At 38.2% G+C, this 288358-nt stretch overlaps 3 protein-coding genes across 15 annotated transcripts; all 3 read right to left on the bottom strand.

Annotated features, from left to right (window-relative positions):
* Window positions 1–10718: 10718 nt before the first annotated feature.
* Window positions 10719–26912, bottom strand: BIRC3 (baculoviral IAP repeat containing 3). 2 transcript variants are annotated; one of them, XM_008522751.2, is made up of 9 exons: window positions 26678–26912; window positions 20166–23334; window positions 19960–20059; window positions 18210–18288; window positions 17352–17400; window positions 15512–15754; window positions 11851–12105; window positions 11538–11579; window positions 10719–11423 (listed from the first exon to the last, which is right to left on the bottom strand). In XM_008522751.2, exons 2-9 carry the CDS (start codon window positions 21016–21018, stop codon window positions 11230–11232), a joined length of 1815 nt encoding a protein of 604 aa, XP_008520973.1. In that variant the 5' UTR covers window positions 21019–23334; window positions 26678–26912; the 3' UTR covers window positions 10719–11229. The 2 variants fall into 2 exon arrangements, with proteins under 2 accessions (XP_008520973.1, XP_070480915.1); XM_070624814.1 differs by having other exon boundaries at window positions 26643–26891.
* A 70384-nt stretch (window positions 26913–97296) lies between these two features.
* Window positions 97297–207523, bottom strand: YAP1 (Yes1 associated transcriptional regulator). 12 transcript variants are annotated; one of them, XM_070624800.1, is made up of 9 exons: window positions 207062–207523; window positions 203851–204101; window positions 157000–157115; window positions 134994–135113; window positions 119178–119371; window positions 116726–116773; window positions 106276–106406; window positions 102539–102651; window positions 97297–101008 (listed from the first exon to the last, which is right to left on the bottom strand). In XM_070624800.1, exons 1-9 carry the CDS (start codon window positions 207380–207382, stop codon window positions 100770–100772), a joined length of 1533 nt encoding a protein of 510 aa, XP_070480901.1. In that variant the 5' UTR covers window positions 207383–207523; the 3' UTR covers window positions 97297–100769. The 12 variants fall into 12 exon arrangements, with proteins under 12 accessions (XP_070480901.1, XP_070480904.1, XP_070480902.1 ...); XM_070624803.1 differs by having other exon boundaries at window positions 119190–119371; XM_070624801.1 differs by having other exon boundaries at window positions 135000–135113.
* A 14233-nt stretch (window positions 207524–221756) lies between these two features.
* On the bottom strand, window positions 221757–248429 carry CFAP300 (cilia and flagella associated protein 300). Its single transcript, XM_008522745.2, has 7 exons — window positions 248114–248429; window positions 247845–247926; window positions 239224–239299; window positions 233702–233868; window positions 229606–229778; window positions 224403–224469; window positions 221757–223546 (listed from the first exon to the last, which is right to left on the bottom strand). The coding sequence occupies exons 1-7, from the start codon at window positions 248221–248223 to the stop codon at window positions 223418–223420; spliced, it is 804 nt and encodes a 267-aa protein (XP_008520967.1). The 5' UTR covers window positions 248224–248429; the 3' UTR covers window positions 221757–223417.
* Window positions 248430–288358: the final 39929 nt, after the last annotated feature.

Below are 288358 nucleotides of genomic sequence, written 5' to 3'. Positions count from 1 at the left end.
AGAACCAAGCCAGCAGTCCTATCCAACTGTTCTCAGCCAGTACCACACATCCCCATCCCTGTCCTCAGGTCTCAAACAGTTGCCTCACCCCAAAATAGACCATATTAGCAGGTCCCACCTACCCAAAGACATTACCAGCAGACACTCAGAAACCCAAACTGAGCTGACTGGTAAAGAACTGTCTCTGCCAAAGCAAACCTGTAAAGTCTGGAAGAAGAGCCCCATTACTCAAATGCACAGATACCAATGTAAGGAATCAAGGGTCAGGTAAATGTGACACTACCAAAGGAAGCTAATAAAGTTCCAATAAATGACCCTAAATAAAAGGAGATCTATGAACTGTCAGACAAAGAATTCAGAATAATCCTCTTAAGGAAGTTTAGTGAACTATAAGAAAACCCAGGAAACTAAACAAAACTAGGAAAACAATGCATGAATAAAATGAGAAGTTTGACAAGGAAATAGCAACCATCAAAAACAAACAGAAATCCTCGAGTTGAAAAATACAATAACTGAACCAAAGAATTCAATAGAGAGTTTCAAAAGTAGACTCAACTATGCAGAAGAAAGAATCAGTGACCTGGAGGATAGGACATTGGGAATTACTCATTCCAAGGAGCAACAAGAAAAAAGAATGAAAAAGAGTAAAGAAAGCCAATGGGAATGTTGGGACACAATGAAAAGAAACAATATTCGCATTATGGGAATTCTAGAAAGAGAAGAAAAAGGGGAAGGGACAGAAAGTATATTTAAAGCAATAATGACACAAAACTTCCAGAACCTGGGGAAAGAAATGGACATCCGGATCCATGAGGCCCAAAAGACCTCAAATAGGTTGAGCCCAAATAGGGCTACACTGAGACACATTATAATTGAACTGTCGAAAGTCAAAGCCAAATAAGATTTTAAGAGCATCAGGAGACAAGAGACGTTATATACAAGGGAACCCCCCTAAGACTATTGGAGGATTTCTCAACAGAAACTTTTCAGGCCAGAAGAGAGTGGGATGATATTCAAAATATTGACAGAAAATAACTGTCAACTAAGAATTCTACACCCAGTGAAGCTGTCCTTCAGAAACAAAGGAAGGATAAAAACTTTCCTGAACAAAAAAAACGTAAGGGAATTCATTACCACAAGACCTGTCTTACAAGAAATGCTAAAGGGAGATCTTTAATTGGAAGTGAAAGAATGCTAATTAACATCATAAAAACACAAAAAGATAGCATGGTAAATATAGAGACATGATTAGATTCTGCAATGTGGTAATAGTGGTGTGTAACTCACTTATAGCTTTAGTTTAAAAGTTAAAAAAGAAAGGAACAAACAAAAATAACCTTAAATACAATAGTCTGTTATTAGTTACACAATAGAAAAAATATGTAAATTGTAACAGCAGTAAAGTGAAAAGGAGAAGATGATGTGTAAAGTATATGAATACTATTGAAATTAACTTGTTATCAGTTTAAAATAGGGTGTTATATTTTTAAGATATTTTATGTAAGTCTCATGGTAACCACAGGGAAAATCTTGTAGTAATTACACAAAAGAACACAATAAAGAAGTCAAAGCATATTGATACCAAAAGACATCAAAACACAGAAAAAGACAGCAGGATAAGAAACAATGAACAATAGATTTCCCAACAAATAGAAAACAATTAACAAACTGGCAATAGTAAGTTCTTACCTATCAATAATTACTTTAAATGTAAACAGATTAAATTCTCCAATCAAAAGACATAGAATGGCTGAATGGATTTAAAAAAAGATCCAGCAATATGCTGCCTACAAGAAACACACGTAGACTGAGAGTGAAGGAATGGAAAAATCCATTTCAAACAAATGGTAACAAAAACAAAACAAAACCAAAAAAGCAAAGATGGCTATACTTATAGCAGACAAAATAGACTTAAACTAAAAAATGGTAAAAAGAGACAAAGTCATTATATAATGATAAAGGGGTCAGTACATTGTTATAACAATTGTAAATATTTATGCAGCCAACATCAGAATACCTACATATATAAAGTAAAAACTGACAGAGCTTAAAGGAGAAATAAACAGTAATACAATAATATTTGGGGACACTAATACCCCATTCTCAACAATGGATAGATCATTTAGACAGAGAATCACTAAGGAAACAGCAGATTTGAACAACACTATAGACCAAATGGATCTAGCAGATACATACAGGTCATTCTATCAAGCAACAGCAGAAAACACATTCTTCTCAAGTGCATATGGACTATTTTCTAGGATAGACCATAAGTTAAGCCACAAAACAAGTCTTAGAAAATTCAAGAAGATTGAAATTATACCAAGTATCTTCTCTGACCACAATGACATGAAACTAGAAATCAATAACAAGAGAAAACTGGAAAATTCACAAACACATGGAAATTAAACAATACTCTCCTGAACAATCAATGGATCAAAGAAGAAATTAAAGGGGAAATTAAAAAATATTCTTGAGACAAACAAAAATGGAAATACAAAATATCAGAACTTATAGGATGCAGCAAAAACAGTACTAAGAGGGACGTTCACAGCAATAAGTGCCTACAATAAGAAGCAAGAATGAGGGGCTGGGCCTGTGGCCAAGTGGTTAAGTTCACACACTCTGCTTTGGCAGCCCAGGGTTCACAAGTTTGGATCCTGGGTGTGGACCTATACACCATTCATCAAGCCATGTTGTGGCAGCATCCTACATAGAAGAACTAGAACAACTTACAACTAGGATATACAACTATGTACTGGGGCTTTGGGGAGAGAAAAAAAAAAAGAGGGAGATTGGCAACAGATAGTTAGCTTAGGGCTAACAAAAAAAAAGAAAGAAAGAAAAAAGAAGCAAGAATGACCCTCAATAAACAACCTAACTCTACATCTTAATAACTAGAAAGAACAAACTGAGCCCAAAGTTAGCAGAAGAAAAAAATAATAAAGATTACAGCAGAAATAAATGAAATAGAGAACAGAAAAACAATAGAAAAGATTAAACAGACTAAGAGTTGGTTCTTTGAAAAGATAAACAAAGTTGAAGAACCTTTAGTTAGACTAACCATGGAAAAAGGATAAAAGACCCAAAACAGTAAAATTGTCAATGAAAAAAAGACATTAGAACAAATACCACAGAAATTCAAAAGATCGTAAGAGGCTACTATGAACACCTATACGCCAAAAAACAGGACAACCTAGAGGAAATGGAAAAATTCTTAGAAACGTACAACTTACCAAGACTGAATTGGGAAGAAATAGAAAATTTAAATAGACCAATTACTAGTAAAGAGATTGAATTAGGAACCAAAGATCTCCCAACGGAGGAAGTCGGGATAGTTTCACTGGTGAATTTTACCAAACATTTAAAGAATTAACACCAATCCTTCTCAAACTCTTCCAAAAAATCAAAGAGGAGGGAACACTCCCAAACTCGTTTTTTAAGGTTAGCATTATCCCAATACCAAGACCAGAAAAGGTTGCTACTAGAAAGGAAAACTACCCTGATGAATATAGATGCAAAAATTCTAAATAAAATACTAGCAAATCGAATTCAGGAGCACATTAAAAGGATCATTCAGGAGCCAGCCTGGTGGCATAGTGGTTAAGTTCACGTGCTCTGCTTTGGCAGCCTGGGGTTCACCAGTTCGGATTGTGGGCCAAGACCTACACACCACCCATCAAGCCATGCTGTGGTGGCATCTCACATAGAAGAACTAGAAGGACTTACAACTATGATACACAACTATGTACTGGGGCTTTAGGGAGAAAGAAAAGAAGGAAAAAAAAGAGGAAGATTGGCAACAGATGTTAGCTCAGGGCCAATCTTCCACACCAAAGAAAAAAAGGATCATTCATCATGATCAAGTGAGATTTATCCCTAGGATGCAAGGATGCTTCAACATACACAAATCAATCAATGTGATACATCAGATTAATAGAATGAAAGAAAAGAATCACGTGACCATCTCAATAGATGCAGAAAAAGCAAAATTCAACATCTATTCATGATAAAAACTCTTAACGAATTAGGCCTAGAGGGAAGATATCTAAACATAGTAAAGTTCATGTGTGACAAACCCATAGCTAACATCGTACTCAATGGTTAGAGGTTGAAAATATTTCCTATAAGATCAGGAACAAGACAAGGGTGCCCACTCTCACCACGTGCCTATTAAACACAGTACTGGAAGTCCTAGCTAGAGCAATCAGGCAAGAAAAAGAAATAAAAGATAGAATTGGAAAAGAATAAGTAAAATTGTCTCTATTTGAAGATGACAGGATTTTATACATGGAAAATCCTAAAGACTCCATCAAAAAACTGTTAGATCTAATCAATGAATTCAGTAAAGTTGCAGGATATGAAATTAACATACAAAAATAAGTAGCATTTCTATACGCAAACAACAAAATTTCTGATAAGGAATAAAGAAATTGATCTCATTTATAATAGCATCAAAAACAATAAAGTAGGAATAAATTAAATTAAAGAGGTGAAAAATCTCTACTGAAACTATAAGACACTGATGAAAGAAATTGAAGAAGACACATATATATTCAAAGATATCCCGAGTTCATTAATTAGAATTAATATTGTTAAAATGTCAATACTACCGAAAGCCTTCTATAGATTCAATGAAATCCCCATCAAGATTCCAATGGGATTTTTTATAGAAGTAGAAAAAGCACTCCTAAAATTTATACGGAACCACAAAAGACCCCAAATAGCCAAAGAAATCCTGAGAAAGAACAAAGCAGGAAGTATCACCCTTTCTGATTGCAAGCTCTACTATAAAGCTATAGTCATCAAAACAGTATGGTACTGGTGTAAAAACAGACAAATAGAACAATGAAACAGAATCGAGAGCCCAGAAGTAAACCCAAGCATATATAGGCAACTAATATTTAACAAGGGAACCAAGAACTTTCCGTGGAGAAAAGACAGCCTCTTCAATAAATGGTGCTGGGATAATTAGATATTCACATGTAAAAGAATAAAATTAGATCTCTATCTTAAACCACTCACAAAAATGAACTCGAAATGGGCTAAAGACTTAAATGTAAGACCTGAAACCATAAAACTCCTAGAAGAAAACACAGGAACAAAGTTCCTTGACATGGATCCTGGTAATGATTTTTTGGATATGACACCTAAAGCGTAAGCAACAAAACAAAAAATAACAAGTGGGACTGCATCAAACTGAAAAGCTTCAGCACAGCAAAAAGGAACCATCCACAAGTTGAAAAGACAATGTATGGAATGGGAAAAAATATTTGCAAACCATATAGGTGATAAAGAGTTAATATCCAAAACATGTAAAGAACTCATACAACTTAATAGCAAAAAAGCAAATCCCAATTGAAAAATGGGCAAAGGACCTGAGCAGATATTTCTCCAAAGAAGATATACAAATGACCAACAGGTACATGAAATGATGCACAGCATCACTATTCATCAGGAAAACACAAATTAAAACCAAAATGAGATATCACCTCATGCTTGTTAGAATGGCCATCATCAAAAAGACAAGCGTTAACAAATGTTTGGTGTGGATGTGGAGAAAAGGAAATCCTATACACTGTTGGTCGATTGTAAATTGGTACAGGCATTATGGAAAACAGTATGGAAGATCCTCAAAAAATTAAAAATAGCACCACCATGTGGTCCAGCAATTCTGCTTCTGGGAATATATCCAAAGGTAATAAAAATACTAACTCAAAAAGATATCTGCACACCCATGTTCATAGCAGTATTATTTACAATAGCCAAGACATGGAAACAATCTAATGGATAAAGAAGTTGTGGTATGTGTATATATATATATATATATATATATATACACACACACACCACAAACAATTGGAATACTATTCAGCCAAAAAAAATGAGGAAATCCTACCATTTGCAACAGGCATGGACCTTAAAGGCATTATGCTAAATGAAATAAGTCAGACAGAGAAAGACAAATACTGTATGATCTCACTTATATGTGGACTCTTAAAAAAAAAAGGAAAACCGAATTTGTAGAAAAAGAGATCAGATTTGTGGTTACCAGAGATGGGAGTGGAGGTGGGGAGTGGATTGAAAGAAGGTGGTCAAAAGGTACAAATTTCCATTTATAGGATAAATAAGTACTAGGGACATAAAGTACGACATGATGACTATGGTTAACACTGCTGTGTGATATGTAGGAAAGTTGTTAAGAGAGTAAATCCTAAGGGTTCTCATCACAAAGAGAAAAATTTTTTTCCTTTATTTTTCTGCTTTCTTTTCTTTTTATTTTATCTATATGAGAAGATAGATGTTAGCTGAACCTATTGTAGTAATCATTTCACAATATATGTAAATCAAATCATCATGCTTTACACCTTAAACTTATGCAGTGATGTATGTCAATTATTTCTCAATAAAACTGGAAAAAAAATAGGAGTTGTTTAGTAAGGTTTGTTAGGCAGATTTAAGTCCGTGCCCTCTCCCTTGATAAGAGTTGCTAAGAATCCTTCTCTTCCTGATACTGAAGAGGGAGACATCTCTACAAATGGAAATTTATAAATGTAAAATTTCTTTTAGGAAAGGAAAAATTGTGTCCTGTTTTTAGAGCTTTTCATGCTAGTGCTTAATGGCCTCTAGCTCAGAATAAACCACATGCCAAGAGGCTCATTTTGAGGCGGTTCCCCTCAGTACACAGATGAAATGTATACTTTCCTGAATTTTTGAAGTATTTCATCAAAAAATTCAACAAACAGAGCCCAACACGTTAACAACTTGGAAAGTTTGGCCACATTCCAACTCCTTCCCCAACTTTTAGTTACTTACAAGCATTCCAAGCATTACCTTTCCATCTGTTGAAAAAACATCACTTTATCTGTCTTAAGACTTTGGATTTTTTTTTCCATAAAACCTTTTCATTAGGATTTTGGAACTAGGAAGAATCTGAAAACTCACTTGGTTTAATAAATTTATTTTATTATTTGTGTGTGTGTGTGAGGAAGATTGGCCCTGAGCTAACATCTGTGCCAGTCTTCCTCTGTTTTATGTGGGATGCTGCCACAGCATGGCCTGATGAGCGGTACTAAGTCTGCACCTGGGATCCAAACCTGAGAAGCCCGGGCCACTGAAGCGGAGCATGTGAATTTAACCATTACACCACCAGGTTGGACTTGACCAAAATAACTGTGGGAAAGATTTCTAGGGTTATATTCTGGGCAATCTGAATGTTCGTGACAGCTTTGAAATTTTGTCATCTATATCAAAAGTCAAATTTTTTAAATTTCAGAAACGTTATTTACAAGTTTAGTGAACTTTCATCGTTTAATGTAAATTAGAAGCTCAGCAGCTCTAATCTCAAAAATCAATGAGTTAAAAGTTAGGATGATAAAGGTTTATATAAATAGGCTAAAGATGGCCCCTATGTATTGGCCTCAAATTGTTTACTTCTTCACAGAAGACTGGGACCATTAGGTCAAAAGCTTGCCTGCGCCAAACTCAAATTTTTCCACATCTAATTGCTTTAAATATATCCCAAATAACCATAGTTTAAGCCATTTAGAGCCCCCCTGCTTTGCAAACCCAGCATTCACTAGCTCAAGACAAACCCTTAGGCTATAAAAGACCCTAAGCTGCTGCTGCCCTTCAGAGCTCCCTGGCTCAGAGACTCCCCGTCTAGCTGTTGCGCAATATCACCTAGACATATGCGCCTCCTCTCGAGTTCCCCTCTTGCCTGCGAGTTCCCTTGCCCTCTTCCTCTTCTTGTGGAGCCCTACACCTCTGTCTCGGGGGAGGTTGCCTGCTGTGAGGGACTTCCTCCTCACATGCAACCTGACAAGCACCACCAAAATAAAGCTCCTTGTGTGCTACTGCCACCTTGTGGTCTTTTCCCCCAAATCCTCAAATTCATAACAAGGAAGGGTCTTGTGATTGGAGAAAAATAACCACAAGAACATGCTGGCAAACACAAGACATAGGGGACTTTGTTCTTTCTCCGTGTATTTCCTGTCACGGGAGGGAAGATAAAAGACTTCTAGGATCCACAAAAGCTATGTGAGTCCAGGGATGGCTTTTCCTGTGGTTTTTCACAAAGCAATCATGAGTGACTCTGAGCAGTTGAATCTGTAGTAGAATTATTCAAAAGTCTTAGAAAAGTGCAGTAAATAAATAAACAACACTTTAGGTGACTTAGAAATTTGAGTTCTCCTCACATCTTAGGTAAACTAGATTATATTAAGTATTGAAAACACATACTTATAAAAAGATGACAACAAATCATTCTAGTCTTTGAAGTTTATGCAATACGTCACAATGCAGAAAACTTGTGTGTTAAAGTACAATAGGTTTTCCTTTAATCTCTGCTGCTTCTCCTTGAGTTACATGGCCTTGAACAAATTAAGAAAAGTGGAATTCATACCATGTGCATAAATCCTAAAGACAGGGAGAATAAAAACCAGTCCCCGCCCAGAAGCTCACAAACTAGCAGAGGAGACCAATAAATAAGCCCTATACAAACTGATAAGTGCTATCATACAGTCAAGCACAGGGACAATAAAGGAGCCTGAAGGAAACTTTTAATTGTTGTGTTGTATCCACCCCCATTGAAGTAAGACCAATAAAGCTGACAGATGAGGCCTTTTTGAGAGGTTCCTTATAGAGGTGATTCAAATATCCTGGTGGCAGGAAGATTGCTAAAGAATTTGTAAGGGGTCTTCTGGTTTATGGCTGTGCTAGGTGCTAGACGTATGTTGGTGAATAAAATACATGGTTCTTGTTTTCATGGAAATTTTAATGACAGAATATGACATTAAACAAATAAATATATAAATACAAATTGTGATAAATGTTATGAAGAGGCCATTAGAAAGACAGTCTAAGGAATATAATTTAGATGGGGAAGTTAGGGAAAGTCTCTCTGAGGAAGTAACATGTAGGCTAAGTAAAACCTGAAGAATGAATAGGGATTTGCCATTGAGAGACTGAATGAAAGAACATTCCAGTCAAAGACCCTGAAGCGAAAGAGCGTGTCATGTTTAGAAAGTGAAGAGTGCCAAGGTAGCTGGAATATAGTGAGCAAGAGGGAAGTGGCAGAAAATGGGGTTGAAAACTATGCAGGGCCATGTCAGAATCTAATGAGAAGAAACACTGTGCAATTTGAAAAAGATACCTATTATTTGCACAGTAAGAACTCTGGAAATTAGATCTTGTCTAATTCTTCTTGACTAGAAGGGTGAAGGTAGGCACAGTTTTAAAAAGAATGAGTAATACTGACCCACTGATACTCTCTGTTTCAAGGGTATTAATGTTGCTTCTAAAATAGTGAATCCTTTAAACATCATATCTGATAGTTTTGCCTGGAATTTACTTAGTAAACATCTACGCTATCTACTATGATGTGGAAGACATCAAAAGGAGATAAAGATAGTTGAATGACATTGCCTGTGACCACAAAGGAACTTAATGGCTAATAGTACCAAGAATATAAGGAAATGAGTAAAAAGAGTTGATGAAAGTTATGAGTATGACCTAAGTATGAAATTAAGCCCACTACAAAGTTCTGAATTATAACACTTATTATATATTGTATATTGAGGTTTAAATTATCTACCCAATTCTGGGAACTAAAGGTCGGGTTGGATGTAGGGTGAGGATGGAGAGAATCAAATCAACCCAAAAACGATACCTGACATATAATCAACAAGTGGAGCTACCATTATTATCTACAGTGATTTATTTTTTCTAAAAGAAAATTTCAATTTAACTAACAGGGAAATAACAAAATATTTGAATAAATAAGTTGGTTATGTTAGCTATGTATTACCAAAATGAGAAATGAACAAGAGTTTCACAGTAAAGATGGAGTGTAGCATGCAATAAGAACCAGATAAAAAATAGATGTTGCAAAAAGGGTATATACTGTCTAAACATTTACCCATGCTGAGTTACAAATCGCCTAAGCAGTACTGCTATTAATTCAGCCTAGCTGCCCAGGACGACGTTGTGGTTAGCATGTGGCTAGCCAACTGAACCTTTTAACAGAGTGGCAAAATCAGTTGCATCCCAAAGAAATAGTCTCCCAGCATCAGAATGAAGAGATGGATTCTCTCCCTCCTTGTTTGATTTCTAATCCTTCTCTGTAGAACCCTAACAGATATCTAGAACTGGTTTAGATGGTTGGCCTTTGTTTGTCTCCCCAAAATATTCCCCCTCTTAGTGTTACTTCTAGTTTTAAAGCCCTAATAACTCCATAGGAAACAAAGGATAGAGAATTATGAATTGGACGTGTTGAGTACCAAAAACTAATGCAAAGGGGGAAATTTTGCTGCACAGACAGTACAGAACAAATTTATTTACCAGGACAAGCTGTCGGTTCCAAAAGCTGCTAACCAGTATACTTTCTAAGTCCCAGAATTAATACCAAAGTGGTGCCAATAAACCTAGGGGCTTTTCCCAATGGGTAGGGCTGGCGTGAGACTTCCTGAATGAATCAATAGACAAATGAATAAACAAACTTACTGAGGGGATTGTTTGATTTCACCTCAGACATCCCATAAAATCCTATAGATTAAAGCCAGGTGTGGCTGACCCCATGCTCTACAAGTGTAAATGAAGAAGTGACTTATAGAAAGGGATCTAAATGCTAGTTCAAGAGGTCTTAAGGAGGTATGGAAGGAGCCCAGGAGTGGCTAAACTATCCGAGATCAAAGAAATAAAGATATTAAGAGCAAGGGTAATTTTGATTGCTTTATTAAAATATTCCTCACAGAATTCTTTACAAAAAAAACACGTTCCTAAAAAGTCATTCAACAAACATCAAGACCTTCTACATATAGGACACCAATGGAAAAAGGCAGAAAATCCATGTTCCCAGTTCTAAATATGACTCTGAAATACTTAAAATTCTGAAAGGTTAATTCAAAAATCTCAAATCTTACTTCACTTAAAATTTCAATAGTGCTGAAATTCTGATTTAGTATTGTGCTTGTAGTGCTGTCCCTATTTTTTGTTCACAAGAACAATAGCCTGTCACTCTGTTGCTATCTAAAATATATATGTTCACATGTTTTCAATATACATTTATATAAATATATGTATATGTATATATTTATATTTATACAAAACAAAATTTTCTGAGTTGTAAATAAATAAAAAATCTTAAGGAAACCAAGTCGGTATAAAAGTTAAAGTTATAATACATTTAATCCATTAATTCTAAAGTTTAGACAAAGTTCTGGGTCTTCTTCATGAAAGAAATGTACGAACAGTACCCTTGATTGTCCCTCTACAAATAGGACATTTTCTTAGAGAAGGGGCACAATCTTTGCATACTACTAGATGACCACAAGGAATAAACACTATGGACACCTCTTTGTCCATACACACTTTACATGTCCTTTCTTCTTGTAGTCTCCTCAGTTGTTCTTCCATTGGTAAATCTAAGAAGAGAAAAGAATTTTTAATAAAAGGTAATTCGCTGCTTCTCCTCCAATGAAACGTTAAGGAAATAAAACCATGTTTTCTACTGGTTTAAATTATTAATACTATTTTACCTGAAACATCTTCTGTGGGAATATACTTTATGTCCTGTTGCACTAAGGGAGAAAAAGAAAAAGCATTATTATGACATGCAAGGTTAATACTTAGTCACAGAATATATATTTTTTAACTAACAGTTTAGACTCTGGCCAAATACTACAAATAATTGTCATAATATCAAGGCAACAAAAATCTTTAACTTTTTTGGTGAAATTAATGGTTTATAAATTAGATTGATAATTTATAATTTTCAATAATCACATTATTAATAAGAGCATATTTTCAATTAACCTAAAAAGTTCCCCAAAGTAATTTTCCAGCACTCACCAAATAAATGCTTGTATAACGTTGGCTCAATTTCTTGTAGAGAGTTTTTGAATATGGTGGCAGCAAAATTTCCTTTTACTAAAATAGTATCAATCAGTTCTCTTGATTGTAAAGATGTTTGTGTCTTCTGTTTAATAACATCATATTCCTGTTCATTAATCACTCTGGCAGTTAGTAGACTATCCAGGATTGGAAGCACACACGTCAAATGTCGAAAAAGTGCCATTCTATTCTTCCGGATTAATGAGAGATCGCCTTTATAGAAAAGCAAACAAACACAAACATGATCAAACTCCGCTCACAAACTTCCTTCCACACCTACACATATAACTGAATGAAAAACAACCATTATTCATCATCAGTTAGGCACTGAAGGTGATTGCTAGCGTAACTGATCCCCTGTGCCTAAAATAATGCTGCTTATAGTAAGGACTAACATTTACTGAACACTGTGCATTAACTTATTTCATCTTCACAATAGCTCGTTGGAGTGGGTACTACCTGATTTAACAGATAAGATAATGGGCACCATCTGGCAAGTAAATTGCTAAAGGACACAAAGCTAAGAAAAGTCAAACCTAGGTAGTTTGGTGTCATAATCTGTGCTCTCAACCATTCTATAACACTGCCAAACCTTTAACCAAATAAACTTTAGAACCTGATAAAAAATGAAATTTCCGTTCAATCTAGTCAAATTGGGGAAGAATTAAAATGATAGAACATTTTTTTCTCAAATTATCATTTATCCATAAAATTTCTTTAAAATTCTGTTTTAAGATGAAGTTTTAATCACTTCTCCAAATTAGACATGATATTGCCATTACCTAAATATTTTATAGTAAGGGGGGAAAGGTACTATCAGCATTTGGAAAAATAAATCCTACTTGTCAATGGCACCTTCCTGTCCTATGGGATCATTGTATTGTCCTTCAAGATTTGGATTGTGTATATATTGGTAAAATATTTTATATTTGGAAACTCTGAAACTTTATCATCCCTTTGGACTATGACTTATGAATCTAAGTTTATTAATTAATTATCATATAGTTTTACCATGATCCATAAAGCTATATCTATAAAATAACTAAAGACAGAGTTTGGGCTGTCTAAAGAAGAATTATTTGGGAGGAGGTGATTGTTGGATTTTAGAAACACTGACTTTGTCAAATAATAGGACACATAAATAGAATCACTTAGTAAGGAATAAAAAATAGTGTTTAGTCAAAAAGTCAAGGATAGAGTTATATAATTTGAAGAAAATTGAAGCTCTGAGAATAAATGAGAAAAGGGCCAGGACCTAGAACAATGTCTGGCACAAAGTCAATGCTCCATAAACATCTGTTGAGCAAATGAACAACCAAGCCTTAGTAATTCAAAGAGCACTAGGAACAAAGAAGTAATAGCCAGGGGGGTAGAAGAATTAGAACTTATATTCTGTTAAATAATCTATGTCAGAGAAGCAGTGATATATTAGAAAATTAAAATATAACATACTTGATATTAAAGTATATTAGTTTTTCAATCTAAGATTTATTCTTCTAGTTACATTTTACTTAACCTAAGGCAATAAGTTCTCTGAAATTCTTAAGATTTCTAAAATTGGATTGCTACTAGCTGAGGGAAAAAGTCTCATTTCGAAGTCATAGACTGTAGTCTTGCTTATAAGAGGTGAAGACTTGAATACACCTTTGAAGTATATTATCCTTTATCTCTGAAAAAAAATAACCTAAATTGCCTCTTTATTTACACACCTGTCGAGAAATTACTCACCTACTGTTCTTGGGAAACTATAAAGTAATCAGTAACCTAAATGTAAGTATTTTCTTCTTTTTTTAAAGATTGGCACCTGAGCTAACAACTGTTGCCAATCTTTTTCTTTTTTTTCTTTCTGCTTTTTCTCCTCAAATCCCCCCAGTATATAGTTGTATATATTTTAGTTGTGGGTTCTCCTAGTTGTAGTATGTGGGACACCACCTCAATGTGACCTGATGAGTAGTGCCATGTCCGCACCCAGGATCCAAACTGGTAAAACCCTGGGCTGCCGCAGTAGAGCGTGTGAACTTAACCACTTGGCCACGCGGCCGGCCCCCAAATATAAGTATTTTCATTCACTCATTCAAAAAGTATTTCTTGAGCACAGACTATGTGGAGACTCTGTGCTGGGTAGTGTGGCTACAACAGTGAGCTGAGAAGCTAAGGGATCTTTTCGACAATGCAAATTATTGTATATTGTTGACCTGGAGTCATCTCTTGAGACTGTTGATTTTCTTTGGAAGAAATAAAAATATTTTATAGCTGGATGGCTTTATGCTTCATGGGGTCTATAAACAATTGTGAAGATGGGTGTTCTCTTCTTTGAGTAACTTTTCACTGATGACCAATGGCTAAGGCTGTGAAGACCACAGGAAGAACATGCAGCCTGATCTTCACAGTGAGAGAACTTGACTAGGCTGGGCAAAGATGAACTTGGACTATGTTGCTGCCATATTGGTGATGTGTAGGACTAAATAATTCCCACTTTGGTAAATATAGGATACTATATTACTATGGTCTGATACGTCTGTCTTGGTTGACCAGAAGACAAATCCACCTTTGTGGGCAGGAGTAGGTTTATCCAGAAATGGAATGAACAGTCTTGCTGTCAATCATCCTGGAAGAAATACATCCCATATGGCCTTGGACAAGAATAAGAGGCAAACTCTTTTCTCTTTCTGGGCTTTGTGGATATTTAAGGGCCTAAGGAAAATGTGTTTGGGGCTTTCCTAGTCATTGTGTAAAGTGGCCAGAGCTATACAGAGACGGACCAGAAGTTAGGCAGAGAGACTCATGAGGATGGGCTTAGGGGCACCAAGAGAGGCCACATGTAGTTATAGTTGTCAATTGCCATCTGTGATAGAATGCCCTTCTGTGCCTAAATCTCCAGTAAGAGCTTGTTAAAAGTCGCAGTCTGTTTTCAGCTGTGTTGAAAGGTCTCTCGGATCTGGTCCATGCTTGGGAAAGAGTGGAAAGGAGAGATCAACATTTCTCTTTGTCTAGGCAGAGTGGTGACAGGAGTCAGAGCCACCAGATGAGAAAGGACATGATCAGAGCACGAGAGTTTTGTGAAGGGCAATAGAGGAGCAGACAAGGCTAGCACAGAAGGACACGGGCAACTCGTCCTGAGAGAATGTGAAACAGTATCCCAGGACTCCCCTAAGTAACAGAGGGACACTCCAGAGAGAACTCAGTTCTTGTGTGGGCAGGTAGGGAACTTAACCATATTTGTACGTTAATTTAGAGTCACAGGCTAAGACACATGGTTACACTAATATTGAAATTAATCATTGTCCCTGATCCCACCCCAATTTGCAGAAAAGGGGAATGAGCAACTAGCCTGGAATCAAAAATGTGCCATGAATAATTACATACACAGTCAACTACCGAAAGTAAAAACATAAATTAAGAAAAAGCAGGAAAAAATGCTTTCACTCAATATAAACATTTTCAATTTACTAATAAGCAATTCAAATATATTTTAATGTGAATAAATTCTTCAGAATTCAAATTTAGAATACTGAACATAAAAGTCTGATTGCATTGACTATGAGTATATTTTCAGTAACTTATATACAGTGACATCAAATCCTTATGGCAATAGAGCTATATTAATAAAGGTGTGTACCTGATTCTTTTTCTTCAGTTGCTCTTTCTTTCTCCTCTTCCCTCATCTCATCTTCTGCATTAAGTAACTCTAACACAAGATCACTGATGGTTTTGTAATTCTCTCCAGTGGTTAGGATTTTACTCTGAACTGTCTGTTTTATCAGCCTTCTACTGAAGCCCATTTCCAAAGCAGCTTTAACCACAGGTGTATTCATCATGACTGCGTCTTCTGAATGGTTTTCTCCAGGTCCAAAATGAATAACTATATGGAATAAAGAATTTAGCACATATTGGGATAGTCTGTATATTTTTTAAATTGAAAGTTATTATAATATCAAAAACATAAAGCCTAGAAAATGTATAGGCACTATTTTGAATTAACTTTGTTAAATTTAAAATAATGATATACATGTTCAGTCACTAAAATAAGAATATGGAATATTGCATTCAGGTACAAAATATGTATTGTCTGGCATAACTATGAGTGGGAGAAAGAAATAGAATGCTGGGGATCACCCCCACCAGCACTGAGATTTCTTTCCCCATGTTGAATGAACAAATGAGCTTTCTAAATCAGATATGTTTCACATATTTTTGAAAGAGGCCATTGTCATCACTCCTATTACCACAATGGGCTCCTACAATATTGCCCCTGTCTAGTTCATTCTCAACATTGCAATCAGAGTGACTTTTTAAAAACACAAATCTCATTGTGTCACACTCCTTCTTAAATTCCATCAACAATTCCATTGCTCTTGGGATAACATTCAATTGTGGCTTACAAGATCTCACACAAATTGGACCCTGTTTACCTCTTCAGCCTTATCTCTTGCCAGTTTCTCACTCCCATTCCATACTCTAGTCCAGAAGTCACAAACTAATGGCTCTGGGTCAAATTCTGCCTGCAGTGCGGACCACTCTCACAGCTGTCCTGCTTCATTCATTTACCTCTTTGCAAATCCTACTTCTGGCCATAAAGAATTTTCTTCACTTCTTCAAATGCGCCTCTTCTCTTTTGTCGCTTAAGCCTTTCATGTGCTGCTCTCTCTGCCTGGAATATCCTTTTCTTCCCTCTGTCATTTGGTTAACTACTGCTCTTCCCTTCGATTCTGTGCTAAGATAAATAGTTCCTCTGGAAAGCCTTTTCTGATCTTCCAAGTCTGGGTTAATTGTCCCTCATGCACTCTCACAGCACACTTTACTTTCCCTACCATATCTCTTTCTCCTCTCTGTGTATTTGTCTGTATCCCTTAGACTACTAGCTCATCAGAGCAGGCATCATGTTTATCCTATTTTCTATTCTTTCCTCAGAACAGCAGATGCACAATAAATATTTATTGAATTGAATTGAATAAAGATAGATAATGGAGTAGAAGAGTTTGTTCAAATACTGGCTCTACCACCTTTTAGGTTTAAGATGATGGACAGGTCACTTAACCTCTCTGAGCCTCACGGTCCCTACTGAAGAATGGGAACAATATTGTCTATCCTCTCCGTTTCATAGAAAGAAGACATGAGCATTCTGATGTTGTAGTGCATCTGTTCCCACACTGGTCTGAGAACAAGGGTAAGGCTGGATGTATGTAGTTTGCTAAAAGTATAGATGCTCAAGCCTCACCCTTAGATACTATGATTCAATTCAGTAGGTTTAAAGTGGAGACTAGAAATCTATAATATTTTTTAAAGTTCCTCAGGCAATTATGATATGCACTGAAGTTTGAGAAATACCAACTTATTTGAAAATGCATTATAAATTATAAATCATGATACAAATATACATTACTATTATTACCAACTTTCAGTATGCACAGTACCAAATGGTTCTATTTAAATTCAGTAATTATTATCATTATACATACTTGGTGACTCTGCGTTTTCATCTTCTGGATTGTCTGAAGTAGACAAGAGCTACAGAAAAAAATATGTATATGTAAATTAAAATATAAATCTTATCCTGCCCATTGAAATAAAAATGAAGCAGAAGACCTATTTCATTCAATTTATTGTAAACTGATTTGCCTACTGGCAAAATAAATTTTTACATCGAAAGCAATATTTCATTTACATCCAACAGTAATTGTCTAGGCCATAAACTAATAGAATTGCTTTGTGTGTGTGTGTGTGTGTGTGTGTGTGCGCATGTGCATGCATTAACAAATTAAATCTCTTTTCATTAAGGCAGGAATAGGGCTACATCTTTTCAGTGATCCGTGAGACAATTGTTGTCTGCCTTTCATCCCAAAGATTGTGTGTTTCCTGGGTCATCCTTTGGAATAAGTTGGACCCTATATCAGTTTCGGTGACTATGGCTAGGATATGTTTGACCCTCAAACTATTATATAAGTTCTACTTGCTTTTCAAGGAAGTTTAGAAAGAGTAATACAATTCTCTTTCTCAAATCTTTCCTAAGAAAAATTTATATAGTAAAACTATTAAATGCTACTATCCAGCCAATTTTTTTCCTCAAATAATTTAATTTATTTGCAACTTTATTGGAGAAATACTTAGAGAGAAACATAATTTAAATGCTATTTTTCAGGAGGTTTCTAATTGTAGATCTGTTTTTACCTGTAGAATTGTAATCTCTGAGATCATGTTGGATGTTGTAAAAAAGCAAATGTATTTTTAAAGCAATTCTTGTCTTTTCGCTACTTTCTGTAATTATCAGAAACCAATTTATCTGTTGTTAACTAATGATTTAAAAAAAAAGTCCCTACCTGTTCAAGTAGATGAGGGTAATTGGCTTGAACTCGACTGATGAACTCTTGTCCCTTAATTCGTATCAAGTATTCACACCTACAATGTAAACAAAATTAAGTTTGGGGGGTTATTTTAATCCGGCCATTTGTAGACTGCTAAATGTTTCAAACGAACATAAACATACATATAACCACTTGACTATTCACTTAGCACACGGGAAGTGGTGAGAGACACTGCAGTCAAAGGCAAGACGATGTGAACAAGAGGAGGGCTCTAGCGGGTCATCTGTCAAGGCTGAAGTGCGTGAGGGTCCCCAGGCTCTCAGTCCCCTGGAGATAAGTAAGGCTGTCTCCACTCAAGAGTTCCTGCTGCTCTTCAACTACTCTAAGATCCCTAAAAACACTCTGAACACTAAGAACAGAGCCAAGGAGACAGGTAGAAAGTCCTCTAATAAATGATACTGTTCATACATAAGCTTTGCATGTTTAAAAGCTGAAAGTACACCAAGAGGGACATGAGAGAAAGAATGAGGAAGCTGAACATGTTTTCTAATACATTTTCGTATACTCACAAGTTTGGAAATTCCTAGATAACATGCATCCATTGTCAAATTTAAGTACAAAATGAATTCACAGCACTACCAAAGCAAATTCACCATTCTTTTCATATATCCCCAAAATTACCACAATGGAAAGCTAGCAACACTTTTTTAAAATGCCTGTGTAAGGTGTTCTTTATAATCGCCATAATTTTTGACATCTGAAATATTTGGGGAGCACGAAGTTGCTATAAATGAGGATATAGTACTATTATTTAAAAACCTATATAATTAAAGTAAGTTCAGATACCAAGTTTAGTAATCAACATTAAAAATACTAAAAGTTTTAACCATAAAAAATATAAGTAAAGCCCACTTGATTTCAATAAAAGGAGAGTGTAAACAGGTATGGGATAAACAAAAGTGTAAGCAATGACAAGAAATGCTATGTAGTGATCAAAACAGATGAGATGGGTCTCTATTTATCCTATCTCCTATTTAATATCACAACCTGCCTGGTGCCTCTAATCTCCTTATCCTGCTCTCTTATTCATTTTTATCCATAGCACTTAACTGTCTTCTAACATGCTACATAACTTATTTATTAAATTTTTATTAAATGTCTGTCCTCTCCTGCTATAAACTTAGCATATGAGACCAGGAGTCTTGGTTTTGTTCAGTGGAGTATTTTAAGCACCTAGAATGACGTCTGGCAAAAGGTGATCAACTAATATTACTGAATGTTGAATGAATGGAGATATGTCCAAGTCATAATATTTACTGAAAAAAAACTATATATAATATCTCATTCACATAAAATTGTATACACTTGTCTATATACGTACATATGCATAAAGGGATGTCTGGAGGGATGTTCACTAAAATAGCAACTGTGGTCATCTTTAGGGGGTAAGATTTCTGGACAGTTTAATTTTTTGTCTACTTTTCTACAATGTGTGATTTTGATTTTATAATGAGCATATATTATTTTAAATATATCTCTATTTTTTAATTATACACAAAAAAATCTCAAACCTATTTCTTGTTTGTCTTGAACTTCCATCAAAACATTTTAAGTAATTATTTTCCTAAGTAATCCACCCTAAATGTATTCACAAATGTATTTTTTAAACAGACAGAATAAAGTAAAGACTGTCTCTAAGATAAACACATATAACCCATCTCATGATAATCACACACATTTGCAAAGAGAGTTTCAAAACAATTACCTTGGAAACCACTTGGCATGTTCCACCCATGGGTCATCTCCAGATTCCCAACACCTCAATCCACCATCACAGCAAAAGCATTTGACATCATCACTGTGACCTAAAATTAATTTTGGACCAAAACTCATGAATACATATAATTTGCCCACGAAAATGTATAAAACGTTGAATTTTTAAAATTATTATTATCAGATTAAGTTTCTTACCCATATAATAAAAACCCGCACTTGCCAGCTGCTCAGGAGGAACCTGAACACTAGAGGGCCAGTTACAGAATGTTCTAAAGCGGGCTGCATGTGTCTGCATGCTCAGGTTAGAAACGGTGTATCTTGAAGTGTCTTCAAACTGGTTTTCTACAAACGGGCAGTTGGGGAAATGTCTCAGGTGTTCGGACATAGCATCATCCTTCGGTTCCCAATTGCTCAATTTTCCACCACAGGCAAAGCAGGCCACTCTGTCCCCGGGTCCTATGTAGTAAAAGCCAGCTTTTGCCAGATCTGTTGGCGACAGAAAGGTCAGCGGCCACATCTGGAAAGTGAGTAATCTGGCTTTTTCGGTATTCATTGCACAATGGTAGGGACTTGTCCTCAAGGCAGAAAAATCGTGATTTGGTCCAGAGTTTACAGGGTTTGATGGAAAGCTTGAATAGGAGCCACTGAAGTAGCCACTGTTTTCCAAACTTGGAAGTAATGAATGTGTGGAATTTGTTACTGAAGAAGAAAAAGCAAGTTGAGAGGTGGCTCCCGAAATGTTAACTGAATTTAGATTTTGAACAAAGCTACAGCTAGGATACAACTTTTTATGCTTTTCAGTAGGATTGTCTCCTTGTTTCCAGTTATCCAGCATCAGGCCACAACAGAAGCATTTGACTCTGTCATTTATACCGGTGTAATAAAAACCAGCGCGGGCAAGGCTCCTTTCTGAGACAGGGACACCAGGAGGGAAAGTCGAATACGTAGATATTCGGTACAGTTCACAAGAAAAGTCATACTTCAATTCAAACATATTGGCGCTTTTCATCAAATTTGATAAGAATACGCTGTTTTCTACTATGTTCATAATAAAATGGCTGGGGAGCAAAAGGGACTAGCCTTTCTCTGGGGAGGTAGTTTTGTGCATGGCTTTTGATTTTTATTAGTTTTAGTATGAGGTTGAACATCTAGAATGGCAAATTTTTCATTCTTTTCTCTTCTATGAATTTAGAGTTTCATCAAGCAAGATTCTAAATCCTATGCTGATATGTTTTAAGGGACAATTTGCACAACCACAACTTTGTATAGTTATACATACAATGTAAACATGAAGCTATACAGTACCTTGTGATGAAAATTAAAACCCTTCGTGAAAGTGTACAGTGCTTTAGTCATCAAGATGCCAGAGGGTCAGGCATCTCCACAGGTAGGTCAACCTCTCCACTAGAATGCTTCAGCAATGCTCAGCCAGCCTGAAGATAAATTGTCTGACTCACGCAGCTAGCATGCTTTCAGGGTGGAAAGTTACGCCCTGTAAGAGCTCTTCACAAAAAAATATTCAAACTATGTTTATTTTGCTTTTTTTTAATTGTGAAATTTGGTAGCAAGAAAGAAAAATAAAAAGTAAGATCTACCTCAAAAGAGGAAAAGAATGCATTACCATATTTCACTGATTCTAAGATGCATGTTTTAATATCTCTGTTATCAAGAGGTATCTTACAATTAATGGCATGTCATAATAATTAGCAGCATTTTTCTTAGAGGTACATAAAATAATGGTGTCTTATAATTGATGACATCTTAGATTCAACGAAATATAGTATATCCCAAATCTTGCTCAAATTAAGTAATTTTTCTTCCTACAATCATTTTAATAGGCAGAACAACACAATCTAAAATTTTCCTCCAAATAAAGTGCTCAAGTAGTAAAAGAATTGTCTGATACATTTTAAGGCTTGGTTTCAAGATTAATTAAATAATAATTACTTCCCATAGATAGTCAGGAACCTGGTTGCTTAGTCATAGTGATACCATTGGATCTTAGCAAATTAAATGTTCCATTTCAAATGAATTATCAGAGAAGAATGTATTTGCTCAATTGGTCATTTAGGCTCAACTTCATGCTGCTGAGGAGCCAACACTAAATTTTCTATTCCGACAGTGGATTTACTTTTAAAAACAGTCAAAAGTCAGAGTGCTGAGTCTGTAGGCAAAGACGCATAATCAAATTGTACAAATTTGGTTTTGGTCATAAATTATTTCACAGATAGCATACCTTGAATCATAATTTATCATGGCAAAAAATAACAACAAATTTATTTTGTCATAATCTACTTCTCTTGAAGAGCAGAGACTTTCTAAAAATTCAGAATTTCTCAATTATGACTAGCTATTAGTAAATAGGTTCTGCATCAATGATATCAGCAATGACCAATAAGCAAGTCATCCTGGTTTTCCAAGCAGTGATTTGCAAGCATGGTTTCCTGGGTCCCACAGAGGTTGGCACTTTCCACAGCAGACTTTAATTTATTTCCAGGTGGCAGGAGAAACATATTTTAATACCTGTGATAATTTCCCTCAAAGGTGAGTTATTGTGTCTAACTTCAGTACGATTTTCATTGGTCAAAAACTTTACATATTGTTATAAAAACCTCCTTGGTGTTCATTACTCCTTCTGCAAATTTTCTTTCCGAATAAGTTTGTTCACTTACCAAAATATAACCACCCAACCATCATTCTCATTCTTATTATCCTCAGAGATAATAACTCATTTGAACAAACTAAATTTTAGACTTTTTAAAATATCAACTCTTATAAATGGTTAATTTCTTTACCATTCATCATGTTTATCTTTCATACTTTCTCTAAATTTGTTATACCTATCAAAAAGTTTTGTTCTTGACATTTCATTATCATTGTAGAAGTCTTTAAAGATGTCAAAAGTTTTATTTGCATATTTTTCTAATTTAGCAGAAGGTTGAATATTAACTTTTTGTTCTAGATAACTATCACTCATTTTTAAATCTTTACCAAACACAGGTGCTTTTTTTATTCTACACAGCAGCCAATGAGAGAGCACCTGGCCAACTTGAAGAGTGGTTCGACAATATGTCCCAGCTATAATCACTTCTCTTTTACATTGAAGGTCAAATTCAAAATCAAACTCATTATTACTTTATAGTTACACATCATGTAATTAGATCATATTTTCAACATTAACATTCTTTGGATACCAAAAACTCCAGTTAACTACTTTATTTGTTTATTCATGCACAAAACTACCTCCCGGAGATTAGACTAAGTCCCTTTTAAGAGTTTTAGGCCTCCATTTTGAGATGTTTTGATTTATAGAAAAAAAACTGGAAAAAACTTGAAGTAGAACAGCTCACTTCTTTTGTAAAACCTGTTTAAAAAAAAAAAAAGAAAAGACAGTTTTAAAAGTCGAATCATTCATAGATGTAACACAATGATTTATTTTTAAACATTTTCTCCAAAAACTAGTATTTATTGATTGTCTACCATGTACAAGGTGCTGTACTAGGCACCATGGAGGCCAAGAAATCCCAGATAAAAGCCAGAGGGCTCCAACTGCGGCCAGCAGAGGAATTCCCTTTAGCTTGCACAGAATTGGACTCTAACATTTTACTATTTTTTTAACTTTTTATTTTGAAAATAATTTATACATAGAGAAAACTTACAAAAATAACAGTTCCCAAATACCCTGTACTCAACTTCCCCAAAGTTAACATCTTACATAAACAGAGTACAATTACAGAAACCAGAAAATTAACATTGATACATGGCTGTGAATTAATCTACATGTCTTATTTGAATTTCACCAGTTTTCCAAGTAAATTTTGTCTTGGACCACAATATTTTTAAAGTTTTAATGGACTACCAACATTTTTTAAAAATAAGAGATTTCCCATAACATTCTAGATTCCAAGCTTCTCTTGTAAAATCAGAAGATCTGGCAACACTGGGCTTATATTCCTGCAAGGCAATAACCAACTAGCGCAGAGGAATGGCTGGCTGTACCCTTTAGAAAGGCCACATGTCTCCAGTCTGACACCCTGATACGGAGACTGACTGTCAGTTGCTATTTATCACTGAGCTGGCACTATTGTTTTTCTTACAGTAGAATTATGAAGAGAGTGAAATTGTTCTAATACCTGTGTCTATCGAAAGTAACAAAAATGAAAGGTAGATAAAGAGCAACACACATTTTAAGAAATATGAGAGCACTATATTTCTTTATGGAAGGAAGAATATTCCTACATGTTAAATATGTAAACACAGTGTGTTTTTGTTTAAAAGACACCCACAGTTCTGTTCATTTATATCATCTGCCTGTCCTGTACGCATTTGAGATTGCAAACCCCTTACACAGACCTTACCCTGAAGAAGCTCTGGTGTGGAAACAGGCATATCTGTGGAAATTTAGGCTACAGTTATACAAAAACTATACAAAAATATGCCAAGATGCAAACCCTGGAGCAATTCAAACTCTACCTTAACCATTTCCAACACCTAGACTTCTAAATGCTGCTGGGGAAGATTTGCCACTTTGCAGACTGGGACCAGCACAATTTCAGACTCTACCTTGGCTGGCCCTTGGCCATCCCTTAGCAATTCTCCTTAGCCCTAGCCCACTGCCCTATGCAACTCTTCTAAACCTTCAATACCTTCCTCAAGCTGCCCCTCCAGTGCTCTCCATCTCACTTTCAGTAGATTGCTTGCCTTCTATTTCTCAAAGACAAGAGACATCATTGAGCAGTAATCCTTTCCCTTTCTCAAATCCACGCCTGTTTCGCTCACAACCTGCTTGCTGCCTCAGTTAAAGATGCCTGCCCCTTTGTGGGTTCCCATCCTCTCCCACTGCCTCTGAAATCTTGTTTTTAACCTCATCCCCTTCATTTCTTCAACTCTTACACTCAACTGGCTCTTTTCCTTCAACATAACAAGCGTGCTTAAGTCTGTCTCAGCTTTCAAATGAAAACAAATTAAAAAATCCTCTTTGACCTCACTTTCCACTCCAGCAACTACCCTGTATCTCACCTTCTCTTCACAGCCAAGTGAACTGAACAAGTGTCTATGGTTAAGGTTTCCCACTGCAATGGGCTGTAGCCAGCACCACTTAAAACTACTCTCAATATTAACAACACCAAAGTCTTCTCTCCCAAACCAATGGAAATTTTTGCATCTGACGCTGGGGCCCACTTCCTCTTAGAAATGTTCTACCACCCCAGCTTCTAGGATACCACCCTTTCCAAATTCCTCTTCCCTTTCTAGTGGTTCCTTCTCAGATTGGTTCAAATCCCCAATCTCTTCTCTCCTTACTCTTTCATTTCCAGTGGGCAACCTCCCTGATCCCAGGGATGCTGGCTGTCTCCACCCTCTTGGGCACTTAGCATATCCATGTCTCTGACACTGGGGGGTAAGTGTGCCTTTTCTTTCTGCCTCTCCCTGGACTGTGAGCTCCTTCAGAGCAGAACTATGTTTCAGCTCTCTACCAGCCTCCCCACCCCCAACATCCATCCAGCCTGACATAAAATGCAGACACTAAGACTCTTTGTTGAAGAAGTGAATGTTGGCACCCTTGACTGAGCCCCTCCAAGACCACAACACCCTCACATGCATGGTATTAAGGATATCAATTTTATGTTTATGACTACCAAGTCTGCTCACTGATGGCTTAACACCAGGCTTTGGAGTCAGATATCTTGGGTTTCCAATACCATTCAGTCTCCCCATAACAGGGGTGTGGCCTTGGGCAAGTAAATTTCCCTGAGCCTGAGTTTCCTCATTCTCATTGGAGATAATTATGGTAACTGCTTCTTAAGACGGTGAGAATTAAATCTGAAAAACACATGTAAAGTCTTTGCAGGAGTCCTAGGATACAGTAGGTACTAGCAACACCTAATGTTAACAATAAATAATAGCACACAACGTTAATACTATTGTTTGTTACTCCAGCATCAGGTAAATGCCTCTAGCACTTTCCTAGATTAAGATTAAGAGCACTACATGGTTTCCATGCTGATCATCAGGAAAACAAACAAAACTCTGCTCTCTGCCACCACTTGGAAACATTCCTCCATTTGTTCACTAAATAAAGATTTGACTGGGTCTCTACCCTGCCACAGCTCTGCTTCAGGCTCTGTCCTCAAGCTTCTCTGGCGCCCTCAAAGGCCCCTTGATACTTCTTGACACTTGGTTGAATTAAACCAAGTGTCCAAGCTTTCCCATGCCACTTTCCCATTCTCAGTCCCACTGCAGTTTCTTTTAAAAGTAAAATAGAAACTGAACACCAGGCAGGAAGGTGAACCGAAAGAGAGTGTCGGTGAGGGCAGCACAGGGCGGCGGCCACCCTCCCTCTCTCGGGGACATTGCAGCCGGCGCCCAGCGCCTCCCGGCGGGCAGGCGGCACAGCAAAGTCGCGGCGGAGGGTACTGGCTGGAAGAGCGCCCCGCGCCCGGGCTCGCAGTGGACCCGCTCTTTTATCTGTCTCTGATCGGCTTGAGAGCCAATCTGGGGTCGACCTCTGGTCCCCGGAGCAGCGTTTGTTTACGGTGCCACCCGGCTGACCCTCGTCCTCCGCTGCCGGCCCCGCCCGCCCCTCCACGAGCAGCAGCAGACGCGTCCCCTACCCGCGCGCGAGGCGGGGGGCGGTTCACGCGCACAGACACACAAGACGCATAGCACACTCACTGGCTCACAGCCTCATAGCAGCCCTCTTCACCAACCTGCTGGCCCCCTGGCCCATGCGCGCCAGCAAGGACGTGCTGGCGGAGTCTTCTCGGGTGACACCGGTCGTCCCGGCTGTTGGGTGCGGGCTAGAGTGTCACGCTGCCTTTTGAATGTCTCACCTCGACCCACCCACTCGCCACCCCCACCTCCACACACCCGGAGTCCTGCACTCCCCCCAGTGGTTTGCATGTGCGCTGGTGCTTTCCTCTTAGGACTTAGGGGAACTCCAGCGGTAATAACCACATGCACTTCCCCTTAATCAATGGCCTGGCAACCCACTCGGGGATTTCCATGGCCCTAAAAGCTTGACTATTTCTTAACCGAGGCGTATCCGCGTGGCATTTACTGAAAGACCTTTGCTTCATTGTTGGTGGGTCAGAGGAAATCTTGATAACCCGTGTAGAGAAGATGATCACTGGTCAGCCTGACTGGAAAAGTTCCATCTTCTACGTGATTGAAAAAGAGAATACCGAAACTGTGAAATCTCTGATAATTTCTACTTTTTGTTCTAATCGAGAAAGGAAGGCAGGAATGGTAATGTAGGGGTATGTAAAAAATCACATGATTTTCTTTTTCAGTTTATTTTTACTGTTTTAAAGATTGAGACTACCTTATTTGTTTCCTATGTTGAAACTTCGGTGGGGGGGGGGGGGAGGTTGTTTTTATAACTAGGGTAGAGTTGGCTATTAAAAAATTCCCCCTTTTAGCCTTTTATCTCACAGGAGGGATCTCTAAGTTACGATGATAATCTCATGGAAACCTGAAGTCTGAGTCTTCAGCACTGCCATATTTTCCTCAGCACTCCCTGTCTAAGCAATGAATTTGAGCAACTTTAAGGACAGTGCCAGCCAGGGTGGGAGAGCTCCCGTGATTCTCCTGTCTTCCGTAGATCAAAGATAATCGGGAACCAGAGGCAGAACCCATAATATTATTCAGGAATTCATCATCCTCTAGAAACAAGAATGCCCTTTCCATTCAGGAGAGCCAGGCTGAGCTAACGTATCTTCCAGGTAGACTTGGCTGCCCGTGGCAGGTGAGCGTTCCAGCTGGAATCATATCAGAAAGATTGTTTATCTATCATATGGAGATTTTAATCCACTTTTAAACTTGCTGAGTTCAAAACTTTATAAACCATTTTCCACTCATCTTTGAGACGATTGAAACTACTTTGTGGTCCTTATACACTTTTGATCATGCACCCACCAAAGGAATTTTGAAAAACTATATTTCTCTGCACATTTTTAACTTAACACTAAAACGTAACATTGTACTTGCAAAGGAATTACAAAATATAGACATAGATATTTTACAATAAAATAGATGCTGCAATCTTTTAAATCAATTCAGTGGACTACAAATACCATAGCCATTTGATACCCATGGTCATCCATTGAATCATTCATACATCAGTTCACCATTAATCACTGGAAATATTATATCGTTGCCTTTTGTCCTTGAACATTCTACTTCCCACACAGAATTTTTATATATGTTTAAAATGGACATCTTTATGATCACTCTGGCACATATTTCTGAAACAAATATGTGTATAAGTTGAATTTTATTTTTTTTGCCTGTGATAAGGCTCTAAGGGCTAAAGAAAAATTTCTCTTTGATTGCGTAATCACTGATATTACTTTCAGTCCTTATTACACAATTGGCCAAAACAATATAAATGTTGATAATTACTAAAGATAAAAAGTAAAATTCAATTACAAATGCAATCTTAATAGGGGTTGCAGCTTATGTTTGCAGAGTTTGTTCAAGTATGTGTTCAAGAGTATTAACTATTACTAGAATATGGTCGGGTTCAGCATAGATTCTGTTCTTTTTTTTCATTTCTTAAGATTATAACCATTGAAAAACTTTTTTCACATAGGTAAGTAGATAGGCCCAGGAGAAATGTTATTATATCGATTTTTCCAAAATCTTTTGAACTTCTGTTTTATAGCCCAAAAACTCATTTAGTGATCTTTAATCCAAAAATTTAATTAGTTATCAGTAGACAGCTCTATTTTTTTTAAATCAGTGACTTGGAAACCACAGGACTTTTGTTACCCAGATAAGGTTGCCAGAAGTAGCAAATTAAAATACAGGACACCTAGTTAAATTTAAATTTAAGATAAACAACAAGGAATTTTTTAATATAAGTATGTTCCCCTGCAATACATTGTTCATTGAATACATTATTCATTGACTATCTGCATTTCAAATTTAACCGGATGTCCTATATTTTATATGGCAACACTATATCCAGATATTAGAGTCATTCATTTTCTCAACAGCAACCCCAATTATTTCTAATTGTCCAGAAAGATTTTACACGCAGGGGCAATAGACCATTTTAAAGTACGAGATGGGTGAGAGGTGAGCCTGTCTTTTTTAAGAAGAGAGAACCACTGTGAAAAGATTGGTGAGAAGACAGAATAGGCCTGGCAACCGAAACAGCTCTTGTTTTCAAGTAAATCGGTTTTAGGAACAACCACATGTGGAAACTGAGGATCAGGTGGTTAATTCCCTTCAAACTATTTGTGTTCCCACTTGCCCATTGCTAAATCTTTGTAAAGACTCAGTAAGTTCACCCAAGGGAATACTTATCCCGATTTAAAGACCATGGCCTAAGAAATCCTGAACTGACCAGGACTCCCAAGCTCTTCAAACTAGAAATCAGAGCAGGGATCAAAGTGTCAGGGCCTGGAGTGGATCAATAGGTCTCCTTTGCAACATTTTGCACAACTTTAGCTATTGATGTTTTGGGGGGGAATTGTTTTCCTGTAACAATTCTGTTGCACATGAGCAAGAAATGTATATATTTGTTCACTGCTTTATTCTGTACTAGCCCGGTACCTGCAAATAGTAGGTGCTTAAAAAATCATTGTTGACTGACAAAAATGGAGTCAATCTATCCACTTGGGCCTTCTCTGTTCTAAACCTGCACCCAAATTTTTGGTAGTGTAGCATACCTCACATTTTCCCTCCAACCCTTTGAATATCCCAAATAGTTTATATAAAAACTCACCTTTTCCCTTCCAGCATCCAGCTTACCTAAATACATTTTCTCTCCAAATACTCTTTTAGAGACAGAAATAAGCAAGGAAATGTTTGAGGAAAGTGACAAGGTGGACACACATGGCCATTGCTATCTTTAGTTTGCCAGTTTTTCTCTCTGTCAACGTGTAAGCAAGGCGTGAGAAGTGTGTGAGAGGGTTTTTCACCCCATTCCTGGTTTGGAACTTTGAGAACTCTTAACAGTGGTGTGTTCTCAATATCCTATTCTTAAATAATCATCTTTAAAGTATTTTTTCCCTTGAAGGTAATCATGATAAAAAATATTCTTTCTCTGGAAGGTATTTCACACAATAATAATACTGTAACAACTTCAGTTCCAACCTAATGCTATTTCACTGTAAGTTTTTACATTTTTAATTAAGGAAATACATAAAGAGTCTATCTAGGAATCAAGGACTGAAAGTAAAAGTGAAATCTAACAAAAGAAACACGCTGTTCTGATCCCAAAATAAATAGAAGAGTCACTGTAAATGCTCAGAAATTCCTAGTCTGTTGACAACTTCATATCTTGCAAATAAAATATGATTAGATCAACTAGTACTGATGAAAAGTTTACAAAATTATCTTTTAGTACAGACAGACCTGTTCTCAATGTGATGAAATTTGCCCTTATAAATGGTTGCTTACTTTTGATCTCTTTATCCTGACATACTCTAATGACATATAATTTACGTGGTCTAAAGTGCACACATCTTAAGTGTACAGCTAATGAATTTTAACAAATGTATATACTTGGGTGATCATCAACCAGAGCAAGATCAAGAATATTTTCCATCACAGTGGAAAATTCCTTCATGCCTTTCTCCAGTCAATACCTACCTACATACTCCATCCCCCTGCCTCAACCACGATTCTGATTTCTATCACCATAGATTTGGTTTGTCTATTCTTAAACTTCATGTAAATGGAATCATATGATGTGTACTCATAAAGTCTTCTTTCACTCAGTATAGTTTTAGTTTTATCCACATTGTAGTATGTATCAGTAGTTTGTTTTTTTATTGCCAAGTGGTATTCCACTGGATGAATATACCACAGTTTCTTTATCTGTTCTCCTGCTGATGGACATTTGGGTTATTTCCTGGTTTGACCCCTCATGAAAAGTGAAGCCACTAATATTCCAGTTCAAGCTTTTCGTGAATCTATGGATTCATTTCTGTTGCATAAATGCCTGGACATGGAATTGCCACTGGGTAGGTTTATACTTATTTTTATTAGAAACTGCCAAAAACTTTTACAAAGTGTTTGCACCATGTTACACTCCCACCATCAATATATAAGAATTCCAGTTGCTGAACATCCTTCCTATGACTTAGTATTGTCAACTTTTAAAATTTGACCTCTTCTTTTGAATGTGTGGTGGTAGCTCATGATGCTTTTAATTTTTATTTCCCTGGTGATTAATGATATTGAATATATTTTCATATGCTTTTTAATTACTTAGATATCATCTTTTGTGAAGGGCATCTTCAAATCTTCTGTCCATTTTTAAATTGATAATCTATTGACTTTTTATTATTGATTTAAGGGAGTTATTTATATATTCTGGATATGAGTCCTTTGATATGTGCATTGTGATACTTTCTCCAAGCTGATGGCTTGCCTTTTGCCTTTATTAACAGTTTCTTTTAATGAATAGAATATTTTAATTCTACTGACATCTAATTTAACAATTTTTTTCTTTTACCTGTAGTGCATTTTATATCCCACTTAAGAAATCTTTACCTACCCCAAGATCACAAAGATTTTCTTCTTTGTTTTCTTTTAGAAGCTTTGTGATATTAGCTTTTACACTTAGGAGTATGATTCATCTCAAATTAACTTTTGCATGTGGTGTGAGTTGAGAGGCAAGGTTCATTTTTTTCCTCTAAATATTGTTCCAATGCTATTGCCAATACCATACTGTATTTATCGTTGTATCTTTACAGGAAGCATTGATATTAAATAGCTCAGTCCTCTAACTTTGGTCTTCAAAATTTTCTTGGCTATCCTAAGTTTTTAAAATTTTCGTATAACTTTTAGAATTGTCTTGTGAATATCTTTTTTAAAGTGCCGGGGATTTGATTAGCATTATGTTTAGTCTATAAATAAATGTGAAAAGTATTGACATTTTAATGTTATTGAGTCTTCTGGTCCACAAGCATGGTATATTCCTCCATTTATTTGTCTTCTTTATTTTCTTTGTTTTCGGTACAAAGATCTTTCTCACCTTTTGTTAGGTTTATTCCTAAGTATTTCATATTTTTGATGCTATTGTAAATACTATTTTTGTTTTTTAGAATTAGATGGCTATTTGTATATTTCTCTAGGTCTTTTTTTTTTTTGAAGATTGGCACCTGAACGAACAACTGTTGCCAACCTTATTTATTTATTTATTTTTGTTTTTCTCCCCAAATCCCCCCAGTACAGAGTTGTATATTTTAGCTGTGGGTCCTTCTAGTTGTGGCATGTGGGATGCCACCTCAACATGGCCTGATGAGTGGTGCCATGTCTGCACCCAGGATCTGAACGGTGAAATCCTGGGCCACCCAAGCAGAGCACATGAACTTAACCACTTGGTTAGGGCCAGCCTCTGTTTTTTAATTTAGATTTTCAATTGTTAATAGTATTTTTTAAATTGCATGTTTAGTTATTTGCTGTTAGTAGGGAGAAATAAAATTTATTTTAGAATAAGGATGTTTTGTCCTGCTACCTTGCTAAATTCACTTGTTGTAGTCATTTCTTAGATTCTTCTGGATTTTCTTTAGCAATCATGTCATGTCATGTATAGATAAAAACCATTATATTTCCTCCTTTCCTATTTTTATTCCTTTTTTTCCCTTGCTTTATTGTACAACTCAGGACCTCTAGTACAGCGGTGAATAGACTTGATTAGAGTCAACATCCTTGCTTTATTCCTGACTTTAGGGAAAAAGTGATGTTAGCTATAGATTTCTCATAGATGTTCTTTATCAAATTGAGAACGTTTCTTTCTATTCTTAGTATACTAAGAGTTTTTTAAAATCATAAATGAGAGCTGTATCTGTAGAGTTGATCATATAGTTTTTCTCCTTTATTCTGCTAATATGGAAGATTACCTTGATTAATTTATGAGTATTAAACCAACCTTGTATTTCTAAGATAAACTCCACTTGTTCCTGATGTAATATCCTTATTATATATTGCTAGACTTAATTTTCTAGTATTTTGTTTAAGACTTTTGAGTTAAGGGTGGAAAAAGGAATAAGGGGAAAAAATGGAAATAGGATCATTGAGATACAAAGAGAACAGAACATCGCTAGAACAAAATATTTAAATTTGGTAGAGAAGATGAGAACTAATTAAACATCAACAATTTATAATAAACACTGCTACTGTTTAATGAAGAGAAAAACATGATAAAAATATACTTATTACATTTGATCCCATGACAAGTATTTTTGTGGTTATTGTTAGTGCTGTCTAGTCAATTCCAGCTGCTAGGGACCCTGTGTACAGCAGAGCAGAACCCTGCCCAGTCTTTTTGCGCCGTCCTCTCTCATCCCCCCATGCTATATCAGCCAATGCTCTGTTGCCAGTGCTGTTCATAGGGTTTTCACAGCCAGTTTTTTTGGAAATGGGTGGCCAGGTCCTTCTTCCTAGTCTGTCTCGGTCTGGAAGACTCCGCTGTAACCTGTCCACCATGGGTGCCTCTGCTGGTATTTGAATACCAGTGGCATAGCTTTCAGCATCACAGTACCACACAGCTGCCACAGTATGACAACTGACAGATGGTGCTGTGGTCCTCTGACGGGGAAGTGAACCCGGACCACAGCAATGAGAGCGTCGAATCTTAACACTAGACCGCCAGGGCTGGCTGAAGTAAGTATTACTAGCAAAATTTTAGAGCCACGGCAGCTGTGGTAGTGGCCCCATAGTCACATCAGTCAAAGGTAACACTCTGGAGTAGGTCACAAGTGTAAGCAGTTAGCAGCTCTCACAGCATTTGGGGTTTGGTGCATGGGGAGATAAAGTAGGCCAACGCACGACTGAAGGCTAAAGAATACTAGGTGTCCGCCCTAGGACCTGACCAATTCTTATAGGAGCCAAACTACATGATTTCTTTGAGGGTGAAAATATTGGAACTGACAGGTCCCTTTGCTGGCTAGGAAACAGCACTCTCAGACCTAAGGAGGCTTGTTTCAAGCAAAAGAAGTGAGCTAAGAAGACTGGAAGAGGTTGCAGGAGAGAGAGAATATCAAGCTAGCTGTCGTATATAGGAGGACTCTAGCACTGACTTGTTTTCCCCTTCTTCAAGCTCTCCAGCCTTCCACTGCTGACTCCGTGCCTATGTAGGGAAATACCAGGATACTTAGGGCCAAGCAGACTCTCTGTCATCTGAAGGAAGGGTAGGATCATAGCCCCTCTCTCAATGGCACTGGGGCGCAAAATTTAAGAAGGCACTCACTCTTAGGGTTGTGATCCTAGTCCCGGCCCTGGGCAAGTGCAAAATGTGCATTAGATGGGCCTTTCTGAATCGGGAGTGATAGAAACAAGAGAGTTCTTGTTGAATTGGTCTTACAACCTCTGAATTAAATGGCCATAAAATGTTCTCCAACAAAATCTCTAATCTCTCTAGAAAAGCAGAGGCTTGGCAGCTCAGGGGCTTCCTGGTGGACAGTGCTTGACAGCAGCAATAGCCGAGTTTGCAGCCCTGTAGTGGCAGCAGAGCAGCTCTGGAGCCAGAAGATCTGGCTTTGAACCGCACTTTCTGCCTCCTGGCTGGATGACCGCAGCAGACACTGTTGGTGCTCAGGCCAGATCCTCTTTACCTCCCTGTGCACCCAAATCCCAGATGCTTCCGAGCTGCTAACAGCCGACACCTGTGACCTACTCTAGAGACTTACCCTCGGTTGATGTGAGTCTGAGACCACTACCACAGCTGCTACCATTGCCGCCCCTGCCCTTCTCCTTGTGGATCGGGCCGAGGCTAGAGCCCTTGCTCAGCTCATTCCCCTGCTGGATCCTGCTGCTCTCATTTGCTAGAGACTTTCCTGAACATTAGTACACTCTCCATAGATCATGTGTTCTTGAATCTCTGTGCCAGCTTCTGCTTCTAGAAAGCCTAACACAATGGTGCCTAGAGCAAGTTACCCATTATTCACCCCGCTGTACCTCAGCTGTAAAGCGGGAACAATAGTACACACTTCGTAAGTGTTGTAAGGATTAAATGAGTTGATACTTGTGAGGTACTTAGAAAAGTGTCTGACACACAGAAAGAGCTCAATAAGTTTAGCTCTTATTATGAGAGGTTGGTGCCATCTGATAATAAAATATGGCAGTTCTTTATAATAATTTTCTGAGTGGCTAATGAGTACAGTTGTTTTGGAAATGATGCTTCTCGGGCCAAGTCAATGTCTTACTTTTACCATTAGTCACAAGGAATGTGTTAAGTTGGGTCAACGTTTCACAGCAGCCCATCACTACAACTGAGAAAAACAAACTCAAAGTGTAATCCCTACTAAGACGAGGAAACACACAATATTTTTAAGGCCCTCCAGTATCTCTGTCAGTAGAGTAGTTATTGAATAAATTATATGTTTAAACCATGAAACATTATACAGTTATAAAAAAATAGTAATAATACTTGCCTAAGAGAAGCTAATTCAAATTCTCTCTGGAGGAACGCATCCTCAAACTGGGTCACAAAATCCCATTGATAGAGCCCCAATGAATATGAGCTTACACGTAAAGGCCACAAGACATATTAGAATCACCAAATAAAAAGAAGTACATAAATATATGTTTAAGGAAATAAAAGAAGGAATAGAAAACATGGGTAAGAAGCAAGAGGTTATAAAAAATGAACAGGAAAATTTGTAAAAGAACAAAATAGAACTTCTAGAAACTGAAAAATAATCCTTGAAATTAAAACCTTAAGGAAATACTTACACCACTAATGAAGAGATAATTAATGAACTTGATAAACAACTTGTAGAAACTACTAGATGAAGAAATGGAAAAATGAAAATGTTGTTAGACATGGAAGATGGGTCCTATATTTGTCTAATTCAAGATCCAGAAAGAGATAATAAACAGACAGAGAAAAATCCAATATAAAGTGGTGGTGGCTGAGACTTTCCCAGAAATGTTGAAAGACACCAAGCCCAGAGTCAGTAATTTAAGGTGGCAATTGCTTCATTAAGCCACAACCAAACAGGAATCACCAATGAATATTCAAGAACAGATTATCTTGAACACATATTTGAAAAGTCATTTACAACTACCAATAAGAACTTTAATTTTTCTGGAAGTATATTATGAAAATGAGAGTGAATGCCAGATTTGGAGCTCTTCTGCTAATGAAATGAGTTTATGGAGAACATTTTGACACATTTTACTATATTGTTTTCTCACATCAGGTGCTATGGAAAAAAAAATTTTTTTTTTTTTGGTGAGGAAGATTGGCCCTGAGCTAACATCTGTTGCCAATCCTCTTTTATTTTGCATATGGGATGCTGCCACATATTTGATTTTAGTTATTTGAAAAATTTTAAGTATGTTTGGAACAACTTGGCTGTGTAAATCTACTTTTTCAACTATGAATTTTTTGAAATCCAATACAGTTCAAGTATTTCGATGTAAATTTATCATCTGAACTGAGATATGCCATAAGCAAAAAATACACATGGATTTTGAAGAAGTAGTACAAAAAAAGTAAAATATTTTTATATTGATTACATGTTGAAATGATAATAATCTGGATATACTGAATTAAATAAAATATATGACAATTTCCCCCTTTTTGCTTTTTAAAAAATGTGGCTCCTAGAAAACTTTAAGTTACAAATATGGCTCATATTATATTTCCATTGGACAGCATGAGTCTAAGTTTCCTATTATGAACAGTCTAGGAATGTCTAGAACTCACCTTCATACATACACGGGTATGTGCAGCTACTTCAAAGGACCAGAGGCAGAGTGGACAATTTTAGACTTTTCCAGCTCTACTGGATTGTCAGCTCAAAAGTGGGGTACAGTATTGTGTTGGTACAAGTTTAACAGAATTGATTCTTTGGGGTTAAAACTCTGTTCTGTAGCATTATCCAGTTTCCATGGTGTAAACACTCCCACCACAGCCCATTTCAAGTTACCATCAGAACATCACTGGGAGTTGGGAAGAAATACTGATAACCGGCTCTCAACAGCAGGCAGCAGCTGGCCTCAGTAAACCAGTAGTTGTGACTAATTATTATTCTTCATTGTTTCTGCAGTATCGTGCACAAAGTTCAACAAAGAGTAAGTCCATTTCAAGTATTTATTAATTGAATGAATGCTTCTGCGAGCTACAAATCTCCTGCTGTTTCAATTTTTTCCTGATCCTTTAACCTTTCTGAAATGTACATACCTAAAGTTGGGGGTAGATGTATGACTATAGCAAGCGTTCTCTTCCTTGACCATTGCAATGAATGTGTTGTGCCGTCCAGATCCCCCTTAAGCTTTGAGTAACTCATGACCCAAGCTGTTGGGAGTGTTAGCTACTGATGGCACTCAGCTGAGACTCTCCAAAGACATTGTAATGGGCCGAAAGGAACTACCTCTCCCATGCTTTCCCAGGCAGCATCCTGTATCTAATGACTGGTTGATGTGGGAGTACAAGGTCTGGCTCCTTCAATTACAGACATTTTTGAAGTGCCATCCCAGTTTTAGAGTTTCCTGTGAGAACTGCCACGACCTCTGTTGCAACTGCATTGTGATTCAGTTTATCCCCCTGTTCAATCTTGCTGCTTTCACTCCTTTGCAGGTGTTGCCTCGGAAAGCATTACCCAGTAACCCACCTGCACACAATCTCCATCTCAGGATCTGTTTGCCCTAGAATGCAATTTACTATAGTTATGAAAAGGATCAAAGACAACATTGCCCCTTTCTCTTAAGGTCTTTGATACTTTTACTTCATCAACTAGTTCTTTCATGTTGATTACAGTAAAGGCCAGATCTTACCACTTCCTCTGTCTTATAAGAGAGAAAATTTATCAGCGAGGTAAGTCAAGAAGTTATCTTTAAGAATATTCCTAAGAATTTTCATTGTGGATGCATTGAATAGCATGAGTTTACTCTCTGAATAGTTGGAACTCTCTTAATTAATCTGTCTTACTATTTTTGGTTTACTGCTTGAAGTGGTGTGATTTTTACTATGTCATTGTAGTAAATACCTACTTATTGGGATGATTGACCTCAGCCACTCTCAGAATTTTTTCACACATCAGAAAAACAGGAATAATTGCCCAAAGTTGAAGCACTGCTAACCGTATCAGATGAGGACTATTTTCAAAACTCCCTTACTGACAAAACCTGATACCTCAAGTATTCTCAGTTTCTGAGTCAATATACTGTATTTGTAATTTGTAGAAAGCAATGCTTTCCGTTTTAAGAGAAAATGTTTGTGAATCTATCCAAAAAACAAATTTATTGACTTTTCCCTTTCCAGATTCCTGTTCCTTTATACTTGCATTGTCAGGTATAAAAATAGGATAACATAAAATCAGGTAGTTCTCTTCAATTATTGCATATAATTCTATAGACCACTTTGAACAAGTTCCGTGCATGTCAGAATTTTTTTTTCTTTAACTATGCCTTTTGCCACACATTAGGTTAAATTGTACTTTCCTAATCTTATCTGAAGACTAAAATGAAAAGAAATTATATAGAATGAAATAACAAGAATTTGCTTTATTTTCTATTTTCTGATCTTTATTAACGGAAAATGAATATTAGCTCCCACACACTTAAAAATCATTTTTTCAACATATTCATCAAACATTCAGAGGAATAGTCTCATTTATTAAAAGGTTTGTTCCTAGGGGCTGGCCTGGTGGTGTAGTGGGTAAGTTCAACTTTGGCAGCTTGGGGTTTGCAGGTTCAGATCCCGGGCTCGGACCTATACACTGCTCATCAAGCTATGCTGTTTAGTAAATCCACTAACTTATGATAACTCACTGTTAACTTCAAATTCAAAGTGGTATTGCATAAGTTGAAAGCAACTCTATGTTGGTCAAAGGGTACAAACTTTCAGTTACAAGATGAATAAATTCTGAGGATGTAACGTACAGCGTGGGACTATAGTTAACCATACTGTATTGTGTATCTCAAAGTTGCTAAGAGAGTAGATCTTACATGTTCAAAACACATCGCCCACAAAAAAAGGTAATGAAGTAAAGTGATGGATGTGTTAACCAACCTTATTGTGGTAATCATTGCCCAGTCATCACATTGCACACTTTAAACTTATACAGTGTCATATGTCAATTATATCTCAATAAAGCTGGGGGGGAAAAGAAAAGCGACTCTCAACTTGCTATTAGCAACAAAGTGTTCTTCTATTTTTTCAGCCAATTTACCTAACACTGTTGACTACAATTAAAATATTCGGCATATTAATTCATGTTAGAAAAATGCGTAAATCATGATTGACATATTATGAACAATTTCAACATCAACATCGATTCTCATACCTATAGAGCTAGATTACAAATAAGCTTTTCGGTTCCTTGCAGCTTCAAGTTTTGTTTGTTCATATGCAGTATGATTATGTGTGAGAAAACGTAAATCATACTGCCAGGTTTTGTCTTTGATTACTGAAAACTCAGCAAACATTCTTTTGTTTCAAGAAAATCTTGGAGTTAAGAATAAAATAAATCTTCATAAACTCTTTTATAATTCAACCAGTGAGCATTGGTAAACAGCACGAGATTGTTAAATTCAGTGTTTCTACTTCTTTCAACAGTACCATCAACTGGTGCTGATTCGTAGCACTTGTGTGTATATATCGAACAATTTTAATAACTGTATTCATGACACTTTCCATGAGTCTGACTCAGAAAACTGAGCAAAGATATTTTCAATATGTATCATATGGTGAAACAAAGCATAAAGGCTCTTGTTTTAAAATTCCTATAAATACAGATTTTTGACCTAATAGCTGAAGCACCTCCATCATGGTAGAAACTTTTTTTTCATATTTAGCTGAAATTCTTTGACAGTCATAAAAGATTCAAATATATCTATGCTAGAGTTTGACTTTTCAGTCTATGAGTTAACAATTTTTCGTAAATTTGGAAGCCCTTTGAGACAAAACATACCCAAAGTATTAATTGGGCATGACTCATCTAAAGCTGAAGAAAAGTACTTGCAATCTTTCAAATTCTGAATCAACTGATCTTTGAGATTCTTAAAAAGGGCTTGTATTCTGTAGGCAATTGCATGGTGACGTCACTGAAGCTATTTTACTTTTTGTAAAGTATGATTTTCCTTTTTTCCTAATAATTTTATAACAACCTTTCCATAACTGAAATAATAATTTCTTTTATCACGTCGCCATCTAATAATGATTTTTTTTTGCATATGCAGGAATCTAAGCCATTTAATAGCTAGCTAAAGTTACAAGCTCAGAGCCTATTACACACAATTTTTTAAACTTTTGTTGGATATTTATTTCTGATTTCAGGCAACTAATTTAGTCTATTCTTGTCAAGTCTTTTTTGACTGTTGAGAGGAAACATCAAATTCACTATGTATTTGCAGAAAATGTCTCTAATATTATCTACTTCATTATCTTAAAGAAAATACATACATCAAGCAAGCAGCTTTTGGGTTTTGTTCTGCCACGAAAACTGCAGTTGTCACTCATTGTGAAATTTGCTGCGTATCCTCTTCCAGTCTCTTTTCTCTTCACTGCTGTGGTTGTAGGACCGGCTTCTGCAACTCCATCTGATTCTACATCACTAGCATGCCCTAGTTTTAAACTTAAAATTTTTGCCATACTTAATTTTAAAATTAGAACAATAATATAATTGTTATAATTAAAATAATAAGTATTTCCATTTAATTACCAATTACAATTTGCATAGGTATCGCTGTAACTTGTGCTATCTGCATAAACATGGAAATAATTTCATTACAATGTTACATCAGAGCACAGCAAAAATCATCTAAATAATTTTGTTGACATCAAGTAGATGGGTGATGTGTTTATGTGACATACTAGAAAAATAAGCCCAAAGGGCACACTACACCATCACAATAACGTCTTTTTCAATCTGTTCAAAATCATGTTCAAACATGATTCAACAGTTAAAGTGAAATGTAGTCCTATCAAAACACTAGGGTTGTATTTAATACAAAAATATTTTACATTGTTTCAATTTTTAAATTCCAACATACATTACAATTAAACTGAAATTAGAAATTCAGGTCCTCAGCCATGCTAGCCACATTTCAAGTGCTCAGGAGCCCATGTGGCTAGTGGTCACCAAATTTGACACAATAGTCTTTTTGTGTGTGTGTGAGGAAGTTTCCACCTGAGCTAACATCCGTTACCAAACCTCCTCTTTTTTTTTTTTTCTGCTTGAGGAAGATTAGCCCTGAGCTAACATCTGTGCCAGCCTTCCCCTACTTTGCACGTGGCATGCCTCGAAGCACAGCTGATGAGTGGCACCTGGGATCGGGGTGCACAAACCCAGGGCCGTCAGAGTGGAGCCCACCGAGCTTTAACCACTGGGCCATGGGGCCCACCCCTTGACACAACAGTCTTATACCATGTTTGCTTGGTCCTGGCTTGCTTTTGCACCCCAGTTTTGACCTTTTGTTTGCTACACATTCGATTCTTTATCCTTCCTGATGGACGTTAACTTGGACTCATCTCGTCCCTCCTTGCTCTCAACTAAGCCAGACTATCATGCTTTCGCCTCAGTTTTTCGGTCCCATCCTCTGGAAGGAGTTACTTGGTTATTGCTTCTCCTGGTCCAGCCTGACTCCCCTGCAAGGGGGTGGGAACTGATGGGGCAAACTTTAGTAAGAAGAAAACAGAGGTAACGATCAATGAGGAGCCTGTAAAAAGCAAGTAGCAACTATAAATCATTTTCGTTTCTTGTCTGGAACAAATGACTTTCAAAAACAAAAGCTAGGAGAAGATATTACTTAATCATTGACATAATCCCTTTTGAAAGTCACACAAAATAGTGGAAGAACTGGAAATGAGTCAATATTCTAATTTACGCAACAGGGAAGGAAGGAAATTCTGCAGACAATTCAGAGTAAATAAATTTAATAACCATCTGAAGCAAGATTCTATTATGCATTAGTCAAAGGGAAGCATGTAAGCTTTCAGAAAATGAAGTGATCACCAGGAGATAGCTCACAATCATAGGGAACAATCTGAGCCCAACACACCCACTTCCTGTTTTGATAAGCTGAGACTGGTGGTAATGCTGCAGGTGTCTGCAATTCTGTACAGCACTTGGCAACGCCTCTCATGACATCTTTCAGCAAAATGGACAGAAACTGGCTGGATGGTGCATGAGTGGCATTGATTTGACTCTGATGTTCAATCCAACTTGACGTTTGTCAAACAGATTCTTTCTCCCTGCAGATTTTAATGATGTCTCTAAAGAGACGATGCCTCAGGGTCTGATCTCAAGTTTGTCCTTTGCAGTATTTTAGTGAATATAATTAAGAATAGGTTGGGTGCAAGGGGGTGGGAGTACAATGGGCCAAACATTAGTAAGAAGGAAACAGAGGTCAAGATAACTGAGGAGGCTGTAAAAAGCAAGTAGCAACTCTAAATAATTCTTGTTTCTTGTCTTGGACAAATGACTTTCAAAAAGGACTTGGAGCCGGCCCGACGGTTAATGGTTAAGTTCACACACTCTGCTTTGGCTGCCCAGGTTTCATGGGTTCAGATTTCAGGCACAGACCCACACACCACTCATCAAGCCATTCTGTGGCGGCACTCCACATACAAAATAGAGGAAGATTGGCACAGACGTTAGCTCAGGGCCAATCTTTCTCAAGCAAAAAGAGGAGGATTGGCAACAGGTGTCAGCTCAGGGCCAATCTTCCTCACCAAAAAAAACTTGCAGAAGATATCGCTTACCCTGGGCGGACCCTGGGTGGCTTCCCCTTCTCCCAGCGGCCAGTAAGTTCTCTTCAGCAGTTGGCATCGATCTGGCATTGCCACCTTGTGGCCTCTGCCTCTGTTGGTGGCTGCTGGTTGCTGCTGTTGCTGCCCCTCCTAAGTGGACACAGTCCCAGCAGCTCCTCTGCCCCACTGCCACCTTATTGCACCCGGTGGTAGGAAAGAATCTGCTCCCACCAGTATGAACAAACATCAATTTCCACTATAATGTGCAGAATAATGATCTTCAAATAGAAAAACTGTTTTCTTCCTGAGGAAGAGAGAGTTTCTACTCTGGTGAACAGAAATGAAAGTTTCAGAAAACTGCAACTTTATATCTGCTTTGCCAGTCTCTCCACATCTCCCCAGATCTCAATATTAGAGGGACTTAGGGCTCTTCTCATCGCCATTTATACTCATAATCTCAAGACATTTATGTCTAAAGACATTTATACTCATCATCTAAAGACATCATCATAAAGACATTATATGAGCTGACAGCTCACTAATTTATATCTCTGGTCCATACTTCTACCCTAAGGTTTATTTATTTTCCTTCTTAGTATATGCTAGCACACTACCTGGCATAGTATATATTTTTAATTCATTTAGTCTTTGCATGCACCAGAAGATAAGTCTGATGAGAGCAAGGACCCTGTCCCCCATTACAATAGTCCCCCTTTATCTACAGGGAATACGTTCTAAGACCCTCAGTGGATGCCTGAAACCACAGATGGTACTGAACCCTGTGAGTCTATGTTTTTTCTATACATACATACCTATGGTAAAGTTTAATTTGTAAATTAGGCACAGTAAAAAATTAACAACAATAACTTCTCTTTGTCATATCCAAATTGCCAGCATCACTATTCTTGTGCTTTGGGGCCATCATTAAGTAAAATAAGGGTTACTTGAATGCAAGCACTGCAGTATCACGACAGTTGATCTGATACCTGAGATGGCTACTAAGTGGTTGACAGGCAGGTATGATGTACAGCATGGATACGTGGGACAAAGGGATGATTTACATCTGGGGCAGGACGGGGCTGGAGGGCACAAGATTTCATCACACTATTCAGAATGGCATGCAATTTAAAACTTGTGAATTGTTTATTTCTGGAATTTTCCATTTAATATTTTTGGACTGCAGTTGACTTCAGGTAACTGAAACCTCGGAAAGAGAAACCACAGATAAGGGGGCACTGTTGTACATAGAAAAGTTCCTGGGACACAGTAGACACTTAGTAAATACTTGTTAGGCCAATGAATGAATGAAAATCTTAGTTCCATATAAAGAACTTCCTAACCACAGAAGTTTACAGAGATGGAAAGGACTCACCCCAAGGGCACTGAGTTTCCTATGACTGGAGATATCTGCTGTCAGGGATATTGGACAATACATTCAACTACTAACTGGAAGCAGGAGGGAACCAGAAGAGATTCCATATTTGCATGAAATGTGACTACTACAGTATTAAACATATAAAGGTAGTTGGATTTTTCATAAGCACAACTGATTTCTCTCTCCATTTCCCAATTCTGTTCCCATATGTGTACTTTCTCTCTCTCTCTCTCTCTCTCTCTCTCTCTCTCTCTCACAAACACACATACACACACACACACATAACTTTATGTAATCTGGATGATGCTTCCAGAAGCCTCCCTCCCCCTACCAACTTTTCCCTTGAGATCTAGATTGCCTTCAGCCCAAGTTTCATGGCCTGGAGGGGTCCAAGATTTCTCTGAATTTCTGGAGGTGTGTGTGGTTTCAGGCTCCCTTATGCCTCAAGAATCTTGTATCTACACATGCTATCTCTGTTCAACCAGCATCCACATAGATGTGAAATTCAACCTTTGCATCATTTTCAACTAACCAATGTACATAGACTTTACAGAATCACTGAGATCCATCACCTCACCTGCTGCCCCTAATGATTTGGACATTTCTGTGAAGTCCTGTGTAGGCTCTCTTCCTCCAGTCCGCCATCAGGCTTCTTTGCCCTACCTCTCCCTTCTTCTCACCTGCCTTACTCTTCTCTCCTCTCGCTTTTCCTCTCCTCTTCTCCTCTCCTCAGCTTGCCTCTTTTCTCATCTTTCTCCTCACACTGAAGAACGCCAACTTCCTTTCCTCTGTAAAGCACTGACCCAATTTACACTCAGGCTTTAGTATCCTCATTTACCCAAACATTTATCTATCTAAGTGTCCTTGTTCTAAACAAAAGTGATCTCTTATCTAGAAAGAGTTGTAGTGCAAAGTGTCCATATGATTTTTTTAATTGCCTCTTGTTACACCTACAACATATTCTAAGCTCTTACTATATGCCAGAATTTAACAATGTTTAATTTTTACCCTTTAGCCTGAATTGACACTAAGGAACCTAATGCTGGAATTATTCCATATATGGTAAGTGAATTCTTGTTCAGAATAGCTAGAAAATTAGACATCAAAAAGATCTGACCATTTAACTTTCTGGGTAAATAGGAATGGACTTACTATTCTTACAAATGGGAATAAATCCAATTCCTTCCTCCCCGACGTGAACCAACTTTAAAAAAAGTTTATTATCTTTTCTGATAGTTATTTTTTCTGATTATAACCTAATACATACACACATAAAATCAGAAAATACAGACAATTAGGACAATAAGAACCATAGCTAATATTTTTTAAGTACTTATTATATGCTCTATACTCTTCTTCATGCTTTACATACATTATTATGAAGTATCATTACTTCCATTTGCTACCAATGAAACTGAGAGGTACAGAGAGGTTACATTCTTTTTTCAAGATCACGCAAGCAGAAAATAATGATAACATGGGGGATCGGAATTGGCCACCCCAAAATGTGTCTCTTTGGCTTGATCATTTTTAAGGACAAAAGACTCTGAAAGAAACTTTGACTTTCCTCCTAAGTGCCTAAAAGAATTTAAGATAGAGGCCTGTTCCCAGGACAGGCCATTACCATAGATAACTCTGAGTATGATCAACAGGGAGGAACCTTGCTAGGCCCATTTTTATCAAAGTTCTCTCAGGTCACAATGTCTATAGATGGCCCAGCAAACGTTTACCAAACGTTTGCTTTTCCATCTCCATGTGAGTTGCCTTCCTCCCCTCTGAAGTCCCAAGCCACTACTCGCAACATCCTCCTTTATCTTTAGCTGCAGATGGTATTTAATTAAGGTGCTGGCTCCAGCCATTTTGGTGAGTTACTCAGTTTTCCCGAGTTTCTCCCATGTGTACATGTTATTAACGTTGTTTGATTTTCTCCTGTTGTTCTGTCTCATGTCATTTTAATTCTTAGACCAGCCAGAAAGACCTAGAGGGTAGAGGAATGGTTCTTCCTCCCCTTCAATAACAGATAATCACATCATCTAGAGACAATCATTAGCTTGTTACCAAAAGTTCCTTCTCTGAACTCAGTGCCAATCCAAATAACAAGAACAGAGTTTTGGGTGAAAAGGAAAAAAATGGTTTTATTATTTTCTTTGCCAGGCAAAGGGAGTACCAACCAGCTAATTCCTTAGGAACTGCTAGCCCCCCTGTTAAGAAGTGGCTAAAGGGCTTTAAAGATTTGCTGCTTGTAGGGAGGGGGAGCCAGTGACCTTGCTGGTCAGCACTTTCCCACCAGCCTGCATTTGGCCTTGTGAGGCTGCCTGCAGAGAGGGGGATGTGACATAAGGGAATCAGCAGGTGGATGTCCTTGGTCATCTGCCTCTGTGGTGGATGGTGGATTCTGGTGCCAGGAAGCCAAGGAGCTGGGGCCTAGGAAGCTTCAGTTATTCAGAAGAAATATTCAGTTATTCTGAAGAAATATTCAGAATATTTCTTCATATTCTCTAGACATCAGTTTTCCTGTAATAAACTTCAAGGACCCATGATTAGCCAAAACTTTATTGTGAGCCAAGCATGAAGCCACCTGGGCTTTAACAATTTGTAACTTCTATTTGGTTCTAAAGCTCAGGGAGTCAAAGTTTAGAGAAACAGATATTTACATATGAATGCAACTAAAGAAGCATGGAGAGGGGGTGAGTGCTTTTGGTTTTAACCCCATGTACGCTGGGTTTAATGTAGGGGAACTAGTATCAGGGTTGGTATTAACTAAAGGTAACAATTTCAGTGAATATTTTCCATGGTTTTCCTATCATTAAATTCTTTAAGTGAGATATTAAACCATTATTTTGTAGCCTGCATTTTTAACTTAATATTGCATGGTAGCTTTCCATGGCAAAAAAACACAGATTTACACCATCATTTTAATGATTACACAGTGTTCCACTATGTAGAGACAGCATAATATAGCCATTATATAGTATCTTAAACAATGTTGAGATGAACATCTCATCCATTCATTTTCCACTCACTTGTCTGCTATTTTACCTTCGTACAAATTTCAAGAAGTATTGTCATTGAGTCCAAGAGTACATCTCAGCTTACTTTATTTGAGAGACTAAGAGAGAATTTTTTTCATATGCATCCCTTCTTTACATTACTTTTCTAGATTGAACATTAGTAACAAAATTTATGATTGTTTTCCCATTACAGCAAAAACAGACCATTATATGTTGTCTTTTCAAATAAAACTACTATCAGTTGATTTTTCAAAAATAAACATAAGTATATTTCTCTTTGGGCTCACTGGACTTCTTCCCATAGTTTATCACACTTGAAATACTAGACAGTGAACTTTTGGTCACTGATGTTGTTAGTACCTCCTAGTGGTAAGAAAGAGAAATGCAGTGATGGTTCAGGTTTGTCGGGGTTTCTCTAAAGGAAAAAAACACAAACAATTCATAGCTTCATGATATTTTTACTTTTCTTTCCTTTTGTTAATATAGCCGCAAAGACCATGAAATTCCGAAAAAGAAACTGAAATATTTTGAAGTCAATTCAGAGCATAATTTCACCATAAATGTGAAACTATGTATTGTAGTTTAGTTATAAAAGGTCAAGATATTCCAGGGAATTTCAGGTGTTTTTTTTTAAATGGCAACTTTTCACAATGTCTCAGATTTTTAAACTACTTAAACTGTAATTGTCTTTGTGGTTAATTTCTTTTCATATAGTCTCCAGCTCAGCATTATACTGTCTTGTGTTTGGACAGAAATGCTAATGGAATAGTATTGTGCTAAACCACATCCATCCAGCAACAAGAGTAGAAGGTGGGACATTTCACATTTATTAACAAAAGAAAGAAAATATGGCCCTATTAAGTTTGGAAAGTACTGAGGAAGAATCGTCCTCCTGTTTCTTCCAACAGCATTTCCTGCACTTGAATTACAGTGAGACAATTTAAAACACCATTATGAAGATTCTGTTTTCAACACAGTTCAGAACTCTAGACACAATTAATTTGACATGTCCCCTTGCGTGGGAAGTCTTGCTAAGTTTTTCTTAGTTGCTTAGGACATTAAAAATGTTGTAAGAGGGTTTTATTGTTCTGAGAACTGGATCTAAGACTATAGTAAGGCCATAAACACTCGTGGACTAGAGTATGAGATAAATTTTAACTGCCTCTAGCAGTGTCCTCTCTGTTTCCAGGATATTCCTCCCCACCGGAAGCTCAGGTAACCTCTCTCACTGCTCTTGACAGCACACTTTCTGTAAGAAGAATGAGGTGTGGTGAAGGGAGGCAGTGAGAGTTACCGCAGGACACATGAGAAGTTCATCCAAAGTTGGATCAAAACAGACTCTTCCTAGAGGAGAACACGGAAGCTACATTTACTGGAGGAAACTCTATGATCTGCCCCTTCCTTTCTGGAAGGCAGCTTTTGATAGAGAGGACAACTGTTGCTATGCAGAGTCTGCTCTCTTCTGTTACAGGTATTGTGTACCTTTCTCTGCATCCCAGAACTCATATACTGATCTATTCATTCAACAGTATTTACTAAGGCTCCATTCTAGGGACTGGGAATGCAGCCAAAAACAAGACGGGGAACGTCCTCCCTCAGCGAGCTTACATTCTAGTTGGGAAGACAGACAATGCACAAATAAACAAGCAGTGGACATGCTCTGAAAGAAAAGAGAGGAGGGTAGGAGATAGAGAGCACTGATTATTCTAGAGGGATGGTGGGGGCAGCCCCTACGGGGATATCTGATATTTGAGCTGAGACCGGAAATAAGAGAGTGAGCCATGAGGGGAGGTCCAGGGAATGGCGCTTGTGGAGGAACAGCAGGTGAAGAGGCCTGGAGGGGAGGGAGCCTGGGGCTCTGGAGGAACAAGGAGTCTGCCTGCTGTGTGCAGCGAGGGCTGAGAGCCAGGCTGAGCACAGGAGGGGGATGCATGGGGGCAAGAAAGGTCATGAAAAGATGTGTAAATCTTACTTTTATTTCATTCATAATTCACCTTGTAAAATGAGATATTCTACATGGCAAAGCAAATATTATAAGACAGTCTCTGAAAAAAAACTTTGATGACCAAAAATGTGGGACAATCAATAACAAAATAAATGACAAATGCCACACTGTAACTAAACTGCAATTAAATTCACTCTATAAGTGCGTCTGGGATTTAGCTGCCCCAAACCAAGGCATCTTCTGGATAATGTCATTAATTCACTCAACAACTACATTTGAGCATGGACAAAATGCTAAGCTCTTTGCTCACCGGTGGGAATATAGTGTTTGGAGTTTATAGTACAGGGAGAAAGAAAGACCATAAATAAGTCAACAATGAAATAAATCTGGATTTACCCACTGTGGTGAGTGTAATGGAGAGAGACCACAGGGTGACGTGAGAGAAAATGGCAGGAGAGGTGGGGAGGGCGTACCCTGGAAGGTTGTCAGGCTGCTCTCCGAGGAAGATGCATCTGAGCTGAGAGCTGAGGGAGGACTAAGTCATGTGAAGGGGGAAGACGAGCTTCTAGAAAGAGACAATGTGTGCTGAGCCCTAGGGTGTGAAAGGCCTTGGCATCTCTGAGGAAGTGTGGCTGGAGTGTGGTGAATGAGGGGAGAGAGGCAGGAGAAGTGGTCGGAGCAGGTTTTCTCAGACAGCACTATTGACATTTTGGGCTGGAGGATTCTGTGCTGTGGGGGCTGTCCTGTGCATTGTGAGATGTTTAGCAGGATCCCTGGCCTCTACTCCCTAGCTATCAGTTACACTCTCTCCTCTCCACTTATGACAAATCAAAAACGTCACCAGACAGGGGCCAGCCCGGTGGTGCAGCAGTTAGGTTCGCACATTCTGCTTCGGCGGCCCAGGGTTCACCAGTTCGGATCCTGGGTGTGGACCTACACACTGCTTGTCAGGCCATGCTGAGGCAGGTGTCCTACATATAAAACACAGAAAGATGGGCACCGATGTTAGCTCAGGGCCAATCTTCCTCAGCAAAAAGAAGAGGATTGGCGGCAGATGTTAGCTCAGGGCTAATTTTCCTTAAACAAACAAAAAAAGTCACCAGATATTGCCAAATGGCCCCTGGGGGGCAACATTACCCCCAGTTGAGAAGGACTGGGCTGGAGGCTCAGTCAGGGCCTTGGAGGCCATGGAAAGGTGTCTGCACTTTATTCGGAGTCCAGTGGGAAGCCATGGAAACGACCGTGGTCACTACCATTTTGACTAGAATCTGCCAGTTCCAGCTTATTCTCAGCTTGTGCAACACCGCATCCCAATCTCCCCCTCGGTCCGCTCCAGGAACTACCTTCTGTCGGTTCCAACAGCCACCACCGGCATAGCTCTGAGCAGGCAGCTTGGGAAAAGCATGGACTGAAACACACTTTGCTCATCTGTAAAGTGAGGATATTACCCGTCTCATGCGGCTGCTGAGAATAAATGAAATAAGTGCCTTGCACGGTGTCTGGGCTTAGTGGCACTCTGTAAGTCTTAGAAGGAAGTATAACAAAATACTTCTTGTGACAGCAGACATGAGGTGTGCTCCTCAGATCTCCCTTCAGGAAAAATCTTGCTGTTCCGTTGCCAAAAGTGCAGTAAGCTGACAGCCTCCAGCTGTTACTGCCTTCAGGCTCTGCCACATTTGAGCGAAGGTCATGCTCTTCCTTGGAGGGGCACAGGGCCTGGATATTTCTGCCAGATGCAGGACTCCCCTAACTTGCAATCTTGCTCCAGTGCCCCCTGTTGGGTGGGTGGAGACTCAGCTCTGCACTGCGGTCTGAGACCGCCTGCTTCACAGTGCTTCCCCAGTCCCTCTCAGTTTTCATAGACGTTACTTCTCAATAAGCCTCTTGCACCCCTAACTGCCTCAGCATCTGCCTTCCAGAGGACCCAACAGACGCACCGTTCAATCTATTTGCTTTGATCTCTGCCTGGAACTTTCTCCTCCTTTTGTGCCTCCAAATTCCCATTCGCCCTTCTGGCGCCAACACCAATATTACTTTCTTTGCAGAGTTTTCAGGAAACTCTTGTAATTAGCCGCTTCTTCCTGTTGGTTAAACCTCTATTACTGGGCCAGCCCATGGTGCAGCGGTTAAGTTCACACGTTCTGCTTCGGCGGCCCACTGGTGTGCACCTACGCACCACTTGTCAGGCCGTGCTGTGGCAGGCGTTCCACATATAAAGTAGAGGAAGATGGGCATGGATGTTAGCTCAGGGCCAATCTTCCCTAGCAAAAAGAGGAGGATTGGCAGCAGATGTTAGCTCAGGGCTAATCGTCCTCAAAAAAAAAAAACACCTCTATTACAAAGAGGAAGGGAACTAGTATTTATCAGGTACCTACTGTAGACCAGGGACTGTAGTAAATGATTTATATATATATATACATATATGTATTTTTTTTCTTTCTTTCACCCTGAATTTTCACACTAGCCTGGGAGGTGGGCATGAGCATTCCTATTTTGTAGATAAAGGCTCAGTGCTGCAATGATCTGTATTCCAGAATAATTTTTCATTTCTCTCTAACCAAACACCATGCTACTTATTTTCACTAAATTACAATGCATTTCATGTATTTTATTGTACTTTATCTGATTGCACTCCTAGTTTTTATTTTTTTAATTTTTTGCTGAGGAAGATTGGCCCTGGACTAACATCCATGCCAATCTTCTCCTGTTTTTTAGTATGTGGGCCGACAGCACAGCATGGCCACTGACAGAGCTGTGTAGGTCCACACTGGGGAACTGAACTGGGCCACTGAAGCAAAGTGCACTGAACTTAACCACTAGGTCACCGGGGCTGGCCATGCACTTCTAATTTTTAAGAATAGAACGCTATTTGTTTTTATAGACAAATATAGAGCCTGTTTCTATTAATATACATGTAATAAATGCTTAATGAATGATGGCTAGATTGGACTTACTCTACTTCTATGTGAAAAGGTGCATTTTGAGAGGTTGTTAAAACGCATGGAAATGTGACCAACACAGGACTGAATATAGCAGAGCGGCTCTGGTGCTATTAAATGCCAGGATTAGATAAAATAGAAACCTCGGTGTGCCACGGAAGACACAATGGGATTTGCACTAGTACTTTTCAGATTAAAAAAACTGCCACTTACAATAAGAAAAAAGCCAGGTCAGCTGGGCCTGAGGCCAAATGCAGAAAGAGATCAGGCGTGAGGATCAAAGGGGCAGAGCTGGCTGATTTGCAGAAAACTTCTCCAGGAGTGACTGCAGAGACGGACTTTGTGGGTGAGCAGGAGCAGACCGGGAAACAGGGTAATTGCCAGGGGGCGGGTAGAAGTCTCCCCTATCGGAGATTCTTGTGGGTTTTTGTGTTTCGTTCGTCTGTTTGTTTTTAACGAACAAGTGGTTCAGTGTATTATCTTTATTTTTGGCTCCCAAGTTTGAGACATCTGAACTAAATCAATTGCTGATTTTGGCTGGCCCCCATTTCGTTGGAGTGAAAAATGTGGGAGTCGGAATAGAACAGATAATATCTAAGGTTACTTATAAAGAGAATATCTCATGATTGTCTAACCGCTAGAATTTTAGAAGGTTGTTGGGGCTGCAGGAGCAGCCGCGAGGGGGCTGGATCTGGGGGGTTGGGGCATGCGTGGTTGATGGGATCCTGCGGCAGAGCCACCGCGCTTTCTCCCTTGTTTTGATGCTGTGAAGATTCGCAGCACAGATCCGAGTAAACATTGCCATCTAGTGGCAACTCCCTTGAACTTACCATCCCTCTATCCAACCCTCCAGCGTTTATACTGCGTTTATACTGTGTCTACTCTGTGCCAGGTACTAACAGCAAAGGGGGACCAAGAGAGACTCGAAGTCTCAGCCGTAGGGAGACTCACATTCTAACGAGGCACAGTCACGCCCCAAGCCCCACGTTGGTAGTGTAGCCCTCAACAGTTGGTTTACTTCAGACGTCTTGATATCGACCCTGGTATCAGTTTCCCCACATTAAACCCAGCATATATGGGGTTAAAACTAAAACACTCATTCCCTGCTTGCTCCCTGGCTTCCTGGCTCCAGAATCCACTATCCTCCATGGAGACAGACACCGTCAAGGACAAGCACCTGGACTATCACCTCCCGCAAAGAGATATGGGCTGGTGGGAAAGCTGCTGACCAGCAAGGTCATGGGCTTCCTCCTCTCTGCAAGCGTCTCAAGGCCGAAGACAGGCTGGTGGGAAAGCTCTGACCAGAAAGGCCATATGCTCCCCCTCCCCTACCTAAAGCCCCAAGTAAAAACCCTTCCTTTTAGCTTTTCGGGGAGTTTGGGATTTCAGCGTTTGCTGCCCTCTCTCCTTGCTCAGCGCTGTGCAAAAATAAAATTCCTACTTTCTTCCACCACACCCGGTATCAGAGATTGGCTTGCTGTGCAACAGGTGAGCGAACTCACTTCAGGTTCGGTAACAGTCTCAAACTTGGAAGCCCAAAATAAGATAATACACTGAGCTACTTGTTTGCTTTTTTTTTTTTGAAGTGAAAATTTTCTTTTCACAGAGAAAAGATGGACACATTACATGTTCGGTAAAGTGGCTCCTGAATGAACCAGCCTGAAATTTCCTTTCGTATGGTATTTTTTAACTACTTTATACTACCTCAAGTATTTTCATTTTCCTCACTTTTTACAGTTTCTAGGACCATATACTAATTTTTTAAGCTGCTTGAATGATTTGCTTATGTTATTGAACATCATGAGAAAAAATATAATAAGGTACATATTAAACATTTTATTATTAATAAACATGAAATTTTAAGTCTTTTAGTCTTATAATAAAAACTTTGATGTTTGCTGACAGCTTTCCAGCCTGGCCACTTCCCCCTCCTTCTGCCCCACATCTGGGAAAGCTGATAAGAAATCCCTGGTGCCTCCTCCTTTGGCACCAAGGGAAGTTCCAACCATTGCAGTTCTGGCCCACAAGAGCTCCCAGCCCCTAATCACAATGAAAGCAGGGTCAGTCTCCTCTCCCTGCCCTCTCAAGCCATTCTCAGACCTGCTGGGAAGCCGCCCTGTTCTCCCCAGAAAGCCTCATTATGTGAGTAATAAACCTTTCGTACCCTCTTGGTGTTGGTATGGCATCATCAGTCTACACACCCAAACCAAGTTTAGGGGGAAGGAAAAGGTCTATCTCACCTCTAGATGGGGACCACAACAATTCTACTTTTTGAAACAATTGTGTAAGCATGTTATGCACGATTATAATGAAATACTAATCTGAGCATAACCTATAGATTATATCGTATAATATATATAAAAGCATTCATTAAAGGTCAAGCAGTAAGGCACAAACTTTAAAAAAGCTGGAAGATGCCTTTCACAAAATGACTTGCACCTTTATCCTCAGCAGCTAAAGTACATTTTAAAAATATAAAAATTTGATGGGAAAGGAAATACTGTCAGATAGACCAGGTAGCCCTGACCGTTACATGTAAACCTGAGAAATGTCCATCACACTACATGCAGTCTCAGGACACCAGGAGGCCAAAGAGAAGTGCCACTGTCCATCTCTCCCTATGCCAGGATTGTCTCAGATCCTTTCACATTCTCCTCTACCCCCAGTCTCAGAGATGCTTGAAGGAAATACGCTGCCACGGCAAAAACTACCTTTATTTCTATTTTACTGAAAATACCACCAACAAATATCATCACATTAAACAATTTGAATATAATTCAAAATGCAGCAAATACGTTAAATACATAAATACATATGTTAAGAAAGTAAATACCTTGTGTAGCCTTTTCTTCTTTAATTTCTTGGTTCCAAAATAGATAAAATGTCCACACTATCACTTTGGTGTAGATTTTTACTATAAAATTTGGTCACTTTAGCTTCCATTCTGTTTTATCTTTCTTATGTTCTGGCCAAATAATAGACAGTAAAAGGAACGTGAAGATCTGAGCAGAAATCCCAGCGTCTGTGCCAGTTTCATTTGCATCTGCCCTGGCTCTTTTAGCTCCACCTTCCCAGAGTTCAGATGAACAGGAGGCTTGATACTTAAAGGTCTAATGACACTCTTAAGAGAGCTTGGTCCCCCCGGCACATTTTAATGTGCTCAAGTTTACCCATAAAATGAAGATTGCTTTAAAATCAGCTTTGTGTTATTCATCAATGATTTCAAGATCAGAAAAATTAAATAGATATGTTTATTTAGAAGGAAAACATACGAAAGTAGATATCATCTGTAATTTGTATACTGTCCTTTGTATGTTGGGTTTAGTCTCTGAGACTTCAATATTTTATCAGTTAAGGTTCTGTGGGTTGCAGAAAATGACCCGCACCAGATTCAACAAACTCCAAAGCACAAACAAACTGGAAGGCTCTGGGTTTGCCCTGGGAGCAAGCAGGAAGCAGGACCAGAAGCTGCAGCAGCAAGGCTCAGCTCCAGTCACCCTCTCTTGACAGCAGTAGTTCAAAATTCCAGATTCTTTACAAAGAGTCTCTGATAGACTGGGATCAGGCTCATCCTAGACCAAACAGCTGTGGCCTTGGGGCAGTCCTGGGGCACTGGCCCAGCTGGGGCACCTCCTAGAAAGAGCAGAATGATTTTGAGCAGGTCAAAAGCCACCTACCTGCCACATGCACTTCCAGGAATTTTCCTAACATTTTCCACACGGTACAGGTGAATGCTATTTCTCAGGTCCAACAGCTACTTTTCCCCAAGTTTCATCCTCAGGATTAACTCAGTTACAGAACTAAATGTCTGCGATGTGTGCATGAAACCACATATAAACATGCATAAAAAGTCAGAAAAGGTATTCCCTTTTCATACTATAACTTCCAAAAAAGTGTTTTGTCACGTGTCTGTAATTTCATACTCACTTCTCAGTAAAAAGATCTATTTTCCTGACACGACAGGCTGTGCCCACACTTTATAGCCATAATCTTCAATTATCACAATAACTCCACCTAATGCATTGAATAGTATCCCCCCAAAAAAGTCATGTCCACCTGGAACCTCAGCATGTGACCTTATCGGGAAATAGGGTCTTTGCTTGTAACTAAGGTGAGGACTGAGATGAGATCATACTGGATTAGGTACATACTGGATTTACATGGGGCCCTAAATCCAATGAGAGAGTCCTTATAAGACACAGAAAAGGGCACGTGGAGACACAGAGAAGATGAGGCAGAGATTGGAACAACGGGCCTGCACACCAAGGAAGGCCAAAGACTGCCTGTGGTGGCGTTCAGGATGCACAACTCCAAAATATGGCACCTAGGCATGGTGAATATTTTAAGCTGAGAGTTTGAGAAAACAGTAAAAGCAAAAACGGCCCTCTAACCCCCTTACCCACACCCTGCCCTCCTCCCCTGAAGCAGGTCATAAAACTCTCCCATGAGAGGAGCCTCCCCTATCCTCAGAGGAGAGGACCATCCTTATGTCTCAAAGACAAAGGGACACAAGAATCCAGACAAGCTGGCCTCGCTAAGCTTCCCCTAGTTTACTGCGCATCCCACACACGCCTTGTCCCATAACTCTATCTTTCCACTCTTCATCAAACCTAGCAGAAAAACACACCAGGGTAACCATTTCTTCAGGTCTTCATTTCCTTATGGAGGTTCCTGTGTCACATAAAACTTACACTAAATAAATCTGTATGCTTTCCTCCTGTTCACCTGTCTTTGTCAGTTTAACTTTCAGATCCAGCCAGGGGCACTATAAAGGTCAAGGAAAAATCTACCGCCCCCCCCCCCCCCCGCCCCCCAGCAACCCCCAGAAGCTGAACGAGAGGACGGCTTCTCCCTCAGAGCCTCCAGCAAGGAATCAACCCCGCTGACACCTTGATTCCAGACTTCTGGCCTCCTGAACTGCGAGACAATAAATTTCTGTTGTTTTAAGGCATCTAGCCTGTGGCCTTTTGTTGTAGCAGCCCTCGGAAACTAACACCCTCTACAAGGTGGACATCATTAAGTAATCTGCCCAACGTTACGCAGCTACTATGTCGAAGACTACTAGTTACCTTCCCAATATCCATTCTTTCCCTTTTCATTATCATCAGAGGAAAGTTTTATTGGGATTAGCAACACGCCCATCCTAAATACTACATTTCCCAGCCCAGGGATGATCAAGGAGAGAGAAGCAGAAGTCAGTGGGAAGACTCTTTAGAGGAAACTGAATTATTCCTCCTGCCAGCAATATGGATGTGAGACTGGAGCTCCCACAGCCAGGAAAACCCGGGAAGGGAAACCATGCTCTGAGGAAGGTGGAGCAAACAGGTGAAAGGAGCTTGGGTCCCTGATGGCTGTCGAGTGGCCATATCAGCCGTGGACCTCTTTATCACAAGAGAGGAGTAGAAATAAACCTGTGCCTTGTTTATACCAATGGTGTCTAGGAGAAAGCTAGTCCAAATTGCAACGGCTACTAAATGCCAGCATTAGGATTTGAATCTAAACATACATGATGCTAAGAGCTCACATTCAATCTATTACCTCACTTGCTTTTCTGCCAGAGGATGCAGGAGGTCTGGGAACAAGCCCTGGTTCTGCCACTAATAAGCACAGCGATACATATTGAATACAATGTATGTGAGTCATACGCCATTCTAGGCCCTGGGATACAACGAAACAGACAAAATCCCTAGGAGTTTATATTCTAATGAAGGGTGACATATAATTTTTTAAAAAGATGTCAATGCAGGGTGTGTTAGACAGTGATAAGTGCTATGAGAGGAAATAACACAGTAAAGGTAGCTAAAGAGTGCCAGGAAAAAGGGTTTCAGTTTTCATTAGGGTGTCAGGGAAGGCACCACTGGGAAGGTGACATCTGAGCCAACACCTGGAAGAGGCAAGAGATTAAGATATATAGATGACCAGAAGAAGAGCTTTCCAGGCAGAAGAAGTAGCCTGTAGCCAACCTACAAGACCATGATCGATCTCCGTCTGTCAATCTGTCAAATGAGACGATTGGACAAAATGATTTCCAACATTCCTTCGACATGCAGTGAGTGCTGTGGGAGCGTGTCCAATCCAAGCTTGAAAATACTTCCCACCTGTAAGGAGGTCCCAACTCAAATGTCCTGGGCTAGAATTTCTTTCAGTCCCATGGGAAGCTTATGGGTGTAATGTGAAAGGGAAGGGAATGGAGAGACATTGTTCTTGAGGTCAAATGAGCATTGGAAACTGGCTTAAAACAGTTGACTTATTTACTACACGACTTCTCAGATCCTTTAATATGCCATTGTAGACAATGATTATCTGAGAGTGAGTTGTGGCATGCAGACTCTGCCAAACTTATCTGACCATGGAAGCCTTTTTTATGCAGAGCACCCGGGGAGACGATTCCATAGAAGAGACTTTGGGAACTAACACTCCACACTAGGGGCTGGCAAACTTTTTCTGTGAAGGACCAAATAGTAAATATTTTAGGCTCTGTGGGCCAGACTCTGTTGCAACTATTTGATTCTGCCATTTTGGCTTGAAAGCAGCCACAGACAATATGTAAATGGATGGGAGTGGCTGTGTTCTCATAAAACTTTGTTTATGGATACTGAAATTTGAATTTAATGTGTTTTTTACATGTTATGAAATGATATTCTTCTTTTGATTGTTTTTTAACTGGTTAAAAATGTGAGGGCCAGGGCCGGCCTGGTGGCGCAGCGGTTAAGTTCGCACATTCCGCTTCTCGGCGGCCCGGGGTTCGCCGGTTCGGATCCCGGGTGCGGACATGGCACTGCTTGGCACGCCATGCTGCGGTAGGAGTACCACATATAAAGTAGAGGAAGATGGGCACGATGTTAGCTCAGGGCCAGGCTTCCTCAGCAAAAAGAGGAGGACTGGCAGTAGTTAGCTCAGGCCTAATCTTCCTCCAAAAAAAAAAAAAATGTGAGGGCCAGCCGCAGTGGCATAGTGGTTAAGTTCAGCACGCTCCACTTGGGCAGCCCAGGTTCAGTTCCCCAGCGCACACCTACACGGCTCTGTCAGCGGCCATGCTGTACTGGTGGCCCACATGCTAAAAAAACAGAGGGAGAGTGGCACAGCTGTTAGCTCAGGGCGCATCTTCCTCAGCAAAACAAACAAATGGGAAAAGTGTTCTTAATTCACACAAAAACAGGCCGTGGACTGGATTTCACTTGAAGGGTGTACTTGGCCAAACTTTGCTCTAGAGAGATGTACTATTATCCTATTTTTTCTAAATTGGTACTTTTTTTTTAACATGCATAGAAATGATACACTGCTTGAAGTCACAGTGCTGGTGTCTTAACCCAAAAAAAAAAAGGTAGTTGTAAATTATATTCCCAAAACGTATTGAGGCAGAAGAAAGAACGCATTTTTAGACATAGCTCCTTTATAATTACTTCTTGATAGAAAAATTGAGTTTAATTCTGCATTTGTATTCTAATTCTACTTTGGTAACAGAACCATTGGAAAAAATTTGGCATATATTTTTCTAGTAGTGGTTTTTTTTCCTTTGTATAATTTCTAAAAATCTAATTATCATTTTTTCTCTAGAGGTCACTCAATAAATGCTTGTTGAGTGAATGTATTATCACTTCTGCTAAAAGAGAAACATTCGCATTCAGCCTGGCCTTAGGCAAAACTGTAATGAAAGTTATCCTAAATATGTTCAGTCTGCCTTTTTTCTCTCTATGTGGTATGTCTACTCACTATTATCATTGTTTTTAAGCCAACCTTTTCCCTTTCCTTCTCTTGCCAAGATCTCAGTACCTTCATGCTCCTTTCTCTTCCGCTTTTTCTTAAAGCCTGTGCTCAGGATAGATAAGGGCCTCAGTCTCACTACACTGTAAATGGCTTGAACAGCAGTGGTAACTATTCAGTTGGGTGTGTGGGGACCTGAAATTGGCCACCCCAAGATATGTCTCTTTGGCATCAGGATTATTTGAGGCTGATTGCTTTTGATAAACTGGGACAGGGAAGGAGGCTCTGAGGAATGGAACTTGCCCTTCGTTAGGACACATTTACATTTGTAAGGTAAATCTCTATCTGTAAAAGGTGCCTCTTTCTGTACCAGGAAGAAGAAAGGAGATGACCTTCTCTCTAGAAACTCTTAATCAATACCAAAGGCAAGGACTTAAATCTGCATTTTATTGTGCTTGTCTGGTAACCTCCTGTAACTGACTTCCCTCCCTCTCCCAACTGGCATTTCTTTAAGGATTAAGCATCTTTCCTTAGGCTAGGAACTGATTGCTGCGCTCACCTGTGACTGCCCAGCTCCAGACAATAGACTTGCCTCCTGCTACGCCCACCAAGATAGCAGACCCACCACCTGCTGTGTCCATGAAGCTCTGTGCCGACAGGGCAACCTTCTGACTATTGTAGGAGGGACATTTCAATCATATGTGAAACACCCTGTTTGGGGGTATATAACCACTCTGTGCACCCCACTTCCTCGGTGCCCTTTCTTCCTTACGGAAGAAAGACCCTGGGCCATGGTTCCTCATAAAGCTTTGTTTAATTTTCTCTTGCTATTCTGTCTCATGTGAATTTAATTCTTTCTCCGGCCAGACGAACCCACATTTGGGAAGAGGAAATGTCTTCCTCCCCTACAGGTGTATTTGCATTTTAACAGAAGGAATGAAGCTTTATATCTGGCACACCATCTTTAGGGAGCCAGCAGGTGGGAAAAGCATTTCTGTCAGGAACCTCAGGTAAACTTCTGCTCCTGAGATCACATCCCACAGTAAGTCACCTCCTTCACCCATGAGGAAAGACAACCACCCTGTTGCTGGGTAGAAACAGCTTCATGGCAGGCAGAGGTTCCAGTCAAGGCTAGCCTCTACCCAGATCTGGGGCAGCTTGGAGCAAATAGTATGTCTCCTCCAAGAAGAGTCACAAATAAGGACAGAGATTGTTTTTTAGATTACACTTTGGAAACTCCCATGGGGAGGAAAAATAATTTTCCCTCTACCCATCTGAGTTCTCAGCTGAGACCTCCTGTAACCAAAGACAAATCAAGAGGAAAACACGGAGAAGTTTATCAACTGTGTACCTCACGTATACATGGGAGATACCCAGGGAGTAATGAGTAATGCCTAAAATGGCCTAAACCACAGTTTAGGCACCATCTTCAGCTAAAGACAAGAGAAAGAAAGGTGTGTGGGAAAGGGAACCCAGTGATGAGAAGGTTACCAGGGAAAAGGTGAAGTTTGTTGGACAAATTTAAGTTGGTGCCTCCCCCACTGACAAGATCCTCTGGTGATTTAGTTACCGTCTCCCTTCCTGGTGCCGAGAGGGAGACAGCCTTACAAATGGAGATTTCCCTTATAAATGTAAATGTCCGTTACCAAAGGGTAACTTCTAGTGTTTTCAGAGCTTCTGCTGTATCTGCTCTTTCTCAAAATAATCAGCTCGAAGTAATCCTTCTGCTAAAGGAGCATATTTTGGGGTGACACATTCTGCTACCCTTCACACCAACACCTATCGTAGAAAAAGCAGTGTCTTACTGGAACGGTTACGGGAGAAACTTCAAACCCAAGGACCTCTCCCTGATGAGCTTTTAAGCCCCATCACAGAAAGGGAAATACTTGAAGTGCTTAGCTAGCAATTGACAATTCATGGGGAATATTAACTTTTATATCACCAATATTTACTTTGCCTTACTTTTATAAAGTCCATAATATATACAAATGAGCATTTAACCTACCAAGAAATGGCAGCTCTGTACACTGTCACTGGCTTTGGATCATTGCTCGAGTTGAGCAACATAGTAACTTAGAGCACAGACAGACTCTCACACTCACCCGGAGAATATAAACTTCTTATCCAAGGACAGGGTAACCCGACCGCAAACACGATGGAGTACGTGCATCACACTGCATTTCTCTTTCCCCTTCTGCTCATTTGCGCTCTACCAGGGGATGTGATTCTGAAATTCTCTGCTCTGTATGTTGATGGTTTGCAGGGAACTGAGAGAGAGCAAGAGCTGAAAAAGAAACAAGACCTTCGTGTGCTCACATTACATTATACTTTCCAACCGTTTGAAGTTAGTGTAACCCTTCACTAAGTACTTGGCAAACTTTAAACCATACATCTGTGAAGCTGGGGGTATTTTTTTCCTTCACATTACCTTTCACCTACTTTAAAATAAACCACTCATTGTTCAAGAGGGAAAACGCAAATTTGTTTTTCCAAAGTAATCTATAATGGAGTAAAACATTGCTGGAAGGTTTGCAATTAACTAATTTACGGAGCAATAAATCTCAAAGGGAATGTAAGTTAATGAGGCAATCATTTCCAACCTTCAATATTTAGGCTTGTATTTGCTTTTTTAAATTAACGAAATGTAAACTCTTTTTTAAATTGGCAAAGTGTATGAACCTGATTTTCTAAATGTTTAAACTATACAGAAACATATACAATTAAAGGGAAAAAGTAATAGCCCGCTTTCTTGTGTATCTTGACTTGTTTTAGTATTAAAATAATGGAAGCAGGGGCCGGCCCCGTGGGATAGTGGTTAAGTTCACGGGCTCTGCTTCAGCGGCCCAGGGTTCACAAGTTCAGACCCCCGGCACAGGCCTTCACACTGCTCATCAAGCCATGCTGTGGAGGCGTCCTGTATATAAAGTAGAGGAAGACTGGCACAGATGTTAGCTCAGGGCCCAGCTTCCTCAAGCAAAAAGAGGAAAATGAGTAACAGATGTTAGCTCAGGGCCAATCTTCCTCACAAAAAATTTTTTTTAAAAATTAAAAAAGTAAAATAAAATAATGGAATCAAATGTATAGAAATAAGAAGTTTGTTTGCAAATGTTATTATATTTAACTTTTAGTGTGTGTATATTTTCCCAGATTTCATCACTAAGAGATTAAGAAACTATTTTAAAAATCATTTAAAAAATATAAATAGAAGGCCTACTATGTGCCCCACAAGGTGCTAGATGCCAGAGGTGATACGAAGATGAGTAACCCAGTGTCCTTCACTCTATAATAGACATTTGTATAGAATAAAATGGAAAATTCCTATTTTGGCCACAAAGGCCTTTCATGATCTGTCTTTGCCTGGTTTCCGTTGCTCTGTCTTACATGTCTTGCCCTGTATTTCACCAAATGAAACTGTCCACAATTCTCCAAACATTCTAACCCTTCCCATGCTTTTATGCCTTTCGCATCACTAACCTCTTTACCTGTAATGCCCTTTCCTCTTTAGAACACTTCGTGAAGTTCTAGTCATCCTTCAAGTATCAACTCAAATATAACCTCCTCTTTAGTTACTTCCAGGCCCCCAGTTAAGGAAAAGTAAGTTCTTCCTTTATCCTTGAATCCACAGCACCCTAAATAAACTTATATAAAGTGAACGTTTTGTAATTATCAATTTCTGTTCCTGTCAAGAGTGAGCTTCTGGAGAGCAAGGGGTGGGAATTTGTCATCTTTATCTTCCCACTGATTATGCATCATACCAAACGCATGGTGGGCAATAATAAAGTACAATGGAAGCACTGAGGAATGAGGGACTTTCTGGTTGCTGGAGGAAGACTTTCCAGAGGAGTAGACACTTGGTTTTGACCAGGAATTTCTCAGGAATTCCAAGGAAAGAAAATAGCATGTGTAGAAGCACGTGACCTGGTGTGCTAGCACATGAGGCTTTTAAAGTAGGTTGAGACAAGACTGAAAGAGCCTATGTGACATGCTCGAGTTTGGCAGCAGTATAGTGGACACATTGAAAGGTGATGTGGCTAGATATGGGCAGAACTGTTATGACACTACTCTCACACTCTGGGTAAGAGCAGGCCACAGCCCAGATTAAGATCTTAGCAATAGGGATGGAGAGAAACATTAGAGAAATATTTAGGGGATAGAATTGAGATTTGGTTTGCTATAGGGTTCTGGGGTCAAGGGAGGGTTTTAAGCACTGAGTCGTATGATGAGTTTACCCTTAAGAACCATGATTGGCCGCTGCTGTGTGGAGAGTAGATGGGATTTGGGGTGCAGGCAGAGGAGCAAGGCCGTTTAGAATAGAACTACTGCCAGCCCAGCTTCAGCCACATTGTGTGCTCAATACACTTTGGGGGGCCGGCCCGTTGACTCAACTTTCACTTATTACATTGTTTCCATGGGAAAAAGTGATCTGAGTCTTAAACTGATTTTCAAACACATTTTTGGACCATAGCCCGTATGCAGTTTGGGACTGGCCGTTCTGAGACATGTGGTATGGGGAGCCAGGGCTTAAGGAATGAGTGCCAGTCTTAGATAACTTCACAATAAGGATAAACAACCAGGGTTGCGTCTTTGGAGAAATTACCACTTTGCTGCATCAAATAAAATTTGTACTTTTCCATTCCTATTAAGTGATTACTACCAATTTGCTAGTTAGTAGGAACAGAGATAAAATTTCACAATGCTTTCTTTGCCTGCCAGGAAGTCTAGAAGCTATCTATTTCTAGTAAATAACGAAAAGTATATGATGATGGGAAATCACAGCATTTGTACTACGAAAACAAATGATGATATGGAAAATGAAAATCAGGTATAAACAGGTAAAAACAGAGATAACAACTTGAAGGAAATGTCTTCCATTGCCTTCAGGTTAAAAAAAAAAGACTATTTGTCATCACTGTACAAAACAGTCTCAGAAGAAGGAACTATAAATATACACACTGTTCATAGTTAAACCCTTCAGTGTTCTCTGGAAGATAGATCTTGGCTTAACTGTATGGTAATTTATACTTAGGAGGGTTTACAGATTGCAAAAGGAACAGGTTCCTATACGTTTATCCATCCTTCAGGAATGCTGGGAACGGCCATGTGCTCTGGATGGAAATAATGATGATTGGGTTCCAAGAGGTGATTTCTAGAATCCAGAACTTCTCTTGGATCTCTTATCCCTTTATTTTCAAGGCTTGTCTTTTAAGGCAAGCAGGTCTAGACTGGGTGTGGGGATGGTTGGTTTTGCTTGTGAGATACAGAGCTTAGAGCACGGAAATACCAGAAAGACAACATCCAGAAACTGAAGTTGAGAACTAAGCAATCCAAAAGAATGTCAAAGAAAAAGCTAAATTCGAGACCTGGAGAGAAAGCTGCGCACGAGTGGCCAAAGCAGATCCTGGAACCCTGGAGTCAGCCCATTCTTCCTGGGCTTTTAGTCAGGGCCCTGGGCAAGTTCAGACCTGGATGCCTTTGTGGCCCACCACAGTCCAGAGTCCTGGAGGAGGAGCCAGTGAACAAAGTCCAGGAGAGAGAAGTTGCCTTTTGATGGGGCTGGGTGGGGAAAGTGGTTTGCAGCTGGTAACTAATGGCTGGAATGAGGCTTCATCACTCTGAAGAGTTGGTAGCCTTTGGACTTCAGGGCCTTTGGGCATTAATTCAGAGAAGCCATATTTAAAGAGAGACAAACACAAAGAGCAGCACAACTCAGCTCATAGGGCAACATTTCTGAACTTAGAAAATATTTTTTGAGTACTTATCGTGAGCTAGTCACTGGACAAATCTCAGAAACACAAATATGAATACACGTGTGGATGCTACAGTGTGCCACCTAATTCTCTGTTCACGAATGAAGCTGCTGGAAGTGTTGCTGGCAGAAAGCCCTCAGCTGCTGGGCCCCTACAAGGGCTGTCTGAACAAGAAGGCCGCACCTCATCCCCAGAGAAGCCCACACTGCGTGGCTGATCAAAGAGGTGCCCAGCACCCTCCCCACAACTCGGAACAATTCAGAAGAATCATTCCAACTCAGGGCTGCCCATAGGTTTGCCTGAGGCATCCAGTGAAACTGCATTTCTTCTGTAGGAATTGACCGCAAGAACTCTCATCAGTCAACCTACTGCATATTGATCTCCACCTCAAGGTCTGCATCCTGGAGAACGCAACTTACAACAGTTGGTACCAGAAGTACCAACAAACCTGGGATGTGGGTTTGTAGGTGGATCACCCATTACCCACTTGGAAATGAGGACCCCATTCCTGCTGGTTGAAGGAGAACAGATAGCTCCAGAACAGGTAGCAGTGAGATTATTAAAACTGGCACCAATAATACACTGGAATGGTATTTTTGTAGGAGGATGTGCACTAGCACTCAGTGTGATGTGTCAGGTGTTTGAGAAATTTGGGGAGAAATAGTAACTTATGGGCAGCTCCGGATAAGAAGGAGTAATACTTTGGAAAAAGAAAACAAAAGGTCAAGGCTGACTAAAAGCTTAGTCACTTTTCCCAACCAGAAGACCTCCTTGGTAGCATGTAAAGAGGCTCTCATTGCCTGGAGTAGGAAAGCAGAGAAAGCCAAGGACCAAACGCAGGACTTAATCATAAGAAGAACTGGGTTCCACAGAGGCAGGTCTGCTGTGCCAAGATCAGGGCCCTGATTGGGAAAGGATAGAACCCTCATATGGGATGGGGTTCATCTGAGTTGATGACCCCAGAGTCTTGAATCCCAGATTCCTCAAATCTGAGCCTGCAGAAGATGCCCACCCAACCTATTAGGAGCTAGCACTCCGCACTTTCTTGAGGATATTGCAGAGGTACCTCCTCTGAAGATAGCCTGAGCTCTCCCCTCTCTCTCATCCCCCCTCCCCAAGATCTGTACCTCCAAACCTCTGGCTTCAAGGATAATAACTAGGTTAAGTCACAATATAAACCAGATGGGGTCACACTGATGAGGAAGGAAAGGAACTGTTACAAAGAAGCTGCAGGTCCTTGAGATTGGATTAAAGAGACTGGAACATAAGGATGGATAAAGAACAATTTAGAGTTTATCAACTTGGATCAAACTATAGGATTTAGCACCCTGGAAAAGACCCCAGGAGGTGTGGCAGATATGCAACTAAGATGGCTTCCAGATGCATGGAAAAAGTGAAGCCCATACTAAGTGAGGTATACATGCCAGAAAGTGGAAGAAGAGATTAAAAGGCTTAGAGAAATGAGCATGCTGGTGAGGATATACCATGTAAGGCTGAAAAACCCACCACAGCACTATGTTCCATGGAAGAGCCAAAGGATGGGTCCTTTACCAGAGCAATGAGGAATGCACTCATGAGACGGGCTGCAGCATCACTAAGGTCAAAGGTGGTTTTTCTCTCTAGGCCAGGGCTGATGGTGGGAGATGTCATTATAGCATAGGGATCACACACAGATGTGAGAATGGTAGGCCTGAAAAACGATAGAGGACAGGTGGAAGGGTTTGGCTATTAAAAGGCAGTGGATGCAATTATTGTTATGAGTGGCAAGATCGAAGGGGCAGCCAGGGAAGCCTGACTCACAGAAAGTTATGGAGATGGTTAATAGAACATAGCCTCCCCAGGGGCAAAATAGATGGGTAGCCACAAGGGTACTATTCAATCTAACATTCAAAAGGAATCAAGGATGGATAAAGAGGAGGCTAAAGGCAGTTAGCTCAATAAAAAGTCACAATCCTTTGCCAGGTTTCTGAATCTGAGCCAGTTTTCCAACTTGGAACCCACTGACTGAAAGAGAGGGCAGGTCCCCAAGAGGAAGGGCCCTGAAATATCATGGCAAGTACACACGGTAAAGATTCCTCCAGCCCAAGAGACCAGGGACCATGTACTCAAGTAGCTGCACACTGGGGAAAGGGAATAACTAGATATTTCAAGAACCACTGGACACCGGGTCTGATTTGAAATTGATACTTGGAGACCTGAAGCAATATCATGGATCCCCTTGTAGAGTGAGGCATTTGGGGACGAAGTAAGAAATGGAGTTCAACTCACAGTGGGCCCACAGGCTCTGCGGTCCCACCACAGTGTCCATTTCCCCAGTCCCCACATGAATCACTGGAATAGACATATTTGGCAAAGACTCACACTGGGTTCTTGGCCTGTGGAGTAAGAAATACCTTAGTGGGGAAGGCCTAGTGGAAGTCCCTAAAACTGCCCTCCCCTCACTCCCAGCCAAGATATTAAGTCAAAAACAGCATCTCATCTTAGAAAATGGCATAAGTTAGTAACACCCTCCCTCTCAGATGGAGACGAGTGCTGTGGAGAACAAATCAGGGAAGAAGGATGCAATTTAAAATACAGTAGTCAGGAAAGAACTCAATGAGAAGATGACATTTGAGCAAAGATTTAAAGAACGTGAGGGATTGATGTGAAAGAAAGAAATTGACTCCAAGGTTTTTGGTTTGAGCATGTAGAAGGATGGCATTGTCATTCACTGAGATGCAGAGGAGAGAGGATGGGGTTTTGGAGAGCAGCTAGATATACAAGTCTGGAGTTCAAGAGAAAGTTCTGGGCTGGAGATAGGAAGTTAGGATATGTAAGGGAATACTGGTAGGTGGGGCTCAAAGCCATGAGACTGAATGTTATAAACAAGAGATTGAGGGTACAAGAGACAAGAAGGCCAAATACGGAAACTTTGGCATATGAAAAAGAAAGCAAGGAAATTGGGAAAGAAGCCAATGGGGTAGGAGGAAAACTAGAAACCTTGCAGTGCCTGGAAACCAAGTAGAGAAAATCTTTCAAGGACTTGAGTCTGATTAACTATGTCAGATTATGCTTGTGGAGCAACTAAAATGAGGACTGAGAACTGTCCTCTAGATGTAGCAAGATGGAGGTCATTGGTAACCTTAACAAAAGCAGTTCTGAAGTCCAAACCATGGTTGGAATGGATTCAAGAAAGAATGGAAGGAGCAGAACTAGTGACAATGAGCACAGTTCTTTAAGCAGTTTTTCTCTGAAGTAAAATGGGGCTGTAGATAGGGGAGAAGAGGAACACGGGGTTTTTTAGAGCGCCAGAAGTAATGTTTGCTTGTGACGGGAAAGGTCCTGTAAAGAGGGGAAGTTGAAGATGAAGAAGAGAAAGGGGAATATTGATACAGTGACGTCCTTGAGTGGTTAAGAGGAGGGGATCGAGTGTAGAAGTGGCAATGGTGGCCTTATAGAGGAGAGTTCATGCATAAAAGCACAAGGAAAGGCAGAGCCTATGGGCACAAACTCAGGTGTGTGTGCAACTGTAACGGGAGAATGAAAATTCTCTTCTGATGGCTTCTATTCAGTGAACTAGGAAGAAAGGTTATCGCTGAAAGTTTATAAGGGTTTAGGTTTATCCTCTGTGAGATAGGGAGCCACTGACGTAGTTTGAGAAGGAATATAATATGATCAGATATGGGCCTAGTGATTCTCGACATTCAGGAAGTGAAGGTGGTGAGAGGGTGGAACAATCCAGATGGGATAATGAAGTGTCTTGATAGTGGCAGTGGGAAGGAGGGGACGTGGTTGAGAGACTTTTAGGAGATAAAATTAATGGACATTGGGCAGGTTTCCTAAAATAGCTCCCACCTCTCCATCACCTTCCCTGGTTTACCTTCTGCGTGGCACTTATTGCTATCTGACAGTATAATCTATTCTTGTTTGTAGATTGACTGTGTCCCTCACCAGCATGAGACAGAATGTGAGTTGCATTAGGGTAGAGACTTTTTCTTGTTCACTGTTCTGGCCTCCATATCTAGAAACAGTGACTGGTACTAATTGGAGCCTTAATAAATACATGTTGAATGAGGGATTGGACATGAGGGACAAGGTACAGGAAAGGGTCTAGGATAAGTGCAGGGTTTCCGGCTTGGGTCACCGGGAAAATGCTGGCATGGAAACACTGAAAAATTATGAAACTCCATTAAGACTTTGAAATTAGAAGTAACTAAACTTGGAGAAGCTCCAAGACCCTGTGGCTTTGATGTATACAGCCAGCTTCCCTTTTTTCTACTACATGCTCTCCCAGAGAACTTCCAATTCTCTCGCTTGCCTGTAACTATAGTACTACTTAGATGGTAATGCTAAGTAGCATCACCTAATACTTAGATGACAATGGCTAACATAAAGAGAATGGTAGCTATGTCCTAGGCACTATTCTGACTTACGTGCGTTAACTCATTTAATCCTCTAGGAAAACAAAAAAAACGATGAAATAGGTAAAATTTTTTAATTTTATCATCTTGCGAGTGAGAAAATAGAAGCCTGGAGGTTGAATGGCAGAGACATGATTTAAGCCCAGACAATCTCGTTCAGAAACCCATGCTCTTAATTTCTATGCTGCACTTATTACCTTTTTAGATTGCTGCTGAATAACTTCCAAACCTCTATCTCTAAGGCAGATGTATTATCTTTTGTTAACAAATTACCCCAGAACAGTGGCCTAAAATAATATTTCTCATATGATACAGTTACTATGGATCAGGAATCTGGGAATCACTTAGCAAGGTGGCCCCACCTCAGGGTCTCTCATGAATTTGCAGTCAAAACGGTATCAGGGGCTACAGTCATCTGAAGGCTTGACTGGGGCTGGAGGATTGGCTTCCAAGACGGCTCACTCACATGCCTGCCAAGTTAGTTCTGGTTGTTGGCACGTGGCCTCAGTTCCTTGCCATATAGACCTTACCATAAAGCTGCTGTATGTCCTTAGAGCACGGCAGCTGACTTCCCCCAAAGTGAGTGTTCCAACAAGGAGCAAAGCAGAAGCCACAATATCTTTTAACACCTGGGGAAGACATGCACCATCATTTCTGCAATATCTTATTGGTTACATAGGTCAGTCCTATTCAATGTGGGAGGGAACTACATAAGGGCGTGAATACTGGAGGTGAGAATCACTGGGGGCCATCTCAGAGGCTGGCCACCACAGCAGATGTTCCTGGGCTCATGCCTATTTCAATTCCCACAAGTAGAGCATCCATATGTTCAACTCTTCCTTTTTTTTCAAACTTGTTTCTTTTTCTGCATTCCCTGATCTACTTCCAATCACAAAATCTAGGAATCTCTAAACCACCTTACCCTCAAACTTCCCTCTCTTCTTCTTTCCCAAGTCTATTTCAAATCACTTGCTAAGCTTTGTCAAGTCTATAATTTACTTGTGTCTTGGAATATGAGTGATATTCTGAAGTCCATATGTACTATGGACTGAATTGTGTCCCCCCCAAATTCATATGTTGAGGCGCTAACCCCCCAGCATATCTGTACTTGAAGATATGGCCTGTAAGGAAGTAATTCAGGTTAAATGAAGTTCTATAGCTGGGGTCCTCATCCAATAGGATTAGTATTTTTATTTTTCTTTTGAGGAAGATTAGCCCTAAGCTAACTACTGCCAATCCTCCTCTTTTTGCTGAGGAAGAGTGGCCCTGAGCTAACATCCATGCCCATCTTTCTCTGCTTTATATGTGGGATGCCTGCCACAGCATGGCTTGCCAAGTGGTGCCATGTCTGCACTTGGGATCCAAACCGGCGAACCCCGGGCCACCACAGCAGAACATGAACACTTAACTGCTGTGCCACCGGGCCAGCCCCAGGATTAGTATTCTTATAAGAAGAGACATCAGAGAGCTTGCTCTTTCTTCCTCTCCACCATGTGAGGACACAGCAAGAAGATAGCCATCTGCAAGCCAGGAAGAGAGCTCTCACCAGAAACTGACCATGTTGGTACCCTATCTCAGACTTCCAGCCTCCAGAACTGGGAGGAAATAAATTTCCATTGTTTAAGCCACCTAGTCTATGGCATTTTGCTATGGCAGTCCAAGGACTAATGCAACATGAAACCAGAAAAATCTAGTTTGTGCGATGTTTTTATGTCTAGGTATAAGCAACACTTCAAGGCTCATTCTATGAAGCTTTCTCTGAACTTCCTAGTGAGAAGTACTCTCCTTTGAACGCACGTGGTTCTTTGTTAATATTTCTCCTGTGGCATAACCAGTTATAATGGTTTTTTGTGTGTAGGTGTCATCTTCAACTAAGTTACAGTGTCTTTGAGGGGAAGGACTATTTTTCTTTTTCCTTTTACCTTCCTACTGCTGTTAAAAGGAAGAAGCCACTAAAACAAAAAGCTAAACTTACGGCTTGCTGAGCAAGAGAGCGAGAGAGCTGCATAGTCTCTCTCTCTCTAAACAAAGCAGCAAGCTAGAGTTAAACTTTCTTTCTTTCTTTTCTTATTGAGGTATGACTGACAAATAAAAATTGCATATATTAATCTATACAACTTGGGGCAGCCCCAGTGGCCTAGTAGTTAAGTTTCGTGTGCTCCACTTCAGTGGCCTGGGTTAGGTTCCGGGGTGTGGATCCACACCGCTGGTCAGTGGCAATGTGGTGGTGGCAGCCCACAGGCAAAATAGAGGAAGATTTGCCATGGATGCTAGCTCGGGGCGAATCTTCCTCAGCAAAAAAAAACAACTTCGAAAACAACTTGATGTTTTGATATACATATACATTGTGAAATGATTACCATGATCAAGTAATTAACATAACCATCACCTCACATAGTTACCACTTAAAAATTTTTTAGAGTTAATCTTATATAGATTTTTGGTAGGTGTGAACTTCAAGGACTGGCAGACTTTCAAAAGAAGAATGTGTAGGGATTGGTTGACCTTTCACTGTGAAAGTGTGGTTACTGGAGGGAGATATAGCTGACTGCTGGCTTTCAGAAGTGTCAGGCTGTCACCAAGTCTGGTTTTCAGAAATGTGGTTACTGACGTTGTCATTGATTAGCTGGGATAAGCTTCACACCCGTCGTCTGGCAGTTACATGTGCAAGGACCAAAGAACAATTGGGTCTTTCCCTGAAGCCTTTTCTTCTCGGTGTCCACCTTGGTGTCTTACTCAGTTAGCATTTGTTGAGCAAGTGAACTAATAAAGTTACTCTTTTCTCCCACTCATCTTAAGTCTGTAAGAAACAATACGCTTTAAAAGTCCATAAAAACAATATCTTAAAAAGACAAAAACAGAAAGTTGAAAGCCAACTAAATGTCCAGTAATAAGGTATCAAAGCTGTGATTCATTCAGCCACTAGATTGTTGTGTCCCCTCTGAAAATGATGGTTATCGGAGCCATAGCACAACACAGAAGGATGTTTGTGATGTAATCATAAGTGAAAGAAAATGATACACAAATTTATAAGAAAGCAAAAAGCATACAAATAAAAAAATAAGAAAATGTACCAGAATGATAACATCGATTGTGATTTAGGAGGGTGGGGTTATTGGGTGATTTTTTTTTCTTTTTTCTATTCTCTAAGTGTTCTTCAATGTGTCGCTATTACTAATTATAATTGTTTTTAAACATTTTAAAGCTATATTCATTGTATTCCCCTTGCCTGTGGCACTTAAAAACAGAATGGCATGGCTGGAAAAGACTTCACAAGTCCTCTAACTCTGCTAACAAAGCTAGTTTCATCACTACCATGCAAGATACCTCCCCGAGTCACTGACACAGGAAAAGAGAAAGCAGATCTAGACAGAAAAGAAAGACGAAAGAAAAAAATTTTGCCTGGCATAGATTCATAAATTCAGCTTCCCCTGAGTGTGCTAGGGAAGACAAAAAAGAAGCATTTGCTGTTAGTCCTCACCTTATATTCCCCGTCTACTCAAACCTCATATTTTTCCCACTGGCCCTCCCCATGTCCCTTAGTTGCCTCACTGGTGTCCAGACCTGAACTGGTTCCCAAAGTGGTACTGATGCGGGCTGGGCATAAATTAAGGGCCTCCACACACTTCTACTCCCCAGACCTGGAAAGACTGAGTCAGACTTATTACTCGCAGGCCAGTCACACCTGCCGGACCCTATTATCCTCTGAGTTTCCTGTTTTACCCTCCCCAATCCTCCACAGCTCAGACCCCAGGTCCTGACAAGGCCTGGATGCCCACCTCTCCTGGAAGCCCTCCTCCGTCCCTGACCGCATGGTGTCCAATGCTGAAGATGGATGGGGATTGGGGGGACACCCTGACTTTAGCTGGGATTATCTATGGTGCTAATCCGAAAGGAGTATATAAAATTGTTAAATATATATATGTTTGTCATGTCCATGATTGATAGTCATATATATAATATGGAATATGTACAAAATTTATATATACAATTCAAATTATAATTTATAAAATAAATACATATACTATTTTATTTAATATGAGAAAAGCCACTATTTAAAAAATGCCAATTAGTAGGCAAAATTTATTTTAAAAATGAGGACTATGAGAGAGGTATTAGGAAATGGATCCCTTTGGTGGCAGAGTTTAGAACACTGCATAAGAATGTTTCAGTCAACAACAGACCACATATACAACAGCAGTCTCATAAGATCAGTCCCATAGAGCCTAAATGTGTAGTAGGCTATACCATCTAGGTTTGTGTAAGTACACGCCATGATGTTCCCACAACGACAAGATTGACTAACAATACATTTCTGAGAATGTATCCCCATAGTTAAGTGACACACAACTGTATACTGATATTCAACACAGAATGTTAGACATCTTAAATCCTTTTTTTTTTTTTGCTGGGAAAGATTGACCCTGAGCTAACATCTGTTGCCAATCTTCCTCTCTTTTTTTCCCCCCTCCCCAAAGCCTCAGTACATAGTTGTGCATTCTAGTTGTAAGACCATCTAGTTCTTCTATGTGAGCCACCACCACAGCATGGCTACTGACAGATGAATGGTGTGGTTCCACACCTGGGAACTGATCCCAGGCCACTGAAGTGGAGTGTGTCAAACTTTAACCACTGAGCCATCAGGGCTGGCTCCTTAAATCCTTTTTGAAACAAGGTGGAAAATTAATAAATACAGGAGATATTGGTATCCAAAAATGCCCATCTAAAATGGACTCTAATAGGAAACCAAAATTTCAGAGAAAAAAAGTTTGATTGCATTTTATTTTGAAAAACATAAAGTCATAAAAACAAGCATATTTTATCTTAGTTTATATTCCCCCCAAAATCAAGAATTCTCTCTTTTATTGGCATCACTTTCTGATATCCTTCATCATCATGTTTGACTTCTGCAGCATGATCATAGAAAGGATCATTTTTATAGAAATGTGAAGGGGCTTCACTAATTTTTCCCAAAGGTTTCTATTAAATCTTTCGCTATCATTCTCTTTTGAAGCCCTGACCTTATCATCATCATTGTTGATGTTTTCCTCTAGTTTTTAGGTACATACTCTGGCCTGGCTAAATCCTTATTTACCAAAGGCTTTGCCATCTCCAACATTACTTTCATCAACTTTATGTAAACCTGTATATTTGACAAGACTTGTAACTTCACTTAGAAATTAATTTGCAATTATCAAATGACTGTTGACAAGCAAAAATGTAGACCCAGAGGAGTGTTTGATGAGGAGAGTTCATTAGATCATAGCTTCATGCTATGCCTTTAAATGCAAGGACTTGATATTGATGCTCTGATGACCAAAATCGCCCTAGAGGTGGAAGAACACTTCCAGCATTTTGTCAAACTCTCTCATTTTATAACTAAACCTCAGAGAATGGAACAAGTAATCCCAAATCACAGAACAAATTAGGAGCAGCTCAAGGCTAAAATCCAGATCTGCACTGTCCCGTATAATCAACTGAAAAAAAAAGGAGTTGATGTTGACAAGACTCACTCTCTTTCAACTCTCTAACCTGGAGGATGTCTCAGGAGAAGCCAAATAACCCACCCTCAAACCGTCTCAGTCATCCTCCCCATGCCAGGCTGGGGCTAGGCGGAGAGCACCTGAAGCCTGCACTGAGCAATCAGAGTAAATCACCACTCACTGGGTTTAAACAAGGACGACAGCATGGTTATTAGCTAATCCTGCAAACTGCTGTTTCAAAAGCGATGTTCAGGGGCGAATCATTGAAATAAAAACATCACCAACTCACACGTCACCTAACAGGAAACCAAGGGAGAGGAACAACTCCACTAACTTGTTTAGGGCTCCTGATCCCCCAAGCCAGCCTGCAAGCCAGAGCCTGAAGCCTCAGCCCTGCCCAGCTCCACCTTATTTGGCCAGGTCTCCAGAACATCTTCAGGGAGGGGCTGCTCTTATGCAAGCCTGATAACACTTTTCATTGCCTCCTGGCTTCTTGATCCCAGCAGCAAGCATGTGGAGGTGAGTGAGAAAGCAGGTTTACAAAGAGGCAGTTGAGTAATGTAGGTATAAAAGTTTTAATTTTTTTTTTCCAACCGAGTAATAAAATTTGCCTTGGAACCAAGCCTGGTTCATAGAGGGGATATTAAAACCCAACTCAATCCCACTTGTAGAGAAAGAACTAACAAATCCTCCTCGTCATTTCTGAGAACTCAGGATTACATAGTCTGAGCTCAAAATTTCCAAACAGTTTTGTTAGACTGCAAAAGAATTCTTCATTTGCCCCTCAAATGAAGCTGCCAACGATGAGGACCTTAGAAGTTAAATTGTACCTTGCACCTATGTGACCTCAGAGAAATCTTTCTAAAATCTAAATCAAATCATGTAACTCTCTTAAGATACTTCAATGGTTTTCCTTTGCTTCAAGATAGAAATCTGTAGTCAGTAAAATTTTACAATTTGGGAGTTCTTTCATGATCTGGCCCTCCAGCTTCACCTTTCCAGCCCGTCTGAACTACTTTCAGCTTCCCCGTTCTTGCTCTCATCCCACCTCTGATCTCTAACTGTGCCCTCTTCTTCCTCCTCAGACCTCTCTGCCTGGCCATCACCTTCTGACTTTATTTTTTGCTGAGGAATATTGGCCCTGAGCTAACATCTGTGCCCATCTTCCTCCATTTTATATGTGGACGCCTCCCACAGCATGGCTTGATAAGCACAGGCACTAGGCATCGGAACCAATGAACCCCAGGCCGGCAGCCAGCGCAGGAACATCACTACTACGCCACCAGGCCGGACCCCACCTCCACTTTTTGATTCTTTTTTCCTGTCAGACGCTCCCCTGACACCTCGCAAGTTGCTTAGGGGCCTCTATCGGGTGCTCCTAGAGCACCCAGCATAAGCTTCTTAAGGGTTATTTTACATCATGTCCCCTGTACCTAGAAACTAGTAGACCCACGATAGCTGTGCGTCGAATCAGATTGAATTTGGAAACAAACTAACGCTAAGGAGCACGTACTAGCGCTAGGCACGCAGATAATTTAAATACGTCTTTCTTTTAATCCTCAAACAGCTCTAAAATGTAAGGATCTTTAAGTCCATTTTGCGGATGAGGAAACTGAGACTCGAGAGTTCAGTCACTTCAGCAAGGGACACAGCGGGCAGGGGTCCAGAGCCGTCGTCGCCCGCACCAACGCTCTCCTCCAAGGCGGAGGGGCGCCGCCTCCCGACAGCCTGCCGGGCTGCAGCCGCGCCCCGAGCCGCCGGGCAGCGAGCCAGGACCCCGCCCCCGGGGCCAGCAGGTGTCAGGGCGCAGGCCCCACCGACTCCGCCCACCCAGGATGCCCCGCCCACCTACTCGTGCACGGGGTCCGATGCCCCGCCCACCGCGCGCCAGCGGGGTGGCGGGAGCAGCGAGGCCGCGGGCGGGGCGGGCCCGGCGGTGCTTGCCTCCGCGGAATTGCGCTGGGAAGCGGCGACGCTGCCGTTCCAGGTGGCCTAGGGGCGTGGCAAGTGAGAATGTGGGAGAGGTGTTCCCCGAAAAGGAGTCGCCCGGGAATGTGACACCCACCGTTTGCCGTCAGCGTCACACGCAGACATCCACTGGGCCCGCAGCAGCCAGGCGGGCCGCCGAGCTGGAAGCTCCTCAGACTCGCCTCCGGCTCAAGTCTGAGGGTGGTTATAAGCTCCAACCGTCACAAGTTGTTTTTTCTACAATGTTCCAACTCCGCCAGGCTGTAAACAATGACTTTGCCTTAGAAGTCGCCGTTGAATAGGAAGAGCTTGGAAAAGCCTTTTGAATTGAATTGCCAAGTCCGAGCTTTTGAAGCTCCTCAGAAGTTGACTTGAATTGCAGCCCGAACTGCATCTTTTCCGCAAGGGCTGGACACGGTTCAGGAATCTGGGGCTGCTTTGGAGGATGTTTCCCTCTCCCCGATCTGGAAGCTGCTCTCCACGCTCTGTCTCTCTTTGCTTGTTCCCATCAGGTGAAATGGAGCCTCGTCCGGGTCAGGCAGAGCCCACCCTGTGGGGGACAAGCCCACTGTGGAACGAGAGTCAAAGCTGCACACTCTTCCTCTTCTGATCCCAGCTCGAGATCGCCCCAGGACGTTCCCCTGGGCATTTTGGAACCCAAGGCCTTGGTTCTGTATCTGCTCTGCTTTGCCTTCTTGGGCACCTGCTCTTAGGTTTGGTGCCCTCCTCTGTGCTCCAAGACGCAACGTACATTTCTACCTCGGACAGAAAACTCACATAAATTTTGCTGACCTGTGTATTCATCTGTCTCCCCTAGTACCTGTGACCGCCTTGGATCAGAGACATTGTGCTGTTCCTGTGACAGCTTGGTCCCTGGCACTTAGAAGCATGGTTGTGGAATGAGTAGGTTCCTCTAGCAAAAGGAAAGCTTCCCAAGCATGTGAATTGTCTCCTTGGCCTAGGGAGGACCAGGGCGAATAGGTCAGACTGGAAGAAGAATCCAGATCAAGTATGAGGCATTGGAAGCAAGCGGGTAACGCTTTCTTAATTTGATCTTTCACACATTGAAGCCGCTCAGCTAGATGAGAGAAGTAACTGCAAAGTACGGCATTTCACATCTACCATCCTTTCCTCCCCTCCTTCGACCGGCACATGTGTACATACAAATTACTCTGGGAATTCTGGGCCTGTTAAATTGCTCATATTCAATTAACAGATTTTTATTTTTAGAAATCCCCTCCTGCATGTATTTCCAAGCAGAATTAATATTGGGTAGGATAGTTTTAACAGTCATAGAGGCCTGAGGATGATTTTTCATTTTTCAAAGGAAGGAATTTCTGCCTAACCTCATCTCTGACATTCAGTTACAGATGATGTTTAAATTTTAATTTAAATATTCAAATAAGTGTCGCCTTTTCTTGGGAGGTTATATGTTTATTTAACAATGCTGTCTGTCATCTCTCAAAACATTTTTTAACACATTTTAGGCCGTGAAAGAAACAGACTTGTTTCTTCAAAGTGACACCTCAAATGTCCCAGGATTCTCAAGGCAGGGTGAGCAGGCATGCTGAATGCAGCCTCAGGGTCCCCACTCCCCCTCCAAGTTTCTTAAATTCACAATTAGCGTTCTTTCAACTAAGCGGACTAGAATATCTAAGTTTTCTGAAACAAAAAGGAACATGATTTATTGACCTTATTTAACCAGAGGAAACACATGGTGTCATTTAACACTAACTCCAGATTGCATCAAATTTTGAGAGTGAGCGATGCCTCTGCATGAACTAAGCATCTCAGGAGTCATGCAAAGCTCAGTCTACTCAACTGAGAACAGAGCAGGCCAAAGTTTAAAATTATATTCCCCGGCTTTCTACAAGTTATTAAAATATTTGGCTGACTGGTTGAATAAACTTAACTGAAAGTCACAATATTTTCAGATACAACATTTGGAATTGAACGAGTTGCTGCTCGTCTGCTTCTCCAATGGATAGTGCGGCCCCCCTGACGTTCCCATGGCAAAGGCTATGGACTTTGCAAAATCACGGACTAAATTGGACACAGTCTCCTGGAGCATTGATTTTGCTGAATGGTGATTAGCCTAAAATATTTTATATTAAAAGTCATATTATGAATAGAATGCAACATTTGTACAAACTTTTCAGATAAAACAGGACATTTTAAAGAAATTTTTGTCTGCAGTGTCAGCATCATGTCTCCGATCATCTGAGGATATGTGTTCACTTTACTTTTTCTTGAGATTGGGAGAAATTTGGGATGCTCTAACCCAATGTGTTGGTCTCAGTCAGAGCTCACTAGATGACCTTGAGGAAAGCTAGCTAACTTTGACCTTAGCTGTGTTTTGGTCTTTATCGTTCTAGTTCTCCTCCCCCTCTCTCTCTTTCTCTGTCTCCCACGTGTGCTAACAACAAAAGGAGCTCATCTAAAGCTTATACTAGTGGCCAGCCCAGTGGTGTAGTGGTTAAGTTCACGTGCTCTGCTTTGGTGGCCCAGGGTTCCTAGGTTTGGATCTCGGGCACAGACCTACACACTGCTCATCAAGCCATGCTGCAGTGGCATCCCATGTACAAAGTAGGGGAAGATTGGCACAGATGTTAGCTCAGGGCCAATCTTCCTCACCAAAAATAAATAAATAAATAAATAAATAAATAAAATAAAGCTTATACTACCTTTTAAAGGGTGCTTCCTTCCTTAGGCTGCTTTCGAGGACTGAAAGAAGTGTGCCAAACTGTTATGAATTCTCTTTTCTTTTCTTTTTTTAAATTGTCTATAAATACGTAAGTTTTGTGTGTGAGGCTTATGATTTCTGATCATGCTATTTATCTCACATTGGGTGTCACTTTCCTGAGAGTGCCAGTTCCCACACATCCACACCACTTTCTCCCATTCAGCATCCTGACTCCTGACTTACCTCTGTTCACATAACTTTACTCCCTCTCTGGCACCTGTGGTTATTCCTTCCAGTTTCTTTCTATGAATGCCCAGCTGTTTCTCCTGCTTTCCTATGGAGACAAGAGGCGAAAACATGAGCTGTTTTCTGCTAAAATGTGATATACCATTGCTGCATTTCCCAAGTTGGGTAGAGGTAAACACAGTTGATGATGCCAGTTTGTATAATTTTTAAGCCCTGTGTCTTTTTAAATTATTTTTGATTATTTCAACTCTTCCTCCAGTTTTTGCACAAAGCTTGGTAAAATCTCTAAGAGAAACTTTCTATAATCAAAAAACAGGACCATGCTCTAAAAATACTTGGAATGTGAATAGAGATGATAGTCTGAGTGATGACTGGATTTTAAAGATGTTGTTAAAAACCTAACAACTGCCCCCACTCCTTCCAACATGAGGCAGAGTAAGGCAGGAAGGAGATGACCAGCCCACTGAGAGAGAAAAGAAAGGCACTTACTTCACAGACTTCTCATTGTACTCTAGGGAATCAAAAGGCAGTGTCCAGGAAGGGAGCAGAACAGGGCGAAGAGACCTGTCTTTGGACGAGTTTATGGTCCTCTCATCAACTGAAGACGTTATTTATGAGGAACATGCAGTCAGGCAGTGGAAAATACAGAGAACGCATGACGGTGGACTTGACTCTAAACCTCATCATTACCTACAGTACAAATCTTGTTTCCCATCCAAGTACACAGTAACTTAATGCTGGGTCTCAAGAGGTGTGCAATTAAGTCATACCAGCACTGGGCAGAAGTTTTAAATTAAACAGATGTGATGTATATTAATGGCCTAATGTGACATCAAAGGAGCAGTTTGGGATTATTTTCTTTTTTTCTCCAAATGGGCTTTGATCTGGCGCGCTCTCTCATATTGCCAGGATTACTGTGATGTCTAGAGGCTCAGTGTTAGAAATGGACTGCCACTTAAGGACTCTCTGTGTGGCTGCGGCTGTCACTCACTGAATCCAATTTCCTGCGTAGAGACGGGACCATCGTCAGTTCTACTTAAAACAAAGCAAGCAAAACAAACTCAGGAAGGCTGAGGATGTTGTACCTACAAATATCAAGAATAAAACTTTCTTTAAAGAGGCTATTTCTATTATTTTGTTTTATGATTCTGCTATTTTTCAAACATTTTAACATATAAGGAATTTAAAAATTTTTGGACTTAATCTGTATAAAATCTAATACTTGAAAATGGAATAGGTTCAGTATATCAGTAAAGTACAAAGACAAAATATAATGATTTGATTTAAAAAATCCTTCTATCCCCTCCTGTCCTATTAGTGCAAATAAGGAGAGACGAACAAAAATACACTCTAGGCCAGTAAATAAAATGGAGACCTTGAACACTCTTTTTTAATGATGAAGGGTTTGAAGGAGAAATCTCTTCTTTTTGTGAATGTCAATTGATCTTATAAGCTGAATTGGACATTTGTTATTCCTTTTGGCTTCCCAGTGTCCAAACACCACTTTCTGTATTTGCAGAAACCCTACTGCAACTATAGACACTGAAAATGCTGGATATTTGCTTTCTCAGTTTACTTTGCATCTAGAGTGAAGGGATGTGACCAAGGTCCTCCCCATTAGATGCCCCTTTCCAGGACTTTGAATTGGAAGTGAGTGATACAAAAAATAGAGACCATACTGACTCTTTTCTGGCACAGCTAGCCACAGTGATGCCTCCTGCAACCACTTCCCAGAGGCAGCACGGACAGACATGTTGTGTCCTTGTCCAAGAGTGACATTAGTGGTGCAAGTGGCAGTGTGTGTGCCCAGCCAACTCCCTCCATAGCATGAGTTTGGGCACAGTTCCCAACTCATCTGCGACCTCTAAATCTGATGCTCCGACTCCTGCAGAGTCTATGATCTACTCAATATATATATTTTTAAAGTAATCTGTTTTCTGCTTAAAATAGCTTGAGTTTGTTTCCGTTGCTTATAACAAAAATCTTGATTCATATAGAAACCAATGACAGGAGCAACTATAGGCAACAGCCTCCCAGGAAATAATCAGAATCTGAGATTCATCCTTTGGATTCTTTGTGGTGACAGCAATGAAAATCCATCCAGTATTAAAGGACAGAACTCTGGGAGCCCATGAGGCACAGTGGCAAAACTGTTAACCAGAAGAGCATCTGAAGTGCTCATTAAAGGCAAGACTTTGCAGAAACAAGTGACAACTGACAGAGAACAATATGAAAGCCACAAGGAATTGAAGAACGATAGGCGTGGGTAGCTACTGTCGGACGGCTTGAAGAAAGAGCATGTCCAGCTCAAAGTTCTAAATTTTTGGCCAAGGACCAGCTGAAAACAAAAGACTTTCTATGATGGTCCTTAAAGGAAAACTTGTCTCTGGCAGCTGCTGGGCTAAGGTAGTTAAACCAAACTCCGAGTTGGATCTTACTGATTGCCAAATTATGTTAGCTGAATTCACAGATTCCCCACTTCAAAAAAGTGAAAGTTAGAACTCTCTCTGGGAAAAAATGTTGCCCAAAGAATTAAAATAGATCATGCCTGGAATTTTCAACATATTCTGAGCCTCCCTTGCTAGGGGAAGTTGCCCTGCTTCCCTTCTTATGACTCTATCTTGCCTTACTCAAAGACCCTACAACGCCTTAGCCTGCTTGCAAGAATAAGCCAGTTCTTCACTTGCCCTCTCCCCTCCGTTGTTGGCCAATCATAACTAGAATCAGAGCCCAGCATGCCCTGAGTGGCCAGTTACAAAGTCAAACTGAGGGGAGATTACCTGCTAATTCCTATTAGAAAAAAGAAAAAGGATGGAATACCTAAGTGGTATTCTGATGGTGCTAGAACAAATAGGAAAGATTAAAATTTTGGACTAGACTGAAATTATCAATGTGGGTGAAATTATCAGAGATTCTGAAATCACTGGGCTAGAGCAAACAGCTGGGAGCAATTCTAATTGTATGCTCCATTTTTATATTAAAATTGGCCCAATGCCATGTTGCCATTGATTTTTAGTAACATGAGTTTTAGTATTTCAGCATTTAATGTGACATTTCTTTTGTTTTTTAATTTATAGGTTCATCATTTTTAGGTAATTCCCTCCTATTTCTGCATAAATTTATATTTATATTGTATATAAAATAGTATATCTATCTATATCATATATGTACATTGGTCATAACAAAAAGAAAATTAACAACTGTGTATCTGCTACCTAGTTTAAGAAACAGAACATCACCAGGCTTTTGTAACACCCTTGGTATGCCCCTCCTGATCCACAGAGACTGTAGACAATAAATGTTTGTTTCTTCAGAAAAAAAAAAAAAAAAGGCCCACCGAAGCTCACTGTGGCAAACTATTGCCCAGACGTGCTACAGCAAAGTTTCAAGTAGGCCTGACAATGCAGAAAGCCATCAAAGCAGCAGGAACCAGACTGTGTATCTGCAGTTGAGATATTACTCTGCAGTTAAGAAATTCCTTTTATGGAAATAGGTGAAGCCTTGGATGATACAGGCCTTCCTTCTTTCAGCCTATGACACGAAAGGCAGCCAGTTATGTTTCTAAACTCTATTGACCTGATGAATTCATTACTCTGGGGGCTGTTGAGACCACCAAACTTAGGAGACACCTCTGTGATTAACAATGGAGATCCTGAGGTGTTTGTCTGGTCACACAGATGTGTATCCTTATTCATCTGTGTGTATTTTGAAGCAATTGTAAAACCAAGTAAGAGAAGTTTTAGCCAAGTCTGAGTTGTCATTCTCATCAATGTACAAACATGGACCCGCCTTTGTCTGCCCTAGCTTACCCATGCTAATTGAAGTTGAGATGCTAGAAATTCCTTGGTATAATGTGAAGGAAATAATTCAAAGACTTAGGGAGAAAGGAATGCTGGAGTAAATTTTTTTTTTAAAATAAAGATTGGCACCTGAGCTAACAACTGTTGCCAATCTTCTTTTTTTTTCTGCTTTTTTCTCCCTAAATCCCCCCAGCACATAGTTGTGTATTTTTAGTAGTAGGTCCTTCTAGTTGTGGTACATGCGATGACACCTCAATGTGGCCTGACGAGAGGTGCCATGTCCGCGCCCAGGATCCGAACCAGCGAAACCCTGGGCTGAGGGAAGCAGAGTGCACGAACTTAACCACTTGGCCACAGGGCCAGCCCCTGGAGTAAATTTTTAATGAACTGCTCACTGACCTCCTAGCTATGTCCCTTGAAGGGCGAAAAGACACTCTATTCACCAAGACCTTGAGAAATATTGGAAAGGGGAGCACCAGCATCTTTAAATATTGCTATAGTGGCTATCAGGAAATACTCCAATTGAAATGAGCACCCTGATTTCTATGGGGAGAAAAAATATGATCCGGGAGTGACAGAGGCTAGGTAGAGGCCATTAATTGACAGATGCAAAGTGGGTGTCATGACAAAAATAGACGGCAGGGTCAGGGTCATTTTCAGAATAGTCTAACATACAGGCCCTGGCAGTGGCTGATAATTATACGTTCCCTATGGGCAAATTATAGAGCAGCTCATGCAGGTCCTGTCTGATCTATATAATAATAACAAACAAACAAAAAAACAAAATTTCTAGGTTTGGTAAAGACAAGCTGACATAAATCACTCGTATGGCGATTTATAGATTCACAAGTAATAGGACCTAGATGCCTTAGCAAGACACTTGCATCCCAGAAGGGTAGATAAATCCCACAAAAACCCAGGGGGGCCTGACACCACGTGATGTTTCTAAGGCTCTAGAAGTCTAGAGCAGGTTAAGTGATTTTCTCCCAAATCAAAGTTAAAATGATAGAAAAAGATATCCACATGTCAACATAATATCTTAAGCAAAGTCAAAAGGCTGGTGATAAACTGGGAAACTTTTCTACGACTGTGTCACAGAGGGCTAATCTCCCATAAAGAACTCCTGTGTATTCATGAGAAAAAAATCCAGCAACTCAATAATAAAATGGGAAAATGACCTGCATGCACAATTCAGAGTAAAAGATATACAAATCAGCCTTAAATATATCAAAGATACTCAACCTGACTCATAAAAAGTGACGTACAAATTCAAACTGCAGAGATACCATTTCTTCCCAATCAAATTGACAAAATGCCAAAAGTTAGATGCCACACTGTTGGTAAGGTTGTAGGGAAACTGGCATGCTCAGAAATTACTTCCAGAAGTATAAAAATGGGACAACCTCTATACTCTAAAATTCGTCTGAATTCATCAAATTACAAATGCACATACCCTTTAATTTAGCATTCTCACTTCTAGGACTCTATCCTACAGGTACTTGTATATTTGCACTTGAACATGTACATAATGGTGCCTGTACCAGAGTTTTATTGCAGCATTATTTGAAATGGCAAAAGATTGCAATAATGCATATTCATCAATAGAGAGCTGTTACATAAACTATGGTATATCCACACAGCACAATACTGTGCAGCTGAAAAAAAAATTGTGGACTTTATGTATTCATATAGAAGATATGTAGGATATATTGTTAAGTGAGAAAGTAAGGTACAGAACAGTGTGTATAAAGCGCTACTATTTGTGTAAGAAAGGTTCTGGGGAGGGATGAGAATATTTGTTGCTGTTGCTTTTAGGCCCTCCCAGCTGACAGAGCAAGGAAATATATGTGTGTACACTAACCCCTGTATATACATATAGCTATAAATATTTTAATATGTAACCAATTGTGTCTCCATTAAACTAAACATGAGTTCATCCTGATGTCTCCAATTCTAATCCGTTACCACATGGTTTATTTTAGCCTTTCTCCTCTTGCTTATCTGTAACCCCTTGCTCCGACAGTGAGAATCCTGGCTGTTACCCTCCATCATCCATTTAGTTAATTGTTCAGTTCCAGTATATGTTCATAGTGGCATCAGAATTGTTAAGCCATACCCCTGTGGGAAACACCTTTGTCAATTAGACCGCAGAGTTTATGTACAGTTCCTTCTTCCTTTAGTCTTACAGACTCCATTCATTTCCAAGGCTACTTAGGTTAGCAACTTTTTCCCCATCCCCTTCAGTGAGGTTGTTTCATAGACTTAAAAAATACATTTAGATTCCTTTGTCACATTCTGTATTCCATCCTGGGATGCCCTTACTTCCTAAATGACCTTTTAAATATTTGTATACGTTAAAGATAACTGTGCTGTCAAGGTCTATGGGTTTGACAAATGCATAGTGTCATGGATCCACCATTAGAGTATCATACAGAATTCACTGCCCTAAAATATCCAGAGGTTACATTTTAAAAACAGCTTTGTGAGATATAAATCTCATGTGGTGACTGCACTTACTTAAAGCAGGTGAGTAGCAAAGTCTCAGACTGGAGATGCATCAGTTCACAGGCCTTCAGAGATATGAACCTGCCGAAGGAACATCATCTCCTCAAAGGCATTCAGACTGTAGAGGTTTATAAATCACAAGTCTGAAGCTTTTTCATTTTTGTTTTTTAACTTAACAAAAGTAATACACGTTCATTGTAGAAAATTAACCAAATAGAGATAAATAAAAAGGAATAAAAATCACATGTAATCCTGCCACTCAGAGATAATCTTTGTAATTACTTTAAGATATATAATTCCCTCTTAAAAATATATTTACCTATTTTTTTCAACAAAAATAGTGACATATGTATAATATTGCTTTGCTACTCAGTAATATTTATTAAGTGGCTGCTTTCTGTTAGTCGTGGAGTTAGTCTCTAGGAACATAATTTTGTAACTTACTTTTCATTAAAGAATATACAAGATTATTAATATCTTTCCATGTCAATCAATATGCTTCTTCAGCATCATTCCTGATAGTTACCACGTATTTCATTTATGGATATAACATAATTTAACTAATCTCCAACTTTTGGAAATCTAAGTTATTCCCAGAGTTTTTGCTCTGATTTTGCTAAATCTTTGCACACATCCCCAGTTGTTTCCTTAGGATAACCTCCTACAAGTGGAACCTACTGGCGGTCGTGTTAGGCGACTTTAAATGGAGTCTTCCATCACTTCCCTTTGGAGTCACAGGGCTACTGAGTTCCCCTGCTGTGTTGCAGCCTAGAAGCCTGCTCACTCTGATCCCTGCCCCAGAGAAGGTCTGCACAGCCTCCACCTCTCACCTGCAGGACTGCAGGCCACTCGTGGTAAGCCAGAGAGTTCCATCCATTGTCATTTGTGTTTAGTTTGCCTTCAGAGCATTCAAAACATATCAATAGAAAGAAAGGCTGAAAAGTTTAAAGTTTTAGTCAATTTGAAAAATGTTTCAAGTAAATTTTTAATCCAGTACCCCCTCTTCCATTTTGTTGCATATGTTAAACAATGTAGTATATGACACATTGATGTAGTTAGGCCAAATATGGATTTTAAAATAAATATATTTTATACCCATTTTCTTTATTAGTTCTGATTAATATCTTGGATTATAATGGATATTATACAGACTCGATTTCCATAGCTGGATTATATTCTAAGAGTTCTTCGCCAGTTGGTTGTTTGGAACAAGAATGAATTTACCCATCAAAAGCAATGTTATGAAGAGTCCTCAATGCCTACACTAGCACATAAAATCCATTTGATCTGTAGTGCTGCTGTAATATTAGGAGTTCTGTCGTCAAGACCCCAACTGTCAGCCTAAAGATCATGCTGGATTGTGGAGGGTTATGCCAAGAAGGGGACATTCTTCAAACAAGCCAGCTCTCTTCTCCCTAATGCCCAGTCCTGATCAGTCCCTCTTGGGCTCTGCTGCTGAACCTCAGACTCAGGCAGAGAACAGGCACCTCCTGTTGGGTGTGAAAAATAATGCCTGGCTTTTGTGGGGGGACCCCTTACCCTCAGGAGTGCTAGTTTGACTTTAACTGGCTTAGGCTCTTTAAAAGTAAAGTGTTCCAGCTGGGGCAGGGCCAGTGGGGTAGCTGTGAGATAAAGAAGCATGATGGGAACAGACTCTTCTTGAACGCACCTTGGTCAGTGATAGGCCTAGAGTGACCCTCTCTCTCACATTTCACTTCCTCTGGGAATCTCTTCCTACCCTCAGTAGCTATGGTCTATGACCACCGATGGTCTCCCTTAGCACACAGGGATGACCCAGACTGTGGCACAGTCAGCTGTCACTGCTGGTTTACATGTCCGCCTTCTCTACTCTGGCTCAGTGGTTCTCAATCCTGGCTGCACATCAAAGTTAGCTGGAGAGATAACTTTGAAAAAACTCTGATGCTCAGCCTTCACCCCTGTACAATTAAAGTAAATCTCTGGGGGTGGAGCCCACACATTAGGATGTTTTAAAAGCTACCCAAAGAATCCTAATATTCAGCCAGGATTTAGAACCATTTCCCTAAATAAGGAGCTCTATGAAAGCAGGGCACATGCTTATTCATCACTGTTATTAAATGGTTAACAAAGCTTGTAGAATAGTGCTTAGCTCTTAATAGTTTAGTTATTATTAGTAGTAGTAATAGTAGCAGTAGTAGTTTTTAACTCCCCATTGGCCAGTACAGTTCCTGACCCATAGTAGGCACCTTACCACCCATTTAACTTATGTAAATTAAACTATACATATATGCTGAAGACAAAGAGGAGAGAGAGCAAGAGAGAAAGAATGTTTTAGAAGCCTGGGTGATTCCACGAACCCTTCCACTCAATAATCACAGGCCCCAGAGAAAGCCTGAAACTGGTGATCTGGATCTGGTATTCCTTCCATCGGTCTTAGTCCTAAGTGCCTTCCAAAGTGTGAGCATCTTCCTGTACCGTGTATAGGCAATTTAAGGGATGGGAGGTTTTTTTGAGTAATTTTGACTCTGTGACTTTTACCAGTGTATTTACAGGATAAATTCACTGGGAGTCAAAAGTCTTATGTTCTGTTCCTAGCTCTGCCACTTCTCAGCTGTATGGCTTTGAGCAAGTCTCTTCTACCTTCCGGGTCTCATTCTTCTCTCAAGAGTTCTTCTATTCTCTGATTTTGAAACCTGGATGAACCCTGTCGTATACCATCTTGTCCGCCTCTGTAACCCTGATGGATCAGGCTACCCAGTCATGACGGTGTGGGCCTCACTCCCAGCTACCCTGCTCAGCTGCCCGTTAAGGCTCTCACCCCACGAACGCTCCGGGAACCTTCCCACACCAGGGATGAGGCAGGGGAGGTTGTTAGTATCAGCCCTGAATAGTTCAGCAGCCGTGTGGGTTGAAAACATGGTCTTGGAAACCACTTGCCATTTACACCTTAGCCCAAAGGAAAAACACTCTGCTGGGGCCAAGGGGAAAGGGTAGCACCATAAACAAGTCTCCTCTTTCCTGGATGCCGGTTCTGGGGAATAAAGAGAGCTCTAGGAGTCCAGCTCAGGCTTTAGCATGTTTCTTTAAAAAAGGACCATCTTACATTTCACTCAGTCAGCCTGGACTTTCCCCATTTGTCCCAATCAAGGGAGGTTTTTCAGCCTGGCAGCTCATCAGGAACAGCTGGACAGATGCCAACAACAGTTCCCTAGCACGTTGTAAACAAGGTGTGAAATGCTAATCAAACACACATGGTGTTCTGGTCAATTTACAAATACACAAAGCCAATTGGAGGAATGAGGTGAATTCCTGCTAGGGATGAAATAACAATTGCCAACATTCTCTTGTACTTACATTATTTTAAATGAGAGTCTTTGGGTAGGACCAGGGATTTTTATTTTAACCACATACAGATATACTCTAATGGGATTTGACCTGCATTTAAAAATAGTGAAGTGAGAAATCTTTTAAATGCCTGGTGTGCACTGGGGACTGTTACATGTTAGCTTTGGTTTCTTTTGGTGTTGCTCTTGATTTTAAAGGGGTTAAGGACCTGTCTTGTCATTTGTGGTTTCCTGGGTGTCGTGTTAAACTTTAATGAGATCAGACACACTCTAGAGTTGCCCACTGCATTCACCATCTAAACCAGCTGCCCCTCGTGACAAGACAGGATTCACAGAGCAGAAACCTCTCTTTGGGCCAGGCTAGCAACCTTTATTTTATTTTATTTTTTATTTTTTTTTTTGAGGAAGATTAGCCCTAAGCTAACATCTGCTGCCAATCCTCCTCTTTTTGCTGAGGAAGACTGGCCCTGAGCTAACATCCATGCCCATCTTCCTCTACTTTATATATGGGACCTCTGCCATAGCGTCTCTTTACAAGCATTGCAGAGGTCTGCACCCTGGATCTCAACTGGCGACCCGGGGCCACCGAAGCTTGAGCAAGCGAACACAACTGTTACACCACGGCCGGCCCCAGAGATATTTCTCCCCAAACCTGCTCCTCCTCTATTGTCTCACAGCACTCCCTTCTCCTTCTCTCTCACATTTGGTCAATTATCCAGACTGTTGCTTTTATCTCCCATCTCCACAGCCCCAACCCGGTGCTAGCCACCCTCACCTCGCCCCTGGACTAACTGTAGTTTCCTAATTGGTCCCCAGCACCACACTCACCCACCTTCTGTTCGATGTCACACGGCAGCTACAGCTTCTTCTAAGCACACTAGCACGATCACATCCTTCCCTACTTAAAACTTCAATGGCTTTCCATTGCTCTCAGGATTGAATCGCAAATTCTCAGCATGGCTACCAGGCCTGCACGTCGACCACGTGCTCCTCTCACTGTGCTCCAGCCACACCCGTCTGTGTTGTGCTTTTGTTTGCAGTTTCTTCAGGGCTGATAGAAGCTCTTTTCCACCTCAAGCTTGTGGGAACTTGCTGTTCCGTCTGCCTGGCGTGACAAGCTCCCGGCCCCAGCCCCCAGCCAGCTTTCTTTACTTATCCTCTACGTTAAAATGTCTCCTTCTCAGAGAAGCCTCCCTTTACTCCACTCCTCCCCCAGCCCCCATCAGGTTAAATTTCTTTATAGGCTCTCATGGCTCCCAAGCTCCTTATGAATTAACAATGATCACAGTCATAGTTAGATAACTGTGAAATATTTCAAGTTGGCCTCTCCCTTGAGATAGTAAGCTCCATAGGCAGCCATCTTCGAGATCTTCAGGAAGAACCTATCTTAGTTATTACACACCAATCCCTGTCGGCATAGTTCTGCTGGTCTTTCTGTTGCCATTGGTCTCCAGTGAGCCACACAGAAGCAGGGGTAAATGGAGGGAGTACTTTATGATACTTTTCAAGTGTCACCTCTGCTCACATTGGCTTGTGATTACTGCACCCCAGCTGAAATGTTGGCACATCGCTCAAGTGCTGACATCACTTCTCTACTCATGGACAGTGCAGGAGAGTTTAGACTAGATTTTTGCTTTAGCACATATGGAGGTACTACTGACTCTGGTTGCCATGAGTCAGTCTATGACTTCAGTTTTCTTCAGCCCTTCTGGTTGGCCCATTCCTGTTCAATGACTCCCTGACAAGGGCTCACGGCCTTTGGTCTTTGAGTAACAGCTCTTGGTGGCCTCATGAGATTAGATTTTCCAGTTTTTCTTTGCTCGAGGTAAGTTTCACAAGTTAGGAATCTTTGCAGACATGAGCTTTCCTAACTTCTATCCCTGTATGATAAACAGACTATTTCTATTCTACAATACTTCACTGCCTGAGCAGACAAGTCTGATTATACTACTGGGGACACCAGTTCAGTTGCCTTTGAAATCATCACCTCCCTTTTCTGTCTTCTATTTGCCAGGTAGGAAAAAATTGACCCACGGTATTAAAGCAAATCAAGGGTACCCTGAGTTCACTCTTTAGGAATGTGTATACAGGTATCTATATTTTTTCCTCTCTCCACTTGTGTGTCCCAGTTATTTTTATTATCTTTTGGGTAAGTTCAATCATAATTTCCTTAAAATCTGATTTGATAGTTTGTACTTTAAATAATTTTAGATAGTGTTGTTCTCTTGTTTAAAAGACCTTCAAAGGCCTCCATTGCTCATTGGATATTCAAATTTCTTACTCTGGAATTCAACTCATAGAGCAAATGGTAGTAACAGGTCAGGTTCTGGAGCTAGACTGTCCAAATCCACTATTCAGAGATATGTGACCTCTGTGCCAGTTTCTTATCTGCAAAACTAGGATAGTACCCACCTCACTGGATTGTTGCAGGGATTAAATGATAATACACGGAAAGTACTTGGGAAAGTCTGGTCCTGTCCTGTTGAGAGTGTAGTAAACTCCACGAGGACAGGGATTTGTGTGTTTTGTTCGTTACTGTATTCCCAGAACCTAGACTAGTGCCTGGCACATATTAGACACTCAAATATTTGTTGGTTAATCCATTCTATGTTTACAGCCCAGTCAAACTGAAATACTCCCCCATTCCACATATTCTTAGTTTTCCTGCCTTGTGCTCTCTCCTCTGCTTGTAACACCACTTCTATTGGTTAGTCATAACCACTCAATGCCTAATTTAAATACCACCTGTATGAGGCCTTTCCCAATCATCCCAGAAGGAAGTAATCTTCCTGGAGACTATGCTGTCATGGTACATTGTATCAACTACTCTTCAGCTCTTAACAGGCTTATGTATTTTTTAATTAATTACTTTGGTAAAGAAGACTGGCCCTTAGCTAACATCTGTGGCAATCTTCCTCTATTTTTTGTACATGGGATGCCACCACAGCATGGCTTGATGAACGGTGCACAGGTCCATACCCGGGATATGAACCCGTGAACCTCAGGCTGCCAAAGTGGAGGCGTGTGAACTTAGCCACTATGTCACCAGGGCTGGCCCCTTGCATCTTCTATTTTATAAGCAAATTGAGGAAGTTACCATACCATTTACTACTCAAGACTAGAATATGACCTGACAGCATGTTTGTTGAACCAATGTACACCATTTTTAAAAAAATGGACAGAAGACTTAAAAACCTACTAGAGCATTGTTATTGTTGTGGCAGTCTTTGTAGGATTACCTCTTCATGGAGAACAATGTCCCACCTACAAGGGGGCAAGAGTAGGAAAGCTCAGAACCAAGTAGAGATGGTTTTGAACTCCAATGAAGATGGTTAGCATTGGACAAAAAAGTTTCCCTGTTATGGGCTATGCTCTCAACTTCTAGTCATTTCATGATCATGATGTTGGATTTGGACCTAGGTTTGAGGCACATGGTTAGGAATAGTAATAATTAATACTACCTACATCTTACAGGATTTTGTGTGATCAAATAAGGTAATATGTGGAAGTGCTTTGATGATTATTATAAAATATTAAAACATTCATTGTTATTGAAAACAGCATACTTACATAAAACCGAGAAGGGGCAGGTCACTTGGTGTACACACTGATGAGAGCGAGGCAGACCCTCATGTACCTATGCAAATACCCTGAGTAGACCTACTCAAGTTTGAAGGGTGATTTTGAATTACTCAGTAACAATATAAGTCTCTAAACAAGATAATACTGAGAAAGATCACTGCCATGTTAAAGATATTGCTTTTAAAGAATGTCAACACTTTACCAGTTACTCGTTTGGTCCTCATAACCAGTGTCAGAGATTGTGTGAATTGTAGTATTTTCACTTTACCCCTGATGGAAAAAGTCTCAGTCCTCAAGTCCCACAGTTAGGTTGATGGCCATGGGATATCAACTTGATTGAAATAATTTGCTTTTAAAATTTGCCAAATTTAGCAGGATACAACAAACTGTTGGAAATGTTCAGGCCTTGAGAATTTTGCTTTCATGACCTTAGAAGATGGATAGAGATTTGCTTTATAGCTAATGTTTAGTTCAAATCAGCATTAAATTTCCTAAACAGTATTTCAGATTTGGCTAGGGCTTGCCACTCCATTCCAGATCAAAGATGTGCCCTGAAATGGGGAGTTCTGAGCTGGTTAACACACACATGCCCTGTTAGGCATCAGCTGTTTTTTGATTGGACAGTACATGGGCTCATGCTGTTTTTCTGCAAATCCCATTGCAGAATTCCACAGGAATTCCTTTGGCCTAGAATGCAGAAGAGCTACATTGTTGTTTCTGGTTTGGATTGTAAAAGACAACTAAATCTCAAATCCACATTCCTCTCTGGCCAGTCCCATTGGGATTATTTTACAAGGCTCAAGAGACTTCCTGGTGCCCAGAGAAAACACCTCAGCAAACGCCCTTCTTCAGAAGATACTGCACATGTGGTTTTGCAGTGTGACTTCAGGCTATGCAGTAGTCTGGCTGCTTGTGAATATGATTCTTTGCATCTCTCATAGAATCTAAGGTCTTGATTCATGGTCACCCCCGTGACAGGAGTCTCACCCAGTTGTGATGTTCTATCATTTAGATTCTGCTGACCTACAACCAATGAGTTGCCTCTGTGAACCCTGGCTGCAGATATGCTTACCTCTTAATCAATAGAAAGAGGTGCTTAAACACAAGTTGCTACAAGGATCACTTGAGAAATGATCCTCAGCCATGTTGCCTAGTCCATTCATCACTATGCTGGCTTTGAGTAGCTGGCTTCAGTAGCTCACAGAGGTAGTAGTGAAATGTAGCAGTGCTTTTTCCTCAGATTCTGCCACTTGATCCATAGTTTTGAGAAAATGAATTTTTCTTTCAATTGGCTAGCTAGAGCATCATTTTAACTTTGTGTAAATCCATTATAACATAACTTGATTTGTAACCGAACAAATGGCCTTAAAAGGAACTGAGATATGGTTTCTCATAATACCCCACAATGAAAACTACACCCAAAAGGTGATGTTTAACTCAGACTACTTCATTTTAGATTCTGTGAAGGTCACAGGAACTATAGTCTCATCATAAAATATACTTGGGGCAGGGCTGGCCCCATGGCCGAGTGGTTAAGTTGGCGTGCTCTGCTTTGGGGGCCCAGGATTGCGCCGGTTAGGATCCTGGGCACAGACCCAGCACTGCTTATTAAGCCATGCCGAGGTGGCGTCCCACACAGCACAACCAGAAGGACCTACAACTAGAACATACAAGTATGTACTCGGGGGACTTTGGGGAAAAGAAGAGAAAAGATTGGCAACAGATGTTAGCTCAGGTGCCAGTCTTTAAAAAATAAATAAATAAAGTAAAATATACTTGGGGCAAGACATGAGGAAATATGGGTAAGGGTGTGTCATAACCCTAAGAAGTAAGTTAGCAGTCTTAAATATCATGCTACCTAAGAGTATCCTCCTGGTTTAGATCCTATTTTATTTCTTCTGTTGTTTCTTAGAGAGGTTCCTTTTACTAAGAATCAAGCCCTGCCCTCTCATTTACTTGGAGTAGAAACTAATATCAATTTCACAAAGTTACAGTAACTCAATAGTTTCATTTAAAAAAAGAAAAAAAACCATTCCAAGTACCAGCTTAGCTGTTTAAGAATTTTACAGAAGTACACTCTTTGCTCAGATATCTCCAAATATTGCTTTGAATAGCACAGAGATACCCGTTTTTTGTTTTAAACTTCCAACAGGGATATCAGGTCACCTAATTCAGGAATTTTCTTTTCTGCTAAAATACTGGCAGATTTTAAGATTCAGACTATCTTTTCACTATCATCTTGTTTTGCTAGTGTTTTGATTCTGCAACTGTTTTCATTTGTGGTGGTATTAAATCTGCCAGTTTAAGGTTATATTTACAGATAGGAAATTACCAATCAGAGCTTTTCATATCCAGAAAATATGGCAGAAAATATTCCATGTGTAATTTGGAAAAACTGCAGTACTAAATGCCACAGAATTCTCATCTTTCTAATTCATTAATTAAAATTTTAATCATAAAAGACCGTTAATCAAGTTTCTCATGATTATTAAAATAAAGTGACTAAATGCCAACAGCTCAAAGTGGGATAGGCATGACATGGCAGATACCCTACCAATGACATGGTTGATTCCGGAAGCACTAGCGCACATGGAACCCTGGAGGCCAAAGGATAACAGCACATGAATTTACCCATAAATACCAAATAAAGCCAGATTTTCAATATAATTAAGTCTAAACCTAATATAATTGATGATTGCCAAGACCAGGGACAGTCTGGTTGCCATTACAGAAAGTAGGAAGATATGATGGGGTCCTTGGGGCTACTCTTCTTGTGCAACCTCAGCTGACACTATGGAAATCAGGGGAATTAAACATAACTTAATAACGTCATAAACTTAATGAACATAACTGGTCTACTGACCACTCTTGCAATTATCACCTAGGTTTCCTTTTGTTACTAGCCATTGTTCTTTTTTCTCTCTGGAAAACCATTTTTCTGTTTATCCCAGCTGCACAATTTATTTACTGAGCTATTTTACTTTAGTTTCGGGTCTGTTTCTAAGAAAAACATTATGTAAATTATTCAATATTGAGTTCTAAGTAAGACTACTATACTTCTCAAATACTTAGACTGCCCCTCCTTGTTCACTCTAGAGGCCATTCTTCCCTAATCTAATATATTCTTCTGAATCAGACTAACTAAATCAGGTAGGTAAAGGTTGTACAACTCTGGCTCACAGGATCCAGAATGAAGGTAGTAGCCTCATGTTATGGGACTTCAAGCCATCCAACATAAAGAGCACCACCTCTCAGAGCAACTCCCAAGTAAGAGGTGCAACGCCTATAGACAGAAGGTATGGTTATGAGCTTAGATGTACAAGCACTACATTTTGCACAAGATAAGGGAAACAATAAATTTCAAGCCCCACAAAATTAGTGTTATACTACGGTAAAGAAATCATACATAATAAAATATGAAATGTTTTCAGATTTGCCTCACCAAAACTGATGTGCCAATAATTTATTATATACACAAACACAGAAATAAATCATTTCAAAGACAATCAAATCTACTTCTTACTCAAAGTTCAGGACCTACCACTTAAATTTATGTTTTTATTTATAAAACAAGAACTAATAATTTTCACTAATATAAGTGTTATATTTTGGAAATTTCAATAAATTTCAAAATTTATTTTGAAAGACTGTGTCAAGTTCTTCTCAGTTTCTTCTGTGCTGTTACATGTAATAAAGTCATTTAAGAATGAAGGAGACACACTTCTGCTTACAAACTATCATTGATGGGGAGAGTCTATGTGAAGAGTACAGAACATAAAGTTCAAAGGATTATATCTGTCCTGCAGAAGTTCCAAATGTCAAACTAACCTTAAGTTTAACCTGTCTACCAGTTACTACTGTAATCACCTTTTATTTCCTTTTATTACTACTATTCATTCTATTGGAAGACCATTAAGAAGCCAAAAAAGTTTTAAATATATTGTTAAAAACAACAAAGAAGAGTTTAAAGAAAGAATATATTTGAACCACATAAACAAACAGAAAGGTATTACATAAGAAAAAATAATGTAACAATTTATGTAAGTACCTAACATATGAGCATGCTCTTACAGCTAAAACAAAAAATAAAAAGGTAACATTGGTACTATATATATATATTTGACAAGTGTGCATTAAAGAATTCTCTAATATAAAACATTTAAAATGTGGAGAATACTTTTTCAAGATACAGAAAACAATTGTTAAGATAGGCACACCCACAATTCTTATAAAAACATGCTTATGGAAGGTAAAATTCATCTGAGCACTCTTCTCAGATGTGCAAAAGCTATGAAACTGTTAATCACTGGATACTGCCTCCTACTTTTGCACTGTTTGAGTTTCAACACTGACTGGTATGAATTATGAATTACACAATTAATTACTGTTATTCTTCAGTGTTTCTGTCAAGGTTCCATATAGAATGCATCTATTTAATATGAATACTGAAACAGCAATATTACTTGTATAAAAGTCACTTCCTTATGTTCTTTTTCTTTTTTAAAAAAGGCACTATATTTAAAAAATAATTATTACAACAAATAGTGCTTTGGAAAATCTGAAACTCCAAATCAATGTGCTTCATCAATCATAAGTAGATCTAAGCAGCACTAACTGAAAAGAACACAAATGTAAAAAGCTGATAAATTTAAAGATTATAAAATTGGTTTATTGTAAAAGCAATTCAAGAATACCCAGTTAAAATCTTATCCCAATGCTATCCAATACAACCAAGAAGCAGTTAAACACTTTTACATTAGGAACAGGGACACAAAACAAGAAAGACCACATCAAGGCTGTGATTCCAACTCAGAAAGAGAAAGGACTCTTAGGCCTCCTTCAGGTCAGTACAGAGGGTACAATACAATCCAAGCACTGTGTCTGTCAGTTACCACAGTGCTGCTACAACATTGAGGTATAACTGGGCAAATTAAAGTCAAGGGGAAACAAAGAACTCCATTTTCTTGTTTTGTGGGTGTACTTAAGTGACTGAAATTTTAGGAACAACTGCCTTTAATGACAAGGATGCAAGATGAGTCTTGATTAAGAAAAAGAAGCTTATAAAGTTATCTATCAAGGTCCCACTAAGTCTTCACAACCCACCCCCCTCCCACCTTTCCACCCTCCCGCTAACCTAAAGCTACTCTGTTGATATATAAGATGTGATCTTAATTTGTGGCTTACTGGCAAATTGTAGGCACTCCTTCCAAGTAGCTTTGATCTTCTGCACATAAAAAACCCAACATGCTATATCATCCATATACTCAATTATGCATTCTAGGTAGAATTTCATTACTCTTTAAAACAAAAACAAAAATGATGCATTTGCACAGTGGCCATTTCCCCCTAGACTTATTTCAAGATTTAATCTTTCTGTTGTTTTCTTATTAGAAGCCTTAGAGTTAATTATTACGCATGATCGACCTATGAATCATTATATACAACACAGTGATTGCATTTTTTTGAGCACTGAAAGTACTTAATATAAAACTTCTTCCAACTTTTGCACTCCTCTAAATTGAAGGGTCAAATTACTCAGATTTTGTAATTAGGAAAAAAAAAATCTATCTTCCCAAGCGGAGGCTTTTCATAGCAGTTTTAGCCAGGAAGAGATTTTATGTCTGTTATAAACCCTTGAAAATAAGGGCTTATTCTAGACACACTGAAAAACCCTTAATCATAGAGGTACTAGCTTGGTGCCACTATAATTCACAACCAACTATTACTTCATAGCTTATACTGAAGAGTTGATTCATGCTCATTTTGTTCCTTTAAAAAATACTCTTTGGAAACCATTATTACTCCTGTAGACACATACTCTAGTTATATCTCTTCCTGTAAAAATAAAAGTATAATCATGATTATCTCTATTTCTTTGCTAAATTCAACTACCAATATACATTTATTAATCTGATCACTTTACCAGCTAACTTGTGACCTTACAGTATCCTACATACTGTCGAGGGTCAATTCTTCTTAGCACATAGAAGTAGGAGCAAGTCTTATAAGTAAGAACAATCTTGTAGGCAATATTTCAAAGTAACCTTTAATGTGTTCATTACAAATGAGAACTAAAGTACTAGAATTTATTTACTTCCAAAACTAAGGCGAAGGTAAAACTTCCCAAGCTAAAGGAGGGTGCACCACTATATAAAGCTTACTTCTGTCAGGGATATTATGAACCTACTCAGTTATGTCCCATCAAAACTTAAAATTAGTCCAAGGAAGTAACAAGGGGAAAATAAAGCCATTTCTTGTTTTGCTTCTTTCAAATTCATCAGATAATATTTATCGTGTACCCAGAGGGCATACAGTACTCCTCAAGGCACGATCCATAACAATAGCCCTTTCTAGAACACTAAACTACCTCAGCCATCTGCAGACGGCCCCAACCAGATTTAAACTACCTGTGAAATATAAACTACTAGTCATTTATTCTAAATGCATACATTCGAAGCTACCATTTTAAAATAAATTGGAAAGTAGGGAAACCTAAAAAAAGATACATTCTGCTATCACACTATCATAAACATCATAAGTGTGTGTGTGGGTATATATAGAGCAGATAATCAAGACTTAAATATGATGGTAAAAAATCAGGAAATGTAGATTTTACCAAAGGAACTACAATAACCGTCCCAAGCTACAACTATAAACAGATTCACTACTATGGTCATTTGCCTAGGTTCTGAAAAAAACCCAATCAACCCAAACAAAACAAAAACAAAACAAAACAAACCCACAATAAAACCAAAACCTATACTAGAGTAGGTGGCAATAATTAATATATTTCTATGGAAACTGTCTCATGCCTTATAAGCTCCTAAAATAAAATCAAGGTCACTATGTGACTAATGATAGCACTAGGAGAAAAAAGAACACTGAAAGGAAAACAGTCTTCAGCCTTAGTTTCAGCTATCTCTTCAGATCAGCATTGAGTACTTAATGTCAGATACAACATTTTTGGCTTGTCAGACCAGTAAGTCATGTTTTTCCACTGGCCAAAGGCAGCTGAAGAAACAACTGCCTGAACAAACTAAATGCTGTGACATGAAGCATTTGACTTCCAAGTCTGAGTATTTAGTTAAAATGATTGGTGAACATCTAACTGGGCAAAAGGAATGGCATCCATCATCCAAACAGGCTCACTTCCCCCAGCCCCCGAAACGAACAGTAGTTATAATAGCAAAAGAAACAAAAAAAGTTTTTTTTGATTCTTTAGAGCCAACTATGAAAGAGGTCAGCAATATATTAACAGCAGCAATGGACAAGGAAGAGCAAACTAGTGGATGAAAGAGTCTTGCTGGACGTTTGTTCATCTTTTTCTGTATTAGCCAGAAGATCGCAACTGGCTTATTTGGACATTTCAGGTATATATGTCTTATCTCCTTAGATCCTTCACAGATGTAGAATTCAGTCTACCTGAGGGCTCTATAACCATGTAAGAAAGCTTTCTTTATCTAGCTTGGTGGCAGCCAAAACAGACTCCATGTCATTAAGGATGTCAGAACTCAAAGCTTCCTGCAGACTTGGCATCAACTCCTCTCCTTCTATGTTCATTCCGTCTCCCTCCAGTGTTCCAAGGTCCACATTTGTCCCAGGAATGGCTTCAAGGTAGTCTGGGAAACGGTTCTGCTGTGAGGGTAGGGTGCTTTGGTTGATAGTATCACCTAGTTGGAAGAGAAGGAGAGAATAAGGTCTTTTTAGAAAAGCCGACACCAGAGCTGTATCACATGAGCATACAGAAATGCACAGAGAAAGAAAAGTACTCCTGACCCACCTCCTGAACTGAGGCCCAGAGTTTATTTCAGGCCAAACCACCCGCAGATAACAAAATAACTCCAGGTTTACTTTTGCTCCAACATTTGTTCAGATACTGAACCAACAGCTTGACTGTTTATTACTATGTACTGAACACTGAAGGGGGTCATGAAAAAATTTAAAATCCCTTGAAAAATTATACACAGCAAGGGAGAAAGAACAAGTTCACTACATAACAGCATCACTACTTGACTCTCTTCCAGATATGCACCACCATAAGATAAAATATAAAAATGAATGGTATAGAACTGTCTTTCCCTTAAGTACACTTTGGGGAACACTAAAATAAAAGGACTGGATGAAAACTCTATTCTACTCTTGGAGATTCACATTCATAACAGGAAAACAAGCCTCCCAAAAGTCCCTGAACAAATAAATCTTCCTAGCTTTGCTTGCAGGTCTCCCAAATTTACCTGGCCACAGAACCGTTTTTGCACATGACAACATTAACGTTTGTTAGAGCTTCAATGGAACATGCTTTCAGAAAAAACTAGTATCAACATTTAAGTTTGGAGAAGAGAGAAATGGAGGACAGAGGAATAAGGAAACATGTTGTGAATGAGATGGGTTTGAAGTGACTCCTAAGGATAATTTAAGGTTTAGATAAGCAGGGAGGAGAGGGTGGTGTGGATTCTAGGAAGCATCAAAGCCATGAGCTGGATGATTACAGGCACAAAAGACTTGCCAAACACTCTCACGGGTGTCAGCTGAAGAACTAGCTAGTTTGGAGAACTCCTCCATTTCCCTGCCCATGCATGCCCTCTGACAGCTATCAAGTCCAGGGCAGTCAGTGGTCACCAGGTAAGCCAAAGGAGAAATGGTTCTTTAATTATTCCTGCGAAGTAGGTATTTCTTAGCTCCTGCAAAAACTTTGCATCTATTCTAATGATAAAGTAGGTGAGCCCCACCACCTAGCCTTTCCCACCAGGTTTCCAGAGCTCCATAATGCCTAAGTTGGACCAAAAACCCTCAGAGAAAAGAGGGAAGCAGATACTGCATCACACACAGAAACAGAGATATGAATCATATAGAAATCTCTCTCCAAAAATTAAGAATTAAGACTACAAATCTATAATAAGAGAGACTTCTAATAGGGTCCTCAACTGCTTTGACAATTAATATTTTAAATGCTAAAATAGGTCATCAGTTTTGTTCAAACAGAGCTAAGATATCCATGACATTTAAAAACTGGGAACCAAAGACTTAAATTACAAACTGCTATATAGAAACAAAGGCAGACTGGATATGAATTGAAGTTTACAGGATTTTAATTTGTTTTCTTTTCAATAATCTTTGCTCTCAACAGCTTATTAGTCCTGGTGATAAAATGATCTATCTGACTGAAAGCCAGATTACTAAGAAGAATAAAGAATACCAACCTGTATCCATTTCATCAACACTGTTCAAGAAGTCATCTGGGGTTCGAGGGACACTGTAGCTGCTCATGCTTAGTCCACTGTCTGTACTCTCATCTCGAGAGTGGTAGGTGCCACTACAAGAATGAGAGTTAAAGACCGACAGAAAACATTTTTAAAATGATTTCAAAGTAAAAATAAACACCTGCTGAGTACCAACATGATTCTCAAAGAGGATTAGTGAAAATTCCGGCCCTGCAATGTCTGAAACAAGTACTCTCCTTTGGGGCCCCATCCACAGCCCTTACGCTATGAAGTGAAATAGACAAGTTAATCCTAATTGAAGCTGGCAGCTTTAAGGGGCCAAGATCTCTCCTAAGGTTCTGCGCTTGGTGGCAATAAGGGAAAAAAAGATACACTCAGTTTTCCTAGCTGACAGAAAATTCTCAGTACAGGTAGTCTCTCTGTAATACCATTTGCATCTGGGGATCCACAAAGCTCACTTATTTCAAGGTCTCAACCTTCCAAGCAGTGGCAGAACAGGCATGGGTCAAAACACAAACTCCAGGTGGGCGGTGAGACAGGTCTGCACTAGACTCACGTTAAATCCCCAGCTCTCATGCAGAGAGTTTAAGCCAAGGAAAAATCAACCCAAAATAAAGAACCAGAATTCCTTTTTGGACTAGGCCAAAACAGATGAGTCATTGCTGATAACTCCAGCTCAATCTTGCTTCTGTTGAAGGGGAAAAACCCCAAACACCTCAGCATAAATAGGAGTCCTTAGAGTTCCAGTTGAAGGAAAGATTAATAAAACAACAAAAAAACACTACAAGGCACATATCTTGAGAAAAACAGAAATGTAAGCCAAGACAGATTTTTACTTCAGGCTAAAAGAAAAAGTTTCTCAGATTTACATACAAGTATGCTAAATATCCTCAGAACATTACTTTCATAAGTAGAACACTTTCCCAAGTTAGTAGCATGTAGACGCCAGCTGGCACCGACTGTAAAATTTGGGGTTCTACTAATTCTAGAAAATCTTATGGTAAAGTGTAAAATAAAGGCAGTTTTATTCTTAATGGTCTCTGACCAGGATGTGAACTTCAACCTTCCCCATAGTTTGGACATTTAAACAGCTGTTCAGCTTACACAAAAGTTAAAAAACAAAAAACAACTAAGCTTTAAAAACAAGCTTTAACAGTTGCTCAAGGTTGAAAGCTCAGTCCCCCAAATTTCTGCCCTAAATTACTCAATGCATTTGCTGTCCTCTTCTCCCTCATTCTGTACATTGCAACCACTGGTTTACTCTAACGCTTCTGCGAGATTTTGGCAAGATTCAAAAGCCTAACGCAGATCCAAGAAAAGACAAATCTGCCTCTGAGACCATTTGTATACAATGCAGCCTTGCAGGAGAAAGCCTCAGGATGTGGTTTGTTTTTATTTTGCCTGCCCTGATCTGGGAAAAGGGCCTGGGCCTAGTCATCACTCTATTCCCACTGCTAAGTACAGGGCATATATCAGACACTCAAGACTCTGTTTCAGAAGAGCTGAATTTACACAGTTGTGCAGAGTTCCTTCCAAGCCACAGGGGAAGCACATGGGCATTCCTGAGGACAGTTCACAGGGCCATTTCCCTGATTAGGAACTGCTCCCTGCAGAACCCCACCGCCTGCAGCCCCCACTCGTTCAATAACATTCATTGAGCATCTGCTACTAAGTGATAGGCATTAGACTAGGCTCTAAGGATACAGAGGTTAACGTTAACAACAACAAGAAAAACCTACAACTGATGCTTTTTGAGAGGCTCACGACTTCGGGGAGGGAGATGAACAAATACATGAATGAATCATACACAAGGGCTATGTGAGCAAAGTGCTTTCAGGACAAAGAGGAGGGAGCTTGAAAAATACAGGGGAAAGGTTTCACGGAGGGGACATCAGAGCCAGTTTTGAAGGATCTCAGGGTGAAAGGGGGGTAAAGGGGATGTCACACCACTACTAAGAGTCAACTCTGTGGCAAGTTAGGGAACAGTGTTTAGAGCTTAAGGAATATGTAAGAATCGAATGACAGGCAATGGGGAAACCAAAAGAGTTTTTGAAAAGAGAAACGTTATAGTCAGATGTGTGTTTTAGACACTGAGGGCATTACAGAGAGTGGACACAGAATTCTGCGCTTAGACTGATAACACTGAGGATCTACCACTCTGTGACTGTTACCAGAAAACAGAGTAACAAACTGTAGCCCAGCTCCCATCAAAAGTTTTAAGAAAGATCTTCACAAAGACTATCAAGAAGGGTATTCAGTCCACTCATTTTTCTAAATAGTCTAATTTTATCCCTGGATCAGTAGAGGCCTTCAATGAGATGGGTACTGGAATTATATTGATCTGAAATTTCCCTTGTGGAAAAAAAAAAAAAGTTCTGTGGCTATGACCTTTACTAATTAAACGCAGTTTAAGTTCAGAACTATAATCTTGTATAATACACTCAATTTTTGGACAACTTTAAACTGTAGGTATCAGAAGAGTAAATACAAACTCAAAATACATTTTAGATGGTTTTCCAAACCAAACCCACCAATTAGGCCACCAGCACTAATCTTAACACTGCGCAAACCATGGGAAATTCTATTGTACTAAATATTTTGGTAGGATAAGATATTTCATTTTTCTTAGGATCATGAAGTTTTCAATTCAACTGGTGAGAAGTGAAAGGGCAGCATAATAGCTTTCCCAAACCAAGTATCTTTAAATATTTTTAAAAATGCATTGTTTAAAATTGGTTAAAAAACAAAAATGAAAAGCACAAAGAACAGAAAGTATTTGTTCCATATATATATTTTTTTTGCTGAGGAAAATTCACCCTGAGCTAACATCTATTGCCAATCTTCCTCTTTTTATATGAGAGCCACCACCACAGCATGGCCACTGACAGATGAGTGGAGTAGGACTGTGCCCAGGAACTGAACCTGGGCTGCCGAAGCGGAGGGTGGTGAACCTAACCACTAGGCCACCAGGGCTGGCCCTGTTCCATATTTTTAAAACTGAAATTCCATAAATATTTTACAACCTAGAAGAATGAATTGTAGTCAAATCTTAATTTTAAGTGGCTTTCTAGACAAAGAATATGACCTGTTTCAGCTTGCAGTTTTCAACATAGCGCTATATATAATCACATTTTTGTAATTTGCCTGAAATACAAGATTTGTGGTAACTCACCAAAAAACATCCTTAAGCTATGTTATTTTCAAATACTGCCTTTTAACATTAACACATTTTTTTTTGAAAGCGGCACAACCATAGATTTTATCTCCTTAAACTATAGCCCTTAAGAAATGAGGCCTTACAGGGCTATTGCAGTAAAACCTCTCAGGTTGAACACTCACGTGGAAAATTCCTTGCAATGATCCTTACAATGTAGCCCTAAGTAGATTTAAGATGCAGTTCACTTGCTTTCATAGAAAGGCATTCACAAGTTCCTTCATGATCCTGTAATTTTAACTGTTAGTCAACAGTATAGGCAGAAGCAAACACGTGACTGAATAAGTACCCACTCTACAAGTCTGAACATCTCACTTCCTCTCACAGGAGCCTGCTTTTAATCCTCAAGTTTTATTGTACTTGCCATTTATGGAGAGATTCATTTACAGCTATGGTTTTTGGCCCACACAGATGTTCAAACAGCTTATTACAAGTACCAAGGAGAATAATCTTAAAGCTATGATCCTCTTCAGATATCGGCCAGTAGCCAACTCTAACTAACCTGTTAAGAAAGGGATCTGAGCTATTGGTCGTCATTGTTCTCAATTCCTGAGACATCCCAGGAGAAGATACTGGATTTTGAGTCCCACCATCCTGCTCCAGTGTTGGTAACTGGCTACGGAGAGCTAATTCCTAGAAAACAGACACAAACAGAATCACAGAATTTACTAACAAATTTATTGTTAGGTTTAAAGAAATAAAGCGCACATTAGGGTAACCATGTACACATAAAGTTGAATATTAACATATATTTTAACGTTAATAAGTTTCCCAGAGAGACCAAGTTCTTCTATCCATTTCAAGTGACTGAAAATTAAATTATATAAATTGAAAGTGTATCTAGTCTTACGAACTCCAAAAAACACATATACTTTACTACCTAGTTTCATTTTGTTATTTTCCTTACTCTGGCAGATACCCCCCCCTTTGGGGCAGGATGGCAAGTCTGGTCTTCCAAAAAGGAATTCTTCTTAAAGTTTATTTTTACTCACCAACCTTCATATGATTTTTTGTGTTCAGTACCAGTAATAAAAACAAAGTTGGAAGAACAACATTTGATGATTTACCATAAGATACCAATTCCCTCCACTGCCCCATGCATTGTTTTATACTTTGCTATCAAGTGTTTCATTTTGACTTCAAGTTTTTCTATCTTGAACTACCTTCAGGGGCATCCAACAATTTCTTTCTGGAAACCTGAGCAAAAGCTATGGGCCACTACTACCCTGATGGTTCCAGAAGGTCAGCCTCAACAAGCTTCAAACATTCGAGGCCTCAGCCTTATATTTCCCCAGAGCCTCAAGGCTAGGTCTTCTCACTCTGGCCAATCTAACACATTCATTACTACTCTATCCTTTTTCTCATCTTTTCATCCATTCATTGTTCCCTTCTCTAAGAATTTCCACTGTCTCTCTCAAGGCCTCATAAACATCATCGCTGCTAGAGCATCAGCTTCCTTTCCTTCAACTTTTCTGGTTTGACTTGAACTATGGCTTTTAATCACAAAGGACACTGCCCTGGCTGCAGCCTTTCTGAGCCAAGCTTACTCACTGAGGCACACACCCACCGTCCCCAGTCCCCTCACTCCCACAGTCATCACTGGGTCGAGAGGCAGTGAGAGATATCCTCTGAGCTCTATATCACCATTTCTATACTACAAATTCTTCCTCATTCAAAAATCACTTCTTTTTATTCAAGTTTATGCCTTCTGGATATACCATCCTTTAAACGTGAGTTTCTTAACCTGAGGATCATGACAGAATGGAGAGGGTCTCTGAACTTGGATGGAGGAAAAAAAATACCACTAACTGCAAACTGAAATTTACCATTTTCTTCAATTACAAATATAAGCAACAACAGTAGTATTTACTATACCTTTGACTTTTCAACAATAGGAGACATTTTCATATCATGTTGCAGCTGTGGCAAATATCTTAAAATACCATTTATGCTCATTACGATGTCAATATCATAGTAGTTGTGAGACATGTTTGTTATTTATACATTTTTAGTTGGATGATTCACTCAAAATGACAGCTCCTTGACTTTCTGGATTCCAATGATCTTCATCTCCACCTCCCTCAATCACCCACTTGCACAGCCAAGACCCTGTTATTTAAAACCAAACCAACTTCTAAAATCTTTAGTCATGTTTGGGACAATAATCAGTGTTTCACTTCATTGCAACTATATCCATCACTTTGGAACTGTCAACATCCATGCACAAAACCTATACAGTCATGTGCCTGCACTAATGCCGTCTCAGTCAACGGCACATTGCATATATGACGGTGGTCCCATAAGATTAGCACCATATAGCCTAGGCGTGGAGTAGGCTAGATTTGTGTAAGTACACTCTATGATGTTTGCACAACAATGAAATCACCTGACAATGCATTTCTCAGAATGCATTCCCATGGTTAAATGATGCACAACTATATTGTAATGCATGACTATATATGGTAATCTGTCACTGAAATTCCTAGATCTCTAAATTACAATGATACTGACCACTTCACCATTGTATTTCAATCGTTAAGTCCCTCGGTAATACCCTGGAACTGGCTTAGAAATTTCTCCCCAGAAATCTTGGATGCACTCATTCTGCTTTCTGGGACCATATTTTTTCTTTCCACCCAGTTCCTGCATGACCTCACTCACACTGTACCAGCCTTCCAACCTCAGGGACTCCAGTTCCTTCCCTCTACTACTATTCCAGTCTATTGGCTTCCTTTTGGTTTCCTATTTTTTCCCCCTTCCTTACAAGCTTCAACTCATGGCTGGTCATTTGAAATACACAAGTACTTTTCACATTCCTGATATACACATATCTCAACACAGCAAATTCCAAACCCGAATCAGTATTAAAAATGTGCTTGCTTCATTTTTATACTGAGATTGATAAGAAATGCCAGAGAAAAATCACACAGCTGTCCAGACTGTTCATATAAAGTAATAGTCTTTGGCCTTGGCTGGACCCTTAGTACCACTCACTGATTTCTTGTTTTGGCCTTGGTCAGTTTTCTCTCACACTCTCATGGTCACTACTGCAAATCTGGCACACTCTCCTCAAACCCCTATTCAGTCAAGTCCATTTCTATCTCTCTCCCATTTAAATAAGAAGATTGAGGCCATCAGGCACAATTTATGGTTTTCTGGCTCCTCCTGCCATCCCTTCCCTGTTCCCCCCAAAGCTATCTTCACTCATACTCATCTTTATAACTTTTCTTCCAGTCTCAGAAAATGGTTTTCTTGCCCCTCCTCCTGTTTAAAGCTAACTCACTCTCCCAGTAGCTTCTGGGGATCCATTTTGTTTTCTCTCTATCCTCTATCTTTGATTTCTCCCATTCCCATCTTGCAAAGTGACAAGTGACTTTAAAATGATGAGGGTGTGCTCCCTGCAGGTCCATAGTATGACACATTCTCTCTTGGTCATGTTTTTCCATATGCTCTTCTTGACTAGAACACTTTCTTTCTTATTATTTAAGACTCAGTTACCTTCTCTAGGTAATTCTGCATGATGGGTCCCATCTCCACCTTCAAACTGGATTAGACAGATAGACATAATTCTTTAACACCCTAAACATACATATGTAACAGGATCTTAGCACTTAACACATAATATTGTAATTATTTCTTTATTTCTTCTCTGTCCCTTAAGGGCACATTGAATGAATGAATGGACTGTTTTAGAGCATAAAACAATAACTTCTAATACTTTGAAGAATTTATGTTGCTATTAAAATATGAGGATGTAAACAGCAATAAATTTTAAACTGAATAAAATAGGCTCTGGATGAGGCTGATGCCTAGGGTTCTGTGAGGAAGCTGTAGGTCTTTCAAAATAGAGCAGTGTTTGCAAATATCTTGAAAAGAGCTTCATCTGCTTTCTATCAAAGGTAGCATGCCTCATGTTTCTGTGTACCTAGTTTTGAACTCCTTGTAGCATAAAGCAAGTACATGACATGGCACTAACCAGTAAATCACTCTGAAATAACTGAATAAATTCGTAATAACTTTCATATTGTTTTTACAACTTTTTGTTTACTCTCTTTGATACAGTTCCCACTTTTTCAAGATTGTTTTATGAGGTTAAAGCTAATTGTCATGTGCAGACTCTCCATGTTTCTGCTAACTTTGAATTTTGCTACTTTGCTTGTTCAAAGTGTCAAATTTTTACTTTTTGCTGCCTTTAAAAATTGAACTTCTACCGTGGGCAGACATTGCAGAACTAACTATCCACATTTACAAAGAAAGGTAAATTAGAGATGTGAATAAGAAAGCAAATTGTTCCAAGTTGCCTAAGAAGATGTACAGTCCCCTAAAGGGCTATGGAAACACACTTCTCAGCAAGTCTATATTTGAGCCATAACTAAGAATAACTAACTGAGGGATTCATCTAAATGGAACCTGAAATGATCAAGGAAAACAATGCCACTCTATTTACTGGTGGGGTGGTAGGGTGTTAGTATTATTAATCAAATAGAGAAGAATTTGGCATGAAAACGAAACAATGTGATAAGGCTAATGATACAAATAACATACACAGATTATAGAAATCATACTCAAGGTATGAATATTCAGCTCAGTTTTGAAACTTCCGTTGCAGCAAAAAGAACATGGCTAATTAGACGCCTTAGATAATTTTTTAACAGCTTTACTGAGTCACAATTGATGTATAATAACTTACACATATATTATCTAAAAATGGATATTCTTATATAGCTCAGTATTTGCTAAAGACAAAGTTGCTTTAAGTAATTAAAGTTGACTTGGCAGGCCCCGCCCCCAAGTCATTAATTCTTACGTTAATATTTTTATCTGCTGTGAATATAATTTATTTCACTGTGTTCAATAAGGAAGATGAAAATTTTTGTTGCTATTTTAAAGAAGTTGTCAAAAATGGGGGAGGGAAACTATGTATTTACGTAGGAAAACAAGCCAATCTTTTTTCTCCTTTCATAACCTATGACTCTGGAGTTCAACTGAATATAAAAACAGTAACTTCTCCTTCCCACATAAACACACATACACGCACGCGCACACACACCCACACAGAGATAGTTTTGTTTTTGTGTTTTACTGAGGAAGATTAGCCCTGAGCTAACATCTGTGCCAATCTTCCTTTACTTTCTATATGTGGGTTGCTGACACAGCATGGCTTGATAAGTGGTATAGGCCAGTGCCTGGGATCCGAACCCAAGAACCCGTGCTGCTGGAGTGGAGTGTATTGAACTTCACCACCATGCCATGGGGCCGGCCCCTGAGATACTTTTAAGAAGGCAGATCTTAAAAGTGAAAATTAAAATTTGGGGAAGTGTCCTACTCTATGCTTTACCCTCATCAGATCTGAAGGAGAATGAACATGGAGTCAGAGCTAATGGAAAGAGTTCTTCCCTAAGCTAGCCGGCTTCCAGTGAGGAATATATAAGTCATGGGTTCTCATTGTGAGTAAGCTTTATAATTCCTCGTATTCTTGGTCAAGAATTGTAAGTGTGAAAGTCAACACACTGTGTGAAATTAAGAATTTTAGAAGTAAAATATTGAAAACTTGTTTCAGAGCTGTACAGACCTTTTGGTAGTTAGAGAAAAATAATCATTTTAATATGGATAAGTATGAAATGAAGTTACATAATCTGAATTTTTAAATAAAAAATATATTCCATATAAACTCTCCATTATACTGCACATCAAAATAAGCCTGTATATCCATGTAGAATAAGCCTATTCTATTGCAATAAAGTAATTTTATCAAAACACATTTTGGATGAATATGAACATTATTTTGTAATTGGGTAAATCTAGCATAGCTGTTTTAAAAATAAGCCTTGGGACATAATTGGACTGTCTACAAAAAGAGTCCAATGTTTCAGTTGAAACATTTTGTGTTGAAAGTTACGTCTATCTCTAAGGAGTTTTTTATCCTGAACAAATGCCTAAAGTTAGAATTATGAGCTAAAAATACAAGTTCGTTAAGCTTCTCTTTTCCCAAAGGTAGTTAGAATAGTTTGACAGACTTTCCAAAATGGAGAAGTAAGCAAGTTATAGAAAATTCAGCCAAAATTTAATCATGCTTCTGTATTTCAAAGGTCAAAAAGTTCTTTTGGAGTATTTGACTTTTCCTAAATGAAGCAAGTATTTTTAGCTCATATTCTTCTGTAATAATATAAAAATGTGGTGGCTTTTCCCATTGAGCTTGTAAATCTTAGCTAATCTGGGACACATTTGGAGTCACAGCTATCTGCACTATAAGTGAAACTGATGGTCCCAGCTTGGTCTGGAGGAAACTTTCCAGGATGGTTTATAAAGGAAAACACGAATTTGCCTGCTTTACAGAGTGGACTTTTATGGACTTAGGACCCAGATATAAGCTATTGGCTCTTTTTATATTTGCCCCCTCTCGTTTATAGCCATATCATCTCTCATAGGGTAAAAGACACTTTAAGATAATATGTATCTGGTAGTTAAAAGTTTTCTGGCCCCATATACAATCAATGCTTTGGCACAGCATTTAAAAAAATATGGAGAAAGGGAACTCTGTTGTAGTCAGCAGTCTGGAAACATTTATAGCATTTCTAGGTTATTAAATTCTTAGGGTACCCAAGAGAAATGAAAGGATATATCTCCACAAAGTCAAAATTTAGAAACAAGTGTCTATAAAGAGGCGACTAAGCAATGGTAGTACATCCCTACAATGGAATACTCATTAGCAATAAAAAGGAATGAACTATAGATACTATATGAATGAATCTCAAAATAATCATACCAGATGAAAGTTACGATTCCATTTATAGAATATTCTATAAAATACAATGTCAATTTTACTTTCTGAAAGCAATTTTGTCTTTAGCAAATACTAAGCTATGTAAGAGTATATCCATTTTAAATAATATATGGCACACAAGTGGAGGTCTCTCATCCTGCCCTGTAATCAATTTATTTAAGGAAGGCTGGTTTAGTGAACTAGAAATCCAAATTTAGAAATGGAGAATAACTCTAAAAATATACATTTTATAAACAGTTTGTCTTAGTAATAGCAGTTTATGTCAACAATTCTAAAAATAGGGGGAAAAAAGCCATTTCTTCCAACTGTTCAAGATAGGTCTTGCCATACCTCATTTCTCTACACATCTTTAAATACTCAGAATATTTCATTATGTCTCAAGTTATTAAAACATTTAGCCAATACTTAGAATGCTTTTTGTTTTTTGCTGTTTGTGCCATTAATTAAGAATAGAATATTCATGGGAAAACACCTAAATGAATCTGTGGCTTATCCAATATTAGGGCTCAAAAAGAAGAGAGACAATCGTGGACAAAGTATTAACTGGATTCTGAAACAGCTTTTCTAGTGTCTGTTATCAGGAAAGACAGTTTGGAGGAAAAAAAGCCAAATTCTTTGCTTTTATTAAATTCAGAAAAAAGCAAAAAAAGATTGATGGCAATTGTTTTCACATGGCTCTGAACAGTGGTATTATTTTGGTCTATCTGACTAAAACTATGGACATCAGAACCTTTTCATCATTGTGAGCTAATGATGTAGTACAGTATCCTCAACATTAATACTGTGGATTTTATCACTCACTAAACCAGCAACTGACCTGTTGCATATTTATTACTACCCATAAGGAATGGCAACTACTCAATATTCATTAGTTGCAAAATATTTATAGCTATAATTTCTAAGAAGATTAAAGCAATTATCTGCTCAGAAATAAAGTTAAGATATCTATATACAGCAGTCTTGTTTCTATTTTCTGGGTAGTTTCAAGAATTCTGATGAGGCCACTTGAGGATGAGCTGTGACATAGCCCTTAGAAGAAATGGAGAATCTTAATCAGTAAGAAGGAAGGGGGAAAGCCAGGTATTCACTAAAGGGAAAAGCTCATGAGCAGAACCATGGCAATAAGACAGAAGAGTGCACTTGGCTGAAGGAAGAGTAACTGGCTTGATCAGAATTGGTGAGAGAGAAGGCTACTGACCACAGACCATGAGCCAGGCTGCAGAGTTTAGATTTGATCTCATAGGTATTAGTGAACCATACGTAATAAGAACCACATTCTTAAGCACAAGAGAAGGTAAAAATATTCACACTCAGGTGGTACTATCTTTCCTCCAAGTGTTTCAAAAGATTTTGAAACAGAAGCTGGGATGCATTCTTAACCACTCTCAAAAGGTCTCCAATTTACAAAGGAGCAATTGATGTATTAGAAAGAGATCTAACTAGAAAATTGAGCATTACATGCTCAATCTCATAGAGCAAAGATGATTACAGTTTCAAAAAGTTTTTTCTGAGAAGAGAAGCTGCCTTTGAAACATAAAAATAGTGAATAATCAAAATGAAATAAAAAATTTAAAGCTCTACGAGGACAAGTTTTTCCAAAATTCTGCAAACAAACCCTAACAAATTACAGTGATAATTTCCATCTTTAACTAAGAAGATATACTACCGCCGTTAAAGTTGCTTAATTTTTCAGAATTTTGCATTAATCTCACCCATACTAACATTACTTTCCATGGCCAGAGAATCCCACAATACAGACATGTTTAGTTAATCCTATTTGGAAGTACTTAAAGACAGCTTTTGAAACAAGTAATTTGTAAGCATTTTGAAGCTTGGTACCTTCCCACATCCCACAGTATACGATGTATATAATTATCAAATAGTGACAATGATTTCACGTTGCTTATTAACTCACCTGTACTAATTTCTATTAGAAAAGTAAAAAAAAAAAACAAAAAAAACAAAAAAAACCCAAACTTTGAATAACAGTGCCTGGCACTCAAATATTGAATGGATCTGTCCCTTTTTCTCCGTTATTCCTTTATACATTCTGTTCTTTGAGACTAGAAAGCTCTTTCTGGCTTTATTGATTATCCTGGTAACCATATTTAAAGCCATCTTCACTTAAGATATGACCCTCCGGGGCTAGCCCCGTGGCTGAGTGGTTAAGTTTGCGTGCTCTGCTACAGACGGCCCAGTGTTTCATTGGTTCGAATCCTGGGCACGGACATGGCACTCCTCATCAAACCATGTTGAGGCAGCGTCCCCCATGCCACAACTAGAAGGACCCACAACGAAGAATATACAACTATGTACTGGGGGGCTTTGGGGAGAAAAAGGAAAAAAATAAAATCTTGAAAAAAAAAAAAGATATGACCCTCCTTTGTGAAATCTTTCCTGACATCTACCTTCGGGTCATTTAGAAAATATGTAGGAGGACAAAAACAGAAATGCTTGCTTCATACAAATACCACCAGGTTCCATGTATTTGAGATACTCCAAATTTAACCCTATATTGGAAATTCTTACATTTATTGACATTTTCACAGTTGTGCCAGATAAATACATTGACGACTATAACTTTATATAACAAATCAATATCTTATTCTCTAGCATATACAAAATTGATTTTAAAAAACCTGTCGTTCAGGTCTTTTTCTCTGGCTTAAACAAATCTAAGGAATCAACTCTGCAATTTTAATAGCATATAAATTTAACAGAATTTTTATTACTTATAAGCCTCACCTTTCTAAAGTTTAACTGCTAAAAAAAAGTACCTAAGAACTCCTAACGATAATTTTAATAACAGCAACGATTTACACCTACACTCAAGTATGAAATAAAGACCTAGAAGCATTTATTTATCAGATTTAAGATCTCAGTAGAAAAAGAAGAAACAATTTCAAAAGACTTTTGGCATGAAGGACTTTTTGCTTGAATCCAAACCTTGTTTGAGTTAATTTCTGCTCCTATATTAGTTACCACTTCATTTATCACGAATAAAAGCCTTCCAAAAGCAAGGAAAAAATGTGTTCACTTTATAAAGATGCAATGCTACTGTGCTCTTCCCAGTCAAATGTGGTATTAGTGGGCCTCATTGCAATAATATCTTGCTCTTCTTTAGCAAAGACGACTTTCATGAGTTATTCCCTTATCTGGTCTCTTGACTAATGGAGGCATTTATAAGATTGATAAAGAATAGTTTTTCCTTTCACAAAGTTAACTGGTCTCAATGAGGACTATTATCTGATTTGATCAGCATGGTGCTCCAGTGGACAAGTTAACAATATCCAAAATGAGGGGAGTTTTGCCAACTCTCACTTCTACAGCTGATTCTAACACAATGCACTTACTTAGCCTAGTGCAGAAGAGCTATGTAGAATATGAGGTGCTTCATCGTTGCTTCTGACTACGTGAGAAAAGTACAATGATCCCCTAGCTCCTAATTCTTTCAAATCTTGTGAACCCTGAACAAAGAGAATCTCTTTGGCTTCAAAAATAAGATTCTTCCCACAAGTCAGATAAGTGCCTGTGTTAGAAGGAAAAATGGCCACAATCTTTCCATCTAAAAAAGATGCCTTCACAACCACTGCTCCCTTGGGTTCATCAGGGAGAAATGTTGATAAAAGCCAAGAAAGAAACCCAAAACACCACCCAGGCAGATCCTTCTCTCTTCTGATAATTTTGATATTCTCCTTTGGAATGTCCACTAGAAAGAATTTTTCCTAATAGTATCATTATGACTCAATAAGATTTCCTAAAGTAGCCTACCCAAGTAAATAATCTGCACTACCTTTGTTACTTTTCAAATTATTAATTCCTATAAATCATTATAAATACTATTTTAAGCTAAGCAAATAAAAGGCACACCTCAAGGCTGACAGGATGTACTATTGAGACATAATACATCTCAAATGTGGAATAAAAAAAGACCTCCATGAAATCAAAATGAATACTAGAAGCTCTCTGGGAGGAGCAGGCAGGAAGCAGATAGTGTAGACTTTCTGGGAACAGCAATGTTAACTGAAGTATCTTGGCGGAAAGATGGCTCAAAGTTACACTCTGGGCTAATCTTCAGTGAGGACAGACCCCTGGAGCACAGGTTTCTCTCTTTCCTAATTTAGTTATCTTTTTTTTTTCAATGCTAAAATATCAGACAAGAGCCTACCTGACATTTTGGAGAATTTGCTGTGCTGGGATTGATATTCCGCATTGCCTAAGAGTAAAAAATAAGACGGATAAAAATTACTTGGAGCCACATAGTTTGGCTGTGTAGGCTGACTTACAAATTGTATCCAGACATATCACCATAGCACAGAATTCCCAAGCTAGCCCAAGAAGCAGAAGCAGACTGAGGAAGACAGGAGCCAATGGAGTCACCACATAACAAACTGAAACCTCAGAAGTGTTGAACAGCATTGAGGATAGGACAGCAAGATGTTAGGTGTCAGGACTCAAATAAAATTTCATACTGGCCAGGTAGGTTCTTTGCTTCTGAGAATTAGATGAAGCAAGAAAAGTATAATTTGATGTTTCAGTGATAAGAGAAACTATCAATGGAAGTTCACAGGAAGCCAAAAGACTTAAGATACACTGAATTTATACTGATTACTAAAAAATAAATAAATCCTAAAAAATAGACTATTCATATAAGAATAGGGCAGGTCTGTCACTTCAACATAAGAAAAGACAACAGAGTAGGTAAAGAAGAAACAAAGTAAGAATTACCTTTAAAGGAAGTGAAGCTATTCTGTCCAGGACCCATCACCCAGAGTAAGAGCGAGAATAAGATTTAGAACAATTCTTTGGAAGGAAGAGTTTTATAAGTAGCAGCATTTTGCCCACCAAAAATAAAACCAGGCTGATCTATAGCATACAACAAAATGACGAATGGCCCATTTCTAGACTTTAAAAATTATCTTACAAATAGCAAGACTTTGACATTAGTAATTAAATAACTTTTAATAAGGTTTCTTGGTTTTGATAGTCTTCAATGCGTATGTGAAATTGAGACTTGTATTTACTTAGACCATCTAGCATTCAGCAACAACAAAATGAAAAGCAAGCAATGAAAACAGGCTGTGGAAAACATTCTCTTAAATTGCTTTATTTCTTCTAATAGCTACATAATTATATTCTTGATGGTGCTACCTTGTTCTGATACTACGCAATTTAAATGAAAAATATCTTTCCTTTATAGTAATTTGTTAGAAAGTCAGTTAGAGATACAGTAAACTCTGTTAAGATGTTCCTTCTCTCCACCTTCTTAATGGCAGATGAAGAAATAGTTGTTTCAAAACCACTTCCTGACGTCATATGCTGGCACAAATTCTCTTACTCCTATCAGGGCTCACTTCTGGTACCAACCACATTAGAATCACTCTGATAGATTACTGACAGCACAAACAGTTTAAAGGTGAGTCTGTCTAGAATTCCATGGCTTAGTTTAATTCCTCAGGTACCAGTTCTTCAAATCCCCAATCAGAGTTCAGTGATCCTATCAAGTTCATGTATTTCCATCAACACTCAAGTGACACTTTTAAAATGTAGTCCTCATTAAAAAAAAAAGAAGTACCTTGTTCAAATGCTTACATCCCGGTAACAGAAATGTAGAGTATAATGACTTTTTAATGTCTACCCTTAGTATGCTATGATTTACGTGGGGAAAAAAATAGTACAGATACATGTATTTCATGTTTGTAAACAGACAGAAGGTCTCTGAAAAAAAAATTTTACAAGAAACTGAGTTATTTACACCCAGAGAAGAGAACCAGGGAAATGGAAAAGGAGATTTTATTTTCACTGTACTTTCACCTTTTGTACACTTTCAGAATCACACCATGTTTTTATTATCTATTCAAAAAATTTATGTAAGAATTTAAAAATATACTGCTTTGATAAGATCATATTCCCAAAATCTTAACTTAGACTTTACCATTCTGAAACAAGATAAAGTAAAAATTGATTTTGAGACAAGGGATTATCTATTCTTATGGAACATAAAGACGAATAGGACTTTCTGAAAGAAAATTGATGAAAATGGTCATAAAGGGTTTCAAGCTCGCTGATGTTAGGTCCTACCCTTCCCAACATGAAAACATATCCATAAGCAGGTAATTTTAAAGCACTCTGAGATCTTGTAACCTTAGCATAATTTGTATTACGGTTTAAATACAACATCTTAGATTCAGCAATACTGAAACTTATTTGTCATTTGAGAAATATCATATTGGTGTGTTCCCCCAAATAACTCATTTAAAGTAAAAGATGTTTTTCCCCACGTAACGTCTTAGAGTTTCCCCCTTAGTGAAATCCTCAGCAATACAGTAATCCACAATTCCATGTAGATTTCAGAAAGCACCCTTGCTTCCTTCAGTTTCCACTTGACTGCAATGACCATGGCCAAAACATCTCTTTGTGATATGGGTTTACAAGTTACAGTCCACGTGATCAAAGGTCAGTCAAGAAACTAAGACAAGGACAGAGCTGGATAGAATATTTTTGTGTCACTCTACTTTTAAAGAAACAACATTCCTATGTAACAAATAAATACTAAAATGAAATATGCCCAACTTTAGGTAGGAAAACAAACCCAAAAAAGCGGAAGGCTGGTTTCTAACCTGTGGCCTCACCTGCCGAAGCAGTTCTTGCTGCTTCAGTCGCAGTCTCTCTTTCTCCATTTGTAGTTGCTGCAGCCGCATCTGTTGCTGCTGGTTGGAGCTGCCACTACCCATGACTCCTCCCTGTGGGCTCTGGGGAGCCAGGGGTGGTGGCTGTTTCACTGGAGCACTTTGACTGATTCTCTGATTCATGGCTGAAATGAAATAAAAGATCTGTCCTAAAAAACTAGCAAAGGAAAAGGATGATTTAGTTATTCAAAAGCAATTGGGGATATTCAACATAGCCTTTTCTGTAGTAAGACTGGAAATAACCTAAAAATCCATCAATAGTACAATGATTACATTAATTTATTATCGTTTTGTCATATTCGTCATTACAAGATGACAAGGCAGCCATAAGAGAAAAGAAACAAGAGGTGGCTCGACTATGCAATGCCATGGAACAGTCTAAGACATATTAAGTTAAAAGCAAAGTGCAGAACAGAAAGTGTCAAAAAGAAAAAATGAAGAAGAGTGAAATATATATTGCATGCATATCCAGAGAATATGAATTGAAAGACAGCCAAGAAGTAACTAACATCTTTTGGCTCTGGAGCTTGGAAACTGGTGACTACAGGACTGAGTTGAAGAGACATTTTTTTGTACCTTTTGAAATTTGAGTGATATAACTGCATTGCCTATTACAAAATATAAATACATACTTAAGTAGATTAAAATGATCTGATGCATGCTGATTTACAAGTATATGGATGGCAGAGATTTGTCTCATTCAACACTGCTGTGCCCCCATACAGCTCAGGTAGTCATTTTTTCAGGTGACCCTATAGCATACCTTTTGACAACTAGAAACGGACTAGATTCTTACACTACTGAATTTCTGTCAATAATGCAACATTGATCAAACTGTGGACTGTGGTAACCTCAGTGAGCAAATGGAAGTTTTATGATGCGAAAATGTTAATAAGAATGATATATCACCTTTTCAGACACATATTCAACTTTTTAAGGTGAAATTTCGGGTCACTGTTTCTACTAAAATGTTTAAAACGAGAAAACCTTAGGCCCAAATGGCTTCATAACATTCAAGGAAGAAATAATACCAAGCTTATACACCCTCTTCCAGAGAACAGCAAAGAACGAATACTTCACAACACTTTTATGAAGCCAGCATAGCCTGATACCTTCAAGGACATTAAAAGAAAGGAAAATTACAGACCAATCTCTCTCATGAACTTCACTGTCAAAATCTGAAATAACATACACTGAAAGCTCTTGTGACTTATTGGCCTCCCAGCCACATAGGGAACTCCCTGTGGTGATTTTCCTCGGTTGTCCCACAGAGGCCGCTTGGTAAATGCCAACTCTTCTTGGAGACTACTTGAGCAAACCTCCCCAGCCTCTTCCTAGAGTCCATCATGTACATTAAGAATTGTCTTCCCTCAGGGCACTGCCTCGAGGTACTTTCCCATTTTGTCTACTGACATTTCTCACCCAATTATAATTTTATATTTACAAATTTGTATCTTCTAGACTCTAGGAGCATGGGAGTGGGACAGTATTCTAATTATGTATATATCCTCAGATGCCCTCACAGCATCCGGCACAAAGTTTGTGCTGAAGTAACAGTGAAACATTTCTAAGTGAGTATTCGCTCAGGCAGAAATTTAACTATTTTAGATATGGCAATATAGAAATCTTACCAATTTCCCGTTAGACTGCCCAGCTCTTCCGTGAGCATAACATCGACACAGAACCAAAAATATTAGAAAAAGAGAAAATTACAGACCAACCTCTCTCTGAATGCCTTAGTTCAATTCAACCTGCAAGAGCTACTCTTAATATAAGGTGATGGCATTATCAACTTATTTCTATTTTTTTGTTCCAACTTTTTCCCTCCAGTTTTTCTGTATTGCCTTTTCTAAATTAAGTTGAATTTATTTAGTTTAAATCTTTTCTTGGAGCATTTAAGTCAGTAAATTTACTTTTAAGTACTGCTTTTCCTGTACGTCATAAATTTTGAATTAGTATACTTCATGATTGTTCTATCCCAAATATTTCTAATTTCTATTGTGATTTCCATTTAGCTCATGAGTTATTTAGGAGCACATTTTTAAGCTTCTAAACATATGTCTTAAAATTTTTAAATAATTTCCATAAACACATAGAGAAGTAGAAAAAATAATACAGACTATGAATCCTCACATACTCATCACCCAGCTTCCCAGTAATCAAACCACAGCCAATTTTGTTTTACCTTTATCCTCACTCACTTTTTCCTCAATTATTTTCAAGCAAACACTACAGCATTTCACCCATAAATAATTTCAATATGTATCATTCAGAGTTTTTACTTCGATTCTCTGATCCCATAGCTATTTTCTCTTTTATGCTGAAAAACTTGGTTCTAATAACATTAATTGTATTATCCTTCTATACATAGGCATTGTTTCAAAATAACATTACTGAAGTTATAATCAACAAAATGATTATTAAAAAGTTTGTAAATTCTATGTCATTTTTTGTCCTTAAGATATTTCATTAGATGTACATAGTCAAATCACTGTGGTTAAGTCACCTGAAATAATTTGTGTGTAATTTGGCCAACAACTCAATACACAGATTCATTTGTGACATTCTGATTTTGAATTTTAGAGAATTGTTTTACTTCCCTCCCACCATCACCCCAGCCCCAATAGGTAACAGGTAACTGTTACCAGACCAGTTTTTTGTTTATTCTATTTTAAAAAATTTAAGCAAACAGAGACTTCTTAAAAATAGGTAGCATACTTTACTCCACTGTGACTTTTTTTGTACTTAACAACATATCCTTGAGATCACATCAAAGCAGTATATAGAAATTTTTCTCCATTTTCTTTTTAGGGTGTTTTTGCTAATTAGCATTCTATTCAACCAGTTTCCTATTGGGTTTTCACCAGTACTAAAGAGTGCTGTACAGAATAAGCTCACAAATACATTATTTTGTATTTCTGTTACTGTATCTTTGGGGTAGAGTCCTAGACAGGAGAGACTGCTAAATTAACAGTTAAAGACATACGTAACATTGCTAAATCTCCCGACCTCCCTACATACACAGGGATTGTACTTTGTTGTATCTCTACTAGTAAGGTAGGAAAGTTCTTTTTTTCCCCTCACAGCCTTGTGAAACTTTGGGATTTGTGCCAATCTGAAAGATAAGGAATCATTTCTCAGTGGATGTTATTTGTTTTGCCTTGTTAAAAGAGTTTGATCAATTTCCATATTTTAAAGGGCCATTTGCATTTTTTTTATGTCAACCGTGTTCCTATAGCTGCCTATAGCATTATTGGTCTTTCTCTATTTTAGACAATTTTTATATACTAAGGATAGGAAACTTTTGTCAAATATGTTACAAATAATTTCCTTCAGTTTACCATCTGTCTTTTTAGTTTATCTTTATTTTATTTCTTTTTGAGGAAGATTAGCCCTGAGCTAACTACTGCCAGTCCTCCTCTTTTTGCTGAGGAAGCCTGGCCCTAAGCTAACACCTGTGCCCATCTTCCTCCACTTTATATGTGGGACGCCTACCACAGCATGGCATGCCAAGCAGTGCCATGTCTGCACCAGGAATCCGAAATCAGTGAACCCCAGGCAGTGGAGAAGTGGAAAGTGCGAACTTACCCACTGCGCCACCGGGCCAGCCCCTAGTTTATTTTTTAAGTCAAATTTATCAATCTTTTTTGAAATTTTAGCTATATGTTCCCTACTCACAGTTGACAGAGGAACTCATCAATTTTTTAATGCAATGACTATATGGTTCTACTTCATATATTTATTTGGCAATTCAATCTAATCCATTTGGAATTTATCCTGGTATATGGCATGATCTATTTTATCTTTCTTCATGACTATCCATTAGTCTCAACACTGCTCATGTAGAGTGTATCCTTCCCCAAATCACCTTTATCATAGACTAAATTTCCATATTTTGTTATTTTGTTTCTGGATTTTCTATTCTGTTCATTAAGTACTCTTATACTACGTACCACAGTTTTAATTACAACTTTTATAATATGTTTTAATAGCTGGTAGGCAAACCATATTTTTTTAAAGCTTTTTTTTTTTTTTTTGAGGAAGATCAGCCCTGAGCTAACATCTACTGCCAATCCTCCTCTTTTTGCTGAGGAAGACTGGCCCTGAGCTAACATCTGTGTCCATCTTCCTCTACTTTTATGTGGGACGCCTACCACAGCATGGCTTGTCAAGTGGTGCCATGTCCGCAGCTGGGATCTGAACTGGTGGTTGAACGCGCGCACTTAACCACTGTGCCACCGGGCTGGCCCATAAAGCTAACTTTTTATTATTGGGTTCTAATATAATTGTATTGTGGTCAAAAGAAGGTGGTCTGCATAGATTCTTGAAATTTGTGACCTGACGTGTGGTCAGTCCTTGCTTTTGTAGGTAGCAGAGCCAGGGCCAGCCGGCTGTGTGCCCGGCCTTCTCTGTTAAGCCTGTTTGTGTTCTTAACACTTTGAGCTCTTGATATCCTCAGGAGCTGAACAGCCCCAAAACTCAGCAGGCCTCTAGCCTTGCCCTTGCTCACTGCTTTGTGTGATTTTATTTTCTGACCCACAGAGATTATTTTTTTCAAATTTATGACCCTGGTTATGTCTTTTTGGTTATCTCTTTTTAATATTTTGTCTGGCACAGAAGGCATGTCAAAACATGACTCACTACTGCATATTGTTGTAAGCCTTACTAATCTCTTATACGGAAAAATCATATTTATGAAATGTCTTTACAAAGAATAAATGGCTAAAACTTTCCTAATTATGGTATATAGTTTATAAAGTTTTATTGGAGAATGGGTAGAAAAAAAGTAAAAATTTTTGAGAGCTAAGATTTGTTAGGCACCAATCAACAACCTCGTTTAATACAATTGCTTACATCTACTGTTACTAATGTAAAAGTAACATTCGATGTACAATTGACAGGCATCACAGGATGACAGAAAAAACATGGCCTTTAGAATTATACGAATCACAATTAGAGCTGGGCAAACCAATTTAGTCATTCATCTAATCCTCAATTTCCTCAACTATACCTGGGGACATAACATCCCCGTTTTGGAGTCGTTGTGGGGATTAAGTAATGTATGTAAACATCTACTATCGTCCTGGAAAACCAGTAGATGCTCCATAAATGTTACTCTCCTCCCTTCTCTAAAACAGTCTTTTCTAAACTTTAAGATTACCACTCCTAAAGATAATCATCCTGGCTTGTATTCCTGTATTTCCCTCCCTCTGCTCCCACTTTACCAGGCCACTCATTGTTTCTAAGTATTCTAGATTCACAAAGGTAAGCATATTTATCTTTCCTAAATGATCTAAATGGAAAAAAATGAGTGGTGGAGATTGAGTCTTAGCTCAAGCCTCTTAGGGATCCTTCTTTTTCGGTGAAACATGTTCCTAGCATTCCAGTAGGACACTCAACATATTTCCCCAGAAATGTTTTTACACATTTTCCTATGTCAGGTTCGATAATATGAGTTAAATGTGAATTGGGGGACTGATCAGAGAATCCATCATATACAGTGAACACCTCATAAACTGAGGCCTAGAGCAAACAACTATTAGGAATAAAATGTTTTCAATCTCAAGCAATTAAATAAATTGATTTTAAAAAACCAATAGCTCATTAGTAAGTTGAGGAGTGTTGGAGTTATAAAACATGACTGATTTCAAAAGAGATTATAGCGCTATTCACTGCTAAATATTCCATATATTAAGAAACATGAGGAAAGCTTTTGAGCTTTCTACACTGCATTTTTATTAAGTAATATAGCATTTAATAAGTTATAACATTTAATAAGTTAATATAAGGTAATACATATTCCTTGGAAAAACTAATTAGACAATAATAAAATTTCACAAAAATAAAGAGGTAAATATCCTCCGCCTTCCACTAGTTTCCCAGAATCAGATACTACAAGCAGTAATCATCAATGACAGGCACCATTGCTCACGGCATTCTGAATGAATTGGTTGGTAAGGTCTTTTTCAAATCTAAGCTTATCTGACTATTCAAAACCACAGAAAGGGAAAAAATAGGATATCAAAAGATGGAGGAAGAACAGCTCTGCAGAATTAAACAGAAATTTGCACAAAATATGCAACAGAAATAGTCTCTTTGGCTGATAATGATGAGCACTATCAGTTGTGTTTACTTAAATGCTGTTACCTATGGATACAAGCAGTGCTACAAAGTTTCCATATAAAGACCTCCCTTAAACGACTGATTCAAACAACCTTGTTTATCTACTGAAGCAGGGATTTATTCCTCTCCAGAAGCAGCCTCCTGTTCTTTACCTTCTGAGTATCTCAAGCATTTCAGCAAAGTACAGAGCAGTGCGCCCACATGGGGTGCAGCAGAGACCTCACAAGCAGGCAAGAAACAAAACAGGCTTTGTTTCCTGGGGAAAGGGGGCAGAGTAGCCAGAAAAGAAGAGAACAGCATTACCAACTTCCACTCCTCATGATCAACTACAGTACTGAAATCCTAATGTTCCCAGTTTTAATAAAATTTCTAAAAGGTAAAGAGGAAAAAAGAGCCCCTAAAATATGACAGAACTTTAAAAACTACATGCTATATTTTAAAATTCATAGTCTGTGCTGCTTGGACTATGAAATAGTAACTGTTTCAAGTTTTACTTAACAAATTAGTCCTGACAGCTTCATGGTGGTGAACCATCGAATCAGCAATTACCGAAAAACAAGAGACCACCTTCTCAAAAAGAAAGGAGGTCATCACCATGGGTCTCTCCCCAAATTTCATTCCAAACATCTGAATTTTCAAACTTCAGACAATTTTTAGATTTACATAATCTGTAACCTCAACCTTGGAATGCTACAGAGTATTACAAATCTGGTAATCAACCATAAATTTGGGGATAATAAATTCGATTCTAATAACCTCATTAAGTGTAATTTAAAATTAGAAACAATTTTTGAACTTTTTAAACATTAATTTACATCAAATATCCCACAACATAAGAAAACATTTCTTACATTACTTTGTCTAGTATTTTATCAGGTCTCAGACACTGCATGTTTACATATTAGCACGGCTATATTAATTTCTTCATACATTTAGGGACAAATTTTAGCTTTTTCCCATATCTAGAAGGGTACACAAGACTGTAAAATAGCAGACATTTAAAAAAGAAAATGCAAGCTTTCCTAAAAACACAAAGTAACATGCCATCTGTCAGTCTTGAAACAGTAAAGACAAAACAACACACCCACTGCTAGCTAATTGGTTACTACACAAGCTAGGGGACTGAATCATCTACAAAAAGTTGCTACTAATCGACATAATCTATGTATTTAAATATAAAATGATGGTTTTTCAGCAATAATTACTACTTGATTCACAATGAAAATTTGTCTCTTATAAAAGGAGCAAAAGGCCAGGGTCCCAATGATTGAATATATCTCTTTATTATCAATATACAAAATGTTTCCCAACATTTAATTAAGCTAAATACCTAAATGACAATGCCATGTCTAGGAATGATTTAAAAAAAAATTTTACTGAGATATTTTACACATCATAAGTTCACCCTTTTAACAGTTTTTATTTATTCATAGAATCGTATAACCATTACCATTATCTAATTTCCAGAACATTTTAATCATCCCCAAAAGAAACCCCTGTATCTTTAGCAGTATACTTCCTATCACCCCTCCTCCAGTCCCTGGCACCCAGTAATCTACTTTCTGTCTCTATGAATTTGCCCACTCTGGACATGTCGTATAAATGGAATCAAACTTTATGTGGCCTTCTGTGACTGGATTGTTTTCCAAGATTCATTCATGTTGTAGTACATATCAGCATTTCATTCCTTTTTAATGCCAAATAATACTCCATTGTATACTACATCCTGTTAGTCCATTCATCAACTCATGTACATCTGTGTTATTTTCACTTTTTGGCTATTATGAATAATGCTGCTATGAACATTCATGCACAGGTTTTTGTGTGGATATATAGTTTCAATTTTGGGGCACATATATCTAGGAATGGAATTGCTGGGTCATATGGTAATTCTGTGTTTAAATTTTCTTTAAGTTTATTTTTTTATTTGTTGTTGTTGTTGAGGAAGACTGTCCCTGAGCTAACATCTGTGCCAATCTTCCTCTATTTTGTATGTGGGATGCCACCACAACATGGCTTGATGAACGGTGTGTAGGTTGACACCCAGGATTCGAACCTACAAACCCTGGGTTGACGAACTGGAGCATGGGAACTTAACTGCTACACCACCGGCTGGCCCCTATGTTTAACTTTCTGAGGAACTGACAAACTATTTTTGAAAGTGGCTGCATCATTTTTCAACCCCATCAGCAATATATGAGAGTTCCAATTTCTCCATTCTGGTCTACATTTGTTATTGTCTTTGATTTTAGCCATCCTACTTGGAATAAAGTGGTATCGTGTGGTTTTGCTTCATACTATGTGCTAACAGTTCACCTAGTCTAAGACTACTCTAGGTCTTGTTACTAGAAAACTAATTTCTCCCTCCCACACTTTGCTCTTCTTTCCCAAGCACCATCTCCAGGCTCCAAAACTGGGTTAAAGTATTTAAATTTTTAAACTGATCAAAAATATCAGTAAGAAACATCATTATTTAGGTCAAATCGATTTCTTCTTCCTTCAACCTTCTATCAAAAGACAGGCATGAAAATTCTTTATAATGGTACTTTTCAAACAATACAATTATGGATGGAACTTAAAAAAAAATTCAACAGAACATTCTCTTCTCATCACTTCATTAAGTAGTTTGGGGCAGAACACAAGGGTTGCTAAATGAGGTGAGGAGGAGAAGGGAGAAAGTATTCTAACTAGCTTTCAGCTTTCTCTGTCCCCAGAGTATAATTGTTTTTTCCCTCTATTGTGAAAATAAAGTTTAAAGTCTAGCTTGGAGAGAAAAGTTCAGATAATGAGACTATTAGTCTAAAGGGAGGGGGAATTACATTTTAAAATATACCTGCCACTCTGAATTCATATTAGATTAATGTATAAGCAGTTACATTAATAATAGCTTTATTTCTAATTACATGTAATTTATTACTACTATGAATGCTCTTTCACTAGTGGAATTTATAATTTAGAAGAATATATACCTTAGTTTTTTTTATTGGTAAGCACAAAAACTGGTCTTTTTATATAGTCTTGAGCTTGTCTGGCATTTTCTCATCCTTTAATGTTCCTCTCCACAAAAGCCTTCCCTGAAAACCCATGCTCAAGCAGGTTCCCTCCACTCCACATTATTTCCCTTCATAGCACCTTATTTATTATCCTTCATTGTACTTAACACATTTTGTAGTATTTATTTGTTTAGCAGGCTGTAACACCCCCCCCCCCCAAAAACAAGGCTAGCATAGTGCCTGGTACATAACTGGCACTCAAATAGTTGAGTAAATAAATACTGAAATAGTTTCTATCCCAACTAAGTAGGATGCTATTAGTAATGCAAAGGAGAATCTCCAAGTTGAAGCAAGTCCAGAATGAGTTCTAAAATGACTTCAGCAACAAGAGTAGCAGAGCAAAATGAGTATAAAACAAAACAAAGAATATGAACTACTCTCTTCTTCCAAACATCATTCTGGTTTATTTTATCAGAAACCTACATATTTGAGTTTTCCCTCAGGAAGTCTATAATCTCTTTTTCTGTTTCTTGTGTCCGAATCTCTGGGTTGGCACAAAAAGTGGCATCACCAAATGGCTCTCTTCTCTAGCACATTTTCTAAGATTCTTGCTATTAATGTAGAGTTGACATAAGCAGTTATAACGTGAACATAGTTTTATTTTAAAAACTAATTATGTTTTTCTGTGTGTGTTTGACATTAGGGGCTTTAGCAACACAAATAAACAATTTAAATTATCATTCAGTGACTTCCGTGGATCTTAAGCTTTTAAGTTGTAAAAATTCTATGACTAACTCATGTAAACAAAGACAAAAATATTTCATTATATCATTATTTGCATCACTGAATCATTATCAAGTAGAAACTACATATTAATTTAATTTCATTAACATATGCCTACTCACCTTTAGCAAGTAATGGAGAGATTGCTGACTGATAAACTATTATGGCACCATGCTCCTGAATTTAACACAAATTTTAAAAAACCTAAATAAAACCGCAAACCTCAAGTTGAACTAATTTTGATGTTATCTAATCTTATGCATTAAAATATTCATTTCAGTAAGTGCTTATTTTTTAAGTAAAAAAATATGTATTGAGGGCAACAATTAGTAAAATCTCTAACAGTATGTTTTAAATCAGGCTTCACTAAACACATAGCCTGGAACTATATTTTAAATCAGCTTACATCAGGCTTTCTATCATGGCAACTTCATGGGAGCTCTAAATTACAGAAACAAAGCATACCAGAAATACACCATCTTTAAGGCAGTAAAGCTGAACCCTGCTAATATGAGCATGTTTAAACTCCTGCATGCTTCCAAGAGTTTGAGAGTTGGACAAAATTATTGCACTCAGCACTGCCCATCCCCCATCAGATTTGTTTGCCTGGCCATACTCACCATGTGATAAGGCTTATCTTTAGATTAAAGGTTGAAAGATTTCCCTGTCTCCTCTTCAAAAGCAATTCCCAGCTGTGACCAGAGGACCAAAAGCTAAACTTAAATGGTGCAATAAAATAGTTCAAAAGTATCTCTGAAACCTCAGTGCACTCAAATCCATAAGGCTATTGAGAAAAATCAAGAGTCCAAAGCAGTCACTAAAGAATTCATGATCTAGCATATTGTATTGAATTAACGACTGGAAATACTCTTAAAAGCATTCAGTATAATCCAGTCACATTTTACAGATGAGTCCAATTAAGTCAAGAGAAGTCAGGTATCTTTCTGAATAAGTTGTTACGTTGTGATACCAGAACTTTGGGCCAACTGATTCCCAACTAAGTAGCTAAATTTTTCTACATCACAATTTAATTCATTTGAATTTAATACATTATGTAACTACCATGTAGAAAACAGGATGCTAGCTAACTTCTGCAGATTTGAAAAATGGATTTTTGGAGGGCATATAAATTGCCAGGTCAGAGCGATGCCATAACTATTTTTTTGCACTGGATAATGTACACATAAAATACTGTATTGACCATCACATGCAAAGAGGCACTAGTAAAACAGAAAGCATCCAGAGAAGAGGAGTGAACTGGTAAAGAATCCAGAACTCTTACCACATGAAAAAACTGGAGAAACCACAGAAGAGAACACTTCTGGGATTAGAAGTGTATTCACAAATTTGAAGGGAAGTGTATTTCTGGGTAATAAAGGAACACATACTTTCTGGTCATTAGAACTTTCCTTAAATAGAATGGACTGCCTTGTAATGTGGTCAGCTCCCAGTCAAGAGAAAGGTCAAAGCTGAGGTTAGAAGACAATCTTTTAAGAATATAACAGAGGAGAGGGATGATAATTCATCCAGATGGTTTCATAGTCTGCTCCAATCAGAGATCTTATAATTCTCTTCTGTAACTGGAAACTCATTACCTTGGGTAATTTCCTCAAGATGAGTCACAATATCAGCATATAAGTAGATGCATTTACCACTGTCGTCTTCCCTCTGAAATTTCCATGTATTAGTGTTGGTGAATTAGGTGTTTCTGAAAGATTAACCGCATGTAATCTAAATTTCTTAAGAATTCTAGGTGTCAAAGATCAAGTTCAGATTCTAGTTCTGTCACTCAACTTTATAACCTTAGCTAGGTCACAATTTCCCTAGATTTCAGAGAAGTTCAGATTTGGGGCACTATTCCCTACCTCGCCCAGTGTTTTTTTATTTTTTAATACAGGTTGGTGGTTTGGGGAGTCACAATGACTGGGTGTCACTATGGCACTTAGTGGGCAAGAGCCAGGGATGTTTTACGTCCTGCAGTGCCCAGAACATACACTCTCCCCTTTTGAGGAATGTCAATTAGAAGAATTATAAATTCCTTTTCAGGGTCAAATTTTCTAAAGTTTATCCGTTAAAAATTTTTAGTTAGCAACAGCTCTTGTAACCTGAAACACACGGAAACATCTTTTCCTCCCTATCCTAAGTAGTCAATAATAGTCCACAACCAAATACTGACAATTTAGTATCACCAGGAAAGAGTTAAAAGAGAGAAAGAAAAACAAAACAACTCTTGTTTTTAATGCATGGATTATTAAGAAATTTGCTTCAGTAAAATTCAAATGATTAGATGCTGACATTCTATCTACACAAGACTCCATTAATGGAGTTACAGGTTTAGTTTCCACAGCTTTTAGTGTTTTTTCCCCCATCTCTAATAGACCAGACTTAGGTATTTAGTTGGTCATTACGTGCATTTTCATCTAAGAGCTATTAGAAATATTTGATCTTAAAGGGAAAAAGTTAATGAACGTCTGAAACAGTTAAAATTTTTAGTTGATCTCTATTGATATAAAACATTCAACTTCGATAAGAAAGATGTGCTGAAGAACTTTTGGCTTTGGGACTTAATAAATTATATATATTTTACTTATTCTTTTTATTATTTTAGGAAATTATACCACACACAGAGCGTATAGCAAGTTTTGGGAAATTTTGAAATGGAATCAAAATCAACATCTGGGTTTTAATTACCTTTGCCATTTCCATGGACAGGATTTCTACACACAGAACTGTTGTTAGGAATTAAAGGATATTCTGTTTTTGCCACACTAGATTGTTCATTACTTCCTTTAAGACTCAAGATACATATGTTAGCCCAAATCTCTGGTTCCAATATTTTATTTGCACTAAGTATGTTTTTATCCCAGCAGTGCCATCAGCACTTATTTCAGAAACACAGATTGCTAACACTATTTAATGTCCTTTTATATAAATAATAGGGAAAATAACATTACATAAATGACCAATTCATTGACTATTAGTGCTTTGGAGTAGATGTCTCATTATGAAGTACAAAAATTATAATTTTTGTGTGTTTTCATTAGAGATTTTACTGGAAAATGTTCATATGACTATATTACATAAAACAATAATTCTACACTGTACAAGAAAATGTTTTAAACTTGAGACTCTGCATGTTTACAAGTATAAAATCTCTAGGAAAAAAGAGTGTTTATATGAAATAATTTAATGGCCTGCGTAATACTCAAGCATCAATTTTAATACAGGGTAAAAACATTCCTAACATGATTCCTTAAAAACAAACAAAAGCCCTCCTTTTTTCAAAGCCAATAATTATCAGTGAGTCCTTACTGCCACTGGATGTCATTTCATGAATTGTTACAAATTAATAATAAATTTTCTAAAAAACTATAAATGTCAAATATACCTAGTTTTTAAATGTTAAAGAATAAGAAAAGTCAGATAAAAAAGAACCAACCCACAACAAATTACTATTTAATTTCCTGAAGTTATATGGATAATTTATTAATTTCATGTGGGATGTGAAGGACTGATAAATTATTGTAAATATAATTCATCTAAAGTATCTGATAAAGAACTGAAATATAAGAGAGGCTGGTGTTTGAAGGAAGTGAGTGATAAAGTTAAGCTCATTCAGAGGCGTTATCTTCCATTCTAAAATATCAAAACACACAGGTCAACTTGACTTAAGCTAATTGGTATATACTTTTAACACAGATTTGGGGAATACAGGAAAGCAACCACGAAAGCAATAATGTACCACTTGTGTTTGTGTGGCTCAAAGAGTCAGAAAGGGGATAGTTTATATTTTTTTGGCAGAGATAAAACACAATCCCCTACAGAACTTCAGATTTCAAGGAAAACTCCTTCAAATTCAGCAGCTAACAGCTTGTCTCTATTTGCTGTCACTCTAGATCAGAGAAACCCACACTTTTTTTTCTTTCCTGCCCCCCTTCAGTTACACTTGAGCTCTCTGACTGAAAAGGTCTGGAACAGATTAAAAGTCGGGCCACAAAATAAAAAGCTCTGGCATGTTGTCAAGCCTGTCTGGAATACACATACACAGTGGGCCCAAAAAGGGGAAACTAAAGGCAATAAGAGAATTTCATGAAACTTTTTTTGGCATATCTAATTGTATGCTTGCGTGTACATATGTGTTGGAGGTAGGAAAGAAGAATGTTTTTTAGTACTTTCTTCAATTTAAAACAAAAGACCAAGCTGTGTGTGTAATTAATGAATCTAGTTAAGCTCACACCCAAGTTGTTTTATTTCACTGTCTTAACTGAAAAAAAAAAAAAAATTTTTTTTTAAAAAGCGCTTTGTTTCCCTTTCTGATTTCTGCATTAGTTAGGAGTTAATCATCATCTTTTATAACCTTATGTTGGTGCGAAAAACCACAGTACCATTTTTAAAAACTTTTGAAAACGAGGACAAGCTAAATTCATTTCATTAAAGATGATTTAAGGAAACATGGTTGTTATCACTCCAGTCCACACAAATGGCAACATTTATTAAATTCTCTACCTTACTTGGTTTCCTATTTCAACCACAAGGGCTTATTCAAGTATTAAATAGAATCTGAAGTTGCAAATTATTAACATGCCACATTACTTTTTTAACACCCAAATAGGTCTTGAAGCTCAAAAGGCTAGCATTTAAGCCAAACCGGATATTTGTCAAAATGAGTCTCTGCCCTGATCCCACCTTTGACTTTCCTTGAATGGGGGTTCCACCAGTCCATAAAGCTGACCAATTAGTCAGTTTAGGACAAACCCGAACGTTGGGACTTTTTAAAGGTATAGATAAAGATACAGGAGAACTGTTCATAATGTTCCTGACAGGGAAGTTATTTTACCCAACCAGCTCTGGGTATAGTTTTTCTTTTTCTTTTTTCCCCGGCATTTGTGTTTTGATGGCATTCACAGAGTTAATTCCTCTTTCCCGTAAGGGCCCCACAGTTGTTGTTAGGTCAACCCCTGTAAAGCTTCAAAGGTTCCGCGTCCCCTCAGTCTGACCTACTCAGTGATCTGCACATTGTTTCATTTAGCTGCATCCAGTCCAAGACGAAAGCTTTAAAACCACAATGATCTGCTCCTTTTTAGATTCATTTTTCCATGGCTTTGGAAAAATATCTCAGAAACCCAACGGAAGAAACTGAAAACAGTGAAAAAATATGGATAAAAAGGCATTAAAGAGCTTGTACACTAACATCAAAATGTGCACATTTGAGAGGGGAATATTCCTTTGTGCAAATGGTGATTTAGTCACGTGACTTGGAGGAAATATGGCTTTGCGCTTTTTTTTCCTAAATGAAAAACAAAGAACAGGACCGTTACTTTAAAGAAAAAAAAAAAAAGGTAGAAAAAAAGGGAAAAAATGCTTTCACTGGTCAATCTCTAGGATGACAGGGTTTTCCCCCCCTACTGAGGACAGAAAACACTACAACACCCAGGCACAGGATGGTACTCATTGCTCTCTGAAGTTAAGCATAAGCAGACATTGGGTCACTGGCAAAGGCTGGTAACCTGGGTTTTAGATGCAGCATGACAACCTGATTATTATTGCAGCTAGAAAGATCATTTTAAACAAGATCACTGTGTCTCCCAGAAATGTGAAAGGAAATGTGATTCTGGCCAGTCAGCCACAACATTCCCCTAACCCCATCCCAAGAAGTCCAAGTTAAAAAGCTGATTTGGACTTGAATTTCTCAAGTTTAAAGTGAAACGTATAAAAACAGTACTGGAAAAGTTGGGTGGGCAGTCATTTTTTAATACTATAAAGCAATGCAATTTTATTTAAAGTACCTTCCCAAATTCATATACAAAAAATAGTAATCAAAAATCTCTAAGAAGGTTTTGAGATGAACCTTTACCAAAACGAGGGTCAAGCCTTGGGTCTAGCCAAGAGGTGGTCTTGTTCTTATGGTTTATATAGTATATTTCTCCATCCTGAGTCATGGCTTGTTCCCATCCATCAGGAAGAGGACCTATAAATACAGAAAAAAAATCACGGTTGGTTTTTATTTGGTGCGCCTAAAAAAAGTGTGAGGGGTGCTAATTTAAAAAGAAAACACATCTTGACATAAAACAATTCATTAAAACAGAAGCAAGCATCATTTCAGAGAAGAAAGGTAAGCCTATGTACCTGATTCTTCTCCACTAAAAAGAAACTACCAAATAATAAAATCAACATCCCTAAAGACACAGATGGAAAAAAAAAAAAGTCAGATTTTCAAAAAATCCTTTTGGAAGTCATGACCCAAATAATTATTACTACTCTTATTACAAGACATGAAGTGCTACAGCTCAGAGACTACCTCCCAATCCAGCCAGTTTTGTGACAGTACCTTCCTAGGGGTCTCCAAGGTTCTTTAACAAGGAATACGCAAGTGATTTCAGAACATCCAAAGTATCATAAACATTCTGTTTAATATAAAGCACACTTTAGCTAAGCCTGCCAAGCTCCATTTGTTTCCATTATTTATGTGACTGGCTCACACCAAGAAAACTATAATCCAGAAAAAGTTTATTTTTAAGCAGCCCAGAAGTTGCTAGGAGGTGGGGGTTGCAGCTGGAAGTTTAAGTTTGTCAGAGGCTTAAAGGGGGCAGGGTCAGCGCTAAAACTGTTGGAAAGCAAAAAGAGACAATTTCAAAGCTACAGAGTGAGGAAACAACATCCGGAAGATAGGACTAAAGAATATAGAAGTCTAAGAAGATTATTCTATCTTTATGAGGGCAGGGAAGCTAGAGAATTGCTTTAGGGATGTAATAGCAAAGAAAAGAGAGACCCAGAATAAATTACTAAATTCAAGCATATTTCCTCCTCATCTCCTCCACCCCTCTTCTCCTTCCCATCCCCACCAGGAGTCAGGAGAGGCAAGTGTAAATTAGAAATAGAGTCTGAGTAAATGCTTACAATTTTTCCATCTGTGGACAAATATGAATTGAGTGCTATGTGCCAGTCACTGTTGTAAGTATATTATGCACTTTAACTCACTTAATCCTTACAACCAATCACACGAGCAGTACTATCTCTGTTTTTTTTTTTTTCTTTTTTGTGAGGAATATTGGTCCTGAGCTAACATCTGTGCCAATTTTCCTCTTTTTGCTTGAGCAAGATTGTCCCTGAGCTAACTAACATTCATGTCAATCTTCCTCTATTTTGTATGTGGGTTGCTGCCACAGCATGGCTTGATGAGTGGTGTGTAGGTCTGTGCCTGGGAACCAAACCCACGAACTTCCTTGCTGAAGTGGAGTGCACAAACTTAACCACTACATCACTCAACTATCTCCATTCTAATGAGGAAATTGAGGCACAGAGTGGTTCAGTCTGGTACAACATCAAAAGCTAGTTAGTGTCAGGGATGATAGTCAAACCAGGCAGCCTAATTCCTGAGCCATTATTCCTCCTAACTACACTTTTTTATATTCATCTCTCACATCAAAGACCAGAAACTGAGTATGCTTCCTGTGCAAAAACGGAATAAGTTCCTTCTTTCTATATTGGCAGTCTATGCCAGCCTTGAGTGATGCCGAATGAGTAACTGGTTATACAGAGCACTCACACAGGCCCAAGGGACCCAAAGTCCTAATTCTAGGCCAGTTTCATTTTTATAGGGAACCGACCAATTTGCTACTAAGGCAACTGTCAAAGCTCTGCTTTAATGGGGGTAAAATCCTGTTAGGAAATGTAGACATCTGAAACTAAAGTGTTCTGTGCTCCAAAAGAGAGGCCACAGGGGGAAGACCCTCCTCCAGTTCCAGATGTGGAGTTCTGTACACAATGCTAACCATGTCCAGAGTTGGCATTTGCTGTAAGGATCCCATGTTCAGTAAAAGGTGAATGGGAAGCAAACTTGTTTAACACATATAAATCAAACCACTTTTCTCATTAGCTTTCACTATCACTTTGGGCTCTATTTCCCTACCAGGAAGATAAGCAAACCTGCAAAACTGAATACTAATGGTCTGTTACTACCTTTAATTGCAAAGATGGCTCAATTGTAAAATGCTTTTGAAAAACAAGTTAACTAAAATCCTAAGTTCCTAAGATATCATGATGATGAACAAGTCAACAGCAGTCACTGGATGCCTTTGGGAGCCTCAACTCAACAACCCAGACCTCATTATAGCCTCCAAACCTGCTTGAATACATCAATTCTCTACTTTTTCTTTTTTTTTAAACAGTATTGCTCTCCACCTTAGCTGTCTGAGTTAGAACAAAGAGACGTATGTATCTTGGATACAAACCAACATTCCCTATCTGCTCCACTCACTCTGTCCTGTAGATTCCACTTAACGTTCTCTCTGATTGATCTGTTCCATTCCATCTCTAAGAACTCAGTCATCAGCAGCTACCAGCTCTTTTTCTTGACCACTATAGAACTTCCTTCCTTGGTGTCTGACTTCTCATCTCTCCTGATTCCAGTGTCTTTTATCAAACAGCCATCAGGGTTTTCTTCTTAAAATACTACCTAATAAACTTTTATATGGCACTCACTGCCTTTAAAAAATTTCCCTTGCTCTCTACTATCAAAAGGAAAATGCCAGCTGGACTTATTTCTTAATAAGTCTTCTTCACATACCCAACCCCCGCCCCCCCCGCTTTTCACAAAACATGTCATCTCCTTGTATGTGCTATTCCTGTTATCACAGACATCCTTCTGCCCCACCCCTTATAAACTCTTTATTCTGAGAAAGCTCAAATTTCACCTCTTCAATTCAGTCTTCCTTGATTACCCTACACAAAATTATTAGTTTCTTCTACTCTGTACTAACATTTAACAGACAGAGCTGTAATTATTTGTTTACATGTCTGTCCTCCTGGCAATGACTAGGTCACTCATCTTTTATTTCGTAGGCTAGTATCTGAGTAATAATATTACACGGAAGAATGAATGTCCTGCCTCTTAATATTCTGAACTTTCTATAAATGAGCTTAAAATCATGTAGTACATATTATTTTCAATTAATATGTTTATAAACAGAACATATGAATGACATGTTGGTAACCCAGTTCCTTTTACTCAAACTTTTTGTTCAGAAACATATTCACTTTTACAGTTCATATAAAAATTTTTTAAAATGTTAAAAATTGCAGAAACGCATAATGGAAAAAGCCAAACTTTCTTGTAACCTACCCCCCCCGGGGAAAAAGTGAATTACTTCAGTTTTGTGATATGTTCTAGATTTCTTTTGTGTGTACAATCCATAATACATGCAGACCCACTGATGTCATGCTCTACATCTACCATACTTGCTTTATTCCCTTAATATATTATGGGTATCTTTTCTTGACACAACACATAGGTCTCTCCCATTCTTTTTAATGGCTTCATAGATCTCACTGTATGGCTATATTAGAACTCACTGATCCTTTTTTTCCAGTGTTGGATATCAGAGTTGTTTCTAAATCCTTTTGCTGTTATAAATAATAGTGCAATGCACAACCCTCGGGGGCAGCAATGGCAGCAGTCCCTCTACCACTACCAGCTCCATTACTACCATCTCACAATGATGACACTCTCACATTAAAATCTAAACGGTGGCTCTGTGTGCTACCATATAGGTGGAACACAGTGACTTTATCCCTCTATATACAAGTTTAAATCATTACATATTTATTATATATAAATCATATATTTATCAAGTATTTATCATATATGAATCATTAACTATTTAGTATTTCACTAAAAAACAGCAGACTTCAAAAATTAAATTCAAGAAACTTTTCACCAAAACTGTTCTTATATAACAAACCACTAAAAACAAAACTCTACATGCGCTAATTTTAGACATGATATAAAGGAGAGACAAGCCCAGTACAAATAAACAGGGTAGTGATTGCTGCCTATTTTCTCACTATATTTCTAAGAATTAAATAATGTCCATATGATATAGAACAATTACTATACAATTAATCTTATAAGCATTCAAATTCCTACCAGAATATAATACTAAACAGAGAAGAAGAGGAGAAAAGAACACTCTATATATTCATATATGTCTTTCATTTAACACTCTGGGTAAAAATATAATGTTATGTGGAAAAAGATGGTCCAAAATAGGATGTTTTCTTTACATAAAAAGAAAGCAAAGACAAAGGAGTAGACGAGGAAAGATTACCTTTGCACGACAATCAAATCCTTATTAGTAGAAAAATAAAACTGGAAAGAACCAAATCTTCAACCTTAAATGTGAATTAAATAAAACAATACAGATCTGGGCTTTATTCATACAAAAAAAGAATTTTTAGTTAAATGGTCCTTAGAAGAAGTCGAGTGACTTATACTTAATGCAGGATTCTAAGTAATCATGTTACACTAAGCTAACTGTTGAATAATCATGAAAAGCAGAGAAAGCAAGAGTGATATATTTTCTAGATTATCAAGTTGCACAGGCTACTGCAAGTTTAATTGAAGCATCTGTTTGGACTAGAGTTAGAATGGAGTACGGTCAGTAAATTCAAGGGGAAATCTGGGCTTCCCACAAAACTAAATTTACAAGAGGGAGGGACAGATCAAAATAAATTTAGAATGCCTTGAATTAAATTTATATTCTGATTTTAGACTGTCATAAATACTACAGCTTCTCCAATACAGAGTATATAAAATGAAGCGAATGTAAGTAGCAACATTTTATTTACATAAGATGATCTAAAACAGTGGCTCTCAAACTTTAGTATGTATCAGAATCACCTGGAGGGCTTGTTAAAACACACCCCTCCAGATTTTCTGACTCAGTAGGTTAGGGGTTGGCGTGATGCTGATACTGTTGGTATAGGGAGCACACTTTGAGAACCACTAATCTAAAAATAACAACTGAGAATTCTTTAGCTGGTATAGAACTGCTTTTTGAATATACTTAACTTATATACAACTATAATTATTCATTGTCAGGCATGATGGGCAGTTCAGAGACCAAACTATCAAGCACTACATGTCTGAGAACAGCACACAGCCACATCTGCCATAGGAAGATGAGGCACATGGCTCGCATTTATCAGGACAAAGAAGTCATAAGAAGGGTGATGCTTTTCCTTTTTTAAAAACCTTGAATGGCCCAAGCAACTATTTTGGAGAAGTAGCCCAAAATTCATTTCTTGTCCTCTAAGGACCAGATGGAAATGACAAGTAGCACTTTGAAGACAAGATGAACTGATGTGACCCACTGAATTATTACTAGTAACTTAGCTTTGAACCATTTGTAGTTGAAAACTCTTCACTTTCTCAATTCAAATGAAGAGCTTTTCTGTGTGCTGGCAAAATATTTTTTTTTCATACATGTGCCATAGCACTTATCATACTGGATTATTTGGTTATGTGTGTTTTCTTCCAGGCTAGACTGTGAAATACCTGAACAAAAGATTGTACACTAGGCATTTTTCTATTTATCATCTAGTAGCATGCCTACTACTCAGAAAGGGGAGGAATAAACGTGGTTGAAATTAAATCAAATGAAAGTGAATCAAAATCTTTTATTTATGCTTGTGAAACAAAATATTGTTTTACTCTTTCCATGTAAGTTCAATTTCTCCACTATTTGACACCACTTAAACTGAAGGCACAAGGATGTAGCAAAATCTTTTATTAAGTAAGTATTTATTGAGCTCCTGCTATATCCAGGCACTCGTCTAGGCCCTGGAGATACAGCAATAAGCAAAACAGTCCGTGTTTCACAGAACTTAAATTCAAACCATGAAGACAGATATGTACAGTACAATGTTGGCTAATGATAAATGCAGTGAAACAAATAATAAAGCAGCGTAAATGCAAAAAAAATTGGACATAGTCTTTTAGAAATGTGGACCAAGAAGGGCCACAGTGAAGAAGTGACCTTAAAGCTGAGACTCTAATACAATGCAAGTTCAAGCACGTGATGATCTGGGGCATGGGCATTCCGGTCAGGGGAAAAGTGAGGAGGCCAGGATGGAGGGGACACAATAAGCAAGGAATGAGGTACAGTGGTTCACTTTGTTTTTATGATCAAGGCTCAATGAGAAAACCTTTCATTTCAAACAGTAAAGGGTTGAATGGGTAATCCTAAAGGGGATTACCAACGCTAAAGGGTAATACCAATTTCTCCAAACCCATAGACAACATCTAAACAAGTCGGAGCCAGCAATAAGCATTTTCATCCAAGTCACATTTACATACAATAAAGGTAGGCCCTTAGACATGAGAAAGATGTGGGAGCTTTTCAAGGCTGGGCTATCATGTCTGACCAGTATACCAAAGTCTTTTGGGAAAGAAAAAAGATAAAAAATAGGCCCTGCATCAAGAAGGTAGAGAAAAAGAGGTTAGCGTTTTAATGAGATGTAAAGAGGGTGAGAAAATAAATTAAGATAAGAGAGAATGGTAAGTTATAATTGAAGTAATTCATAAGTCAGAATTACTTACCCTTGGGGAAAATAAATTTTTATGTAGGATTTACTCCTACTGGTTGAATGATATCTTATCTACTACAGCAAATACTAACTTCCTGCAATGTTTTAAAAACAAAATACTCCATGTCATAATACCGAAAGTGACTCAACACCAACTTCCTGCTCTTGCCTAAAGACCCTCTTCATTAGTAATGACTAACAAACTACCTGCAAGGTCTAACCAAACAAGAAAGTCTTGATTATGCCACAAGTTAGATGACCGACCTCTCCCTCTCACCTGCCCCACAATTCAGGAAAAAGAAGTCACTCAGGACACTGAAAGTTTACTAAACACACCCTCATGGGTGGTTCAAAGTACAGGACTACCAAGAAGAAGTTTCCTTAGAACATAAGAGTAGCAGCCGGAAAATAGATGCAATGATCTTTTAAAGGAATCTAATTCTGACCAATTTCAGTTTTGAAATTTTGGTCTCTTGTATTTCTGATGAATCACAAACTGTTCTGACTATATGCAAGGCACTGTTTTAAGTTCTTTGCAAGCAAATATTAACTCATTTAACAACCCCATGGCATAAGTACTATTATTATCCCTTTATACATGAGGAAACTAACACACAGAAAAGTTGTCCAAGATCACTTAGCCGAGGGTAGTAAGTGGCAGAGCTGGGATTCAAACCCAGATAGTTCTAGCTCCCCAGAATTCATGCTCTTAAGTACTGCACTGCAAGTATGACAAACATTAAGCAAAAGTAGCATTTTTAAAAAAATTTTTGTTCCCCTATAACTTTCATGAACCCCCATAGCTCCAGTCATGTCAGTACATGACTCTCACATCTTTACTGCTTCTCACAGGTTCAACAGTAGTACTTCTTCTCCAACCAACTGGATACTGACACTTCACAAAATATGTCCGCATATTTTGAGTGGATTTTACTTTAAAATAACAATTGCATCTGTTCCTCAAATAAAACTTTAATGTAGACTTTCATATTTCCATGATTAAGTTTAGCAGTAGCCTCTAAATGGACTTAATCAACTGCTACATTAAACATTACACGTACCACAAGATCATCTTGCCTCACCCTCCTCTGAGGAAGTAGCTCTCTGATTCAGGCTCTCTAAAGACCACAGGAGAGATTTTCAAATCTGTATTGAGCTATTCAAGGCCCTTTATAGTCAGGCATGACATAGCACTGCATAGATCCTGAAAGCGTCCACCAATATCATTCACACCCCTCCTCCCTTAGTCTTCTTTCAATCCTTCAACCTTCTCCTCTCCTCTCCCCAGGACCTCCCGGCAGAACTCCTCCTCCTCACCCTCCTCACTCAGCTTACTCCTACTCATCCCTCCCCAATGTGAATGCCATTTCCTCAAGAGGGCTTTGCCTACACAGTTTCCTCTTGTATTGCATCAGGTGCTTTCTCTTTGGTAAGATGATCCCATCACATTAGTAATCCATTCAATGTTAGTCCTCCCAGCCTACACGTCTACTCCTGTCTTTCCAGTACTTAGCAGCGTCATGCACTTTTCACCTCCACCACATCCCCAATGCACCCACCAACCAGCCTGACTCCTCCTAGCCTCCACTGAAATTCTATTTTATTCTCATGCTATACCTTTGTCAGGATTTTCTCAATTCTACCCCATTAAGACTTTTCCCCACCTATGAATTGAAATTGCACTTATTTTGATTCCTTGGATGCTTACTGAAGATTATCTTGTATTTGCTCTTTTACACTGAGTTTAACTATAGGCCAGGTAGTAGTGTGGGAAGAATTTATCATTCTGCCCTAGAATAGAGAAAAAGAGCTCTCACTTTTTTTTTTTTGAAATGAGTGGGAATACTGAATTTTGCAAGGTTGCTCAGGACAAAAATGGCAACATTTATTAGAAAGTATCACCAGGTTAGTTTGTGATACTGTGATCTGCTGACTTGTGCAGACTTGTGGTTTTCAAAATATACTGGAACTAAAATATATTCACCCCTGACTCTTCTGCAGTTTTGTTTCCAAAGGACTCTTCCATAAACACAAACATCTAAAATTCATATGCTCCATCTTGTAAGCACTAAACAATCCCTAATAAAGTTCTGCCCAAATTACTAAAATTTTTAGGTAGACAAATGGAAAAGGTTGTCATGTACAATAAACAAGAAATATTATTGTCACTAACTTTTTTTGTGGCTTTAATCAGTAAGTCAAACATGGAGCAAGTGCGTATAAATGCATTTATTGAAGAAAAATCAGTTTATAAAATCAAGTTTTAGTAAAAGAAATATGATTTCTAGTTTCCATAGTAACAGTTTTATTCTCAGGGTGAAAGTCATGAGCTCAGGCTAGAACTTTTTGTGTACAGGCCTAGAAGCCGGAAACTAAACAGATTATAAATAAACAGATGAACATTTGCTTCAGGTAAACAAATACAAGAGTGGTGGTGACTCCATTTCTTTTTTTCCCTTCGAATTCAGTGTTCTCCTTCGTCTTAATGGGTAGCTAGAAAATTCTTCTGCTAAATCAACAGAACAGGTGGATGAGCCCAAATCCCTGTAAATCACAATGGACAGTGTAGCAGATTAAGATGAAACTCTGGCCCACACATCTGAAGGCTACGTTGGAATCCTGGCACTGTTACTTACCTGCATTCTACTCACTAGCATACAGTGCCCCCAACCACTGTGCTCGTGCTCCCTTTATAGCAGATGCCTCACTGTATGCTAACCATCTGCCTACAGTCCTCTCTCTGCCCATCAGGCTCTAATGAGCCTGAAGTAACGTCTTGATTTTTTTGTTTTTGTATCCCCAAAGCTTAGCACTGCCACCAAACACAACCAAAGTTTGTTGAGCTAAAGTGATTAAGAACTTAGTGTAGAAAGAATGAGTGATTGATCTTGGTCAAGTCAATCTCTCAGATCCTTGGTCTGTGATTTTATAAGTCATAGGCTTTTTAAAAGTTGATAACACAGTGGGTTTCATTCCAGGGATGCAGGGATGGTTCAACATCTGCAAATCCATCAATGTGATACACCACATTAACAAAATGAAGAATAAAACTCACACGATCATCTCAATAGATGCAGAGAAAGAAAAGTATTTGACAAGATACAGTATCCATTTATGATAAAAACTCTAAATAAAATGGGTATAGAAGGAAAATACCTCAATATAATAAAGGCCATATGACAAACCCACAGCAAATATCATTCTCAATGGAGAAAAACTGAAAGCTATCCCTTTAAGAACAGGAACCAGACAAGGATGCCCACTGTCACCACTCTTATTTAACATAGTATCGGAAGTCCTAGCCAGAGCAATCAGGCAAGAAAAAGAAATAAAAGGGATCCACATTGGAAAAGAAGAAGAGAAACTGTCACTCTTTGCAGACAACATGATTTTATAGCTAGAAAACCCTAAAGAATCCACTAAAAAACTTTTAGAAAGAATAAAAGAATACAGTCAAGTCGCAGGGTACAAAATCACTGTACAAAAACCAGTTGCATATCTATACACTAACAACAAAGTCGCAGAAAGAGAAGTTAAGAATACAATCCCACTTACAACTGCAACAAAAAGAATAAAATACCTAGGAATAACCTTAACCAAAGAGGTGAAATATCTGTACATGGAAAACTATAAAACATTGTTGAAAGAAATCGAAGAAGATACAACGAAATGGAAAGATATTTTGTGCTCTTGGATTGGAAGAATTAACATCGTTAAAATGTCCATACTTCCTAAAGCAATCTATAGATTCAACGCAATCCCTATCAAAGTTCCAACACTTTTCACAGAAATAGAACAAAGAATCCTAAAATTTATATGGAACAACAAAAGACCCCGAATAGCCAAAATATTCCTTAGAAAAAAGAACCAAGCTGGAGGTATCACACTCCCTGATTTCAAAATATACTACAAAGCCATAGTCGCAAAAACAGCATGGTACTGGCACAAAAACAGATACACAGATCAATGGAACAAAATTGAGAGCTGAGAAGTAAACCCACACGTTTATGGACAGCTAATATTCGACACGGGAGCCAAGAGCATACGATGGAGAAAGGAGAGTCTCTTCAATAAATGGTGTTGGGAAAACTGGACAGCCACATGCAAAAGAATGAAAGTAGACCATTCCCTTACACCATGCACAAAAATCAACTCAAAATGGATTAAAGACTTGCATGTAAGACCCGAAACCATGAAACTTCTACATGAAAACATAGGCAGTATGCTCTTTGACATTGGTCTTAGCAGCATATTTTCAAGTCCCATGTCTGACTGGGCAAGGGAAACAAAAGAAAAAATGAACAAACAGGACTACATCAAAGTAAAAAGCTTCTGCACAGCAAAGGAAACCATCAACCAAATGAAAAGACAACCTAACAACTGGGAGAAGACATTGGCAAACCACATATCAGATAAGAGGTTAATATCCAAATTATACAAAGAACTCATACATCTCAACAACAAAAAAACCAACAATCCAATTACAAAATGGGCAAAAGATCTGAACAGAGATTTCTCCAAAGAAGATATATGGCTGGCCGACAGGCATATGAAAAGATGCTCAACATCATTAGCTATCAGGGAAATGCAAATCAAAACTACAATGAGGTATCACCTTACTCCGGTCAGAATGGTTATAATTAACAAGACAGGAAACAACAAATGTTGGAGAGATGGGAACCCCTGTACACTGCTGGTGGGAGTGCAAACTGGTGCAGCCACTATGGAAAGCAGTATGGAGTATCCTCAGAAAATTAAGAATAGATCTACCATATGATCCAGCTATCCCACTGCTGGGTATTTATCCAAAGAACTTGAAAACGCAAAGGCATAAAGACACTTGCACCCCTATGTTCACTGCAGCATTATACACAATAGCCAAGACTTGGAAGCAACCTAGGTGCCCATCAAAGGATGAATGGATAAAGAAGATGTGGTATTTATACACAATGGAATACTATTTAGCCATAAGAAATGATGAAATCCGGCCATTTGTCACAACATGGATGGACCTTGAGAGTATTATGCTGAGTGAAATAAGTCAGAGGGAGAAAGTCAAATACTGTATGATCTCACTCATAAGTAGAAGATAAAAACAACGATAAACAAGCACATAGCAAGGGAGAATAGACTGGTAGTTACCATGGGGGAAGGGGAGGGAAGGCAAAAGGGGTGATTAGGCTCACATGTGAGGTGGTGGACTATAATTAGTTTTTGGGTGGTGAACATGATATAATCTACACAGAATTCTGAATATATTATGATGTACATCCAAAAGCTATATAATGTTGTAACCCAATGTTACTGCAATTAAAAAAAAATAAAGAAAATTGAAAATAAAATTAAATAAATAAAACAAAAAAATCAATAAAAAAAGTTGATAACATTTTGCAGGATTTCCATATAAGATCTTATGAAATGACGGATTCATTAACACGGATTAGGTACTTAGTAAAGGTATAATTCCAACCGAAAATAAGAATATAAAAATAGGAATAACAAAGTAGACCTTTAATAATATTTCTATGGTTAAGTTTACTATTCTAGAGTCTTCTATCTGTGTAGTCCATGAACCAGCAGTATCGACACTACCTGGAAACTTGTTAGAGATGCAGAACCTCAGGTCCCACTCCAGACTTACTGAATCAGAATCTGCATTTTAACAAATCCCAGGCAATTCCTCCATACCTCACAAATGGAGAACCACTGATCTAGAATACAGAAAACTAACAAGTCAAACTTGTTTTATTAAAAACTCTTTTATAGAACTACCTATCATTAACTCAAACGTTACCAACATAGCAAAAGTACCATTCACTGGGTTACTTGGTTTAGGGGGAAAAAAATCACCTTTGATTTTAGCTTTATATTAAACTCTAGAAAGACAGCATAGTTTAGAGAAAACTGTAAAAGGTTTAGATTCAGACAGACCTGGGTTCAAATCTTGGATCTAATATTTATTAGCTTATTCTAACTCTGGGTAAATCCCTTACCTGCTTGATGCTAACCTTCCTTATCCAGAAAATGGAGCTAAACACTCTTCTCAATTAATTGTTGAAAGGAGTAAAAAGGGAAGAGTGTTGACATAGAGCAGGGCTTATAACAGGTATCTTAAAAAAAAGTCAGTTCCCTTCTCTTTCCTGGAATAGTTCTGCCATTTGTTCCAATAATATATATAACTTACTAAAATTCATGTATAATACAAAGAGGCAGATTTATGAGAAAATAAACCTGGGTCTTAAGGATGAAATGACCAGATAATAAAAAAAAAGGAAACCCACAGGTTTTCCATCTATAGGAGAAGGATCATAGAGAAGAGTCGTATTTTTAATGGTATCCCAAATTTTTCAGGATAAACCTCAAACTTCTTAGTTGATCACATAAAGGCATTCTGAGGATGTCTTCAGTCTCATCTCTCCACCATCCACCATTAGTTACATGGTGTTGGGGGGTTCAGGCCTCAGTAATCTCTCTCATACTGCTACCTTTACCTTCTCTTTTCTTCAGCAAACTTAACTCCCACTTATCTACTAAAATTCAGATCCTGAATCCACCCACTTCTCACCGCTTCCACTTCTATCACCCTGGTCCATCCTTGCCCCTCAATTATTACAACTGCCCCCTAACTCAACTCCCTACTTTTACAAAACTTATTCAGATCATATCACTCCTCTGTTCAAAATCTACAAGGCCCTATATAATATGGCTTCCAGGCTACCTTTCACTGACTCTTCCTAGTTGCAATGGCCTCCCTGCTATTCCCCAAACATGCCTCAGCACCTCTGAAGTGGCTATTATGTTATGCACCAAACATTCTTCCCCTTTCTCCCACATATCTGCATGGCTCTCAGTTCATTTATATCTCTGCTCAAAAGACATCAATTACAGAAGCCTGCACTGGAGAAGCTATCTAAAATATCATCTCCCTCTATCCCCACTCAGTCATCCTCTGCCCCTTAACTGGTTTATTTTTCTCTTTCCATCTTAAACTATCTGACACATTATATATTTGTTTATAGTCTATATTCTCATGATTTGCTCAGAAAACTTTCTAATATGCAACTCTTCAGACTTTCTTCAGTGCAACTTAGGTCTTTTAGATTTGAACTTAATAGTGTAGAGTTTTAGTAAGTAAATTTATAAAAGATAGCTTTCTGTAAGTTCATTCAGACTTCAGAATGCTCAAATAAAGAAATGAGATTTTGTTACAATTTCAACCTAAAGCATGCTTACCACCTCCTTATCTTATTGACATCAAAAGAAAATATTATTCTGGAAAACTGTCTATTGTTGCAGGATTTTTTTCATTTCACTGATGCTGCCTATATATGGTAATCTATGGATACCATTTTAAAAGAATTAGCATCTTAATCTTTCACACAAATATTCCTCTTATGAGTCATAAAATTATTGTAGCTACAGAGTAACCAGAAGGATTTAGAAATCAGTGGGAAAGACGAAAATAATATTCCAACACTTATCAAGAGAAGAAATAAAACAGGCATTTATTTGGTTCTCAAATGTAAATAATTTAATCTCTTTCTCATCTTCTCTACTCCAAAGCTGAGTAAAGTTTCTAAAATTCTACAAATAATCACTGAAGAAAAGTTGAACATGGATATTTCTACTTTAAGGGCCACTATCTAATAACTCATTTTTATAAGAGAGCTGGGGGCAATGAAGTATCTAAAATCTAAAATATAACGTATCTCAAAATTCTTTTCCTCTTATCCTTCTAAGTTAGTCTATTGGTTAAAGTAAGAGAAACAGCTTATATCCTTTTTTTCTTCATTAGGTTCAGTATTTACACTAAAATCTTAGTAACTTTCAGAATTTAAATGAACTTTACTTTCCCAAATGATTACTTCAACAGACTTCTTCTAATAGATTTTTAAAAATATTTGTTATTTGTGCTCTAAGATCAGGTCAAAGGAACTCCACAATCCTGAGCTTCTCTCTCGCTCTCCTTGCTTTAGAAGATAATCTCTAATATAAAGCAAAGACGACAGGGAGGAATTACCTCATCTGAAATAATCAAGCATATAATTAAATATATGAACACAGTACTCCCTAACACATTTGAGATTTAGATAGTTATTTTGGATATCATGATTCTCAAAGTGAAATAATCTTTTAAAAAATATTGATCTGAAGCTACTGAAAAACCTACTAACTCTACATATCCACCTTTCAACATGATTAATTTGGGTTTCTTCAATAAAGGCATGAAGAAATGAATACTTTAAAGATGTTATAGATTGTACACGCCAATACATCAAGTAATATATAAACACATGCCTCAATTCCAGAATAACTGAGTTTAAAGTTTTGCTGATATATTTGGGGGGTGAGGGGTTCTTGCCCTGGGAGCTTATTTTAGAAGCCCAGCAGGGTAGACTAAGCATAAAGAATGAGACTTTATCAGCCAACATCTATTGTTTCATTTGCCAAATGTTGCTGTCTTACGGGGGTATTTCGAGCTTTAATATTATTTAGAAAATATTTTTTAAGTTAAAAATCATGACTGGAATCAGTTAACATCAACAGCGATCTCCAGTGGAGAGGGAGAAACAGGCTTTCACCATAAGAGTAAAACAGAGGCCATCAGCTGCCCCAAGACAAGTGGCATGCTTCTTTAAGGAGCAAAGTCAAGCCATCAAGATTAAAAAATGCCATGTGTAGGGCATCAGTGGCTTTAACAAAGACTACAGAAGAACTTCTATACTGTAGAAGATACGATAATTGCAAGCTAATGTCATCTGCAACTTGACTGGACCTTCTCACTGAATTATTTTTTTCTATTTCACACGTATTTTTATCTTCATATTCCCTATACATTGTTTATTCACAACTTTTATTAAAATGAAATGGACTGGTCCATATTTTTAAACAAGAAAAATGGTTCTTGTTTCCATATTACTAACCATTTTTCAGGAGCTTAATCATCAAATAAATCAAGACACAAACTATATAAAACAAACCAAGTTTCTTAAGGATTAGTTATATTGATTCTGGATTATTATGTTTTTGCTTTTTACTATTTTCCCTTGTCCTGTGCCATCTTTTCTAATTCATCTAAATTTCCAGATGAGGAAAAAGAAAGCAGCAATTTTGGTTTTAAAAAAGATATTTGAGATAGGAGCTTGAGAGTAATTAATAAAACATACTGTCTCTGTCTTTTACTTCATTCACTGCTGACTTTGGGCTTTGTTACAGTTTTATTCCTGTTTGATATACTTTGGTATAGTCTTGTTCCATATATTATGACTTCAGATTGACAATTTCCAACTTACAGTAATCAAGAACTTTCAGAAGAATGAGAAAAATTTTGACTGATGTAAAAGAAGAAAACCATAATTATATTTAAGACTCTACCATCTCTACCAAATAGAGAATCTATGTGAATCTGAAAGCCAGAAGATAACACACAACCCATATCTGATGATAAAGAGTGTAGAGATAAACATAGCTCCAAAGACAGTGCAGTAATAGATTTTTTAAATTATTTTAAATGAGCAGCAGTGGCTATCATTTAATATAAACTGAATAAATTGTAAAATATCAGATCACATTTATTTATCCACTATACATGCAATACATTATACCAAGAGTTCTGTATATTGTTTATAATTTCTAACTGTACCAATCACATTATATAGATTGTGTCGTCTAATCTTTACAATAGCCTGTAAGTTTAGTGTTACTATAATAATTGTCATCCCCATTTTCCAGGTGAAGGAACTGAGGCACAGGTAGATACAGTGACTTGTCCAAGATCTCACAGGCAGTAAGTGACAGAGCTGGGACTCAAACCCACGTCCACCTGTCTCCAAGAGCCCTTCATCTTGACCCCTATTCCGAATTCGCTCTCAATTCACTCCAAAGGTGAAAAGTAGAACTTCAAAGTTTGCGAATTACAACACATGAAGTAGGAATTATCAACTCCTAAAACCTGTTGTCAGCTTTGCAACTTCTCACACATCCTTACCTTTTCTGTGCTTTTTAAAGTTAAAAAGCTTTTATCTACCTTTTACCTGCCATTTTTACATTTCACATCTATTCTATACCCGCCATTTTTCTTGGTAACAATCTCTCTTTCCCATTTGTTCTTTTGTGCTCTGACAGAGATGACACAAAGCAGAGAGACTAAGGCAGCTCTGTACTACTTACTCACTTTGCTTCCAAACATTTTCCCCAGTTAAGGGGTTTAGCACATTCCTCTAACATGCATCATCTTTCATGATAGAGAGGGCATTTTCTCCACCCATCTTGAGGTATTTCCTAGGAATTTCATGCAGGTTTTCATAATAGGGAAATCTGAAAGTGCTGCATTGGTAGATTTAGGCATTAGTCAAATAAATTTCCTACTATAAAATGTAAAAATAACGAATTCTTTATAATGTACCTGTAATAAGACATTTGACTTTGGATTGTTATCAAAGGAACATTTTTTAAAAAGCAGATAATTGCATTAATTGATTTTGCTTGATTTAAATCAAGGCTTATGATTTTTAATGGTCTTAAATAGTTACCAGTCCTTCAATGTAAAGTTACTTCTGGATCATCAGAGTATACTTTCTTGACTTTATTTTGCTTGACTTTGCTTTAAGATTCAGCAATTTTGTGGGCCACTGTTAACAAACTACTACTAAAAAATTTAGTATCTTCATATCAAGAGAGCTGGTTAAAGAAGTAGTATGACTTTTCTCTCCCTAAGTCTTTATTTTCTAGCGTCTAACACAAAAATCACTAATGTTTACCTGACTCTTAGTATATAGAAGTATTTTATACAGATCCCAAGCATGCATCAAAAGGCTATTAATGTGCTACAAGCATAATACACTTAATATAACTTCTAAAGGGCAATCAAGTAATTTAATAGGGTTTATATATAATTTTATATATGTATATATTCTATCTTTTAATGTAAAGTAAAATAGAACCATTATCTTACTGAATTATTCAAATTTCCTTTTATTTTTTCATTTTCTTTTCGTCACCTTTCAAATTCCTTTCATGAAGTCCATCGTCATTTATTTGCCAATTAAATGGTGAGTTAAAGAATATGAATTAATCTTCTTCATAGGATTTAGTAAGTTTTGCCTCTAGAACCCTTTCCAGGTGCACCTTTAAGCAATTCTCAATTACATATATTTAGAAATCTGGCTAATTACAAACCACAGCTCTCCAGTCTAGCAATGAAATTCATCATTTCAACCTCATAATTTGAAAAAAGACTTGCAAAAACAAAAGTAAACTGACCATTTTTGCTTAACTGAATTAGACTGAATGAAAGAAATAGGATTTCATAAAATCTTAGAATTAGAGAGAATCTTAAAAGATCATTCAGTCCAGCCAACCACGAAAAATTATACAGAAAACAGGTCTGGAGAGTCTAGAGAAAATGAAAGTTTTTAAGGGAAGTGGTCTGATTAGAAATAATCGGTGCAGAACACAAAGCTAGACTCAAATATTTGAATGAGGAGAATTCTTTTTAATAAAGAGCAAAACCAGAAAGTTCTTTGTAAAATAATTAATGATAAAAAAGTAAATCAAGTTGCATTTAGCTTGATTAACCTAATAAAGTGCTCCAAAAGAGTGGTGTAGCTTTCTCTTTTATCTGAAGGCTTCAGATTAGCAGTTTGAGAAGGCATTCCCTTCAGGGCGAAAACTGTCCGTAGATACCGGGCTTAACTGGAAATCACTTGCTGCTTTGTTACAGTAAATGCCCTCGAAACTTACTTAATAACCCTCACAATTCTCTTTCCTCATTGTCTCCAGGCTCTAAAAACTCTTTAAAAGATTATTTTCCAAGCACAGACAAGCATCACTTTTGCTGCTCTTCTCAAGGAGAAACGTAGGACTGAGAGAGAGATCATTTTCTCTTAAAGCTATGTGAGAAAGTACGGCACTAGAGAATGCACACCCACCAAGCACCATGGGTGCTTTCCAGATGGAGAAAAAGAAGTCTCTAGGTTGAAATGCAATTAACATGACATTATGGCTGTAATTTTACATGAACATGAGGTATATCAAGATCACAGGTCCCATCAAAGAGAACAGTTCAGTGGTTACCAGGGGAAGGGGGCTGGGCGGGGGCAGAGAGGAATACTTAGATGGTGACAGACAAGTAATAATGTACAACTGAAATCTCACAATGTTGTAAACTAATATGAATTCAATAAAAAAAAAAAGGAAACGATTACAGATCCCATGACATTCCAAAGCATTCCAAAACCATGTAGAAGTCCTTTATTCTTAAATGTCCACTGAACTGGAAGAAACGAAAGACAAAAATCAAATGCACGTAATTCAGAGTAAAAAGAGGTATGTACTGGGCCAGCCCTGGTGGCCTAGTGGTTAAGTTCAGTGCACTCCACTTTGGTGACCTGGGTTCAGTTCCCACGTGTGGACCTACACCACTCTGTTAGCAGCCAGGCTGTGCTGGTGGCCCACATACTAAAAAATAAACAAAGACTGGCATGGATGTTAGCTCACGCTGAATCTTCCTCAGGGAAAAAAAAAAAAAGGCAGGTACTATACAGATGTTATCAACAGCCTCAATACCTGATTTGACAGTTAAGCCTCCATTTGTGTTCGTGACCAAATTGAGAATAATCCAGTCTTAAATTTGTCCCATTCTGAGAACTTTCCTATATACTTAAATTTAATACCTTATCTCTCATTTTGAAACTTTAGGTGACTCTTTTTCCTTTTTAGGGTCAGTTTTTGTTTTTCGTTTAAAAGACAAAGACCTCTAGTGTCCTCTTTAAATATTCTCTCTTCTTTGAGGTATTTTAAATAGTGCCTCCAATGCATTAGTGTGCCCTATCCCCTCTGCTTTCTCTGAGGCTTTACTCTGTCACTTATCTTAACCCTGGTTCACATTACCAAAGTCTGAATCCTGGCTTCTACCACTTAAAAGCTGTGTAATTTGGGGAAAGGTACTCAAGTTTTCTCATATGTGAAGTGAGACTAATAACAGTACCTAACTTAAACGGCACTTAAGAGAATTAATTCAGATAGTACAGAATGACCTGAGCAGAATGGTTGGCATATAAATCGGGTTTCTTATAATTATTGAATACCTTCTACTACTATTTAAACCTGCTCAAGTCTCTCTGGGGATGGCTTTTCCCATTTCAGGTTCTCCCTCCAACTATCTCCAAGTCTTTTTTCATACACTCCCTTCCCCCCCCACCCCACTCACTACAGCAGCACTTCTTGCCACTCTACTCAAACTGTTCCTGCCAAGTCACCTCTCTACTAAATACAGCTGTAAGTAGCATGCCCACTAATTTATATGCAATATATATAAACACATTTCATATTTTACAAACAAAATGCCTACCTGAACTAACATATACACAAATATCCTAAAACCCACTAAAAACAATTTGATACATACTTTTGATTTTAAATATAAATTGAAAAATAAATTCTCCCCATTTCCTTAGACCATTACCATCAGAAAATTTAACAGAAAAAAACCAATATTCTAAAAGAATCAAAATCAATCTTGTTAGATGCTAAATGCTTAATCTTCCAAAATAGATTTAAATTAATGAGTTTTGTTACTTATTTCCTAAGTAATAGTTTTAGATAGAGCATGACAAAATGAATAATGTGAATCATCTTCTTTGGACCATAAATACAAGGCAGCTTTCACAACTTTTATTTGGAAATTTGATAATTAAAAAAGAAAAATAGTTGCCAAATAAAAATACTAGTCAATAGATACTTGCATACTTTTTTGACTTAAAAATTTTTTAAATTTAAATTAAATGTCACAAATTAAACATAGATTCTGAAAATAAGTAAATGTATTCATATTAAAATAAGCTAAAATAGAAGACTTAGGGAATTAATCTTTCTTCAACAGTTTATATAAAGAAAGTTTATGACAAGAAAAGCTCAGTCACAAATCTTGCCTTGATTTTTGTACAGCTCTTAACTCTTTAGCATTCAAGTACTCATAGGCAAGAGCAGAGAGTTAGGGAACAGCAGAAACATTCCAACACATTGGCATCATCTTTAGGGGCAGAAAAACATTTCAAATTCTGTGAGTTCTCCTAGTCAAGGATCCTTTTGTCAACTGACTGTACCACCCTCTCCACCTCCACTAGTCCCTCCCAAAGGCTGCTGTTTAAGAAAATCTATGGTGCAGCTACCACTATTGGACAGTTTCTTGGATAGGGAAGATGGATGGGCTATGAAAGAGACAGCCATCAACACCACTAGGCCTGCCAATTACTGTTGTTGCCATCTGAACCCTGAACCAGGGTACTCAGCAAAGGAGGTAAAGTGTGGGAGGCAGGGGTGTGGTTAGAAATCCAGCCGGGGGGGGGGGGGGGGGGTCAGCCTGGTGGTGCAGCGGTTAAGGTTGCACGCCCCGCTTCAGTGGTGGCCCAGGGTTTGTTGGTTCAGATTGGGCACAGACCTACAAACCGCTCAACAAGCCATGCTGTGGTGGCATCCCAAACATAAAGTAGAGGAAGACTGGCACGGATGTTAGCTCAGGGACAATCTTCCAAGCAAAAGGAGGAAGATTAGCAACAGATGTTAGCTTAGGGCCAATCTTCCTCACAAAAAGACAAAAAGAAATCCAGCCCAAATGCTCCAATCCCTGATGCCAGGCATGAGGATGCATCTTACCAAAGGAAAGGGCATCTTTTCCTTATATGCACAAAGATGTATACTGAGGTAGCTATGGCCTTGGGCCTATATAACACAGAAGAAAGAAGCCAGACAGCATCTAAAAGACTAGGTAAGAAGGAACTAAACCTTTACTTGTTACCTACTCTGTACTAGAACTATAATAAAAGCTTTAAAGATATTATATTATTTCCTTTAACATCTTCCTCTGTATAGTAAGGGGCACTGTTACTCCCCATGACGTAGATGAGAGAAAACAGTAGATTTAAGTAAATTGCCAAATACAAGGCAGAAAAAAGATTTATATTCAGGTTTACCTTCTGTGAAAAAGGTGGAAATTTGTTCAATAACACATACTAGACCTAAGAAAGATGCTTCGGGATTTATCAGTTGCTACCTTCCAGTCTTTCTGATGGTAGAACGAACACCTACTTTAAAAGGTAGGTTAAGAATGCCACAGCTTGGCTTCCTATCCAAACCACAAAAGGAAGAGAGAAACTTCAACTCTAAGATCTCAGACACAAGAAAACATAGAATAAAACCCTAGCATGTCAAAACTAAACAAACTAGGAATTTGAGATACTCACTTCAGAATCAAAACTCTAACAACTGTTGGCTTTCAGATACCAGCCCCTTGATCTATTAATGACTAAATAAGGCTTTGGTATAGCATGTTACTTTGAAATAAAGTAAGTCTCCCATATGAAACTGGATAGGAAATAACCATCACCCATGCTCCAGTTTCCTTAAAAGAAGAATTACTATTTTCCACAGAAAGTTTTACCAATGCATAAGCATTACTTGGTGTGCTCTAATTACAGTGTCTGACTCACCTGAGGCTGAGTTCATCATATTCTGCTGCACTGGTGGACTGGTGGGGGCCGTAACGTTCATCTGGGAGAGCATGGCCTTCCTGGGGTCCTGCCATGTTGTTGTCTGATCGATGTGACTGAGACGAAACAAACCACTGCATTAGATAACAAATACGAGGTCCTAAAAACAAAAATCCCATTTATCAAAACAGAGTAGATAGAAGGGCTAATAGGCAAGGGTTCTAAACTAGCTCTGTAAAAGCACAGTCATGTTATCTCACGGCTCACACCCTTCCTCTGAAACCTTTTTCATCCTCGTATCACTCAACTTTTACCTCTTAGATCTTATGCGTGCAAGATTCGAAAAAGCTAGGCCTGGAATTTTAAGTGAAGGGAAACCATCTTCATCTAGTAGACAACTATTATCTGCTTCTAATTTAACGATAAAATGTAATTTACAAACTAATCTTCTAAAACAGTAGTTATAGGACTAAAACCCCAAATCTGCAAGGGAATCACCCACTTTTTTTCTCCTAGAGCTAAGAACGCCAATTAACACATAATTTTTAGGCCTAAAACTCTTTAGTTGTAAAACACAAAAAGACGAAAAAGTCATATTTTAATATATACTCCAAAGCCAAAACAGAATTAAAAACTTCCTCTGTAAGTTTTCATTGTTTCCTCTGTCAAAGACCTTTGTTATTTGCTAAACAAAACATTTAAACATTTTCTACATACTGTTAACTTACTGCAAAATATCTTATATGTATGCATATAGATTTCTTCACTTGAGAAACTGGAAATGAAAACAACTAGATTCTATGATATATAAAACTATAAGGCATCTAGCATAGTATCTGGTATGTGAGCATTCAACAAATGTAAGTTTTCTTCTTCCAGCAAAGTTTAATTGTTTCAGTGAAACCGAAGCTAAAAATATTATACACATGAAACTACCTAAAAAATTATCCTGAAGAAATAACCAGAGAAGTAGTCAAAGACTTATACATAAAATTCTCTTCAATATAATTTATAAAAACAAAAATTTGAAAGCCAGCTAACATCTAATGACTAGAATTGGTTAAATGCTGTAACATGATGGACTAAAATGCAGCTATGGAAAATATTTTAAAAGAATACTTAATAACATGGAAAATATTTATAATACAGCTTTTTAAAGTAGGTTGTAAAACAGCATGTACAATAGGAAGCTAATTGTTTAAATATTTATGTGTGTGTACTGAAAACATATGGGAAGGATAGATATCAAATGTTTTAACTGTTTATTTCTAGATGGCAAAATTACAGAACTCTGCTTTCGCAGATTTTCCTATTACTAAACAGTCATGAATTCATATTATTTTTTAAATTGGGGGGGGGGGCAGCCAGAAATAAGGGTAATTTTAAAAAAGAAATCCCTCAAATCATTTTTGGTATGGCTGTTTAAATTTCAAATCTGAGTTCTCTCTTTTTGAATCATCCCATGATAAATACCCATGGAACCGGTAGGGAAATGACACCCTGTCATTAACTTTCCTGAAATGGGACAAGAATGCTATCTCATCAATAATGTTATCTTATCAATAACACAGTAAAAAAGGATCATAGACCTTGGCTAGAGAGGACCTTTAATATTATCTACTAGAGATGGAAGAAGAATACTTTTAGCTCCTAGGCAAGCAGAAATGGGATGAAAAGAGGGAGGTAAGAATGTGGAAGATTTGTATACTTAGGATTGACAATAGTACCTGTCAATTCAAGCCTGTTACAGACCAACTATAAACGTTAAGAGAAAATATTTATTTATTTAGTGGACTATATAATTTCTCAAATGTTCACTTACCAGTCCTATATACTTTTTTAGCAGCAGCACTAGCATTTGCTCAGGTCTAGACAATACAGGTAAAACCTTGTCCAAGTCTTGCTATGTAAGCACCTCATTCCAAAATCAAGTCCTTATCAAGCCCAGTAAGAGCTTATTCCTTTTCAATCCTCCGTATGAGCCACTGAACAAATTAAACAATCAAATGTTCTCCAGATATACAGTGCCTCTCATGCTTACAGATATCAAGTAATACACATATGGTAATTAATACAATCATACTCAAGGAAAGAATCTTAAAATCTACAAGACGACCAAAATTTAGGGAAATGTCGCTCACTTTCTGTTATAATGTTAAGAAGCCAGGAAAGGAAATGGCCAGTGGACTCATTATTACTAGCTCTTAAATTTCAATGAAAGTGTGTGCCACCGCCTACTCCTTGTCTCCGGTACTTCTGAAAACCCCCAGCATCTGTGAGGTGCAAAGAGGAGCGAGCTATACTGTAAACAAGTTCAGGATTCTGACTGCTGAAGGTTTTCTACATATCTAACAGTTGGGTTTCTCCGAAAACTAACTGATTATATAAACCATACTGATTCATTTATAACTAGATGTGGGTTTACCCAAGGGTTTAGGAAGACCCCATTCTGACGACTAAACATAACAACCATATGAATCTTCCCAAATATTGGAGCCAAGCCATAAACCTGTTCTTAAGGCTTCCTTCTCCTTTAAATAAATTAGGGTTTTGAATATAATGCAGAGAATGTATAATTTTACTTTGCTGAAATGTTACTTAAGTGTACAAATGCTAAAATTTCTTTTCTCCTCCTGAAAAAGCTGCTGAACCTCAGTAAGTTAGTACAGCTCTATAGGGATCTAAACCACGTTACCTCAGCTATTATTCCAATTACTTACAAAAGATCTACTTTAAGGAATAAAAGATGCCATTATTTAAATTGTCCAAGTATAAAAGTATGCAACCATTTAGACGTCAAGGAAATGTGAAATAAAATTATCTTTAGAATTTGTCTTCACTTATTCTGTAACATTAAATCATGAAAAATAGTTTTATCTTTATAATAAGTCAATTTGCAACACTACACCCCAAAATATCCAGACTTCCTTTTTATCATAAGAACAAGAATCTTTTTAAAAACATTTCATACCAAGAGGAAGCATTTTTGCTGAGACTAAATAAAATAGTTTGCCAGGGTCACTCTTCCCCCAGATATCTGCATGGTACCTTCCCTTGCCTTCTTCTGGTCTTTGTTCTAATGTCATATTCTTTTTTTTTTTTTTTAAAGATTTTATTTTATTTTTTTTCCTTTTTCTCCCCAAAGCCCCCCGGTATATAGTTGTGTATTCTTCGTTGTGGGTTCTTCTAGTTGTGGCATGTGGGACGCTGCCTCAGTGTGGTCTGATGAGCAGTGCCATGTCCGCGCCCAGGATTCGAACTAAGGAAACACTGGGCCGCCTGCAGCGGAGCGCGCGAACTTAACCACTCGGCCACGGGGCCAGCCCCTCTAATGTCATATTCTTAATGAGGCCTTCCCTGGCCATGCCATCTAAAATCTACTCCATCTAAACTGGCACTCCCTTTTCTTTGCTTTATTTTTTCTTCCTAATTCTTTATCATTATCTGGCATATATTTTACTTATTTTGTTTGCCTGTTTCCTCCAACTAACATAAGCTCCAGGGAAACAGGGACATTTACCCATTTTATTAACTACCCTATCTTCAATGATTAGAAGAGTGCTTGATAAATATTTGTCAATGAATTAATGAAAGAAAGCTTTTTTCTTTTTTGCCCTAAGAACATCAAACTTTCTCCCAAAGTCCTCATAGCTTTACTGATTTTATCAACATCCACCTTTTACAAAAATGAAATTACAAGTAGGGATTATAGATCCACTAGAATTAGCAAGGAGGAGATTATTAATGACATTGGCAAGAGCAGCTTCAGCGGCATGAGATGGGTATACAGGAGGGTAAATACGAGGGCAAATAGGAGGTAAGAAGTAGACAAATTTAGTTGTGTAGAGGGGAAAGCAAAAATGCAACTGGATGGACATGAGATGAATTTTTGTTTAAGAGGAAGAGACACAAGTGTTTAAATGGGAATAGATCAGAGTAGCTGAAGATGTGCTAAGGGATAATTGAAGAGTTAACAGTCATCCATCAGAGGGTGGGAAGGAACAGAACCTAGACACTGCTTCCACTATAACAGGAGGTAAGAAAGAAAGGATGGGGCAGAAGCAAATTATTTCACTGGCTGGTGAAAGTTGAGTAAGTTCTGGTGTGATGGTTTCTACCCTCTTATCAAGAGATATAAGATTCAGACGATTAATGAGGCTGGCATTATTGGTAGCCACACTATGCAAATAGAAAACCGAGAGACTTGCACAAGGTCACACATCCAGTACACGCAGGACTGCATCTGGCACCCAGGAATTCTGAAAACAATTTCTGTGCTAGACATACATATGAAAAGTACAATACTCAAAAACGTCAATTCTTGGTAATACGTATTGAATAATAAAAATACTGCATAAATACCAAGAGAAAGGAGAATAAAAAGGCATGGGTATTGCAGACTCAATAAGACAAAATATTACACAATCTTTATTACCACTAGAATATAAGCTTCTTGAAGGAGGTACACCTGGGAGAGTGCCTGGTACATAGCAGGGCTCAATAAATATGTGCTGAATTGAATGATTAAAGCAATGTGCATTATTTAAGAATGTAAGTGATTAAGGATTCACATAAATGCTAATCTGAAAAAAGGCTGAAAAGAATTTTACTACTCAAACTACAATGATTTTAAAAAATGTCAAATTATAAGTAACAGAATCAAAACATGACAATCAAGAAGATAAAATTAAGGACAACTCATAAAACAGTATTTTCAGAGTTAAAAATGAGTGGTTATACATAACATAGAAAATAATTAAAGATTTAGTTTCTCTTGTTCCTTACGATAGCCTAGCAGCTGAACTTACTACAGGAAAATAAGAAGTGTGAAATTCTATAGCCCCTTCAAAATATGTAAATAAAGTATTCTTTGCTGTTATTTTGGAAAAGAAAAGGAGATTGAATTTATGACCAAGATAAACCCTATGATCTCACTCTACAGCTGGGAAACAATGAATTTGTCAATTTACACCGATAAAACACAAGCAGTTGTACTCTGACCAAAGTCCACATCCAGCAGCAGTCTCTCCTGTGTAAACAGAGCCACCTCTCCTGTTGGCTTTTGTCTCTTTTACACTGTAGAATTTGGTCTTACATACTGGATGACTTAAGAAGATGTATACAGAACCCAAAAAAGGGGCAGAAATCCTGAAGTGAACCATTAGAAAACTGACTTTTTGTATAATCTCACAAGTTAATTTAAACTATGATATTTAGAAATATATAAAGAGCTATATATTCTCTTGTGAGGTGTAAATCTCATGAAACTCAAATCTGGGCTGACCTTATAAAGAATTACACTATTGTCACATCTTCAAATTGCTGGGGAAACCATAAGAACACAAAATGCTGCCTGAAGCTACCATGAGGAGACCCAGAGATCTCATCTCTCCAGGACCAGAGTTCAACAGAGACGATGACAATGTGCCATAGTTTGATGAGTTTCACACAAAGGTTGAAAAAAATAATCACTTTAAAAAAAAGACCTACAACTTATTTGGATTAAGTGGTATGTCCAAGGATAGCTGACCAGTATGTAGCAGAGCTGGGATTTCAACTCAGAACTAATTGATGCAAAATCTGCACTCTTTCTACTATATCAGACTTCCTCTTATGTTGTGAGGGCATTTCAGGTGTTGTTTAGATTTCTTGAGACTAATCTCTACATCACCACCTCCCTCCTCTAACCTTTACAATAATTAAATACAAGGAGACAGAAATCTCTGCAACAACACCCAGTAGACCCAGGATCACATCCTTCACATCTCTCCCACTCAAATACAAAGAGAATATGGTAGTTGAGAGAAGTTCCCAGGGATTTTAGATGGAACCAATGATAGATAAGCATATCTTCTTACAGATCCCTTGGATCAATCTTGGACACTGGGGAAAAAAAGAAAAAGCCCTCCATGTGAATTCTGAAGGTCCAAGAAACATCCTATAGACACTTTCCTGCATATCAGATACATGCGCTGCCTCCTCATTGAAACTCTGACATTTACTGTACAGGAGAAAGTCACCAACTTCTATTACCTGCTCTCAGGATGATGTGGCTCTCCCCAACAGTCAATGACAGCAGAGAATGAAAGGAGACTAGAGAATTTGGTGTTGAGATGGTGAGAAGTAGAGATTGGGCACAGGCAAGACTTCTCTACCTAAGACTGGAAACCTATCGTATTAGTTTTCATTCACTTCTCAGAAAAATCCTTCCTTAACAAATAAGGACACAGAAACTCAGGAAAATTGAGTAACTGGCTTTCAGTCACACTGCTGGTAAGCAGCACAGCCAGGATTAAAACGTCTTTTTGCTTCTAGCTCAGTGCTCTTTTCACTCCATCTTACTGGTCTCTAAGGAGAAAAGGATTTTCTAAAATGATAATTTGCCACTCTAGCAGAATAGATTTTTTTCAGGGAATGTAATTTAAAAAGAGAATCACAGGGGCTGGCCCCATGGCCGAGTGGTTAAGTTCGTGCCCTCCGCTGCAGGCCGCCCAGTGTTTCGTTGGTTCGAATCCTGGGCGCAGACATAGCATCGCTCATCAAACCACGCTGAGGCAGCGTCCCACATGCCACAACTAGAAGGACCCGCAATGAAGAATATACAACTATGTACTGGGGGACTTTGGGAGAAAAAGGAAAAAAATAAAATATTTAAAAAAGAAAATAAAAAGAGAATCAGAATCCTTTTAAATGCTTTCCTTTTCAATTTGTCAACTATTAAGACTAATTTATGCCTAGCAAATGAGTTCTGCCACCAGAACAGAAAGCTATCTTTATTATAGAAAATGCACAATCATTAGAGAATGTTAATAATTGATTAATTGATGGCACTGGTAAAGAGATAAATTGGTTACGGGGGTGCTTACTATTTCTATTCCTTAAATTGATGGTTCGCAGCTCCAAAAAGTTATGCTGGCTTTTGTTCTTCGAACTTTGTTTCTTACTTTAGAGAAAAGATTTCTGGCACTGGTATAAATTAAGATACAGATACAATAACCTGCAAGTTGCTTTCCTATCTAGGCATTGTCTTCTTGCTATATTGTAGCGTCTAATCTCCTAAAAAAGTGTCAGCTAAAGACTTCTGTCAAATCATCTCTCAGAATCTACCAAAAGTAACTCTCCCTACTGTTTACTTCCACATATATCGTTACAATGGCATATAAACAAATGTGTTTTAAGATGAGTAGTGAACCCATTTTGGAAGTGGATCACAGCAAGATGGCTTAGACAATGTATGTTATTTAAAAAAAAAAGAAATCCTTTATGCAAATCAAGCGTTATCGACACTATATAATCAACAGCTATACAAGCTTAATATGAATCTCGGATTCCTTTGAAACATCTGCTACCATTTCTTGAGACTACTGCTCTTCCTCAGGTAATCTTTTCCCCAACTGGCCCACAAAACACCTAATTTCTAACCTAATCTTTTCAAGACTCATATCCCTCCTTTTAGAAGCCTCCTCTGTGGAAAAATAAGAAAAGTAAGGCAGACATGGATTCAAATCCAAGCTCTGCCAATGATAATCTGGGTTGTACAGGCAGGTCATTTTATCAACCTGTTTCATCTTCAGTAAAATGGGACTAATTTACTTACTTACTTACCAGGGCTGCAAGAATTAAATTCAGTAATATATATAAAAGCAACTAGTACTGTGGCTCTTGGTACACAAAAGCCCCTCAAATATTTTTCCTAACTTCATTCCTGTGCTAGTCCAATATTTAAAATGATAAAAACTTCACAGTGTACAGGCCAAGTCAAGAAAACAGTTAAAAATGAGATAAGAGTTCAGTTAAGTGAGGATGACAGATCCAGGGCTTTAAGAGCTTTGAAACATAATTTGCTTTTCACCTGGTTGGTGACGAAGAGATGCAGTAGGCAGACACTACAGGTTTCAGGATAGGAAACAAATGGTAAAAATGCTTCTGGACCATTAGTTCAAGTTGCATGGAATTGTAATGAACTAGAAAAGGCACCATACAAGTGTAGACATACTGACTCCTAGGCAAGAGTAGCAAAATAATTGGAAAAAAAAGAATAATCTCATTCATGCAACAAAATGTCTCAAAATATTCATTGTTGAAATCTCTTCGTAGAATTTTTTTTTTACTTAAGCCGTAAGATGGTCAACTCTGTCAATCTAAACCAAGGCAAAGAGAAAGCAACATTTCTTATGTACCAGCCAAAGCCCAGTCCAACAAATTTTGATGCTCTTCAAATTCTTGGTTGTATGTTTTATTACCAAATACTGAATCCATAACCTTTATTTAAGGGACACTGAGCAACATAATGGGAAATGGGTTTTACAGTGATAGAAAAATATTGACTGTCTTTATTCAAAACAGTCATAATCATGGTGATTCTACGTATACTTGCAGGCACTTTATTATAGCTTCTAATATAGTCATGCCGAAGCATTTATATATTAATATATGTATTATTTATCATAAATTACTTTATTTCTCCTCCATATTATATGATTATGATATAATTTTGATTTCTTAAAATTTGTGTATGTAATTAAAGTTATATTACACATGAATTTAACTTTAGGATAAAGAACACTTTCCAAAATACTTCTTACTAAAAGGAGCTGCTGGGACTGACAGGATTAAGAACCACTGCATTAAGAGACCATAAACTACAAATAGAGAGCACTTTTATAGCACAAGTCTAATGTCTTTCCCATCAGATCATGAATTTCTGAAGGGTAAACAATCTCACCCTACCTGCCCTTCTATATTTCGTACATGAACACAGTGCTTTGCAAGTGCTCAATAACCATTTGATGAATGGAAAGCTTATTCTATTGGGTTATTTTTTAACCACCAAGCATTACTGTGACCTAAATCCTAAATGGGATCAAACGACATGTAGGGCGTGGCACTCGTGAATAATGAGTAAATTAGCTAAATTTTGAGAATAAAGACAAAATCCTGCCCCCAAGACTTGTGGAGTAGTGAGAAATATACATCAATACGTACTTCAACATGAGGTGAGGTGTTAAGTGTTAACAACGTAGTTATACATAGAGAACTGTGAGAACACAAAGATGGTTTAATAGACCCTGGTTTTGGTAGGGGGGAGGGGGTGGGTAACAAGGAGTTAAGTGTCCTCTCAAACGCCCTGTCAATTTGTGAAATGCTGCAATCTAGGTTAAAATCTAGAACCAGCATAGTCAAATGAAGCTGTTATAAACTTAAGCCTAACCATACCGTAAGTATAGTTTATCCTCTTTTCATAATCCACTTTTGAAAATATTTTTCTTCTAAACCATAAAAACTGCTTTTCACAAAACCCCAGCAGTGTAGTCTTAAGTTGTTTGTACCTGCACACAGCTACCTAACAAACTGATTCTTTCCAAACTCTGCCAAGATTCTGTGATGTCAGATGGCACAAATTAGTTGTAAGAATTCAACAACACAATCTACAAACTACATGAACAGAAACTTTATAAAAATACATACGACAAGTGTTTAATCTCCTACCACACCTTTCAGACCTTCTTCATTGTGTTGTAATAGAGGAAAACAAAACAAAAAAAAAATTATTTTTGGGGGGGGTTAAGAGTGACCTGCCTCGTCCCTTTGATAAAATGCATCCTTGTGAACTCATCTTTGCTGCCTGGGCTTGTAATTCAACTATATTATGGGAACTGTTAGAAACTCCTAATTTTTCCCAATAAAGGTGAACAAAGATGAAATGATAGAAGTGTGCGCTGCTTTTATACTAGAGACATCTGGGCAACCAAATCACCACCATTCCTAAGAAAGTGAGAAAATTTTTAGTTAAGTATATTAAGACCACAAAACCTAAGTATCTAATGAGAAGCCAAGTGACCGAACTAAAGGATTCTTTTTATTAAGAAAAGTTAACTTTTAGGAAACAACAAAAATAAGAATAAAACTGGAAAACCACGAATAATACAAAATAGATATGAAAAATGTTTTAATTTTAAAACTTCTGTTACTGCTGTCAGGCCCTCAAAATACTATGATGGCAGGACTGGTTCTAAAATTTAGAAGAGTGGGCAGTCAGCCCAGATTTATTGCTCACTTATCAAGCTGTGTTTGTTGTGCAAGTGTTATTTATAGAGTCACATGCTAGAGGCTGTTCCCAAGCCAGCTAAACCTACACGCTTAATTGACTCTAGGAACAATGATACATTGTTCAGTCTAATCCTTCTATGAGCTACAGTTCCTAAACCACAACCATATGCTTTTTATATTTGTGTATGCCTACCATGGACCATTTTTAGAACCCTCAAAAGTTCCGAGATATGCACATACTATAAGTTCTGGATAAGGATGAGAAGACTTACATACTTTGCCTCTATGATAATTTTTATATTACCGGAAATCAAAATCTTAAATTGAAATTTAAATAATTGGGCTATCACTATTAAAAATGGGTTAAAATTATGAAAAAGTGTGGGCAAAAACACATAAAAGCAAATGTGACAACTGATTATAGTCTACGCTACAAATTGTACGCCACACTGTAATCTAATCCTATAGCCTTAGGCTGAATAAAATTAACATTTGTTCACGTACGAAATCAATTTAGAGCAAACTTAACCACATTGCCATATAAGACTGATATGCTTATATACACCTCCTTTTGGAAATGGTTATTCCCTAAGGAAGGGGTGAGGAGGGAGTAGTTGTGAGAATAAGCTCATGGAGGCTTCCTGAAACACACACACAGTTCTCTCAGTCTTGATCCAAGATGGCTTCTACACGTAGGTACGTTCAGTGACATTCTTTTTACAACGCCATAACAGCTGAGAACATTTTCTCCAAAAGATTAAAAAAAAAAAGGGGATTTGTCTTTATTTCATCATATAGAAGATGACAGACGTCATCACAGTATGAAAAGAGACTCATAGTTGTATTAATAGAACAAAAACTAGAATTCAAGTCTCTTGACTCTCAATTATAAGGTCTATCTAGCTCTCTTCATAAGAGTCACCTTCAAAAAAAGAAAGAAAAAAGCAGCAGCAGAACTATGGCCAAAAGCCCCTCTGAGAAATGTTAAGACACAGACAACTTGTAAATATTATTCAAAATGTGGTCTTTAAATCATTTGCATCAGAATTACCTGGAAGACCTATTAGCTCCTCAGTATTTTTAACCACAATAAGATTGGAGAGTAATTGATCTGGCAATTTTACATATTCGTTCATACTTTGAGATTCTTACACACAATTAATAAGACAGTTATTTACCCAGAAGCCAGATAAGGAATCCAATCTCTTCAAAAGATGGTTGATGGTTTTCTCATAATCCACTGTTTTGCTTACATTAATATTCCTGAGCAAATACTGTTTTAAATAAAACTACTACATATCAGAAGTCAAAAATAAGTGAACTTTCTTATACATGTTAAAGACCTTGGCAGTATTATTCTTTCACTTTATAACCTGTGAACATAAGGAAGCAAATGTGTTGAGTACCAACTCTGACCTTATTTGCCATGACAACACTTAGGCCTAAGGCCCTCAACCCAAGGACCAAGAAGGGAGACAGATTTAGGCAGTCAAACAAAGCTATACTCAGCTTTCTGTCTCCCATCAGACACCAGTGGCTTCCAAATAAGGATCTGTTCAGTGTGTTGGCTCATGAGTCTGTGAGGAAATCACAGTTAGTTACAAACCTGGAACCATATTCATTGCATATTTATTGCCACATTGAAGTTTTCAACTGTTAACACAACAGGGCTTCAGCCACTCAAGATATTAACACAGGACAAAGTCTAGCAGTCTGTGAAAGCTTTCCCAAATGGTGAATCACCAGAAGGCAGTCAAGAAAATGCATAATAAATACTCCTATGCAAAGTAGGCAAATGGCCCTACCAAAACAAAACATGGATGGAACTTTTAACATAAACTGCTGGCACCCCCCCAACTCCTGCCATTTTGATAAAAATAATACAAATACTTAAAGAATCTTATATGTTTTCTCTTTAATTGCCACTTGCTTTAAACAACAGGTTGATAACACTACAGATTGTCTTCAATCATCTAAAAAGATTCATATTGAAATTACTACAATAACTTGAAGAGAGTCTCTAGCATCTAAAAGAGTTAACTTTTACATATTCTATACCACATTTTCAGGATGAATAGATATAATGCATGTCAAATAATGAGAGATGGTTTCTATACAAATAGTAAAAACAGCATCTTACAGTCTTAATCACATTTCATTAAATATCACATAAAACCTATTTTATTTATTTATTTATTTATTACTTAATAGTTAGATATCAGTTTAGGGGATGTAACTCTGAAATTTTAGTAATGCCTTCAGGGGTTCCATAATCAGGAGAGAGCAGGACATTGGTGGAAAGTTTACTTAACTTGAAACTTAAGGTACTCAATCTCAGTCAAGTCATTCGACTTTTCTGGACCTCAGCTTCAAGAGCTGTGATATATGATAGGCCTCCATTAAATAAGAACCAATACTTCACTTTTGGAATAACTACCGTACTAAAACCAAGAATTTTATCCATATAATTATTCTCAAAGTAAATAAATGAGTACCTGGTGGAAACACTTGGAAAAATTATCTTGAATGGACTGACAGAACCACTTAGCTAAATTAGGGCTATTGGTATTAATTAATAATAAATGAATACATTTTACATGTAGGACTACTACAGATGCTAACAAGGTAGTTTGCCAGGCCTGTGTTTTTTAAATTCGGCAAAGGGGAAGTAGGATTCTTTCATTCACGGCCAAATAATCACACCTTTCTTCCATCAAGTTCTCCTTCTATGGTCATGACATGCTAATTATTTTTAAGAAAATGAATGCTGGACACTCATCCAAACCAGGTTTACCTTATTAGGGTAGGGCTGGCTTACATAAAACACTCAGTAGTCTATTAACACTAAATTACAAATACAGATTAAATGTCTCCCTTATGTCTCCTCTGGGCTTAGTATCTTCACTAAAAAGAGGAGAATCACTTTGTAAATTCCCCAGTTCACCAGAATCAGAACATTTATTCAGGCTGAAAACTAGAATTCAACTTGCTTTTTGTAAGTGGCAATTGAAATGTGATCCTGTCAGTGAAAATACAGTTTTCTTCTTTGAACCTTTCGAGTTAAGTGACTATGAAATTCAATTATACCAAGAAATATATTAACACCTTTTTGAGGGGGATTTTTATGGATATCGGTAGAAAGTGTTACAAATAGTCACAGTCATGGTCATTAAAAGTAAATTAACAAAAAGGTTACCCTGTAAACGCTAAGTAACATGATCACTTAGGGACTGCCTCAATCTTTGAGAACTATCCTAGTAGTTTGGATCCTCAATTTTACAGGAGACATTGTCTAAGTAGTAGTTTCACAGGTTTCTAGTTACTAGGGTTTTTAAAGAGCTCTTACGTATGAACAGAGCATTCCTCTACTCTCTAATTAAGATACCAAACTTCAACCAGGTTACTGAGAACAAATCCAAGCTCTAGGCTTCTAAAAACTTAAGGAAGAGGCTGTCTACTAGTTGAGAGTTTCACTGAAATTCTCTTTAAAATTCTCTTTCAGTAACTAAAATGATTAATAACTGAAAAAGGTTCCTAAAAGCAGGAACTTAATTTGGTTATCTATGGAACTCATTTTGTTAAACTTCTAATTCACATATAATGTACATATAGAAAATAACTGATTCTTTAAAATAGTATCAGAATACACTATACTGATACTGGACTAGATTTTCAAGTGAAAAACTGTTCAAATATCTGAATCATACAGATTATTTCTTTGTATTTTAAAAAACAAAACAAAAAAGCCCTCTCCACAAGAGTTTTCATAAAATGTTTTGTCCACAACTCTGGTGAGAAGCAGCAGCCCCTGAGTGGTAGAGTGGGCAATAACGTCTGCCTATTATGAATCACTTGTATCTGTGAAATTGTGGAAAGTTTTTGTCATTATTGCTCAAGACTGACATAATGGAGCTGCTGGACAAAGACAAACTATTAAAATAGCTTAAGGGATGGAACAGACTGGGCCTAATTGGAATGCCTCTGTCTATAAAGATGAAGTCCAAGTGGAGATATAATTAAAATCACAAATGGAAAGGAAGATTCTAAAGTTCTCAAAATATGAAAAACACTTTACACCTGAAGGAAAACATCAGCCACTGATCCACGCCTTTGGCTCACGTAGTATCTCAAGCCTTCAATTCCTCTTCCTCCTCAACTCCTCTCCTGTCAAAAGCCTTTGAGGCCAGCTCAAATGTCAGCTCCTAGGAAGGCTTCCGAGCTCTCCACACCTCCACTCAGCTCCTAACAGATCTAACTGTCCCCTTTTGTTTTCATGGATATTTCTTTACAGTTACCTCTATACTGATCAGAGCATTATGCATATGTCCTTCAACCCCTGCTAGACTAAAAGCTCATTAAGGCTCAGGATTCTCCACACATAATATACTTTCATAAATGTTTTAAAGAACAGAAAAGGACATTCATGGGATCTTGTAGATTTACGAGGCTCCATGAGAGTATGAGGCATTATGGGAAAAAAAGTACTATACCACCATAACAAATATTAAGGCAAGCAATAAATCTAAGGGTCTGAGAGTTAGTTTTACTAGTATAAAGCCAAACTCTGATTCTATCACGTGAATCATTTCAGATGCATAAATTAAAGTGGAAACACACTTGTATCAAGAGAGTTTTTATGTGATCAGCCAAGAGGCATCAGGTAAAAGACCCAATATTTGTGAGAAGAGCCCCTCAAGATCTCAGAACTACTTAATCCAACATACTCATGTTATAGATTAGGAAAATGGGAAACAAAAGGTAAAACTGACTTTTTCTTCTATAATCAAAAATGTCCAAATAAGCAACATATGGTGGCTTCTGTGATTGGGGAAGGTGAGAAAGGAGGATTTGAAAAAATAATAAAAATTTATAAAAAACAAAAACAAAAACCAGCCTGCTAGTTCAAGTAACCTCCAAAACCATGTAAAAGCCTTGAGAAACTATCAACATTAGGCAGCATAAAAGAACCAAAATCTGCACAGCAAAACAAACAAGCAACAAAATGAAAAAACCTACAGAATGGGAAAAAAATATTTGCAAAGCATTTATCTGACAAGCAGTTAGTATCCAAAATATACAGGCAACTCATACAACTCAAAAGCAAAAAAACCAAATAACCCAATGTAAAAATGGACACAAAGAACCTGAATAGACATTTGTCCAAAGAAGACACACAAATGGCTAACAGGTACATGAAAAGATGCTCAGCATCACTAATCACTAGGGAAATGCAAATCAAACCACAATGAGATATCGCCTCCCACCTATCAGAATGGCTACCATGAAAAAGACAAAACATAACAAGTGTTGGCAAGGATACGGAGAAAAAGGAACCCTTGTGCACTGTTGGTGAGATTGTAAATTGGTACAGCCATTTTGGAAACCAGTATGGAGGTTCCTCAAAAAATTAAAAACAGAACTACCATATGACCCAGCAATTCCACTTGAGTATTTATACAAAGAAAATGAAAACACTAATTCAAAAAGATATATGCACCCTCATGTTCACAGCAGCATTATTTACAATAGACAAGACATGAAAACAACCTAAGTGTCTGCTGATGGATGAATGGATAAAGAAATTGTGGTGTATATATACAATGGAATATTATTCAGCCATAAAAGAACAAGGAAATTCTGCCATCTGCGACAACATGGATGGACCATAGGAGCATAGTGCTAAGCAGAATTAGTCAGAAAGGGAAAGACAAACACTGTATCATCTTTATCTCCCTTATAGGTGAAACATTGAAAAAAAGAAAAACACATATACACTCATAGAAAAAGAGATCAGATTTGTGGTTACCAGAGGCAGGGGTGGGAGAAGAGGAATTGGTGAAGGTGGTCAAATGGTACAAACTTCCAGTTATAAGATTAAAAAGTACTAGGGATATAATGTACAACATGATAACTATGGTTAACACTGCTCTATGACTCATATGAAAGTTAAGAGAGTAAATCCTAGAGTTCTCATCACAAGGAAAAAAATTTTTTTTTCTTCTATTTTGTATCTATATAAGATGACGGATGTTAACTAAACTTATTATGGTAATCATTTCACAACATATTTAAGTCAAATCATTATGCTGTACATCTTAAACTTATACAGTGCTGTATGTCAATTACACCTCAATAAAACTAGGGGTAGGGAGAGTCCCAAATCTTTTAGTTCTTTCAATAACCTGTTTAGGTCTGATTTGTCTCATAAAACCTCTTAATTACCTCAGCCCTTAATGATCTTTTCTTTTCCAAAACTGTTACAGTAGTTATAATGTGTTACTTATCACCCAATCATTTAAACATTCAATTTCCTAACACTAACCATAGTACCAGGTGTAGGGAAAACAAAAGATAAATAGAAATGTTTCACAGTTTCGAGGGATTCTACATCTACTACAGGATGATTGTTTGGTATGGTTCATCTCACCAATTAGATTATAAACAAAATGTTCCTAATTACTTGCTTAGGAGCAAAATGTTTACTTTGCTTTCTCGTGCACTATGTCAAGGCACAGAATAACAAACTTAAGTTACTGACTGGGAGAAAAAAACCCGGAATATGCTTTATATATTCCAAGATAGGCTATTCAAGTTTCTCTTTAATTATCCAAATACAGCACAACTCACTTCTACTAATTGAAGCAGACCCTAAATTATATTCATTCAGTTATGTTCCAAGCATAACCTGAATCTTTTGAATCATTAATTGGTGATTAAGTCAATACAAATAAAAGAATCACTGAAATCAAAGGTCAAATTTACATAGAATAGTACAATGTTAGAACCAGAAGAAAACTTGTAGACCATCTGACCAATCGTTTCATTTTATAAGTGGGAACGGACAGAGGGTCATTTAACTAAGTTCTTGCAATGGGACTATAAAACTGATTTTCTCACTCACAGACTAACATGGCTTCCTTGGGCAACATCCAGACTAATCTCTTAAATCAAGGAGCTTGGTCTGGGGAGGCCAGAGTCAAAGATGCATGGGCACTGCCTACCTGTCCAACAACTGCTAACATCAAGGTCACACTGGTAGAAGCAGCATCTACAACTGCTTTGATGCCAATGACTTGGACACTGAAAAACAACTCACAAAGCCATTTCATCAGCATCTTGCAGGTTTTTACTGAAGACAGTATGTGAACCGGATTGAATATGGTAATACTTGACTTATCCAGGTCATCAATAAAGAATAAAGTGTACCCTAAACATTCCTTCACAGGTAAGTGAAGGGACCACCTCATTTGGACTCTCAGTGTTTGGTATTTATTTACTATTAACTACTGTTTCTAATCCCCTGACTTAACTTACGGGGTGAGTATCTGGAAGTTACACTAAGGCCTCTTCTGGTTACTCTTGGACATAGCTGTGTTCAATAAGGTTGTCTGGTCTCCAGTTAAGTGGGTTGTGACATATTGCTTATAGGTTGAGTGCTATTCTTGATCTTATAAGTCCAATCCTCCTTCACTATGTAGATGACAGAATTTAGACTCACTATGGTCACTCAATTGCCAGTCTGAGATCATGACACAGTGAGTGATAGAGACAGAATTAGCATTCAAGTCTCCTGCCAATCAACTTTTCTCTCCACAACCCCAACTCTCCCATACCACCAAAAAAACTAAATTCAAGCCAAATAACATTATCTGAGCTAAGTTCATTTAAAACACTTACTAAATGTCTACTAAGCCAAACACCACTGACATCAAGATGACTAAGACATACTCCCTGACCTGGAGAAGTTTCCTTCTAGTGGGGAAGATCCACAAAGATAAAATTTTAATAAAAAATGATAGACTGGGAGGCTCATAGAGTTCATGGAAAGCTTCTTGGTCCAATCTAGGGATACAGAGGACACAAAGAGGAGATAACGTCTGACCTGAGAATCTATACAACTAGCTAGTTGAAGAGGCTGGAAAAGCATTCCACAAGAAGAGGGAAACATGAGCTAAATCAGAGGTGTGGCTGGTTTCTGTCCACTTAAATAAAAGAGCCGAGGTAGATTTCAATGAAACTCCTTCTGACTGAAAAAGATCTAACATGATTCCAGCAATCAAACATGTCTCCAGACATTACCAAATGCCCCCAGGGAGAGAGAGGACAAAGACAACTCTGGTTGAGAAGTACAGCTTTAGTCTTAAGAATAAAGATCATGTTCTGTTCATCTTTGTACCTCTAGCTTCTAAGAGTCCCTAAATTTCAATAATGTTTCAACTAAGCTATCTTTCTTAATTGTTTAACTAACATGTTTTACTAAAATGTTATCACTTAACAAATACTAGGCTAATGAATACATATATATAAATAATAAAATGGAAGAATTAAAAAAAACAAGAATAGATCTAGGAATACATGAATCGCCAGGACAGGGCTGGCTACATGCTTCTAAAAAGTATATACGGAGCCTCTATAAATAAGAACATATATGGTTCAATTTCCACTACTGCAGGAGAAAGTATTAGAAAACACTAATGCTCTTAATTTTTACTTATTAAGAATTAAATGCTACAACTTTGATTCCAACTTTAAAGTCCCTATTATCTCCATGTGGCAGAAACATTTACTGATCACCAAAAAAAATCCCCAAATGCTCCCCTACACTTCCTCTCTCCCTTATAGTGAGGAGGGATCCAGTGACTCGTTCCTGTCAATGGGCTATGAGAAGTTCTATGTTTCATTTTCAGGCCAAAGCATAGAATAGGTGTGAATTTTCCATGTTTCTCTTCCCTTTGTGTGATGACAATGAAGTCAACATGTCAAAATGGCAATCACAAGAGAGATATATCTGGAATGCCTGAATCACCACTAAGAAGGGAGTACCCTGGAAAACCATCAAACCACAAAAAATATTTTGTGAATGAGAAATAAACTGTTGAACCACTGAGATTTCTGGATCATTTGTTGCCCAGTGTAACCTAGCCTATCCTAATACAAAGCACAGAAAAGTGCTGCTAGTATCCAACAACATGCCCATTCTGATGTTTAAGACATGAGAGTACTTCCTGAAGAATTTTTATAGGCTCTAAACTCCTCACCTATCACACAGAAAAAAATAAGGGTTCAAAATTTTCACTATGATTATTATCTTTTTTTTTTCTGAGGAAAGATTAGCCCTGAGCTAACATCTGCCAATCCTCCTCCTTTTGCTGAGGAAGACCAGCCTTGACTTACATCCATGCCCATCTTCCTCTACTTTATATGTGGGACGCCTACCACAGCATGGCTTGCCACGTGGTGCCACGTCCGCATCCAGGATCCAAACTGGCAAACCCTGGGCCACCAAAGCAGAACGTGTGCACTTAACTGCTGCACCACTGGGCTGGCCCCCTGATTATTATCTTTAATTAAAAAGGTAAGAAAGAACTTGAATAGATATTTCTCCAAAGAAGATATACAAACGGTCAATAATCACATGAGAAGATGTTCAACATCACAAGCTATCAGGGAAATACAAATCAAAACCACAATGAAATATCATCTCACACCCATTATGATGTCTACTATCAAAAAAACAGAAAACAAGCGTTGGTGGGGATGTAGAGCAATTAGGAACCCTTGCGGATTACTGACGTGAATGTAAAATGGTGCAGCCCCTACGGAAGCATTTGGCAGTTCCTCAAAAAATTAAACAAAATTACCATATGATCCAGCAATTCCACTTCTAGATATATGCCCAAAAGAAGGGAAAGCAGGAACTCAGATACGTGTATACCAAGGTTCATAGCAGCATTATTCACAAGAGCCAAAAGGTGGAAACAACCCCAAGTGTCCATAACACATACACAGATAAACAAAATATCATATACACATACAACGGAATATTACTCAGCCATACAGGAATGAAAGTCTGATAAACAAAAGGACAAATATTGTATTACTCTATTTATATGAAGTACCTAGAATAGGAAAACTCACAGAGAAAGTAGAATAAAGGTTTCCCCCAGGGGCTGGGGAAAAGGGGAGAATGAAGAGTTACTGCTTAATATAATAGGTACAGAGTTTCTGTTGGGGATGATGAACAAATTCTGGAAATGGATACTGGTGATGGTTGCCTAACACTGTGAATTATCTAATGCCACCGAACTGTACACTTAAACATAGTTAAATTGGTAAATTTTATGGTATGTATGTATGTATATGTATCACAATTTAAAAAAAATTTTTTTAAAGGTAAAGAAATTAATCATGCAGACTATTTAATGTTTCTTTTTCCTTCACAGCCTAAGACCTGGTGAGAATTCTCCTAAATGTATCATTGAACCACATTTTCAATCCTGTTTTCCAAGAATTGCAACCAGTTTGAACTTAAAGGAAGTTCAGTGAACTTCTTTGCAGGTTCACTTCAGGGAAAAATTCAAAGAAAATCAAGCTCTTCTTGCAGTCTCGGTTGACTTCACAAATCCACTTGACACAACGGGCAGATCTAGGCTTTGGAAGCTATAAACAAGTATGGCAAGCAAGCAAGGCAGCAGAAATTCTTGATGAACTGAAGCAAAGTTATAAATAATAAGCTCTAGCCACAAAACTAGAAAGGCAGACAGACTGGCCTTATGGGCAATCAACAATGAGATATATACTCCCTTTAGGTAGAGATTTCAGGCTCATTTCATATCCTCAAGAAACATAATTTTAATTGACTCTGAAAAAGTGGATTTAGGCACAAGTCAAAGCAGAATATTAAACTGTGCAGGGTGAAAGACTGGGTACATTGTTCTATGACACTCCCAGACAATCATCAAAATTAAGTAAACATCTAAATGGAATCCTAAGCCATTAAAAGTGGCAAACATAAAGACTCTATGTAGATTGAAAAATGTTTGATAATTTCATCAAGGTAAAGAAAACAAAATTGCACACTATGATTACAACTACATAAAAGAAATACTACTTGGCTATATGTATTTTCACAAGGAAATGTAGACCAAAAAGAAAAAAAGATTCCCGTCTAAGAATTTTTCATCTTTTAAAAGTTAACATTCTTAACCTTAAGAAATAAAAATAGTTTAAGAATTAAAGCATGCATCAGGCCAGTATACATGTTATTTTTTAAGTACTGTAGGCCAAGCACAATTCTACAGATATCATAGGAAGTACAAAATACATAATATAAGATAGAATCTCTACTCTCTTGAGGATGTCATCTAAAGGGTGAAAGAGGGTTGGATGAAGCTATTAAATAACCAAATACATTACTTAACTCAGGCCTAACTTGATAACTACAGCTGCTCGTCATTAGATTTTATATCTCAACAATTTGCAATGCAAGATAATTGAGCCCTAAGTTATCATTTTAAAAGTTCCCAAAACACTTCAGCTCGCCAAAGATCAAAACATTCAAGACTTCTTGTTCGACAGACTAAAGACAAAGGACACTAAAACGACACTCCTAATTTCTATGGAAAAAAGTGAGCACACTGCTTGCAATCTCTTTCTTAACAGTAAAGGAGTTAAAAAATTGGAATGTAAAGAAAACGAGTGTATGTTCTCTGCTGGTCTGTCTAAGCACCATAGAGAGTCGAGTTTCTCTGGCACTGATCAGCTGGTCCCATGGCTATATTCTCACTTCATTTCTAACAGCTTTTCCTATTTATTTAGCCTCGGGAAGGTGTATGTAATGACAGCCTCATGTCCCTCCACAGGACCATCTTGGTATTGAAATATCCCACAGTAATATATATTCTTTCATTTATGCAATCAGTCAATGAATGCTCCTGAGCACATGGGCAAAGTCATCACGCAGGGTGATGTGGGGTACTGAAAGGGAGATCCAGTCGTCAACCAGAGTCCCAAGTCTCAACACCACAAGGGTAGGAGAGAAATAAATTTAATATTTTACGTAACTTCAAACAAAATAAATAATTTGAACTTCCCCAAACAAATTCTTCCCACTTTTCCACAATCACAAAAGCAATATTAAATCATTTACACGCCCTTTATTTTTTTACTTCCTATACTTGACAGTAGTAAGTTTCGCCAATCATTTCAATTCCATCTTAAAAGACTTAACTCCCTGCCTCACAGGCCAATTTCCACACAAGCTGCTAGGCCAGGTTCCCTTAAACACAACCTGTATCTGGTCTCTCACCTCTCTTTCCAATAATAAATCTGGCTTCCACTTTCATTTGTCCCCTGGCTTAACACTCAATTTGACCCCCCGTATCTCACCAGCTTCTTTTCTCTCCTGCAGATATGCTGTCGATTTCTTATCCAGCAGACGGGTCATGCTCATCTTATTCCACCTCCCTATACAAACCACGCTTCTTCTTTTTCTTATCCTATGGCCCCTTCAAATTCTGACTCCAAAACAGCTCGTTCAGGAAGTTGTAGACTGACTTTATTGGCTGGTGATCATGCTATCTGAATGTGTTCAAGTTGTATAGGATTAATATTCCTTTAATTCGTTGCTTTACAGGAACAATTTCAAGATTTCCTCCATATCCTCCAGCATGATGGGTGTTTTGCCCAGAGTGGTCACTTTAATAATCTAAAGGAACTCACACTTCAAAATGTATTAAATAAAAACTACATAGCAACACATGAAGAGGTAAAAGACAATATACCAGAATACCACCGACAGCAATAAAAATGTCACAACAGGCTCTATCTTATGCTGCTAGCAGGAAGACAAACAGTTATAACTTTACTAGAGAGTTGTTTGGCAATATCCAAAAACTATAGTGCAAATCATCTGAAAATATATAGGCAAAATGTTATCAATGACTAGCAGGATCATGGGTAATTTATTTCTGTTTTTCGCCTTTCTATATCTTCCTCTACATTAAACTTCCATTGTTTGTGTAATAAAAAACATAATTTATGTTTGTTTTTAAAAATGAATTGATATAATGATTAGGAACTGGTGTAAGATGAATAAAGACATTTCAGACATTGGTGTGCTATCCAGAGAACAGTAACATAGTATTTAAAAAGGCATATCAGGGGTCAGCTGGTGGCTGAGTGGTTAAATTCACGTACTCCGCTTTGGCGGCCCAGGGTTTCACCAGTTCAAATCCTGGGCACAGACATGGCACTGCTCATCAAGCCATGCTGAGGTGGCATCCTACATGCCACAACTAGAAGGATCCACAACTAAAAATACACAACTATGTACCGGGTGGCTTTGGAGAGGGAAAGAAAAAATAACATTTTTAAAAATAAATAAATAAATAAAATTAAAAGGCATATCAAATAAATACTCTATAATGATTCTAGTGCTGTATAAGCTACCCCAAAATTGACACCAACACTGAGTAGGTATCATTAACTCTTAAAAGATCCTTAAACCTGGCACAATAATGCCATTCAGAAACTATCAGTGTGTGACACACAGTGAGCAGACAGGGTTTACTGAACTGAATGAACCACTGCTAAACCATATAGGTCTTTTTTTTTGAAGTTCTTATCTATTACACAAGACTTTTCAGACAGGTACATTGAATCTGAACCTACTCTCCTTTTGCAGAAACACAGGCTGTAAAAAGCATAAATTTATTTCAGCTTTCATACCAATAGTCTTCTTAGGCTCTCAGAAAGCCCTGAAACCAGGTATTTACAGACAAGTTAGATATTTACGTGCAGTTCAGAGATCAAAGCTACAAATCTCTTACAAGACAACTAAGAAACACCGAAGTTTCCCAAGTTTAAGCAGGTTCTATTATTTTCGTATGTTATGAAATGGGCTACAGTTTAAAAAGGACTAAAAACATTGAAAACTCTTGTTTCCAATACAGACTATATTATCTATTAATTATTCTAAATAATCAAGGATAAAGTTAGTACAGACTTGGAAAATTCACAAGGATGCTTTTAAAGCTTTTTAAAGACTTTTTCAAAGCTTTATTTTACCAAAATTCCACAATATACTCAATCTCTAAAACCTGGGCCGCTGAAGCGGAGGCAGGAACTTAATCACTTGGCCACGGGGCCGACCCCTAGCTGATGACTTAGTTGAAGCCGATGCTCATTTACCATTCTGAAAATCCTAGGGCCCTTAAAAATTATGCTAAATCTACTCTGCCTGTGCGCTATACGGAACAACAAAGCCTGGATGACAGCACATCTGTCTACAACATTGTTTACTGAATATTTTAAGCCCACTATTGAGACCTACTGCTCACAAAAAAGATCCCTTTCAAAATATTACTGATCACTGACAATGCGCCTAGTCACCCAAGAGCTCTGATTGAGATGTACAACAAGATGAATGATGTTCTCACGTTTGCTAACATAACATCCATTCTATTCTGCAACCTATGAATCAAGGAGTAATTTTGACTTTCAAGTTTTATTATTTAAGAAAGTAAATATTTTGTAAGGCTATAGCTGCCGTACAGTGATTGCTCTGATGGATCTGGGCAAAGTAAACTGAAAACATTCTGGAAAGGATTCACCATTCTAGATGCCATTGAGAATATTTGTGATTCATGGAAAGAGGTCAAAATATCAATATTAATAGGAGTTTAGAAGTTGTTGATTTGAATCCTCATGGATGACTTTGAGGGATTTAAGACTTCAGTGGAGGAAGTAATTGCAGATGTGGAAATGGCAAGAGAACTAGAAGTGGAACCTGAAGATGTGACTGAATTGCTGCAATTTCATGATAAAACTTCAACGGATGAGGTGTTACTTCTTACGGATGAGCAAAGAAAGTGGTTTCTTGAGATGGAATCTACTGGTGAAGATGCTGTGAACACTGTTGAAATGACAACAAAGGAGTCAGAATATCACATAAACTTAGCTGAGAAAGCAGTGGCAGGGTTTGAGAGGACTGACTGCAATTTTGAAAGAAGTTCTACTGTGGGTAAAATGCTATCAAACAGCATTGCCTGCTACAGAGAAATCATTTGTGAAAGGAAGAGCCAACTGATGAGGCAAACTTCACTATTGTTTTATTTTAAGAAATTGCCACAGCCACCCCAACTTTTAGCAAACACTACCCCAATCAGTCAGTAGTCATCAACACCGAGGCAACACCCTCCACCAGCAAAAAGATTATGACTCACTGAAGGCTCAGACAATAGTTAGCATTTTTTAGCAATAAAATATTTTTAAATTAATGTATGTACATTGTCTATTTAGACATAATGCTATTGCACACTTAGTAGATTACAGTATAGTGTAAACATAACTTTTATATGCAATGGGAAACCAAAAATTTTGTGACTTGCTTTATTGTGATATTCACTTTATTGCAGCGGTCTGAAACCAAACCCACAATATCTCTGAGGTATGCCTGTATTTCAGTTTTATTCAACAACATTTGATCATAAACATCAGGTATTGTGCTGGAAGAGGAATTACAGATAAGACCCTAAAGTAGAGTGCAAGTTCCAAAAGGGGCACAACCACAGAACTTCAAATCTTTGTTAATATGTACCAGAACAGAGGTACCTTATTTAATCAGATCTAAGATCCTATCAATTGTAAGAAGTACCCTAATTTCAGAAGATAAAATGTGAAAAATATACATATTAGAATCAAAGAAATGCTACAAGAATAAAAATGAGTGAAGTTGAGATGAGGAGGTTCAAATATCGTCAGTACAAGCTGCAGAAAAATTTGTGGCCACATCTGAGCTACAGCTGAACCTTAAATGATAAAATAAAAATGAGGAGAGATTGGGGAGACTTTCTCAGGTAAGTAACCCAAATAGTAAGAACAGGCAAAGTTGCAACTGCATGAACATGCACAGTCTCTGAAGTGCAACTGATGGTGTATGGAGGGCAGGGGGAGAAGAAGAGGTGGTAGACAGAGATGAGACTAGAAAGGTGGCTTGGGGCCAAGTTATGGACCTTAATCTCTAGGCTAGTGGTTCCACTGACTTGTACATTACTTATATGTGACAACTAATTTGTTTTTAATTGAAAAGTTTTAATGTTCAAGTTTCAATAAAAATATGAAAATTAAAACAGTGAGGTACAATTTCTCACTTGATATGACAACTAATTTAACTAACTAAACTAAATCCTTGACAGAATTGGCTCACCTAACTTAACCTAACTGAATTTTGATTAAGTGACCTACCTTAACTACCTAGATCAGGTAAGAGGGCTTCTCTTCTCTCTCTCTCTCTGGTGGACCATAGCTTTGCAACCACTTTTGTCCTGAAAGATTCCAGAATATCCAGGCATCAAAACACCAGCCATTTTGAAAAGCATAAAGAACCAGCCAGTGGCATAGCAACAAAGCTTGTGCCTTCCCATTTGGTGGCCCAGAGTTCGCGGGTTCTAACCTACACACCGCTCATCAAGCCATGCTGTGGCAGCGTCCCACATACAAAATAGACTAAAATTGGGGGCCAGCCCTGTGGCTGAGTGGTTAAGTTCACACGTTCTGCTTCAGCATCCTGGGGTTTTGCCAGTTTGGATCCCGGGCGTGGACCTATGCATCACTCATCAAGCCACGTTGTGGCAGCTTGCCACATAGAAGAACTAGAATGACTTACATCTGGGATATAGAACTATGTACTGGGGCTTTGGGGAGAAAAAAAATAAAAACAGAGGAAAATTGGCAACAGATGTTAGCTCAGGGCCAACCTTTCTCACCAAAGCAAAAAAAAAGAGAGAACATGATGAACAAAGCAAAAGGAGTAGGAAAAGTAGAAATACACATAAGACACCTTGGATCTGAGAACAAGAATCCTGAATTTATAAAGTATTATTAACGTTGTGCATCAAAAGAAGAACTGTGAGGTGGTTGTGTTTTGATTTTGAACAGTTCAAACTAATAGGTTGAAAAATATGGTCAACATTTTACAGATATTTCATGCCTCACAGATGAACCTATTTCTTCATGCTTCCTAATAATCTTTCTTTACCCTCAATTTTTTTCAGTTCAAAATGTATGGTTTCTAGAGCGTAGGTTCCCAAGGATGAAAGATTTAGATGCTACATTTATTACATGTTTCTTTTCAAGTTGGTTATAGTTAATATAAAAACAGACACTTCTTTCCCCATTTGAAGACAACTTCTGTGGGGTGAGGGCAGAGGCAGGTTTTAGGTATCAGTGGTATTTCTGGTACACTAGAAGTCCTCTCCCAAACTCTTTGAAGAATTATTCAGATTTTTTTTTTTTTTAAAGATTTTATTTTTTTCCTTTTTCTCCCCAAAGCCCCCTGGTACATAGTTGTATATTCTTCGTTGTGGGTCCTTCTAGTTGTGGCATGTGGGACGCTGCCCCAGCGTGGTTTGACGAGCAGTGCCATGTCCGCGCCCAGGATTCGAACCAATGAAACACTGGGCCGCCTGCAGCGGAGCGCGCGAACTTAACCACTCGGCCACGGGGCCAGCCCCCCAGAATTATTCAGATTTTGCCTCTCTTTCTCCCTACAAAGAAATACCTGCTTGTCCACTCAAAAGACACAAAACCAACATGCATATCTCTGGGATTCTAACCAATTACTGGAGAACACCATAAGCACTGAGCTGAACTCCAAGCATTAAGCAGAGTACTTCTATTCTTAGGAAACAGCAGGGTTTGGTTCAGTTGGCAACACTCCTCGCCTCTGGATCAAGAAGTCATAGTCTCACATTTCACGTAAGAACTCCAGTTTACAAGCCTTGCTAACACTCCTGCAGAATAATTCAAGAGGCAATAAATGATAGTCCCATCAAAAACCAAGAATTCCAGTAAAACTTCAAATCTAGAAATATGGAAATAAATTGGACATACCAACCCTCCTTTTAAACAAAAGACTTGGATGCTTAGAAATAGCAGAGAGAGAGAAAGAGAGAGAGTGTGTGTTTTGGCCAAAGGTAGGATAAATGAATTACATTTCATAACTGCATTGACATTTGCTTTTAAACACTGCTCTGTTCCAAAAAGAGGAGGGCAACATCTGCAATAAAGATTTTATTAAAAGGAAACTTTTGGTCTCTAAATATTTCTATTCAATAATTTAGCTTTATACTAGGGTGGTGGGCTAAAAATATAGGAGAAGTTTTTGCAGAAACGGGACGCCATATCAAATGATTTCATGTAGACAATCCACAAGCACAGAACTCAGACAGGGTGGCACCAAGTGATTAACAGCCCTTTACAAAAATAGATAAATAATGTTGCAATACATGAGCTCTTATTTGAAACACTAGGCTGAATTCCTGAAAGCAGAAGCTGATTCTGTAATTTAAAAATAGGCATCCTAGTAAAATCAATAAGGCACATTTAAAATTTATACAACAGGTGTGTTAATTTAAAGAATATCCAGAGGTCATAAAATGTCATAAGGTAAATTTCCTTAAATAAAACTATTTTTTCCTACTTAAAATTATGCAATTAAATATTTTACTCACATGGAAATAATTCAGCCCTAAGATCATGATAAAAACTAATTTCAACAATTTTGCACATGGTTGGGAAAAAATTATGCGTGTGGGTACAAATAATCTTTTATAATGTCATGAATTTTCAGTTTTCATTTTAAATAGGCTTGTCTGGTATCACTATTTTCAGTGTTCAAACAGCTTTAGTTATGAACTCTTGATCACAGGTCTGGAGCCAGAAGGTGCCCAGGAGGTCATCCTGTCTCTTCTCACACTGGACTGCCAATGCTGGAATGCCCTCTACCACACACCTGCTAGGCTGCACATTTGTTTAACCTTCCTTACACATCTTTATGATGAATCCCACTTTATCTTAATCAAGTACTATGAAAGAAATCATTCCTATTGCTTAACATTCCCAGAAATGGGAAATTCCAACTACAACAGTTCCATTAAGGAAGTTATAATAAACGAGCATCAGTTTGAATTTGCTACTGTGAAAAGCAGAACAACATGAGCCTAAATGAAATCCTTATCAAATTCTAATCCAAATATAAGTACTAACATGTAATCTGTTCAACCCAAACACTGGTTTTCAGACAAAGCAAGATGTCTATGCAAGCTCTTCTCCCTTAGTGCATACACCATGTGACCTGCTCTTAGGAATAAACAAAGCCAGGTAATAAAGGACAATATTTATATGGTTCTCTACAGTTTATGTAGTACTCTCACATACGTTGTCAGAAATATATATAATAAATCGAATTTAAATAAGCAGCAGTTGGGGTTCTGGGGAAGGGTTCAAGGAAGTGCTGGCTAAAAAACTTCCACACCTGTAAAATGAGGATCCACCCACCTCACAGCTGGATTTATGTGTTTAATGATATGAAAGAGTATACAATAAGTATACGTTGAATCTGAAAAGTCTTTTCAATTCATGAACAACTATTTGATAAATGGATGCATAGATCAGAATCACTCAGGAAGCAGGGCTGGCCGAGTGGTTGAGTTCGCGCACTCCGCTTCGGCAGCCCAGGGTTTCACCGGTTCAGATCCTGGGCGCGGACGTGGCACTGCTCATCAAGCCATGCTGAGGCAGTATCACACATGCCACAACTAGAATGACCCACAACTAAAAGTATACAACTATGTACCAGGGGGCTTTGAGGAGAAAAAGGAAAAATAAAAACTTTTTTTTTAAAAAAAAGAATCACTCAGGAAGTTTTTGAATAAGTAGGTCATCCTTCCTGGTGTCATTTCTTTTAAGGAACATGGTAAAGAAATTAAAGCATACTAGTTTAATTCAAAAAGAATTTATTAATCACCAAACAAGTATGCAAAATTGAATGAGACTCTACGGAAAATATAGTATAGATTTAACTCAGTCTACAAAAAAAAACGTGTTGTAGGACATAAACAAAAAAACTTTATGATCATAAAGAGACAGCCATGGATCTAATAGCTCATGCTATGGAATAACACAGGCCTGGATGGGTGAATCTGTGTGCAAGTTATTTCACTCTTCAAGGCAGACACCCAATCTATAAAACAGGTAACACCTACATCTACAAGACTATGGAGAGGATTAAATGAGATAAGGCATGGTAAGTATTCATATAGCAAGTATTCAAAACACGGTTACTCTAAAGCAGTGTTATCAAATGGAGGACATAAAACAAATTTTACACAGTCAAAAGGAAATTCTTTAAACGTTTTTCTTTAATTTAATCTAAATATAAATCACTACCCTACTCAGAGAATATTAAAATTCTTCTACACACTTGCATGAGTAAAGCAACTAAACAAACATCAAGAATTTGCATTATTGCCCACAACGGGTTAAAAAAAATTCTAAGTTGTATTCAACAATCAAAACAGTCCAAAATTAAAACTGACTGTAAAGAACAGATTCTGAAAAATATGGAAAGTGTCTGGGACTGCTGTGGTTCTGACAACAATGAACAGCTCTTTTCTCAGAAGGCCATAAAAATCCCTTTTTTGGCTCTCGGGGATGGTGACTCTCCCTCAGTTTGTTGTGCTAAAAGAGAAGACACAAATGAGAGGCAGCTAGAAGTTTAAATCTCCAATTTCTTTTTTCTGATATCTTTTTACAGTTCAATAGATAATAATTAGTGATATGTTAGTATTTTCTCAAACAGAATCATATTTCTTAAAATCAGTTTGTATTCTTACCAGAACTACACCCCAAAACAAATCACTGATTGTTTATCCAGAAAGGTCAGTTCTCTCTCTTCTAACTTCTTCAACCCTAAATATTAATCCCATCTTAATTTATACTTAAATGTCACAGTTAGAGATTTACTCTTCATTTTCCTCCACAGTTAAGTCAAAGTAAGAAAAATCCCTCCTCTAAAAATCTCTCTCCTTTTGCCCACATTACTAATTGTTTTTTGCTTAATGGTAGTACTTATATATTACATTTAGTATACTTTATGCTAAATGGAAAGCACTGTAAATACAACATTATGTCAGATACTACTTAATTTGATATTAATATATAGACCTGGGAATTCACATGAATCTTCTCAATGATTTTCACAGCATTTTAGAGCTAGAAAAGTTCTTAGAAATCATATTCTCCAATCCACTAATTTTTACAGATGAGGAAACCAGGGCTCCTAGAATTAAGTAAGTAAATCAGCCAGCTGGCTACATTAAACATTTATTATATGACGGACACTATGCTAAGTGCTTGAGACATAATGTTGAACTGAACGGGCCTTGCAATATCCAGTGGGGAGAAAAGCAATCAGGCAGCTGAAATTCAATAAGAGGGAAAATTTTTTTTACCAGATGTAGGATTTTACTAAAATCACATATTGTCAAGTTACAAAACCACTCACAAATAAAGCAAAGTCAACAAAAGGATTCAGTACTCAGTACAGCAAAAACGCCTATTCCATCTAATCCTGTCAATCCTTCAAATACAACCAAAGACTGAACTCCTCCACAAACCTTCTCCAACAACTCCAACACAGCAATCTCCTCTTTTGCTGGGTTACTCACATAGACTGTTTAGGCCTTACTACATATTTAGCAGCCAGCTGGGTATTTTCTCATGCTATTCCTAACGGTTTCATAGACCTTGCCTCCTAACTGAGGACATGGGGACCACGCAGTTCTCAAGCCTTATGTTCCGCAGCTCTGAACAGAGTGCTGAAGCTTTCTGAAGGCACTAAAACATATGAAAGTAACTCGATGCTTCTGAAATGACTAGGAACAACATTTAAAAGCACATTCTCAACATTTTTTCGTGAGCAGTTAATATGTGCTGGCACTATGGGAGGTGTAGGGAATACAATATCAACAGGTCTGTAAGTGAAAACGTATTCTCAATGCAGTGAGGTTCATGGGAGGTTATTAGACTCTAAGGCTGATGTGGGGCTATGAAAAATCTAGGAAGACGCTCTAGGGGAATTAACATCTGAACTGAATCTTGAAGGAATATGTATTTTATTTAAATAGCTCCTGGAAGGGGAGGGGGCATGAGGGAATCCAAAAAGCAGTTCCCAAAAGCTACCATTTAAGCTAAATTTAGAAATGTCCTAAATCTCAACTTAGGTCACTGAACTAGAAAATTTTTCTCAATTATAACTGCCACGGTGAAGAAACTCAATATTTCACTCAATCTAACTGTGAAACTCAAGAGGATTATTCAGGGATTAGGGTGCCATTTTTAAAAGGCCTAGTAATTTGGGGAACATCCTATAATGATACTGTTCTTGTTTTCCTTTTAGTCTAAGTTGTTGTCTATCATAGGTTGTTCTGGGGGGTAGGTGTCCAGAGGAGGGGAGAGTTATGGAGACACAGTAAATTAGGAAATACTTATCTCTTATATATATAACATCCATGACTAGAAAACCATTTCAAATATCCTAGATTATTATAGCTACAAATGTCAACACTTTCAAAGAATTTGAATTAAAAGCTGATTTCTATTCTTGTAACACAATTCCTGATTTTACCAATTGATGCTTTCTTGAGATTAAAATTATAGATATTCCTAAAAACCATTTTTCCCATTTAAAATTTTCCTGAAATTGAATCCAGAACAATGGGAAAATATAGATTTTTTTTTATAGGATGGAGACATTGTGGAACAATGCCTAAATTTTTTAAGATATAAGACTATAATACAGAAAAGCTACTAAGTTATAAAAGTTTGACACCAAAGTGTGAAAAGGTTGTGAAATTCACAGATTAGAAGTGTCCTGTTTAAGATAAAACTGCTACTAACTTTCCTGAGCAGACAGGAGTGCCCTGGTTTTCAGTTCATCATGCAGCGTTATCTAACCAAATATAATTTCCAACCACATTCAGATAACTCAATTTCATCCTGATGACAAAAAACATAAATGAGATTTTATTTTCTACACTATTAAAAAAAAAACCAAACTCTACAGAGAAATGATGTTTTCATATAGACAACAAAGTTACCTAAAGTTAAAATCCAAAAATCAAACTCCTCTCAAACATAGAGTCTAGGTCTAAAAGACGCGTACATTAAGCTGGAATTCCTTTGATAAACAACTCTCAACATCTGTTTCTGTGAGCTTAAGCAAAACTGCTAGATAAGTTGTGCATTTGATAAGATGACCTGATTTTAATTAACTAAAAAGAAGTGGGGGATGGAGGAATCATTACATTCTTGGATGCTGAACTATTTCCTGAAAACTCAAAAACTAGTTTATATCCTGTAACTGCTTAATAATCTGTTAAGAAAGTGGGTTTAGAATACTTGAAACCCTCCTGCTCTTTAAAAAGTAAGCAACTGACAAAAATTGAAGAGGGCAAACTTTGCAGAGCAGTAGTCCTGAACTCTTACTCCACACAGGCTGCAGGGTGGGGGCCTCAGTGACTGCTGGCGTGTAATCACTGACTTGCTCAGCAACTTTGCTGTAATGGCTTCAAATTGCAGGCCTGAGGAAATGCGCCATAAATAGCTGCTCTTTTTTCTTGTAAAGCCTCTTCATAGACTCAATACAACTCCACTACCAAAAATGGAGGAGTCACCATGGACCTTTTTTTTAAAAAAAAGGTCAAGAGAACAACTAGGGTTACCCTATTAACCACATTACTCATTTTGGGAGTATGAATCACAGTGCTGAAATCTGATTCACTGCTTAAATTCAACTTTTAGGTAACAAAGGTTACAGTGGATTAAATCAGTTTTTATAATCACTCAATTTCATGGAGAGGAAAAGAACTGCTGTTTTTATACGCCTTCAGAAAAAAAGATGTATTCTTACTTTTGAAATTAAATGTTTGAGAATGTCTTCATTAACTCTCAGTGAAGCTGTGCTCCTTGAGTGTTTGTTCATTCATAAGCAACCTGGAAACCTAGATATGCACAGTGTGGTCACAGAAAACACTTTGGGAAGCAGGAACAACATAAATATAAATGTTCTAAAGTCACTGTGATTACCTGCCGCCTGCGTCACTTACTTATAGGTATGTATATTTACACATACACACGCACAACTTGATAATTCAGATAACTTACTAGTGTGTAAATTAACAAAAATTCAATGAATAGCCAATTAATAAAGTCAGACCTATTAGGAATAACAATGAAGATTTTTATCAACATAACTGAATTCAGGTAAGGAAAAAAGCAGCAATGTAAATAAATCAAATTACAACAAGTAGGCACCAGGAAATCCAGGTTTCACTTCTGCTACAGTTTTCGATCTGAGTTCATACCTAAATTAATCTAAAGATAAATAACTTAAAATAGACAGTTTTTTGGTAAAATACCAGAGTCAAGTTTTGAGGATAATTACAATTAGCTGTCAGTTAGAATTCATGGTCTTGAACATAAATTTTGAATTGTAACCAAAAGGCCCATATTCTGAATGACCTACTGAATGGTTTAAAAATAACTTGGCTTGGGCTGGCCCCGTGGCCTAGTGGTTAACTTCAGCATGCTTTGCTTTGGCAGCCAGGGATCGGTTCCCGGGCGTGGACCTGAACCACTCACTGGCGGCCATGCTGTGGCGGCAACCCACATACAAAATAAAGGAAGACTGGCAACAGATATTAGCTCAGGGCCAACCTTCCTCAGCAAAAAAATAAAATAAAATAAATAAAATAACTTGACTGATTTGATGGCATCTCAAGAGGAAACACCTACCAACATTTATTTATATGATTCACCAAAAAATGAGATTTTACTTCTTAACGGTATAAACTTTTCCAGTGACATTATGTTCTACCCTGAGTTTTCTAGGCCCCAGATGATAATTCATCTGTCTTGAACATTATTTTAAAAGATTTCCAATCCAAGTGTGGTCTACTGAAAAACAGGGCCACGATATTTTGCAGTTCCTCCCATCAAGAGACAGTCTACTTTCCAAGCCCTTGAATCTGGGCTGATCTTGTTACATGCTTGGATCAACAGAATGTAGTAGAAGTGACATTATGTAACAGCCTTACGAGACTTTGCAGCTTCTGCCTGCATCCTCTTAGAAGGCTCCTGCCATGTGAGGAAACCTGTGTGCTCACACAAGAGGTCATGTGAGCACACGGTAAGATGGCAGCCGCCTACAAATCAAGAGAACAAGCCTCAGAATGAAACCTAGCTTGCTGGCACCTTGATCTTGGACTTAGCAGCCTCCACAACTGTGAGAAATACTGGGTGGTTGTTTAAGCCACCCAGTCTATGGTTTTTTGTTATGGCAGCCCAGCTTATTAAGACAATCAGTAACAGTAAATGACCTCCATGTGGCTTACTATAAAACAGAGCTGACATCTTAACAGCCTAATATGTTGCAGTTGACTATATTTATTTCTTAATTACTAGCATTCCTGAAACTCCTAACTTCCTTCCACAACCACGTCAAACTTTGAGTTTAGAGTAAAGAATTCTGACTGCCCTGTGTCCCACAAGTTTTATCAATAAATTTAAAACCCTAGAGATTTTAAAAGAAAAAATTTAGTTTCCACAGTAACTTGTAACGGTAACAGGCTGAATATTAGATTTGTCTTAAAATTTATTGTACTAAAGTCAATTAATAAACAAGCACTCAAATATTTATTTGGTTTTGGTAATGTAAAATGGACGAAATCATCTGATTCTGCTTGTCTAAAACAAATTCTAAAGCTTAACTTAAAAAATCCTTTAAATCTCTGAAAGAAAATGTTTCAGTCATCAGCAGCTTTCCTATGCAACTTTAAAAGTAAAATATTGTAACTTTTTACACCATATTTTACTATTCGATTTGTGCAATTTCAATATCTAAAACGGAAATAATGTATGAAAAGGACTGATATTCAATTTGCCTAATTCTAATAAAGTTTACTTGGTAAAAAAAAATGCACATTAAGCTAAATTTAAACAGTACCAGAAAAATGAAAACAATTCCTTTCAACTAGCATTTTGTAGCAAATAATAGCATCAAAAAGTAGCAAAAAAAAAAAAAAAAATCTTAACTAGGCTGTAATATCAAAATAAACTTTTAAAATGCATACAGGATACAACTGTATTTGACAATGTACCTGTAATGGATGGTCTTTACTTTTAGAACATTTTTTTTTAAGCAGTTAATAAAACCAAGTCATTTAAGGGTTTTTCAAGTATTTTGATAGAACTGTTTTTAAAAAATGCCCAAAGTGGGGCTGGCTCGGTGGCGCAGTGGTTAAGTTTGCACATTCCACTTTGTCGGCCCAGGGTTCGCCGGTTCAGATCCCAGGTGCGGACATGGTACCGCTTGGCAAGCCACGCTGTGGCAGGCGTCCCACATATAAACTAGAGGAAGATGGGCACGGATGTTAGCTCAGGGCCAGTGTTCCTCAGCAAAAAGAGGAGGATTGGCAGCAGATGTTAGCTCAGGGCTAATCTTCCTTAAAAGAAAAAATCTCAAAGTCAGAGTGCAGATTTAACCTCATGAAGGGAGGAGTGTCTTAACATGGAAATGTCAGTCAAGGTGGAAAGGGCAAGCCATTTGGCTGTTATTAGAAAACCTTTTTGCAGCTCAGTCTTTGACTCCTTACCTCCTCTACTTCCACATTCATTGAGTTGAAAATGCTAATATCGTAAGCATAACTTGAGTACTGTCTCTTCACTGCCCCACTGCCACCACCTTATTACTTCTTCCCTGAACTCCCATAGTAGTTCAGCTATCACTAGCAGTTCACTGATATCACTTTTACAACAGCAGAATTTTATTTCTTATTCATTTAAGTCTACAGCAATCAAATACTTCCTGTGCATGGAACAAACCTGTAATGCCCTGAAGTAGATTATTCATTTATATGCAGAAAAGAAGCAGTATCTATTTAAATAGTTCTAGTTATCTGAGCTTAAGAATAATCTCAAACTTCTAAAATTAACTTTAGAATACACAAAGTGAATACTCCAGCATCTTTTTAGCATGGAGTCACACACAATAATTATTATAAAGGGACTACAGGCATTAATCAGGGTTTCTATCAAACAAAAGACTGAAATAAATGAGCAGTCTAAAGGATGTCATCTGCCAATAAATACACCAAGAGCTACATACATGATGCTAAACAAAGAGGGCAAGATCTATCTTTATTGAGCTTATAATTAGTTAGCCTCAACAGGTTCAAGTGAGAGACAGTTAGCAATGAAAAGGCAAACAAGATGACTTGCAATGAATGGAGTCTTGAGACATATGCAGTCCATGAAGACTGACATATTAATTTTGCCCCAATTCCACAGAATGAAACCCAGGGAGCCCTTAAAACAATGCCTGCTACATAAAACCACTAGGTAGGTGGTTTTATGAAATCAAGAGACCACTAAGCACATATAGTGAATTCAAAGGAAATAAGAATGGCAGGGAGAAAAAAACTATAACCACATCAACACAAGCGACCCAAAACACAACACCCAGAACCAAATGGGTCTTTTTTGAGAAAAATCACCCCGTGTTTAAGGGAGTAGAGGTAGTCAGGCCACTGACAGAGAAGCTAGGTAAATTCTTATCTACAATGTGATGGGCACTACCTGAAAACTGAAGAATAAACAGGTACACAAAAGGCATGCTTTGTCTTCAAATACAGAGGAGGATGATATTAATTTTATATATCATTGTCTAGAAACAGTGATTATTTTGTCATCCATAAGAAGAGATTTGTACCAGTTCTAACAGGAAAGTCTGCACACCCTCCAGCTGGGAGGGGTTAAAAGTGATCCTATTACATCACCTGGACCCTAGCCAAACTACACGACTTCAGAAACATAACCTATATCAGTCTGAACATGTGTAGAAGAAAAACAGAAACATCTGCATTTTGGCCAACTCTCCCCTAGAGGTTTTTTTTTTTTATCTTAAAGAAAAAGTTATCCAGGAGAGCTTGGTGAATTTTAACTGCAACTCTATCACTGGCAAGAATTAGTTCCAGGAAGGGTCTCCAAAGTCTCCATTTATTGGGCTCATTTTTAACCTTAGGCACTTGTTTATTTTAACACATTTCCTTACTCTACATATTTAACTAAGATGTATTAATTCTGTTCCATTCCTTCACACCATTCAACATTTTAATACCTTTTACAATCCAGAAGTATCCACTTTTCTGGTATCATTTAACACTCTTCTCTGATGGCTAGAGTGCTCTGGTCTGGTTTTGCATTGGTCACTTAACATTTTATGTGGTTTTCAAAAACTGTGCTTCCTCTTTTTCCACAAAAGATTTCCATAGGTAAATGCTTTTTACCTAATCAAGGCAGAGATTGCTGAAAAAGTGGATCTGGAGAAATTCGACATGAGAACAACAACAAAGCGTTCTAATACATCTCAGTGATCACCTATGGATGAATCTATTTTAACCTAAACCAAGCTTTCAGGAAATTCTAACTACTTAAAAATCTCCAAGGTTAGTCTATAGGTAAAAAACACTCTCTCTATATTATTATTATTCTATGACATCTACAATGGCCTATTGAAGACTGACACAGCCACTTTTCTGAGCTGTATCTATTCAAAGAGGACTTGCCAGGGAAAGCAACACCCTAAATTAAGAAAAAACCAAGTTACATATTTCTGGAGGTTAACCTACATAAGCACACCAATAATTATTTAATCAATTTAGACATGCATAAATATTTTCTTTATCCTACTACCATCTGTATTGATGAAAACTAGGCGAAAGGAAGGAACGAAGGAAGACAGACACAGGCCAATTTCACAAGGCTGCTTTACATTAAAGCCCTACTTTTTAAAGCTGTGTATACTAGACAAAGAACTTGAAAATGACATACAAATAGATAGGAATATCTCCACTATTACATATAAGAATAGGAGTTAAGTTTTCAATCTCTCTGCCCCTTCACACTATTTCAGAATCCAAACCCTCTGAACAAAACTCATACACTGCCCAACGCCAACCACCTTGACGTCAAAGTAAAAAGTTCCCCCTTTAAGAAAATCTAACACATGAAGTTGAAAACTAGCAACACCAACACTAAAGGGGACAAATGTAATGGAATTAATCATTTGCCTGGTAAAAGCACTACTTAAATATTCATTAAAAAGTGATTCCGTGATATTTACGTCAAATCATATGAAACTGTCAACATTCATTGTTTTGGGCTTAAAAAATTAGCAACTTTATTTAGTCAACCTAATAGTTACAAATTGGATTCACAAAAATTCAGCCTACACACAACTTTTCAAAAACCTATTGCACACCCGCCTCCCTGGCCCAAGCAGGAGATGAGAAATTTATGTTCCAGAGAAATGGAGCCACAGGCTCTGGATTCAGATACCTGGCATAGCCAAGAACAGGGACGAAGCCCCACCCCTGTTCAACCCTAAAAACACTGGTAGTCAGTCTTAACACTCATCACCATCAATGCTCTCTAGAGAGAGGACTGGCAGATTTTTATCTGGAGAAACTGGCCCCTACAAGAGAACCTAACCAAGATACTGACACAGAGGACACCCCAGAACATCAGGGCCTGGGTGATCCCTGTTAAATCACTCTCCAGTGAGGTCCACTAAGACACTGAAAGCAGAAGAAAATTTAAAAAGAAACACCCACTATAATATCCTCATAGAGAGATTCTACTATTACATCCATGAAATAAGAACAGCATGTTATTAAAAATAACAAAGGAACAATGAGCTCAGAAAAGAGCCCTTGGAAATTAAGAATGATAAATAGCTTTTTGAAAAAAAAAATTCAACTGAAAAATTAAAAGCTAAAGTTGAAGGAATCTCCCAGAAAGCATAACAAAAGGCTATGTGAAGGAAAATGAGGGAGGACAGGAATAAGAAAATTAGAGAGTTATTCTGACTAGCCGGAATTCCAAAAAAGGAGAATAGATAAAACAGACTGGAAGAAATTATGCAGGAATTACTAAATCTTTCCCAGGACCGAAGACAGGGCAACTGCACTACAAACCTTTAAGGTGCACCATTCACACTTAAGACTGAGTTTCCAAACCGTGCAATGTTTACAATGAATTAAAAAAGGGTGCATACCAAAGTATATCATGAAATTTAAGGCCTCCCCTAAAGATAATGAAAAAAATACTAAAATCCCTGAGAGAAGCAAATTGGGTTTAACTACTCAATAAGAAAACTGAAAGCTAGAATAAAATGGAGCATTGCCTTCAAAACTCGAAGGAAAAATAACTTAACCTTGAATTCTACAACCAAATTGCCCACCAAAAGTCAACAGATAAAGATACTTTTAGACATAAAAGATCTCAACGTAGTTACCTACCATGCACCCTTTTTTCTCAGCAAATTCTTGAGGAATGAGCCAACACTAAGGGTTAGCAAATCAAGAAAGAGAAAAACAGTAAATAGGGTATCCAACCAAGAAGAGGGATGCAGGGACTTGCCAGGACGAGAGAGAAGGGAAGTGCCAGTAGGAAAACTCTGAAGCAAGTTGAGAGCAACCAGTCTAGCCCAGAGTAGGAAGACAAAGGACTCAGGAACGTTTCCGGGGGGGGGGGGGGGGGGGGGGGAGGGGGGGGCGGCAAAAAAGCAAAAAAAAATACAAAGGAAAACAACAAAAAAAAGACAACTAACAATTCCAAGAAAATATCAAAGTTGTTCAGGAAATCACATTACATTGTACAGCTCAGCTGCAGGCAAACTCTAAAGAGTCATAACAATGTAAAAATACTTAAAAAAAATTATAGTAAGTATACTGGGAGGATTAAGGAAAGGAAGAGGCAGAGGGTGCAGAAAAATTAAGAAATAGCAGTGCAGCATATTTTATAAATATGAAAATTTTAAAGGTATGGGGGGTAGGAAAGCTCAAGGGAGCTGAATGTTTGTGTCGGGAGAATGCAAGCAAGAGATTTTTTTAAAAGGTCAGAGCTGTTCTTTTTCTTTAAAACCTTCTAGTACTAAGGAATTTTCTAAATCTATGTATATGTTACCCACCTAAAAATTAAATTTCAAAATGTTTCTTTATGAGGCAATGAAAACAAGTATCTTTAAACCCATCTCCTTGGCAGAATTTAGGTGCTTCTTCCCCTTTCTCCTTTTCTGAATTTTTCAATTCTCTCTAATGAACATGTGTCACTTGTACAATAAAAAACAAACACCTTATTAAAAATCCATGAAATCAGATACATGTGGGAGGAATATGAGGGAGGGAGGACAATCTTACAAATATTAACAAAAGAACTCCACATTCATACTTGTACAGAAAAAAAAATCCTTATCTGACCCCCAACCTCCTAGGTGGTAGGGTTTAATTCCTTGCCCAAAGCCTGCTCCATATTATAGTCACTTCAGGGTAAGAGAGAAGTTCAATTTCAAACAGCTTTCTAGTCCACATTCAATTTTGTGAAAGCACATAGTAGCACTCTGAATAAAGCCATCTTTACTCTAAACCCCAAATCAAATAGTCTATAGTTAAGTTTTCATGCATGTATCAAAAAGCACATCTCTTTAAACATACCTATTGGTCACATAAGGATCTTACTTTAAAAACAAACAGAAAACCTCCTTACTTTAGGTGAAGTATTTGCAAGAGGAAGAAAGGAGCTTTTAACGAAATGTACCATTCAGTACCCCCAAATCAGGACCCAGCCGAAGAATTTGATAAGTTTAGTGACTAACACTATCCTGTGAAGAGATAGGGAAGCGCACTAAAGTGAAGATAAGTTATAGCACTAACCACAAATAAAGCACTGAAAATATGTGGTGCAAGAAAACAGTAGTACTTTAAAAGATGTTCCTATTCGGATTATTTTGCTAATGTGCAACACTATTCAGAGAAACAAGACCAACCGATGTGTTAAAGATTACCATTCTTCTCACGCTAGGAGCCAAAAAGGGTTAAACTACTGACCACTTTTTCTTGTCTAAAATATTAAAAGGAAGGATAAAAGGACCGTTGTGATTTATACCAAACTTCTTTGTTTGGTTTTAGAAGGGGTCAAGCCCTCCGCAAATAGAAGTGCTTCCAGGGCGGCAGTACTTGCTCCCAGGAAACTTGGTGCTACCGTACTTGAGCAACCAGAACCATGAAGCAATTCTTCTTCATAAAAACAGCAATGTCTCTTTCATGGTTTGAAGTTGTGATTAATCCTAGAATCAGAAGCCTTTTTTTAAGAACTGCATCACTTAGTAACCATAGTTATGGAACCATACAGCTCTTTAAGACCTCCCTTTTATGCAATGCTACTCAACTATTATTAAACTTTCAAGCCATAATTAATGGCTAAATTATGCTATAACTAAAGGTAGCAAATTAAGCTTGAATAATCCTAAATCTTAACAACTGCTTTTTAAAACGACTTCACTTTGATTTGCCCTAAGCCTCAACTTCACTATACATTTTCACAACTAAAAGGTTTAGAGTTCACCTCTCTTCAAAAGCCTTAAGGTAAACAGCAATTCAGAGTCATGCTAGTGTTACATGCTAGTGTTAGTTAGGATGCTAATTTACATTATTTTTCTAACTATAAAGTAACACATATTTCTGTACATTACTAATGAGGACTGATCCCAGGGTTTCAGAAACACTTTTTTTAAAGTTTCAACTATTCAAATATCACCTAGGCTTTTTTCTTAATAGTTAACACGAGTCTTTCGGGGAGGAATATTTTTTGAGTGTTATTTTTTAAAGAAAATTAGCCTACCATGCTGCAACCAACCGAGTCTGCTGCATTTAAACATTGTTTGTTAACTAAATATCTTTCGTAGTTCACACTAAAAATACTCATTTTTTTCCCCAGGAAATAAATTAATCTCTATGTTCTGTTTAATCTGTCACATCCACTATCTTCCAACTGTTTTTCTTCTGCCACTGCATTCAACAGTTCCCCAGAGTTTTTCTGCTGAAATCACTGCGGCACTGCGGGCCATTCTTCCCCGGGATGCCCACCCACTGAGCAGAAGCAAGCGTTTTTTCTGAGAGCTGGGGGGATACTTTCATCTTCTCTCTCCACCCTTCCTCAACAGCAAGACAAATGGGCAGAGACCAGGCCTCTCCTCAGATAGGGAAATACTTTGTGACTGCAATTTGAACTTTTTTGGTTTGCACCTTAATCAACATTTAATGGCAATATTACAAGCTTTTCTTTTTTAAAGGGAAATCATTTTGGTTACACTTGATATAGCAAGAAACCAAAAAACACAATAGCCTTACTCTTTATAAAACTGTTTCCTTTTAAAACATCTAATCTTCATTATGGTAACAATATACATTTGCATGTGTGTATGGTCTTCTACTGGGCAAGTGTTTGGGAGAAGTGTAGATGAAATTATAAGAAGAAATGGTTTAATTCATCTCCTTTAATTGATACACTTCTGAGGTAGCTTTAATTAGGGCAGTGGAGCATTCATTTCTGAAATAACATGTAGCAAAAAAAAGAATCAAACCACTTATAGCAACCAATAACATCTGCAAGGCAACTGCGTTTAACATTGGCATATTGGCTAAATCATAGGCTGTGCAATGTTGAAAATCTCTGAAAACATACCTTTTTAAACTACAGATCAAGATGCTCAATAAGTATAATTTTTAATCAAATCACAGCCACAAGAAACCTTGAAACTTCAAGGACTAAAAAGACTGTGGCCAGTTATTCAGAAAATGATAACAGAAATGAAACAAAATGACCTTTTAAAAATTAGAAGAACACTATTAAAACAATGCAAATCTACAAACTTTTAAAAATTATTGCCTCAGATTTCTTAAATCAAATTGTAAGGTCCTATATGGTATAGTAATATACAAGAAGTTCTTTGTACATGGTAACAGTTACAACGTATCAGATTCAATGAAATAAATCTGAGAAGTAAAAACACTCCTTGTAACCAGAGATATTATTGCAACCAGAGACATTATAGAATACTAATTCAGGAAGTTATTCAGCAGCTTATAAAGAAATAGGAAGTTGTTGACCAACTACTTGAAGAACTATTTCCTGTAGGAAAACTATAAGACAGCTGAAGAAGGCAATAATTCTCAGAGTAATAAAAAGAATGGACTGTTTTTAAATAAAAGCTCAATATACAATGTTGCAGAAATTAGTTTTAAACAGTAAATTCAGTAGAATATGTAATATACAGACTAAACTTTTTTTACACACTTCACAATCATAAAGAGCTTGAATACGTGTCGTTGATAAATGTAGCTAGTACTATACTTTCATAAGGTACAAGTCTTCTCCAGAACATCTTACTAACCCAGGGAGGGAGGGCTTTGAAAATACCAATGATCACCTGCCTACAATCTTTCAGTAATTATGCTGCCTTGAAAGGAGAAGACGGAAAAACTGACGTGAAAAATTATTCATATGTCACAAGGCAACAATTAGTTGTTTCCAAAGTCAACATTTCTAAGTTTTCAATCAAATTACATCACCTTGCATGTCCGGACCATTTATGGTCAGATTTCTTCATGCCAAGTATAAATCTCAATAAATTATATAGTTTGTAACTTAAAAATTTGTTCCAACAAGCATTTAAGAAGATGTATAGTGAGATATAATGTTTCACTGTTGAAATGAGTATAAAGTATGAAACTACATAGCTTAAATCTTCATTCTACATCTAGCTGGCAACACGTATCTTCTTTAGACATAAGATGAAAATGCATTAAGCATTGGTTGTAAAGAGAGCCTGACTTTTTTAAAACATCAAAACTAGGATAAAAATGAACTTGGACAATACCAAGTTGGCTCCAAAAGCTTCATTTATCATCTTTGACTCAGTAAGGACAGAAATTAATCTCATTTACCAGTGCAATACACAAAAATAAGTTACGACAACTCATACAGCCCATAACATTGTGGAAGTAGCTAAAAAGACGTGAACTAATCTTTTCTAACTTTTCTTCAAATGGCATATTGTTCATAAAACAGAAACTCTTTAGAAAAAAATGAAATTTTATTAGCCCACAGTACCCACCTTCCATATCCAATGCCTAGGGGCCCTCTCTACAATTATTCCTGACAGGTACCAACTAATGCATGATTTTGCCTGCTTTTACTGACCGAAGTTCATCTCTCAGGGAAAACCATTCTATTTCTGAAAGGTTTGATATGAGAAAATTATACCAACGAGTCAAAAATCCTCATGTTTCTTATCATAGAACAAGCCTAATTTTACTTCCACGAGAGTCCCTCAGAAATCTTGAAGAACAATCATGTTTCTCTCTCTTCTTTCCCAGTTTCTTCTTTTCCAGGTAAGCTTCTCTCCACTCCTGCAACCATTACTCCTATGGCATACTTTTCATATCATTTTGGCCTGGTTTACCTTCCCTACAGGCTGACTCAATTGGGGTGTTTGGGTGGGTGGGTGGGTGTGTGTGTGTGTGTGTGTGTGTGTGTGTGTGTGTGTATGCCCTTCACTAATTCATCTTTATCAATATATTTAACGGAAACGCTTCTTCTCAGAGGAACCATTGGAACTTTCAAAAATAAATTATAGAATATTTATTTCATCTCAAAACAAAAAGATCATTCAAAATAACGAAAATGTAGGCAAATGTCACCTATAAGCAATTATTACAGATACAAAAAACTAAGAGCATAAATGTTGCTATTTAACCTTAAACTTTTAGCTTCGGCATGAACCAAAGAAAGGAGGCAAGCAGGCTATTAAGTTGTTTAAAAATCTCCCCAGGTCAGCATGTGACCCAGCAGGGAGAGGTTCAAAAGAGTAAAGCCTTTCTTTTTCCTCCTAACAACCTGGTTTGTTTCCACTCCTTTTCCCTTCAAGACATCCCTCACAGCTAGCAGCTCTTTCAATCATTTACTTTGGATGTCTGCTTGAGAACAAATGATCTTGCTCATGCAGATGAGTTTGCCAGACTTGTGTGTACTTTCCAGTCTCAGGCACTTTATTGTTCTGGTTGAAACCTGACCCTTTGAAATGGATACCAGGACACCAGAAAACAAATTAAAAAAAGAAGAAAAAAGTTGCAGGAAAGGGGCCAAAAAACTGCAGAAGCTTTTCAAGATCAAAATTTTTTCCTCTGCCCTTCTCCTAAATAAGCCTGTCACAAAACTGTACCTTACATTACAAAGTAACAACCCACTCTGAGACATTTATTGAGACTCACACAACAGTATCATTAATTGTGTTATCTGATCTAATAAATAAATGTTACATTTGCCTTAGTAGATTGTCAAGACAGATCTCAATCAAAACTTCGACCATTTTTCACTTTATCATCTCAACCTGATTAAACAGTACTAAGTAAGCAACTCTTTAAAAATATCAACTTCAGTCTGTAACAATTACTTTCAGGAAACATTTTGTATACACTTAATCCAAAAAGCCCGATACAAATATTAAGGTCTCATCTATAATTCCACAGTGAGGGGGGATAAAAATTCTATTTTCATCTTTAATGAAAATTTGCTATTTTGTTAAAGACAAAAAGGCTGATAAAAATAAACAGCCCAATGCCCTTGTTTTTGTTTTCCCAAAGAGGGATTCTGTTCTGAAGACCTGCTAGTCTGGAAGAAGTGTGCCACTGAGCAACTGTATATCAAAACCGAAAATTCATATTTCTCTTCACGTTTTGGGGAAAAAACTGATAAGTCACATCAAACTGCAGCTAAAGGGTTTGTCATTTCACAACCTGAAATATTGTAAAATTAGACTCCCAAAGAAGTCCTACTTATTTTGTAGTTTTACCAATAAAATACTTATTTAAAAGAATATAAGAAGCGCCATACATATTTAATAGGACTATGCCAACCTTATAATTCTCACAATTTGAAATTTTTCATGGTATTCTTTCAGTTTTGAGCTAAGCTAATTAAAAGGTTTGGCACAAACTCAAAAGAGAGTATGAGAATATGCAAATTGCCACAAAAGAAAAGGTTAAGAATCAATCTTTCAAAATATTACCCAAGCTAAAGAAGGTATTTAGGTCATACCAAACTGAAAAAAAAAAAATTGAAGCTATACCAGAGCTTGACATAAACATTAAATATAAAAATATAAATAAAAAATACATTAAGTAGAATATAAAAGTGACATTTTATATTGACACCACTTTACTGTGTTTTCCAAAATATGTTTTTCCTAGAAAACTATCTCCCACCATTATTTTCACTTACTTTAAAAAGTATCTCTGACCAGAAGATGTCTTCGCCATCTCCCAGCCTGCTGGCAGAGGTACGTCATCTGGTATCTCAAAAGAAGACTGTCGAAGGTGTTGAGCAGCGGGTGTAGCTGCTGGGCCAGAGACTACTCCAGTGGGAGTCAATGTCCCAGGCGATACGGCTCCCAGCTGCAGGGAAGCTGGAGAGGAATGAGCCCGAACATGCTGTGGAGTCAGGGCTCCTGCAGTGCCTGCATCAGTACTGGCCTATTAGGAATAGTAAAATGAACATTTCTTAAAAACTGTCTTTAAAGTGAGTCCCTTTAAATTTCCTAGATAGAATTTCATTGCAATCAAATATCTAAGTACCAAAGGCAAATTTCAACATTTAATATTTGACACAGAGGAATACAGGTTTGCAGATGGATACTTTTAAATGGTTGATGTAATTTTAATATGTACGTTTACAAACACTTGTCATTTTACTGATAAGCAGTCCATCTAAGTGAATTCCTACCTACTACACATTAGACATGCCTTCTACATATTGTAGAGGCAAACAGTACAGAAAGAATGAAACATCCCTAAAATAATAAATGATGAACTTTAAAACCTAATTTCTAAAAGGTGGTATGGGTGCTTTTCCAAGTTCTAAAATGTTCCAGGTATAAACAAAACCTAAGAAATATAATAACTATGCTTTCTTTTTCTTAGCTAGGTTTTGAGTAATGTTTTTTCCTACCACGCCTTAAACACATGACAATTGTCATTTCTCCTCACTATGGACAAATGCCATTAATAAAGCAATCACCACAAGTTATACAACTTTTAATGAATGCAAAAGATTTAGAACCATCCAAATGTTCTTAAAAGCCAACTAATGAATGAAATGAAAACCCAACCATATATTTGTGTCTAGATGATAAAGATGGCAACAGCTCAATTATAACTTAAGAAGTTACACACTTACGTATTTACAACTGTGTAACAGCAGAAAAAATTCTGCACTCCCGACCCTCAAGATCTGGGTTCTAGTCCAAGCTGGTTAGCGTGACACTGAACAAAGACCTTAATCTCTGAGAGCCTCGGTTTTCTCATTTGTAAAACAGTTTTCATGACAGAAAAATGGAAAATACACATATATATGAATGAAAATATCCATTAGTTTGTGGACAATAGTATTTACAACCCACATTCATAATCTAGTATAGTTATTTAAATTCCTTGATTAGAATTAGGATTGTCAAAAAGTTAGAATTTCCTAGATTCACATAGGCAAGGAAGGGAGACTGGAAGCAATGCGCAGGGGCACATCTGCCTTAAAGTCAAGTCGCGTACCTCACAGTAGATTTGAATGAGGAAATCATTAGGAGAAATAAAAATCAAACTTACACACACACAACATTTAGTTAAGAAACTTACTAAAAACAAACTATAAATTATTAATAGTATAAATGCATAAACTGCTGGATATAAATTCTTGTGCAATTATTTACTAGAAGAGTCAGTACACTTTTCAGTTGCAATTCCTTTTGGCTTATAGATGCCACAAAATGGGGAATTCAATCTCCTATGTGTATTATACTTTCAAAACATATTAAGTAACTAGCAGCATAGCTTGCAGTCTGCAGGGTGCAATGCCAACACACATTTACCCATAATGAATCCAGAAACCCACTTCCAGGGGGAAGAGAAAAAAGCATACCTAAGTCTACTTCTTACAAATTGAAGTGTTTAGGCAAGCAGCTAAATTGTTTTTCCTTTCTCCTCCTTAACCCAGGTTTTTGTCAGCAGGTTAAGTGAGTTTTCTTGAGTTCCAAAACCCCCTTAGTCTGCGGCAGGAGAACATACAGCAGGCCTGCAAACAGGAGGGGGAGTGGGAATAGCAGTGGGGGTGCTAACTCTGCTTTCCACTCAACTTACAGCCCGAGTGGACTAACTACATTGTAGTATTTGGAAAACCAATTAACTTTTGGACAAAGCTCCTAAGCTGAAGTTTCGACTGAAGCAAGTTCTTTAAAAAAAAAAAAAAAAGGAAAGAAAGAAAAACCTACACTAAACAAATCTACTGTGGGAATGTTAACACTTTCATAATAGTTTCACTTCAATGTTGGATCAAGTTGACAAAATAATCGAACGTAGTTTATGTGGAACAGCCATGTTCGTATCCTCAGTAAGAATTAAAAGCAATGGCGAGCCTCGAATTAGTCATCGCTTCCCAAACATTAACTTTTAATCACAGTTGAACTAGGCAGGACTCGGCCTATGAGTCAACCTGCACTGTATTATCAAAGGCTTGTGTTAAAACCAAGGCATTGTAAAGCGCGACTCAGGTCCTGCACAACGTGCAGATGTGGCTAATTTAAAGGCATTTCAGCAGACTGTAAATAATAGTCTACAATTGGGAAACCAACACGTGAAAGTTTGATAAGAGCTAGCCTGCCCGAGTTGCAAGGCACAAGGGAAGCGCGGGGGTGAAAGCGCTAACTCCATAAACAACTTCCAGGAAAGTCTGGATCCTGTATTCAGAAAGCGCCGGGGCCGCGAGGAAAATAAATGCTTTCGGGAGGGGGAGGGGGAGAAGGAGCAAGAAACGGAATGGACTGGTTCAACCCCCACCCCCAATCAACACTGCAAAACAAGAGAACAATTATTGGACTCCCCAGGAGACTGAAGTGGACCGAGAGCCCCCGAAGGAAAGGGGCCCAGGGCTCAACTTCACAAACTCGGCCGCCGCTGGCAACGCACCCACACAAATGCCAGAGGCCTCCCTCCCCCTCCCCCTGCCCCGGCCGGCGGCGGCGGGAGCGAAGGTGCGGAGCGCGGCGGCGCGCGCATTGTGCAAGCCCACCGCGGCCGGGGCCCGCTCTCCCCACCCCCTTCCTTCCTCCCCACCTCCCCCGCCACTCCCGCCAACCTCCCGGGAACCCCAGGAAGAAAGAAAGAAAGGAAGAAGGGGAAAAGCACACCCCCCAGGGCTGCAACCGCAGAGAGAAACTCCGAGGGGAAAAACAAATCTCGGCCCCGGACTCCGGGAGGAGCGGGGAGGCGGGCCCCGCGGCCGAGCGGGCGCCTCCGGCCCCTCCACGGCTCCGCGCGGGCCCCCGCCCCCACCTGGCTCGGGCTCGCGGAGACCCCCACCCCGGCCCGGGCTGCAGCCGCCGCTCCCGAGCGCCCCGGGCCTGGGGCCCGCCCGACGGGGAAGGGGGCCGGGGCGGCGAGGTTACCTGTCGGGAGTGGGATTTGGGCTCGGGCGGCTTGAAGAAGGAGTCCGGCAGCTTCCGGAGCCTCATGGGCAAGGTCTGGGGCACGTTGGCTGTCTTGGGGTTCATGACGGCGTTGAAAAGCGCCTCCAGGTCGGTCTCCGAGTCCCCCCGGACGTGCACGATTTGGTGCCCGGCGGGGGGGGCCTGCGACGCCGCCTGGGACCCCGGGGGGGCCGGCTGCCCGGGACCGGACGGCGGGCCCTGCCCCTGGGGGGCCTGCGCGGGCGGCTGCCCTTGGCCCTGGGGGGCCGGCTGAGGCGGCGGCTGCTGCCCGGGATCCATGGCTCCTGCCTCCCCCGACGCGCACCCCGACCAGGCGGGCTGAGGGCTCCGCCCGGGCGCCCCGGCTCGTCGGGCCGAGACGGGAGAAGCGGCGAGGGCGGCGAGGCGGCGGGAGCGGCGCTCTCCTCGCTCTCAGGGCCGGGGGGCTGCGCCGCGGCCCCGCATCCCCCGCCCGGCGCCTCCGCCCCCGCCCGCGCCCCGGCTCCGCTGGTCTGGCGGCTGCGCCTCGGGAGGGGCTGCGAGAGACCCGGAGCCGCGGCGCCGGAGAACTTTTTTGCCTTCAGTCCCTTGACGGCTGCCGCACAGCGCGTTGCCTCTCCCCTCCCCCTTTCTCTTTTATTTCCTTTTCTTGTTCCTTCCTTCCTCCCTTTCTTTTCCCCGGGGGCGGCTGCGCCCGACTGCGACAGAAACTCGCTTCAGACGCCCAAACTAAAGTTGAGAGAAGCGCCCGCCCGAGCCGCTCGCCGGCTCCGCCTCCTCGCGGCTCTTCCTTCCTCTGCGCGCCCGCCCGCACCGGATCGGCGGCCGGCCGCCGAGGGAAACTTTCCCCTGCAAGTTCCTACATTCCTGCGGACTCCGGGCCTCCGCCGCCCCTCCCGGCCGCACGTGACCCGCTCGCCCTCCGTCCCGGCCTGCGCCAGCGGGGCCCGGAGCGTGCCGGCGGGGTGGCCGGCCCGACGACCCACGTCGAGTCCAGTCTGGGTCGGAACCCCGGTCTCTGCGGAGAACGCGGCCGCAGGAAGGCCTCCCGCCGGTCCGCGGGAAAGGCGGACAGGATCCCAGCTCGTTCTGAGACGCGAAGCAGTTGAGGCCGAAGGGAGTCGGGAGGGGACGTGTAAATCCACTTCAACCGCCCTCGCGTTAGCTCGATTTGACCAACCGGAGTGCCAGTGCGGGCTTAAAGCCTAAGGATAGGTTGAAGTTAAAGTAGATACCCATAACCAGCACAGATTTTAATAAGGGTCCACTTTTTAACATTAACTTGATTTTTTTTTCCACTCCTTAATATGCAAAAACCTGCTTGGAAGGGATCAACGATTACTGTAATTTGAAGCTTCGAGACTAAATGTGTGACAATGTAATTTACCCAAAAAAATGCCTTTTTTAAAAGTGAAAACTTTTTAGCGCTCCAGTTTGCAAGATGGTCGTGAAAACCTCAATGCAAAAAATCACTGCTTCGCTTTGGTTACAAGCATTCCTCTGTGTACCTGCCTTTCATCATCGAGGGGATGGGAGCCTGCCCTCTTTGTTAGCCCTGTGCCTGGCACAAGGGTGGACTCCGTGAATGTTGACTGAATAAGAAATGGATGGATGAGGAGCTCACCTGGTTCTGTATGTGGCAGTGTCTTACATGCAAGGAGTCCATTTGAAATCACTCAAGAGCAATGAAAATTTGTTTTTTAATTAATACATTCTAAGATTTTTTTTTAAAGAAAAAAAGCTTTATAGAGAGAGAATTCACATACCACACAATTTGTCCATTTAAGCAATTCAGTGTTTTTAGTATATTCACAGAGTTGTATGTCACTCTGATTTTAAATCCGTTAGCCGGTTCTAAGCAAATCTAGGCTCTTGTTTTAATGATTTTGTCTGCAATGCTAGTGAAATAGATGTATAAATAGGATTAAGCAAGAAAAGATCCCCCGAGCAAAAAGATAATCTCTTCCTCCAGCCAGGACTTGCCCAAGAGAATTCTGAGGAGGAATCTACATCCGTTGGTGAAGTAGGGTGGGGTCAGAAGAAGAGGCTTCAGACCCTCAAGATTCTAAGGCAAGACTCTAATCAACTTCTTTGGACCCCAATTTCCTCTGAAAAAAAAGGAATCCCGATCAATGACTCCCATGACAGCGGCTTGGATTTATCCCCACCCACATCCCCAAATGTCAAGTGCATTTAACCACAAACTTGTAGGTTCTGGAGTTATAGAAATTTGAGTTCAGATCTCAATTCCACCATTTACAGGTTGTGACACATTGGACAAGTTGCTTCATTCCTGTTTTTTAATTTCTTTAATATTGGGGTCAGGGGTAATAATACCTACTTCATAGGTTGAGGCATTAAATGAGTCAATGCACATAAAGTATTTAGCCCAGTTTTTGGCGTGTAGTGAGTTCTGCATAAATGTCAGCTATCATTCACAGATTACTTCCCATGTAGTGACGTGGCCTCTGCTTTGCAGCAGCCCCCCTCGGGGACCCTGTTGGCAGTCCCTTCCTGTCACATCCAATAATCAATCCACACAAACAAAGCCTTTGGGCAGAAACTATGCATTAAAAATTTCAACTGAAAAAAAACAAAAACCAAAGTGATTGAACACCTAGGATTGTAATGGAAGCTGTCACTTTAGAGCATTTACTACTATGAACACTCATTAAAAGGCTTAGGGTACAGCAGAGGTTGCTTTGTTCAATATTGTTTCACCTGCCATTAAATTGAGAACAAAATTACTTTGATAAGTGGATTGAAAGGCTGTTTGGAGTTATTTTATGTTCTGTAAGCACCTCTGCAGCATCAACCAAGATTTTGTAATTTACTATGCCTCCTCTATAAAATTTCAGTCACAGGTTAGTATGGGATAAAGATAACATGTATGCAGTCCTTCCCCTCTCTTCCTGTCCAGCCCCACTTTTAGAGCAATTATCAGTTTAAGGCACCTTGAGCTAGGGAGTCACCTTCTTCATACGAAGACCCAGCATTCCCCTGGATCATTTTCGGTGTGCATGTAGGTAACGATCTCAAAACACTAGTCTTACAATGACTTGCCCTCCCAACCACAGCGGGTCCTCACGTCACTCCACATTAGCCACCTGCTCCTGTGTCCACTCGCTGTCATCCAGAAATACTCCAGTTGTGAAATCAAACAGTGTTATACTAGTTTCTTAATAGCCGGTTCTCTGGTTTTGTTACTCATGCCTCTTTTCTACCAACTTATCACTCCCTCCTGTTTTTACTTCTTTCTCAATTCAGTTTAGAAATCATAACTCATTATTTCAACCTCTCAATCATCTATGCCCTCAATTCCATTGCCCCATGTATTTCAGTGAACTGAGTCTATTAAACTGGATTAATCTAGTCATCGGTCTTTTCCACTCCAACACCTAAGGCTTATGGGAGCCTGGGCCCCACATTTGTTAAAAGCTTCAATTAAAGCTTTTGACATTTTGTCCAAGTGAGGTTATACTATCATCCCAGAGATATACTGACATGATTACAAGAAGGCATTCATTGTAGAACTTTAAACTTTGTCCTATTACCAAATCACACTATCTGTAATGCATTATGAATTAATATTTTAAGTAAATTCTGTCATTATCTGGTGAATAGCACAATTATATCGCATTGTAACCATTGTGCGTTAAAAGTTTTAATTTGCTAAGTGTAAGCATTTGAAATATACTCTAGTTTTATAACCCTCTCTTGGCATTCCATTATGCTTGAATATCCTGGCGACTTGAAAAGAGGAAGTATCCCAGCCTCTGGAAAGCCTAGCTGACACCCAGCTTCCTGGGGACAACTGGAGAGAATCTCAGAGGCTAGTGGATTGGTGCTCTCCATATTTATAGTCTTTAACCATGTTTCCTTGTGTCCGCAATCAGCTTCTCATTCATATGATAGCTATTCTAAATTTTACCACTCTCCTCACCATGTTTATTCATCATCTTCCTACCCTTCAGAAAACTGTATCACCACCAACTGCTGAGAGAAATGGAGGGCATCATGCACACAAGCCCTAAGTCTTCCTCTGAACCTAGAGAAACGAATGTACAACCTCACAAGGCCTACCCTCCACAGGTACATTTTTTGAAAGAGCAGTCCACAAGACTGATTTTCACTTCCTCACCTTTTGTTCATTTACCCTTTGACTCAACACACCTAAAAACGAACTCTACCCCTAATCTTCTGCACCTCCTACCACAGACACACCCTCCAAAACCACATCCTACTTCTGATTCACCATCTCAGTTAATGGCATGATGAGCCACCCAGTTGTTGAAGCCAGAAAACTGAGTGTCCTCTTAATTGCCTCCCTCTCATCATCACTTACATCCAACCTGTTAATAATGCATGTTTTCTTTCAGATCTTACAGTCTGCTGCCCAACTCCATGTCCATTTCCACTTCTACCTCACTTCCCATCCTTTTTCGCAGAGCTTCCAAAATCATGTCCCTGCTTCTAGTTTCATGTGGCTCCATTAGACTTCTATTCTGATGTCAGTGATCTTTTCAGCATAAAAGTCTGATCATATTGTGATATAATTCAGGATAAATCCAACCTCTTAGGATGGTAGATAAGGCCCTTCACCATTCTGGTCCTTGCTTCTCTCCTAAACCAATCTCTTGCAAGTCACCTATATATGTTCTGTTTTCCATGCATACTGCATCACTTGTGGTTCCTTGAATAAGCCATTTTCCCTCTTACCCTTTGGCCTCTGCAGATGTTATTCTTGCCTTTTGGAACTCTCCTACTCCTCTTTTCCCCTGGTTTCCCTTGGTACTCAACCTTCAAGACTTAATCCATGTGTCTACCCCTAACAGGAAGCCCTCCTTGGCTCTCCCCTTCCACTGGTCTCCACCCCACGGTAGGTGAGTGGCTTTTTCTCTGGGATCTCACAGAAACTGCTCACCACCTCCAGCATGACATGTACCATGGTTTGTTGTAATTTTTTTCCATGTGTCTGTGTCCCCAGCACGACTCTTGGTACTTCTGCAACAGTGCCTGCCATCTCTTTATTCCCATACCAGTAGTGCTTAATAGTAGGTGCTCAATAAATACAGAAAAGGAGGAGGGGAAAGAGGTAAGGAGGGATCCCAGAGCCCAAAAGTAAAGGTAAGGGTTTGGATCTCAAATAACTAACTTGCTGCCATGATTCTAGTTTTGAAAATTCAGTCTCCACAACCAGACAGAAGTTTCTATATCATATACCTCCAAGACTTACAACATTTGGTAAATGCTAGTGAATTTGCCTGAATTTTCAAATGTTCTTGATGGAATAAAAGTAACAGTTGACATTATGCCAGACACTGTGCTAAGTTCCTTAAATGGAGTATCTCATTTAATCCTTATAACAACCCTTTAAAATTAAAAATTAAAATTAAAAACAACCTCTTATAGATGAGGAAGCTGAGGCACAGAGAAGTTGAATAACTTACCCAAAGTTGTACTGCTGGTAAGTGGTGGAGCTGAATTTGAATCTACAGTTCTGATTCCAGAACTCAAACTCTGCATCAGGAATATTATGTTTAACTGCAGACAGTTCAAAAGAGTTATTGACAAATTTATGCATCATAAGGAAGTAGAGCAACTCTGTCATTTAAGGAATGTTTTATTTATTTCTGTTGACTAATAAGTGCTGGTTTAAGGTCATGTAGCCTTTTTTTAAAGATTGGCACCTGAGCTAACAACTGTTGCCAATCTTTTTTTTTTTTTCTGCTTTTTCTCCCCAAATCCCCCAAGCACATAGTTGTATATTTTAGTTGTGGGTCCTTCTAGTTGTGGCATGTGGGACGCCGCCTCAGCATGGCCTGATGAGCAGTGCCATGTCCGCACCCAGGATCCAAACCAGCGAAACCCTGGGCCGCAGAAGCAGAGCGTGCAAATTTAGCCACTTGGCTATGGGCTGGCCCCAAGGTTATGTAGTCTTAATATTAAACGTTAAGGACAAAGCTTGGTTCAGTTCCGGGAAGTCAGATTGAAAGTGTGAAGAAGCAGAACCTTTTACGCCAAAAAAGAAGTTGTTTAGAAAAAATTTACTGGACGATATACTTTTTATGGTTTTTCATACTGCAAGGGATACGGGTCACCTCAGTTAATGAGGGTCTAACTTGAGAATTCACAAGGAGAAAGAGAGAAAGAAGCAGTCTAACACCTGGAGCTGGGCTTCCCGTAGCTCTGTGTCTTGCTCAGGATTCACTGTAGCTTTACGTGCACTGGCAGGATCTCCTAATGCCCAGAATCAATCACGCTCTTTTCTAAGTCCCCCTATCACAGTCATCCACGACTGGGACTTGGCTTCCCTTTCTGCTAAAACTTGAGGACTCCTTTCCTCTCTTCCTCGTGATTTCTGTTCACTCATGGCTTCATCACCTCAAAGCTTCTAATTATTCCCTTCTGTTTTTGGGTCTTCCTACTGTCTACTAACTATATGTCTGGCACTGAGTAGATGAAATTAAGACGAAACGTTTGTTTAAGTGCTTGTAGAGTGCTGATTATGTGCCAGGCATGGGTAGTAATTGATACTATACTGCCTATTTCACAGGATAATAAGGAAGATTAAATAAAATAAGAAGTGTGAACGACTTTTCATTATTGCATCATGCAGTTTAAGAAGGCCCAAGATTTAGTTGACCTGGTGTAACTGCATGAAGAGAATTTAAGGAACAGCTTGAAGAAAGTTCTGCTTGACCTGATATGACTTCATTATTCAACCCAGAGACATTATCTCAGAGTTCTCCACTTTAATATTTAGAAGATATTTTGTGTGTATTTGTGAATTAACATAGTCCTGAAATTATTTATTCTATCATTCTAATTCATGTTCTGAATTCTCAAATGTAAAATGTTTATTACTACAGCCTGTGTCGATTGTTATGCGTGTTCCACATTAGATGCTAATCAATAATTATGAGATAGTCTCTGGCTTGAAGGAGTACTCGCTGCAATAGTTAGAAACAACTGTGAACAATAAATGGATATGATAACGACCAGGAGCCTTGTCGAACAGTTTTTCAGTCTAGTCCTGGATAGAAGGGAATCTCATATCTCATAGCCCTACCTCTAATTATAGCTGTAAGCTACCCATTTCTTTAAAAAAAATTTCAAAACTAGTACAATTACTGATCTTATTTAGCAGATATTAGCAGAATTGGAAAAGGGATTTAGCACACAGATAGATGCTCAAAGACAGGGTCACTGCAAAGCTATCTATGCAGCTAAAGAGGATATGCTGCAGCTCCCGGGGAACTTCCTTAACTCGGAATCCATTGCTTTGACGTATGTGACAGTAAGTGGTATTAGACTGGCATTTTTCCCTAGGTTTAGCCATGATAAGCCAAAGCAAATAAGAAAGACAAACAAGGTCTCAAAGTGTCATGTTTACCAATTTTAGAGGACAGGTAATTTCAAAGCACTTTAGAAATGGCTATCTACAATATACGCAAATAATTATTTTAAAAAAACAAAATCACATTCACCCCTGTTCAGTTACACAGTATCAGTTGGGGTGGAGAGCTGCTGTAGGAAAAGAGATAAGCCACAGTATGTGACAATACTTCTTTGTAAAAAATTTATAATGTCAACTTTTCACTTTTTTAAATGGCCTTCTCTGATAATTGGTTGTACAGTGGACACTTTTCCCTGAGAGCAGAAAAAATATTTATGAGCAACTCTACTCCGGTTACTATCTGGGTGAGCTAGTTGCCTAAATTAATAAACAATATACAAAAGTATGACAACCTTCCAGAAAGGATTGGGGGCATGGGTAAATTGCTCAACCCTGTTATTTTGGTATGTTGGAGAACATGTCAGGCCTATTATAGAAAGACCCACTCTTTTCAAATATATATATTTTTCATATTATACCACTAAAGATGCATTTTTTTAATAGGCTTCTTTTTTTAAATGTAAAGTCATATATACTGCAGTAAAAAGAAATCATTTTAAATCAGATTTATTTTTCTTCTAAAATCTAGCTAAAATTATCCATATGGGAGAAATTAAAGTTTTCTCTGAGAGCTGGATGTGAAGAATTTTGGAGTATGAAGCCCTTCAGGCTTAGGGCAGATTTGAGTGGGGCATGTAATGGAAGCTCCCAAAGAACTGTATATAATACAGTAGTCAAATTTGAGCTTGTGCTTTCCACACCCAGGCATGAAAGGCTACTAGATCTCATCATTTTCTATACTCTACTAAATTATACTAGAAACGAAAAGGTGTCTTCTAGAAATACAAAATATATTATAGTCTCTATCAATGGTTCTCATGGTGTGGTCCCCAAACCAACAGCATTAGCATCAGCATCACTGAAAACTTGTTAGAAATATAAATTCTCAGGCCATGACCCAGACCTACTGAATCAGGAACTCTGGAGGTAGACACAGCAATCTGGGTTTTAACAAGCCCCTCCAGGAGATTCTGTCACATGTTAACATTTGAGAACCACTACTCTATATTGTATCCCACGTTGTTTTTATTCTATAAATATTAAATATCATGCTTTGTAAATATTACTCAAGGTAATACCTTCACTATTTTATGGATAAGTATCCCTTTAATTTCATCGTTTATTCTAGAAATATCTAGTATATAGTATTTGATAATTGAAAAAATCTATTTATTTGGTAACATATTCAAGTTGTAAAGGATCTCAAAAAGTGTCTTGAATCTTCCTGAGAGCTGACAATTAATCCTATTTCAAAAGATCTATTAAGCAGTGATTCCAATTTGTTTTTAGTTTTATTTAACATTCTGTGACTATTGTTTTGACATATGCATATCTTCGATATGACATGTGGCACAAAAACTGTTTTAAAAACCATTAAATTAAAAGTTAAATTTCTTTTGAGAATTTAATACACCAAACTCTCTGGAAGTGCCTCTTAATATTTAACTTATTTCCTCTTTAACCTAAGTTTCCAGTGTTCTGTCTACTAAATGGAGAACATCTGGATACCATCTCTGTCTAACAGCCCTTCATATACTTGAATATAATAATTGTTTTCCTTCAGTCTTTTTTTCTAAACAATCCCAGTTTCTTAACCTTTACTCAATGTCTTATTTCTCAACTCTTTAATCATCTTCTTGCAGTCCTCTGAATCCTCTCCAAGTACCCTATGTTCTTCTCCAGTTGTTAATGTCACAAAATATGCTATATGCTGTCCAAAACATCATTTATAAATAATTAAAATTTGTGAAGATCATTATTTACATGTTGTCTACTTGTAAAAGTATATAATTAACATTCTTTAGAAATATATTTTGTTTTAGGAATTCAAAATTTGAACTCATAAGGTGCAGTGATTTGTTGTGATGAATTAGAATAACAGCATTCTAGAACTAAAGGTAAAGGAGATCACTTAGCGCAACTCCCTCCTTTTACACAAGAAGAACTTAAGATCTTGAGAGGTTAATCTGCACTGTCCAGTGTGGTAGCCACCAGCCACATATTAAATAGAAAATTCAATTCCTTAGTCACACTAGCCACGTTTCAAGTGTTCAATAGCTACACACGTGGTTAGTAGCTCCAGTATCAGACAGCACAGATAGAGAACTTCCCCTCATCACACAAAGTTCTGTTCGGTGGTGGCACAAGGTTAAATGACCTGCCCAAAGCCAAACAGCTCGTCAGTGACACAGCCAGAACGTCCAGTTCCTGCTCCAGAGATATCCCACCATACTACTACTTTTTGAAAAAGGCAAAATAATGGATTACTTACCCTATCTACAACATTGACTAAGTTTTTGTACAAAGCATTGTGCTAGGCATGGATCCTGACCCCAAGAAGGTTTTAAGAAAATTACTTTAGGTATGATTGCTACCTACACAGAAAATGACAGGTGGCTTAGTTACATTTCGCTTCTGGCCTCAGCTATTTAATGTACATATGTACGTAAATGTGCATGTGCATGTATGTGTGTCCATTTACTGAAATGTCTCCAGTCCCTTTGACCTTCCCAGAGACATCAGACACTCCTCAGCTCACACCTCAATTTCTGAAGCCAATTCCTGGCTGGTCTCCCAGACTCCATCCGGCCTTTCCTGCTCCCATCAATCTTCTATGATTCTAAACCCATTTCCCTTCAGTGCCAGTTTCACTCTTGCTTTCCTACTCAAAACTGTAGTAGATTCCTATTGTGTATCACACACTAACAACAACTATGATAAAGTCAACAACGACTTACATTTGCACGACACTTTTACTTCCACGTATATTATCCCATTTTATTTAATTCCCATCTTTCCAGATTTCAAGGCCTTCAATCAACTCTTGGCCTTTTATTTTATACAGTTGTTCCTTGTTAAATATTTTAGGTAGAGTTTTCTAAAACCAGGAACCTGAGGGTCATCCTTGACTTCTCCAATGCCCATTCCCCACCCCCTCATTCAATCCATCAGCAAATAACAGTGGTTCTGGGACCAAAAATACTGGAATATATACACTTCCCTCCACATACTAGTTTGCTAGGATTGCCATAAGGAACTGTCACAGACTGTGTGGTAAACAGCAGAAACTCAGTTTCCCATAGTCCTGGAGGCTAGAAGTCCAACATCAAGGTGTTAACAGGGTTCGTATCTTCTGAGCTTTCTCTCCTTGGCTTGTAGATGGCTATCTTCTTCTGGTGTCTTCACACAGTCTTCCCTCAGTGCCTATCTGTGTCTTAATCTCCTCTTCTTATAAGGATATCAGTCATATTAGAATAGGGCCCACAAATTTGACCTCATTTTACCTTAACTACCTCTTTAAAGGCCTTATCTCCAAAGAAAGTCACATTCTGAGGTACTGAGGATTAGGACTTAGACATATGAGTTTTGGGGAGGACACAATTCAGCCCCTAACACTCCATCTTCACTGGAACCATCCTTGCCCAAACTGCCTTCATTTCTCACTAGACCATCGTAATAGTTTCCCCACGTCTTCTCAAATCCATTTACCATACAATAGCCATAGTGATCTTTTGCTCTTTTGGAAATGTATATCACTCCCTTGCTTAAAATGTTATAGTGGTTTCTTATCGCACTACCATTAAATTCCAAACTCATTTCATTGGCTTATAAAATGTGCATGATCTTTCTGTTTTCCCAATTTCAACGCATGCTATTTTTTCTCTTTTTTTCTTTTTTGGGAAAGATTAGCCCTGAGCTAACTACTGCCAATCCTCCTCTTTTTGCTGAGGAAGACTGGCTCTGAGCTAACATCCGTGCCCATCTTCCTCTGCTTTATATGTGGGACGCCTACCCCAGAATGGCTTTTGCCAAGCAGTGCCATGTCCACACCTGGGATTTGAACCGGCGAACCCCGGGCTGCCGAAAAGTGGAATGTGCGAACTTAACCACCACGCCACCAGGATGGCCCCTATATGCCACTCTTTCTTGCTTGCTATGCTCCATTCACAATGACTTCTGTCGGTTTCTAGAACACACTAAACTCATTCTCATCTCAGGGGCTTCACATATGCTATGTTTTTTCTGCAAACTAAATATGCTGAAGTCTCAATTCAAATGTAAGCTCCACAGAGGAATTTTCTCAGACTACTATTATTTCCTAGAAAAACTGTAATTTATGATTACCTTACGCATTTTACTATATTTTTCTGTTATAGATTGCATGTTTTTGGGAGCAGTGATTTTGTGTTTCGTTCACCACTGTGCCGCCAGGTTTACTCTGCCTGGCACAGAGTGGTTATTGAATAATCTACTTTTCTAAGCATATCTGCTGCACTATCCAAGGAAATTTGTAATGCCACATTTTCTACCTCTACATCATAGCACGGAACATTCTCTCTGCCTAGAAATCTTTCCTCCCCTGAGCCAATCCATGACTATCATTTCTTTTAAAATTTACCTCAATTCCCTTCTCAAAGAGGCCTTTCATTATGGACCATCCTTGACTCTGACCTCTTTAGGTTCCGTTAGGACTTCAGTGGTATGTTTAACCTTATTTTATATGTATGAAGTAAGTACTTTTAAGCAGAATAAGTGTTTAATTCTACAATATAAGGGAGGAAAGAGTGACCAGTTGATCAAAAATTTGGTTGAATAAAAGCTAACTTATTAAAAAAAGTTAATTTATATTGTCATAGGTGGTTTCCATTTTACTATTTCTCTCACACACCTTTCTAGTATTGAGAAAGATAAAAATAATTACAGATTCTTAGTGTTTGTTAAAGCCCAGTGACTTTTTTCTCTTTACAAAAAAAAAAAAAAGATAAACAGGAAGGGTAAGTTTCAACCTTATTTACCCAGTTTAGCCTGCCTATCCCAATGAACTTTAACATGCGTGCCAGGTCAAGAGACTGAAGACTTACATTAGAGGATATCAGGTACACCAGCTGCTAGTGTCTGCCAGTTGGACACTGCTAAATGAAGAGCTAAAAGCAGCTTTTAGTGCTAATTAATGCAGCTTTTACTGTAAGAGACAGCATACTTCCCTTTTATTCTTTCCTCTGTTCTTTTGTTTTCATCTATTCTTTCTCTCTCTTTTTTTTTTCAAGCTAGAGAAGAAGTAGAGAGTAGAGCAGTGGTTCCCAACCCTGGAGCTGCCCATCAGAATCAATATACATGTTGGAGGAAATACATAAAATCATGCTTGACCTCATAAAAAAGTCGGAGCAATCAGAATAATAAATACAATTTCACACCCATCAGATTGAAAAAAATTAAAAATTGTGAGTGTGTCACGTCACCAACAAAACTTCAAGTTTCTTGAGAATAATTGGGTATTTCTATCATAATACTGTTACGGGCACTAGAATGTAAACCCCCAAACACAGACATTTTTGTTTGATTTGCTCACTGCTGTATCTGCAGTACCTAGAAAGTGCCCAGCACATAGTAGGTAATCAATAAATATTTGTGGAAGAATGAATGATATTAGTTCTTAACAAATACAGGCTGATTAGCTGGATGACTTAGGAGCCTTCAGGATAGACAGTTTTCATAAGAAGACTCCAGTCAGTTTTTAGAACCTCCAGACATAGGTTTTTCAAAGTTGTAAGGACTAAAGCTGGATGAGGATGGGTTTAGGGCAGGAATGACAGCGAGGAAGAGGGATTTCCCCTTTCTGCCCACAACTGCCTACCACAGTTCCCACTTCCCAGTCCTGAGTGTCTCACATACCCAACACTTCATAATTCACCCAGTAGCTAACCGTTTTGGGGGGCCATATTTGATTTTTTCCTAATGAGCATTCTATTGTCACATACTTCATGATGCCCAGAAAGATTTCCATTGCTATTAACTGAGATAAGTCAACTCTGTGCTTTCATAACTACTATAATCTTCTATTAGTTCTTTGGACTTTGTTCACCCCAATTTATCACTGCCAGACTAATCGTTCCAGAACATCACTTTCACGATGCTACTACCCTGCTCAAAAGTCTTTAATGACTGCTATACATCACCTACTTAAAAGATTTAAATTTCTTAGCTTTGTACCCACAGCCCTCAGTGACCAGGTCCCCATTAATCTGTCTTCCCTGTGTTATTACCCAGAACTCTTGGAGAGGATTCTTCAGTTCCAACTAGTCAGGTGTACTCATGTCCCCTCAGACCACCTGTGTTTCTATGCCTCTGTATTTATTTTTTTGCTCATGGGTCTTAAACGTCCCAAGTTCTCCAATCTTCAGTCTAAGTCCCTTTTTAAATGTCCAAATTACAATTCTGTGAGCATTCTCTCTTTAAGTAACTTTCAGAGTTTCTGAAGAACGTTCTCAAGTCCCAGAAAACCAATCTGTTGTCACTTGTCACCGGGATCAGTTTCTCACTCCAGAAAAATCCTCCACTCTCAGTTTATCGCAGCTTGCTCTTTCAAAGCTGGCTTCTACAGGCTGCTGCTGTTCTCCAGGGACAATTTCATCCCAGGCATCCTCCCAGGCTGCATGTCTAATCCCACGCAGTACAGCTAAATCCAGATTATAATAGTGGGCAACATTTTACAAAAGGCTTAGGGATAACTAGAGGAACTACTGCACTAACGATGCTCTCTAACCTTCGCTGCCCACTCTTCCCCACTCCCTCACTCTCCATCCCTGCGGCCACACTTCAAGGGCCAGCTTTTCTCCATCGAGTGGACTCAGTCATCAGAGAACAGATACTGAGTGTCAATTAAGTGCCAGGCACTGTACTAGGTATTGCCGATGAACCAAATAGACACAGTTCCTATTTTCATGACAGACATTAAATAAATTATTACAAATAGTTGAGCAAATAATTCTAAGTGTACAAAATGCTGCCAAAGAAATACCTGGAGTCCAAGCTTACATCCTCTACATTTTCTGGGGTCTAGAGAGAGGGTAAAAAACCAGTGTTCCCACCTTTTACATTCCATCTAGTCAAATTAATAATGATAAAATCTGTAGAAAGGCAATTCTGATCTTAAGGAAGACAGCGTTTAACATTATTATGCAGACAGTTTAGCTCCTGATTTTTTCATATTTCCTCAATAGAGAATGAAAAGAGGCAAAATTCATGAACATTTGAACTATGCTTGGCACCATTCTAAGCCCAATATATACATTAATTTATGTAATTTTCACAATAATCTATGAACGAGTCCTATTATTCCCCCATTTTATAGATGAGGCAACTAAGGCACAAGAAAGTTATAACTAGCTCAAAGTCACACAGCAAGCAATGGCAGAATTAAGAATCCAGGCAATCTTATGGCCTAGACAAATTCTTTATTACCATGCTATTATACCTCTCAATTCAGAGAATTTGCATAATCACAGACGGGTCACTAAAATGATTTTCCCAAAACAATGGTGCAATCTTTCCTCAAAGGTGTATTCTACCTCCACCTTTAAAGCAGAGAAAAAACACTGGCAACTCCTCAGTATCAGTTCCGTATATTTTGCCTCTGAACTTTCATCCCAGGGTCAGGCTTAGAGCACCCGGCCACATCATGCTTCTTCACTCTGTTGGACCGCTCTCCTTTCAGTTGTTGAAATCCTACCAGTTCTTCTATAGAAGCCAGACCAAGCCCTTCCTAGGCCTAGTTCACAACAATCTCTTCTCTGAATTCATGTAACAATCACTGTCTATTGACACATTCTTACAGATTACCTTCTCTACTAGGTTTATAGGGAGTGTATGTTTCCCTAAAGTAAACAGCACAGTGCCTTGCACAGAATTGTTACTCAAAAAGAATTGTCGATTGACCAACTGATTGATTAAAAGAGGGTCCTCAAGTTGCAGGGGTCTGTGTGTAGCCACCAAGACTGGTAGCAAGACTGGACATTTTTGTTCTTGATTTTATGTTTTTTTTAATAGGATTAAAAAAAATCTATAGATACTATGAACATATCTAGAAAATATTCATTCAATAAACATTTAACATGCAAAGGCATTGTGCTAGGTATTAGAAGTAAAACAAACTCTCCCCTGAGCTCTATACCCAAATTGCCAGCTGCCCTCCAGATATAACCATAGGTTCAAATCCAAGATTAGCAACCTTATCCCTACAACACAGAAATATATATTCCAAACTCGCCCGGCCTCAGTCTCAAGACCTTGTGCAGGCTCTCCATCACCTTTGGGGTACATGTCAATCACTTTTTCCATTAAAAAAGTCTAAGTTATATATTCATTCTGTGAATGTAATAAGGCGACAGTACTAAGAGACCCTGCTCTGTACCCTTTTGCCAACCTAATAATACCATCAGGGCAACTTCCTCTGTTTACATACAGTGCTTGTATTAGCTAAGGGGCAGCTGCAGTTTTCATTTATTATGTGATAAAAGAGTTTACAGTTATTTTTAGAAGATTATGTTTTTACTGAGGATTTTAGTGGGACAAAGGAAGCAAACAAACTGTTATGCTTTTTATAGCCCCAGAGATGTAAATCTTTATGCAATGAAGAAACATAGTTAAATGAAACTCAAACTTTAAAAGCTAACAGTTCATATTAATGATCATGTTTAATTAATCAGTTTAATTAATGATCAGATGTTTAATTTTCTGCCACAATGTTAATCCAGAATTAATTAGCTTCTAAAATCACACACCTGGGAAATTGAGGACTCACCTGAATCTTAGTGCAACAAATATAAACTATATTTTTAGTTCTTTGCAACCTTCTGTAAAAATTTTACACCTGTATTGGTATAGATTATGTTAGGGATGGAATCTGCTTCCTCAGCTACTATTCCAGACAAATTTAATGAAAAGCATCTTAGTATTTGTTTTCTTCTGCTCTAAGCTGGTTCTTTGCATTTTATGTGAATTAACTTACAAAGTAAATGTTAACCTATAAATCAGTATTAAAATTAAAAATTGGTAAATAAGGAAATAATAAATATAGACAATCTGAAAGAACATTATTAAGACATTTCCCCCACACCATAACAGTGGTATAAAACATGAACGTGACGCTTGATAGGATCCACAATAAAGTAAGAAAACGTCTGCTCATGACTCTTTCTTGAAGGGTAGCACATACCAACAGAATCCTGAAAAAGATAAAGCTGAATTATTTAGGAGACAACAGCATTTAAATAATAAGCAACATATTTAAATATTATACATTTTCTGTTAAAATGTTATTAAACATACATCAAATCTTTGACAATAAATTGGCAGTTAACTAATATTTTTAAATATTTATTGACAGTACAGTCTATTATGCTAACAATACATTCGTACTATACAAACATGCATAATTCTTGACCTTAAGGAATTTATAGTCCAAAAGGAAATCCTATCTTTTAAAAAAGTGCTAATATTGCAAAATTTCTGTTTTGCAATTTTCTTCTATCTTTGCTTTCTTTTAGAACATGGTCCATCTATACAATGAGGGCAGGGACTATGTTTCTTTTGTTTAGCACTGTGCCCTAGCCCAGCACAGTAGCTGATACACAGAGATAATCAATAAATATTTAACTGATTAAATGAAGATACTTAAAAACTGCTTCATATTAATAATCTTTTGTATGATACTAAAATTCAAGTATCAGATTTTCTGTGATATAAAGACATTTATGGCATTCTTACTTATTTGCCCTATAAATTACGGTTTGACAGACTAGAGAACTGTGTTCTACTCCATCAGAGTCACAGTTTTAGCTCTAAAATGAGTAAGGACTATTATTAGACATGGACGACAGAAAGGAAGCCAGGGGAAAAAAGTTCATACTGTCCTCAAAATAAAAGCATACCTTATCGACTTTCAATTTTAACAAAAACCCTAAATATCATCATCTTTCCTCCTAGGCATAATATCATCCTAGTTGCTAACTCCAGTTTTAACAACCCTATCAATAACAAGTAATTAAATTGATTGATTGCAAATTTCCCCATAACACTTACATATGCTGTAACTTTAAAGACAGAAGAGGTAATTTGTATTTTCTTGGTTTGAGGATGCTTTCGAACACTAAAATAGGGGAGAAAAAGGGTACATTTTAAATATAACAAGCATTGGCATAATACATTTAAAATACTGATTCCTTTTAGTATTCAGGTGTTCTTATTCATATATAACATGGAAATACATAATATCCACCTAAAGTGGTTGAAAAGAACGGCATCTGTGGTTTCATCCAAAGATGGGGCAAGGTCAACTGCACTGAAATTGCAGAAAATTGAATTTTACAGTTAGAAGGTTTGAGGTCAGTTTGAGACTCGGGTGATGAAATGACTCGCAGGCCAGAGACAATTATTGGAAAAACAAGAATTGCCATAAGTCAGATTGAAGTGTAGACAGCTGCAAGGGGCAGATAAAAGCATACTAAAGAATTAAACAACCTAAACATAAATGCCAGTTCTGCCACTGATCTGTTATTTTACTTTGGGCAAGGTTAACCTTTCTGAACCTCAGTTTTCTCATATATAAACTGGGCATAATATGGTTCCTTTTAGGATTATATAAGAATTAAGTGTGATAACGTATATGAAAACCATTTGTTAACTTATGTATTGCTAAGTTATATCATATTAAAATCATTTTCTCTCACTAGTTCTCTTTCACGTACTCACCCCACAAAAGATGACCTATGGCAATATATAACGATGAGGAAGCAAACTGAGGATTGAGGAAATAAGCTAGAGACATATATTTATATATTAACCTATATATAAATATACACACATATTTATAATGCTTTACAATCTGCAAAATACCGTTATACACTTTCCCTTATATAAAGATCATGTAACTCAGGGAGACAGGAATTATTTTGCCAATTTTATAGACAAGATAACTAGAGGAGTTAAATGATATATTTAAGACATCCCAACTAAAAGCGGTATTTCTGGGAATAGAATCTAGGTGACACAGAGTCCAGTTCTCTTTTCCTACACCTCACCTGTTTATCCTATACTTACACTCTATAAATACGTACGCATCAAAGGTATTACTCATGTGTGACATGTGCAGGTTAAATTTAAAGGAAGATATCCTTCTTCTTCCCTTTATCAGATGAAAGTATTGCTTCTCCTTCACTAGATATGTGTAAGTAATGGAGAGAGGGAGAGGAGGAGAAAGAAGAAAGTGGACTTTGTGGAAGGGTGTGTGTACACGTGTGTATGTTTATGTGCGTGTGTGTGTGTGTAAAGTAATGGGGAGAGACAGAAGGAGGAGCAAGAAGAAGGGGGACTCTGTGGGAGGGAGGGGTGTGTGTGTTTGTGTGCGAGTGTGTCTGAGCTTGTGCACCTATTGGAGATGGCCAGACCTAAGCCATTTCAGGGTTCATGATTCTTAGGCAGTTTTCATCTCTAAAACATTTCATTCAGATTTAAACCTAGGACTCATGCAATTAAATTGATTTCCATATATTTCCATGACACAGCTTGAGGTCATTTTCTTTTATTTCTTTAATACCCAAGATGTACTGCTTAAAAGTTGAAGACTACATTTAAAATTCTGTGCTTATCCAAAGGATGAGTATAACCACTACATATAAAACATTTGTATACACCTATATAACCACCCAGACCAAAACACAGAACATATTATGGTGATATCTAACTTTAAATCTTGATCTGGAGGTGGTTATATGGGTGTAAACATACATAAAAATTCACCGAGCTGTATGTACACTATGATTTGTTTACTGTATGTAAATTACCCTTCAATTAAAAAAATGTAAAAAAAAACCTGTAAAAGTTTATGCTTATCAAATAAACTTAGAGAAAAATTTAGTATTTGATGCTTCCTTTAACAATCACTTAACACATATTAACATGTACCATAAGTGTTTTATTTAAAAAAGAAACTACCATTTGTACATTATTAGAAGTTGGCTCCTAACAGAAATAAATCACATTATTCCATTTTATTCTCTCTGATCCTGTATTACTGTTACTTTAAAATATCTATAATATAATTTGTATAATTTTTTATAGATCAAGTGCAGTATCATCTGTACTATATCTCTTAAGAAAAAAAAGGAAATGTAAAGTGATATTCATTAATGCCCTAGGTGTCCTACTAATAATTGCATTGTATCAGATTTTTGGCAGTCACTAACTCGCTCTCCAGGTAACCACGGTTTTTAAGGATGCTGGAACATAATTTCCCTGTAGTTCTTTTTAAAAGTGTGATTATATCAATGGTTTAGAAATAAAATAATGAATGGTTTCTTATCAATATCATTTATGCCAATTTTTGAGGATCAGTCCTATATGACTCTAAACATCATGGTATACAGACCATTCCAGGTAACTGCTCATTTTAAGAAGAAAGGACCTCACTACTTAATTAGCATCTGAAGGCCATAATCTAAGCCTTTCAGTTCAAATCATAAAATTCCACATCTGTGGCAGATATGTAGCTTGGGGAACCTTTCCAAAAACTTTGACAAGAGCATGTGTTTAATGTCTAAAGTAGAAAAGACACAGGCACCATTAGTAACTATAGAATTATTTCTGCATAGACATTTTTGAAATGTAATGAAATAACTGATCATTTACTCTCTAAGAAAATTGTTCTAAAGTGTTGCCTACGTGATTTAAAGGAACCATAATCCTTGAAAAGAAGGCCTTTCCCAAAATATTTAAAAGGTGTATATTATAGGATTTGTAATAATGGATGAGGGAGAAAATATCTTAAGAATGTTTTTAGCCTTTTGTTTCAGGCAGAGACTCCTAAAATCAGCCTCTGTAATGTGCCCCTAACATCCACAAACCTAAGGGATGGATGTCTTTGCTAGAATGGATTAGTGATCATGTGTATCACAACAGCAGGTGAGATACTGTAAAGTAGCTACTGCATGTATAATGAGAAAGATAGCAGATGTTTGTCTAAAGCATGCAAAAACACCCAAAATTCAAGTAAAGGAACAGGAAAAAATATCCTTCTTGGTTAAGTTGGCTTGTACAAATGAATTGATTAGATACGTGTCTCAGAATTCTGAGAAACTGATGATGCTTTAAGTTCCACCTATGCTTCCTCTACTTACCCTTTCCTTGATAATTGCTCTATTGATCCACCTTATCTTTACCTTAACCAAATGACACAGCATCTGACCTAAATTTGCATGATTAGTACTAGAAAAGCTACACACAGTACATGTGATGAGCCAACCAACACAGCTCTTAAGGGATTCTGAGATCATTTAATCCATTCAATTGCTTTATGTTGGCACCCAAGCCATCTTAGGCAAATATTTATTCTAATTATAATTTTCTACTGAAGTTGTTTTGGGAAGACAGGTTCATATCCCCTCTCATTCAGCAAAGAAATTTATAAGCATGCTTAAACTTGGATCATTGAAAGAAATATTTGGTGGTTCTTAAAGAAAAGTAATACTGTAATTGGGTTGGTCTCCTTCCAGCCTCCCCTAGGATGACAGACTTGTGATGAATCTCCCCTGAATGGGGGAACAGACTGCCCTTCTCTTTACTGGTCCTCGTAGACTCCATTCCATCAAGGCTTCCCTGACTGCTCACACTCACACTGACAATTTCCTCTTTTGAACTTCTGGGGTATTTATTACAGTATAAAAATTTTACTCACAAAAGATTTCAAACAATTACTTTGCTGTTATTTAACATGTTAGTTTGCTATAGTTCCCTTAAGGTCAAGGGCTGTCTCATGCTCGCAGAGTTCTGTGGACAATATTAACATTTGCTGGTTGCCTGATTAAGTGGTGATTCCCTGGACACAATTCCTATTCTTTCTGCAAAATGTTATGAATTTTGGCTATTCTTTTTACGAGTGGCTACTACTCTTTGAGTCATACTTTTTCTTAGCACCCAAAAAGTGCAGAAGAGAATCACAGGTGAGAATCCAGGGAAGGGAACGTTGGGAAAAACAGCAGTTTCTTCAGTGTTTAAGTTCTAAAGTTTCTTCTATTTCAGTATCTCCAACAGAATCTCCTCCTCCACAGCACACAGTAGTGAGGAATTTCACAGGTTCACATGCCACACTGGTGGCAGTGGGGGGGGGGGGGGCTGTGTGTGTGTGTGTGTGTGTCTACAGTAGGCCAAGGAGTATCTAGAGGGAGGACCAAACGCAGTCTGGTAAGTTTTCATGAGCTGCAAATGATAAGAACAGAATATGTTTGATGAAGGCACATGCATGCTTTTTCTGAAATTCTGTTTCTAACATCACTCTTCCAACAGTCTTTATGTATTGACACAATGACATTTTCATTAAAATCAGAGACAGGTTACAGAAATATTTTCCTGTTTTTAAAACCATATCAGAAATAAACTAACTGAATAAAATAACTAAATCATGCCACTTGCTGTATAGCTGCAATCACACATGGCATGAATCTGACAATTGAGGTGTTGAATATAAGTAACATAACAATCAAGAGCCTGATGAGAAGCTAATTCTGTTGTTTTCCCATTAAGGTAAAATTTTATAACTAAACTCGGGGACCCTTTGCTTTCACTTGTTCCTATCCCCTTTGCCTACAAAGATGATCCAATATCATCATTATTTAAAAACCTAACCAAAGAATCTTCACTTCAGTTAAAATAAAAGTATAAATAAGAGCTTTATAAAGATTTTATTCTCATTTGATCTTCAAGAAGAAAAAAAAAAAAGCTAGTGGAATACCTAAAACAAACTATACAGCTTTGGGATTAATTTGAAAAGGTAAAGATTACACCTAGATGAAAATTCTTCCACCTCTTTAGAATAAAGGTAGTAAATTATTTTACTATTATTTATTACTATTAGTCAAACAAATTCAAACATGCTGAGGGATCTCGTGTTCCTTAGAGATTTAAAAGGAGGGCCTAGGGAAAAAAAGGAGACCTGGAAGATGGCAGTTGCTAACACAGGATAGAGTGGGTGACAGGACTGAATGAAGAAACAAGGAAAGGAGACAGATGAAGAATGAGGAGACTGAGGACTAAAAGAGGGTCAGGGAAACCCAGAAATCTCCTAGCCTGGAGGAGGAGGAGACTATGAGAGGGGCGTCTGCATGGTGCTATTTGTAGACACTTTGGTTGTTAACATGACCACAACCAGCTGCTGGGTAATCCCACCATAGTTAAACAAAATATTTACACTATACTAACCAGAGATTTACATATTGTAATCTAGCAACTTTACCTCACTAGATCCTTATAGATAAGCTTTGTTGTTTCCAGGTACGGACTAAGCACATCTTCATATTGACAAAGGGCTCCACCAAGACAAAGATGTTTGAAAAGACAAAACAGGAACTCATCTCTATCAGATTGGCTGAATACTTCATATTTTTCTGAGTCTTCCACTAGCAAAACCTGAGTAAGATGATAAAATTAATCTTAATGTAACATAATTCGAGGGCCTAATTTTTATGTTTTCAAGAGTTTCAATTTATGTATTTAAAAACAGTCTTAGACCTATTTAAAGAACTGATCGTGAGGCAACTGGAGAGACTGACCTGTGAGACCTGCACTTATTTTCCCTCCCTTTTATCAGTAGGTAGTGACATTCAATGGAAGGAATAACTCTAAATCGAAGTCTTGTCTTCTGTTGCTTCCTTTCTTTGTTCTAGTTTGCATCTTTAGTAACCGCTTCAGTGCTACTGCAATTTTAGCACTAAATCTTATTTGGAAACAAAGGAGGCATAAATAAATAGAGAAATTTCTCCATCGCATAAGGTCTCTGGTCTTTGCTTCTATCCAGAGGCTGAAAACAAATGGTCATTTTCTAAGCTTTCTCACCTTATAGTGGTTGGATCACTACTTTCCTTACCCCGACAATTACTTCATTTTGAACTCTTCAGGTAATTGGAGCCTCATAACCACCTCTCCTTTTCCTGCTTTCCTTCAATATCACCTTACACATCACCAATCTACATTGACTCTTGCTCTCTTGAGACCTTGCTACCTCTCTCAGAAAACAGATTAACTAGGTCTGATGTGTGGGATTTTCTTATATCATTGGGCATAACAGACAAGTGATTAATTTGTTGACTGCAGTGGACATGAACAAGGTGATGAATGTATGCTGTATTTCTTTTTTCTTTTTCTTTTTTTTTGGTAAGGAAGATTGGCCCTGAGCTAACATCTGTTGCCAACCTTCCTCTTTTTGCTTGAGGAAGATTGACCCTGAGCTAACGTCTGTGCCAATCTTCCTCTATTTTGTATGTGGGATACTGCCACAGTATGGCTTGATGAGTGGTGCACAGGTCTGTACCCAGGATCTGAACTGGTGAACCCTGGGCCGCCACAGCAGAGAGCACAAACTTAACCACTATGCCACTGGGCCAGCCTCCACCACATATTTCTTTTATTGAATAGTTTACATCCCACCGACTTTAAAAAAGAATGTGAGGGGCTGGCCCAGCAGCATAGTGGTTAATTTCGGTGCTCCACTTTGGCGGGCTGGGGTTTGTAGGTTAGGACCCCTGGCACAGACCCAGCATGGCTCAACAAGCCACACTGTGGAGGCATCCCAGATAAAACAGAGGAAAGAAAATTGGCATAGATGTTAGCTCAGCAACAATCCTCCTCAAGCCAAAAGAGGAAGATTGGCAACAGAAGTTAGCTCAGGGCCAATCTTCTTCACACACACAAAAAGAAAGTGAAATAGCGAACAATAAAATATGGATATAGTAAGACAAAAATAACAAAAGATAAAAAACTGTAACAAAGAAATAAAGTGCGAAGAGAAAATAAATACACATAGATGGAGAAAAGCCATAAAAATTGTGCATAACACTTAACACTACCATACAGGTAAAGGAGGGAAATATGAGTTATACAACAATCATTGTCTAGTAGCAAGAAAGTACACTTAATTAGGAAAATTATTAAGCTTACCATTTTATTTACCCCAATCACAAATGAAAATTCATCACAAGGCCATTATAGAAAAGGCATTTAAAAAAATAATAAACTCTATGATGTGGTCTATACACAGTTTACTTAAAATGATTTGCTGAAAGCCAGTTATATACAGTAAAAGATAGGAAAGGGGAAGCGGTCCATAGTTTATTGCTCTGGGTGTGCCACTTGTAGCACTTGTACATCTCTCCCCACCCACCCCCACCCCCAAGCCCGGCCCCAGGAAATGAAATGATACTGAAGCCCAAGTTTGCAGCTACCTAAAGATCTGGCTTAATATAAGGGTGACTAAAGCCCTTAGGAATGCATAGTTAACACGTGGCTTACATGAGCACTCTCATATATGGAATTGATTAGGCTGTGAATTTAAAAATTACAATAATTAAAAAAATTTCAGAATGAATGTCCAAACAATAACATTCTGTGTCTGATCTCCCTCTTCATTCACATACAGCTCTGTTTAGTTGCGTAGCCCTCAGAGAGTAGGTACGCAATGGTTAATCAGTCAAACTTCTGAGCCACAGTCAGGAAGGAGGTTATTATCAGTACTTACATTACACAGTATGCCAATAAAATCTGTGTTGCTGCACAATGGGGAGCCCTTTTTAGTTCAGGCTAAAGCTGGAAGTTATTTATTTTTTTTTTCAGCCAGAAAGCAACCAAATTAAAACCCTCCCTGTCGCCACAGAGTGGCAAAGAACACAAGAGCAAAGCATATAGGCAACTAGCAGGAAAATGCTGAGTCCCAACACTTCCTGAATAGAGATCTATTCATGGTAATAAATAAGACAGGCAGCAGCAGGCAGTTTTGCAGGGTATTCTGTTGGAAAGCAAATCCTCCTTTAAAAAAGTCCATTACTGAGGGTCTCTCTGGAGAAGTGATGAACTCTCTGAAATTAGCAACAAGGGCCTTGAGACAAAGAGGTAAGTATGCCACCACTGATCAGTGACAGGGAGAAGAGCTGAGAGCTTAGTAGTACCCCAAAGGGGAGAAAACCAGACTAGACCAGACACTTTCTGAATGTTAATTTCCAATCCTCAGTGAGGAGGAGTAGAAATTAATATCAGATCCCCATTGTACAGTACTTATATTATCTTGGGTTACACATAAAAATACTTCACTTAACTAAAGAGAAAACTGTACATAGTCTCATTCAATTGTGTGAGTTTGAGTACTCTCAATTAGTTAATTTTCTGTTTTGCATAAACGAACAGTTCTTTTAGGTATTGTCCTAGTGTAGAGCAGTGTATTGACTGGCTGGATGCCTCCTAGTCTCCTCCAAACAAGATTCTCATGTCTAGAATGCTGTGCATCAGTAACTTCCCTAGTTCAGTCCTATCTGGATTTGCAATACATTAGACTTCTCTCTCAATGCAGAATAATAATAGTAATTAGTAGTAGTCATTAATATTATTGAAAGCTTACTAAGCGCCAGACACTGTGCTCAGCACTTTAAAGGCATTAACTCACATAATTCTTAAATTATTCCTTTTTTATAGATGAAGAAATTGAGGTGTAGAGAGGTCAAGTGTCACAGTTATTAAGTGGCAGAGCCTGGATTTGAACCAATGTCTATTTGATACCAAAGCCCTAATTTTTAACCACTTTGTACACAGTCTTTCTCAGTAATTAAAATAATAATATCTCTTATTTTAAAGCATTTCATACTTTTAAAAAGTGCATTTAAATGCTTTCTCAACTCATTTTTTCAACGATTTCAGGAAGAAAGCAGAATGGGCATTTTAATTTCCATGTTGTACAGATAAGATCTTGAGGCTCAAGAGACTGAATTATTTGCCTAAGGTTATTATTATCCATAGGCAATTCCTGATAAAAAATCAGGAATTAGGTAAATAATCCATGTCTTCTGATTCCAAGTTCAGTACACCACTCACTAAAACAAAAATTAACTTAATCAAATGGGTTTTTTGGTCTCAGTGATGAGATTAAAAGATTCTTGTACTCAGGGATGTTTTTAAATATTCATTTGATATGTTAAAAGCCCCATATTGAAGAAAAACAGCCATCAATTAAATTGACCGGGGTTTCTCTACCTGAGCACTATTGACATTTTGGGCCAGATAACTTTGTTGTAAGGTGCTGTACTGTGCATTGTATGAAGTTTAGCGGCATCCCTGGTCTCTACCTGTTAGATGTCAATAGCACCCAGTTGAGAACTACTGAAATACACAAATAATTAAGCTGACCCTAAAAGTCCCATCCAGGAAGAAATGTACCATTGTAATGATTATTATTGATCATTAGTCATTGATAAGAGGTATTTTATGGGTTTTAGGCTGACAAAAGTTTTTGACATTAAGCATTTCCTGAAACAAAATTCTATTCTGAAATTTTAAACTTCTGTACTTACTTTTCGTAACTCATCAGAAATAAGAAAGGGATCACAAAAAGAATCTAGACATTTAACAATATGTCCACTGTCTCGTACAATATCTTCATCGTATAACCGATTAAAAAATGACATTGAAAGCAGTGTACAAGGTACATTTATAGCTTCAACTTTTTTCACTTCAGTTCCTGAAAAAAGACATTTTATAGAGTTATAAAAATTAATTTATATTATTTCCAAAACAAATTATTTCCAAAGCAAATGTCACTATGCAGAGATTCTAAGAAGTAACCAAATATGACTTATGTTTTGATATACTTAAAAGACAAATTAGTTTAGGATTTTATCAAATTCTTATTTTACAGCTTGTTCATTTTATTAATTATTAAAAGTTTACAACAAAATTTCCCCATTTCAGGCCTAGATAAAGGATATATAAATTAGAAAACACTTGAAAATGAAAACTATGTTTTTTTGTGTAGTAGGAAGTTCTTAGATCAGTTTTAATGCACAAATCAGAATTGCCTATGAAAGTACAGGAACTGCTTTATACATCTTTGGATTTGTATTATGCTTAATGCTTTATACTTCATATTTCAAAGTTTAATTAACATAAGTAATCAGTGTTTCTAAAGTCCTTGAAGGTATCTTGAAAATGTTTCTCTCCATTTAGAAATTTATCTGTTGTGATCTCATTTACAGTGTTTATTATAAAAAATGGTTTTCCAAGTCAGGCCCTAATCAAATTATCACAAGTTTGGAATTAGAGAAATTTGAAATCATGGTGTCTTGTCTATTTTTCTCTTGTAGCTCCAGTTCTTCCCCCTTCTACCCCTTCTCCCACCCCACACTTATTTCCTGAATGTGCCTTTCAGGAATGGATTTTCTGTTACTAGAGGTTCTATTAAATTACAGAAAGACATAAAGATTAAAGTGAATATTTTTATTATTGCCTCAATGAGTCAGTTAATTTCTCTTGCTTTTATGCACCCACATATACACACAGACTCATTCAAATATAAAGGAGTAGTGTTGTTCTTTTTTCAAAGGCTTAGGGAGATTGCAGACCTAGGTATGGTGGCCTTAGTGTGTCCTCTCCCCAATATATTTGCAGGATTTTTGACCTGAGAAGTAGCCTGAGCTTGAGAAGAGTAATACTAGCAATTATTTGCACTTCTTCCCTCTGGCTGTCCACCTAGAGTCCTGCTAGGACCTGTTGCTCTTGTTCTGATCCTAAGCTGGGCTAGTGCGGAGGCAAGAAGGATGCCTGGGAGCCAGGAACTGCATATGCCTCAGTAATTTCAAAGCTATGCTGCTAAGAAAAGCTCCTTTTGTTTCAGAGGCAAAATTCTCTGGGGGATTAAAGTGAAAAGAATACCACAGAAAATGATAGAGTAGGTCTGAGCAATATTGAAAGACCAAAGAACAAGAACAGTATAGAGCCAGACGATCTTTGAAGATAGATTGGTGGCCACAGGATGAGGGATTGACATACGGCAAAATGCCATTTTAATAAATCTACCCTAGCTCTGATTTGGGAAGTGGCAGGAGGGTTTGGATGGTGAGAGAAGATAATTAAATTCAAACCACTTAATCTGAGACAGAGAAATAGCATTTGCTATGGACTGAATTGTGTCCCTCCAAAATTCATATGCTGAAGCCATAAACCCCCAAATGTGATGGTATCTGGGGGGGGGGGCTCTTTGGGAAGTAATTAGGGTTAGATGAGATCACTGGTGGGGTTAGGACTTCAACATATGAACTGTGAAGGGACATAATTCAGTCCACAATATTTTGCCCCTGATCCCCCAAAATTCATGTCCTTCTCACATGCAAAATACATTTATTCTATCCCAACAGTCTCAAGTCTTAACCCATTCCAGCATCAACTCTAAAGTCTAGGGTCCAAAGTCTCACCTAAATATCATCTAAATCAGATATGGGTGAGACTTGAGGTACAATTCATCCTGAGGCAAAAATCCCTCCCAGCTGTGAACCTGTGAAACCAGACAATTCATGTGCTTCCAAAATACAACCATGAGATGGGCACAGGATAGATATTTCCATTCCAAAAAGGAGAAGTAGGAAAGAGGGGGTGATGGTCCCAAGCAAACCTAAAATCTAGCAACGCAAATTCCATTAGATTTTAAACCTCAAAAATAATCCTCTTTGGTTCAGTGCTCTGCCTTCCAGACCCACCGGGGCGGCAGCCCCACCTCCGTGGTTCTCCCTGAAAGGGGCAGTGTGGTATTGAAACTGAGGGGGTGGCCCTGATGATCTCTGAACTGCCTTCTCAGTTCTCTTTTCTTGAAGAATAGAATATGTTTGCAGCTAAATGCTCTATGGTCTGGTCCTGTAGGATCTAAGAAGTCTGACAGCCTTTATTTCGTCTCATATTTTTCTGTCCCCTTTAGTTCAAACTGGCAGTGTCTTTCCTGGTACAATCCCATCTCTATTCCTGGCTTCTGCTGAAATGGCTGATAAAGTCCATAAGTTGCACCTGTGAGCTCTTTACCAAATGGTTGCTCAGCCACACTCTTAGTGTTTTCTTCAGAACAAGCTTTCTTATTTTTTGCCATATGGATAGGCTGAGAATTTTCCAATCTTCAAATTCTGGTTTCTTTTTGCCTAACAATTCCCTCTTCAAAATTCATGTCTCTCCTTTCATATTTTATTAGAAGTATTCAAGAGGAGCCAACCCTCTCCTTCATAATTTTGTTTAGAAATTTCCTCACCTACATATTCAATTTTATCACTTGCAAGTTCCACCTTCCACAAAACATTAGAACACAGTTCAGCCAAGTTCTCTGCCATTTGATAACAAGGACTGGCTTTCCTCGTGTCCAGTAACATGTTCCTCATTTCCATCTGAGACCTTAACAGAATCAACCTTAACACCTATATTTCTAGCATGCACTTCAAAACTCTTCCAACCTATACCCATTAAGCAGTTTCAGAGCCACTTCCACATTTTTAGGTATTTGTTACAGGAGCACTCCACTTCTTGGTACCAAAATCAGTATTAGTCCGCTCTAGCTGCTATTGCAAAATACCACAGGCTGGGTGGTTTAAACAACAGACACATTTCTCACAGTTCTGGAGGTTGAGAAGTCCAAGATCAAGGTGCTGGCTGCTTTGATTCCTGGTGAGGACTCTTCCGGGCTTGCAGATAGCTGCCTTCTAGCTGTGTCTGCACATGGCGGAGAGCTCTGGTATCTCCTCCTGCTCTTATAAAGGCAGTAATCCCATCATGAGGGCCCCTCAGGACCTTATCTAACCCTAATTATCTCCCAAAGATCTCATCTACAAATACTATCACATTGAAGGGTGAGACTTCAACAGAAGAATCTGGGGGGGGGGGGGGACACAATTCAGTCCATAGCACATGCTATCTGTTATGTAAGAATTTGGTTTAATTATATCTCCACTATTTATAAGATATATAATGCATCACTATGATCACACAGAAAGTTAAGAATGTCTTTTTTTCCCCTTGATACTAGCATTATAATACACTGAGTACCTCCTTTTTATTTGGTGTTCAGATTGGTGCTTTTCTGGCAACCATGTTAATGTAGAAGCGGCAGAGTCAGAATGGTGTACAGGTCAAGGTCTTGAATTCTGGAGCCTGGATTTGAATCTCAATTCCACCAGCCCAACTGTGTAAAACTGCACAAATTACTTAGCTCATGCCTCTGACTTCTCATTTGTGAAATAGGGATATATAATAATGCTTCTCCAGAGTTGTTTCGAGAATTAAAGGAGGTAATGTAAATAATGCCCTTAGCTGAGCACATAGGAGGCATCCACATGTCAGCCAAAAAAGGGCAAAGTGTGTCTAAACAAAGGTGGCAGCTGGCTGAGAGGATGAAACAGCACCAAGAACTGGCACCAAGAACTGGCAATCTAGGCAGTAGAGCCAGTAATGAAGGAGCTTCCATTATCACTCTCTTTAAAACTGGTTCCCTTATTACAAGAATGTCTTTTCTCTCATTTTTGAAAGCTGTTTCCTTTGCTTATAAGGCCCCCAGAGGTAAACTAGAGATACGATGTCTGATATATTAAGAAAAAGAAGAAAAGCAAGTAGAAAGGGATAAAAACAAGCTAATGGAAGAGTACTAGCAATCCACTAGAAACTTCCACTTCTGAAATGGGTGCTACTTACCTCTTTTGCTGTTTTTCAGAGAACTTCTAAATGATTCTGTGAGATACACATGGAATTTTAGAACCTCTCTTTGCAATGCCTTTTTCAAAAATTATAAAAGAAGTCAGTGCTGTTTTGTGAAGTATCTACCAATATGGGGGAAGGTTGAACACTTATTTCAAAGAACCTTATTTTTTTGTAAATGAAGTTACTGAAGTTACTGTAAACATGTTTTATAAACACTGTGATATATGGCTCTGATTATTTCCTTTTGAAGATTTTGAACTGGTAAATATATTTGCGCAGATACTCAGTTTAACTTGGTAAGTAGTCTAAAGATCACGCTGTACCAGCTTTTTGCTATAAATTTTGCAGTAATCTTTAGCCAAAAGCAGTAAAATCTGACCTCCTAAGTCTAACATCATGAACTATTTGTAATCTTGTTCTTGACTAATACTTTAAGATATTTTTGTGTAAGGCTACTAGAACTCCATGAAAATCCAGTGTAAGAATTTAACAAAACAATCCCATCTAATTTAAAATCAACTTGCATTTTCTAGAGCACAAACCCACATTACCAAGCAGATTCTCCTTCTAGAAGGATGATTTGTTCTATTGTTAAGAAGCCTCCACCTAAAATTTAAAATACAGTGTTCACGTTTTTGTTTTCAATATAGTCTTCTATTAAGTAATTTATTCCTTGACCAGAGAGTTATTTAAGAGATTTGAGTGTTCAGTGTTTAAGAGTTCGCATAATTTTCTTTAAAGGTTTCTAGCTGTGTTTCAATGAACTATGAAAATACTATATACATAAAGTTCTCCTTTTAAGAATTTCAGACTCTTTCCTCTACAGTTTAACATATTATTATTTTTAAAGAATGTTCCATGGTGGCTGCTTCCTCTGACAGAAATCCATTCCCCTGCCCCAGCTGAGATTTCACCCAAGCATCCTCACATCAGCGGACTCTCACCTGACCCTGTCCCCCTGGGTAGAAGTGACCACTCCGCTCCTTTTGCTCCCACTGCTATGGTAGTACCTGTGACACATTATCGATCTTTTTTTTTTTTTTTACATATCAATGAGTTCCTTGAGTACAGGTTTTCACTTATTAATGTTCCCTGCATGTGGCAGAGTCCATGGAAGATGTACAATGAGTACTTTACAAATGAATGAAAAGAGAAAAATTGCTCTTGCATGCTAAGCCGAGACAGCAGCAGTGGACTCCCAGGAGAAAGACAGAGGGCAGGCCTGGCACAGCTGATCATAATTGACTTTGATGTTATCAAACAAATGAGTCATTATTTACAATTCGTATTTTAATAATGAAAATTCCTGAGGCAGAATTTTGTTATAATAGTAAAACAATCACCTGATAAGATGAAAAGAAATTTTATTTACCTAATGTAATCCACTGTCCAGAAGAATCTGAAAGTAACTTCAAATTGGGAATGACATTTGGGTCTTTGAAAAAAGCCTAAAATACAAATTGGAGAGGAACAAATTAGAGACTTTATTATAAGCAATAACAAGAATTAACTGTAAAATAACTGCAGTAAAATCTCATTTAACTCAAATTGGGAAAGAAAAATTTTAGATTGTAAAATGTCTAAGTAATAAATGTTTTATAAAGAAATGAAGTTTTGTTACCTTAAGTTGGAACAGTACAAACAATGCTGTTTAAGTATAGATATCTTTGAGAATTTAATAAATAGAAAATAATGATTTACAGTGAAAAGTAGGTTATATAATGTTTGAAAATTTTGTTTTACTCCCAATTAACTGTCTTAGTAATCATCACTCCCACACCCCATAACTAGATCTAAATCTAAAAGTAATCAACAATTTAATTCTACCCAAGGGGTATATAGAAGAGTGACAGATTTGACTTCCTAAAAATGAAAACTTTCTGTATGGCAAAAGAAAATAGGGGCTGGCACTGTGGCCGAGTGACTGTCTGCACACTGTGCTTCAGAGGCCTGGGGTTCGCTGGTTTGGATCCTGGGCGCGGATCTACATGCCACTCATCAAGCCATGCTGTGGCGGCGTCCCACAAAGAAGAACTAGAATGACTTACAACTAGGATACACAACTACGTACTGGGACTTTGGAGAGAAAAAAAAAAAAGAAAAGAAGGTAGTCAGAGTTTTAGTTCTAAGCACCAGCAGCTGACTCTGGCTGAAAAGATCAGAAGAGAAACTTATTAAAAGTATCTCAGGCAGTCTACACAAGTTTCAGGAGGTGGAGAGAAATCAGGCTAAAGGCTGGGCCCTGGGAACAACCTGAACTGCCCTGATAAAGAAACAATTCTCCTTGCTGCAGCCCCATCAAGCACTAAAGGAAGCTACCACCATGCCTTCCCCATCAAGGCCACTGCTACGCCAGGACTGCTCTGCCTGAAAGCTGGAAGCCTCAGCCACCACCTTTGCCAGTGAAATGGATTCTGTGAGCATCTCTTTGCTTAAGTTGCTCACTTTGAAATCCCAGTCCTGCACTGATAAGTCCAATCGGTAAACCTGGATCCCAGGTTTGTGCTCTGAGTGCAAGAGAGGCAAGTGTTTTGGATTCATCTTTGGACTTCCTAAAAATGAAGGGTGGAAATTACCCCCAAGTTACATGTATGTTCAAAAGGTGCTGGGCAGTCAAAAACATAATGATGTCTATGATGAGCAATAAAAGAAAAGAAAAACCATAGATTGGGAGGAAATATTTCCAATGAATATGATTTAAAAAATGAGGAGGGGGAGGTTTTGACATCCCCAATGGTTAAAGAAAAAGCCCAATATCTATGATTAAAAAAACAGACATTAACCATGGCCAAAAGATACAAAAAGTCATGTAAAAAATACAAATAGCCAATAAACTTATGATAATATGCTCAACTTCAAGAGCAGTGAGAGAAATGAAAATAAAACCCAGAAGATATCACTTTTACCCATTACACTGGCAAGATTTAAAACGACTGGTAACTTCTGGTGAGAGTACCAGAAAATAGGCACTCTCACACACTGCTGGTGAAAGAGTGAGTTTCTACAACATTTCAGGGAAGTAATTGGATATTATCTTATACATTAAAAACATGCATGTCTTATGATCCAACAAATTCCACTTTTGGGTATATGTCCTACAGAAATGGAACCATCAAGTAGATAAGTTTTATGTATAAGGAATTTTTTAATAGTATTCTTTGTAGTGTCAAAACCTGGAAACAACTTCAACGTCCATCAAGAGAAGAACAGTTGAGTAAAATACAGTACATCTACACTACACAGTATGAGTTATTAAAAAGAAAATATTACAATGGAATTCTACTTAGCCATAAAAAAAGACATCATCTCATTTGCACCAACATGGCTGGACCTTTAGAGTATTATGTTAAGTGAAATAAGCCAGAGAGAGAAAGACAAATACTGCATGATTTTACTCATGTGGAAGATAAACAAGCACATAGACAAAGAGAACAGATTAGTGGTTACCAGAGGGGAAGGGGGTTGGGCAGTGGGCATAAGGGGTAAAGGTGTACATATATACGGTGACTGACAAATAATAATGTACAACTGAAATTTCACAGTTATAAACTATTATGACATCAATAAAAAAAAAGTATCAGAATCAAATGTAAGCTCCATAAGAGTAGGGGTCTTGTTTTTCTTATTCATTTCTCTATCCCAAGGGTCTAGAACAGGGCTTGGGTATAGCAGTTATTCAATAAACATCTACTGTATTGACTTTAAAGAAAAACTATAAATATTCTGAGTAGAAAGAGAGTAGTTTAAGAGTAATGTGTATGATAAAACAAAATAAAACTTCTATCTATTTATATGAACATAAACAAAAGTATGGAATATATACCAAACCATTAACAATACTTACCTCAGAAGTGGTGGTTGTAGGCTTGTGGGAAGAGGTGGGCTGAGAGGGTAGGAAGTAGGATAGTTTGGAATAAAGATTGCTGACTCTATGAATTGTTCTCTATTGTTTAGATTGTTGCAATAAATATTTCTCTTATTTTAACATTCCTTTCACACTATCACTCTTTTCCTAAAAAGCTTCTTGAAAGAGGAACCTACCTGTTTCACTCCTCTACCTACCAGTTATTCTTCTGTATCTGGCTCCTACTCCCATCACTCAGCCAAAAGCACACTTGACTTCCTAATTCCAAAATCAGATGGACACAGTTCCTGCCCTTATGGAGTTCAGACTAAAAGAGGAGATACTAAGTACTATGCCATGAGCATGTGAAGAAGTGCAGGATGCTACTGACGTACACGATAGGCAGACCTAATCTAATGGTGTCGGGAAGAAAAGTTAATGCAGAAAGAACGTTTAGGTTTAGATTTGAAAGTTAAGCAGGAGTCAGTTGGGCAAAGGGGTATACTGACAATGCTTAACAACTGATACCCCTCCCTCCCCAAAAAGCCCTAATTTGTAGCATTTGCCAGTTTCGACAGCAGATTTCAAGATGCCAGTAGTTTAACAACCAGCACAGATTCTGAAAATTTAGCACTCAGCCTGTCTTGAGCTGGTTCCAGAATGATGCCAGAAAGACTTTCTGTTTTTGCTGAGGAAGATTCACCCTGAGCTAACACTTGTGCCAATCTTCTTCTATTTTGTATGTGGGTCGCTGCCACAACATGGCCACTGAGTGGTGTAGGTCTGCACCGGGACCCAAACCCAGGCCACCCAAGCAGAGCACAGTGAACTTAACCACTAGGCCATGGGGCTGGCCCCAAGACTATTTATTAAGGTGGAGAAAAATGGCAAGTTTAAAGTTGCAAGGAGAGAAAGGTATCCTATTGAAGGAAAGAAATGAGATTCAGTGTGACCAGAGTTGAAGGGGCAATGGTCAGATGATGCTGGGGGGTTAAACTGGACATTGTAGGTCGAGTCAAAAATTGTGATTTTGATCTAAGATTGATTTAGATTGACCAGTGTTTTGATCTAAGGGTAGCAGGAAGACACTGAATGAATTTAAGTAGGGGAGAGATGGGAGAGTGATATCTTCTAAAGTTCATTCTGGCTGCAGTGTAGAGAATGAATTGAAGGGGTGTAAGGAGACCGGTGAGAAGGCAGGGTACTGCTGTAATCCAAGACCTGATGTTCACATCAGTCACGATGACAGCTAGTGGGGAGGCAGAGAAGTGGATGCAGTGAATGAATATTTAGGAGGAAGGAACAAAGGGAGAAGGAGGAATCAAAGAGGACTCCTGAAATTTCTGCATGAAAAACCAGGCAGTATGAATGGCATTTAATGAGAAAAGGAACAGTGAAGAAGACCAGGTGTGCGGGGTGAAGATTAATACGTTCAACAAGTATTTGTGAATGTCTACATTACGCCTGGCAAGACAAACTCCCTGTTCCCATGGGGTTTACATTCTAGTGGTGGAGGATAAAGGTAAACACTTTACAGGTATCATATACGCCCAATTACAAAAAAACAAGTTTTCCCCAAAATTATTCCTCTGAGAAAAAGGAAATTGCCTTATAACTTTACAAAGTCTTTCAAACTAAAGAGTATTCAGGCAACTATTTTAATTTACGTAGCGTGCATTTTGAAAAGACATAAGCTGGAATTAACCTCAATGAATACTAGTTTTGAATTTTTTTTTTTTGAGGAAGATTAGCCCTGAGCTAACTGCTGCCAATCCTCCTCTTTTTGCTGAGGAAGACCAGCCTTGACTTACATCTGTGCCCATCTTCCTCTACTTTATATGTGGGATGCCTACCACAGCATGGCGTGCCAAGCGGTACCACGTCTGCACCCGTGATCCGAACCAGTGAACCCTGGGCCACTGAAGTGGAACATGCGAACTTAATCATTGCACCACTGGGGCGGCCTGTTGAATGCTTTTTAGAAGTCTTCTGAAACAGTGAACGGGGAAATTTAATTCAGAATTAGTAATTATAATTTAGATGTCATTATAAATGGAAGTAGGCTAAGTGACCTGCAGTGAATTGACCTGGAGCCCATGGAAATTAGTCTTCATAGAGGTCCCTCAAACACAGCAATACGATGGTTATGTTATTGAGATTCCAATTATACACTAGTCCCATGGTGAGGATCCCAACACCATATACTGAGCCCAGAACTCTCTCTTGAGACTCAAAGTGAGATCTTCTATTCAACTATCTAGAATATTGCTGTTTGGATACACCTCAAATTTAGTATACCTAAAACTGAACTCATTCCTTGTTTATTCTTTTGCATTCTATGTATTTAATGGCATCAATTGCCACTTTAGTCAACCAAATCAGAAATTTGGTCATCTTACAAGTCTCCCTCTCAACAGCCTTTCAGCCCCTGAGTACTGCCTTTCTCATCCCATCTCTCCAGGCCAGCCAGTGCTGCTGTCTTAATTCAGGACATCGCCATATACTGCCTGGAGGACAACGGTTTCCAACTTGGTCGCACTGCTTCCAGACTGAGCCCTAACAATTCACCCTCCACACTTCTGCCAAAGTGATCTCAGTACTTTAAATTTTACTGTCTTGCTGAAAACCTTTCAGTGACTCCTTAGCTAGATAAAGCCCAAACTTCTTTGCATGGAACAAAAGGTCTTCTAAAATATTGTGCTACCCATCTAACATGATCCCCCTACTCTGTCTACTTGACAGATGCCTTCTCTTCTTTCAGGCCTTAGCTCAAGTGGCTTGTCTTTTGTAAACTCTTCTCTGACCACCTCAGTCAAAAACAATCACTTTCTCTTTTGTGCCACCAGAGTACGTTGTGCATGTGGTGTTTTTATATTCCTTCTCACTCTGCAATGCAGTTTTTGGTGTGTTTCCCTCTGTAACTGTGTCTTGTTCAACTGTACAGCCCTAGGAACTAAAGAAATGTTTGCTGGATGAATGTTTCCTTCCATCCATTTACTACCTCACAAATGAATTTTTGGAACATAATCTGTTTTTAAATTAAAAGGGAAAATTCAAAATCTGGAATTCTAGTTTAAGCAATACCCTTCGTTCAGTTATAAGTTTTTGTAGTAGAAATGACACAGAAGTTTGAGTCAAAAGGTTTGGGTTCAACATTTGCTGGGGGTTCTTGCAAAAATTATTTAACCATTCTGAGCTTCGGTTTCCTTGGCTGTAACATGGGGGTCAAAACACCAAACTTACCAGATTGTTGTAAAGAATAGTGATAAACGTATAAAAAGTGCTGAAATCTAAATCTGGCACACAGGAGTCACTACTGCTATGGAAAAACACTTTGTAAAAGTAGTATACAAATGTCCCAATAATAGCACTTATTATGAGCCTGGCATTTTGCTAAATATTTTATATACATTATTTCACTTAATCTGTGTAACAATCCATCAGATATTCAGCATTATTTTCATATTCAGAAATAGTTATGTCAAGCACTGTGATCATTTTGCAGAAAAGTAAATGGAGGCTGAAGAAGGTTAAGTAACCTGCCTAATATCATATAGCTTGTAAGCAGGAGAGTTGGAATTTGAACACAGACAGCTACTAGAGGCCAAATCAAGGGAAGATCTAGGTTTTGTAGGGCCTTAAGTTTATACAATTTTAGGGGCTCTAAGAATATAAAAATATCTATTTTTTAAAAATTTCAAAAACATATGACCATGTGAACATACTGCTGGAGTCTCTCAGCGTTCCCTGGAAGGGGCTTCTGGAAGTGAGGAGCTCGAGGAGCTCATCAGCTTCAAAATAAACTCGCTCTGGGCCATGCTCTTAGCCGCAATGCTTTATTTCCTCCAAATGACTTACATGAGTAAAAATAATGATTGCGTGAGGACATTTCTTTAAAATGAAATATGGGAATACTACTATCTACCACAGGAAAAAAATGACGATAAATAAACACAAAGATTAGTCAGAAAAAAATTGCCTGGTGTTATGGAAATGTGTTGTGCTTTTGGAAGAATATTGAATCTGTTGAAGAACTCTATGTCTATTGAACACCCCAAATTAATTCTACACCCTCCTCCATGAAATTTTTCCCAACACCAATGCCCCTCCACTGGGTGATCTTTTTCCCTGTGCCTAGGGCCCCTTATATATCCTCCATTATAGCAATTATTTTATTGCATTGTAGAGAATTTTTTCCATTTCTTGCTTCCAAAACTGGATATCCCTTCCAAGCTGGGATCAGGTCTCTCCATCTTTTTAGCCCCCAGAGGGACACAGTTAAGTATTCAACAAATATTTATTGAATAAATGACTTATATTAAAAAAAATTTACAGCACTCTAAAATTTAGTAGATTAAAATCCTCTTCTTTTTTTTTAAAGTTTGTTTTCACAAGGGAAGATTGGCCATAAGTTAACATCTGTTGCCAATCTTCCTCCTTTTTTCTTTCTTCCTCCCCGACCCTCCTCCCCAAAGCCCCAGGACATAGTTGTAAGTTTTTCTGGTGCTTCTATGAGGTCTGCTGGCACAGCATGGCTTCTGTCATATGGGTGGTGTGGCTCCACATCGAGGAACCAAACCTGGGCTGCAAAACCAGAGTGTGCAGAACGTTAACCACTAGGCCAACAGGGCTGGCTCTTTTTTTTTTTTTTAATTACTATTAATTTGAGAGCCAGTACTGGTATAAATGAAAAATATTAAAAAACTATAAAAACGTAACCTTGAATATTTGAGAAATCTCATCATCAGTAGCACTCAAATGGCATTTTATTATATTAACATTCTAACACTACCTTAGGGAAAGGGAATAGACATTTAACCAATTTACCCTCTGTTAAGGGTTGAAAAGTATCCTCCCCAAAATTCATGTCCTTCCTGGAACCTCAGAGAGTAACCTTAGTTAGAAACAGGGTCCGTGCAGACGTAATTAGTTAAGATGAGGTTATACTGGAGTAGGGTGGGCCCTTAATTCAGTGTGACTGGTGTTCTTATAAAAAGACAAGACACACTGATATGGGCAGACAAGAGGGCTAAGTGACTTTGACCTCCTGCTGCAAGACAAAGAGCACCAAGGATTGCTGGCAACCACTAGGAGCTAGGAAGAGGTAAGGCAGGATCCTTCCCCACAGATGTCATAGGGAGTATAACCCTGCGGACATCTTACCTTTGGACTTCTAGCCTCCAAAACTGTAAGACAATGCATTTTGGTTGTTTTAAGCCATGTAGTTTGCGGTACTTTGCTACAGAAGCTCTGGGAAACTAACACAAGCTCACAGTAAATATTCTGGTTTATTAATTAGGTTATAATTTTCTTCACTGCATTTATCACTCTATATGAGATGATCTGGTTTTTTCGTTTATTGGCAGTCTTGCCACTGGGCCCGTAAGATCCTTGAAAGCCAGACTCCTGTCTGTCTTGCTGCTTTTTGTATCCCCAGCACTTGGCAGAATTCTTAGCACATGGCTGGCCCTGAGGAAGTGGTAGTGAACGAGTAAATAAACTATGCCAACTATACACTAAAGTCAGTGCCCAAAAGACATGGATGGCAAAGACCATCACGGTATTTTCCATTTGACTGAGGAAAAAACCAGGATTTAAAACACTAACATGACAGAATTTTAACTAACACACCAGAACTTGTACTTTCAAGTAAGTTTTTCCCTTTTCAAATTAGTCACCTCTAGCAGCTAAAGACTTATTCCAAATAACTCCGCCATTGCTTAAAACTTTCGTTGGAATTCCTCATTGGGAAATGCTGTTAGAGCCTGATCTTACAGGGTAGATTTGATTTTGAGAAACCACCAAAAGTAATTTTAAGCGAAGCCTAGTACATAAAGCCGGTGACAAAGCTGGGTAATAAAATTCAAAAATGAGGCGTGCCTATTGAAAAAGAGAGACAAATATTCTAGAGAGACGGACTTTCCAAAATTGAAAAGTCATCTAAGGCAAGATACTGACGATGAGCTAATTGCTGGTGATTGGAAATGTAAAAGTTCCTCTTAAACTTTATCATTTGCACCTTTTATTATTTTCAAACTCCAAGAAAATGACGTCACTAAGGAAGGACGTGTTCACAAGAATCGATGCCGAAGTGGGGAAAAACGTAAAATCAGCGGAGACCCAAAGAACTCTGCGACCCGCATACCAACCATAACGAAGTCATCCTTCCGATAGGCCTGAAACGTCTGGTCAAACCCGAACGCCTGCGCCTTGATTCTGCCCAGCATGGACCTGCGGCACAGAAGGGAAACAAAGTCAACTTGGGGCCGACCCCCTCGGAGAGCGCACACTCGACGGGACCCGCCCGCGGGACTGGGGCCTGGGGTCGGAGGGCTTGAGTCCGGACGGGGCCTGCCCGGGCCGCCGCCACAGCCGCGAAGGCCCAGGGGCCCTTCTTCCCGGCCCCTCGGGCCCTCACCACTGGCGGAGCCGGCTGGTGCTCTCCTGGCTGCTCAGAGACTGGAAGGGTCTCTGAGGCAGGAACCTGAAGTAGTAGCCGCCCAAAGCCCCTGGCTCCCCGGCCGCCATCGTGCTCCCGGCTGCGCTGAAGCGGAGGCGGTTTCCATGGAGACGCGGCGGCCGTCAAGGCGGCCCCACGCGACGGGGCGGGGCCACGTGCAGCCCGGATCGAGGAGTCCAGCCTGGCGGCGGGGAGGGGGCTGCCCGCGGGGGAAAGCAGCCGCGGCCGCGCAGGGAGCCTTTGCCTCCGCTCCTCCCCGAGCCCCAGCGCTCCCGCCCCTCCACCCGGCCTGGCGGTTAGGAGACTAGCGGGCGGGGACGGAGGAAAATGGCCCATCCATCCTTGCTAAAAGTAACTCTTAATAACACGGCATGAGTTAATTTCCTAGCCTTAAACGCTGTAATCTTAGATTTATAGATTATCTAAATTTGATGACTCAAACATTTCTGAGGAAGAAATTGTTCTGAGTTAATTAGGTTTATCTGTTTTGGAAACCAAATGTCTGTGTGACTACTGGGGAAACTATTCTCTTTTTACCATCTAGCTCTCTTGGTTTTTTTCTCTAAAAGTTACGTCTGAAGGCTAAAAAAATTTTTCCGCATACTATAGTACAACATAGTGTTCAATGGAAACATCTATTTCCTATTGAAAATTATCTTTTGTATCTATAGTATTTGTCGCGTTTTTGTCTAATAGCAGAGGATCTGGGCTTCAGAATGGGGGGAGAGTTCTTTTCCGCTTCCTTGCTAACCTAGTCCTCAAGAACTATCTTGACTATTGCTTAGCAGCAGCAGGAGACAGAGAGAGAGAAACCCACACCCACCCACATAAACGCACACACAGGATATTCGTTTTCATTGTTGATTAGTATTTCATTGCATTACTATACCACGGTTTGCAGTTGGGTTGTTTACAGTTTGAGTCTATTCTGAAAGCAGCTGTGAACGTTCCTGTGCAAGTCTTTTGATGGACTTACACACTCTTTCCCGTTGGAAATATATCTTGGACTAGAATTGCTCAGTCATAGGATATAAGTAGGTCTCGTTCTAGTAGATACTACCAAAAAGTTTTCTAAAGTCTATCAATTTACACTCCAACCAGCAACGCATGAGGTTTCCAGTCGTTCTACATTCTTGCCAACACATAGTGTCATCAATCTTTTAAAATTTTACCCATTCTGGTGAGGTTGTATTAATTTCTCATTGTGATTTTTAATTTGCATTTCCTTGATAGCTAATGTTGTTGAGCAACTTTTCGTATGCATATTGGCCATAGGGATATCTTCTTTAGTGAAGTGCCTATTCAAATGTTTTGTGCATAGAGGGTTGTCAGTCTTTTTCTTATTTTTAGGAAGTTTTTATATAGTCTGGATATGAGTCCACTGCCAGATATATTGTATTACAAATGTTTTCCGTTTTTGTTTATAGCTTGCTTATAGAAGTTCTTAATAGTAATGAAGTCCTATTAATTTTTTTATATGCCGTGTTTGGTTTTTGCCTAAGAGTCATGGAGACATTCTCAGGTTTATGTCCATGATCCATGTCAAAATAATTTTTTTAAAGCTTATTTCATTTTTTCCATATGGTTTTCCAGTCAACCTAGCTCTATATATTAAGTCCATTTCTAACCCACTGAACTGCAAAAGAAAAGAAATCTAGGCCCACTATTCCGTTCTGCTTGGGAATTGGCATGTCTTTGTACCAATACCACATTGTCTTAGTTACTGTAGCTTTATAAAAGGATTTAATACCCAATGGCTGTGGCATCCAGCTTTGTTATTTCTAATTTTCTTCAAGATTGCCTAGGCTATTGCCTTTGTATTTCCATATAGATTTTATTTTATTTTGTTTTTAGGTTCAGAAAGCTGTATTAAAATGACAGAATCGCATGGCTAGAAAATGGCAGAGCTAAAGCTTAAACTTAGCTCTGTCTGCCTCTGCACTCAAATTCCTGAAAGGGTGGGTCCCAAACCCAGGTTTTACCTGGATATATGTCACCTCTCAGATCAGTGATGAGAGGCACCCCTTGCCCCCCAGCCACATGCCCCTTACCACAACCCTCCCCCGTTCCCCCATCCAGCCTGTTCACTCGATGATTCCCATGCCCAGGTTCTCCTGCCACAGAGGGTCCTCCAGGCCACTGACCCAACTTCCCCAAATCAGCCCCAACTCTCCTCACTTTTACTGATCACTTTGACCTACATGAATAATTTTCAGGTCCCTCTGACCTTTCAGGGCATCTGTTGATGAAGACCCCAATCTCACAATATGACCATGACAATAAACATCTCTGCTTCCCATAGCTGCATCTGTCATATCTCCTAATGGATTTTATAAATATTCCATATAGATTTTCAATTGGATTTGTCATTTTCCATCAAAGAAACCTGATGGAATTTTGATTCAGATTTCATTGACTATGTAGATGAATTTAGGGAGAACTAACACTGTAACAATGTCGAGTCTTCCAAGATAGAAGAAGAACATCTCTCAGCATATAGTTAGATCTTTAATTTCTCTTGGCAATGCTTTTATAGTCTTCAGTGGAAGAGTCTTGCCGTCTTTCCTTAGATTAGTGGTTCTCAACCAGAGGTAATTTTGCTTCCCCAGGGGACATTTGCCAATGTCTGGAGCTATTTTAGTTGTCCTAAACAGTAGTGGGGTTCGGGTGGTATTGGCATCTATTGGGTAGAGACCAGGGATCTTGCCAAATATCCTACAATGCACAGGACTGTCCCTCACAACAAAGTCTGATCTGGCCTATGCTCTATTTTGATGGTCAGTCTAGGTACACTTGAAAAGACTATGTATCCTATAGTTGTGGGTTTGGGGTTCTGTACAGTCATGTGCTACATGTCAATGACTGACTGCCTATCCTCAGTGGTCCCATAAGATTAGTACCATATAGCCTAAGTGTGTAGTAGGCTGTACCATCTAGGTTTGTGTAAGAACACTCTATGATGTTCCCACAGTGATGAAATTGCCTAACAACACACTTCTCAGAACCTATCCTTGTCATTAAGTGATGCATGTCTGTATATGTAAGTTAAGAAGGCTAGTTGTTCTGTTGAAATCTTTTATATCTTCACAGATACTAAGTCTGTTTTTCCTAACAGTTGCTGAGAATGGAAGGTTAAAATCTCTAGTGATGATTGTGAATTTATTTCACCTTTTTATTTATACAAATTTAGGATTGTCATTTCTTTCTGTTGCATTGACCCTTTTATCAATATAAAATGTCCCTCTTTGTTGTAATATTTGAGCCTGAAAATCTACTTTATCTTTTATTAATGTAGCTACCCCAGCCTGTTTTGGTTAGTATTTGCATGATACGTTTTTTCCATCTTTAGCTTTCAGTCTTTCTCTTTGTATTTAATGAGTATTTCTTTCTTTCTTTTTTTTTTTCCTGAGGGAGATTAGCCCTGAACTAACATCTGTTGCCAATCCTCTTTTTTCTTTTAAAGATTGGCAGCTGAGCTAACAACTGTTGCCAATACTTTTTTTTCCCTTCCCAAAGCCCCCCAGTACATAGTTGTATATTCTAGTTGTGAGTGCTTCTAGTTGTGGCATGTGGGATTCTGCCTCAGCATGGCCTGATGCGTGGTGCCATGTCTGTACCCAGGATCCAAACTGGTGAAAACCTGGGCCGCTGAAGTGGAGCGTGAGAACTTAACCACTCAGCCACAGTGCTGGCCCCAGTCCTCTTTTTTCACTTGAGGGAAGTTAGCCCTCAACTAACGTCTGTGCCAATCTTCCTCCAATTTATATGTGGGTCACTGCCACAACATGGCTGATGAGTGGTGTAGGTCCATGCCCAGAATCCAAACCCACAAACCTGGGCTCCTGAAACAGAGAATGCTGAACTTAACCCACTATGCCACAGGACTGGCCCCTAATCAGAATTTCTTATAAAAAGCACGCATTTGGATTTTATTTTTCATTAAGCCTTTGTCTTTTAAGTAGATTGGTCCTTTTACATTATTGACAGGTTAGGTTTAAGCTTACCATCTTGCTTGTTGTTTTCCAATTCTATTCTTTTTTTTCTTTAATGCAAAAATAGGCAAGAAAGAAAGAACAATAAAGTATTTTTATTATTCTGTTTTTCTCCCTGTTAGCTTTTTAGTTATAAATTTTAGTATAATTTTTTTATCTTTTTATTTATTTTTTTTGAGGAAGATTAACCCTGAGCTAACTCCTGCCAATTCTCCTCTTTTTGCTGAGGAAGACTGGCCCTGAGCTAACATCCATGCCCATCTTCCTCTACTTTATATGTGGGACGCCTACCACGGCATGATGTGGCAAGCGGTGCCATGTCCGCACCCAGGATCCAAACTGGTGAACCCCGGGCCACTGAGAAGCAGAACGTGTGAACTTAACCACTGAGCCACCGGGCTGGCCCCCTTGGTATAATTTTTTATAGTTACTCTAGAGATACAATATGCCTCCTTGATTTATTACATTCCTCCTTAAATGATCACTTTTACTGTGTTTCAAACCCACAAGAACCTTATAACATGTAAAATCTACTTACCTCTCACTTCTTTTTGGTCAATATTTTATTTCTATCTATGTCCAAAATACATTATTTTGTTGTTATTATAACAGTCAATATTATTTAATATTTACCAGTATATTTACCCTTTACATTTTTCTGATTCCTTCCCAGGAGTTTTGAATTTACATACGGGAATATTTTCACTTAGCTTGAACATCTTCCTTTAGTATTTCTTGTAATTCAGGTTTTTTGATGATTAAGTCTCTCAGAGTTTGTGGTCTGAAAATGTCCTAAGGCTTCATCTTCATTTTTGAATGATATCTTAGAATGTACAGAATTTTAAGTTGACAATTATTTTTTCTTTCAGCACTGTAAAAATGTATTCCTTTGTCTTCTTGATTCCAAATTTTGTTGAAAAGTCAAACATTAGTTTTAGTGTTGCTCCTTTCAAAGTAATGTGTCTTTTTTTCTCTCTCTGCTTAAAAATTTTTTTCTTTGTCTTTGTTTCCAACAGTTTGGCTATCCTCTCTGTCTCTGTCTCTCTCTCTCTGTGTCTTGTGTATGTGTGTGGTTGTGTGTTGTGTGTCATGTGTATTCATCCTGTTTGGGATTTGCTGAGCTTCTTGAATACTTTAGGTGATTTTTTTAAATCATTTTTTGAAAACTCCTAGCCATTATCTCTTCAAATATTTCTTTTACCTTGTTCTCACTCTTCTCTTTTCCTTGGACTCCAACTACATGTGTATTAGAACTTTTGACTATGTCTTATGTTTCTCCGTTGTCTTTTTCAATCCTTTGTTTCTTCTTGTGCTTCAGCTTTTCCATTCTCTATTGACTTGACTTTGAATGCGCTAATCTTTTCTGCTTAATTCTCAATTTCGGATATTTTATTTTTTAGTTCTCAAATGTCTGTCTTAATCTTGTTTAATAACTTCTATTCTATTCAAATTCTCCATTTTTTCATTCATATAGTACTCCTTTTTCTTTATTTAACAGATTAATCAGAGTTATTTTTAAATCTTTGAGTGCTTCAACAGCAGGATTATTTTTGGATCTACTTCTTTTGCCTCTTTTATCTCTTGACTATAAATCATGCTTCTCTGCCTTCTCACGTGTTTAACAACTTTTTGCTTTAGGTACATCACTGTGCATTTAAAAGTGTAAGGGATTCAGAAGATACTGTCTTCCACCAGAAAGTGTTCAATATTTGCTTTGTTAAGTGGATAAGGTGAATAGCCGGTAACTTGGATCTAACCAGGGATTCAATGGGTCAAGGCCGAGTTGTAACTTCAGTAGGACTGAATGCAGTCTATCTTCTTTGTTCCTGTACCTTGGGCATGGCCCTCCCAGGCTTTTGACTGAAAATCTAGCAGACTTCTATCTTCCGATCACCTGAAAACGAGATGATTCAGTTCTGCTTTTTAGAGGTGTTGAGCTTGCTCTTTGGCTTCCCACACTCTTTAGTGTTGAAATCTAGGAAATGTCTTGAGGGGGAGACTGAATGTGTGTTTGAGGATGGCCCTATCCTTCTAATAGGACTTTGTTTTCTAGCACCCTGAAATTATGGAGGATTTTACTCTGTGCTTTAGAAGGCTTTAGCTGAGCAACTTGGCATCCTACACATAACCCCCAAACTCAGCACATTTTCTTTGGAAACATGGCCATGTTTGGGGCTCCTCAAATTTTCTTGCATGACCACCAAAAGTCTTCAATCTTCACTTCTGTCAGTAAATGAGACTATTGAAGGAAAGGTCTTGTAAACATCAGCTCATCTTGGAAGGATTTCCTGGGGGAGCTATTAAAATGTAGATTCATTGATTCCACCATCTGAGACTGAGATTCCAAAGGTCTTGGATGGCACCTAGGAACTTATATTTTTAATACGGACTTTGGATGAATTTGAGGCAGGTTTTCTAGACTGTTCAATGAGAAAAACTTTATAAAAACACTTTCCACAGGACCTAAGCACATAGTATTTGTTTAGTTAATTTTTTAAAAAGTTTTTCCAGCTTTATTGAGGTATAGCTGACATCCAATAAACTGCTCATATTTGAAGTGTACGATATGATGAGGTTTGATATGTGTGATCTTTGTTTTTTTAAAAAATCCCCAAATAAAAATATAGGTATAATTATCTTTATTTTGGGTTTAAGATGCAAATTTAAGTTTAGGAACTTCTCTGCTTATTTTTTGCAATACTCAAAAGTAAATCATTTTATTATATTGTTGATGAAATTCATCTTTTTTTCAACCATATAATCAATGATATACTTTGAGTATATAGTCTTAAGTTTAATGTTTACTTGGAAATGGATAGTTTTCTAATTGTTGGTTGTCACTTAAATATGCATGATTGATATATGTTCTATACAACCTTTACTAATTCATTCTTGACGGTGTTTTTTTAGTATCTCCCAATTATCTTTAAACTTTTAAAAGAAATCACATAAGTCACACATATTTAATACAGGAAAAAAAAAACCCAAATAAGCAAAAAGAATAAAAATATCCATAATCTAGGGATATAATTTTTCAAATTCTTAGAGCAAATAAGAATACTTTCCATAGGGAAATTCACCAGAAAAAGATGCTTTTAGTCTAAATTTCATTGACTCACACTTTAAGAAGCCTTGGCCAGACAAGTATATGCGGGGGAAAAACCTTTCATGTTTACAAAGCAGTTCTCATATTGTGTTTGGTTTTATATATGTTTGTGGTTTATTTTATCTTGATTTTTATGACCAATTTTGGTATTTTCACAGTATAGCTATGTTTAATAGAGTGGACAATGAAGTCAGATCAGAAATCCAATTCCAGCTCTAGTGTCTAGGTTTTCTCATCTGTAAATTGAAGATAATATTTTTTTTACCTCATGGGATTATCATGAGGATCAAATTAGTTATTTTGTATAAAGTGCTTATCACAATGACTGACACTTAAAATTCCAGTGTATGGTAGTCATTAATATTAGTGGCTATTTTCATATGGGCTTCTAAGAACAGAATCTCAATATATAGTTTGTACGTGTAGGAAATAAAGTTTGACTTGACGTATCTCAACTTATGGCTATCATCTAGGGACTAATTGGATTAGAAATGATTGTTTTATCTCCATTAGCTGTTTCTAGTTTTTCATCACTTAATTTCTATTAACCTCAGTTTTGCATCCTTAAAACAGACACTAATACTGACTGCCTTATTGGATTGTAAATGTCACTACAAGATAAATGTGTTAGTTATTAGTGCTGGCTCCCATTTACTTCATTTAATTGTAAAATTTTACCAAGTGAAACATTATGCTTGTTCTAATATTTTGTCAATAGCTGTCATTATTCTTTCGAGTTTTACATTCCTTTCATCTGGCCAATAAGCACATACCCTGCATGTTGCTAGGCACTATGGGAATTCCAAAATGCATAAAATATTAATCCTGCCTGCAAAGCCCTTACAAATTAGTTGGAATTATTGAACAATTCTTTTCACCTTCCTGTTTTATGTATTTAAACTCAACTTGTTTCCTCTCATCTTTCTAAAATTCAGTACTACTCTTCTTACTATTTACTTGCCCTTTAGTCGTGTCTAAAGTTGCCAAGCTACTAGCTTTTATCTGAGAATTTAGAATACACATATATTTGACCTAAAGTAAGTCTGACCAAAAACATTCAATAAAGTGAAGAGGGAGCTAATTCTAAGATCAACTTATATCTATGTCCCAAAACAGCACTTATTTTCTTTCTGTGGTTCTACTCGGTGTAAATTTTCTATGATTCTAATGATCTCAAAAGATTTACTGAACACGCTTAGAAGCCAAGAATAATATTAGGCTTATTTTACTGGTTGTGTGTTCCTGATAAATACTGACAGATTTTCATCTTTCATAGAAGAATGAAATAGTGACTATGATTACTATTTATAGAAGAATGAAATAGTGAGTGTGACTTGAAAAACGTTGTTCATTGCTAAGCTGTTTTGTTTAGATCACTGGCTCTTCAAAGTCAGTTTGTGATAAAAATGTCACTTCCTCTGTGGCTAAATGAACAAACTAAGGGTGCTGTACTTTTTCATAAAATTAAATCTCTTCCTATTAAAGAACCTTCTTTATGTTTAAATTATGCTCTCTTTTTTTGATAATTAAAATATCCTTTCTTTAGGAAATCATGATAATTAAATCAAAAAATTATTTTTATTTGGCAAAAAGTTTACAACCCCGTGTGCCTGGTGTTGCTAGAGTAGAACCTTGCTACTCAAAATGTGGTCAATGGACCAACAGCACTGACATCATTGGGGAGCTTGTAGAAATGCAGTATCTCTGGCCCCACCCTAGACCTAGTGAATCAGAATCTGCCTTTAACACGATTCTTTAGGTGATCCACTTGCACATTAAATAAGAAGCGCTGGTTTAGACAATATCCATTCACTGTACTCACCGGCCTCATCCACTTATACTCTTACTTTCAAGCTATTTACCCCTCCATCTACCCAGTTGCTCAAATCAGAATCCTGGGACTTATCTTTGATCCCAGCTTGTCCCACCCCTCCCCCACCCTCTCCCATATCAAATACATCCCTTAATCTTATAATCTAAATGTATATACAATCTGTCCACTCCTCTCCAGGTTCTACCGTTGCCACTTTAGTCCGAGATACCACCATCTTTTTGCTTGGATGACTGTAAGTAGAACTTCCTAATGGGTGTCTTCCACTCTTGCCCTCCTGACATCCTTTCTGTACATAGCAGCCAGATTGAGCTTTTTTAAAATGACAAATCAGACTCTAAAACTACACTGTTGAGAATCCTTTAATGGGTTTCCATTGCACTTAGGTAAAATCCAAACTCCTGATGGTTCGTATTCTTCCTTTCCAGCCTCAGTTCAGATCTCCTTCCCAGGCTCCCAGCTCAGGGATCACTGATCTGGAAAGAGCCAAGCTTTTTTCTTGCTCAAGGCCTTGGTAAAAAAAATATGTCCTCTGCCTGGAACACCTTCCTCCTGTTTACTTGTCGTTTATGTACTTCCTGTGCATCCTTCAGGTTTCAGATTAGAAATCCCTTCACTAGAGGGACTTCCTGACCATCCAATCAATACTGGGTTTCTTGGTTATTCTCTCGTAACACATACTTGTCTCTCACAGTGCTTATAAGAATGTGCAGTCATTTAAATATTTGCGTGCTTCTATAGTTAATATTTGTCTCCCACACTCGCCAGTAAAATTCAAGAGGTCAGAGACTGAGAATTCTGTTCAACGTTATGTTCTTGGTGACTGGCACACAGGAGGGAATTTCAAGAAATTTATTGAGTAAATGAATCAATGATTCTGATTTTATTGATCTACAGTATATTATATATTATGTGTGAAAAAGACAAATAATTTGACTAAGTTGACAAATTAGGTTTTTGTGTAGCATTGAGTTTAGTCACAGACACACTTGCTGCTGGGATATATTTAATTTAAAACAATTTGAGCTCTTAAGGATTATGAAACGTATTTAAAGATAACATTTTATAAATTTAATTTGTAGATAGCGTAGTACTGTGGTTAAACCATAGATTTTAGGGTCAAGCTGATCTGTTCTTCACTCTGCCACTTATGAATTGTATGGAGGAAGGTAACTTGGCAAGTTACCTTCTCTAATTCTCAGTTTTGTCCTCTGGGTTGTTGCAAGAATTTATTGAGGAAGCGCATATGCGTGCTTTTTACAGTGCCTGGTATGTACTGACTAAATGAACATTATTGTTACTTGCTTATTAATTTTGACTATGTTTAGCACAGCAGCACCCTCTAGTTCATCTTGTCATATATCTGCTGGCAGTTAAAACGTCCTGTGGTAAAGGAAAGAGTTAAACCTGACTGCCTTCTGTTTCTGGAAGACATCTACCATAGGGGTGGGGTGGAAGGGGGATGGGATGGGGTGGAGTTATAGCTGCTGGAAGATATAAACAATCAGGGGCTGGAACCTGTCTGTTTTGTGACAGGACTCCTGTCTTTGACATTAATTTAAAGCTTTTTAGGGCTGTCAAGAAAGGCAGTTCCTTTGCCTTCCTAATGGCTGGGTACAACTCATGTTAGTCTTGTTTGATTCTATAAAAATACTTTTATTGCAGAATCCTGGTTTTGGTTTACACTTGTTTAAACAAAGTTTGTGAAATGTTATAAAGTGAGGTACCCCAATTTCCTACTCAAATCAGTCTGTCACGCCTCCAGCACTGGGGGGACGGGGGCAGTGTGTGTGTTGGGGGGTGTATGAGGCCCAGAGAGGGACTATAACCACTGCCTGTGATGGGGGAAAACACTAAAGAGACAAAGCAAGGGTCAGTCCTAGGGAAATTCTTGCACAGAAATAAAGCTCGAATGGGGCGGAGTGTGGCTCTTGATTATTATTTATATGTTTTTCTTTATGGGTAAAACTATACTTAATCCAAGAACTGACTGGGACTGCTTGAAGGAAGGAACCACTGGGACATTTCACACTTGTTTTGTATTCAAATGGAAATCTGGTCAAAGATCCTCTATATTAACTGTGTTAAGTCAACTCATCATGTTCCGTAGTCATACACTTGAATAGTTATTAATACAGACAATGTGATTAAGGTCCTAGAGATGTGCAAGTGTGTACACCATCTTTCTTGGCCATAGGATCACACTGTTTTCATGTCCATATATTTCTTATCTTTATAGTTCACTGTGACTATTTTTAAATGCTTTGATTTGAATAAGATGCAAAGGCATATGGAGCTGTGCATGTGGCATTTTGATTTTTTTCTCTGCTCCCTCTCTCTCCTCCCACTGTACACGTAAAGTACTATCTATAGATTTTCAAGCATGTCCAGGTTCCAATGCTCCAAATGATTAAGCATACCTCCTCTCATTCAGCCACTTAACTGGGATGATGGGTTGTGAGGATTAATGATTCAATATACGGAATGTGCTTAGATCAGTCTCCTGTACATAGAAAACATTCAAGTATTCCCCATTGTTATAATTTGTTTGGTGTCTGTTATTCACAAAGGGGCTTTACGTGCTTATGAATTAGAGGGCAGTTTTCTAAGAGCTTGCAGTACAGTGAGGGAGGCAAGATATGTACACTACGGCCAGAGTGATTGTTTAAAAACCAATCTGATCATGTCCCGTGGTATTAAAATCTTCAAATTCTTACAAGGCCACTAGTCATCTACCTCTACTTACCCCTATGGTCCCTCTTATACCACTTTCTCCTTTGTTCTCTAAACTCCAGCTATCTTGGGTTCTTTCATTTCATAGAAGGTAAACTCCTTGGGGGGAAGGAGTTTTCTTCTCTTTTGTTTAGTGAAGCAACTCCAGCACTTAAAGTGATGTCGGCCGCACAGGTAGAGATCAATATATAAAGTTGTTGAATAAATGCCAACGGTAGCATCTGCTGCTCTCTCATTGGAATACCATCTACTCCTTATCCTCACCGCCTCTTTTCACTGAGCTAGTCTCTATTTATCCTCCTGGTCTGCATTTAATGTCATTTCTTTAAAGAGTCATTCTCTGACACCTTTGTTTGAATTGAATTCTGCTCAACATGCTCTTTTACTGCTGTGAACTCTCTAACTTTCAGTTATTTGTTTAAATAAGTGTGGAGAGGATCATATCTGTTTTGTCCAGTCTACATCCTAGGTCCCAGTTTATTGCCTGTGTTATTGAAAGTTCTCAATTTATTGAAGTGAAAAATAGCCCTCATGGAAGGTAGAACAAGATAAATGCCATAGTGCCATAAGAGGAATACAGATAAAGTCCTTGAGAATTAGAGGAGAAAAATATTATTTACAGTGACAAGAATCAACAAACATTTAATGGAGGATATAGCATTTGAGCTAGGCTTAATGGGTAGGTAGGATTTGGAGGTGGTGAGAAATGTCATCCTTGATAAAAATAGCCTGTGCCAGTGCATAGAGGTAGTGTACATGCTGTGTGTGCCGCCCAGAACCACTTGCAGAACTGAGGCACTCATTCCCCCAACTGATGGAATTGTGGTCTGTGGATGGCTTACAGCTGAGACTCTCTCCAGTAACAGCCCACAACAAAAGAGAGCTTCATTACCAAATTTACACTACTTCCTCCGGGCAGCCACAGTCCAACGATTGGACAACATTGCCCCCATACCTCCATTTGGGCCATCTCATCCGAGCCTCAGAGCTCCATCTGGGATTGACTAGACTCTTTGTTGTAACTATTTCATAGTGCCACCATCTAGTTCTGTTTAGTTCTACTTCCTTTACTCCTTTATAGGAGAGCATGCCTCAAAAGACCTCTTGTGCACAGATCTCTGCCTCAAAGTCTGTTTCCTGTGGAACTCCATCTACGATAAGCAGACATTGTGAGACCTGCCTAGCAGGATCAATTGGTCTAGAGAAGTGAGATTTTTTCTTCTTTTAAAGCAATTGAATTACTTCAATAAAATTCTTGTCTGGAAGCGCCAACCCGTAAATCAGGTGAGGTAAATTAGGTGAGGTAAATTAGGTGAAAGGGGAGTTTCTGTGCTTGAATCGGGAGTGAGTGCTAGGGTCCTCTCCTGTTCGATTCCCTTATTCTATGCCAACCTGGTTTTCAGAGGGCTTTACACACTTCCTAAGGTCCCATTTGAGTACGGTTTGAAAACCAGTAGTAAGACCACAGAGTTCATGAAATAGAGCAGGAAAGAAAATAGGGCCAGGCCCTTGAGTGCTTTGAATGCCAGGACAGGAAATCTGGACATTGTTCTGGAGGTGAGGGTCAGAGGGTGGGGAGAGTATTTAATTAAGAGACTAACATGATCAGAACTGCATTGAGGCAACTATATGGCCAAAAAAACCACAAAAAAACGAAAAAACAAATCTCTACCTCACACTATATAACAATTTCCAGGTGGATTAAAGATCTACATATGATGAAACTATAAAATTATTGTAAAAATATGTAAATATTTGTAAAAGCTTGGGTTTTTCCGTAAAAGCATGATACCACAGAACTTACCTTAAGCATTATACTCAAGAAAGAAAGGAAAAGACTGACAGATGCAGATGAAAAACTAGAAACGTCTATACATGTAAAATGCCATAATCAAAACAGAAAGCCAAATGATAATTGGAAAATATGTTTTGAAATAAATAAAATGGATTAAGGACTTCTATCCTGAATATATAAAAGGCTCATAAACATCAATTTAAAAATGGAAAATTGGTCAAAGTATGTGAACAACCAATTCACAAAAGAAAAAATATTAAATAACCAACCAAAATGAAAAAAATAAAACCTCGACATTTCTAATAATCAAAGAAATAAGTATAAATTAAACCAATGATGTCTTTTTTCTTCACTTATCAACTGGGCAAAGTATGCCACGTACTGGTGGTTGCCTATCCCAGAGCCAGTTCCCAACCGTCTTCCTTGCTAACAGAATCAGTCATGTTTTTGGATTGGGTAGAGGTCCAGTAATTCTAGATGAAGGCCGCTTCAGTCCCTAGTTGAGGGGTAAATCAGAGGCCCACTTAGGCTGTTGCAATAGAAGGCTCAGGCATCTGGAAACCTTCTAGGGAAGACTCTCCTCCCTGGACTCTCAACGTTGCTGGGTAATCCTATGAAATTTCTCTAGTATGTTCACTTTCCCACTTTCCAAAACAGCTATACCACGTTTCCTCCTATAGCCTCTAAATTCTACATTCCCATTCTCACCTTAGCTGATGACCTTGCCTCGTATTTAAATGAGAAAAATAGAAGCAATCAGAGAGAATTCCCTCATTTTCACACCATCAACTATGTCAACCTGCATGAAACATCATTGTCCCATCCCCCATCAAACATCAAACCCTTCACTTGGATTCCATCCCCTCTACTTCCTCAAGGACTTACCTTCTGCATTTATTTCCCTCTGTCCTACACTAGCTCTTTCTCTCTACTTGATCTTCTCTACTTGATCATTCCCACAAACATACGCTATGATCTCCCATCCTAAAAACAAAACAAACAAAAACACATCCATAAAATCTCCTTTGGACTCCATATCCTCTTCTGGCTACCACCTCATTTCTTAGCTCCCCTTCACAGTGGAATGTTTTGAAGACTTGTCTGTAGTCGCTGTCTGACTTCACATTTTCTCCTCCATCTGCTCCAGTCAAACTTTTGTCTGCCGCATCCACTGAGACTGCTCTTGTAAAGGGCCTTCGTGGCCTCCAGTGTTTGTAAATCGTATTGTTCTTCATTCTCCTCTTACTCGACCTGTTAGCAGTTGTGCTGCTGTCTCTTCCTCTCCTTATAAGGACACCAGTCCTATTGGATTAGAGCCCCACGTTCATGACCTCATTTTACCTTAATTATTTCCTTAAAGGCTCTATCTCCAAATACAATCACAGTGGGGGTTAGGGCCTCAACCTATGAATTTTGGAGGAGGATACACAATTTCGTACATAATAATTATCTTAGTTTTAAATACCATCTGCATGTCAATTTTTAAAAATTCCTGTCTCTCACCTCTCTCTGAAATTCCAGACTTGTATCTCCAAATGCCTCCTTAATATCTTGTGTGGATGTCTAACAAGCCCCCGTATCTAACATGGCCAAAACAGGCCACCTCCCATTCCTGCTTTATCCACTACTTTCTAGTCTTTTCCATTCTGGTCAACAGTCTATCTTTTTTGTAGTTTAAGCCCCAAATATAAGAATTACCCTAGGTTCTTGACTTTCCCTTATCTTCCACAGCTAATCTACCAGCAGCTTCTATCAACTCTACTTCTAAAACATATTCCAAACCTGTCCATTTCTCTTCCTCTCTCCCATTCCAACTCCAGTATAAGCCTCCATTATTTCTTACTTGGACTATAAACAATCTTCTAATTGATCTTTCTGATTCTATTTTTGCTTCACTATAATCCATTGTCATAGCAACTGCATGATCTTGTTAAAAGATCAAGCTCCTCAGCCTAAAACCCTCCGATAGATCATAGAAATACATGTAGGAACAAACAGACAAATGATTTGAATAGACACTTCACCAAAGATGATAAACAGGTGGTAAATAAGAGCATTAAAAATCTTTAGCATCATTGGTCATTATGAAAATGCCAATTAAAACCACAATGAGATCTGATCATTCCTCTGCTCAAAACCAGTCCAAGCTTCCATCATTTCTCACCTTACTAGGAAGTCTTCTAACTGATCTCTCTGCTTCTACTCCTGCTTCATTATAATCCAATCTCGTCACGGCAGCTGCATGATCTTGTTAAAAGGTCTTGTCATTCCTCTGCTTAAAGCCCTTTAATGGATCATAGACCTACATGTAGGTGCATAAGCAATCCAATGGAGAAAGGATGGACTTTTCAACAAATGGAACTGGAACAATTGAATATCCATACAGAAAAAAAAAAAGAACTTTGAATCATGCTTTGCATCGTATACAAAACTAACTCAAAATGGAGCATAGACCTCAATGTAAAACCAAAAATGATGAAACTTCTGAAAGAAAACATGAGAGAAAATCTTTGTTACCTTGGGTTAGGTAAAGATATCTTAGCTAGGACACAAAAAGTGTAGAACCATAAAAGAAAAAAGTTGACAAGTTGGACCTCATCAAAATAAAAATTTCTTTGCTTCAAAAGGCATCATACAAAGACTTGTATTTGAATGTTCATAGCAGTTTTATTCGTGACAGCTCCAAACTGGAAACAACACAAATGTCCATCCATTGGCGGACAAATAACTCATGGCATGTTCTCACAATGGAATACTACTCAGTAATAAAAAAGGACAAACTGCAGATCCAAGCAACCACATAAATGAATCTCCACGCTAAGTAAAAGAAGCGAGACACACAAAAAACTACATAATGAAGATGTGTCTGACTTCATGGGCCTGCAACTGGTGTAGTCACACGGGGCCCCATGCTCAGAAGGGCCCCAGGCTTGGTACAATGCTCTGTCATCACTGCCCTAAAGTACTTAATAATCTTTTAACAAGGGACCCCATGTTTTTATTTTGCTCTGGGCCCTGGAAATTATGTGGTTGTCTTGACCATGTGATTCCATTGATACGACATTCTAGGGAAGTTAAAATTCTGGTGACAGCAGATCAGTGTTAGGAGAAAGGGGATTGACTGCAAAGAGGCAAGAAGAAACTTTCTGAAGCAATGAAAATGTTTTATATTCTAGCTCATAGTGTTGGTTACACAACTATATACATTTGTTAAAATTAATCGAATCGTAGACTTAAAAGTGGGAGAATTTTATTGTAGATAAATTATACCTCGATAAAGCTGATAGACACACACACACACACACACACACACACACAATTTTATATAAAATAGCCTGCAAGGGATTCCCTTAACATTTGGAATAGAACTCCACAGTCTTCTCTCCTCTGTTGGGGGATTCAGGCCTTTCTAATCTCTGTGACCTCATCTCCCTTCCCTGCTATACCCAGTCACCCCAGCCTTCTGGCTTTTCTGACATAGGTTGAGCTTGTTTCAGCCTTAGGCCTTTGCACTAGCTTTCTATTTGTCTGAACTACTCTTAGCCTAATCTTTACATAGCTGGCTCTAGTCATTTGATCTCAACTTAAGACCTCTTCAGTGAGGCCTTCTCTGAGCATCCAATTGGAAGTAGTCTTAGGCACTCAATTACATCATCCTACTGTAATTCTTTGCTTGGCACCTATCCAGCCATGGCATTTTCATTCTCTGTTTATTATTTATTTATTTTTCCCCCCACCAGACTGGAATCTCCTTGAGACTGGGGACCTCATCTGTCGTATTCACCACCATATCCTCAGTGTCTAGGACAGCACCTGAAACCTAGCGTGTACTCGGTAAATCTTTAATAAGTGAATAGAACATCCGGCAAAACACTATTTAATGATATGGAAAGAGCTTCTTCATATATTGTTAGGCAAAAAAGAGCAGCTAAGAAAAGCTATGTAATAATTATTCCATTATTTGTAAAACATGCATGAATATATATCATACATAAGGAAAAAAACTAGAATATACTGCAAGTCCTGGTCCAGCTGCTCATTAGACCCAAATCTGCTCTGGAAGAGGTAGCCTTTGCTGATGGATACTTGCTGCTAAGGGCCATGGTGATCCGTAAAACTGTCCCCAAGAGCTACATATGGGATTGGACTCTGAGGACTCCTAGTTTTCTTCATCTGTTGCATGTGTTTCTCTCTAGTTCTCAGTCTCTCCTGCTTGGAAATCCACATTCTACACTTCCTTTACCTCTGAATTCTGCCAATAGCATTATCTACGACTCCAATAAACTACCATAGAGCCTCTGCCTCCACCCCAGCTTCCCATCCCACATGGGCCTTGAATCCTGAACAAAGGTATTTGCTAGAGGATATTTCCAGACTCTGCCTGAGAGTAAAAGAGCTCCCCTAAATTGGAGTCATTTCAAAACAGAGCTGGTGTCCAGGGTCTGTGTTGTATACTCCCTAGCCAAGTCCAAAACAGTTTCTCCATACTCATGTGGGAACCTAGACACACTCCCCAGAGCCCAGACCTACAGGAAGTATCACCACTCATTTGCCCCGGAGAGGCCAGTTAACAGAAGACACACCTTAGGCAGCTGACATCAATTTTTTAAGATGGCATTCATAGACTTTCCAGACTTTGCCCTTATCCCAGATCTGAGCTGAAACATTCTTATTTCCTAGTGCCATGAATCTATATCTACTCTATATCACCACCCCAGTAGCTGGCCAGTACCTGGAGGATTTACAGGCTGCTGAAGAGGATTAATGGGTGCCAGGATGATAATGCTAGGATGATGATCATAGCAATGATAGTATAAGTAATAAAATAATAGCTGAAAATTTTTTTCATTATGTTTTTAGCTGATATTTTTGAGCATGTACTCTTTTACCAGACATTTTTCTAAACCTTTTCCATGGATTATCACTTAACTCTCTCAAAGACACTGTTACGTGGTTATTACTAATAGAACAAGGAATAGACCTATTGTTACGGGGCAATGAGGGAGACACTGTTCATCTTTCCTTCCAACATATATGCATTGCCTTCCCATAAAAACAACAACAAAGACAACAACAACTGGAGATTGGGTCTTTCATCTTTGTGGAATTCACTAACACTACGATATTCCCGCTTTCATTACTCTCTTCCTTGCCCCATCTTCCAGCACTTCCTTGGTTCACCTGGCAAGCTGAAGCCCTGCCCTCCACCCCACACTCTGTTAATCTGAGATGGGCAACTGGATACAGAGTGGAAAAGAAGTAGAACGCTTTTGACACCAAATCAGTTCAAGTACTTAGTGTATTTTGAAGAGTGCTTGGGGGTTGAAAGAGGTCATGTGAATATGCACTCACCTCAAGAAAAGCCTGGAAATCATTACAACTTCCCATTAGATTAACCAGGAAAATACTGATTCCAACCTACCTTGGAGAGGACTGTGTCTATTTCGACTCTGGATCTTTAAACTTGGCTGGCAGCCCATACTCCACACGTGGCCAATTTATATAAGCAAAACAAAAGAACAACAGTCAGCCCAGAGCTCTCCTTGTGATCCATGGATCAGTTATCGCCTGTCTCCCTGGTTTTTGTATTCTTCTTGGCTCCTTACGGTGGTTTTAGTATCTGTTCCTAGACCATTTAATTTGTAGTTCATTCTGGCCTCTTGGAGTTTAGTTTTTCTGTTCTTTTGATTTTGGCACTCCCTGTGGTCTTGTGAGCAATCTGCTCCCGCAGCCTGGAGAGGAGGGTAGGAATTCATACAACTGGAAAGTTAACTCTGTGCAAGGAGAGAGGTGATTTAACTTTTGGGTTTATTAAGTTTAAGATGAAGTCTTGAATGTTTTGACTCCTTCAAGGGTCTGCTCCCGCATACTATGTCTCACCAAAAAAGATTTCTTTGGAAAATATTCAGCATTTTAAAATTTGTATTCCTGAACTGGTTGCAGCTCACACTTTCTTTGATTATGTTTGGTTTTATAATTTACAACTGTTTTCTGTTTTGTTTCATAGGCATACCTTCTATGACTTCATCCAACATATTGATGAAAAATGTTGAATGGGATGGGACCAGATACAAAGTCCTCTGGCGTGACACTAAAGACCATTAGATGGACAGATCTATTGTGACACAAAACTATACTAGCTTACAAAACATATTTATCTATTTCATCTATGTGTACATCATAAGATACTTTGTCCAATGATTTCCTGAAAATAAGATCCACTGAGTCCACAGCATTCTCTCTCTCTACTTCAGTGGGTTTCAAGCTGTCTTCCTTGGAACGCTGAATGTTTTGGGAAGTGTCTCGGATCTATTTTGGGGAACAGAGGAAGGAGAGTATGGCTTTTCCTTTCACACTTCAGTTAGAGCAGCCCTACTCGTCTCCGTTTTACAAATAGAAGAGCTGGATAAGATTTCACTTGAGAAGAGAATTCTTTGGCTTTAAAATGTTTGAAATCCTTTTACCTTAAAAATGACCATTGCTAAAAATAGAGATAAACATCCCTTTTGCTACCAATTCCTTCTGTGTCTGAATTGGCTTATCAGTCATTTAAGTACAACTATGTGCGTGTAGTCTGTTGTCTAGACATGTTTTGAGGCTTTCATGGGCTAGCATGTGAAACTAATTACAGTTACTATATTATGATTCCAAAGGAAAATTCATTCTTAGTTTCAAGAGGTGGTGTAGTAGTTAAGAGTGTAGGTTCTGGGGTCAGATAACCTGGTTTAGAATTCCAGCTTGTATATTTCTGTGTGGCTTTGGGCAAGTTTCTTAACTTCTCTATTCTTCACTGTTCCTGTCTTTTAAGAGGGGTAAGACTGTCCCACCTACGTTATAAGGTTTTGAGAGCATTAAATGAGATTATCATGTACTGTGCCTAGCAGAATGGCAGGCGCATTGTAAGTGCTCAATAAATTGTCATTAAATTACTATGGTCAATATCAATTAACATCCACTATAAATGTCAATAAATTATCATTACTGTAACCTGTTCAAAAGCTGCTCGTGCCTGCACACCATGGTTTACTTCTGCAAAAGCATCTAGAATGCCTTAATTTATGACGGCTCGACATGAAGTGGGTCCTCAGTAAAAGGTGACTAAAGATTTTGTTGGATCTTTCTTGCCTTTCTGTTTATGGGTTACTGGAATCTATTGTCAGGTCATATATGCTTAATCAACTGTCACTTAAATTATTTTTTATTGATTGCTTTAATCTTAAAAAGAGGCATATCAAAATACTTTGTTAATAGGAAGTTTGAATTTTACCTTAAAATGAAATGTGTTCTGGAAATGGTGGGACATAAAAATGATCATTCTTTTTGGAAGTGGGAATAGAAATTGAATTACTTGAAATTATTTTAAGATTATTTTAACAAGAATGTGGACAAATATATATAGATTTTAATACTGCTATAGCATTTCCAATTCATAACAATAAAAAATAGACTCAGGAGGCAGATATATTAGCTGGGCGTGGAAGGTTTTCACAGACTCCTGCCTTCTGGATACCTGAAATGCAGCACTTGAACACCCTATTCCTTAAAAAGATTCCTTTTTTTTTTGTTTTCTTAAAATTTTTTTAAAAGTGTTTGTGTTTACTTGATGTTTATTTAGGTACCCACGCTGAAAGATGAAGTTACATGAACTATTTAAAGACTAATTTGACTGAGAGGGAGTATGAGTCAATGAAAGCTCCATAGAGGAGAAATACCACAGCAGATGCTTCTGGGAGGAGATTGCCTTGCGTTTATATCTGAGTTATAAATATGACTCAAATGATTAAAAAACTAACCTTGTCAATTAAATCCTGTGTAATCTCTAGCTTGTTTGTCACAGAAATAAACTGGAAAGAGAGGACGTGGTTTTATGGAAGAGGCTGATTTCATTCTCTCCTGTTTAAAATAATGCTTTTGACTCATGATTCATCTGGATTAAAGATTCTCTTGGCTTCTTAGCCATGCACACCTTCCAAGTCTTTTCTCGTAATGCTTTGATAGCATCTCTGGGTCTTTGACGATATTTTTGCCTTCCCAATCCATTTGGCAAAAAGCCATTTGAAAACCTCACTCACTTCAGGTGGAACACACATTTGGAAAGCAACTCTAAATAAATACAATGGAACATTTTGGGGTAGATCAGCTGGATTCTGCTAGAAATGTGGTGTCTGCTTGCTAAGCCTGTGGCTTTAAAAGTTTTTTTTTTTTTTTGTCCCATTTCTTCTTTGTTTTTTTTCTCAAGCCAAGAAGAAAACAGTCCTATTTCTCTTTGTTGATGAAATAGTTTCTGTGATAGGATTTTATTCTAATCCCTAATCCTTAAAAATGTTTTTAAAAAACATATCTTGAGCTATTTGAACGTTTTTTTGTGGTAATTGGTATATACAATAAAATATTTTGTATACAGAAATGACACATTAAAAGTAATATGATCCTTGTACTTATTGTGTTCAAATTTGAGACATAATCTTCAATGTGTGACCCCGTGAGTAAGGATCCTGTAATTTCTCTCATTTATTTAAATATTTGCTTGAACTGTGTTTTTTTTTTTTTGCTTTTCTTCTGTTTCTTCCTCTTTTAATCTTACTATTTTCCTCTGCTCTACACTTCTCATTGCTTTTTTTTTTTTTTTGGTATTTTTAATGTTCTCTGTGTTTTTATTTTTCCAACAGCTTTACTGAGATATAATTCACATACCATAGCATTTACTCTTATAAAATATACAATTCATTGGTTTTTAATACACTCATAGAGTCATGCAATCATCACCACTATCTAATTTTAGAATATTTTCATAATCCCATAAAGGAACTCCATGTCCATTAGCAGTCACTCCCTGTTTCCTCCTCCATCAGTCTCTGCAACCACTAAGCCATTTTCTGCTTCTATGGATTTGACTATTTTGGACATTTCATATAAATGGAATCATACACTATATGGCCTCTTGTGACTGGCTTGTTTCACATAGCATAATGTTTTCAAGATTCATCCATGTGGTAGCCTGTATCAGAACTTCATTCTTTTTTATTGCCAAATAATATTGCATTATGTGGTTTACTGCATCCATTCATCAGTTGATGGACATTTGGGTCCATCAACTTTTGTCAGCTATTATGAATTATGCTGAAATGAACAGCTTTGTATAAGTTTTTGTATGGACATATATTTTCAATTCTTTCAGGTATATATCTAGAAGTATAGTCATGTGCCACATAACGACATTTTGATCAACAATGGACCATATATACAATGGTGATCCCGTAAGATTAGTACAATATAGCCTAAGTGTATAGTAGGCTATACCATCTAGGCTTGTGTAAGTATGCTCTACGATGTTTGCACAGTGATAAAATCGCCTAATGATGCATTTCGCAGAATGTACCCTGTCATTAAGCCACGCGTGACTGTAGTCTCATTGCTTTTTTCTAACTCTCATTTAATTAATTCTGAAATGAAATATTTTTACATTTTTATTCACACTTTTAGTTCTTTCATGAATCATCTGTATTTACATTATAGTGTTTTCCCTTTACTGATTTCTAAGAACTCTTTATATATTCCATATATGAGTGTCAAATTGTTGCAATCTCATTGATTTTAATTTTATTTTATATTTTTGAAAATATATTTTATTTATATTATATTTAATTTATTTTATATAATTTAATTTTAATAATTATTTTTAATTTAAACTTTACCAAAATTACACATAGCTTAAAAATCTACATGTTATTGTGAAACCTGGGGCAGGATCCATCTCCATTCCTTCTCCTCAGAGATAATTACATTTAATTCTTTTAGCTTTTTCTTTTAGTATTTACCTCCGTATGTCTAAATAACATGCTTGTACTATCATTCTTGATATTTCAGATTCATAAGTGATATATTATCTTCTTACTACATAATATTTCTTATACCATTCTCTACACTTCTCCCTATACTTTCCTTCCTCTCAGCCTACTAACATACATACCAATATACAATTTTTGTTATATTAATATTTAATAACTGCATTATTATGATGTAAATATAATTTTTTGCTGTTGTCATCTAGTATACTATAGATATATTTTCTTTCTTGTTCAACTTTTTGTTTTGGTTATTTTTTAAAATTATGATTCTCTGTTTAGTTTTTTACGTAATTTATTGCTAATTCTTACTCTGTCGGAGTGCAAAGTAAGAAATACCATTCAAACACGGTAAGCTTTCTCTCATTTTTATCTTCTGTAGCCATCCATTCTGTGTTTATCTTGACTGGTTACTTTCTAGGCTTGGCGCACAGCTGGAATCTTCCTTTACCAACATCCTGGGAATTTCTTTTTTAAACTTTTCCTGTGTTGACACTGGTTTTTCCAAAAACCAGATGCCAAGATGTGATTAAATGAGCAAAGATTTTATTAGAGAAATGCCTGTGAGCAAAAATGGAGATGGAGCTGGGAGAGGCTGAGGGATCCATCAGACCATGAGGCACACCTGACCCTGAGGGGAGGTGATTGGATGGAAGGGTCTTAGGCCCCTGAGTGGTGTATGGAAACTTAGACAAGACTTCAAGTGGTCCATCGGAAGAGTTCTAAGTCTCCTAGAAAAAAGGATGCCTTAGAGACAGGGTCGTTCATTTGCTGGGATGTGTGGGCTGGGCTGGATTTCAGAGCACAGCAGCCAGGGCCCTTAGTCAATTATGCTCCTATAGCTGGAGAGCTGCAAGGTGCATTCTCATGGCCACCATAGCCGCCTTATTTCTTAGATTTTGTATCTTTGTTTCCTCAGTTTACTCCCGTGTATTTGTGGATCAGATCCTCTAGTACTTTAAGATCACTGTGCACTAAGATCCTGCGTCCAATATTCCTTAAATATTTGGTTATTCCCCTTTTCTCAATGTGTATTCACTGAAATGACCATAGGTCCCTTTAGGCAAGGACAGAGGAAATCTTTACAGTATATATTTGTTGGGTGTGTTGCAGGTCCTTCTTCCTGGGGACCTGGCCATCTCTTCATTCAATGGGTTCAATCTAGAAATGGAACCTAGGTCTCAGGTCTGGAAATTGAGCAAGGCATTGTGACTTTTTTTGTTTGTTGAGGAAGATTCACCCTGAGCTAATATCTGTGCCAGTCTTCCTCTATTTTTTAGTATGTGGGCTGCCAGCACAGCATGGGCACTAAGAGAGCAGTGTAGGTCCGCTCTTGGGAACAAAACCCAGGCCACTGAAGCAGAGCATGACGAACTAACCACTCGGGCACTGGGGCTGGCCCCATTATGCCTTTTTATTGGGACCTCTGTCCTTAGCCTCCTGCTCCTCCATTCTTACCTTCTGATTGTAGGTGTTAAGTAATACCCTTGAAGGGTGCCTGGCTATTTTGTCCCTAGGAGCCCCAAATTCTATTAATCATCTCCCTGCCAGTCAAGTTCTCTTGGCTGCCTCTTTAATCTTGTCGGTTGTTATGGTGACTGTGGCCCCCTGGCTTCTGGCAGTTAAGTCCTGCTACTTGGTCTCTCTCTCTTTCAGGGCTCATCATGTCCATCACTCTTAATGATGGCTCTGTGACCTCCTCTCAAACCTTCAGGCTTGGTCTACAGAGAACCAACACTGAAGTTCTTAGTGATACCACTCGTCTTTGTTAAGAGCTAGCACTTCCCCCCTGTGAGAAGACTCTGCTGAGGCCTCTCCACCACAAGGCAATTGGTAGCCCTCAGAGTTGCCCCCACTTCCTGTCCTGACTGACGGGCAGATAACTATTGCTAAATCCCAGTGCAATACAGCTAGGGAAGTTCTGGGCCTGAAGGAACTGCAAGAAGGAACTGGATGGTGAGAGAGGCACCAGCATCACTAAGAACTTCAGTAGCGGCTCTTCTTTGTGGTCTGGGGCTGATGGTAAGAAAGTGGGCATATTGCTGGGAGTCTGTTAGCCCCCATTCTTGGGGACATCCACCCAGACGTCCCCATCCTGTGTTCCAGGGCTCTGACTTTAGTGTAACAGAGCGTTTAATTGTCTCTGCAGGTCCCCACTCTAACTATGAAGTCCTGTGATTGCTCCTTAGCTGTGTTCTCTCTTCCACCGCATGGAGATAAGGATGTCTTGGAAGCAATACCGCCACAAGATAAGTTGGCTCTCACACTTAGCCTTTAACTGTTTGTTAACTGCCTTCAGTTTCTCATTATCCCTCTGAAGGGCTTCAATTCACTTAGTAATAACAGCCTCTGTCCTTGCAGGCATTTTCCCTTCTGTGTCTTTTAAAGGCCTGAATTATTGCATTGGTTAGCCTGTTTTTCTCCACTGGATGTTTCTCCAGGTGATTATCTGTGAAATATTCAGAGGTTGAACAACCACCCTGTGCCAGAGACAAATCTGTGGCCAGTATTCCACTGAGGTTGGGATTCTCCTTGCCAGCCAGTGAGTGAGCTGGTCTCTACCCTATAGGCTGCCTCCTTGGACCATTCCCAGCACCAGCTATTCAGTTCAGTGTATGTGCAGAGCAGGTACCATGATGGAATTAGAGGAGTAGGAGATTTATTGGGAGGAAACACCTGTGAAGGATAAAGTGGAGCAGGAGCAGGGATTAGCTAGGAAAGACTTGAGATTATGATGTGGGTCTGACACCTGAGAAAGGAGAGAGGGAAGGAAGGAGCAGCTCTGAGAAAGTCTTTCCAAGGCCTGTGAGGCACCTGTGATAAAGACTGCTCACTAGAGGAGTCCCCCATTGGGCAGTAATAGTCTGCTTCTAGTAGACTCACTATATTCAGTCACAGGGAACAGCCTGGGAGGAGGGTGGCGTTGGTGTGAACACTGTGGTGGATGCTGAAGGCACAGCAGGTAGAGGCTGTCAGCCAAGATCCTCGTTGGTACAAGTTATCTCTTGAAAGGAAATGTGAGCCATGCACACCCATGGCTGCCACTTCTATCCTTTCCCCACTGACCTGTAACGCCTGCTTTGTCATAAATCAGGTTTCTTTGTTTCCGTGGGTTTATTTTTGAGTTCTCTGTCCTGTTTCGGTGATTTTCATATGTATCCCTGTGCCAGTACCACCTTATCTTAATTAGAAGAGCTTTCTTTTAAGTCTTGTTATTTGCTGAAAGCAAGCACCTCCACGTTGTTCTTCTTATCCAGGTTTATCTGGGCTGTTCTTGTTCCTTTCCTCTTTCATATAAATTTTCAGATCAGCTTATCAAGTTCCATAAACAGCCTTTTAGTGTTTTGACTGGAATTGCATTGAATATTTAAGATCAATGGGAAGAACCGACATCTTTATGATACTGAGTCTTCAAATCCAATGACGTGGTACATCCTTCCATTTATCTGTCTTTTTAAATGTCTTTCAATATTTTATATTTTTTTCCAGAAAAGGTTTGCATATCTTTTTAAAGATTCATCATTGATGTTTTAAATTTTTGTCGCTGATGTAAATGGTATCTGTTCTTTTAAAAAGTTACATTTTCTGTTTCTTGCTGGTGGGCAGTCATGCCTTTCAGAATTATCTCACCTTGAGGCAAAGGAGCCTGGCCCTTATACCCCTCATCAACCAGGCACTGGGTAAGGATTGCCCTCAGGGACTGGGTATGGCCCTTGTGAGAAGTCTCTTGGCCTGAGGACAATGCCTGCAGTGTGACTCAGCTGAGAGCTGTCAGCTGCCAACAGTCCCACCAGCTGGGCGAAGACTCCTCTGTCCCGAAGGGGGAATCTCGGCAGAGTATCACAGCAAGCGCTAAATGCCCTTGAACAGGTTGACGAAGCTTTCTTTTATTCTGTTTGTTACATGTTCCTGCTTTGGTAAACTCTGCGCTGTGGGCAATTGGATCTGGGGTCTAATTGCTTCTTAAACAGACTTTTAACTAATCCTGTTTCAATTTCACCTTTGCCCCAGTTTTCAGAACTCCCTGTTGTTCAAACCCGAGCTTTTCTGTGGTTCTGCAGGACAGACCAGCTGGCTTTCAGGCTTCCCCCGGGGCCAGCATAGGTGTCAGCTTTCTTGGGTCACCTAAGTCAGTTACCCCTTGACCACCTGCTTTCTAAGCTTCAAAGGTTTTGTGCTGTTTTCTTTCCTGACCTCTTTGTCCTTGTATTCTTTCTTTACCCCTTAATTGTCATTTAAGTTCGGTTTAGGAAGGAGCAGAGGTAAAAGTATGTGTTCAATTGCTCTTCTTGCCTGGAAGCTTAGTATTCTGATTCAGAGACTTCTGAAACAAAGGTAAAGCAGAGTATGACATGTGCTGTTTCTGATGTCTGAAGTTACACGTCTTCCTTCTTCATCTTTGCTTGTCTAATCCATCCTTCAGGTCTCAGTGGAGCAGTCACAGTCTCCAGGAAGCCTGCCTTCACAGCCCGAGTCTGGCTTACTTACTCCTTCTTTGTGATTACATTATAATCTTTGTTACTGCTATCGTAACATTTATCACACTTTGCTGTAATTGCTTGTCTACCAGCCTTTAAGAACTCATAGGCTATGCATTTATTGACAGTGGGACTGTGTTTGATCTCTACTGAAGTCCAACGTTTCGAGCACAGAGATGATTTAAGAGGTACTCAATAGAGTTGTATTGACTGAATATGGAGATAAATCACATAACTTTGAATTGATTTTCCATAAATGCAGTAACTTATAAATCTCTCACTTGTCTGTAAAGATTTTTAAATTTTCTTTCTTTGTTGGACCGTACAAAGCAAAAAAGGCAAAATGCTAGTTTTATTTTCATGGATATTAGAATCATAGATTTTGAAGCTTTAACCAACATCATTTACAAGTTGGATTTCATCACTGATAGGAGGAGTTTGGAATACATGATGTCTAAAGTTCTTTCTTTAAAATTCTTTGAAATCTTGGGGCTGGCCCCGTGGCCGAGTGGTTAAGTTCGCGCGCTCCGCTGCAGGCGGCCCAGTGTTTCGTTGGTTCGAATCCTGGGCGCGGACATGGCGCTGCTCATCCGACCACGCTGAGGCAGCGTCCCACATGCCACAACTAGAAGAACCCACAACGAAGAATACACAACTATGTACCGGGGGGCTTTGGGGAGAAAAAGGAAAAAATAAAATCTTTAAAAAAAAAAAAAAAAAAAAAAAAAAATTCTTTGAAATCTTGCTACTTTTTTTTCCTTTTTTAAATATCTGGGAATTATAAACATCTCTAGGAGAAAGTCATTATGACAACTACTACATAAGCAAAAATACGAAGATAAGATATTAAAAATGGAGAAAAGATTTACAAAAACATTTTAGGTGTTTCATAAATATTTTTTGGTCATAATCCAAATTTTAGAAAATATAAGCAATAAAAATCCTTAAGGCAACCCTTTAACATTGTATTTTTGCTTCACTAGTTTACCATTCTGTAGCTTTACTGTACTCTGTTTCCAGAAGTGCCAACCACTGGAACAAGAGTCAGACTTTCGTAACCTTTCCAAGGGAAGTTCTCGGAGAGTTTATTTTCACTGATGTTCATATTTAGGAGGAATTAAAGCAAATTTCTTTCTAGTTGCTCATCTTCTGATTCTGAAGTTACAGGAACCCCTTTTAGGAATATTGGTTTAAAGAACGCCCTGGAAGATGCTATTGTGACAAGCAAACTCAGCCTCCATTATGGAAAATCTGTTCTATAGTCCACAGCCCAGCTTCACAGGAAATCTGGAAAAGCAGACTCTGAGGGGCATTCTTCGTCCCCTCGTGTGTACGCTTTTATCAAATGAGACAATCTCGTATGCTCTTAATTTTTTGGATTTATCCAATGAAAAAGGAATAAATGCACAAAGTAGGTAGTGTGAAAATATAGAAAAATTTATTGAGAAAAAGTTAAAATCTCCTGAAATCCGACTACTGAGAAACCACCACTGTGAATACTCTGTTGTGTTAATTTCCTGGCTTTTCTTTCTCCATGTTTGTTTGTTTCCTCCCTCTAGTCAAGAGACTAGAAGTGTAGCTCTGTAGCTCTCTTTTTCCACTTAACAATGAATCATTGCTATTTCTCTATTTCATTAAGTATTCTTTAAAAATATGATTTTAATAGCTGTGTAATGGTCATCATATGAATGTACACAATTTAACATTTTTCCTATTGTCAGTTAGAGTGTTTTATTAAGTTTTCCTATTATAACATTAAACTTTATTACATACATTTGTCTTTTTTATCCTTGAGGGAATTCAGTCTTCAACTCTGAAGAATAAAAGTAAAGAGGTTTGTAAGTAGAGATTTTGTTTGAGATAATACATGTGAACTGTAGATAAATTAGTAAATGGAATATATTTACTGCATTTATTTACTTTCATTTTTATTTTTTGCTGAGGAAGAGTCACCCCAAGCTAACATCCACAGCCAGTCTTCCTCTTTTTATATGTGAGCTGCCACCGCAGCATGGCCACTGACAGGTGAGTGGTATAGGTCTACGCCCAGAACTGAAACCAGGCCACTGAAGTGGAGTGTGCCGAACTTAACGACTAGGCCACTGGGGCTGGCCCTGAATTTATTTATTAATAGTAGTGTCCGGGGAATTTTGTTTGTATAATTAAACCTAACCAACTTTCTATTTGAGAAAAAGTTAGATCATATCTAAAATCAGAATGAATTATATCATGAACCATAGTCTATGTGGTGCAAATATATATATGTATGTATAAATATAAATGAAACAAGTGTTGTCAGAGACTACTGGTTTTCAAACTGGGTGGCAAGCTATTAGTGAGTGAAAGTATTTTATTGATTGTAACCAGCATTTTTTTTATTGACATGTAACATTATATTAGTTTTAGGTATACAACATAATGATTTGATATATGTATATATTGTGAAATGATTCCCATACTAAGTTTAGTTAACAGCCAAGCAACTTTCAAATTCCTCAAAAAATTAAAAATAGAGCTACCATATGATCCAGCGATTCTACTTCTGGCTATTTATCTGAAGGAAATGAAATCACCATCTCGAAAAGACATCTGCACCCCCGTGTTCATTGCAGCATTATTTACAACAGCCAAGATATGGAAACAACCAGCATTTAAAAAAAAAAATTATTGAGGTCATATTGGTTTATAACATTGTGTAATTTCAGGTGTACATTATTGTATATCAGTTTCTATATAGACTGTGTCTTGGTCACCCCCAATTTACCTGTTCACCATACATATGTACCCCTTTACCCATTTTGCCCTCCGTCTTCCCCCCTTCCCCTTTGGTAACCACTAATCTGTTTTTTTTGTCCATGTGTTTGTTTATCTTTCACAGCTGAGTGAAATCATGTGGTGCTTGTCTTTCTCTGTCTGGTTTATCTTGCTTAACGTAATACCCTCAAGTTCCATCCATGTTGTTGCAAATGGGACGATTTTGTCTTTTTTACGGCTGAGTAGCATTCCATTGTATATATTTATATATATATATATATATATATATATACTACATCTTCTTTACCTATTCATCAGTTGATGGGCACTTGAGTTACTTCTACATCTTTGCTATTGTGAATAGTGCTGCAATGAACACAGGGGTGCATAAGTCTCTTTGAATTTTTGACTTCAAGTTCTTTGGATAAATACCCAGTAGTGGAATAGCTGGGTTGTATGGTATTTCAATTTTAAATTTCTTGATAAATCTCCATACTATTTCCCATAGTGGCTGCAGTGGTTTAAATTCCCACCAGCAGTGTATGAGGGTTCCCTTTTCTCCACATCCTCTCCAATATTTGTTATTTTTTGTCTTGGTGATTACAGCCATTCTAACAGGTGTAAGGTGACACTTCAGTGTGGTTTAGATTTGCATTTCCCTGTTGATTAGTGATATTGAACATCTTTTCATGTGCCTCTTGGCTATCCGTATATAAAAAGAATTTGGAATTTGGAGAAATGTCTGTTCATATCCTCTGCTCATTTTTTAATAGGATTTTTTGTTGTTGTTGAGTTGTATGAATTCTTTATGTATCTTGGAAATTAATCCATTGTCAGATATATGATTTGCAAATATTTTCTCCCAGTTGGTGAGTTGTCTTTTCATTTTTGTTCATGGTTTCCTTTGCTTTGCAGAAGCTTTTTAGTCTGATGCAACCCCATTTGTTTATTTTTTTTTTGTTTCCCTTGCCTGAGTAGACATCATATTTGAAAAGATGCTGCTAAGACTGATGTCAAAGAGTGTATTGCCTATATTTTCTTCTAGGAGTTTTATGGTTTCAGGTCTTACATTCAAGTCTTTAATCCACTTTGAGTTAATTTTTGTGTGTGGTATAAGATAATGGTCTACTTTCATTCTTTTGCATGTGGCTGTCCAGTTTTCCCAACACCATTTATTGAAGGGACTTTCCTTTCTCCATTCTATGTTCTTATGTCCTTTGTCAAAGATTAGCTGTCCATAGATGTGTGGGTTTACTTCTGGGCTTTCAATTCTGTTCCATTGACTGTGTGTCTGTTTTTATGCCAGTCCCATGCTGTTTTGATTACTATAGCTTTGCAGTATATTTTGAAGTCAGGGATTCTGATGCCTCCAGCTTTATTCTTTTTTTTGTTGAGGTTATGATAGTTTATAACATTGTGAAATTTCAGTTGTACATTATTATTTGTCAGTCAGCTTATAGATTTGCCCCTTCACCATTTGTGTCCACCCCCCTATCCCACTTCCCCCTGGTAACCCCTAAATAGTTCTCTCTGTCCATGTGTTTGTTTATCTTCCACATATGAGTGAAATCATACAGTGTTCATCTTTCTCTATCTGGCCTGTTTCACTTAACATAATACCCTCAAGGTCCATCCATGTTGTTGTGAATGGGAAGATTTTGTCAGTTTTTATGGCTGAGTAGGCTTCCATTGTATATATATAGACACCATTTCTTCTTTATCCAATCATCAGTTGATGGGCACTTATGTTGCTTCCACGTCTTGGCTATTGTGAATAATGCTGCAATGAACAATGTGCGTAAGTCTCTTTGAATTGCTGATTTAAATTCTCTGGATAGATACCTAGTAGTGGGATGGCTGGGTCATATGGTATTTCTATTTTTAATTTTTTAAGAAATCTCCATGCTGTTTTCCATAGTGGCTGAACCAGTTTGCATTCCTACTAGCAGTGCATGAGGGTTCCTTTTTCTCCACAACCTCTACAACATTTGTTACTTTTTGTCTGGTGGTTATAGCCCAGCTTTGTTCTTTTTTCTCAAGATTGCTTTTGCTATTCAGGGTCTTTTGTTGTTCCATATAAATTTTAGGATTTTTTGTTTTATTTCCATGAAGAATGTCATTGGGATTCTCTTTGAGATTGCATTGAATCTGTAAATTGCTTTAGGTAATATGGACATGTTATCTATGTTTATTCTTCCAATCCATGACCATGGAATATCTTTCCATTTCTTTATGTCTTCTTCAATTTCTCTCAATAATGTCTTATAGTTTTCAGTGTCTAGGTCTTTCACCTCCTCGGTTAAAATTATTCCTAGATATTTTATTCTTTTTGTTGTGATTGTAAACGGGGTTTTGATCTTGAGTTCTCTTTCTGTAAGTTTGTTATTAGAGTGTACAAATGTAACTGACTTTTTGTAAGTTGATTTTGTACCCTGCAACTTTGCTGTAGTTGTTGATTATTTCTAGTAGTTTTCTGTGGATTCTTTAGGGCTTTCTATTTATGGAATCACGTCTTTTGCAAACAGTGAGAGTTTTACTTCTTCCTTTCCAATTTGGATACCTTTTATTTCTTTTCTTGCTTAATTGCTGTGGCCAGAACCTCCAGTACTATGTTGAATAGGAATGGTGAGAGTGGTCACCCATGTCTTGTTCCTGTTTTTAGAGGGTCAGCTTTCAGTTTTTCTCTATTAAGTATGATATTGGCTGTCAGTTAGTCATCTCTGGCCTTTATTATGTTATGTACTTTCCTTTCATACTCATTTTGTTGAGTTTTTTTTTTTTTAATTATAAATGGCTGTTGGATCTTTGCAAATGCTTTATCTGCATTTATTGAGATGATCACGTGATTTTTATTTCTCATTTTGTTAATGTGGTGTATCACGTTGATTGATTTGTGGATGTTGAACAATCCCTGCATCCCTGGAATAAATCTCACTTGATCATGGTGTATGACATTCTTAATGTATTGTTGTATTCAATTTTCCATTATTTTGTTGAGGAGTTTTGCATCAATGTTCATCAGTGATATTGGCCTGTAATTTTCTTTTTTTGTTTTGTCCTTGTCTGGTTTTTGTATCAGAGTGATGTTGCCTTCATAGAGTGAGTTAGGAAGCTTCCCCTTCTCTTCAGTTTTTTGAAGAGTTTGAGAAGGATAGGTTTTAAGTCTTCCTTAAATGTTTGGTAGAATTCCCCAGGGAAGCTGTCTGGTCCTGGACTTTCATTTTTTGGGAGGTTTTTAATTACTGTTTTGATCTCCTTACTGATTGGTCTACTCAGATTCTCTATTTCTTCCTGATTCACTTTTGGAAGGTTGTATGATTCTAAGAATTTATCCATTTCTTCTAGATTATCCCATTTTTTTGGTGGATAGCTTTTTGTAGTACTCTCTCATAATCTTTCGTATTTCTGAGGTGTCTATTGTAATTTCTTCTCTTTCATTTCTGATTTTATTTGTTTGAGATTTCTCTCTTTTTTTCTTGGTGAGTCTACTAAAGGTTTATCAGTTTTGTTTGTATTTTCAAAGAACCAGCTCTTGGTTTCATCGATTTTTTAAAAATTGTTTTTTAGTCCCTATTTCATTTATTTCTACTCTGATTTTTATTATTTCCTTCCTTCTACAGATTTTGGGCCTTGTTTGTTCTTCTTTTTCCAGTCCCTTTATGTGTTAGATTGTCATTAACAATATAACAAACTGTTAGATTATTTGGGATTTTTCTTGTTTGTTGAAGTAGACCTTTCTTGCTATAAACTTCCCTCTTTGAACTGCTTTTGCTGTATCCCATAAATTGTGGCATGTTGTATTTTCATTTTCATTTGACTATAGGTATTTTTTGATTTCTCCTTTGATTTCTTCATTGAGCCAATCGTTGTTCAGTAGCATTTTGTTTAATCTCCAAATATTTGTAGCTTTTCTGATTTTCTTCCTGTAGTTGATTTTTTTAATTTCATAACTTTGTGGTCAGAAAAAATTCTTGGTGTTATCTCAGTCTTCTTAAATTTATTGAGACTTATTTTATGGCCTAAGATGTGATCAATCCTGGAGAATGTTCCATGTGCAATTGAAAAGAATGTGTATTCTTGGTAGTAAATATCTATACTAAGTCCCTCTGGTCTAATGTGTTGTTTAAGGCCAATCTTTCCTTATTGCTATTCTGTTTGGATGATCTTGCCACTGGTGTAAGAGGAGTGTTAAAGTCCCCTACTATTATTGTGTTACTGTCTATTTCTCCTTTTATATCTGTTAATAATTGCTTTATATTTTTAGGTGCTCCTATGTTGACTTCTTAGATATTTACAGTGTTATGTTCTCTTGTTGGATTGTTCCCTTTATCATTATGTAGTGCCCTTCTTTGTCTCTCGACAGTTTTTGTTTTAAAGTCTATTTTGTCTGATAGAAGTATTGCTACCCCAGCTTTCTTTTCATTGCTGTTTGCATGGAGTATCTTTTTCCATCCCTTCACTTTCAGTTTGTGGGTGTCTTTAGGTCTGAAGTGTGTCTCTCATATGCAGCATATATATGGGTCTTGTTTTTTAATCTATTTGGCCACCCTATGCCTTTTGGTTGGAGCATTTAGTCCACTAACATTCAAAGTAGCTATTGATAAGTATGTACTTATTGCCATGTTGTTACTTTTTTTTCTGGGCGTTTTAGTAGTTCTTCTCTGTTCCTTTCTTTTTCTCTTGCTCTCTTCCCTTGTGGTTTGATGGCTTTCTTTAGTATTGTTTGGATTCTTTTCTCTTAATTTTTTGGGTAATTTTTATAGATTTCTGGTTTGTGATTACCATGAGGATCATATATAATAACCTACGTATATAGCAATCTATATTAAGTTGATGGTCTCTTTAGTTTGACCTCTTTCTAAAAGCTCTATTCTCTTACTTCCTTCCTCCCATATTTTATGTTTTTGATATCATATCTAACCTCTTTTTTCTCTGTGTGTGTGTCTGTTACCCTCTTATCATGGAAATAGGTAATTTTAGTACTTTTGTCTTTTGACCTTCAGCTTGTCTTCATAAGTGGTTGATCTGCTACCTTTACTGTATTTTTGCCTTTAACAGTGATTTTATTGCCTTTGTTTTTTTGATAATTTTCTTAGTCTTATTTGTGATCTTCTCTTTCCCACTTAAATAAGTCCCTTTAGCATTTTTTGTAAAACTGGTTTCTTGGGGATAAACTCCTTTAATTTTTGCTTCTCTGTGAAACTCTGTATCATTCCTTTATTCTGAATGATAACCTTGCTGGGTAGAATATTCTTGGCTGTAGGCTTTTTCCTCTCAGCACTTTAAATATATCGGGCCACTCCCTTCTAGCCTGTAAGTTTTCTGCTTATGAGTCAGCTGATGGCCTTCTGGGGTTTCCTTTGTATGTAACTTGTTGCCTTTTCTTGTGGCTTTTAGGATTCTCTCTTTATCTTTAATTCTTGACATTTTCATTATAATGAATCTTGATGTGGACCTCTTTGGGTTCATCTTGTTTAGTCCTCTCTGTGCTTCCTGTATCTGGATGTCTATTTCCTTCCTTAGGTTAGGAAAGTTTTCAGCTATTATTTCCTCAAATATGTTCTCTGCCCCTTTGTCTCTCTCTTCTCCTTCTGGGACACCTATAATACGAATGTTAGTGTGCTTGATGTTGTCCCAGAGGTCACTTAGACTATTCTCATTCTTTTTAATTCTTTTTTTCTTTTATCTGTTCAGCTTGGGTGATTTCCTCTAGTCTTTCATCCAGCTTGCTGATCTGTTCTTCTGTATCGTCTACTCTGCTATTGAGTCCTTCTATTGAATTTTTCATTTCCAGTATTATATTCTTCATTTCTGAGTGGTTCTTTTTTATATTTTCCAGTTCTTTGTTGATGTTTTCACTGAGTTCATCCATTGTTCTCCCATGATCAGTGAGCATCCTTATGACATTTTGTTTGAACTCTTTGTCAGGTAGAGTGTTTATATGTTTCATTTAGTTCTTTTTTGGGATTTTGTCCTGTTCCCTTACTTGGAATGTATTCTTTTTCCTCATTTTTCCTCTTTCTCCATGCTTATATCTATGCATTACATGGGTCAGCTATGTGTCCTGATCTTGGAGAGGTGGCCTTATATAAGAGGTGCCTTATGAGGGCCAGCAGTGTGCTTCCCTCTTGTCACCAGTTCTAAATGTTCCAAGGGTGTCCCCTGTGTGGGCTATGTGTGTCCTTCTATTGTGGCAGGGTTGCTCTAGCTGCAGGTGCCCAGGGAAGCTGGGCTGTCCCACTGGCCAGCTGGTCATAATGCTTAACTGTGTGTGGCTGCTACAGATCCTTCAGTCACTTTATTGGGGGTGAGGAGCCCCAGCATAGTTGGCTGCAAGGTCTAATAGCACATTCCTGTTACAGTTTTTATGTTAAGTGACTAGGTCCCCATTGTAGCTGGTTACTAGGCTCAGGGGCTTGCAATTGCTGTAGGCCTCTAGCCTGCAAGGGTGTTGTCAGCTCTCTCGGGATTGCAGATGAGTGGTGCTGGCCCTAGGCATGGGAGCACGCAAGGTGGGGCCAATCTCTTCTGTGGCTGTTTGAGAAGGACAAGTCTTCTGCAGCTGACAAACCCCATGGCTCGAAGGTCTACACACACTGTCAACACAGTCCTGCCCTGTCCAGCATTGTTTTTAAAATGTGTGAAAGCTACTGGTATTGACAGTGATAGAAAAGCTTGTTGTCTTATAACCACTAGAGGGCAGTATATTACATTAGGTTTTTAAGAAATCTCAGACAAAATAGTTTAATATAAATTGACCTAGTTTTACAATTGATTATGAAAGACATAAAATTACACTTAAAAACATTGTTGGATTGTTAATTTAAAGTTATTTGAGGACCTACTATGTGGTATATACATTGAGTTAGGGATATATTAATGAATGATATGCAGTATGATTTTGTAAGAAGACAACTGTGATAATATAATGCAGTTACCCATGTTGTTTGGTTTATGTCTGCCTTTCCAGCCCCAGATCCTGCCCCTCCTCAGCTTGCAACCTGAGCTGCAGTCATGCTGAGCTACTTGTAGTTGCCTTGCACATGCTGTCCTCTCTTCCTAGAATATTGTTCATGCTTCTCTCTGCCTGGTGAATCTCAACATACACCACAAGCCCCAATATCCTGACTGTCCCAGGCAGAGTTAAGTCCAAGTATGTGTTTTCTCCACTCCCCTCATTTGGGGCCAAATTTAGCCTTATTACAGTTGATTATTTTGTATCTTTTCCCCAGGAAACTGAACTGCTGGAAGACAGGGGATGTGTTATTCATTTTTGTTTCTCTAACTGTGGTAGTGCCTGTCACATAGACAGTCCTTAAAATGCATATTTAATAAATGAGCAAATAAAAGTACAATGAACAGATGTTGTAATGAGATCATTTCCTATATAATCTTTCCAATGATACTTCTATCTTTCCTTCTGTACATGCCACTAAAAAGCAGCTATCCAACCTCCAAAGCAAACCGAAGATGGACTGTTTTTTGTGCTGATGGTGAGAGAGAGTCAGGCTCAGCCTGACAAGAAAGGGAAAGGGAATTTTGGAAGATAATTTAGGTTTCCCTAATATTTCCCTCATGACACCTTGGGGGATGATAGTCACTTCAGAAATACACAGCTGAGGCTAAATCATCCTTGTTCTTCCATCCCTTTCTTACACTAGCCAAGTAGGTAAGGTGGTTTTGTTAGCCATTTGGCCAGCAGGCAGCAACCCTGACACTTTCAGCATTAAGAAGACAGGGTTCCTAGTACATTCCACTTCTGGTCTACAAAAGCTCAAGGAATTAGAGTCAAGTTTCAACATGCCCCAAGTATTCATGCGGCAAACTAAACAATTCTCCATCTAAGTGGTATATGTATTTGTTTATCAAAGTTTTTACTATATGTTCACTTTAGATGTGCTTGCAAAAAGATTTAAAAGATAATTTTAGCTTGTTTTAAGTCTTGCAGATATAGCCATACTAATAATCATTTAGAATATTCTGTTCTGTAAAGAGACCTGGTTGTACATTATGAGGGTTAAGTGAGTTCTGAAGGCAAATAGACTTTGTTTTCACTCCTTATATCTTTTCTTAGCTTTGTGACCTTGGGCACATTACTCAACCTCACTACATGTCAGTTATCTCATTTGAAATATGGACACAACAGTAATACTTACCTCACTAGGTTTTTGGGAGGATTAGGTGAGATCTTGCATATAAAGAGTTTTGTAAAAGATTTGGCATATTGTAAGCATTCAATAAATGTTAGCTATTATTACAATATACAGGTCTTTATTGCAAAATAAAATTATTTTTTTCTTCGCACGTAGATTTTCTTTTTCTTTCAAATAACCAGGAGTTGGTGGATTCTTTTTCCCCACTATGACAGTAAGAGGGGTTATTTTTGTCATTTTGATAAGACATATGCCATAAGTAAATGAGGGCTTGTGACCACGAGATCAAAAAACAGATCAGTGGACAGTGATGTCAGCATCATGGTGGAGTGAGCTTTTCTGGTAATCTCTCCCCTTCACCATACAGTGAAAAAGACATTCATACTCCAACAGAGGACATCCAAACACAACACAAAGATGTCTAAGAGACCCATGCAGCTATACAACGGAGGGTTGAGAAGCTGGAGCCCCCCTTGGAGGAGGTGGAATGGGGTAAGAGAAAACTTTGCTCCCTTCCCAAAAGACTGGGATCTGGGACTGCAGGCAGCTCCAAGAGGGAAGGAATGGGGGAGGGGATATTCGTTGGTGAGAACATCAAAGATTCCCCAAGGGCCATCGCAGCCTAGAGGAAAGCCCCTACCCAGATGAAAACAAACTATGGTGTGACCTCATCAAGCCAACCCCCTAGGAGAGCAGATATCAAGGGCAGAGAGAGAAAAGCCTGAGAGCACGCAGAAGAAAGTGCCCCTCCTCCTCATCTGTCTGTTGCTTGGGGTCTCGGTGGAACACAGAGGGCTCAGAATACACAGCTCTTGACCCCCACCCAGTGGCAATAGGCATAACTGTGAACAAATAATACCATGATGCATGAAAACAGAGCCACGCCCTCTAGTAGACCATAAAAAATTATATTAAACCTCCAGACGAGAGAGAAAATCACAAGCACCCAGAAATCAGTCCTGAGGACACAGAAATATGAAATCTAAATGGCAGAGAATTGAAAATAGCTATCATCAAAAAACTCAGGTTAAAAGAGAATGTAGAGAAATAATTTAACAATTCAAGAGTTCGGAAGCTACTTCACAAAAGAGATCGAAACTATGAAGAAGAATCAATCAGAAATATTGGAGATGAAAGACACAATGGAAGAGACGAAATAAAATATGAATGCCCTGAATGCTTTAGCGGACATTATAGAGGGGTGAATCAGCATAATTGAGGATAGACACATTGAAATACTCCAGCTAGAGGAGGAGAGAGGACTAAGACTAAAAAGAAATGAAGAAAGTCTCTGAGAAATATCTGACTCAATTAGGAAATACAACATAAGAATTATAGCTATTCAAGAGGGAGAAGAAAAAGAGAATGGAGCAGAAAGCTTGTTCAAAGAAATAATAGCAGAGAACTTCCCAAGTTTAGGTAAGGAGATGAAAATCCATGTGGAAGAGGCTATCAGAGCTCCTAAATATGTCACTGTAAAAAGACCTACTGCAAGGCATGTAGTAGTGAAACTGTC

Source organism: Equus przewalskii, chromosome 6 (assembly GCF_037783145.1).
Source record: "Equus przewalskii isolate Varuska chromosome 6, EquPr2, whole genome shotgun sequence".
In the NCBI taxonomy this organism is placed as follows: domain Eukaryota; kingdom Metazoa; phylum Chordata; class Mammalia; order Perissodactyla; family Equidae; genus Equus; species Equus przewalskii.
This window is presented reverse-complemented; position numbering and strand designations above follow the sequence as displayed.

What these genes read in the sequence shown, in the direction of transcription:
- CFAP300 (XM_008522745.2), bottom strand. Translation starts at nt 248,223, where the DNA reads ATGGCGGCCGGGGAGCCAGGGGCTTTGGGCGGCTACTACTTCAGGTTC. An exon ending in TGGACAGTGGATTACATTAG is followed by an intron (nt 233,869 to 239,223) that starts GTAAATAAAATT and finishes GTCTTTTTTCAG; the next exon opens with GAACTGAAGTGAAAAAAGTT. An exon ending in TCTTTAAAGTTACAGCATAT is followed by an intron (nt 223,547 to 224,402) that starts GTAAGTGTTATG and finishes TATCTTTTTCAG; the next exon opens with GATTCTGTTGGTATGTGCTA.
- YAP1 (XM_070624800.1), bottom strand. Translation starts at nt 207,382, where the DNA reads ATGGATCCCGGGCAGCAGCCGCCGCCTCAGCCGGCCCCCCAGGGCCAA. An exon ending in TGACCCTCGTTTTGGTAAAG is followed by an intron (nt 119,372 to 134,993) that starts GTTCATCTCAAA and finishes ATTTCATTTCAG; the next exon opens with CCATGAATCAGAGAATCAGT. An exon ending in TTCGGCAGGTGAGGCCACAG is followed by an intron (nt 116,774 to 119,177) that starts GTTAGAAACCAG and finishes TTTTACTCTTAG; the next exon opens with GCAATGCGGAATATCAATCC.
- BIRC3 (XM_008522751.2), bottom strand. Translation starts at nt 21,018, where the DNA reads ATGAACATAGTAGAAAACAGCGTATTCTTATCAAATTTGATGAAAAGC. An exon ending in ACCCTCATCTACTTGAACAG is followed by an intron (nt 17,401 to 18,209) that starts GTAGGGACTTTT and finishes TTTTTTCTGTAG; the next exon opens with CTCTTGTCTACTTCAGACAA. An exon ending in TCCCACAGAAGATGTTTCAG is followed by an intron (nt 11,424 to 11,537) that starts GTAAAATAGTAT and finishes TTCTCTTCTTAG; the next exon opens with ATTTACCAATGGAAGAACAA.